The 288,358-nt window shown below is 37.6% G+C and overlaps 11 protein-coding genes, 3 long non-coding RNA genes, 2 other non-coding genes and 4 pseudogenes across 18 annotated transcripts; 12 read left to right on the top strand and 8 right to left on the bottom strand.

Annotated features, from left to right (window-relative positions):
* The first annotated feature begins 3,226 nt into the window (after window positions 1-3,226).
* LOC143629027 (serine/threonine-protein kinase VIK-like) lies at window positions 3,227-4,505 on the top strand. The gene is made up of 7 exons (XM_077098418.1): window positions 3,227-3,239; window positions 3,284-3,288; window positions 3,349-3,423; window positions 3,778-3,858; window positions 3,936-4,030; window positions 4,146-4,266; window positions 4,332-4,505. Exons 1-7 carry the CDS (start codon window positions 3,227-3,229, stop codon window positions 4,503-4,505), a joined length of 564 nt encoding a protein of 187 aa, XP_076954533.1.
* A 406-nt stretch (window positions 4,506-4,911) lies between these two features.
* LOC143629062 (uncharacterized) lies at window positions 4,912-5,480 on the top strand. Its single transcript, XR_013152870.1, has 3 exons — window positions 4,912-5,015; window positions 5,125-5,210; window positions 5,369-5,480. It is a non-coding gene; the product is annotated as an uncharacterized LOC143629062 (long non-coding RNA).
* A 37,755-nt stretch (window positions 5,481-43,235) lies between these two features.
* On the top strand, window positions 43,236-46,651 carry LOC143629053 (riboflavin biosynthesis protein PYRD, chloroplastic-like; annotated as a pseudogene). The gene is made up of 3 exons (XR_013152866.1): window positions 43,236-43,642; window positions 44,782-45,080; window positions 45,994-46,651. The product of XR_013152866.1 is annotated as a riboflavin biosynthesis protein PYRD, chloroplastic-like (transcript).
* A 7,620-nt stretch (window positions 46,652-54,271) lies between these two features.
* TRNAC-GCA (transfer RNA cysteine (anticodon GCA)) lies at window positions 54,272-54,343 on the top strand. Its single transcript has one exon. It is a non-coding gene; the product is annotated as a tRNA-Cys (tRNA).
* Window positions 54,344-55,140: 797 nt separating this feature from the next.
* LOC143629052 (serine/threonine-protein kinase BSK7-like) lies at window positions 55,141-59,315 on the bottom strand. The gene is made up of 11 exons (XM_077098433.1): window positions 59,150-59,315; window positions 58,604-58,682; window positions 58,323-58,525; window positions 57,355-57,490; window positions 57,124-57,257; window positions 56,941-57,046; window positions 56,532-56,617; window positions 56,273-56,461; window positions 56,036-56,188; window positions 55,624-55,737; window positions 55,141-55,531 (listed from the first exon to the last, which is right to left on the bottom strand). Exons 2-11 carry the CDS (start codon window positions 58,680-58,682, stop codon window positions 55,280-55,282), a joined length of 1,452 nt encoding a protein of 483 aa, XP_076954548.1. The 5' UTR covers window positions 59,150-59,315; the 3' UTR covers window positions 55,141-55,279.
* Window positions 59,316-71,770: 12,455 nt separating this feature from the next.
* LOC143629054 (voltage-dependent chloride channel 1, chloroplastic-like) lies at window positions 71,771-74,290 on the bottom strand (annotated as a pseudogene). The gene is made up of 4 exons (XR_013152867.1): window positions 73,486-74,290; window positions 72,549-72,716; window positions 72,252-72,458; window positions 71,771-72,066 (listed from the first exon to the last, which is right to left on the bottom strand). The product of XR_013152867.1 is annotated as a voltage-dependent chloride channel 1, chloroplastic-like (transcript).
* A 3,788-nt stretch (window positions 74,291-78,078) lies between these two features.
* LOC143629058 (uncharacterized) lies at window positions 78,079-212,210 on the top strand. The gene is made up of 3 exons (XM_077098436.1): window positions 78,079-78,139; window positions 79,673-79,727; window positions 211,743-212,210. Exon 3 carries the CDS (start codon window positions 211,745-211,747, stop codon window positions 212,093-212,095), a length of 351 nt encoding a protein of 116 aa, XP_076954551.1. The 5' UTR covers window positions 78,079-78,139; window positions 79,673-79,727; window positions 211,743-211,744; the 3' UTR covers window positions 212,096-212,210.
* Window positions 92,875-95,445, top strand: LOC143629056 (cell division control protein 2 homolog A-like). Its single transcript, XM_077098435.1, has 8 exons — window positions 92,875-92,903; window positions 93,424-93,608; window positions 93,688-93,808; window positions 94,222-94,395; window positions 94,535-94,698; window positions 94,803-94,890; window positions 95,015-95,068; window positions 95,180-95,445. The coding sequence occupies exons 1-8, from the start codon at window positions 92,895-92,897 to the stop codon at window positions 95,267-95,269; spliced, it is 885 nt and encodes a 294-aa protein (XP_076954550.1). The 5' UTR covers window positions 92,875-92,894; the 3' UTR covers window positions 95,270-95,445.
* On the bottom strand, window positions 98,584-101,792 carry LOC143629048 (FT-interacting protein 3-like; annotated as a pseudogene).
* Window positions 110,742-113,049, bottom strand: LOC143629025 (TMV resistance protein N-like). Its single transcript, XM_077098417.1, has 3 exons — window positions 112,042-113,049; window positions 111,654-111,947; window positions 110,742-111,479 (listed from the first exon to the last, which is right to left on the bottom strand). Exons 1-3 carry the CDS (start codon window positions 113,047-113,049, stop codon window positions 110,742-110,744), a joined length of 2,040 nt encoding a protein of 679 aa, XP_076954532.1.
* On the top strand, window positions 126,375-129,505 carry LOC143628988 (serine/threonine-protein kinase 12-like). Its single transcript, XM_077098402.1, has 8 exons — window positions 126,375-126,624; window positions 127,697-127,933; window positions 128,043-128,117; window positions 128,472-128,552; window positions 128,630-128,724; window positions 128,840-128,960; window positions 129,026-129,105; window positions 129,451-129,505. Exons 1-8 carry the CDS (start codon window positions 126,598-126,600, stop codon window positions 129,503-129,505), a joined length of 771 nt encoding a protein of 256 aa, XP_076954517.1. The 5' UTR covers window positions 126,375-126,597.
* On the top strand, window positions 129,594-130,173 carry LOC143629061 (uncharacterized). The gene is made up of 3 exons (XR_013152869.1): window positions 129,594-129,708; window positions 129,818-129,903; window positions 130,062-130,173. It is a non-coding gene; the product is annotated as an uncharacterized LOC143629061 (long non-coding RNA).
* On the bottom strand, window positions 159,240-163,287 carry LOC143628987 (disease resistance protein Roq1-like). The gene is made up of 5 exons (XM_077098401.1): window positions 163,268-163,287; window positions 162,436-162,924; window positions 160,540-161,638; window positions 160,152-160,445; window positions 159,240-159,977 (listed from the first exon to the last, which is right to left on the bottom strand). The coding sequence occupies exons 1-5, from the start codon at window positions 163,285-163,287 to the stop codon at window positions 159,240-159,242; spliced, it is 2,640 nt and encodes an 879-aa protein (XP_076954516.1).
* LOC143628986 (serine/threonine-protein kinase 12-like) lies at window positions 174,878-177,931 on the top strand. The gene is made up of 9 exons (XM_077098400.1): window positions 174,878-175,127; window positions 176,200-176,436; window positions 176,546-176,620; window positions 176,975-177,055; window positions 177,133-177,227; window positions 177,343-177,463; window positions 177,529-177,608; window positions 177,652-177,766; window positions 177,872-177,931. The coding sequence occupies exons 1-9, from the start codon at window positions 175,101-175,103 to the stop codon at window positions 177,929-177,931; spliced, it is 891 nt and encodes a 296-aa protein (XP_076954515.1). The 5' UTR covers window positions 174,878-175,100.
* Window positions 178,097-178,676, top strand: LOC143629060 (uncharacterized). The gene is made up of 3 exons (XR_013152868.1): window positions 178,097-178,211; window positions 178,321-178,406; window positions 178,565-178,676. It is a non-coding gene; the product is annotated as an uncharacterized LOC143629060 (long non-coding RNA).
* An 8,906-nt stretch (window positions 212,211-221,116) lies between the features above and the next one.
* Window positions 221,117-221,188, top strand: TRNAC-GCA (transfer RNA cysteine (anticodon GCA)). The gene has a single exon. It is a non-coding gene; the product is annotated as a tRNA-Cys (tRNA).
* Window positions 221,189-223,806: 2,618 nt separating this feature from the next.
* LOC143629055 (cell division control protein 2 homolog A-like) lies at window positions 223,807-226,375 on the top strand. The gene is made up of 8 exons (XM_077098434.1): window positions 223,807-223,831; window positions 224,352-224,536; window positions 224,616-224,736; window positions 225,150-225,323; window positions 225,463-225,626; window positions 225,731-225,818; window positions 225,943-225,996; window positions 226,108-226,375. The coding sequence occupies exons 1-8, from the start codon at window positions 223,823-223,825 to the stop codon at window positions 226,195-226,197; spliced, it is 885 nt and encodes a 294-aa protein (XP_076954549.1). The 5' UTR covers window positions 223,807-223,822; the 3' UTR covers window positions 226,198-226,375.
* A 3,167-nt stretch (window positions 226,376-229,542) lies between these two features.
* Window positions 229,543-232,763, bottom strand: LOC143629047 (FT-interacting protein 3-like; annotated as a pseudogene).
* Window positions 232,764-241,453: 8,690 nt separating this feature from the next.
* Window positions 241,454-244,492, bottom strand: LOC143629050 (TMV resistance protein N-like). The gene is made up of 4 exons (XM_077098431.1): window positions 243,976-244,492; window positions 242,681-243,791; window positions 242,293-242,586; window positions 241,454-242,131 (listed from the first exon to the last, which is right to left on the bottom strand). Exons 1-4 carry the CDS (start codon window positions 244,449-244,451, stop codon window positions 241,454-241,456), a joined length of 2,559 nt encoding a protein of 852 aa, XP_076954546.1. The 5' UTR covers window positions 244,452-244,492.
* Window positions 244,493-260,981: 16,489 nt separating this feature from the next.
* On the bottom strand, window positions 260,982-266,539 carry LOC143628975 (LIM domain-containing protein PLIM2b-like). The gene is made up of 5 exons (XM_077098396.1): window positions 266,405-266,539; window positions 266,038-266,137; window positions 265,876-265,898; window positions 265,674-265,766; window positions 260,982-261,320 (listed from the first exon to the last, which is right to left on the bottom strand). Exons 1-5 carry the CDS (start codon window positions 266,537-266,539, stop codon window positions 260,982-260,984), a joined length of 690 nt encoding a protein of 229 aa, XP_076954511.1.
* Window positions 266,540-288,358: the final 21,819 nt, after the last annotated feature.

Here is a 288,358-nt window from a genome sequence, read left to right as displayed (position 1 = left end):
AAGTGGTGAGCTAGGGTTGTTCTCCAATGGTTACATGATCCTTTCTTTTTTTAAAAAAAATATTTGTTTATATATAAAACAAACACTCTTTTTTCCAACAAACAGATCAAATCCCCAAAATTCTATATACACTTCTCCAACAAAAAAATCAAATCCCAAAATTTCAAGCATGAACCCAAACTCAAACCTGAATACGAATACGACACGGACCCGAACCCATGGTATCCGATGCACGCGTATTGACGATTCAAGTAACCCCTTCTTTCCCTAACTAACAAGGGGTTATCGATCAGCAATGCCACCCCCTCAAAGCCTGCAACCATTCTCTTATATGCATGGATTGACTTGTCTGAAGACTTTGTTCAAGGTATATTTTTTTGTATTTATATACACTATATGGGTGCCCGCGCGATGCTGTAGGGTATGAGCTCAAACACGACATTTGACGCACAACTATTTTAGAATTGAGAGAGATATCGAGAGAGAGCCAGTACGCGCCTAACCTAACAACAAGACGTGCGTAACCTAACAATAATATGTGTGTAACGCGATATCGAACGCGTAACCGGTGTCGATAAACGCGTGACACAAGGATTGCATTCAATGCATAACTGGTCCCAACCCAGCCCGAACCAAATTAACTCTTTTTGTATCACTTGTTTTGACCTTAACCACTACAAAACAACTTAAGTGAGCTCCTTCTAAGCTACTGGTCCTTTCTGTAACATCTCAACCGAAACAGAAAATGTCACGCTGATACATTGATAGCTCATAAGGTCATGACACTAATTATTTATTAAGTTTATTATATATTCCAAGATACTACACAAAAACAAATTAATCAAAACAATTCAATACTCCATCCTTTTGAAATCCGAGGGTCTACTAGATGTCTTCATAACATGGCAAATCTTCACACAAAATAAATGTAGCATATATAAAAATAAAATAGTCAACTGAAAGTTGGTGAAAATTACACAAGTTTTATATATATTTTATAAGGCAAAAATCATACAACCCACGTGCATCGTAGATTAATCATAAGTATAAATAAATATGAAATAATGTAAATTAGGATCCGTTTTATTTGGATAAACCAAACTAATAGGATGATCATACTAAATGAAGCTAGTGAGGATAATAAGACCAATTAGCAATTAAACTCATAAAACATAATTATTTAAGGCATAAACAACCAACAAGTAATGAATCACAAGAGAACATGAGGGTGTGTATTTGAAATTTGAGATATGAATAAACATAGTTCGTTTGAATAGGTGTATACATGCTAACCCTAAAATATGTAAATACGGAAAAAGGGTTGTTTAAACTTAGCAATATGATAACATTTGCGTGATTCTGTTTATGATTTTGTTGAAGGGGTATTAATAAGAGAAATTGAATATGGATTTATTATATTTTATTTTTAATTTTTAACCGTTCAATGTTCATGAGACCGTTTGATCCATCTCTATGCACGATACCTCATTCACGTGCAATCTTTCAAATGATAATAGAAAACCAAGATCCCTTTATTATTATTATTTTTCTGAACAACGATTTACATGCTCGTTTACTTTCTACTTCTAAGCTACACAAACCCAAAAAGATAAAAAATAATAATAATAATAATAATAATAATAAATTAACTGTTCTTTCTCCACCAAATTTACCGCTACTCCTTTCATTTGCTAATTCCCACCAATCAAACATGGCGACTTACTCAATGTTTTTTCTTTTTCTCTTAAACAATCAAACCATTTTACATTTCTTGGTGACTCAGTTTTTCTGTCTTTTTATTTGCATCTTCCTTAAAACCATCGGCCCATATTATTATTTATAAATCTTCAATGCTCATCTTCAAGCTGTTTACTTTCATCTTCAACAAAAGAATCTTGGAATCATGGATTCCTCAACATCACCTTCCATGGTCAGTTTTAATCCTAAATTCAGATCATAACATTATTGTTTTCATGTTTATATATATTTTGTCTGAACTTATGTTTATTGGTATGCATGTAGCGTTTGAAGTTTTAAGAAGCATGCTTGTGAATATGGTATATATTATATATACGATCATGTTTTTGTAGTTGATTCATTTTACTTATTTGAATTAATAAGATAACGTTTGAATCTTGTGGTCAAACTAGGATTCTTGTTGTAGGAATTTTTATTTTTTTTTTGGCCCATGACTGTTAGGAACTTAGGATTAAACCACACGAACGCTATACAAAAGCAATAATACGACACAAATGTCGGGGATTTAACGTGGTTTGGTCTACAGGTGGTAACTTGGTATAATTTATTTAAGTGATAATCAATTACAACTACACGAGATTACAATGTTAATTAATAATATAAGCAGGATAACAAACGAGCTAGGGCTGGCTGCCCCAACCCGTCGTCGCCCCCTTTCACTTCTTGCAATCGTAGATGAACCCAACAATGAGTTCATTCTACATTTTTTAGTGATTCTAAATTCTAACCTGTCTTTCATTTGACCAAAAAGTCAACTTTTCAATCTTCCCTTAAGTTTAGAAGCTGTCTCTTTAAGTCAATATAAGATTGTGCAGGCTTACAATCCTTTATATGTTTGGTGCAGTTGGGGAAAATAATCAAAATATGACCCGAGTTCTTGTTGTTTATGCATTTTAATACATCCACTTCTTTTCTTTTGAAATAACATGTTCATAATTCAGACAAGCAAGTCTCCATATCCAAACCAGCATAGTACCAGTGTTAGTTTTTAAAGATTAAATCTTTTTTATAACATTTTATGCGCAATTCACACTAATAACCTTGTTTAAGCCTTTACTTATGAGTCCCAGTGGTAACTTGTTTGACAAAAAAAAGTCAAACCACATCTCTAGTTTCCAAGTCGTATCAAATTTAGTGCATTCAGTGATACTAATTTCTAGGTATAATATATAGCAATCTTTTTCAGTTTTTTACAACATTTGTCCTCTTTTTGCATGATTACTAATTCTATCTTATGTTTGCAGCAAAGTCAAGTGCAAAAAACCGACTCAGACGGGCCCTACCGTCTTCTTTACTGCTCGGGTAAGGGCAACAAATGGGGAGTTATGCAAGAGCTTGATAAGGGTGTGGAACCTAATGTAGGAGATTATGATAAAAGAACCGCACTTCATTTAGTTGCTTGTGAAGGTTGTACCGAAATTGTTCTTTTACTTCTTGAGAAAGGGGCGGATGTTAACTCTACTGACCGATGTGGTCGGACCGTAAGTGTTATTCTTTTAACAAGATCATGAAATTGTAAATTTAGGTGGTGTTTTGATGCGCATTATTATTATTGTTGTTGCTGAGGTTGGTTTTGATTAATATTTGCAGCCACTTTCGGATGCACTTGGCGCAGGCCATTTGGATATTTGCGAAATCCTTAAGGCGCATGGAGGAATTGATCCGGTACCTTATTTTCCCTTTATTGAAAACGAGTCAATGAAAATGTCTGCCTTGTAGTCAAACCTATTGTTTACCAGATGCAAAATGGACCATGACTTTTGTTTGATAAATGTTATGAATGGATAGTTTGAAACACTGTAAATTACCATTTTAGCCTTTTGAATGATTTGATTTTTATGAAATGTGACTAATGGATAAGTGTTTTAAGTATATGGAACTGATAATCTAAATAGTAAATGTTAATGAAACATAATGATATAAGTTTAATAATATTATCACAACATCAAAAGTAATCTTAATATTTGTAGTTCAAGAGTATCTGTTTGACCTCAAAAGTCAAACCATATCTTTCTACAGATTGTAGCTGATTCTCAGACTCCATGTTACTGGATTCATTACACTGAAGTTCAATTGAAAGAAGCAGTTCTTATTGGCGAAGTAAATACTTCATCTAAATCGTTAAAATATTATATTTTGAAATTAGTTTTATGTTAGAAACTTGCTAATGTCAGCAGGGTGCATATGGTGAAGTTTATAAAGTAAAGTGGCGCGGTACAGAAGTCGCTGCAAAGACAATCCGGTCTTCGATTGCATCAAATGAGAAAGTGAGGTTAGCTTTGACCAATTAAAGTCAAACCTAGTAGTCTGTTTGACTCTCATAAAGTCAATGAACTCATTGGTATTCATTTGTTCATCTCACTTTCTGTTTTATAATATGTTTACAGAAAAGCGTTTTTGAAGGAACTTGCGTTATGGCAAAAGTTGCGTCACCCGAACATAGTGCAATTTCTTGGTGTTTTGAAAGACTCGGACCGGCTTATTTTCTTAACGGAATATCTAAAAAATGTGGGTATTTTTTATTTTTGGGTTCATTGATTTAGCGTTTACTTAAAAATGTGGGATTCTTTTAGGGAAGTTTGTATGATATTCTAAAAAAGAAAGGAAGACTTGATCCATTGACTGCTGTTTCTTATGCTTTGGATATTGCAAGGTATGTCATTTCTCACTTCTATTATTTGTTAACCTCATTTAAGATTGTACACTATGAAAAAAATAGTTGTACCGAATGCAAAATCAAGATTTGAACATTCATTGGGGTTTTATATTCATCCAAAATCATCCGCAAGAGTAAAGTTTGACTTTTATGAGGTCAAACAGATTATTTTTTCTAATCCAAATTTGATGTGGAATTTCTTTTCAAACTTAACACCAAAAAGTTTTAAAATTTTTAGCTTTTATAAATTTCATTTTTAGCATCTACATTTTCTTGAAAAGTTGAAGAGTCGGCTTAAATTTTTGAATTTTCACACATGAAAATCGATTTTGTATGATACAGGGGTATGAATTCTCTTCATCACCATAAACCGCATGCCATAATTCACAGGGATTTGACACCGAGGTACACACCAGACAATCTTTGTTTTCGAGTATGAACTAAAATAACAATCGTTTAACTTCCACACAAAAATAAAAATCTTTCATAAATGTATTGCAAGATGAAGCCGGACGTTTAAAAGTTACAGACTTTGGTTTAAGCAAAATTGCACAGGAGAAAGATGTTTATGGCTACAAAATGACTGGAGGAACTGGATCATGTAATAAAATCTGATATTTTATCATAAAAATGAAGTCTTTTTATTTTTTTTTATCTTTTTTAACATTTTTTTGGATTATTTAATCCTTTTCCTTTTGTGCTTCTTTCAGATCGATACATGGCTCCTGAAGTATATCGTAGGGAATCATATGGCAAGAGTGTTGATGTTTTCTCGTTCGCTTTGATTGTTCACGAAGTAAATCACACTCACTTCTTATTGCATAGTTTGACTTTTACCTTTTGACTTTTATAGTCAAAAGTTTGCAAAGACTTGATCTTTGTGATTTCATTGAAACTGCTTATTATTTATTTATGGTTTGCATATTAAAATGCTGTGTCTATATGTGGCATTAGATGTTTCAAGGCGGGCCATCTAATAGAGAAGAACCACCCGAACATGTGGCTGACCAACGAGCATATGAGGACTCGAGGCCACCATTATCTTCATATCTATACCCTGAACCTGTGAGGATGTAAGCTACTTCAAATTTACTTCGTAAAATTTAAATCCATTTATATGAAAACGGGTCGATTAGGGATAGTTATAACAATTAGCTAAAAGTTTGTTAGCATCTTAATAATATCAATTTTACAGGCTCCTAAAAAGATGTTGGCACCGGAATCCTGATGTGAGGCCAAAGTTTGAAGACATAATAACCGAACTTGAAAACATTTTGGAGAATGAGCATACGAAGGCGGGCGTTGGATTGTGTCGAACCTGTGCAATCTTATGAGTTGTTATCATTTCAAGACATGTTTTTGGCACTGTGTGTATGATATATTCATACATACGTGTATACGTTTAGGTTCTCTTGCTCTTAATGATGGTGCATTATGTTGGTGTGTGTGTTTGTATACATGATAAGATATGAATTATGGAATGTGATGCTTCATCTTAAGATGCATTTATAAATAAAGAATTTTTTTTAAGCATTTAGCTATTTCTAAGTTTTCTTGATTTCATTATAAATTTATAACTACTGCTAAAAAGAATTAGTTTATATGGCAAAGAGTTCAGTTTGACTTTTATAAGGTCAAACGTTTTGCATTCGACCAAGCCGATGATATTACATTACATGCATTAATTGATCCACTTGAACCAAATTCAAAAACAAACAGATGCAAACTGCACAACTACATTATCTGATTACCACCAACCGCAGCTTCATCTTCTTCCTCCATCTCTACAGGCTTCAACGCTATTAACTCATCAAGCGTACAGTCTGCACATTGCGACAAGGCTACAACATAGGGGAAGCGCGTGTGTTCCAGCTCAACAACGGCCTTGAGAAACTCTTCATGCGTCTTAGACTTATACAGCAAGACATCCTCCAACGCCACACCAGCTTTGCAGCATTCGTAACCTTGTTCAACGCCATAGTGAGCCCCTGATTCCCATAATTTTTTTTGCACAGCCGCCAACAGTCGATTATATTCCCCACTTTTGTGCAATCTGTTTATCACATACTCGAAACCTTCCTGGATCAACCACCGTCGCTCAGACAAAACCCGCTGCAATAAATTCTCTAACGACACGCTCTTGCGTCCTGCCAGCTTTCTCAAGCTCAATCTTCGCGTTCAGCTTATCCACCGTTTCATTCTTTAGCTCAAGCTCCGCATTCAGCTTCTCAACCACCTCCCGTTGTAGCTCAAGCTCCTCATAAGCCTGCTTCAACTTCTCCTGCATTACAGTATATTTGTTAATTCAAAATTAATATTCATTAAAATCAAGGTTGCAAAAGTCGCTAGGCGGACCCTAGGCGGCCGACTGGGGAGTTGGGTGTACTCGGATTACTCGGAGAGTACTCTGAAATGGTAAATATAAAGCAAATTAATTTTTGGAAATTATATGTATGTCAAATATGATAAGTTTATTAATATTTATAAGAAACTAAGTGGATATCAATATAAATAAGAGAAATACATTTTTAAATACTAAATTATTCTAAAATTTGATAATCATTAATTAAAAAAAATGATATTTTTTCTTTAATATTACAGAAATGCGAATTATGTTTTATTATTTTAAGTCAAAATTGGCCAAAGTTAACCGACTATATGTGATTCTGGCTGAGGTTGACCAACTTTGAGCGATTCTTAGTAACTAGGCAAAGTTAATGAAACTTGCCTCGACGCCATGCCTTGTAGCGAGTACTCGGGGAGTACTCGGCCTTGTAAACCTATTTTTACAACATTGATTATAATAATTTATAACCAATAAAATTAATATTTGTTACCTCACCCTCAGCAACCTCTTTTCCTTTATCCAAAATCATCCTCCTCAGTTTCTTTAATTTCTTCACCTTCTTCGCCAACTTCACATTCTTCGCATGCTCAAGTTTCATTTGCAGGCGATACCGAGAAATCTGATTACGCAAACGGACTTCCTTCTTCGTTTCTTTCTCATGCCACTTGCGAAACTCCGGTACCGACCCTACAAGGTCTTTCACAAAACCTGCCTGGTTTAAGCAATAGACATCAGGCTTCGGGTCATCCTCTTCCTTCTCGTCACCCGGTTTTGATATAACAACCTTTTTTCCTTGCTTGTCATGACTAGATACACATACACCCACGTCATCTTTATTTTCATGAGACCGGCTATCTTCACTAGAAGTCGAAACCAAAACTACAAACTTCCTTTTCTTTGAAGAAGAAGCCGATACCTCCGGCTGCTGTTTCTTTCCACCTTCACAAAGGGTCTGTTTCTCCGGAACATCTTTCGTGTTAGAAACCACCATTGGATCCAGCTCGGTTTCGTGACCCAAAACCGATTTTTCAATGTCGGGTTGAACACGACTTGAGCCACCTTCATAGCTAACACCGATTGTTCGGTCCAGAACATTGTCTTTGTTTTCAGCAAGAGAACGCGTAGCAAGATTAACATCCCCTAGACCCTTAATCTGGATATACTTGAGCAAACCCATTTCTGCAGTACGAATTTTAACGAATGTCACACAAACACAAACTATTAACAATTTACACAACCAAATTAACCATATCATACCCTCATCCCCAAGTTTCAAAATAGGTTCGGAATTCACATACGGCCAGTTTCGACTTAACCCGATCATGACCAAAACATGTTCAGGAAACGTTTGCAAGGAGTGTTGGCTCATACGGATCAAACAATCAGATCAAACAAATGAACATACGAAATATTGGGGTGACTGTTAAAATTAATCATTTCAATTTCATAATTCATAACATTACTCTAGTTGCCTTCATTTGAGCTATTGGCCTATTGTGTACTTGGGCTTGTTTGGATATGGATCTACATGCTTGTTCTTTGCTCACACATAATCTCTATTGATCGTATCTCACCGTCTACAAACGGTCGGTTGCTTCAAGCCCTAATCACATATGGAAAGGAGCCATTGATTGAAGGACGCTCCCTTGGTTAGAGTTCAAGTATAAATACAGGCTCTACGATATTTAAGATTAAATAAGCATTCGTCACAATAAATCTTATTCTTGGTATTCTTATTCATCGGTAATCAATCCGATGAGAGTCGTCTGAAGTTCCATGTAATTCTATTTCGATCAGTGTGTAATCATTTGTTCTTTTTTATCAATTTCAGTCGTTTGACTTTTCATACAATTAAATGTTCTCGGAGAATAAATAGAATATCACATTTTCTCAGACTCTTTTCATATAATCAAAGGAACTTAAGGAATATACGAAGAAAATAGACCACTTGACATACAAAACAATAGCCAGACCCCTATTTCTAGATCTACTAAACTCGCTCTCCAAGACTGATGCTAAACTTTCTCTCAAAAGACAACACATTTCCTAAACCTATTATAATTCTAGTAACTAAAATAAAAATATCAAAATAAATATTAACTTTATTAATAATTCAAGAGACCGGGTGCTTCAGTCTTCCCATTATTATAAAGATGAGAGAAGACGCACCTGGTAAGAAAGAGATTTGATATCCTTGGAAGCAGGTGGGTTTATGATTTGAAGTTTGAACCAATCAAGATGAAGAAGAAGAACAATTATGTGGTTTAACTTTACCAGCTGTATATGAGGAATCTAGTTCAATGTTTTGCCAAATATGGAAATAAGGTGACAAGCTGAGTTCTGACTTTCAAAATTGAACGTGTGTATAAATGTGAGAAAACAAACAAAATTTAATGTGGAATTTAATAGATCGGACCAATAGAAAGTTTGAAAGGAGCTGAGCATTATCGTCTTAAATAAAGCTTATTTAGTTATCGAGTCTGAGTGTGAGTCTTGTATGAAAAGATTATATAGGCTTGCAGTCACGAGCCTTAGCAAACCTAGTGTATGCTTAAGTTTAAAGTTTAAACTCCTTCATAACCTCGAGTCAAGTTTTTGTTTGTTTAGCTGAGGTTAGGCTTATTAAGGTCCCATGCTATTGTGATTTTAACTATTTAATTTGAGGTCATAGTGGCAAATGTGTATGAATTGCAACTAAGGTGTTGTTTGTTTTTTAGACAAAAAATTGTCAGCAATATGAGTTTATGTCTGCAACCGAAGATGTGGTCTGAAGGTCTGCAATCTGAAAATATAATTGTTTGTTTTATAAACTAGATATCGTCTGCATAAGCTGAAAATTAGTTACCTGTCATACATATCACAGTAGATAGAAGTCATTTAACATCTGCAGGCTGCTAAATAATTGGTGGTGGTGTACGAATTGTGGAAGTGGGTGGTGGTGGACGATTGGTGGCAGACGATTGTGGTAGGCGATGAACGGTGGTGGTGGACAGTGGGAGGTGGTGATGGACGGTGGTGGTGGGTGGACGGTGGTGGTGGTTGGACGGTGATGGTGGGGATGGACGGCGGTTGATTTTTTATTATTATTAAATTTAGCATCTTTGTTGCTCGCTAGCTTGTGTATAATTGTACGTATGTTAGATTTCTTTGGTTGCATAAGTTTTCAATGTTTGAATTTTTACCCATTTGATCAATTTTCACACACACACACATATATATATATATATATATATATATATATATATATATATATATATGCAACTAATAGATCTGTTTTAATTTTGCATTGTCGGTTGAGCTTTAACTGATTCTTACATACCACATTCAAATGAATATTTTGTTATATTATGTTAATCTTTAAAATATTACGGTAGACCCGTCTTAACCCATAATGATATAAACCAAAGACCATTTTTAGACGAACCGTAATAACTACAATTACACCCCACATAAAATCCTATTAGCTAATTTTGCGCGTGTTAGGTTAACATATATATATTATCAAATGCCTTGGGTTTTAGGTTGCTTTAGACTAGGGGTGTTCTTCGGGTTATTTATTCGGGTTTTGGGTTGTTTGGGTTCGGTTGTTCGGGTTTGAGCTCAAAATAAATTGACCCAAGAACCGACCCAAAAAAGTTTGGTTTGTTCGGGTTTCGAGTTATACAGGTCGGGTAAACTCGGGTTGGGTTTTGGGTTTAACAAATTTAAAAAAAAAATTCCACCTTTAATAATATCATAAATTAAAAAACCATATTCCAAGCCATTATAAAACCATAATATACAACCATATTCAACAATAGCATATATTATTTAGCAAAACATGGAATTTATCATACAAGAATGCATTAGACGGGATGAATGAGCGTTATAGCCTGTGGATTAATACTTGTGTAGATTGAAGAAACATGCTCAATAAATATTGGTTTAAATACATACTATTTAAGTTTTTGAATTGAAGATACATTCTCAGCATGCTTTATGGTCATTAATACATTGGGATGTGATAGATCCAATATTAATTGGAGTCTTGAGAACAACCGAACAATAATATGTAAGGTCACCGTGCTACTTCACCGCTAAACTACCCTATAAAATTAGGGATACATGCATTGATGTATTATACTTCGGGTTATTCGGGTCAACCCGAATCTGGGTATTTCAACCCAAATGCCGAACCGAATATTTTATCTCGGGTTCAGGTTGGGAGTTTAATCAGCCCGTGTGAATTCGGGTTGGGTTATTTGGGTCTCGGGTCACTTCGGTTCGGGTTTGTTATTCGGGAACGGTTAAAAAACACACCCCTACTTTACACTCCTAAAATGGTTGGATCACCCCTGCCTGACTTGAACCTATCTGAATATTTTTATAACTAATTTGAAATTGAAACATTGAAAAATAGTGAACCCTTTAAAAAAAATCTTGAATCTGTTACTAGATGATAAAATATCATATTGGTTTAGATCACTCTTATTAGACCTTGAAGAAACACTAAGTGACCCCGGAAGATTAAGGATAATCTTAGGGTTAAGTAGATGTTTCCCACGAGGGTTAGGTCCGGCAAAGATGGTTATTCTTCTTAACCTGCAAAACAGACACCGTGAGCTCGTCACTGAGAAGGGGGGGGGGGGGTTCCTCCTTGTGACCACCCTCCGGCGTGAGAATCAGACTAGATTGCTCTGAATATAAGTGTATATTAAGAGAAATAGCTAGAGACGATAAGATAATATCAGATGATCTATCCTTACCGTTCCAATGTGTTGGAGTATTTATAGCCGAAGGTAGGTTTCCAAGCAGGTACAGCAAGCTGTATAATATTCCTTTTCCACCAACTGTGGGCTACGTACGTGCCATGCTGGTGGTTGGTGGGTACGCAGCGGCTGATAGTGACATGGCCGGCTGTGTACTATTCCTTTTCCACCAACTACAGGCTATGTACGTGCCACGATGAGGGTTGTTGGGTAGGCAGCGGCTGATAGTGACATTTTGTACTGGAGCATGCTCCTCCTCGTACTATTGTCGGTGAGCTGTCACCCTGTGATTGGTTCATGGGCTGCTTTGGTCAGATCTTGTCTATTTTGTCCATACATTGGCAGGTATAGTACAAAAGATCTTCCAAAAGCATACGGACTGGCTCTTTTGGGCGGGAATATTCCCGCCTTGCTCATTCCTTCTTCAGGTGACATTGCTGAAGTATTAAGAGTTAGTGCCTTATGCGTGTAGCTTTACTGTTAGTGCGGGTAGCCTTCCTTCTCAGCTTGTACCCATAGCTGCGGGAACAGGCAGGGTACTGTACCAAGGGAGGCTTTTCTGCAGGAACAGCTGGCTTACTGCGTGTAAGGTCTTCATCTCTCTGAGCATGGTGGGTCTTGCGGAACCAGTTGGTCTTTGCGCAGACGTACCCCATCAAGGTGTGTCTTGCGGGTCCAACTGGGCTTTGCGGGGACCTACCTCTTCAAGTCCCCCCAGTCCATTGTTCTTCTCATGAATTAGTGAGGTGAACTTTTGGACTTTAAGCAAGGGGTTTTGAAAGAGGTTTTTGTTTTTTAAGGTTTTCCGTGGGGATTCTTCCCGCGGTTTTCCTAATGTCACTTGCAGAAATTCCCGACTTTTCTGCCTGATCTTTGGTTATGATGCGGGTAGGTGTTTAACCTCTCCACAAGTCGGGAACGTTAAGTTTCACTTGTATAGGCTCTCCACGAGGTTTTGGTAGTTTTGGACATAGTGATCAGTTATGTTAAACCACTAATTCCGCCTTGAAGTTTCAAACAAGCTAGTTCTCAACGTTCCCGCTATGCGGAGGTGTTAGTTCCATTTCCGCAAGCACGGCCCATAAGATCCTTCTTGGCTTCAATTCCCTGCAAGTGCTAAGTATGTGAAGGGTTTCGCCTTGACACTGTGCCCGCACTTGTCTTATGGTTTTTTACTTCCCAAGGTAAGGGGGTATATTCCCTCTTATTTTTGAGTCTTTTTAAATCTTTTTTGAAATTCGAAGAGTTGGTGAAAGGATAAGAACAGTCCAAACTGTTGAAGGGACGTTAGCGTCTTCCGACGGTTTCTTCTGACAGTTTCAGGACATGCAGGAAGTTATGGCGACGTGACATTATATGGTCATTCCAGACGCTTTTTCAGGCGCGTGGGCGCGAATTTTACGGCACGCGTCCTGTTGACAGCTGTTGCCAGCTTGCTTTCCACGTGTCATCTTCTCATTGCTCCTGCGCTTTCCTCTCTCCGCATTAAATTCATCGCATTCATTGCGATGAGTATATAAAGGGAGGAGGTGATGCATCTCAACTCACACTTTCACTTCCTTCTTCTTCTAAGCGATTTCCGGCGAATACTCTAACTTTTGTCGAGCATTCTCCTGAAATCGTTTCTTTCCATCCCCAACATGTCTTCCCTTCACGATCCAGAAGTCACCGCCGAAGAGTCCGACGTGTATATCGAGAACCCAACGTCCACTTCTGACAAGGACGATAAGAGTACTGCTGGCGAGTGCCAGTGTGCTCTTTCCGTCGACCTTTATCAGTACATCGTCAAAAAGTTCATGCTCGAGCCTTTCGAGCCTGAGTTTCCTGAGCCTCACCAGACGGTGTACGATGCCCCCAAGGGCAAGATAGGGGTGTATGCTGCATTCTTCATCTATGGGAATCTCAGGTTCACATTGACGAAGTTTGTGTACCGTGTTTTGGAGAAACACGGTGTACACTTGACGGAGGTACACCCAATGGCGATCGCCAAGATCCGCCATTTTGAATGGGTGTGCCTCATTCTGGGTGTGGAGCCCCGCGTCGACCGCCTGATGACCTTCTACTCTTGGAGGTGCATCCAAGGCTGGTACACCTTGGTCACTCGGATCAAGGGTTTGAAGATCTGTGCTACCGAGCGCAGTCTTCGGTCTTGGAAGCGGGAGTTCTTCTATATCTCTGCCCGTGTCGTCCCTATTGCGATGACATTCAAGAACGGGAGAGCACTCCCCAACCTTCACGCCTCCAACTACCAGGAGTCGGAATGGTTTACCAAGATCTCCCGGATCCAGACTCCGGTTTACCGATTTGCGGAGTCTGGGATGGTGATGCTCAGTATGAGCCGGGTGTGGAAAGGTGCTGGGGCAAAGGCGCCACAGATTCCCATCGTCCTCGAATACGGTTTGAACTCTATCCCTTACGGTATGCTTCATATTATTTGCTAATTTAGGGTTTTTGCTCTAACCATTTCTTTCTTTTTATTTTCAGAGGGAAACAACTTGCAGTCGCTTCTGCAACCGCGTGAGAGCGGTGGTCCCGCTCGGCTAGGTACTCGTGCTCTTGATGAGAACGAGTTGCCCATCCTGGAGCAAACGGCGGATCGGTTTGTGGAGGTCTACCCGCCAGGCCACGAGATTCTGAGCGCCACGCGGCCAGGTAAGGGTTTCTTTAACCCCCGCCCTCTCCATGCTCAAACCTCTGCTGGAATTCCTCTAATTTTGTCATCTTCTGATGAGGAATCCGCAGATGGTCCTTTCTTCGTAAGGAAGAAGGCTGCTGGCGCGAAGGGCAAGTCGAAGGTTTCCTCCACTGCCGATCAGGGGAACCGGTCTGACTCGGAGACCGAGAGCGAGGAGGCAGTGGGGAACCCTGGTGATGGTGAGACCACTGTTCCGGAGGTTGAGACAGCTGTCACCTCCGGGCAGCCCAGTACGACGACGGTGACCGGCATGAAGAAGCCGGCTCCATCGGGTTCGTCCCCGCATTCCAGAGTGGAGCGGGAAGGAGCATCTCTGGACCCATGACGGTAGGTTTGGTCAACCTACCCGAGGCGATGACCCAGGCGGCTGCGCCTGTTTGCAGCATTGGTTCGGTTACTCATCCCGTTGAGGCAACTGTTCCAGCTGTAACATCATCTCCGCCGGCTGTCAGTGCCATCTTCACGGAATCCTTCACTGAGCCGGCGGTGGTTTTTCCTGCGGGTTCTTCCGCAGCGACGGCCACGGTTGTGAGTTCACCTCCAGTGAGTTCACCTCCGTTGGTTTCTACCGCAGGGGCCTCTACAATGCCTCCTCCGACGCCGGCGACTACGGCCGGTCCCTCAGGTACGTTCAGGGTTGGGGCTTCTAGCCCATCTTTGACTCCTTCCCATCTCCTTGACCTTTTGGATGGATATCCTTTGGGTTCTGGTGATGGGTTTGGTGCCTATCAACCTGTTGTCGACCCTACAGGTGCGTGGGGATATTTTGGCCTTATCCCTTTTATCATCTTTTTTTTTTAACTGTTTTTTTATTGCAGTTTGTGATTCCAACGAGGTGTACGCTCCTCGGTGGAGTATCCGCCGGGGAACGACCCTCCGGACTGCTGAGGATTGTGTCGAATGGGCACGCCACGCCGCCCCAAGTGGTGCGTTGGGGGAAGCCATGTCTAGCTACCAGGAGGGTAGGCTGATGAATGAGCTTCGGATTCTCCTTGCCCGGATGCAGCCGCGCGTCGAGTTGCTTTGTCGTGAAAACGACAAGTTAAAGAAGGCGCGTAGCCAGGAAGTGGCTCAGGCGCGGGCTATCCGGGAGGAGAACAGGAGACTTGCCGCCATTGCTGCGGAGAAGGAAAAGGCCTTCAAGGCCCTCGAGGTTGAAGTTCAGGCCCGGCTCGAGGCCCGTTCCAAGGCTACCCAAGCTGTTATCGAACAGCTTAGGTTGGCAAAGGAGACTGCACGGAACGCAACCGAAAGGGCCACCAAGGCTGAAGCTGTTGGTGAGCCTCTACGCACTGAAGTTGAAGAACTTAAGGCCAGATTAGAGAAGCTCCAGCAGGCTCATGATGCCTTGGCCATGGAAGACGCCAAGAAGCTCCAAGAGATCTTGGACCAGAGGGGCATGCTTGACCACACTGAGCGTAAGCTGAAGGGCGTTGAAGAGGCTGCAGCTAAAGATGTGTTGCTTGCCAACCTTACTAAAAACGAAGCCGAACGCGCCCGTGATGAAGCTCAAGCTGCCCTCCAGGAGGCTCTGGTCACCAAGGAGTGGCTTCTACGAGAAGCGTTGTCGCAGGTATGCGTAGTTCCGTAGTTTCTTCACGCTTTTCTTTATACTTAGAAAAGTTTTTAATATATTTTTATTTTATAGGTTGTGCATCGGGTTCTCACGAACACATCCTATGACGATGCTATGAGCGCAGCCCTCAACGCTTCTCATGAGGATGGGGAAAAGGCTGGGTTCCTGCTTGGTCTAGGGTTTGTTGAACAAGGCATCCCGCCTTCCAACTTCCCTCTTTATGACGTGGATACTGAAGCTGCTTATGACCAGGCAGTGAATCAGTATGCTGCCTTCCCGCATCCGGTGGTGGGGAAGGTGAACGAGATTGCTGCTGCTGATGATGGGCTAGCTATTCTCAAGGCTTTCCTTGAACCGCCACACTCAACTGATGGTGCGGGTTCAAGCGGGAGTGGTCCTGAAGCTTGATCCTTTAGATCCCTTCCCACTGTTAGAATAGATTTATATTTTTGTATGCGGGTATATGCCCAGCAATTCTTGTAATATTTGAATTTTGATGGAATATAAATTATTTGTTAATGCCTTGCCTTGTAAACCTTATATGTTTTGTTTCACGCATATTTTAGTTTAACTTAGCAATTTCTTGAGTACTTTGGATAAGTTAACCTTTCAACGTGGCAGATAATAGGTTAAAGTTTTGCTTCCTCTTTCGTGATTGTGCGGGTAAGACCGTCACTTTCACTTTGTAGGATGGCTAAACTTTACCTATATCTGACCTGCGTGAAGGTTTTCCTCATCTTTTCCTTAGAAATTTTTACCGTTTTTATGCTTATGTGGGTTTTGCCGCCTTTCACACGCAACGACTTACTTATTTTCACACTTATTTATGCGGTGAATACCGGCATATCAGTGTGGAAAGTTCATAAGTATAAAGGTAAGGCTATCAACACAATGTGATAAAGGAGAATCATTTCCATTAGAAGTGGCTCTAGGCCTTTTCTTTACAAGTTTGGAATTGATCTACATGTAACATTTGCGTAATTGAGCTCCATTCCATGTTCTTGGGATGGGGGTGCCATCGAGCCTTTCGAGCCGGTATGCGCCCTTTCCCAAAACTTCTTTGATAATGTATGGTCCTTCCCAGACCGGGGCCAGCTTTCCTGGGCGCTCTTGGTTCGAAGCCTCGTTGTTACGCAATATGTAGTCTCCTACATTGAAGTTGCAGAGTTTTACCCGCGTGTTGTAGTATTTTTGCATTTGTCTCTTGTAATTCTCTTCACGCGCTGCGGCTAAGTCTCTGCGTTCTTCGGTTAGCATAAGGTCTAACCGTCTTTCTGCATCATTGTCTTCTGGCTGAGTCAAGACCCTTGGTGAGGGTAGATCAATTTCGACCGGGACCATGGCTTCAGTGCCATAAGTGAGGCTGAACGGGGTTTCTCCCGTACTTGCCTTTTTCAGCGTTCTGTTTGCCCAAAGGACCTGTGGAACTTCGTCCACCCAGCCGGATCTGTGTTCCAAGAGTCTTTTCTTTATGCCGTCGACGATGCTCTTATTTGCTCTTTCCACCTCATCATTACCCTGCGGGTGCGCCACTGAGGTAAAGGTGTGGGTGATTTGAAGTTCTTCCAGCCACTTTTGTAGCTTCTTGTCAGCAAAGTTGGTGCCGTTATCGCTCACCAAATTCTGTGGAAGTCCAAAACGACAAATAATAAATTCCCAAATAAATTTTTTGATATGTTTTGCGGTTGTTTGGGCTAAGGGTTTTGCTTCTATCCACTTGGTGAAGTAGTCGATGGCTACCACTAGAAACTGAACGTTCCCTGCTGCTGTGGGAAATGGGCCTGTCACATCGATGGCCCACTTCTGAAATGGCCATGAAGAGGTGACTGGAACAAGTTCATTCTTCGGGCGATGCGTGTTGGGTGCGTAGAGTTGGCAAGACCTACACTTTCTGATGTATGCCAGCGCATCCGTATGCATCCCCGGCCAAAAGTATCCCGCGTTGTTTAGCTTAGCTACAACAGCGCGTGGACCTACGTGTACTCCACAGATGCCCTCGTGCACTTCCCTTAGGAGGTAGCCAGCATCTTGGTTGTCCACGCATCTTAGGAGTGGGCCAAGAAAATTACGTCTGTAAAGGATGTCATCGATGAGTTGATAGTTCAGTGCTTTACAGCGTATTTTTCTTGCCTGTGTTTTTGACTCTGGTAGTATACCCGCCGCAAGGTAATTTATTATTGGTGTCATCCACGTTTCTGTGCCGGTTTGGATGACACAGATTTCCTTGTGCAGGACTGATGGTGCTCCAAGGAGTTCAATGCGGATGTCCTTTCCCAAGTGGGTGAAGGCTAATGATGCAAGCTTGCTTAACGCATCCGCAGATTTGTTTTCGCTACGCTTGACGTGTATGACTTTACAATCGTTAAAATCGCGCATAAGGGTTTTTGCTTGTGCGAGGTACAGGGCCATTGTGTCGTTCACGGCCGTGTACGTCCCGTTTATTTGGTTGGCTACTAACATGGAATCCACGTGGGCTTCCAAGTTTTTCACTCCCATCTTACGCGCAATTCTCAGCCCGGCCAAGAATGCTTCATACTCCGCTTCGTTATTCGTACTTGGAAAATCCAGTCGAATAGCGTAAGTGTATTCTTGGCCTGCTGGGTTAGTTAGTTTCAACCCTGCGCCTGAACCCTCGTTGTTGGCTGCTCCATCAGTGTAGAGTCGCCAGACATCATCGATGTCCTGTGCTGGAGAAGGTTGAGCCTCCTCCTGGCACTCTTTCTCCCGCGAAGCGGGGACTCCTGCAATAAAGTCGGCCAAGACCTGGCCTTTTATGGCTGGTCTTGGCTTGTACTTTATCGCGTATTCTCCCAATTCTATTGCCCATTTGGCTAGGCGTCCTGACAATTCGGGTTTGCCTAGAACGTTTGCAAGTTTGAAGTTGGTGAGAATGGTGATTGGGTGACCTTGGAAATATCGTCTTAGCCTGCGTGAAGCCTGTACAAGTGCTAAGACTAATTTTTCCAGGGTAGAGTACCGGGTTTCTACGTCTGTTAGGACACGGCTAACATAGTAGATTGGCATCTGGATGCCTTTTCGCTCTACTAGCAGGACTGCCCCGGTTGCTCTATCTGTGGCGGAAAGGTATAGGATTAATTCCTTCCCCGCTTCTGGTGCTGTGAGCGTTGGGAGTTCGATCAAGCGTGACCGAATTTCCTGAAAAGCTGTTTCCGCTTCTGGTGTCCAGCGGAAGTGCGTTTTCTTTAAACAGTTTCTCAATGTTGACACGAATGGGAACGACCTATCCGCATGGTTTGCCAAAAAGCGGTTAAGTGCGACTAGTCGTCCATTCAGTGTCTGAGCTTGCTTGATGGTAGTAGGTGAATCCATTTTGATAATGGCTTCGACCTTTTCAGGGTTCGCTCTGAAGCCATCTTTAGTAACAATGACTCCTAAGAACTTCCCTTATTCCATCTCAAAGGAACACTTGCTCGGATTGAGCTTCATGTTTATCTTTCTGAGCGTGTTGAAAGTTTCTTCGATGTCTTTCAACATCGCTTCTGGCTCAGGGCTTTTGATGACCAAGTCATCTATGTAGAGGGCGAGAGCTGGATGAGGTGTCAAAGTTTACCCTTGACTGCCAAATACCTAGCTTCCTCTTTTTGTTTTGCCGGGCGGTCCGGACGTTGTTTTCTCTAGTCCTCTGCGTGTAGAGGTTTGTACTCTGGGGAAGATTCCTACCCAGTTGCTTCTCCGTTTCGGCAAAGCGCTTGGCCGCCGTCATGATGGCATCCCATGTGGATGGCATGCCGTCTTTACCCGTCAACGTGCGGATAAGCTCTGGGTATTCGGCGCCCTGGATGAAAACGGCGCGAACAAAATCTTCGCTTATGGTGCCCAGACTCAGCTTCTTCGAGTTGAAGCGAGTGATGAAGTCTAGTAAAGATTCATCCTCCTCTCTAACGCAGTTGAGGATCGTCCACTGCTCTTCAGTATATTTCCTCTGTTGACTGAAGTGCTGGCTGAACTTGTGTTGGAAGTCCGCCCAATCATAGATGTGGTGGACCGGTAAACGATCAAACCACGCCCTGGCCGCTCCAACCAGCGTCATCTGGAACATATAACACCACGTGGGTTCCGTCCAGTTGCTGACGGTTGCCCCCGCTATGAATCTGTTCAAGTGATCGTCTGGGTCGGATATACCATCATAAATGCCGATGTTGGACATCTGTTTGGCACTCTTCGGGGCGATTGCTTCCGCAATGTCCCTTGCAAACTTGGACGTTCCAGCATTTGCATCAGTTGGTCTAAAGGTTTTGGAGAAGTCACGTTGGTTTCCCCCCGCGTTCCTTGGTTTGAAGGTTTCTCCAAAATTCCTTCTCGGTTGGAAGTCCGTTTCCTTGCGCTTCCCTTTCGCCCTATGACGAGGGTTTGCGTCACTGTCGGACTCCTCCCAATCATCGTCCAAGTACTCGCACTCATTGCTCATGTTGAGCTGTTGTCGAGTGCTTCCGAATTCGTCAGTCTGTTGGAGTGAACGTAAGCGTTCATCCAACTCAGCTTGGAATTCCTTCTGACGTGCTTCCGCCCACGCTTTAACTTGATCAAGTGTTTGGCGGGGTAGCCTCGTCTGTTGTCTCTCCAACTGGGTATCAGTGAATCCCAGTGAAGGATTGTTTACTGCACTTGCCCCGGCTTGGGTAACCGGGGTAGTGTTCGTAAAAATTGTGTACTCGCCGGTGTTCTCCCCAGTAGCTGGGGTTGTGGTTACCAGAATTTCTTGGTCACTCGTTAGCCTTGGCATCGGAGTAACCTTAACCATCTTTCCAGAGGTTTTGAAAAAACTGAAAAAGAATTAGTTCTAGCTTTTATGCACGGATGGCGCCAATGAAGAAACACTAAGTGACCCCGGCAGATTAAGGATAATCTTAGGGTTAAGTAGATGTTTCCCACGAGGGTTAGGTCCGGCAAAGATGGTTATTCTTCTTAACCTGCAAAACAGACACCGTGAGCTCGTCACTGAGAAGGGGGGGTTCCTCCTTCTGACCACCCTCCGGCGTGAGAATCAGACTAGATTGCTCTGAATATAAGTGTATATTAAGAGAAATAGCTAGAGACGATAAGATAATATCAGATGATCTGTCCTTACCGTTCCAAGGTGTTGGAGTATTTATAGCCGAAGGTAGGTTTCCAAGCAGGTACAGCCAGCTGTATAATATTCCTTTTCCACCAACCGTGGGCTACGTACGTGCCATGCTGGTGGTTGGTGGGTAGGCAGCGGCTGATAGTGACATGGCCGGCTGTGTACTATTCCTTTTCCACCAACTACAGGCTATGTACGTGCCACGATGAGGGTTGTTGGGTAGGCAGCGGCTGATAGTGACATTTTGTACTGGAGCATGCTCCTCCTCGTACTATTGTCGGTGAGCTGTCACCCTGTGATTGGTTCATGGGCTGCTTTGGTCAGATCTTGTCTATTTTGTCCATACCTTGGCAGGTATAGTACAAAAGATCTTCCAGAAGCATACGGACTGGCTCTTTTGGGCGGGAATATTCCCGCCTTGCTCATTTGCTTCTTCAGGTGACATTGCTGAAGTATTAAGAGTTAGTGCCTTATGCGTGTAGCTTTACTGTTAGTGCGGGTAGCCTTCCTTCTCAGCTTGTACCCATAGCTGCGGGAACAGGCAGGGTACTGTACCAAGGGAGGCTTTCCTGCGGGAACAGCTGGCTTACTGCGTGTAAGGTCTTCATCTTTCTGAGCATGGTGGGTCTTGCGGAACCAGTTGGTCTTTGCGCAGACGTACCCCATCAAGGTGTGTCTTGCGGGTCCAACTGGGCTTTGCGGGGACCTACCTCTTCAGGTTGGGTATTTCAACCCAAATGCCGAACCGAATACTTTTATCTCGGGTTCAGGTTGGGAGTTTAATCGGCCCGTGTGAATTCGGGTTGGGTTATTTGGGTCTCGGGTCACTTCGATTCGGGTTTGTTATTCGGGTACGGTTAAAAAACACACCCCTACTTTAGACTTCTAAAATGGTTGGATCACCCCTGCCTGACTTGAACCTATCTGAATATTTTTATAACTAATTTGAAATTGAAACATTAACCCTTTAAAAAAAAATCTTGAATCTGTTACTAGATGATAAAATATCATATTGGTTTAGATCACTCTTATTAGACCTCTTTTAAATTATTTGTAAACAGTGTTTTTCTTTTCTTTTCAAAGATGAATATTTCCATTTTTTAGGGAATTTTAGGGACACACACCTTTTTGCTAAAAAACCAATCAATACGTCTTGTATAGGCCTATACAGAGGGTCTCATATACCCCTCGTATAGTCCATATGAGACGTATAGAGTCCCGTATAGTCCTATACGTAACGTACAGTGTGTCCCTAGTTGGACCCTATTTTTTATACTTTGAAAGTTAAAGTTTGTATATTATAGGACAACTGTTATGCCCACTTGATTATATTTGCAAACGTCTTTTCCTATGTAATTTGTGGTTGTACCTTCTTATATATTATCTTAATCGGAAAAATCACCAAAATAGTATGACATTCGTACGCCATATCTTTTTAAAGATGTTTCTATTTTCTAGACTTCTATATAGAAATAATTTTTTAGATTATGCTAAGAATATTTTCTTTTTTCTAGAAAATAAAACAAAAACAAAATTTTAATATAAGAAAAAAAATGCCAAAATAATTATGTGGACCATAGAATTTTTATAAATAGTCATCTATAATCAACCTCATGCAGATGGCCTTCTAGTTTGGTAACATAAGTAACGGTTAATGTTTGAGATCTTATGGTCTCATTCAAAACTCGACTCAAGGAAGTTGTCTGATAGTGGGGGGTAGGTTTCCTTTTCATGATGTCATTGGGTGAATCAGACTTGGACCTGCAAAATCAGTATAGACGGTTGATATTTCGTCTAAAGAATACCCAATTGAGTATTGTGGATAGTTTAAAACACTGTCAAATATATATAATCAAACTCACATTTATAATCTACCCTACATTTAACCAATCATAGTGTGCCATGTCGGCTAAGTAGGCGAAGGCTTAGCCTCTGCTTGTTGGCACTAAAAACCATTATAAAAAACTATAGTAACTCTCATGTTTTGATCATTCATAGAGTACGTGTCGTGACAACCGGTAAGCTAATTTAGCTTATCAATCTACCTCAGCAGCAACACACACTATCACATGGATTAGTTCACATGGATTAGATTACCAAAATACAGACCAACTTAACCCACATCATATGGTTTCTTAGACTTCTTATGGAAAACTCTATCTTTTTCCTAATCTAAAACTCAAAGTCATGTTTTTCCTAATCTAAAACTCGGAGTCATGTGTATAAAGTATACACACTCTTACGCTTCACATGGATTCAAGTCATGCGTTATATATACCAAGCTAAATATTACAATCAAGTTTTTATTATACGGACTATAAAGTTTGATCTAATCAAATCCAAACTTATTAACTTTGTAAAGTATAGTTCACATTCTAGTCTAATGACATGAGGTCGATAATTAAAGCTTCGGGTCTTCAAGAGGGTTTTCTTCATAGCGATAGGTTTCCTTCATAATGGTGTTCTGCGGAGCCATGTCTGAAACATCAAAATCAATATGGACCCTTTACATATCATCTCAGAAAAATTCACTCGGGTATGAAGTACTTTCAAACGTTTTTCACAAACAAAACTTTGTAAAGTTTTATTACTTTTTCGTTATCCTGATTTTACAGTAGTGTAGAAAATCATAAATGCTAATATTTATACATTTATAAAGTAACTAATATAATTGTGTTTGTTAAGGAAAAAAATAGAGAAATTTCCTAAAATAAGCCAATTAAGGAGAGAGATTCTTAATTTAGGCTAAAAATTTCAAATATTCCCATAATAATCCATTAACCCTTGAGATTTCAAGTCAAATATGTATGATTCGTGACAGTTGGGTTTGTGCCAAATCCGTGAGATTTCAAGCAAAATTCGTCTGACCCATGAGATTTTCAAGCCAAATCTGTCTGACCCTAAGATTTCAAGCCAAATCCGTCTGGCCCGTGAGTTTTGATACCAAAATTGTTTCCTTGAAAACCACCTACTCCGTGAGATTTGAAAAAAGTTTGAATTCACCTCTATCCACCATTAATTCACCACCACCTCACTTCTTTGAAATAATTTCGATTAATTCATCACCATCTCCGTCCTTCAACATCCAACATCACCATATCCGGCCACTGTCGCCTTCACCATCCAACATCAACATATCCGGCCACCGTTGTCTTCGTGCTAGCCTCCATTTCATGGTGAATCAACTCCGTCGTCTTCCAACATTAACATATCTGCATCACGTCGTCTTCTTCGTCGTCTTCTCCCGTTTCCGGCAAGTTACGGTGGTGGTGGTGGTGAATCAATGGTTCCGTCATTTTCTCCGGTTCCGGCAAGTGGCGGCGGCGACGGTGGTGAATAAATGGTTCCCTCGTCTTCTCCATTTTCCGGCAAGTGGCGGTGGTGGTGGTGAATCAATGGTGGAATTAAAGAGGTGGATTTAATTTTTTCAAAAACTCATAGATGAGACTGCCTTGGCTTGAAATATCACGTGTCAGAAAGATTAATTTTCTTTGAAATTTCACGGGTCAGACAGATTTTTTTTTTAAATCTCATGGGTGGGTGTCAACATCTTTACACGTGTCACTATTTCACTGGGGGACGAAAATCATCGACAGGAAACCAAATGTCACAGAGAAGATGGATTTTAGTGGATTATTAATGAAAGTTTTGAAACTTGTAGTCTATTTTGAGACTCATTCTCCTTAAATGGCCTATTGTGAGAATTTTTCAAAAAAAATAATATATGTAATCGACTATGATGTGATATCTGATATCTTAATCACGCCTTAAGTGCCACTAGACTCTGCATATAGCAATCATGATAAGCATAGATAAGGATGTTGACAACTTCACATTAATTGCAAATATGTGGAATCATTTTACTGTTTTCCATATAAAAAAAGAAAGAAACACATTAACCGCTATTTAAAAGAATTACTATTTTTAACGGTAAAGAATACTATTGATCTAATAACAATTGGTCCAACAGATGTACTATGACTTCTTTTATGACAATTATTGATTCGTGTCTAGCTTTAGTATTTTGTTTCGTGTATTTTTAGTTGTGGGGTGGTAGATCAAGTCATTATGTTCTGTTTAGATCATTATTTGTAATGATGATTCCAGGTGTTTGGGCTTTTGCTGTTAAAAAAAAATTGACTATTGACTACAAGTTATATATAGTTCATTAATATATCGGGTAAGTGGAGAACCATATGGTCACAGGTTTGTGGTGGCGATGGGAGGGGAATATGGAAGAACCAGTCACGACTGATGGACGGCTACAATGGCGATGGCTTGTGTGAGTCTGTCAATGAGGTTCCATACCATTGCCATATGCTCGTATATGATTTGAAGATTATATTTGCTTTAAGCAAAGTTACCAATCTGCCCTCGCACGTGTTTGGCACATGGGGTACAAACTTAACCCAGACTAACGTTAGAGAAGCAGGTGAAGGACAACAAAGTTACACCGTAACCCCTTTTAAATGGCAAAAACCGATCATACTAAACAAAGCTATTGTTATGACGTGTATACATGTATTATGTACATGTGTATGTTATATTTGCTTGAAACTCAATTCAATTCTATAGAAACATAACCAATGGGATCACCAAAAAATATAATTAATTAAATAAATAAAATGAAATGAAATGAAAAGACACTTTGTCTTCTCCTTCTCCGCCACACTTTTAACTTTCAAAAGAGCCGCTGCATTTCTTGATCCAACGGTAATTCGCTACTTAGATTTTAAGGTATCTTTTGAGTTTAGAATAGAATAATAGAGTGTTCATGTTCCTTAAATCGAATGTTGTAAGTTTCGAGTTAGAATGAATGATTCTGTCATATAATACAAATAGCTATGTTATGTTTTTCTCTTTACCTTAGGGTTTGAATGACATATTTTCATTCGATTTATATATTTGCCTTTTTAATCATTTGTTAAAAATTATTCTTGAATCCGTCACTAGACGGTGGAATGTCGGATTGGTTTAGATCACATTTATTAGACCTCTTTTAAATTATTTGTAAACAATATGCTTTACTTTTCTTTTCAAATATGGATATTTTTTAAGTTTGAAAGTTGAAAGTTATTCGAGTACCGTATGGTTGTATAGGGTTATAGGCCAACTATTACTCCCACTTAATTATATTTGCAAGCATCTTTTCTTATGTGATCGGCGCACCCTTGGATATAAATAGTGGGTCATATGTTTTTCTCTCTCTCCCTCCCTCCCTCTCATACACACATACATACAGTGGCTTCGCCATGGCGGTGACCGAAGTCACGGATCAAAAAATTTTCGGGTTGGCGATTCAATTCGTGTCGGTGGTTCGGGTCGGATCAAACAATATGACATCCATATATATAATTTTTTTTTTTCATTCATTCAAAACGATTGTCCTTACAATTAAAAAAAACTAGACCTAAAATATTCATAATATGATAATAATACGAGAGCCGAGAGGAGGGTGAGTACCTTAGAAGAAGAATTACAAAGCAGCTCGACGTTACTCGTTTGTTTATCATCCTTTTTTTTGAAAAACGAAAAAATTGTATCTTGTTTCTTCATGATTTACCTAATTAAGAAGATTCAATAGGTTAAGTTAGAGTAAAATTTCATCATACAATACATATTACAAGCTTAATTGACTAATTTCCTTAAATCTCCAATTCACAATTACAAACCCTAATTTTATAATCATTGATTTGACAACACGATAACACAAAGGAAGAGCAGATAAAGTATTACCTTGCGGTGGTGGATGAGCGGGGATGATCGGCGGCAATGGATGAGCGCGGACGGCGGTGGGGCGGTGGGTCGGTGTCGGTGGCGATTGGCAAACATAAAGGCAGAAGGGAAAGGGAAGCAGGTGAGGGCGTGCGTGAGATTGAGGCCGATCCTTTTTTTTAATTCCCATTTATTTTTTGTTTTTTATTTAAAGTTATGTTATCCAACAATTTACAACAAGCCCCCTCCAAATTTGAGTGCTATTAAAAACTAAGTTTTTTTACAATTTTTATAACATTTGTTTACAAAAACCGTGATGTTTTATAAAAAAAAAGATAGGGTATTATATTTAAAAAAAAAATTGGTGGTGACCGGTAGCTATTTGAAAAAATAATTTGGCAGTGACCGCGCTTAATGCCTATAAAAATTTTCAGAAAAAATTACGAAATTTACCCTATTAACGTAGAAAATGGCAGTGACCGGGGTCACTCGAGTCCCTCTAAAGCTGCGCCCCTGCATACATATATATGTATATATATATTGCGACGCTCAAGGGCTTTAAACCACAGCGGGGCGTTATGGAGAAGGGATTCGAAGCCCCATTTATTACGTGGCGATGACATGGAGCGGCTTTAAAGCCCCTCCATAGTGAACAGCCTCAGGATCGAAATGATCTCAGTCTTCCTTACCCATGTCCCCTTAAAGCGTTGTAAGTGAGGCTTAAACTTGTATTTCCATTAAAAAAAACCCATAATTTCTACCACTACACAAAAAAAACCGACTCTTCAAATTTTTTTCTTAAAACTACAAAAAATATAAATAAATAAATGAAATGAAAAGACACTTTTATTAATTAATTGAAATAATGAAATTTATAAATAGAAATTGAATAAACCATCAGTCACATTTCTCTTCTCCTTCTCCATTACACTTGAACTTTCAAAAGAGCTTAATTTAACCGCCCATTTCTTGATCCAACGGTATGTATGCTCAATTCGTTACTTAGAAAGGTATCTTTTGAGTTAGAATAGAATAATAGAGTGTTCATGTTCCTTAAATCGAATTAATGTTGTAAGTTTCGAGTTAGAATGAATGATTCTGTCATATAATACAAATAGCTATGTTATGTTTTTCTCTTTACCTTGGGGTTTGAATGATATATTTTCATTCGATTTATACATCTGCCTTTTTAATCATTTATTTATGTTTTTATTAATGATGTTCTTGTTAAAAATGCAATTTATTATAGGTAGCAAAAGCAGAAGATATGGATGTTGGGTTTCGTAGGCCTTTTGTTGGCCCGATTTATTATTTGAAGTCCAAAGGACAGATGGGTGTAGGGTGGCCAGACCGAAGCCCGGCCCGGTTTAGATTTCTTGCATAATAATTTACTAACCCTAGTTCAGTCTCTATATAAACAACATTATGTACTTGTAATCTTTCGTCACTCAATAAAGAATATCTAGTTGCCACCCGTGGACGTAGGTTAGTTTAGACCGAACCACGTTAAATCCTCGTGTTCGTTTATTGCTTTCGTGTGTGTGTTCGGTTTCGTGTTTGAGTTTAATCCTACCAAGTGGTATCAGAGCTTAGGTTCAGATCACGCGAAGAACACGTTGAACCAGCCGAGTCGCCGCCAAACCATCCAGCCGCCGCCACCCTACTGCGCTAGGGTTCCGCCGCCTACGGTTTTCCGATCGCCGTTAGGGTTTACGCAGTTGTTACGCCGCTACTAAACCCAGCTCGTCGATCTACGTTTTTGTTGGTTGTTGGTTCCATTCGAAAGCTACAGCAGTCGGCAGTTTCCACCGCTGCCGTTTAGGGTTCCGCCGCGTCGGAGTTTTGCTTGCACCACCGTTCGCCACCACCGGTAATCGCCGTTTGCACCGTCGCTATCCCTTGTTGATTTGCCAATGATCAAAAGATCAAGGACAAAGAAGAAGTGTGTGAACAGGAAGGTTAGATCGAGCCTCATTTTTTTATTTGACCAGGTTGAATAGTGCCTATATTAGGCTTTGAAAAAAAAAAGAAAAAGGGAAAATCTGGGCTGTGAACACAAGGAGTAAGTGTGGACCAGAATTTATTACTTTCTTTTTGAGGTTTGGTACATGTTTCTTTTTTAATTTAATTTGGTATTGGCAACAATAATATATATTGGTATTATATATATATTGTTTTGGGTGGAGATCATATTTTGCAAAGTACGAGCCACGAACGTTTGAATCAAGATCCTATTATTTGAATAACCGTTGTCAGGTCAGAAGAAATTGTTTAAAGAAACAGATAATCAGTGTCAACCGCGTTTGTCAGGTTTTATTGTTTCAGTTTCTGATTTACAGTTCGTATTTCCGCTGCCGTTTAAATAGGTTGATTATTTAACAGAGTTCAGTAGAACAGCCGTTAAGTTCAGGCCCGTGCCATTGCTGTGTCTGTCTCTGTTTTTATCAAGTTTTTCGTTTAGTCATTGTCATGGCAGAAGACGGAAAGGTTTCTATACAGAAGTTTGATGGACAGAAATTTGGTTGGTGGAAGATGCAGATTGAGGCGCTACTTTGTCAGAAAGATTTAGATGTAGTGCTTGAGGATGTAAAACCAGAAAAGATGTCAGAAGCAGATTGGAAGAAGTTAGACAAGAAAGCCAGGGCTTGTATTACTTTGTCGTTGTCGGAAGATGTGGCGTTTAACATCATGAAAGAAACCACAGCACGTGGTATGATAGAAGCACTATCTAACATGTATGAGAAGCCTTTGGCAGCGAATAAAGTCTATCTTATCCGAGAGCTAGTGACAACAAGAATGAAAGAGGGTGGGTCAGTTACAACGCATATCAATAATCTTAATTCGATCTTGTCCCGCTTTAAGTTTGATGATGAAGTTCAAGGCCTCTTGTTATTATCCTCTTTGCCCGACAGTTGGTCGCAAACAGTGACTGCAGTTTGTAGTTCGTCTACAAATATTACTTTCGACGGGATTCGAGATCTGATTCTGGGAGAAGATTCAAGACGCAGAAGTTCAGGTGAATCATCAGGCAATATGCTAGTCACAGAAGGTAGAGATAGGGGAAAACAGTGAGGCAGTGGGAGCAGGAAGAGGAGTTAGTCTAAGACTCGTAAGGATATTGAATGTTTGGGTTGTAAAGAGAAAGGACACTTCAGGAATCAGTGTCCGAATGGTAAGAAAGAGGTGAACGTTACAGAAGACGACACAGATGACGGGGTCAGTAGTGATGAGGCTTTGGTTTGTGGTGTTGAGAGTAGCGTTGATGCTTGGGTGATGGATTCTGGTGCATCGTTTCATGCCACTCACTGTAGTGAAACGATGAAGAATCTTAAATTTGGGGATTTTGGAAAGGTTCGACTAGCGAATGATGATATTTTAGAGGTTACGGGTATGGGAGACGTTGATTTGATAACTTCAGCCGGTACTTCTTGGACTTTGAAAGACGTGAGGGTTATTCCAAGTTTGAAGAAACGTTTGATTTCAGTTGGGCAGTTGGATGACCAGGGGCACGATGTTAAGTTCGGGAATGAGCAGTGGAAAGTAGTCAAAGGGAATCTTGTGGTTGCTCGTGGCACGAAAATGGGTTCATTGTATATGGTCGGCGTGTCATCGAAAGGAGTGGATCCAGTTTTGGTGAAAGACAAAATCCGGTTCATAGAATCTCGTGGGCAGAAGAAGGTTCGTTTTGCAAGTAACAAACCCAGAGCCAAAGTGAAGATTCAGGATGGACGAGCTAGGAAGGTTAAATCAGTTGGGGGACATCGTGACAGTGGGAGCACAGGTCGTGTTTCAGTTGCAGTTCCAGGTCGACAGTGGATTAAGAAAACCAGTATTCCAGCTTTAAAAGTCTCTCCAATGAATTACTTGCTGAATATGGAGAGTGTTTGTTCTCAGGTTATCTCAGGATCCGGTAGTTTGTTACAGTGGGAGCCGGTAGGGACAGAGAACGGGTCAGGGGCAGTTTCAGCCGTGACTGACGTGTTGGAGCTCCGGGGAGCTTCAACGGGCCTTCAGGTTAATTGATGAGAAGGCGGTGGCAACTAGAAGAAGTTTAATGTTCAGATTACAGAAGTACAATCAGGAGTGCAGACGAGAGTATTCAAGGCCTCCGAGTGGGAGATTGTTGGGTTTCGTAGGCCTTTTGTTGGCCCGATTTATTATTTGAAGTCCAAAGGGCAGATGGGTGTAGGGTGGCCAGACCGAAGCCCGGCCCGGTTTAGATTTCTTGCATAATAATTTACTAACCCTAGTTCAGTCTCTATATAAACAACATTATGTACTTGTAATCTTTCGTCACTCAATAAAGAATATCTAGTTGCCACCCGTGGACGTAGGTCAGTTTAGACCGAACCACGTTAAATCCTCGTGTTCGTTTATTGCTTTCGTGTGTGTGTTCGGTTTCGTGTTTGAGTTTAATCCTAACAATGGAGACTAGTAAGCCAAAACAGAGTCAATCTATTAAACCAAGTTCCAACTTACAAAAAATAACCCAGTTAAATTTAGGGGACAAAGTTGATTTGATGAAGGATTCAGTTTTTGGTAGCCTTTCATCGGTAACCAACAAAAGGGAAAGTTCGGGAACGCTTGTTGAAGCATTATGCAACTACTACAATGCTTCAAGGAAGCTTTTGGTGTTGGACTACGGGGCGTGTTTTGGCTTTTGCTCCAAAGAGGTAGCCGACATCATTGGTATGGAAGATACCGGGATCGCCTATGAAGAATATTCGCAGCAATGCTCAAATCTCAACGAAGAATTTCCTTCGTTTATATGGGAACTAAGAGCGAAGTTTGTTATCGGTCCTAAAAAAGAAACTATAACGGTTTCGGATTTAAAGGACATTTTGAGCCGTATGCCTGTTGATGATGATGAGAGCAGACAACAATTTAGAAAGCTGATGTCATACTAGCTTATAGAGCAAGTGCTCTTGTGTGGCACAACCCCCCAGAAGCCGCGCAAGAAAATGTGGCGGTTGGTTGATGATCTTGATGCATGTGAAACGGTCAACTGTGCGAAAGCGACAACGGATCACCTGCATTCCTCTATGAGAAAGACGAAAGCGTGGATAGAGGGTGGCGCTATCGGTCAACATTGTTTCACCGGTGCTGCTCCTGTTTTGGAGGTATGGTTTATAAGTTAGATTAATAGCCAAGTCAAATGCTTTTGTTACCGTGATCGATCAGGTCGAAAAATAAAATTGTACAACCTTAATAGGGATGAACAACTGTCTCCGTCTTTTTCGTCTTTTTTTACAACTTATGGTTTATAAGTTAGATTAATAGCCAAGTGAACTGACTTCCAGTACTGGTGTAAGTAATACGTACACGCTTTTATTTATTTATTTAGAGTAAATCCATTTAATTATCATTTTTCTTTTCTTTTTTTTTCCCAGATTGAAGAGTGCTTACGTTGTACTGCCTCGAGTGGCAGCCCTTCAGCGGTGGAGAGAACTCCAGCTTGCTCTGTGGATACATTTGCGGAGGAACTTATAGATTTAAGTTTATCCTCCATTGGCGGTGAGTTCCTGTCTCAGTAACTTATGTTACATTTTTTTTTGGTCATTTTGTGAATGTCATGTTAATGCAGATGTTCTTAGAATATCATCGGATGCTGCCGATCCGAAGATACATGCCCAAAATGAAGGTAATGCAATATTAACTACATGACCTAGTTATTTTACTGCATTTTGTTCAATCTAAAATTCTAAACTTACATGATCTAATTTATGACAATTAATTTATTCAATGTGTGCAGATTCATTTAGTTTAAGCATTTCCCATTAACTAATATTTCACTTCTTAATAATTAGTAACCACCAAGCAATTTGAATAGACAAAATTAGATTGCATCTTTTATTTTGTTCAATATATACAAGGCCTCAAACCATGAAACCAAACACAAAAGGAGGCAATGTTCGTTCAATTTTTGTTCGATTTCATCCTTTTATGTTCGTTAATGGTTGCTTGCTTATGTTTGTTCATTAAAGATTTTTTTATGATTTTTCTATTCTTTCATGTAAATTTTATAGATTTAAGCAAAATTATTAACTATAGAACCAAAATATATATAAATGTTATAAAAAACAGCACCACAATTTGTCTTAATTTGTGTTTGTTCGGATCAAATGTTCGGACCGAACCATTGACACTGCACATTATCGGTTAGCCAAATCAAATACAACTTTTTTTGTCTTAATTTGTGTTTGTTCGTTTGTGTTAGTGAATCGTTCATGAATAAGTTCATTTCCTTAACAAACGAACACGAACAAGAAATTTCGTTCAGTTTGCTGTTCGTGAATCGTTCGCTTGTCCAATATAGAAAGCTTAATGGACGAACATGAACAATGCCTTGTTCAGTTCGATTGCAGCCTTAATTTTTATGTATGTGAGACACTTTGATTGGTGTTAATGTAGAAATGGGCTTGCTGACGTATATTGAGAAGAAGGTTGATACAGGCCCGGATGTTGTGGTGGTTTCTAGTGATGAGAGTCAGTTGTCTAGTGATGACACCACCACTCAAGGACGCGAAAAAATGATTGATATTACAGAATCAGGTGAGTCTTCGAGTGACCATTATGATGTAGGTCAGACAAGTGTGGATGTCCCGAAAGTGGTCACTAGCTGGTATGAAAAAAACGCAAAGAGAGAGTCCCGTTTGCTTGATAGGATAGAGAGGTATCGCAAATATGAAATTCAGCAAAAGTAGACGACTCATTCAGATAATATTTAATTATTTTATATTAATACATAAGCGAACATAAATAAACAGACATAAACGAATATTCATGTTCGTTCGTTTATTAAATAAACGAACCTAAACGAACTTCCCGCTGAACGGTTCATGAAGGGTTCACCAAACGTTCAGTTCGTTTATAGGTCTACATGCAAGAGAAGCTCAAGCAGGTTAATCGGGAGTGCCTTAACATGCAAGAGAAGCTCAAGCAGGTTAATTGGGAGCTTGAGGCAGAAAGAGAAAAATGCGCATTGTTAGATGAGTTTTCAGAGCGGATTTCGGGTCTTGTTGAAAGTTGGGTAAATTGCAAAGATGAAGTTGACGTGAAAGAAAGCTAATGCAGTTTAAATCTGTTTTAATATTATTTTTATTTTGTTGGTAGGCTTTGTGTATAATCATCAATGGCCTTGGTTTTGAGTCAAAGTGTAACTGGACTGTTTGATTGATGAAGATGAAAGTTTAAGTCAAAGTGTAAGGCCTTGGTTCAGTGGTTTAACTTGCATCTTGTGTTTTACCTTGTGTCTTATTTTTTAGCTGTTTTATTTTTTTGTCCCCAAGTTTCACGTAACCTTGTGACCGCCCTACTTGCGGGGCGCCGATATAATGTATATATGTGTGAACCATCGGGTGGGAAAAAGTTAAATTGCACTAATTTTGACGTTATTTTACTAATCTTGTGAAAATAACGTTAAAAGTAGTGGAAGGTTAATCAGGCATCATGTGGTGGCGTTGATAGCTGAAAGACAAGGGTACACGCACCAATCAGCCGGTGTCCCGGTGGTTGAGTGTTGTGTGCCTTATGTGCAAGGCTTGATGCAAAACTGCTGTCGAGCCGGGGGTCTCACCGGAAGCAGCCTTTCTATTTTTACGGGGTAGAGGTAAGGCTGTCTACGTTTTACCCTCCTCAGATCATACCATAGCTTTGCTATTGGTAGGATTTACTGAGTACGATGATGATGATTTCATGTAACCTTGTGTTTTCTTAATAAAAATTAATCCAAATACTCAAGTTTCACAAAACCTTTATTTCTAACTAAAAATTAATCCAAATAAATTAAATAAATCAAAGCTATAGTTACATCACATGTCACTTCATCAGAAATAAACGAAGTTAACAATATGTTAGATTAGGATTATTATTGGTATCATAATTAAAAGTTGAGGTTGTTAGAATATTAACTAATGGTTAATAATTTAGATTATTAAAATCTAATCTAATATAATCTATAATAAACAACAACAATCATACCCAGTAAAGAAAATAATACCGATAACAAAGTTATTAGTAGGGTCTGGGGAGGGTGGTATGTAAGAAAACCTTACCTTTATCCTGAAAAATAAAGAGACTGCTTCTAGAGAGATCTTGACTCAAAATCCTTACCTTTAAACTGAATGAAAGAAACGCAAAGTCCAACCACTATACCTCTATGTAGCAAAGAAAAAACAAAATAATACAATAAAAATGGGCAATAGTAATAATAATAATTATAGTCATAGTAATAACTAGATAAATAAGTATAGTGATAATAGTAATAACTAATGGGGAATAAAATAATAATTTAAAAAGTATTACAATAATATATCATTTAGCGCTAAAAAACATTCGAGCAAAGTCCCTAAGACTCAATTTTAACAAATTTTTAATCTTAATTCTATGTCTCCAAGAATTTCTATCTTCAACCATGTCCTCATAGAGGTGACAGTCTAGCAAATCATGCCTAATCCTTTCATCACAAGTCAATTTGGGTCGATCTCTACCCCTCCTTCTCTCTATAATAATCTAATCTAATTATACTAATAAGAGAAAATAATGAGAGTGATGTGACAGTATCACATTCATTCTTGGCAAATATTTCTCTCTCTATTCTTCTAATCTATTCTCATTCATCTTAGTTATCCATGGGTCATGGGTCAAAATCATATGGGTAAATGGGTTATAATTTCCTTTCTAACACTCTAATCTCTCATCTTATTCATAACCTTGTTCAACGCCATAGTGAGCCCTTGATTCCCATAACTTTTTTTGCACAGCCCCCCAAAGGCACGACATGTGGACATCCTTAACATGACACATGGGCGTAGAACGTATTGCTTTAATAAGGTCCGACTTGTGGACATAGAATGTATTGTTTTAATAGTATAGGTAGATAAACTACATAACACGTTGCTTTGATTACCACACGCTATTATATTTGTCAAATATAATGTTTTTCAAATTACAAATTTTATGATAGCTATAAGCTCTAAACTCGAATTCTACTCGTTTTATTTAAAGAATTTGTTCAATTCTTTTAATTTCATTTACCATACAAATATTTAATCATTGGAAAATTGGAAATAAATAATTTCACCTTTTGTGTATTGGCCAATAATAATCTCACCTTTAAAAATCACTAGTAACGGTCCCACCTTTTAACTATTTTTGTCTCACTGGTCCCCCGTTAAAAAATACTTAACGTCGTTATGTTTTTTCCCTGGTTTCAAACCGATGTTTTAGGGCTTTTGATAGGAAGAACGATACGAGTCGACCGATGTAAAACTTATATCGAAATGGTGATCCAAACGACGAAACAATGTTTCAATTCGGGTGCTTGAATTACCAATTAACAAAAATCAAGCCATTTTAATCACCGTTTCGAGATAAGTTTTACATTAGTCGACTCATATCGTTCTTCCGATCAAAAGCCCTAAAACATCGGTTTGAAACTAGGGAAAATAACATAACGACGCTAAGTATTTTTTAACAGAGGACCAGTGAGACAAAAATAGTTAAAAGGTGGGACCGTTGCTAGTGAATTTTAAAGGTGAAATTATTATCGGCCAATACACAAAAGGTGGGATTATTTATTTCCAATTTTCCTTAATCATTTATATATATATATTTGCAATATTAGTTATATACATATAATAAATATACATTACTTTATTTTATTATAACTTTTATATGTAATAAGACTATCCACAATGCAATGGGCGTCCTTAAGAGCCCTTAGGTGTCACATCACCTACAACGTCATGTCCTTACAAATCCTTAAAAACTCTCATTTCATCTTTAATCCTGCAAATATCTTTACCATTCTTCGTTTTCACCTCATCACATGCGCACTATACACAATATTTAAATAAAACATTTTTTTTAATTGGGCCCACTCATATACAAAAACAACAAAAACCAAAGCCCTTGTGGAAGGCTTGGTTACTTCAAACATATAAGGGCATAATTCTTCAATGTAGGGGCATGTAAAGGCTAATAAGGGCATGCAACTTAAGGGGTGCATTAGAGATAGTCTAATATTTACTATGTGTACACTTATTATAATATTTTTACTATGTACTTAACCAGTTGAAAATGAACATCTTTCCTGTCCTTCTTTTTATCCGTAACCTGAAATCCAACCCAAGAAATTGGTAATGATATTGATGTTTTTCTATTTATTTTCATTCTTGTTTGCATCCATGTCTATATATAATACAATGGCGGATTTTGAAATTTTTTTTTATGTGGGGGTGATAGGGGGCTTAACACCAATTTTAAAGGGGGAAATCGGAATTCTCACATACGAATAACATTAAAAAAAAATTTTAAGGGGGACAGTTGCTCCTCCTCTCTACAAACTAGGCCCGCCACCTTGCCTTCATTATAGTGTATATTATAGTTTAATATTAAAGATGCATTTTCGGAGTTTGTCTCAAAAAACCAAGTTTTATATAAATATCATTTGAGATGGGCAAAAAGAATAACTATTTTTGTGTTCTATGCTTTTGTGAAATTGGAGGTCACTGTTTAGAAACACTTTGCATGTGTTTATGTTACAATTTTTTTAAAGTACGACGTAACTTTTTTCGTGGTTACGTTTCCTTGGTGCAAAAGCATTTTTCAAACTCAGTCCCAAACATGCTCTAAGTAAATACAAGATTATGCAATCTTACATCTGTTATGTGCATTTGACCAATGAAAGTGAGGTCAAACCTGATGTTTTTCCAAAGTAGTCTGTTTGACCCTCAGAAAGTCAAGCACAAACATTCATTTGACCATATGAACTTCCAGTTAAAATATGGATAAAGTTTGCATAATAATTTAAGAAAAAAATAAAAGGAAACTTTGATCCATTTTGCATATTGCAAAGTATTTCACTTTGGCATTTTCTCTATGCAATAATAATAATAATAATAATAATAATAATAATAATAATAATTGTTTCTGCCTAATGCAGTTTGAACATTGTTTAGTCATCCACCAAAGAGTACAAAGTTAAAATATTTATTTTGCATTAGCTGATAATTATACACAAAGCCAACAACCAGAATCATAACAAAAGTAGGCTGCTGATGGCATTCAATTTAATGATATATTAGTTGTCACTTAGACCAAAAAGAAAACCGTCTGCGATCGGCATCACTACTGATCACCTTCTTCCATCCCTATGGGCTCCAGTGCTTTTAACTCATCGAGCGTACGATCTGCACATTGCGATAGAGCCACAACGTACAGGAACCGTGTGTGTTCCAGCTCATGCACGGCCTTGAGAAACTTCTGGTGCGCCTCCGACTGATATAGGGGGACATTCTCCAACTTCACACCAGCTTTGCAAGATTCGTAACCTTTCTCGATGCCATAGTGAACCCCCGAGTCCCATAAGTTTGTCTGCACAGCCCCCAACGGTCCAAGATATTCACCACTTCTGTGCAGTCGGTTTATCACATACTCAAAGCCTTCCTGGATCAACCATTGTCGTTCAGACGAAACCTGCTGCAGTGAGTTCTCTAACTGCATACGCTCTTGCCTCCTGCCATCTTTCTCCAGCTCAAGCTCCTCATTAGCGCGCTTCAACTTATCCTGCAAATTTCAAGACCACAACTCGCTCTTAGTTTAAAAAAGATAATTACATTTATTAATTTGAAATTAATATTTATCAAAATGAATAATGAATTACCTCACCCGCAGCTCGGGCATCCTCCATTTCCTTTTTTAAGGCCTCGACCACCTTCCCCTGCTCGACCATCCGTTTCTTTAACTTCCTCACCTTCTTTACCTGTAAAGTCATTTTGAGTTGATACCTAGAAATCCGATCACGCAAACGGGCCTCCCTCTTCGCTTTCTTCTCATACCTTGTAACGAGATCTGGAACGGACCCAACGAGTTGGGTGAGACACCCTACCCGATCTAAAACTTGCACATCATGCTTCTGATCCGTCTCATCGCTCGATTCTGAAAAAACAATCTTTTTTTCCTTGCTTGTCTGTAGTGTCATGACTAGATACATCTGCATCATCTGCATCATCCGACCGACTATTTTCACTAGAAGTAGAAACCACCACTGCATTCTCATCAACCTTCCTTCACTCTGAACACGAGGCCACATCGTCCATTCTGGGACCCACCAACGGTTCTAACTTGGTCCCTGAACCAAAAGCCAAATTTGGCACTATTTCGGGCTCCCTCATGTGTGCAGAAGGAATCTCTACATCTCCCCTGCCAATATTAATATTAACATCACCTTGGATGTCCGACTGCACACGATTTGGGCCCGCTTCATGACAAATGCCTTTAGTTCTTTCCAAAATGTTGTCCTCGTTTTCGGCAAGTAAGCGACAAGTCAGTCTGACACCACCAAGACCCTTCCGCTCTATGTACTTGAGCAAACCTATTTCTGTAACACAAATCAAAGGGTCAGTCTTGGGAAATCAAACCTAAACCTCTCTGAGGACATGGTTGAGGATATGAATTCTTGGAGACGTAGAACTAAGGCTATTGACTTTTAGGGAGAAAGTAATACCCTAGGGCCTTCTCTCTACCTTATTTTTGGTCACATGACATAATGTTATTTTCTTTTCATATATACTGGGTAGTCTTTTTTGTATTTTATTCTTGGTATTTCAATATATATATATATTTTATTATTATTATTATTGTTATTATTATTACTAAGTGCTATTATTAATTATATCACTGTTAAACGTTGATCGCTTTGTATATTTCCCTATACATGTGTTTTTTAGAGCTTAGGGTCTCTCTGGAAGCCACCTCACTATTCTATTGGATAGGGGTGCGGTGTGCCTACATCCCACCCTCCCCAGACCCTACTTATAGCTTTGCTATTGGTGGGAATGCCACTAGGTATGATTGATTGATTGATTGATAATCGGATGAATTGAAAATAGACACATTATACTGATATACAACACACAACAACATTTGATCTTGCTTACATATTTCAAATATACACATATACAAGTTAAGTGTGTTTATCCTTCCAGATTGCACGTGTTCTCATTATATAACTACTTTTTAACTAACTTTCAACTACCTAACAATGAAACTTAAGATACAATAATTAATAATTAATACTTAGGATATAATTATAAGGTGTATTGGTTTTTTATTAATTCCAACTATCATCTTTTGGTCGCTGCCGGTCCCAACTAAGGAATTGGCTGCTAGCGGTCCCAACTTTTAACGTATCTATTCCCAACGGTCCGCAACTAACGGAATCCTAACGCTGTTACTTGTAGGTTGCCGGAAAAACGATTTTGGCCGAGAAAGTCACATATTTCGCCAGTAAACTCAATTTGAACACCACGACCACCAACTGACTCATGACCAGCCGACCACCACCATTTGAGCACCACCAATCTATTCCCACAATGGTTTTAGAGTTCCGACGACCTTAATAATTGGGGTTTTTACTAGAAAAGGGTTCCTAAAGGTCCGATCTAAGGTTACAAAGATATTTGGGACGAAAATGTTGAGTTTTACCGAAAAAATGTGAGTTTTCCGGTGACTTACAAGTAACAGAGTTAGGATTCTGTTAGGTGTAGACCGTTGGGAACAAATAAGTTAAAAGTTGAGGCCATCAGCAGCCAATTCGTTAGTTGGGACTGGCAGCGACCAAAAGATGATAGTTAGGATTAATAAAAACCAACACACCTAATTATAATATAGGAACAATTGCATATTTCCCCAAAGTCTATATTATAACAATCAAACAATATATGATACATATGCAAACCAACATTAACTAATATCATACCCTGGTCCCCATCCTTGAGTATAGGCTCGGCCTTCGCATACGGCCAGTTCCGACTCAAGCCAGCCATGATCAAAACATGCTCAGGAAGCGGTCTCGGCCTGGTCAGATGCTCCATCAACATTTTATACATATGCCCATCAACATTTTCACTCAAAGGATCAACCACATTCAACGGATCACCGTGCTCCCTCCAACGCAAGTTATAAGGCACGGCATCCTTAGACACCCAAAAAAAGCTGTTTTTCCAGTCTTTCAAATACTTTGGCACCGAACACATGCACCTGGGACTCACCCGCTTCTCCACGGTGTACCAGTCACCGTAGCGGGCGAGTTTAAAAAACCGACGAAACAAAGGGAGCGAGGGGTTGGTTCCAAGAGCCCGACAAGCGAGTTCGAAATGAGTGACTTTGATCAGACCAAGAGGTGCCAGCTGAGCAATGTGAAGGTGGTAATGTTTAAGGAAGTCTAGGAAGAACATGGAGAATGGGATGCGAAGGTTGGAGAACTCGAATTGTTTCGTGTAGACCGCAATGTATCCGTTGGGACAATCGGTTACATGGTGATCAGGTGAAGGTGCTGTGGGTTTGTAGTGTGGGCTGATGGAGTATTTTGAGCAGAATTGGTTAAGGAAGTGGTCTGTCACCTTGGAGTGGTGAAGATGCATGTCATGGGCTGACATTTTGAGTTTTTTAGTGAATTTGGAGGTGTGAAATAAAGGGTTTTTGAAGGGTATTGGGGAAGAACAAGAACATGAACAAGAACAAGTTTGATCTAGATGTATGATGATTAAGTTTCCTGAAATAGAGGCTGCATTTACATGTGAAATTGTTCTTGTTTACTAGAAATGGGTGGTGTTTTTAGTGAAAGTAGTTTACTTTATACCGACTTGCATAATCTTTAAACTTCAATTATTGCAGGAATCATATTTTTCTGTGTTAAATATAGATGTATTTGTTGTGTTTAAGGGTATAGTTGTCTTTTTATCCATACGGATCATACATGTAGCGGAGCCAGAAATTTTTTTTTATGGGTTTGAATTTTTCAAAGTTTTTGGGCCCAAAGTCATAATTAATAAAAAAGAGATCACATATTATAATTGTTTCTACGCATTTTCATGTTTTCAAAACAATTTATAACAAGCAAGAGCTCATTTTCAATATAACAAATGTAAGCAATATGTAGTCGTCACCCATTTAATTACGCAAAATCAAAGAAAGAGTCGTCGTGAGGTCTGGATCGATTGAAGACTCATCAAAGGAAGAGTCAGTCGGCTGGCCGTTGTTGTCTGGTTCAAGTGCGGCAGGTAAGGCGTTGGTTGAAGCCTTGAGACGAACTGGCGAAGACGACGAGACGGATGGTCGTTTAGTCAATAGAAACATAATTTGTCGGTTGCTAAGGCGATGGATGTTGTTTTTGTTCTTTTATTTAATTTTCACTTAGGTATTATGTTTAAGAATGTTAATTGAGTTGGGTTTACTAAACAATTCTATGAATAATTTGGACTTTTTTTTGTAATCTATATATGGGTTGTTATTGGTCAATTTATAATTTTTTTAGCAAATTTTAAAACTTTTTATATTTTATAAAAAAATATTTATTACTAAAAAAATTTTAACTGAAATTTTTATAATTAATGGATTCAGATACTTTTTTTAGAATGGCATTGGGTTCGCTCGTCAAAAAAGAATGGGTTCGCTCGTTGGTTAAATACCATAGGTTGTATGTAAACCGAAAAAAGACGGCGTTCGGTCGAACCCGGTCACCACAATTTGGCTCCGCCACTGCATACGTGTGATCTACTTAACTCTAACGAATCATGTAAAACCTAGAGGTGTAAACGAGCCGAGCCGAGCCGAGCCGAGCCCGGCTCATTTCAAGTTGTTTTTCTAAAGCACGAGCTCTGCTTGTTAGTTGCTATTTTTTGGTTCGAGTTCGGCTTGTTTATCATTTATTAATTAATTTATATATTTTTTCTAATTTTGTTTATATTTGATAAAACCTTACACGAGCCAAAGCTCATTTGTGTAGTGTGAAACTAAAACATATAAGTCTAAAAAAGGTAAAACTGAAAAAATACATATGGCTCAACAAGCCAAAACGAGCTTCCCATACTAGGATCGAGTTGGGCTGGATAACTAAACGAGCTTACCACACAAGGCTCGAGCTGGAAAAAGCTCAGCTCGGCTCGTTTCTAGAGTTTTATTGATCCAAACTCAAGTAGCTCGTAAGAGGCCAGACTTGTTTTCACCCTAATAAATGAAACTATATTCCGGATGGTTGTAAGATCAAGACAAAAGCTAGTGGTTTGAATGGTGTACTGTTTAGGATTAAGTTTGAAAACAACTTATTAGCTTCTTGGTGTTTTCAAAAAGCAATTAGTTAAAAAACTTTTTACAATCACAATTCTTTTTTTATTTTAGTTTCTTAGAGGTTAAAAGCTGTTTTTTAAAAATCGTAAATCCTGACTTTTGAAAATAACTTTTTAAAAAAGCCAATAATGTTTTAAAACTCTCCAATCAACCAAATCAAGGTTGTAATAAAAAAATTTCTGATATAGCTAAGTAGGTCTAGCTTGTCTTGAGAGGATTGGTGTAGTTTCAAGGTATAGCTAGACATATTTTGTAAACGTTCCGTGGTGGTTTTGTTGGGTTATCTTGGTCGTCGGGCTAGTGTCTTGTTAGACCTGAATCGGCTATTTGGTGTGTGTTAATCAACCAAATAGACCTGAATTTTGCTTCTGTTGGCCGTTCAAAAAATAAAAATAAAAAAATTCTGATTCTAATTTTATTTAGAACCAAACACCCCTACTCTGTCTTCAACCTTATTCACTTCTGATGCATCATCAAGATTTAAACCCCCATTCACTAATTTCTAATTTCATTCATACTAAAAACAATGTATGCACACACACTTCCAATTTCAAAATACACCACCAATCTCACAATCACAAACCCCTCATCTTACTTTCACTATCCAAACCCTAACCCTAACCCACCATCAACCCATTTCACTAAATTTCACTCTGTTTTCAAATTCAAACATGGGTTTTGCAATTCAGCCAAAAGGGTGTCTGAATCACCAAACAATTTGAGGAAACATGTGTGTTTAGCTGGAATTGGAATTGATGGGTTGCAGGGGAAAGATGATAATGATGATGGGTTTTATATAGAAGGTGTGTGGAGCTTGCTAAAAAAGCTGTTGAGTGTACTAGCCCTAATCCTATGGTGGGTTGTGTTATTGTTAAAGATGGCGAAATTGTTGGTGAAGGGTTTCATCCCAAAGCTGGCCAGCCTCATGCTGAGGTACTTGAATAGTTGAATTCATATATTGCTGACAAGTTTAATAATAAAAAAAAGTTTTTTTTAAACATTAAGTAACAAGATTTTGTTAGCTTTTGGATAGCTGCACTGATTATAAAGGTTGGGCTTGTAAAATGTAAACGAACCGCGTGCGTTTTGTTAACTTTAAGAGGCTGTTTGGTAGTATCTTGACCATTCAGACTTAAGGCTACCTCTTAACCATTATAAGAGGTTATGAGCGAGGTAGCCTCTTAGTGACTGTTAAGAGGCTACCAAACAGCCCGAACATGAAGGATTAAACGGACGAGGTTTTCTTGTTCCTGTTCGTTCATTAAGAAAATGAACGTTAACAGTATAAACGAACGGTTCACAAGCGTACACAAACAAACATAGATGAAGGAGAATAACTGAGCTAATTAAAAGTAAATGTGAATGATGTGGTGGGCCTAAAAAGTTATTAAAACAAGTAAATTGCAACGGGCCTAAAATTTTTTAATGAATATATTAACAAATGCAAGACACCCTGCATGCGGTGCGCGCATATAATGTATATATGTGTGAACCCTCGGGTGGGCAAAAGTGAAATTGCACTAATTTTGACGTTATTTTACTAATCTCGTGAAAATAATGTTAAAAGTGGCGGAAGGTTAATCAGGCATCATGTGGTGGCGTTGATAGCCGAAAGACAAGGGTACGCACACCAATCGACCGGTGTGCCGATGGTTGAGTGTTATGCGCCTTATGTCCAAGGCTTGATGCAAAACTACTATCGAGCCGGGGGTCTCACCGGAAGCAGCCTCTCTATTCCTACAGAGTAGAGGTAAGGCTGTCTACATCTTAACCTCCTCAGACCCTACCATAGCTTTGCTATTGGTGGGATATACTGAGTACGATGATGATGATGATTAACAAATGCAAATGAACGAACTTAAACAAATTCCATGTAGTTGGTTTGGATTATTAGTATGTGTGAGTTCAAGACGATCATCTAAACAACGAATCTTGATTGGATTACCTACCTTGCAGGTTACTAGCTAAAAACACAACATATCAGAATCTTTAGTCAAAATATATATGCACAAGGCTTAAAGTGTATTTAAGAGTTTTAATTTTATGCTCGAATATTATCTTTATGTTTGCAGGTTTTTGCTTTGAGAGACGCGGGAGAATTAGCAGAGAATGCAACTGCATATGTAAGCTTAGAGCCGTGTAATCACTTTGGAAGAACACCTCCTTGTTCTGAAGCATTAATCAAAGCAAAAGTTAAAAAAGTGGTGGTTGGGATGGTTGATCCGAACCCGATTGTAGCATCACGGGGTGTTGCTAAATTAAGAGATGCAGGAATTGATGTTAATGTTGGTGTTGAAGAAGAAATGTGCAAGAAGCTTAATGAGGCGTGGATACATCAAATGCAAACCGGGAATCCTTTTGTTACGTTAAGGTAAGGTTTATTGTCTTTTAAGGTCATTGACTATTTTTCAGTTTAAAAAATGTGGCTATTTTGACCCATTTTTTTATTGGATCAGTTTTTATTGTACGGTGTGCATGGAACCCAAAAAACTGACCCCTAACCGATAAAACCGAAATGAAATAACTGAATTTAAACAAAACCAACGCTTTGGTTGTTTTTGTAAAAACTGAACCTTCGGTTTTGCATGTAATTGAAACTGAAAGACTGAATCGAACCGAAATAATGGATTTTCAAATTTTATCTTGAATTTAAACTTTAAAGTACTTTATAAGAATTTAATAAATAGTGCCCATCTATATTAGCCCAAATTATAATAATTAATTATTAACTTTTTTTTTTACCAACAAAACTAACAAAAAGATTTAGGCACAAATTTTTGGTCCCAAGTTCTTTTATTTGGGCCCAAAAGTTTCACGCTCAAATGGTAAAACTGAAAATGAACCGAACCCGAACCCAAAGAAACCAAACAGTTTTCAAAAACTTAAAAACCAAAAACTTCGGTTTTTGGTTTGGTTTGAGCCAAAACCGACCCATGCAGACTTCTACTAACAGGTCAAACGAGTAAAGTAAACTCAGAAGAAAATAATAGCTGAAAGGAAATGGGTTGTTTTGGTTCGAATGGGTTGAAAGGCACACATGGTGGAAGTCGTTTTATTCAGAAAGTTGGATTTTTTAAATAAGATCATATTTAATCATTTAACATCAATTATTTATAAAAATTTGAAAGTTGTTTCATGGCAATCCCAATCGACCCGCCCATTTAGAGTCATACAAACAATTCCTTGTTTAGCCCGTTACTTAGCCACCCGTTTTGCACACTAGTTAACACTATAATTATCATGTAAATTTATATTCTTGCGATAATGTATCCTGAAAACTACAGATATTCACTCGCTATCGATGGTCGCCTCTCGAACGATATTGGGGAAGGATCCATGGAAGCCAGCGGATACTACTCAAAATTATTACAAGAGCACGATGCAGTTATAATTTCTTCAAAGTCATTAGAAAAACATCCACTTCCGGTATCCAAAGAACCAAAATCCAGCCAGCCGCTTTATATAATAATTGCAAAAAGTCCAAGTCCTGAGATCCAAATCCCCAAACATGAAGAATCAGCTTCAAAAGTCATTATATTTACAGACCAAAAGACGGTTGTGGGATCCGAACATGGGATCGAAACAGTTGTTTTAGATCAAATGAAGTTAACGACAATTTTGGAGAGTTTGAAAGGTCGAGGACTGTGCAGTGTGTTGTTGGATTTAAGAGGGGGGTTTGGTGACTTTGATGAGATCTTGAAGGGGGTTGACGGAAACTTGTTGCAGAAGGTGGTGGTTGAAGTGTTGCCAGTTTGGACTTTGGAGTGAAAGTATAGAAGATAATAAAGCACTTGAGGCAATAAAGATTTGTCGAAGAGCGGGTTTGAAGAATTTTGAACCTAAAAAAGATGGTAAAAGTGTATTACTCGAGGGTTACTTCTAATCGAGGATGATTAGTTCAAACTGGTGTCGCAAAGAAGCAGTTTTTGATCAAATATAAGTGGCGGGTGTGTTAATTATAAACCAAGAATTTGCCTACTTGAAAATTTTTTGAGGTCAAAATAAGGACTTTAAAATGGAACTTACGAGTGTGATTCGCTTTGATGGCGCCATATTTAACAATCGAAGACTCTAATGATGCAGCGTGGACGTTGTAAAAACACGCCTAAACACATGATCCTAAAAATGTCTAATCCAGTGAATGCTTGACTCATTGATTTAGATGCAATTATAATAGTCAATTTATGATCTAAAATAGTTTCTGGCCTTCTGCATTCTACCCTTTTTAAGATACATTTATTACAGATTTACAACATATATACGAATGCATTGCCTCGTTAGTTGCATGTATGATTGCATTTACAATGGCGTTCTACACGTCTACAATGGTCCTCTCACCGGGACCACATGATATCGCTATCCCGAAGATTTCTATGAGCTTCTGGTCTTACTAATGATAACAATTTATAACCTCTCTTTAGTACCACAAGTTGTCACTGTCTTTGTTAATGATTTTTACCTTTTGGATTGTTTTGTGTGTTGAATAATATTTTAGAATCAAATTAGCTGAAATAAACTTTTTTATATTATATTTTGTGCTACTCATTCTTGTACTTAATATTTATATGCTCAATAGATGTTAAACAAAAGAATATACATGAAACCTTTTTTTTCTTTCAAAATTTAGAAATAAATAATCATTTCATGTGTAGAGCAAAAGGTATTAAAGTAATTTTAGATTATAAACATATTTTCAAAATTGATTTTTCTACATATATACTCCAATAATTCTTAAACTAAAATGAAAAAATCACCTATTTTTATTTATTTAACTTTTCCTATTTGTCAATTTTTTTTCTTGTTCTTTACTAAAAGCATAAGTTTAATCAATTCATTCAAATATTATACTTATATTATATTAGTAGTTTACGGTTACGATAATAAAATATTAAACAAAATTAATTTTTCAAATGTCTGTTAATTTATGAAAACTTACCTTTGAGTACTACTTATAGAAAACTAAATTTCATTTTCATTTGTTGGTATAGACTTATATAATTTATTTTGCATTATTTTTTAATGCTATAAACTTATACTTTTTTTTTTTCATTTTAGTGATTTAAATAACAATCTAGAGTTGTTGTTCCAAAAATGTTATATTTTGTGTTTTGTTGTTGCAAATTTGCATCTTTGTATAGGATTATTTTCTAGGTCACCAATCTTTTTATTTTTATACACCGCATGGTAGTACTTTGAACCCAACTATTCTAATATTTACGTGGAGTTGTCATTTACTTCGGTAATGCTTTTGTTTGTAATGTGATGCAATATCGCATACTTTGTTAGGTGAAGTATCATACTATCCTTAAGTACTGTCTCATGATTCACCTATTCTTCGTTAATGAGATATGCCCTGTTTTTTGTAAGGCATGCTTAGACTATGAGGAGCACACGGTATATTGTAAAGAGCTCCCAGGGTCTAAGTACCAACATAATAGGGATGCGCTCTTTGACATATTTAGGAGAGCCGTAATTTCTGTTAAGAAAGAAGCACCTGTGAATTTTGACCCGTTCGAGGGAAGATCATCTCTTGACTGGCTGACATTTTGATGTTTGAATGGATAGGAGGAAAACATACATGTGTGGATTTAAAAAGGGCTTCCCCTTTTATGGGCTTAGGGAGTAGTGGTTTCACAGTATGTCAAGCTATTTAAAAAATAGGCATGGTTATTTTAGCCTATATCTCCTCAATCATTGATTTTTGTTTAATAAACAAGCACCATGTCAGGGAAGCCGGCTAAGAAGGCAAAGCCCTAGCTGACACTTTTTTGGGTATGAAAACTGACAAAAGTAAATGGGACTCATTTCAACCAATACAAATACAGCACGGGTAAACATGACTAAACTTAGCCTACAGCTCTAGTTCTTTTAGCCGGCATTCCTGACTCTTAGCCGGCTTCGAAATCCGTGTTTATTTACTTAGCCGGCTCATTATATTACCTCTTAACCGACTCCAACTTGGCTCGCAAGCTAAAACTTCATTTAGCCATCTTCCTTTCTTTCTCTTAGCCACCTAAATTAAATATTTTTACATATCAATTAAATATTTAGCCGACTTTAATGTTTTTCTCTTTTAGGTTGTTTTAGTCGTCCTCTTTTCTTCCTTTTAGCCGTATAAGTTTGGTCGTCATACTAAAAGCATTTTACCAAGTTAAATACTTAAACGACTAACAATTTTTTTCTTTACCAAGTTAAGTACTTAAACGACTAACAATTTTTTTCTCTATGGTCGTCTTCTTTTTTAGTGCATAAGTTTAGCCCCCAAAATTAAATAATTTTACCTACCTATTTAAATACCTAGTCGGCTTCCAACTTTCTCTTTCACTGAGCAGGCATGTGTTAGTCGCCAAAATTAAATGTGTAACCTAAATTAAATACTTAATCTACTTCCATTTTTTTTCTTTCTTAGTCGTCTTCTTTTTTTTTCCCCTCTTAGCCGACTTGTTTTAGCCACGATATTAAATGTGTTACTTACCAAGTTTAATTTTTTACCTAGCATTCTTATAAAACCATCTTTCCCCTATCAAAGTTTTTTAAATTTCTGCATGCTGTTGATTTGCTGGCTGTTGAATGCATTCCGTTTAATTGTATGAAACGTGCTTTACAAATATGGACAAATGTCTATACTATATATAAAGAGAATCCCAAAGACCTCTTAATTTTTAAGAGGTCCAACAAAAATTGCACAAACTTTATAAGTCTTAATGCGAGTCTTAACTTTTTTTGGGGTAAAGATGTCTTTCTAACAATACTTATATCTTTGGCTACTTAATTTTATTCAACTTTAACTATATAAACAATATTTACATTTTTGGCCCCTTAAGTTAAACCAACTACTCCTCACGATTTTTAAACGATCATAACTAATGCATACGCTAATATTTAAAAAAATAAACTACACCATAAAAACGAGAATTTTATTCTCTTTAATTTGAGTATAGTATTGCTATACTTTGAAAATTTTAAAAAATTCACATGTTACGCGAATACGAGTTAGGACCGACAATCGGGTTCTGGCCGCGTTTAATATCGTCGGATTACACCAACACTGGTTAAGCGTTCGATGTCGGGTTACATGCGTACCGACATATGTTACGAGTCGGTTGCCGCGTTACACACGTACCAACGCTAGATTTCGTGCGGTCAAGCACGGGTTACCCATGTACCGAATCCGGTTACGTATCCGATGATGCGTTATGCGTTTATCGTCATCAAGTTACGCTCATACGGTACCGGCTATGTGGCCGACGTTGAGTTACATGTGTATCAACATCGGTTACAAGTTTGATATCGCTTTATGCGACCGGTGTGGGTTTTTGTGCGTTCCAGTGTTGGCTTACGCGCATAGCGACCATGCTACGCGTTCCAATGTTGTGTTTTGTTCATAGCGGGTCGATGAAGTGTTTCATGTCGCATTACGTGCATGCTAATGTCGGGTTGTGCGTGCCATATCAACCTATTCTGATCATTTGGAAAAAAACACCACCTAATTCTAACCTGTTTGAAAAATAGCACCAACCCATTTTGACACGTACATAATAACGCAATATATGTTTGTAATATTGCACGTACATAATTATGCATAAACAAAATAATTACACACCTTATACAATAATTATGCAATATATTTTCATAATTAAGCATGGCTATAATCACACATATTACACGCACAACACACCTAGGTTTAAAGAAAATCATTTTTATATCTTTGAAAAAAAGTAGTATAGCAAAAAAGCGTAGTTTGTTTTTTTAGAAAAAAAAATACTTATATAGTTTTTTTTAAAAAATGCTTGATTTTATGGTCTTGTTTTTTTATATGATAATTCCGTTTAGAAAAGTTATCAATGCTTTAAAAGTGGAAGAATTGTGCTTAATTTTGGTTCTTGTATAAGGAGGAGAAATGCAAATAAAATTCAATGGTTTAAGTAATTACAAGTGTTAAAACACATTAGAAATCTTACAAATAATTACAAGTTATGTCTTTATAACAAGCAACTGACTTAGGGGCTGTTTGACAAATACTGAACCATTAAGTGCTGAATGATTAAGAGGTCTGAATGATTAAGAGGCTCTGAGTCAGTAAGTGCTGAACCAGTAAGTGTTGTTTGGCTGGACATCCGAATGACTTTGCAGAATGACTATTTTACCCCTGTAAACTATTTTGTGTTGAATGAAATGTATTTGTTTAATTAGAGCTGTTAATAACTATACTAAGTGACCAAACTTTAATTATAAACCAACCAAAATACATCTTAAAACAAACTTTCATTATAACAACCAAATCCAAATTACACCAAAACCAAGCATATAACAAACTTATAACCAACCAAACCATAACTTTTAGCAACAAGCTCAAACCACACAAGTACAACCGAGACTGAACATCCAATCGTAACAAAATCTAAAACATATCCAAATATCAAACCAAAAACTAAAGGACCAACAAACAAATAGTGATCTTTAAGGTCTTCAAAATTTCACCGTACCTAGGCTACATATTTGAAAACCGTCTTTTTGCATCCATTTGAGCTTGTCCGTTGCCGTGTAAGCTTCAACGCATCTAGCTTATTTACAAGCCAACATAGCACAATTAGGATACATATTGTATAATAAGTTTATTTCAATATTTGTATCCCTTTATGATAGTAAACACCCTCTTTTGTTCATTAACTAAAATCAAAACAATGTATTGTCTACTAATCTTCCCGTTTGGTTTGTTATTTCAATTGCAAGTGTTACAAACACTTTGAAAAGTACCCTAACTAACGAATATAACATTTTAAAACCAAAGTATCATGTTTTGTTTAAAAATATTAGTTTTGGCAGCACTTATCTGCGCAGCTGTTGTAATGGCTGATTTTACCTGCTTAACGATCATGTTTTCCTTTGTTCTAAAATTGTGATAAAACTAGACTCAATAAAGTTTTCGACCCAAAAAGAATCACCTTAATCGGGTCAATGGTTTATTTTATATGATTTTTCAAAAAACAGGACAGATTCGTATATTAACCGAAAATTCAGCTTTAACCATTCTGCTATGCTGTTTTGCATTGCAGTTTTCACGTATTTATTGTCCATGTTATCTCTTATTACAAATATCTGTAGAAACTAGACTCAATGAGCTTTCCAACAATATAAAACACACCCCAAACAGACGTTTGGTTGATTTAATATGAATTTTCAAAGTTTGATAAAAATTAGTGTAAAAGCTGCGAAAATCATATAATTATTCTTCCCAAGTCGACCCAGCCTTTCATTGCAGCCCCAAATCATGTTTCAATAAAACATAATCAAGAACAAAACTTGTTAGGGTTTCATGATGAACCAAATTGTCAAATATTAAATCAAGATTCAACCAAATTGAACATCAACTAGCCATTCGAACTCGAACACTAAACCCTAGCTTCTAGTCCTAGCCGTTTGTACCCTATAGCAGAAATCGATTACAGGAACAAAAAATCATACCTGTTTGTGCTTGGAATCGGGCTGAAATCGAGCAGGGATGGTGGTCTTTTTCATTCAGCGACATTCCAAATCTGAATCGCTAAGAGGCTTACCGAACCATTCAGATGTGTTCTTTTCATGAAACAAACAATCTGAAGTCTGACCGAATCAGACTTCAGCCCATTCAGACCCGTTCAGACCCCAAACAAACACACACTTACTTAACTCTTTGGTTGAATAAAGTTTTAGAATTAATCCATCGGCACGATTAAGTTATATGTTTGATATTTATGATAATAAATTGTAAAGTTGAGCCAAATTGTGCAAGCAAACAATCTCAAGTTTAATTTAGCGCCTACCCAAGCCAGCTTTGAATGAAGTTCGAGTCCAATTCGAGCTAGCCTTGGTTTGGATCATATTAGTTCATTAACAACCTTTAAATATTATTACCCGCCGCATCGCGCGGGCACACTACTAGTTACTTATGGTTGTTTAATATCTTTAATTTCAAAAAAGTGTGATCATCAAAATATTATACGATTATCCTATAAGGCGTCTATATTTACTGATCCAATCTGAATGATTTGGATATAAAGTTTTTTTTTGGAACTACTTCAAAAAATATATTTGAAACTTAGTTGGTTGCTTTTAAGAAATCGGTGTTGGTTCATTGGTCCAGAAACCGAAATGTGTTTATGTTTCTTAATTCTCAATATTAATGAACATTTTCGGTTTTTTAGTATCTACATATATATAATATTTTTAAGAACGATGTTTAACATATAAAATTTTTAAACGAAGAAAAATGGATACGATGTAGTAAAAAGTATAAGACCCTGGTAGTATGAAGAAAGTTTTATAACTTTTATAAGAATATTAGATAAAAAAGTAAAAAAATTGGTAAGCAAACACATCTAATATGGCGATTAAATTTATGCGGCTACAAGGGAGAAAAAAAGACGGCTAAGAGAGTAAAACATGAAAGTCAGCTAAATATTTAATTTAGGTAAAAGTATTTAATCTAGGCAGCTAAAAGAACACAAGAAGACGGCTAGGTGAATTTTTAGCCCGCGAGTCGAGTTGGAGCTGGCTAAGAGGTAAAATAATGCCGACTAAGTGAATAAACCGAATCTCAAAGCCAGCCAAGATTCAGGGATGCCAACTAAAAAACTAAAGTTGCAGGCTTAATTTAACTATGTTGACATGTGTTGTATTCGTATTGGTTAAAAATGGGTCTCATTTACTTTTTACAAGTTTATGTGCCCAAAAAATTCCGTCTTAGCCGGCTTCCCTTCCCTAACATGGTGTTTGTTTATTGGATTAAAAATCAATGATTGAGGATATATAGGCTAAAATAGCCATGCCTAATTTTGAAAAAATTTTATCAACTTTATATATCCTGGTTTCCCTCTTTGGGACCACAAGTTGTCCCTATCTAGGCAATTTATGCGGGGCCTTCTAGGCCCTAATAATGATAGCGACCTATAACCTCTTTTTAGGATCACAAGTTGTCATTGTCTCTGTCAATGATATTTGTCTTTTGAATTGTTTTGTTGTTTCCGAAACGTTACCCATACAAGTTTGTATCATTTTCTTCTTTTTTTTAGCTTTGTGAATATATGATTTGGCCACATTAAGCTCCCTTTTTCTACATGAATATTGATTTTAAGTGCTTTTAGTCTTTTATAGATGGCTGTATTTTCTTAAAAATTTTCAATGATTTTCAATTATATGTGTTATGAAATATGCTTATAAAATTTAGATACACAATATATATCTTACAACCAATTATTAGTACATTATTAGTTTGATGATTGTTAGGTACTTTTAGTATATGTATAAAATAAGTAAAATAATACTGGTTTGTTTATTCTTTTTCTATTTTTTTTAAAGAAAATTTGTTCTTGGAATCAAATCCGGCTTGGTGTTTAGGAGACTTCATTTCTGCACTCAATTTTTTAACATGAACACTTTTGATGCTTGAGAAAATGAATCTTTTAAGGACATTGAAATTGACAAAAATAATACTTAGTATTAACGTATTGATTTTTTCTTGCAACTATTTCAAGGTTGAGCAACACTCAATAAGGAAATAAATTCAGTTATAAAATATAAGATGGGTCCATAGCTCAGTGGTAGAGCAATTGACTGCAGATCAATAGGTCACCGGTTCGAACCAGGTTTGGCCCTTACTTTTCAGCCCTTTTTATTAAAGTTATTTTTTTAGGAGACTTTTAAATACTTTACTACTAAGAATTGAAGTATAAATTTCCATTTTTACAAGAAAGAAAGCTGTAGGTCACAAACAATACTTATTATATACTTGTAAATCATGCAATATAATTTTTTTACTTAAACACCTTAAATTAATATAATAAAAGGAAGAGGTATAGTTTAATAATTTAAAATATAAAAAAATCAGAAATTATAATAAGACGTGAATAGTATATCTTTATATCAAATTGATTTATTCCATCTGTAACCCTCTAAGCACGCCAACTATCCAAACAATTCCGTTCAAGGTTCACTTCTTTCATTCCCGAAAATACCTGACGAGTTGGGTCGGGTAAACGGCCTTTAATAACTGGGTATGTGGTTGGGAATACCTAAATCCGTCTGATTGTCATCCCTACTTTGACACAAGTGCTGACGATTAAAGTGGTTTTAAACTCTTTCAATTTTATGCTTCTTTCAAATTCATCCTATATTTCAATGCAAATATACTGATTCAACTTAAGATGTCATGCAAGAAATAGTGGATAAGTTCATATGGTGTTAGTGGTGTTTTGTGGCTGAAATGTAATGATTGTAGATGAAAATCATGTAATTAGCATAATAATGTGAATATCTATTTACAAACAGACCATTTTTTAGTCGGGTTCGATTCAGTTAAAAAAAACTATGAATCAAAACAAACCAAACCAAGAAAAATAAACGATAAACTTTGCTTTACATTCAACTCATCAACAAAAGAATGCATTTCTTCTATTTCAATCTCGAGTACCATAAGTTACATATGTAAAAGTATAGCTTAAAACCGGAAACAAACATCCAAAAAAGAAAAAAAAATCTTTACTCTCTTGAAACATCACATCACTCTGTCAAAGTTAAAAGCATTTCAGGTGATCACTGGCCATTTGCAGCAGCTCTTTTGGCTTCAAGGGCTGCACCCTCTTTGAGTGCCACATGGGCTTCGATTTCCATTTTAAGTGCAAAAAGTGCAGCCGCTTGTAGATATGAAGCAATGTGCCACACGGGTGAGAACACTTGAGCCTGCATTGCATCACTCAGTGCTTCTTGAGCCATGTCATTCATCAGGTGAGACAGACTACGTCGCGCATAAACAGTTGGCGACACCATCGGTCCATGCTGAATGAACTGCGCATAAAAAGAAAATATGACTTGTACGGTACATATGTTTACCATGCTTTGGTTATTTTGAAATTTGAAGGGTATTTTTGACTTTTTACCTGAGTATAGCACTCTATTGCATCTTTGAAGTCCTTGTGCCGAAATGCCACATCGCCTTTTTTCTTTGAATCCAAAGATTCTTGCATTTGATCGGTCCACATTTGAAACGAGAGCTGTTATACAAAGATAACAATCAAGATCCAAACTTTAAACCAATATACAAAAATTCACACTTTATTCATCTTGCCACACTTCATGGAAACGGGAGTACGGGACTCACATATTAAAAACAAGAACCAAACTCTTGACTTTTCATGTTTGACTTTTTTATTACAGCACAGTGTATACTTATGCCCTGAGGCCTGAACTCCAAAAGGTTGTGGGTCCCAATTTTTCTTCTGTGAAACCAGAATAAAAAGTGAGACCCTCAACCTTTCGTGTTGGGAATTTTCTTAATAGCAATAGACTAACCTCATTTGTTTGCCCTTCATCATCTTTATATGAAAGTGTTTCCAAAATTTCATGTATTGCAGTCAAATCCATTCTCAAGCAAGCTTCACCGAGAGGTGATCTAGGTGAAAATGAAGTCGTGGCCGGGATGCCCGTCAAAACATGTGACGGAACCTGTAACTCAAAGAAATTATTAAAGGGTATTTTAGTCATTTGTGATTGACTAAAGTCAAACACTTTTATGCTAAGTCAACAAACCTCGGTTTCCTTTTGAAGAGCAGTCAATGCAGCCACTAGTGACTTTGGATTTGGGCGTTCTCGGGGCTCGTATTGCAAACAACGAGAAGCCAAACGCACCAACTCGGTTCCATCATCATTAGAAAATTGTCCTTCCAAGCATGAATCTGTAAGCATTTGAAGGTTTCGGTCCCGTATTAAGTCAAGAGCCTGAAATAATAAACCAAACATCACATGTCTGAAACATATAAATACGTACATGAAATTCGTATATTCTTACATGGCTTGGAGGAATGTGCTTCCCGCTAAGAAGGTCAAGTAAAAGAGTCCCAAAGCTATATATCACACTTTCGGGTGTCACTCTTCCTATCGATGAGAACATAATAAAATTATTACATAATTCATGTCAAAAGTAAAGTTAAAAATCAGTGCTTTTAACATGAAAAGTCAAAATACATCTTTTTAATAAGAGAAATACAAGAGTGCATTGGTTCTCAAAAGGGCGGGGAAAAGTCGGAATAAAAGCTGAAAATAACTTCCTTTGCCCATAAAGGTCAAAGTGTATCTCCTTCTCAGGACTTAACTAAAATATGTATACTCGATGACTAAACTGGAAGTTGAAAAAATTAATCTTTTTGACCTCAAAGTCAAAATACATCTTTATATACAAATTTGAAACAAGAATGTACCTGTTCTTAAATACTCGGGAGGAGTAAATGCAAGATTCGTGCTATAACTTTTTCCATCCCGACTATTTTTCATCAACCCAAAACACGAGAGTCTAGGATTACCTTCCTGCAAGAATCTAATGCATGAATAAAAGATAGGAAAAAAATAAGAAAATAATTCAAAACTAAGAGTACGATATTCACCTCATCGAATAAAATTCTATAAGCATTGAGATCATGATAAAGAGCACGGCCTTTACTCGTACAATATTCGAGAGCTTCGGCTAGATGTAAAACCACACGTAACCTCATTGCCCATTTCATTGGCTGTGATTCCCCTGAGGCAACAAATTTTTTTTTTTTTTTGACTTTTTATAACTAACTAAATTTGAAAAGTCAACCACTTGGTGAAAATAATAAAGAACAAGGACTTACAATGAAAAAGATGTTTTGCAAGGGTGTTATTGGGCAAATACTCAGCCACGAGTAACCGCTCATCATTTTCGCAACAGCAACCAAGAAGATTTGCCAGCCTGGCGTTACGAAGTTGACCAACCGCTTTTGCTTCTTCCTGAGGTTTCACAAAGAGAAGCTTACATTTTAGGAACAGTACAAGAAATATTGATAAAAAAATGGATACAAGACAAATAAATCCGCATTCTAGAAGATACAATGACATGAACGATAAGTTTGTGAACGTCCGCTTATATAATAAATGAACGAACGTTAACAAAAATAAATTGTTCATAAAGTTCAAACGAACGAACATGAACGCATGTCCTGCTCATTCATTTATTTTTGTTAGTTTACGTTTGCTTAAGTTCGTCGGTTTACGTTGGTTATATTCATTTAATTTTTTTTGGCTCGTTACAATCTAGGCTAGTTTGATAACTTTTTAGCAACACATTGTTTTTCACATTAATTTTAACTAGTTTTAGTTCAGTTTGTATTCATTCATCTATGTTCATTCGTTTACACTCGTTTATACTGTTAACGAACGAACACCAGCATATTCTTTTCTTAAACGAACATGAACAAGAAAATCATGTTCGCTTAACTGTCCTTGTTTGATCGTATGTTCAGTTAAAGTTAAACGAATGACCACAGGCATGCTCCATTCGTGTTCATCCGATTTGCTTGCAAGCCTAAAGATAATCAAATGTTGCAGTGTTTGGAAATCGGATTATTTTAGAGATTAAATCGATAAAACAACCTGAAAGATGGAGAGAGGTGTTACAAAATTCGAGTAACGGTTCTCAAATTATGCTAAAAGTTGTGTAATGGTAATTCTATTATACCTTCAGTTAATATATAAAATTGATTATCTAAATAGGGGGCAGTCTTCCATCTATAAATGCATTACAGAATTTACAAAAGATAACAAAAGTAATGAGATTTCGTACCAAAAATTGTCGAGAATCAGGCCAAGCTGAACGATTGAAGCGTTTAACGGCTATCCTTACTTGATTCTCAAGTTTTCCTTTATAAACTACATTTGGAGCCTTTTCGCCATGCTCAGATACAATGTTTTCAACCGCAAAACCAGAAGTTGCATTTTTAAGCTGCTCAAAAGTAAATTCTTTAAAAACAGCTCCCTCTTCATTCCCTATAACAAAAAACAGAGGAACGGAAATTAATATAACAATAATAAAGACAAGGATTTAATCGTATACGTTATGCATACCGTTGTTTGGATCTTCAAGAATCGATGCCTTGCTTGGCGAAACTAGACACGGAATGAACTTGGTGCAAATTGAACCCATCTTGCCTAAATTTCATGATTAAAAACATAAAGTAAATACCAAATCAGATCAATTAAACACCACAATTTCAAGTATCAATAGAGCTTTATGATCCAGATTTAGAAAAAAAAAAAAAAGCCCAAATCATACAAAGTAACAATTTTCAATAATCTTTTAGTCCTTTTGCCAGAAAACCACTTTGTATTCACATTAAAGTTTCCATTTTTATTTCATAAAGTGAATAAAACAGTAAATACATTCACTCAAGCTTGATCAACACACACATACACATATATAATATAAAAATTTTTATATCAGATAAAAGGATCTTGAATTTGTACCAGAACAATCAAGAAACTTTAGGTTTTTAGCAAATTGCAGTATATAAATAAACACCAAAATAGAAAATTAACATACCAAGAATCAATCTTTGAAACAAATAAAGAAAACCCAAAAAGGAAACACTAAAATTAGCATAAAAATCCAACCTTTATTTAATTTTCTTGTTTCTTGATCAAATAGACAAAGAAAGCAAAATCCTAAATGGTGGCTTCAAATTCTCTCAAAAAGTCAAAATTGGAACCCATTTTACTAAATCAACCACAGTTTTAGGTTCCCACAAGATCCACATTTTTGCACCAAGTACCAAGATTCCACACACCCACTTAGAATTTTGATAAATAAATATAAAAGATTCAAAATTTTGTGGTTTTGAAAAAATAAATAAAAAACCCAATTACAAGATCCTAGATTGATATGCAAAGAGCACACATTCACCCACAGTCAGATCTTTATAATCTTCTTGGAGGTGTGGAGTAGTGCCGTTAGCCATTTTATACATATTTTAATTTGGTGAAAATCACATTTTTTTGAATATTTAATTGGATAAATTTATTCTGTAGAATAATGTAAAACTTTACACCCTTTTTTACTTATAGTTTAATAAACTATATATTTTAATTTTTTTTATATTAAATTATCATTTGCTTATGTGTACAATTCAAAATATTGTTTTCTTTATAATTAAAGTAGCAATCATCCCCCACTTGTGGCCTAGTAGTAGCAGGCTTGGGTTCTTCAGTGTCGAATCAAGTTCGAAACTCACTTGTGTCACATTTGGGTAGATATTGGCGATTAATGATTTGAGTTAGGCCTTATAGAAAGGTTGTCAGTTTGAACCCTGAACCCACCCAGTTTTCGTCCCACTGTGTGTTAAGCCATAGAGTTCTGCTCTTGTGGCGGCATAACGACTGTCAAGTGGCAACCGGCGGTATGGTTTCCCGGGGGAACGCCCAAGCCAAACTCTGAAGCCAGCGTAGGTCCAGTTAAGACAAAATAGTCTGGAATAGTGGGGCATTGGGGCTCTCCAATTTTGGAGAGTGCGGTAGCGTATTTTATCCCCGCAGGGCAGGAACCCTGTCTCGGTTGTGCTACCGGTAATAAAATAAAGTTGTTTAGTATTTAAAATTAATTGATTTTAACTTTTACAAACTCCTAAGGGGCTGTTTGGCAATTGCTGTATCATTAAGTGCTGAATTATAAAGAGGTCTGAATGGTTAAGAGAGTTTGAGCCAGTAAGATCTGAACAAGATAAAGTCTGTTTGGTTGGACATCTGAATAACTGTACAAAATGACTATCTTACCCTTTGAACTATTTTATGCTGAGTAAAATGTATCTGTTTGTTTGAAACTCCGAATAATAAATAAGTATAAACATAAAATACAAAACATCATAGAAAATCCAAATTACACATTATTACTTCAAAATCCATGGAAACATATTAAAATCCAAATGATGTTGTGTTCTATTTTCAGTTTCTCCGCAACATTCTTCCATGATATTGGTTTAAGGCTGCTTCCTTTGAAGTCCATGGAGTGTTATTTCATGAAGACACGCTTCAAGAAATGCTTTGTCAATAGCCTAGTGACTCCAACGGATCCTACTCTTTATCTGTGCCATTTCTTTACAGGCCATTTCTTTTTGGGCCACTTATAAAAAAACAAATTACCACAACGAAGGCAAAGGCGTTATAGATACTTGAAACGTGTTCGTCTGCACATACACGAACCGGACAGCAAAAAGAACTTAATGAATCAGACCCGATTTCGGATCTTAACATGCCCCATTCCTTGTCGGCACTTAATCTTCCTGGTAAGGATAAAGAATCGTTTTCTTGAGAATGTTACTTTTTTCAAGCTCGCTGACTTCGTTACGGTCACGCTCCTCAAGTGAAGATATCATAGTTGATGTGAAGTTCCTTCTTAGTTCTCTTGTTATATTTGCAAGAATATTCGATGCACTAGAGTCTGAAGTTAGGGTTCGACGTGATGGAACCTTCAAAATGACATTTTTTTCCCTTGTTGGTCAAAACAGCAATATGAAGAAGAGAATAAAGTTAATGTGGACATACCTCATGTCACTTCCTGGTGTAACGTTTAGTGGCATCAAGGACTCCGTCTTTTGCATAAGCAATAGCATAGTTCAGTTTCTTGTTCCACCTGTTGTTTTTTTTGGGGGGGGGGGGGGGGGGGGGGTGCTCAAGTACTTATTAACCTTTTGCATAAATAGATATAGATTTGTAGAGGTTTCAACCGACAAGATTTTGGTTACGCATTTGTTTCATATGGGCCAATCAAGAAAATTGTGTATATGGGAAACGGGCCAAACAGGTTAAAAGTTGACCAAATCTACTTAATGATACATATAACCTCCTAAACCGTTTTATTCAGGTTACTTTTGTGATTATATTGTGCTTTAATTACTATTAACACATCCATTTTGACAAGTTACCCAACCAGACTATCTTGCCACCTCTACTGATTCGTGTGATATCATGGTGAAATGATGAAAGTACCATTTTCATATAGTAATGGAGTATCATATATTCCTTCACAGGGATCAAGATGCATCCATCTGCAACATGAACAGATAGCAACTTAGAATTGAGCCATAATCTCAAACAATTATCAATAGTTTATTTCACCATTGAAGCCCTAATCTCTAGAATTGAGCCATAATCTCAAACAATTATGACTAATACCATCAATCTAATTAGTCAATGCCTCTGAATGGCTGCATTAAGTTGTAAACAAACAACCCCTAAGTATCCTATAACGATTATACTTAAAACTTTATTATAAGAGCTAGGCCATGTTCATATTTAGCTCTCTACAAGCAGTACCTTGCTTCTTCTTGTTAGGCTGTCTTCAACGGCTCCGCTCATATTTAATCAAGAGCACCACTCTTGTCCCCCCCAGCATCTCTCTTCACTTCATATTAGGTAAACGCCTCACCGATTCTTTTTATGTCGGAGCATTGAAGAGCTAAAGTTAGTCTCATGCTTATTATTGAGTTACCAACTCATTTATATGCTTTAACTATTTTAACCCCGTTTATCTGTCAACTTATAGAAAAATCTTTATATTTAGCATTTTAATAAACTATTATATTAAAATATTTACCATAGTTATAATATAAGATTAAGAATAAACATTAAATAATGGAGGGTCAAAGTGCATCGATGATGAGAATAATTTTTTTATCGATTCCGTCCTCAACCCACAATTGCCACACCCAATATCGATTAAGTTCACCCCTCGGCACACTAGTGCTTCCTTAGTCGGGATTCTATCAAATTCCACTCTTCATTAGTCGGGATTCTATCCAACTCCACTCTTCCTTAATCGGGTACACTAGTGCTTTAAATGTGTCATATACAATGACTTTTAACCACATCTCACATTCACGTATTTAATTCATAATGCTTTAAATTAAATAGTATCTTGAACACCACCAACAATAAATACAACAGAACTTGTCTAATACTTTTCAATATTGTAGGGTTGTAATGTTGTATGACTGTTATATGTGTGTATATATATTCAAAGTAGGTGTAGTTTTATGATGGTTGTAGTTAATACTTTCATACGAAAAAAGTCAATACAAAAATTGGTTAAAACATTATCAATAAATGATTTTCTGTATTAAATTTCATTATTTTGACAAGACATACGGGAGTGAAAATAGTCTTTGTGTATTTCTACTAAATGTGTCTGTCTACTACTTTTACTATAAATTTAAAAGATTCATAATCCGTCGTTGAATAGGGAGTTTTGTTGAATGTTGATGGTGTTGATTTAAAAGAAATGAATGATTTTATATTAATTTTTTTAATTGGTTACTACAAAAGGAAAAAAAGAAAATACAGAAAACATAAAAAGAATCTAAAAAATAATAAACCATCAATCATCATATATATGTTTAAACACTAATCAATTGAAAACTTCCAAACTTATAGGTTTATTTATAAAAAACCATATCACCTCCTCAACTCCTTCATTACTTACAAGATAAAAAATTGGTCAACAAGACATGTAGCATGATAAATTACAAATATGATAACAATACAATCAATCAACACCACCACAACACGGAAGGGGACGTTGCATTTAATTTTAACCCGACCAGGGAACAAGGACCACCTCATAGATTAGGGTTTCTAAAGTCCCTTCATCGTCAAGGAGATATAGCTTGTTTTTGTATAAATTTGTAACAAAAACAAGCAAAGAGGCACTTTACCAAAAAAGAAGATAAAAAATGGAAGATGAAGATAAACCTAGGACAAAAGCAACAAAAATGGTTGCATTATGATCATGAACATCTAAAGTTGTATTAATCCAATATTAATTTTATCTTGACAATTTAAGTTGGCCCATATAAACTTCAAAGTGAACATTTGGTCCTTAAAAAGTAGTGTTTGACCAAGTCAAACATGCTTTGCAACAACCCCATACCATGAGTAAAATATATTGGCATGAGGAAGCATACTTTCATGAGTAATCTGCAGATACCCTTCTTTCTTGGACATGCTAAACAAACACTGGTCCCATTTGTGTCACCATATCTTTACTATTTTGTAAATTATAAAACTTAAACCAACACTTTTTTTATGATGATTAATTAAATTAAAATCACAAAAATGATTGTTAAGGATTGCTGGAAACTGTGACCGGTTTTCCAGTCCCAGAAAACTCACAGCATGTTTTTAATAATTATGACTTGAGAAAAACGAATACAAGGTGGAGATGTTGAGAGAAACCAAATATCAGGTTAACCATTCGGGTACTAGATTAGTTTTAAAAACATGTGTGGGTACCGTGCAAAACAGCTATTGGATTAAATGATATCCAGCGAGGCAGCGAACGATATACTTGAAATTTTTTGACATTAATTTCAAAAATATTTTCAATGACTTTTGTCTATTAATGCTTTACTAGAAGGGTGCCCGCGCGATGCAGCGGGAAACACAAACTTTGGTAATCATGTAACAAATTTATGAGTATTCATTATTCCGTTTGAAACTGTGAGACCATTCTTTAGTTTGGTTTCACGGTTGAAACCGGAGCTAACCGTACATATAGAAATGTTAATTATTTACTTATTTAGTATTAGATATGTTTTATAATATATATTAGATATAGTTAAAATATAGTTAAACAAAGTTTTATTTAATACGAGTAAAGTCGTCTATTACAACTTAATTTTGTCCAATTTTCAGTATGATTTTTTTTTGTAATATTTGTTTTTGTTATGATTCCGCCTTCTATTTATTCTAATAAGGTTTATCATTTATGTGACCAAAGCTATATTTGTTCACATTATGATTCTCTTAAGTAACTTATTAGTTGGTGCTTAGTTTGAAATGAAGGTATAGACAGATTAATAATTCTTATTTTAAACTCAATATATTGAAGCCTAATCAATTTATTATCGAATTACAAACTATATCGAATTACAAACTATATTCAACTTAGTTGGGTTTTAATTTTAAATAGTTCAGTTTCGATTTCCGGAGACATAAAAAAATGCGTAAAGTTGGCACATGGTTTAATTTAAAACCATCAAAATCGAACCAAAAGCAGTTCTGCATAATTTTTTTACTTCGTAAACTATACCAATATCATACTCAAATTAAAGATAATAAAATGCTCGTTTTTATGATGCCATTTATTTTAAAAAATATTAACGTATGAAAAAGTTATGAGCATTTAAAAACCGTAGGGGTAGTTGGGTTAAAAGTGAAAATTAAAGAATATATAATTAAAAGATCAAAGACCAATTTTGAAACTTTAAGGGATGAAAATTGTAATTATTTTAAAGAAATTTAAAATGCACGTGAGTTTTGATGTTATAATTACATTGTTGCCCTTATTGAATGTTGTACCTATGCATTGAAGAGTTGTAAATTACTTAAAAAATCGTCTTAATTTGCCCATTAGTGTTATATTATATATAGTATAGATATTAGTAGGTTAATTATATAAAAAATTAAATTTTCTATTGGATATATATTTGATATATTATTTATATTTGAAAAATTAGAAATAAATAATCCCACCTTTTGTGTATTGGCCGATAATAATCCCACCTTTAAAAATCACTAACAATGGTCCCACCTTTCAACTATTTTTGTCACAATGGTCCTTCGTTAAAAAATACTTAACGTCGTTAAGTTTTTTCATAGTTTCAAATCGATGTTTTAGGGCTTTTGATCGGAAGAATGATATGAGTCGACCGATGTAAAACTTATCTCGAAATGGTGATCAAAACAACGAAACAATGTTTCAATTCGGGTGCTTGAATTTCCAATTAACAAAAATCAAGACATTTGAATCACCGTTTCGAGATAAGTTTTATATCTGTCGACTCATATCGTTCTTCCGATCAAAAGTTCTAAAACATCGGTTTGAAACTAGGGAAAAAACATAACGACGTTAAGCATTTTTTAACGGATGACCAGTGAGACAAAAATAGTTAAAAGGTGGGACCGTTGCTAGTGATTTTTAAAGGTGGGATTATTATCGGCCACTACATAAAAGGTTGGATTATTGTATGCTATTAAGCATAAACTTATTTTTGGGACTTGCATTATCAATAAGTTTATGCAGATATTTCAAGCATATTTATCATGATGTGAATATGGTGTTGACCAGGTACGAGACACAATTTTATAACCACATATAAGATTAAGATTACTACTATTCATATCAAAATCATCTCATTGTCATCCCTACTAATTGTCAGTTTGAACAAATCATTAGAATTATCATGCATATAAGCTAGATACAACTATATCTTACTAATAGGATATATTAACATTGTAATCAGCACTCCTTAAGTTGTTGTGTTCAACTGGTTACATTATTTAAGGGGGTGTTTGGGGATTCCTTATTTTTACCTTCTCATGACTTATAATCTTTGAAAAGTTAAAAAAATGTGTTAGGAATTACTTATTATGTGAGAGGATAAATTAATAAGTTACAAACTTGTAACTTATAACTTATTGTGTCTGGTGATTCTATTTACACTCTACACCCAACTTTTTACTATTTGCATAAGTGATGTGAAATTAATTAATTTAGATTTTTGTTTTTCTTTTATAAATTCGTATATATCTATCTATTATAATAAAGTAAAATAATTGTGGACACATGTCACTTGGAGATTAATTTCTAGCTAAAATTTCCAGCTCAAACTTTTTTTCTATTTTTAATGAAAACACATATATGACGGTGGAATCAAGACATATCAATCAATTTCTTAATCAAGTAACTAATTATCTAAATTATATGGATTAAAAATATGCAAATATTTATGTCAATATAGTCAAAATATTTATATCTTTAATGAAATAATATCTATATTTTTTTTATTAAATCAATTTAAGTACAATCTTTCTTCAGTGCAAGAGATGAATGTTGTAAAAATTCAATAAATGATATTTATAAGTCTAAGATAATTAAGACAAGAATAAATCATGAATGAATACAAAATTTATTCTCACGTATTCTTTCAACCTCCATGGATCCATGGAGTTGTCATCAATCTCTTTTGAAACTGTAATACAAAAAATGTTTTATTAATGCTAATTTTCTTAATAGGGGTGTTCTTCGGGTTTTTGGTTCTTCGGGTTTTAAAGTTTTAAATCTTGGCCCGAAACTCAACCTAAATCTCTCACAGGTAATTTGAGTTCGGGTTTTTTGAGTTGGGTTAATCGGATTTCGAGTTTCCTAGAAAACAAAAATTATTTTAAAAACTACGATGTTAAAATTGAAAACACATATTATTCTTTGCTCGTAACGTAAATGACCAAATAATAAAGCAATATAACTTGATAAAAAGAATACAAAATAAGAGTAAAACAAACTCCGACCATAATTGTCAAGTCAATTGTGTTTTGGTTGCTCAATTACGGTTACCATTAGTAATAAACGTTATAAATTAATAATAAGCATTCGATCTATAATAGGTGGAATGACAATAGCCGATCAGAGCCAAATTTTGATAACTTTAGTGGCTAAGGCTTACCCTATTATACCTAAAAAATATATTTGGCTTAAAACTTAAAGTTTATTCGGGTTGACCGAAACCCATAAATCAGACCCAAGAACCAACCTGAATTACTTAGGTTTGGTTAGTCTTTTCTCGGGTTCGGGTTTTTCGGGTCGGGTTAGTTTGGGTTCGGTTACGGGTTTTCTCGGGTAGGGTTTCGAGTAAAACTGAGAACCCTAATTTTATATATAATGCTATTTTTATGTCATTTATAATGAAACATTTATCATATTTTGTTAGAATTCACTGTTTCATTAAAAAATATTACAACTTATAAAATCATCAGATACATCTTTTTCGTTTCGTGATTAATTATGAAGAAATTGTGTAAAAATACACCACGTATTCGTGTGAATTGACCATTAGAATATATAATTTCAACTTATAAAACCATTTGATTTGATAAATATAGGTTAAAAACAATTAGTCATTTAATGTGTATATTTTAATTGTATTTCTTTTAAACATCCCGTGCATTACACGGGTTCTAAAGCTAGTCATGTTATATAAAAAGAAAAAAACAAACGTTTGTTAACCTGTTACAACGAATTAATAGATTGACCCTTCAAACCATTAGCTAACAGTTTAATCTAGGGATGAGAAAATTCGGTACCGGTACCGAAATCGCTGCAGATTTGGTACCGTCGGTATCGAATCGATACCAAAGTTTTAAGTATCGGGATCGGTATGGTACAGGTATTTTTCGAATTTTTACCTTCAATACCGGTGCCGTACCGGTACCAAATTGAATATTTCGATAACGGTACCAAGAATTTGTGATTTTCGAAATCGGCATTTTCGGTATCGGTACCGAGCTCATCTAACCCACATACTTATTTAAGTGAATTACACGCAAGATCCAAAAGGTCCTTGTGGCATGCCATTTATTTCATATTGGGTCATCAAGTTTGAAAAAACTACATGTTTGGTCCAACAAGAATGTCAACGGGTAACATAAAAGGTCTTCGAAGTTAACATTTTCAGTTAATTATTGCTTGTGACATGATCCAAAAAAAAAATTAAAAACAAAAAAAAAAGTTTGCTTCTCGACTTTGCTAGTGGTGGGTTATGAGTTAACCATAAAAACAACCTGTATTTGACCATAAATCAACGTGATTAACCAAGCTACATTGATTATGCATTACTATGTTGGACCATGAGTCAATATGAGTTCTATTTAAATCCATGGTTTCTATTCAATAGCGTTGTGACCTTGGTAAGTTTTGAATTCTTTCATTTCTGATATTTTAGTCAAATCCAACCTCTTTCAACGTTAATCAGGTATGATCCTATAGATTTGGCTCGTACCCATCTTTTTAATTTGTGCATGTTTTGTGTTTACGTGTCATTGTGTTCATGTGTTGTTGCAAGCATGTTTTTATTCATAAATGTTTTTATAACGTGATACAAAATTTTATATGAACTTTTAAAAAGAATTTGCTGCTATGATATATATGTGAATGGAGGATCATAGTCAACACACCCAGGTCATATTCACCCCATCGACCGTTTTTGTTACATATGCGTTGACTATGTTTGACCATATATGTGAGTGACCAATCTACACTTGATACATTGATTCAATCCCAGCCTCATTCACCATTGATAACTATAGTCGGCTCGTATTCATTTATTTGATTTGTGCATGTTTGCGTGTTTAGGTGATATATTGTCGTGTGTTGTTGCAAGTACGTTTTTATTCACATTTGTTTTTATTTCAAACAAGATTTTAAATGTATTTTTCTTTTAAAGAGTTTGTTCGCTATATATGATGTCAATGAAAGATTTTAATAAACACACAAAAATGCATATAGTGTGAACCTGCATTGTTTTTTAAGTATAAAATCATAATGATCTACTCATTTTGTATTTCTTTTTCTTAAAAATGTTTTTAAAAAAGACAGCATGTTTTAAGTCATTAAATATGTTTTGCCTCTTTCACAACATTTTTAAGAAAGAAAAGCAATGAAAACTGCAAAGAGTATATCATTTTGATTTATACTAAAAAACAATGTAAGTTCACACTGTATGAATTTTGTGTGTTTATTAAAAAAAACCCTCCATTCAAATCACACTAAACAAATTCTTTTTTTAAAAAATAATTATTACAATGCTGTTAAGTTCACACTATATGAATTTTGTGTGTTTATTAAAAAATACTGTTCAAATTTCACCACAAGGTAAAGAAAACAAACACAACCAATCAACCATAAACTTAGCTCTCATCATTTGAGGGAGCCAAGCCAATCTCTTGTTTCAACTCAACAAGGGTAGCGGTGACTGCTTGAAGCCGAGAAACAATCTCATCAAGTACAACAGAGTTATCTGCATCATCACTGTTAGTAGGTAGTGGTTGTTCAGCCGGAGAACCACTTAACGTGGAACGAAAACTCCCATGTGGAAAGAGCAGATCATATGCTCGAGACCCTCTCACATTATCTTGCATCAGCTGAAGGTTTGCAGATAGTGAGCGATTACTATAGTTGCAAACCTTTCCGGCTACAAGCTTGTAAATTAAACTTCATCAATGGTCCATTTTTTTTTCCATTGCATTCAAATAAAAATTATTTTTGTGGGTCTTGGTTTGCTTAATTTATATATTACAAGCAGTTTGTAACAGTTTTATATAATTTTTTCTAATTGCAATAAATTAAGAGCCATATGTGTTTCCTTACAAATTACAATTAATCAACAATCGTATATTTTGTATACGAGATTGTTATATTAACCGTAAGGAAACGTCTATGGTTCTTAATTAATTACAATTAAGAAAACTTATATAAAAAGCCTTACAACATATACATATTAGCTGAAGTGGTCACGAACTCAGTTTTATTAGCATAACCAATTTGTCTTGATCCCACAAAAAAAATCTGATCGAAGTGCAAAGATGGAAAATGAATAATGATAGACGTTGTGCAAGCTTGTCACAGAAACGCACACAACTCTATAATCGCTCACTATCTGCAAATCTACAAGAAAACGTGAGAGTGTCTCTTGCATATGATTTACTCCTTCCACGCGGGAGTCTTTGTTCCACGTCAGACGTATCTCTGGCTGAACAACAACTACCTAAAGATGAAGTTGATGCAGATAACTCTATCGTTCTTGATGAAATTATTTTTGGGCCTTGTTAAGCTAAAACATGAGATTGACAAAAGTTTTATATAGTTTCAGGATGATTTACTTTGCTTGTCTTCATTATCTTGTCGTGAAATAAGAATAATAACAACATACAATTGTCAATAATGCAATTTGTTAGCTTTGACAAGTTTATTTTTGTTTTACATTTTCTTAAATGAGGGTTTCAAAATTCTTACAATGTGAGCCTACATTGTTATCAAAGCTCACATTCATGTTAGGCTGTCATGTAGCGGAAGGGATGGCAGATGGCGGATCCAGTCATCTCAAATTAACCCATCACTGTTGATTTGGCACGCCACTAGGAATGAGAAGATCATTTTCGCTATCTCGGATGAAGAGACACTTAAAAGTTAAAACCCATTGCTATCTTTGTCAGACACTTACAAACCAATTTTATTTTTGACAAAGCTTAGTACTTTGAAAAAAAAATTCTTGGAGAGAATAGTGATAGCGGGACTCATGTAAATAAATTTTTAGTTTATTTTTTGAGTAAATAAAAAGTTGGGTCTCACATATTTTTTAGTTTGTTTAATTGTTTGTTTTTTCTTTAAATAATAAGGGCATTTTATTTATTTCATATGCACTTAACTGGAAAATTTAGCAGTTATCTATGCTAGGGAACACAAGTGTTACCCTCAACAAACTATTTGGATCATTCTTGTCATTTTCAAAAAGTGAAGAACAAACATGCAATATGGTATATCTCATGGAGCTTTCTTGTAATTAACTCTATGTAATTTCTAAATACATTTACTCCGTAGGCTGTTTGGCACTTGCCGAGTCATTTCCCATGATATGATGAGTTGTTTAAATGCGTCGAACAATTTTTATTTCATGATATTAATTACTGACTGTTAATAAAGAGATCTAAATAGGATGCAACACGTTTATTGTTGTTATTCCAAAACCAGATTAAGGAAACTTGCGAAGAGAGAAGATTAATATAAATGTGTGGATTACAAGCAAAAAAAAAAAGCTTGATAACTCATTGATTATAGATCGACGCTGATCAAGGCCGTCTCAAGCTTTTCAGGGACTCACCCGGATATCATAACGGGCTCTTTTTGTCAGTTTGTTTTTGCTTTCGATCATGTGACCCTACATTATTTATGCGTATGCATAATTATAGACCAAAAATCCACCGCCTACAGTATATGTGAAACAGTATAAAAGAATCACAAAGTTCATATTAATCATAGTGCAAAGATGGAAAATGATCGCAAGCATGTCCCCAAAAAAAACACACAACTTTGTTAATCGCCCACCGTCTGCAAATCTCCAGCTGATACGAGAAAATGTGAGAGGGCCTCGTGCATATGATCCGCTTCTTTAATGTGGAACGTCAGGCAGATCTCTGGTTAAGCAACCACCATCTACTGACCATAATGGTGCAACGTGAGATGGCTCCCTCAAGACTCTGAGGTGAGCGAGTTGAAAGTGTTCATTTTCGTTACGATGTCGTGGAATAACATCAGCCCAATAATAAAATATTCTCTTTTTTGTTACCTAGAGTATATTACAAACTTCTGCATGAAAGTGTAAAGAATAGAAAATCAAAGAGTATATGTATTTATTTGCCAACTTGTTGAAACATTTCTTCTATAAACAGATATATACAGGTTACTACAGAAGTCATTTCTTGAATATAATCATCAGAAGTTTATGTTAGGCCAAGTAGTTTGGCCACCTCCTGAAGTCGGGTGCCCGTTTGATGGCCCGTTTTCTTGAAGCATGATCCTCCACTTTTGCATCAAGTAATTCCTTAATCCTTTTCTCACTTGTCAATACTTCTTGCACATTGTCATAAACCAATTTGCATAACTCGTCTAACGCAAGCATGGGAAACGGCTCTTCAATTAAAACACCCACCTACAATCAACGAATATGAGGTCAAACTCTGATTTTTGAAAGCCTGATAGATATTAGGATGTTAAAAAGATTAATCCTTTTATCAAAATTACTAGAAAAAATTCATATTTATAGCAAAAATTATGTTTAAAAACTGGTGGGTTTGACCTTAAAAGTCAAACTGCACTCGGGTTGTTTTAAGATACCTCTTCGATGCAGAATAGAGATGCAGCGCTGATGAAAGTAGCGGGGACCACGATCCAGTGGCACTCGTCCCAGAGAATTACCGGGAGCGTAAGGTGCCATAAAACAAGAAATCTTGAAGTCAAACGAGTGTAAGAAACCGGGATGGGTATACTTGTAATTTGTTCACAGACACCAATACCTTCATGGAAGCAAGTAACTTTTGATTCCTGAATGTAATCAACACAATATCACATCCCATATATTCACTACTTATAAAAAGGCTTGACTTTTGAGGTCAAAGTAAATGGGAAACTTACGAGTGTTGTTCGCTTTGATGGCTCCAAATTTAACAACTGAAGACTTTGAGAGATGAACTGAATAATGCAGCGTGGACGGTGGTTTGAACTGAGAACTACTGCCAGGTCATCATCTTCAAGCAGATTCTTAAGGTCTTTCCTGGTATCGGATCCATGAACCAAATGGCACTGCAGTTGACTCAAAATGTCAACAACTTTCTCTAAACCAAAAGTTGTTAAAACCATAAAGTTAAGTCTTCAAATTTTCATTCAGAAACATCAGTAACTATACAGTAACTGTTATTTCATATCATTAAGACATCAAGCAAAACCAAAGTTTGGCTTTTCAGGTCTAACATAACGCTCTGCTGGTTCATACATGAATTCTTTTGGTCAACTTACCCCCCCCCCCCCCCAACCCAAAAGAAAAAAAAAGTGAAAAAAGAACTGAGCGAACACCCTAATTTCAAAAAAAAAATTGCTCATTTTCGTACGTTTATTAAACAAATGACTATAAACGAACGATTGCCAATTTCTAATTATCGCTTTGGAGTGCACGGCACAAGCTAAAAGAGGATAGGAATTTAATACTTCCTAACGCGTGTCGATTTAGGATGTTAGGTTTATTTAATTATAAATTTACCTATTGTTTAGGAACCCTAGTTAAATACGAACATAGTCTGTCCAGAGTGGGGCAACGGGACTTTCCAATTTGGGGAGTACGGTGACCTAAAAAACACAAGAAAGCCACCGTTCTAAAACAGATACAAACATGTTTGGGTTTGGTCTATATAAACCATGTAGGGTTTAATTATTGTAATTAAGTTCTGAGATAGTTTCTTAATACAATAAACGCTGACTATTTGTCAGCAAGTCGTGTATACCAATTTAGTTATTGACGAACTTCCCACCGAACGTTTCAACCAACATTCAGTTCATTAATTTAGAAATTACAAACCTTAAGAGCAACCGGGAAAGCCAATATATACCGCAAAAGCGCCATTTTCAGCACCGAATCCGTCTCCACACTAACAATCACCTGCCTAGCAAAATCATTCGTCCCCGAAATAACCTTAGTCCACGCTTTCCTCCCCTCCTCAAACCTCGAGTACGAAGCTTCCGTTCTAAAAACCAACAACAACGCCAACGCAGGAGCGGTCAGCTGGTACGGCAACGACGAAGCCCTCAAAGTCGGGAAAAACTCCGGTAACAATTCCCAAAACACGGCAGTATTATAACTCGCCACCACCACCGCCACAGTCGTAAAAGCAATAACCGGAGGCACCAACGACAGAATCACCCTCGAGCTCAAACTCGTTAGCAGATGTCTAATATGCCTCAACGAGCTTCGGTGTTCGACCCAGTCTTGGTGTTTGTAAAGTGACTTGGTTTGTTTCATGCTGCTTTCTTTGATTGCATCGGCCCAGTCGGGTATTATTCGGAGGATTGAGATTAAGTTAAGGGTTGGTTGTGGAGATGGTGGATTGGTGTTTTGAGAACAGTGGATTTTGGAGGGTTTTGATGGGAATTTGAAGGGTGTGACAGAGGGAAGCTGTGAATGAGAAGATGGTTTGATGTGAAGTGAAGATTTGAGGATAGCCATGGAAGGATGTTAAGGAAACAGGACATTGTGAGAGGAGGTTCATAGAAGTGAAGACTGCAAAGGTTTTGAGTGATGGATGGATGGATGTTGGTTAAAAACAGTTATGTGAAGGAGGTTTTTCTGAATATTTTATTATTTATTTATTTTTTGGGAATATTTTGTGGATAAAGACAATACAATATTTTTTTATAATTCCTTTTGCTTTTAAAATAATATATATCAAGGTTATTACTTTCAAGTTGAAACCATGAAGTTTTTTGGTAATTTATTTTTTTATTAAAACACTTTTTAGAACAAAAAGAGGAATTTCTTGACCGATTCTTCCCCAGATTGTATGGCACTCTTGATCTATTATAACACGTCAAATTGTTGTATAAGAAACTACCAAAACATAACAAGTGTATTGTATGCAAATGTTCAATTTGTAGTCTAAACTCTACACTCAGGCTCATGACCAAATGCGATAACACAGTTTCACAAAAGCATTTAAATCACAATTTGATCAACTATTTACTATGATTCTTGGATTCAATTCAAGAAGTGGAAACTATGATGCACACCACTTTAAGTAACGGAAACAAACTCTTAATCACCGTCTTGTTTCTCATTAATAAACAACAGTCCAGCCAACCAAATTTCTAAACTACCAGGCAACATAACAAAGAAAATCTATGCAGTCGATATGCCGATATATCATCGGTTATCGGTCCCTTGGCGAAATATCAGCCAAAATATCGGTCGGAATATCGGTGCCGATAATATCAGCGATATTGACCGATATTGGACTGACTTTTGACCGATATTCCCGATATCAGTGTTTTAAGTCTTAATTATCAACTTTTAGTGTCCAATGTTACTGTTAGTGTTTAGACGTCTTAATCAATTCTTACTTGCCACGATTGTTAGTGTTTTGTAATTTGCAAAAGGTTAATTTGTTAATGGTAGGAGACTATATTGAATTATAAGTGTTAAAATATTATATATATATGAATTTTACATGATATTAAAATTATCAATGCCCTACCGATATCTCACTGCCATAACCGATATCTCAGATATCGGTCCTTGACCGATATCCGACATTTTTCCTCATTAACTGCTTAGATGAAAATAGCTAACAAAATTGGTAAACTTGAGAGATGAATCATGTTAGTCTGAATTAGCCAAACAGTATCCATAGGGCTGTAAATGAACCAAAGCGAATTGTTCGTTTATGTTCATTCGTTTAATAAATGAACGAACATGAACAAGGAATTTTGCTCGATAAACTAAATGAACAAACACGAACAGAAGCCATGTTCATGAACGTTCAGTAATGTGTTCGTTTACGTCCATTTATGTTTGTTCATTAAAAACTTACAATTTTTAATGACTTTTGTAATCTTATCATAAAGGTTTAACTAAAAATTATTAACTGAAAAAACACCAACACGAACTTGGTAGCCAGATCAAACCGTTGACACCGACCATTGCCGGCTTGCTAAATCAAACAAAGCATTGTTTGTTGTTCGTTCACGAACAAGTTCATTTCCTTAATGAACAGACACGGGCAAGAAAATTCATTCAGTTAATTGTTCGTAAACCGCTCGCGTGCCCGATAAAAGCTTAACGAACAGTCTCAAAATCCAAGTAAAAGTAAATCAGCATATCATCACAACAACAACAATATATCACTAATTAGACTAAAGTAATCGAGAACTAGAATCAGCGACAATATAAACCCTAAATTAACGGAATAGAAATGTTACTGGATCAAGAACATTAGGTTGAGGGCCGTAATCAGCGGTTAGAAGGAAGTAACCGGCAACAGCTGTGGCCACCACACCATTGTTGTTCTTCGAACCAACTTATCCGTGTTCGGATTCATACTTATACTTCTGTCAAATTATTATTATTCTCAAAACTGAAAGAAAGAAAGAAAGAAAGAAAGAAAGATATGAGACGGAGATATCGATTGCTGATGAAGTTTCCGGAATGAATATTATATTATGTGTGTAGAGTTTGAAAAGGATGTACAAGGTTAGATGCACACACTACACTTAGGACTTTATTTCCATTGTTATTTTTGAACGGTCATTTGGATCACTTACGGACATTGATTGTAAAAATCTTACATAGGTTTCGATTAATCGCTATTCTTTGTCAAAGTTGAAAATTTTAAATCTTTGTATATTTCAAAAACTATATATTCATTTCAATCTGATCCCTAATTCCCAACTCTGATGTTCGATTAGCGCCCAACGAGTTCTACAACACTGTAGTTACGGGTCACTGGCCCACAGCCGCACACGATCACCTCCTTTCGCCGATTATGGAATTATGGAGGGCTAGGCTAGCACATCTCTACATCGATATGCCACACAAGTTTCAATTGGAATACCATTCTTAGGAGAAAACCCACAATATATGAAAAACCCCTATTGCCCGACCTAAAACTTTTATTTCTTGGGAGGTGAGGCTTGCCCCTTGTTTGATATTCACCTTTTTAGAATGTAATATAGTACAAATTTGATGCTCGATTAAAAACTTGAATTAAAAATAAGTATTCGTAAGGTTATTAGATAAAATAAAGTATCATGGTTGCGGTGTTGGTAGTATTGATGGAGATGGGAGATTTAAGGAGATTTAAGGCAAAAACCTTTAAATGCATGGAGATGGGAGAGCTTAGAAGGTTTTGGGTTTAAGTTTTACAAAATGAAATTCGTTATTCAAGAAAAATGAAAGGAGTTTTAGATGTAAAATACTATTGAGTGTAGGGGTGTTCATCGGATCAGAACGGTTTATTCGGTTCGAATTGTTCGGATTTGAAATTTTTAGGATCCTATTCGAAATCCAATCAAATCCGAATTAGGGATGTTCCTATCCGATCCGAATTGATTTCGGATGGATTCGGATAATCTGAAATAATGCGAATAACCCGAAATAAACCATATAACAAACATTCAAACAAACGTCTACTTAAATAAAAAGTACAAAATTGGAAAATTAAAAATAAAGCGTACACAAACAAAAGTCAAACTTCAAACAAAAGTCTAATTAAATCAGTGATCCATCATAACTCAAAAAATTCAAAGAGTACACGAATAAAGCAAACTTCAAATAATTAAAACACATGTTATTTATTCGGATATCTGAATAATCTGAACTATCCAAAAATTTTAAAATCCCTATTTGAATCCAATTCAAATATTCGAATAAGAATAGGATCGGATTTTTCGGGTTTTAGTTTCAGTTCGTGTTATGTTTTTTTTTCGGATTTTTTAACACCCTACCCTATTTTTAGAAAGACGACTTTCTTGCATTTAGGCTACCACACTCTTCAAATATGGAGAGCCCAAATGACCCACTCTGGCCGGACTATATTGTCTTAACCGGGCTCACGCTGACTTCAGAGTTTGGCTTGGGCGTTCCCCGGGAAACCATACCATCAACTGCCACTTGACAATCGTTGTGCCACTACAAGAGCAGAACTCTCTGACGTGATACACGGTAGGACGAAACACCTGGTGGACTCTGAGTTCGAACTGACAACCTTTACACAAGCCCTAACTTAAATCCTCTATTAACAATATCCAATAAAAAATAACACAACTGAATTCAATCTTGAGTCAAACCTTAACCTCCTACCACTATTGGTCACATGCGAGTGAAAAATAAAAAGAAATATATATTAATTTTTTAATAAGAGTGATTTTAAGAGAAAAATAAAAATAAAAATAAAAATCTAGATTGAAGATTTAATAGTTTTGTTTTCTAGGAGAGAGGCTTGCTTCTTCGTCATCGTTCCAAGGACAAGCAACGATCTATAATCTTAATCTTAATATTAATATTAATTACCCAGCTTCACTAACGCTAACACTAAAACCAGTCAGATCAAACGATGGAAACCGCCGCAAATGCTGCTGCTCAAAATCAAAGCCAAAAACGATCTGGTGATTCCAACATCCAAGACTCAAATTACTACAAGATTCGACTCCTTCTTAAGGATCTTCGTCCTCACTTCCTTGAGGTAATTAATTCTCTTCTAATTATTATTATTATATGAACCCTAATTTCATATCTGTTTTCGATCTGTTCTGCTAATTTAATTAGGGTTTATAAAAGTAGTTAGAAACTTCGTAAAATAATAATGCCTAAAAATAGACCAGAACCGTATTAGACCCGGTTATTTTACAATAAGCTCGGTTCCCGGGTCCTGAGAATACCACTAAACGGGTCCTGTTTGCTTACAGTTCAGTCACTGCTTGATTCATTGAATTAGGAATCTAGTTATTAGTAAGGGTGCAAACGAGTCGAGCCACTTGTGAACTACAGATCGATAAAAAGCTCAAAACGAGCCGAGCGTTATCAAGTCCGAGCCTTAAACCTTAAATTAAGCTCATTTAGTTGTATGGACCGACTCCATCCTTGAATGGGAAGCTCGTTTAGGCCCGTCAAGCCTTAACGAGCCTGGTGCATTTTTAACTTTTAAGCTATACTGTTATAGTGACTCTTTTGGAATTCTGTGTTCATTTCACGTTGCACAACCGAGCTTTGGCTCATTTAAGTTACTGCACACGAGCTCAAGCCAAACTCAGGCTCGTTTATGGCTTTTCTTAGGGGTGGCAAATGTGACCCATTGGGTTGAATGGGTTGTATTAAAATGTATATAATGGGTTAGAATGGGTCACACTATAAAAAGAAAAGGATTGAAACAGGTCAAAACGGGTTGACATTTCTTGAGTTTTTTATTATTTTTTATTTTTTAATGGTACGAGAAAAATGGAGGAAACTTTTTTAGTTTTTTAGTTTTAAATTCATATTTCGAGTTATGATTTAATTATTTATTTTTTTTGAATTTTTTTAATGAGGGGTTTCTGAAATCTCAACCCATTTTGACCCATTTCAAAAACCCCTCATTAAAAAAAATAATAATTAATAAATCATAACTCGAAATATAAATCAAAAACTAAAAAAGTAAAAAAACTAAAAAGTTTCGTTTTTCTCGTTCCATAAAAAAAACACTCATGAAATGTTAACTCGTTTCAATCCTTTTCTTTTTTTAGTTTGACTCATTCTGACCCATTATATACATTTTAATACAACCCATTCAACCCATGGGTCACATTTGCCACCCCTAGTTTTTCTCGAGAATCGAGATATAAAAAAATCACTTAAAATGGGTATAAATTTAATAAATAATAAACGATCTGGGATCGACCTTGAAAAATGGCTCACGAGTCGAGCTGAGCTTGAGCTTTAAAAAAAGAATTCGAAACGAACCAAGCTCGATCTCAGTCGTACTCGGGCTTTGCTCGTTTACACCACTACTTATTAGTGCATGTCTGTACAATATTCAATTATATGTTTTGTGAAATATGTTTACGGTAATTAAACAAATGTTAGATACATGGCTCATTACACAACATATTTCTTATAACCGGTTGTTAATACATTATTGGTCTGATTGTTATGAAGCATTTGTCAACATGTCAATATACAAAACATTTATACAAATTTTTATTTTCGTTTAATTGCCCTGTTAATTTCTCTTCTTTTGAAGGTTCTACGGACTCCGGATTTTAAGACTTCCAAAGCTGCGAGTGAAATTAATCAACGTAAGTTTTTACTCTTTACAACAATCAGAATGTTCTAAAAGATACATTAAATTCTTTCAATAAGACGGTTTAGAACGCATCATATATTGTATTATGTTTCACCAAAATCTCATTGAAGTACATACATATTTCAGAGATGAAGGTTTTAATGAAACTATATGAAGAGACGACATCAGAAACAAACACTATGGAGAAATGTAAGAACACCGTTGCTGACCACAGTGTCGATGACCAGAAAAAGTCAACAGATGTCAAACCCGAGCCTCCATTAGAGAAGGAGAAAACGGTGACCAGAAAGCCTTCAGAAGAAAGGCCCGCTACAGTTGAAGAAGTGGTAGCACATGGTAGCTACATTGTTGGTGGGTCCGCTTTCGGTTGGAATTTCATCACTTATCCCAGCACTAAATTGACTGCTTATTATGGTAGAAGTAAAGAGGATTACCGTGCAGCGAATCCCATTCCAACTTACTCAGAAATGGTCGAGTAACATACAGTTGTTGATTTAGACAAAGATTACATGTTAACTGCGCAGCGCATCATTAGATGTTTTATTTGTTGCTACTTTTGAATGTACTTTTGATGAAATAGTGTTATCGTATGTAGTTTGCGCCTTTGTTTCCTATATCTCGTGTTAGTTTCTTCTTTTACTGATTTTACACTTGATACCACTAGGCTAACAACCCTTTGATGGTTTAATCACGGTGATAGGTAGCACGTTGTTTGGTCACAACGAGAATTTATTAAAATACTTTCGAAAATTAACACAGGAAACATTAGTTTTAGGACTTATCAAATGTTTCTTAAAGGTTTTGATAGTGCACGTAGTGGAATTTAACAAATTTTCCACAAAGCATACTAACTATATCATTATTTCTAGACATAAAACAACAAAGTTTTATATCCGAATGAAAGGACATCACACAACGTACAATAGACGGAAAGTATCCATCCAACGAAAGAACATCACACAACGTACGATAGATGGAAAGTATCCATCCAACGAGGGACATAGCCGTCTTATTTAAAACTATAAACTTTAAAGCAAAGACTGGAATCAAGAGCCGAGCCGAGGCTAGCCTTTCATTTTAGAACTAAACCAGTGGCACCCTGTTTCTCATCATGTCATCCGTGAAGTAGTTCTGCCAATCTCCGTCCTTAGCCTTCCTGAAGTAGTGTTTGTTTTCAAATGAAAAATGTTGTTTTACTCCATCAACACCACTTTTGTTTACTTCAAGGTTGCTCAAATGCTCAAAACTACATATCTTCACAATGCTTTCTATCGCACCTTCTTTCTCTTCTGGGGCCGTAAAGGGATATCCAATGAACTCCGCAAGTCTCTTGGCGTTGTTCGTAGGATCCTTTTTCAGATCTTCATATTTCAAGAGAAGAATGGTCTCGGGCCTCTCCAAGCTTGCTTGGGAGTATCCCGAGATATGATCCCAATATGGCCCAAGCGCTGAAATACCCTGACAAATGTTGTTAAATGCCTCCTCAAACGGGGCATCTTCCACTGGTGTTTTCGTTATTAGTTTGACGAAATGGTAATAAGTGTCACACCCCGACCAAGACGGAAACGTCGAGGCGCAACCGATTGTTCATCGCACACGACACTATTAAGTGACAATATTTAATCAACTCATTTAAATTCATAAAAAACACAAAGAGTCACATAACTTGTTCATACAATAACCGAATTCAAATCATAGTAAATAACATATTGTTCGTTTTGCTAATATCCTAATAGTCTTGATAACGTTTTTTTTTCTTCAAGTCCTCGAGTCAACCTAAAGTCAAACCTGTAACATTGCATAAATAGAATTTGTCAACACAAAGGTTGGTGAGCAATTTCATAGTTTTTGAACAATAGATATGTAATATGAAATTCCACAACTTGTATACAAAATGATAAATAATAGCAACAATTTAGATAAATGAAATCGTTAATAAGAATACATTAAGACACCTTTCTATAAGGGGATGCCAGATATACTCGGATTTTGTGAATCAACCATCCAAAAGCGGTAAACACATTAGCACTTAAGCATATAAGCATATAACACCAAATCGACCATTTATTTAAGTAAAGTATACAATAAAGTTTGTGGTTTAAGACTCAAGTATAAATCATTTGGATTTGAATAAGTTTGCGATGTCACCCCCAAAATATAAAAGAGTGAAAACGGGGGATGAAAGTACTCACGTTCAAGTAATAAACTTGAAAGATTTGATGATTTGGAGATTAACCGGAACGATGAGTTTAACGAACGAAGCCTAAAGGAGAAGAAGTCTTGTATTAGAAAAGTTGTCTTGGAAGTCTTTAAATGAAAATAAATGATAAGAAATGTAAACAATTTAAAGTTTAAGGTTTAAAATGTAAATATTTAAGAAATTATAATAATAGTCCTTTAAAAATGTAAGTTTGCTCGAAACCGGGTTAAAGTATCTAGCCCTTAATTTTACTCAACCTATGTTAAGTAATAAGGTGGGTAAAAATGCAAGAAAGCAAGTCCCTTTATAATATAGATACTAAAATGGGTTTTAACGAGTGTTCGGGTGGTCGGTTCGGGTCTTGGTGACTTGACCAAACCCAAAGTCAACTTTCCCAAAATAATAAATGTATGAGATAACTCAATAAATCTTAAAGAGACTTAACCAAGTATGTAGTTCTATTGTTTTAAAACTAACAACGTCCGTTAAGCGAGTGTTCGGTTTTGTCGGTCCAAACTTTGTTATAGGATCAAGTTGAATTCAACATTCCGAGTACTTTGTGAAAATAATTAAAATCAGTTTATAAAGTATTTTTAAAGAAATATATAAGCTTTAATGGTTAAAAACACACTTGTGTGTCTTAAGCGAGTAGACTTGGTTTGGTTTTTATCTTGGAATAAGGCCAAGAACGGTTACCGCATGTCCAAACATCATAGAACTTGTAAAATAATTTATAAATAATAATACCAAAGTCTTACATACAAAAAGTCAACAACAAAGTCTTTAAACAAAAGTTCGGTTTCCGGTTCGGATCTTATTTCGGGATAAGACCGAGGTTAGATTCTACAAACCCATAACCATGGAACTAATTAAAATGGTTTTCAGAAACTCAAATCTTACATAAAACATGTTTATACAACTATTTAAACAAACTAGTAAACAAGAGTTCGGCTTCCGGTTTGGAGCTATTTAGGGAATAACCGAGGCTAGTCTCTACAAACCCATAACCATGGAACTCAAAATGTAAAATAGAACTAAGATGCGCAGAAGTTAAACAAGTGTAACAAGTTTGATGGTTAGATGCGGAAAATATATATAATCAAGGACTACTACGAGTCCTCCATGTAGCTTTGTCTTATGGCCCGGACACTTAACCGACCAAGACCGGAGAAATACCCACCGAAGGTACAAAGGGTGCTATTATATATATGTTGTATAACAATCTTCAAGTATAAATAAGTGTTAACAAGTTGATTATAATGTAAGACTATGGTCAGTTTGACTTTGGAAAGTCAAACTGCCAAAAAAATATGAAGAACACCTTTGAATGCTTGAGAATTGGAAGAGAAAGAGATGAATGAGCAGGGATTAATGAAGGAGATAGGGGTGTATATATAGGATGGGTTGAAAGGGTCAAGCACGGGGTTAAATATCAAGGTTTGCATGCAAAAGGGGGGTCAAGACAAGTCACAAAACAACAAAAAAAAGGATGGGGCTGCTAGTCTGCTGCTGGTCTGCACGTCGGTTCGCGTCCGGAAGTTCGTTTTTGATGTATCTTGAGCGTTTTAAGTCCGTTTTCGAATCCGTAAAAGGGTTTTTTCAATTTAGACAAGCGGGAATGTTTTAGTAACATAAAATCCAATATTTTATATATTTGAAATGTTCGGGATATAAATCGGGTCGGTTTACAACATAAAAACAAATACAAAATAAATACAATTTGACCCGAAATCGAGGGATGTCACAATAAGAAACCATGAAATCTTTTGCATGTGACATGTGTGCACATCACACACACACACATATATATTTATATTATTTACATGGGACAAATATATTTATATTACTAAGATAGAGCCCGTACGGTACACTGGTTGTTAAAAAGTAAAATTAAAAAGTTAAATTTAATAATATACATATTAACATATCTTATGAATTCATAAGATATAAATAATATACTAAAATATATAGATTAACAAAAATAAATTGTATTTGCATTTAAAAGTAATAAAATAGAAGGTTGTGAATTTATACCAATTAAGAAAAAGAGAAAACTAACATCAATTAATCCTAGTTGAGTTGGTAAACCATCAACATTTTAAAAGTAAGGCATTAAGGTCAATTCCCACCAACAACATATTTTTCATTTTATCATTCATGAAGGAAAATAAATGGAAACTTGTACACTTGGAGCCTATGTGGAGGGTCTAATTGAATGACAAGTGGAAAATTGTGTTGTTTTAATAGATAGGTAGATTTTCTAATTAATATAAACACTATTTGAGGTTTTGTGATCTATGATGTAAGGTCTTTACAACGAACCAAACCATGGCCAAATCAGAGCTAAGATTGACAAATCGAGGCTCAAAGATGGGACTTGAACTTGTGCAAACTAAATGTGGGAACTTGTCCCATATCAGAAAAAGAGATGAAAATTTGAGTGGCTTATATGTATGGGAGGGCTTCTCTAGTGTAAAGATAAAGCTGCACTCAAGTGGGTTCGCAAAGGTACGCACCCTTACTCGTGCTCGAGCCGCATCTTTGTTTTTAAAGGCTGGTTCAGGTGTGGTTTTGAAGTTTGTGTGGTTTTGAAGTTTGAACAGTTCTGAAACCGTAAAGTTTCTTGTCAAAATTATTAACACAATAGGACTGGTTGCTATGGGGCGCTAAAGGGGGAGGAAGGGGGCGCGGTGGGCGCCGTACACCGTCGCGGGGCGCGGAGGGGAGAGGCGCGATTGGGGTGGCCATCACGGAAGAGGTGAGGGTGGGCCCTCCTGGTATTAAATCGTGGAATTAACATAAAAATTGATTGAAATTGGAAGTGGGTTTGGCTTTAAGTTTGTTGTAACCTGCAAGAAGCTCTTTGAATATGTGGGATTTCTTCAAATCTCTTGAAGATGAACTGGTGTGGATCATGCACATGAAGAAGGAAGAAGAAGTTGGGAGTTTTTGTTTACCGAATATGGAGACAAATGGTAGGGATGGGTGGATTTAAGTTGAGTCGGGTCAGGTCGGGTTGAACGGGTGTTAGAGTTAGGAATTATTTTATGGAAAAAAAAGAAAAAAGGTTGGGCTTCGAAGCCCCCTCACCATAGAGGGGCATTATCCCTTGAGGCTTCGATGCCCCCAGTGCTCATGTGCAGCTGACGTGGCACTGTGGAGGGGCTTCGAAGCCCCAGTCTAGGGATGGCAATGGGTCGGGTTTGGGTCGGGTTTAGGTATTCCCAAACCCATACGCGGTTATAAAAGTCCATCCCAAACCCGTCGGGTTTTAATCGGGTAATTACCCGTCGGGTTTCGGGTTTTTCCATCGGGTTTCGGGTTTCCTATCGGGTTTTGACAAAATACTCGTCGGGTATGTCGAGCTAAAAACACGTCGGGTTTCTACCAGGGTTTTGACAAAATATAACTAATCGATTACAAAGAAGGTTACCACAAAGGTAAAATATCTCAAATAATTCACATAAACAAGTTTTGACAAATAATATATTTGGAATATAGTATATATATAATATAATAAGCTATTGTAACATCTAGGAAAAACCCATATTTATTTTGGACTAAATATGTCAACTTTGAAAGTTGAAGGATTTAAAAATAATTACAAAGACAAGTAATGGGAAAAATAAGATAAGAAAAATAAAGCATCTTATCATAAGGAAATAAAAAAAATCCATCCCACATGGAAAGATGGAAGAAAATGGAAGCATTCCATATGGGTATAAATAAGGAAGAAAAGTTTCATCCCACATGGAAACAAGAAAAGAAATGGAAGCTCTTTATAAGGAAGCAAATTTTCATATAAATGTTTTAATGTGGCTAACCACTCTCCATAGTCCTAGCGGAGGGTGCGAAGCACCCGACGCGCACAGACTCGGACTCGGGCGATGGGTGTAATGTGGCGTTTTGATGGCGCACTTTGCAATTCGCACGCTCGCATCGCCGCGAGTCGCATAAGGGCCGCTTAAGTATTTTTGGACAAGGACTGGAAATGAAAATATGAAAATTTCGTTCTTCGCTATACGCGAAGGATCAAGCCTCAACATCTTCGCGATACGCGAAAGACAAAAGACTTGGACCAACTTTGGAGCATCTTCGCGATACGCGAAGTTGCGGATCAAGGCATCTTCGCGATACGCGAAGTGGCATTTCTGCATGCGTGACACGTGGAGACACGTGGCAGCACCTGGTGACACTTGGCGACACGTGGCAACCCTACTGATGACTCAGCAAAGCTAGCGCACATTCGCGTTACGCGAAGCAGCTTCGCGATACGTGAAGATGCACGATTTCAGGTATAAATATAAGGATGTTCGGCAAATTCCAACTCACACCAACCACTTCACTTTTTGCATCGTTTTGCGTGCCGACCTCGAAAAGCGTGCTAACCTTGAAAGGCGTGCCGACCTCCAAAAGCGTGCCAAGCTCCGAAGCTCTGACAGTGTAAGCTCTGTTACGTAATATAGAGTAGAAGTGCCGCTCGATCAGTCATAGGCATATAACTCCAAATAACCGTGTGAGGTAGGGGTTCTGTTTAATATTATTATATTATTATAATAGCTTAGACTATAGTTGGGGGTATAGCCCGAACCTTGATTACTGATAAGCATAATATAACTTTTCATAAGCAAGGGTTATAGATAAATTATTGTTTCTTCACGATTAAGAAACGTAATCATTTTCATGCAAAGGTTATAGTTAAATAGTATTTCATAATGATTAAGAAAGATACTACTTATTCACACAGGTTATAGTTAAAGTAATGTTTCTTCTTGAAGAAGAAACCTGGTATAAATGTTTCTTCCTGAAGAAACCTGATAAACAAACAAAAGGACTAAAGGTCCACATGTTTTATACAAACAAATAAATTATCAAGGTTACAGCTATACAAAATAGACTACGGGGTCTGAAGCTAGATCGTAGATCTAGATATTTATACAAATGTTATACTCGTACTATAGGTCTGAGATAACATCCAATCAATCAATCTGAAAGCTGAAAACAGAAACAGGAATCAGTAACAGAGACTGGTTTACAGACAGGGGTCAGTAACCGAAACAGATCAATAGACAAAAATCAGTGTCAGAAACTGATTTACAATCATATAAGGTGAATACGCCCTAAACTTTTACAACTCTTTTAGAGTCTGAACTGTTTACATAGGATTTACGAATCCTTAAAACTTTGTGTTGCAATAATAAGAAACGGGCATACTCAAATTAAGAGTATACATGTGTCTGGATCCATACATACATGGTGACTCGGAGTGCCCCGAGGCCATGCATATCATCAAACATGCCTCTGGTAGTCTACAAGACTGATCAGAGAAATGATATTATGTATATGATTAATTGTACATGTACTTAGGGTAATTGTAACCCAATTGAGTTGGGTGCCTAATGAGTATTGTCACAAAGGTATTGTGATTGTTTACACACTGGTATTATTGAGTCAGCGTCATTCACCGGCTGTGTGCTGACGTATTTTTTCCCACATTTCAGGGAAACTGTAAAAGAATAGAACTGACAGGCATGACTGATAGAAGATCGGAGATATAGTCATTAGAGGTGATCTGATGGCTCAGATATCTTTTCAGAATGTTATTAAAAAGGCAGATATTTGGAATATTAAAACGGGTGTTCAATTCCCGATATTTCAATATAATAATATTTTATCTTAAAAGACTTTCGCTGATATTTTACAATATTCAAACGGGTATTCTAACCCGACATTTTATAAATGAATAATATATTTTAAAGACTTCCGCTAATAACCCGCAACTCTGATATATTTTCAAAACAGATACCAACTAACGGGCGGCGCACCCAGGCCCTAAGTCGGGGTGTGACAGCTATATCGGGTACATCGGGTATATAATCGGGTAATGGGTCTATGTTATCGGGTAATCGGGTGGGTCGGGTAATCGGGTATATTAGAAATCCCAAACCCGTCCCAAACTCGCGAAAAATTTCAAAACCAATCCCAAACCCGTCCCAAACCCTAACGGGTAGGGTATTACCCTTCCCATTTATGTCGGGTTTCAGGTTTTCCCATCGGGTTCGGGTTTCATTGCCATCCCTAACCCCCACCGTAGCATACAGCCTAAAAACATTAAAGAATTTAGTTGCTAGTTTGAAACTAAAACTATAACATCAATAAACACAATAATAAGCATTGAAGATGATTGAAGATTTTTGTTAACTTGCAAGTTTGAAACCGTTTCTAGTCAAGATATTACACACAATAAAAGGCATTGAAGACGTATAATGCCATTTAATTTTCATTTGATGGATGAGTCGTGAATGCTCTAAAATCGCACCTAAGGTTTTCAAATCAAAATCAATAAGCATTGTATTACAAGTCTAACCTAAACGTGGCTCAACTTGTGTTGTATGTGTTTATTGTTATTAAAGTTCGGTTTTGCAATTTCGACTTTAAAATTCCGGGTAAAAAATATGGTTGGCTAAAAATAATGAATTCATGCCTATATTTATTTGTTCAATTCCTAATTTATTTGTGTATTATACATTCAAGCTAATATATCAGGTTCTTAAATTACTATAATCCAAAATAAAAATAGAAATTTTATAAGTTTAGTTTTGTCAGTTTGAATTACTTAAATTACATTTTCTTTCAAAAGCAACCCAAATGTCCCAATAAAGACTTAACAGGTTAGCGATTATTGCTATTGAGAATGATGTTTTATAGACCATGGATTACAAAGAGTTAATCGAGAGCTTTGCTTCTAACAATGCTAGAAGTCACGATTCGTTTAAGTAATGTAGTTAGATTATTTTGCTAAAAAAACTTTTGTTTTGTTTTATTATTATTATTATTATCACATTTGTCAAAATTATATAAGAGTTTTAAAGTTTGTATTTTAGACCTTTTTTTTTCATGTCACATGCTTATTTATTTTTTTTTCTCAAAGACGGCCCTAAAAGGTAACCAATGAAACCGACACTCCACGGAGGAGACGTCCCGAGGCGAGCACCCTTACATGTTTAACAAATTTAAACGAAGTATGTGACTTACTAGTTAACTTATATATATGTAAAACAAGGCAATACGTATTGTTTACATGTGTAATTCAAATGAGCAATACAAAGCGAGAAATATTCACGTCTCCAAAAAACATCAAAATATTAGTGATTAGTTTTGTACCTTACGCATGGACAGTTGTACGTTTCATAGAGTGTGAGATTTATTCACGCGTTGATAGTTTGTACGCGAAATGAATTACATTTGTTATGCGTGGGTGTTCCACCGAAATAGATATATAATATGCAAATGAAATTTATAAGGTTGGGTCCATAGCTCAGTGGTAGAGCTATTGACTGCAGATCAATAGGTCACCGGTTCGGCCCTTACCTTAGTTATTATTTTTTCAACTACTACAATATAGTCCAAGGACGTGGCTGACTCTTCCGGATAACATAAGAAAAAGGCTAAAAAGGCACCTGGGATAAGATTGCGAAGATGGATAATTCTCTTGCTATGTCGTAAGTCTCGATGGCTAAACTAACTAAAGGGGAGGTGGGAAGCCGGTTAAAAATTCGGTTTTGGTTGGATGCTTGGTTAGATGAAAATCCCTTAAAAAACCTGTTTCCCAACTTGTTTTCTTCGGAAGACGAAAGTTTTTAAATCTTGTGTAGTGGCTGATCGTTGTGTTGAAAGGGATGGGGGAGTATATGCTAAATTGGAACCCAAAAAAGCAGTCTGCTTATAGTTATAAGTTGTTAATGAACTCATGGAGCTGTTAGAGAAATTTTTTTATTTCACTTTCAAAGGAGGTCAAGTGGATTTGGGGAGGAGATGGGTTAGCGTCGTTTTTTGTTGTTTCAGTGATAAACTTTTATATCCCCCCCCCCCTAAAAATAGCAATTTTGAATCGAATAGTTAGGTCCCTTTGAAAGCGAATGTCTGTCGCGGATCGAACACGAACGATTTATATCTTGAATTGACCAAGTAATCCCGCATGCCAACCAAAAAATGTTCAATATCCATCCGGGTAAGAGCGCCTCTGGTCCTACCAAGTGAAATATCTAAACCAACAGTACCAATACTGATTCTGCCATGTGCATACCGGATGACACCCAACACATAGAGTACCAAGTCAACTACTTCACGAACCAGCATGGACACCATGTCGAAAGGTAAACACGTGATCCGCGATGCCAACTCATTAGTGGTTAACCGCATCTGATCTGGTATTCCATAAATAATGCTTAGATTACGCATTAGCGGACCATTCAAATCATTATAGGCGGCTATTTCGTCACTTTGAATTCAAGTGTTCATGGCAGCTCAAATATTCAAAACAGCTGGTGTGATTATTCAGCAACTGGTTTCTGTCACCTCCTGTTCTTTGGCGTCCACGATTTATTCTGGCGGTTTTCTGACTTTTCTCAATTTCACGATAAAAAACGAGCCGCTCTTCGTTCTTTGCATAATGAGTATGCATGCACCCTTTAAAGTTGACCTGCACACACGAACAATAATAAATACCACATGTAAAACCGAACAACAAAAGTAAAAACAAAAAGTAAAATTAAACTACAAGAACAAAACCACTATAAAAAGCACTTTGTGTGTTGCCTCTTTGGTAATTGCATCATTTTAATGGATGTCAAAAGGTCAATAAAAAGCATTTATAAATCCTAGGTTCTTAGCTACCTTTACTAGTAACTAGTAAGGTCGTAACACATGGAATAAACGGAAAATTCTAATGTATGAATTATACTTTTATTAAACTAAAATGGAGAGTTAATGCCAAGCAAACGTTGAAAGTGGTATGATTATGGAACAATTGCAAAAATGAGTAACTTTGATTTGTAAAACAATGATGAAAAGAATGACCAAAGGTTTCAAGATGTGAAGCGATTGGATAAATTAACTAAACCATCTCAAAATCACATAGACATGATTTGTTCTAACATTCCCAAAACTTCCGTGTCATTTTGCCAACTTTCAAAGTTGAGGGGACATTTGGTCATTCTGCTAAACTCAAAGTCTAGGATCTAATCTGTATTTTTTTAAATTTCAGATGAGACGAGCTGTCTCATTTTGTGATGGCCCGCTCAAACATAACATGGGTATTAAGTTTTCATTTGTGATGAGGTGTCATAAACGCCTACTATTTTGAGATGGGGTGTCTCATCCGCCTACAATGGATAAGACGACGGTCTCATTTTGAGAGGGTCCGTCTCACCACCCAGTTCAGTAAGAATTGTCAAAACACGACCCTAACGTGTCACAACTCGATTGTTGACTCGTTTAAGTGAGCTGGCCAATAAAGACCAATGCTTGAACGACCATTTCATGCACAACACTTTCCTAAATCATTCTCACTCTCAAAGCAAGTTAAACTAGTTTCACGTATGTTTAAACAAGAACAAGCCAAGGGAGTAGGTTCTAATAAAGTGGGAGCCATGATCAAAATATTTCAGAAGTGTTAGAAGCCATTCCCCTACCTTCGTAGGAAGTAAGGTAGGTACATTTTATCACTCATTTAAGTTTGTTTATTATGTTTAAGCGAGTATACAAGCTATTATCGATCGTGAAATTTTATACATGCATAAGGTCGTAGAACACTTAAACAATCGTCGAAAAGATGTCAAATTCATTCTTAGCCTTAACGGGCCAAACAGTGAGATTAGACAGACCGTCTAATCATTATTAGTCCGTCTCATCCCAACTCTTGATATGGGTCAAAATTCAATTTGTGACGGTCTGTCACATGTATACGGACCATCTACATATATATATCTTCTCCCACAAAGTGTTCTTCCCCAAACCAAAACCTAGTGTGTGTGTGGTTTTCTTTCAATTCTTCATCGCAGGTATTATTATGCTTTCAACTCTCCTCTGATTCTTCTCTGTAAATCATCATCTTCATTTTCAGCACCAATCGAACCTTATTTTGACTAATTTACTTTGATTTTGACTTTTGTTGACCGAGTCACGTTTTATTTTGAAATGACGTCACTCGATACTGATTTAGAACAGTTACGAGTACATGTTATGGTTGACTTGCTTTGTATTGACTCAGTGACGTAGATTGTTAACGATTTAGGTTTGTGCATCTTACGATCTTTTGATTTTACTGGTTTTGACTGTAGATTTGGTTTGAATTGAGTTAATATTGAGTAATTTGGTGGAATGTAGGAGATATGAGACGTCTGATGTGTTTTTAGGGCTCAAATTGTTGAAGGCATAATGATATTATAGTTCCTAGGGTTTTTGATGCTTTATTTGTTTGATTAATGCTTTTGTATAATGTTATTTTGGTACTAGTGAAGTAAGTGAAACTGTTCCGGAAGATCAGTGATATATCGGATTATTTGTCAATATTGCCGATGTTATCATCATCATCATCATCATCATCGTACTCAGTATATCCCACCAATAGCAATGCTATGGTAGGGTCTGAGGAGGGTAAGATGTAGACAACCTTACCTCTACCCCATAGGGATAGAGAGGCTGCTTCCGATGAGACCCCCGGCTCGATAGTAGTTTTGCATCAAGCCTTGGACCGATATTTTGACTGATATTCTGTTTGAGAGGACGATAACCGCTATAGCACCGATATCGGCTGCATAGGGCTTGCATGATGTAGGTAGATTGTAAACGGTTTAGGTTTGTGTGTATTGCGAGTTTCTCATTTTACTGATTTCGGTTGAGATTTATTATGAATTGATCTAATTTTGTATAATTTGGGGGAATGTAGGAGATATTAGATGTCTGGTTAATTGTTTTCTGTTTTTAGGGCTCAAGTTGTTTTAATGTATAGTAAGTATTGAATTCCTAGGGTTTTTGAAACACTATTTGTTTGATTGGTGCTCTTGTATTATTAATTGGTACTGGTGATTAGTGAAGTTACTGAAATTGTTTTATTAATTGGTGCTGCATGGATGTAGGTGGATACAGTTGAGTTGAGTTCTTTTCACTGGACTTGTGATGGAGCAGGTATAATACATTTCAAGCTTTTCTAGAATATCAATGATATATGCTTTTTTGCAATGGTTTCAAAATGTGCATGCAATGATTTTAAAAGGTGAGATGTGGTCCAATGCGTTTTGATTCAATAAGTCAACGCGTGATGCGCACAGCCGCACACATCACATATGCAAGGCGATTTTTGTTTAAAAATACTAAAAAGTTATTTATTGGTAATTTTTTAGTTTGTTGACTTTTAAACACTGGAAAATAAGAGATTAAATAAATAAGTTCAAAAATAAAGAAGCTATAGTATCACCAAAGAAGTTTTATGTGTAACCAAAATAAGTCGTTAACTATGTATGTACAAGTAGATGCATAAGGTACAAGTAATCCATTTGAAAATGTGTGCATCGGACCGCATTGTGCGCATTATGCGATTCAGACCGCATCAGGGAGTCGTGCGCATCACGCATTATGCGCTTCTGATGTGCGCATTTTAAAATCACGTTTTATGCTATTTGATTATTAATATTGTTTCAAACTGTAGTATGAGAAGGTTGAGAAGATTGGTGAGGGAACATATGGTGTGGTCTACAAGGCTCGTGACAAAGTTACCAATGAAACGATTGCTTTGAAGAAGATTCGTTTGGAGCAAGAAGATGAGGGTGTCCCGAGCACTGCTATCAGAGAGATTTCATTGTTGAAGGAGATGCAACATGGAAACATTGTCAGGTAGTTTCAGTTGTAGAGTCATGTTAGTTGGGTTAATGATTTTGTATGTGTGTGATTTAGTTTATGTTGTTGGTGACAGGTTGCAGGATGTTGTGCACAGTGACAAACGGTTGTATCTGGTTTTTGAGTATCTGGATTTGGATTTGAAGAAGCATATGGACTCGTCCCCCGAGTTTTCAAAGGATCCACGCCTTGTAAAAGTGAGTGTACCTTTATATTGTTAGGACATATAATTGAAACATACTTATAACACACTTGAAATATAATTAAACATAAAAAGACGATCATTAGTTATTAAGTTATTGTTTATAAAATCAATAAACAGGCGATTCAAAAACAGAAAACGGGTTATTCAAACACAATGGCAACATATTAAGTATATATAATCAGTATATATGTTTATACGTTTACTTGTTAGTCATTATGATTTATGTAATCAGGCATAAAGTCACCAACAGAAAATAGGTATAGAAACAGTAAACAGGTGATTTAAACATAAAACAGTATACAAGATCATAATCCTAAAAATCATTATATCAAAACAATATAATTCTAATTTGGAGACTAAGAAATTGATTCAATCTCACATTTTGTTACTTCCATTAATTTGCAGACGTTTCTTTACCAAATCCTACGTGGCATTGCTTATTGCCATTCCCATAGAGTTCTGCACAGAGATCTAAAACCTCAAAACTTGTTGATTGATCCTCGTACCAATGCACTCAAACTTGCAGATTTTGGATTGGCCCGTGCCTTTGGCATCCCTGTCAGGACATTCACACATGAGGTAGTTTTTTGTCATTAACAATAATCATAATGTATGGACTTGTTATCTTGTTATCTATATTCATAACTTTAATAAAACCAATCACAAGGAATAGTAACAATGCACACATATTACATATTTGTTGGCGTGCTTCTTTTAGGTGGTGACACTGTGGTATAGGGCCCCAGAAATTCTTCTCGGGTCCCGTCACTACTCGACTCCTGTTGATGTGTGGTCAGTTGGTTGTATATTTGCTGAAATGGTGAACCAGCGACCACTTTTTCCCGGAGATTCCGAGATAGATGAACTGTTCAAGATTTTCAGGTTTATTTTATGAAATTGTGATTTTATAAGCAAGTGCATAGTTGTAACTATGAACTTATGTACATGTTCACTTCTCATTTATATCATCATTTAATTAATTATAGAATTATGGGAACTCCAACTGAGGAAACATGGCCTGGTGTCACTGCTCTGCCTGACTTTAAGTCTGCCTTTCCAAAGTGGTCATCAAAGGTGATCACTTCTTTACTTTTATACCATCGGTTACGTTAATCTTCGATATTATTATTATAATTTTAAATGTTTTGGGACTTTGTAATGTTTAAAGAATTAATTAGTGCATTCTTTACTTTTTCAGGATCTGGCAACTGTGGTCCCGAATCTTGAAAGAACCGGTCTTGATCTCCTACGTGTAAGTTTAAACTACTTGTCACCTAGTAGTTCTTATTTGTTGACTTGTCATTGCGCTCAGTAATCAGATAATCAGTACTCACTTTGATTTGTAATGATTAAATAATTTCAGAAAATGCTATGCTTGGATCCCAGTAGAAGAATTACAGCCCGGACTGCACTGGAGCATGAATACTTCAAAGATATCGGATTTGTGCCATGATTCGTGAGTGTTATCTTGATGTGCAAAAGTCGGGCCCTTTCTCTAAGGTTTTATTACGTGATATATGTGTGGGGTGTTTAGGAACCTTAAAAATTAAGGTGTGCTGTTGCTAAGCCATTGTCGAATTGGCTTGTGCCTGTGAGTGTTGGTGTTCTTTTTTTCATCTGTATTCCTAAAAGTTTTAAACTCTTTGTAACAGTTTTCTTGATGGACATATCATCATGTTTTTTGTTTTATTTCAATGGATTTGTTTGGTGTGCATTTTGCATGTGTTATGGAATACAGATATGCAAATCAGTCTATAAATCTTGCTAAATGGTAACCAGCCTAGGTTGCGAGGGTGATGCTTCAATTCGTGATCATTATCTATTCCTAGGTTGCATACTTTGATTGAAGTATTTAGAACTTGTTTTGGCTCATGTATTAATAATAAGTCATGTCAAAAGTGTTTTTTAAGTTTGAAGGTAGGTTGATACATCATTGGTAAAAGATATGGCCATTAAACAAGAGGGATACAATTAGAAAACACAATAAGTGTATTTTAAGTTTAAAAGTGTGCAATTAATACACTTCTATGCAACAAGAGGAAAACGTGAAGACAAAACGACAGGGATACAATCGTCAGATGGATGCAATATACATTCGTCTTCTTAGTACATAAAAGATAATGTACTCAACAAAGTCTCACTCATATAATAGGGTGTAGGAAGGCTGGGATAGTGAAGCCTTTCATCTATCCAAAGAGATAGATATGCCTCTCCCACTGAAACCCCCGCCTTCATTAAAGTTTTTATCTGCCATTGCTTTATAGGCTGGGGCACTATGTATGTCCAATTCTTAAGTTAAGCGATTTCTACTCCATGCTTTATGGGCAGGCGCACACTCAGCCGTTCCATCAATTTTACACGTTAGCAGTCGTTAAATTTAAGGGTATTTTCATCTTTCCGTACTGTCCCGATTCTTAGTGAGTAATTTCTACCCACTTTGCTTCACAATGTCTTGTCTTCTTCCTCACACGTTCTTCTCCATCTCCATTCATCTTCCTAATCATTTCCCTTTCTTCCTCACATCAACTTCCATTTCCTTAAATACCCGAGCACCATCTAGTCATCTCAAACTCCACCCGAGCACCCCATCACCCGAGCACCCCACCCGTCGTACCACCACGTCAACACCCGTCACCCGTAACAATAAGATAATTGATAGCATCAAATACTATAACAAAAGTGCTACTGATGTAGTCTCAATTATACATATTATTGTATAAATATTTCCTATTTTTTTAAGTGCTTTTGAGCCAAGTTTTTATTGAATATTATTAATATTTGGTTCATATTTAAGTTTTCAGGTTTCATGAGACAACGAACTAATATGAAGTGCATTCCCTGAACTTGAGATTGAGAGCAATAATAATAATAATAATAAGCTTGCTCCATAAATTGTTAATTCTCATATATTAATTAAATGAGATTGAGAAATTATATAAACAAATAGTAAAAGAAATCAATTTATTGTATATGGCTAAATCAATTACTATTGTAATTTATTTGTTGTTGTGGAATTTTTGGCAGCTCGTTGACAGTGGAACGAAGAAAAGGAAGTAAAAGAAATCCTAAATTTTTACATGCACCCGGGCCACAAAAGAAGTTAACTCCTGTTGATATATAAGAAACAAAAAAGTAAGAACGATGGGAGGGTCGCTGTGGATATTCAGCACAGCAGCCGCAAGAGAGGGAAAAAAGGCAGATTGGCTGGAGACACAATAAGGAGAAAGCGCGTATTAGTTTAACCAGAAGCGTTGGGGTTCAACACCTACTCGTTCATAACACTATTTTTTCGGTTTGAATTTATTATTTTCGTTATGAATTCAGTGTTTGAACCTAATTGTTATGTTTTACTCTTGAGTATGGTTGTTGGCTAAAACCCTAGCTACGTAGGGTTTTGATGAATCCTTTATGATTTGAGGATTTTTATTGGTTTATGGTTTCTAGTGTTGGATAATACTAAAGTAAAGAATTTTTTTATAATTGATTTGATGTGTTTACATATATAATTTTGACTTATTATTGATCTTTGTTTCGTATGTGTCTTGTTGTAGACGCATATTTGGGTCGCTTACTGTGTGTTTGTGATTATTTTATGGTTTTACTAGACTTAGTAATCCATAGGAACATTGGTTGGTGATTTATTAAATTTTATATTCTACCTATCTAGAGACTGAGAGGTAATAGATAGTCGGGTTGTCTTTGGGATTAAGTGTTTAGGCTAGAACGCTCTGACAGGAGGTTTCCTAGATTTTCCTAGTTTCATTGTAATTCCGTATCTTATTGATTGTTCTTAGGTTACCCCTTGCACTTTAGGGTGTGTTGAGACAGTGAGACTGAGAGGTAATCTGTCTTTTAGGGTACTTTAGTATTGTTGGAGAGACTGAGAGGTAATCCAACCAACCGGTAAGTTTACACGCCCCTTAAGGTTTCCTTTTATTTTAGGTCACACCCGAAGAATGATCAGGGATCCATAGGTTGCCTAAGGGTGTCGTATTTTAAGATTCCGGTACCATCAGAGTTTCCATAGCCGAGAGAGATTCAAGATTCACAAGTAGGATTCTAAACCTAGGTAGTGCTTCTCCTATATTTGAGTTCGTCTAGGTAATCGAGTTAAAGTCAGTTAGTGTCAGTTTTGGTTTAAGTATTCTTTAGTTTATAGTTAATAAATAAAAAACACAAAAATCATTTAAATCTATTTAATTAAGTTAATTAATCAGGGTCTAGTTTAGGTGTCGCTAGTGTCCTTTGGGTTTGATATTCTGGACTTCATTAGGCTTTACTACAGTCAATAGGTACACTTGCATGTCTAGTGGTCTAGTGTTAGGAGAGTCTAGGTTTATAAATTTAAAACTAGAATGTCTAGATTAGGTAAATTTTTATAAAACGCTTTCAGCACATCAGCTACCATATCTTCAACAGTCGTCTTCATTAGTCAAACGGTTGTTTTAAAAAAAATCAAATTGGTTTCACAATTGACATGAGTAATGACGTTTATGTTTTTGCAGCGTTGTCGACAATGGCAATGGTGGTGAGTTGTAACAGTGGCGGTCGGTGTTGTCGCCTTATATAGACATGCTTCAAGTTAACAAGTTTGAGTCATTTATTTTAACTCCATGCATACTTTGATTAAATTCAAATACAAGTACTAATTTAACCATAGACCACAGTAAACATACTCCAGGGCGTAGTGACCAAAGCAGCATTTCATGCCATCACTGAAACTAATATCTGCAGAACCATTCTCTATTTACAAACAAGACCAACATACACATTTCAAATCATATAAACATTAAAACTCACAAACTTAACCCGATTGCTGTTCAACACTTTCAGTGCCACGGAAGTCGAAAAAAACAATAGACGCAGAAATTAAACCACAAACATAATACCAATCTTGTGCTCCAAAAGCCTAGAAAACCATCCTCACAACATGCTGTCAGTACGGGCCGGAAGCCGCCTGAAGAAATTCAACGGTGCAGACGGCAACCTATGTCGAAACCTCGGATGTCTCATCATATAAAAACCGCTCAGCACCACAAGCACCTGAAATGGCGTCGCGTATAACACAAACGCTGCCACAAGACAGAACACCATGAACAAAAGAGTCGCCCGTGGGTCCCGCCAGCTCAGAAGCCCTTGCAGCCGTTCACCTTGGCTCGCTATGTCGCCGACAACAGATTGGATTCTCCCCGCCACGCTTCGTAACCGATCGTACCGGTGCCTGACCATGTCCGGGTGCCGAGACGTTGGAAACGTGTCGAATTCCTCGTCTAATTCATCGGGGGTAACCCCGTCCGCATATGATAACCGGGTGTTCATATGCGGAGGGTATTGGGCCCGGAACCAGTAGTTCCAGAGCCCGATGAGGAACATGTAGAGGAAAACAGTTGGCATAATAAGCTCCGGGAACAACACGAGCATCACGAACAGGACGTGAACGAGCACCGTCGTGATCGGATTTTTCCACAAACAAACTTCCCCAAACCATTTACTTACTGCAAAAACGCCGTTAAAAACCGACGTCAGCCTGAAGAAATTAGCCTTACTTTTCCTCATACTCCATAGATGCGAATTAGCATCAGTCATGAACTCAACTATTTCCTTCCTCAGTGGCGGTTCGGCCCGGCTGAGCCGAGCCGCCACTATCTGGACAGCTTGATGGCGCAGCATCTCAAGCTAAACCACCGTCAACGGCCTCACATAATGCATCTTCGGCAACAGTGGTTTCGAGTACATATACATCATATTAACCATCGAAGTACTCGAAAACCGAATCGCTAAATGCAACTCCCGCATTTTCTTCACACCCGATGGGTGCAAAACCAGCAGTGGGTACGAATGGGTATAAACCCGACCCGTTTCGAGAGTCGAGATTCTGATACGAATCTTACCGATCCTTATATCTTTGGAGTTGGAATCGTTCTCAAGCTGAGTGTTATCGAAAACACCTACGGTTATGACAGTTGACGGGTCGTATACTTCCCAAGTATACTGCTCGTTGAACTTTGGAGTCAAACTGTCGATAACTGTCCTCGTTATGACCGTATTTAGCAACACAGTACGCGTCAACCGTCCCTCTATCATCTCGGGTTTTCATCGGGTGAAGTGCACTAGCATTCAAGATACCGAGTTCCAGTATCCCGATTGACGGCTTCCACAGCTGTTTAGCAGTCGGTCTGAGATCACTACTATACTGAGTCGACTCGTCCAGCACATGATACCCACCATCAAGACAAACCCGAACATGGAGCCGAGTTGCAAACTTATCTTTCTTCTTTATCTTCTCGTCAACATCACGATCACTCGGGTCTTGAACATGAAACCACCGGGAATGAATCATCCGATCATCTGCACGTCTTTCAACACTGTTTAACGGTATAAACACCTTCCCTAACGTCTCTTCCTTATTACCCCCCACTCGATCTTCAATACTAAGAATCAAATGGTCTTCTAATGGCTCAGCAGCCACCAACATCATATCCTCATTCCATAATGCATTTGCATTTCTTGCTTGAACATGTCTTGTTTTCAAAACCTGGTTGTGAATCTGGGCTTTAACATATACATCTGGGAACCGAGATTTTTCATCCCAAACAAGATCTTGTACCTCGATTATATTAACCCGAACGTACCAAAGTCTAGGAGAATGGTAAACTTTTGACCGAGTGTACATTGTAGAAGCCGCACTATCGACACTGCTCGTTGCTTGATCAACAAGAAATGCATCGGGAAATGCTTCATCGGCTTGTGTCCCGATCCAGACCGCAAGCATTAACTCACCTTTCTTTTTCTCACCCTTCTTGTTCTCCAACAGGTACCATTCGGGAGCTAACGGGCTATCCGGTGGGACCCGTGTTGGAACATCGTGAAGGTTAATGCGAACAAGCCCGACAAAGTCGTCTTTAATCGTGTCTTTGTCTTTAAGCACCACATCTAACACGGTTGCTTGCATTCTTTCTCGAGAGAACGCAAACACCGTGTTCCATTCCGGGCTCGATGCTTTTGAAAAGTGTTGTGTGATGCCTTTATAGTTCCCAACCCGGACCTCGACAAACGGGTCGAGGCTTCCGGTCACGTCCTTGCTTGGGAGGTCTTGTGCTTTCATTACCCGAACGAAAAGAAACTGCATCGGTTCCACAAGGTCATAAGTGCTGGCCCGTCGGTTATCACGGGTCACGACCCGACCCCGATCACTTGACCACCTCCAAGAAACGGGCTTGTTTCTTTGAGAGCGTATTCCATTGGTTGTGATGAAGATCCAGAGTACATCCTCACCAACTTCGGTTGACTTTGAAGCTGACCAATTTGACTTTGATTTCTCATTTCCTCAACTCCGTATGCATACGCTTGCTGCGGCTGGTTCATAGCTGCCATGTACGATTGCTGCGACGGAACCTGAGCTGGCGGGACTGAGTTGGAATTTGGCAAATGGAAAAATGTTTTCCTTGAATCTTTTGGCCCGTTTCGGTTATGTGAAGAATTATCCATCTGAGGAGGTGGATTCGAGACCATAATCGACGGGTTATCAGTAACAAACACTTTCAACCCTAGCTCGCCTTTCACACGTGAAAGAATAGTCTTCTTTTCCAACGGGTAATGGAAAACAACAGCGTCCGAGTAAGGAACAAATGCTGTCCCATTAATATGAACTTTACCCATGAAATTCTTCGAGGTAATTCCTTTCGATCGGTTATACACATAAGCATCAAGCGTAAGGTTCGGCAAATTATTCGGGTCAGATATACCGAAATAAAACGTCTCGTTCCAATACGGATCAAGATCCTTTTCTTTCACAGTGGTAGTAAACTTTTGATGGTCAAAGTGAAGCTCAACGTACGGGCTAGCCGAGCCCTGCCCGTCTTTCGCCATAAGCCCGTGCGCACTTTTGACCTCGACTCCTAGCTTTAGATTGCTCATTTTTTATAAATTTTTCTCAGGGGACTTTTCACAAACAGTTGGTGGGTGTCTTTAACAGTCTTAATACACACCTGTAATAAACAAATTCCATATTTTTAAACACAGAATCACAGTCTGAAGAAACACTAAGTGACCCCGGCAGATTACGGATAATCTTAGGGTTAAGTAGATGTTTCCCACGAGGGTTAGGTCCGGCGAAGATGGTTATTCTTCTGATGACCTGCAAAACAGACACCGTGAGCTCGTCACTGAGAAGGGGGGGGGGACCTCCTTGTGACCACCCTCCGGGGTGAGAATCAGACTAGATTGCTCTGAATATAAGTGTATATTAAGAGAAATAGCTAGAGAAGATAAGATAATATCAGATGATATGTGATCCTATAAGATGATGATACCGTTCCATGGTGTTGGAGTATTTATAGCCGAAGGCAGGTTTCCAAGCAGGTACAGCCAGCTGTATAATATTCCTTTTCCACCAACTGTGGGCTACGTACGTGCCATGCTGGTGGTTGGTGGGTAGGCAGCGGCTGATAGTGACATTTTGTACTAGAGCGTGCTCCTCCTCGTACTGTTGTCGGTGAGCTGTCACCCTGTGATTGGTTCATGGGCTGCTTTGGTCAGATCTTGTCTATTTTGTCCATACATTGGCAGGTATAGTACAAAAGATCTTCCAGAAGCGTACGGACTGGCTCATTTGGGCGGGAGTATTCCCGCCTTGCTCATTCCTTCTTCAGGTGACATTACTGAATTATTAAGAGTTAGTGCCTTGTGCGTGTAGCCTTACTATTAGTGCGGGTAGCCTTCCCTCATGGCTTGTATCCGCAGCTGCGGGAACAGGCGGGGTACTTTACCACTGGGAGGCTTTTCCTGCGGGAACAGCTGGCGTACTACGCGTAAGGTCTTCATCTCTCTGAGCATGGTAGGTCCTGCGGAACCAGTTGGTCTTTGCCCAGACGTACCTTTTCAAGGTGTGTCTTGCGGGTTCAACTGGACTTTGCTGGGACCTACCTCTTCAAGTCCCCCCAGTCCATTGTTCTTCTCATGAATTGTTAATAAGTGAGGTGAACTTTTGGACTTAAGCAAGGGGTTTTGAAAAGGGTTTTTAGTTTTAAGGTTTTCCGTGGGGATTCTTCCCGCGGTTTTCCTAATGTCACTCGCAGAAATTCCCGACTTTTCTGCTTGATCTTTGGTTATGATGCGGGTAGGTGTTTAACCCCTTCGCACGTCGGGAGCGTTGAGTTTCACTTGCATAGATTCTTCACGAGGTTTTGGTAGTTTTGGACATAGTGATCAGTTATGTTAAACCACCAATTCCGCCTTGAAGTTTCAAACAAGCTAGTTCTCAACGTTCCCGCTATGCGGAGGTGTTATTTCCCTTTCCGCAAGCACGGCCCATAAGATCCTTCTTGGCTTCAATTCCCTGCAAGTGCTAAGTATGTGAAGGGTTTCGCCTTGACACTGTACCCGCACTTGTCTTACGGTTTCTTGTTTCCCAAGGTATCTTGTTAGCTTCGATTCCCTGCAAGTGCTAAGTATGTGAAGGGTTTCGCCTTGACACTGTACCCGCACTCGTCTTATGGTTTCTCGCTTTCCAAGGTAAGGGGGTATATTCCCTCTTATTTTTGAATCTTTTAATCTTTTTGAATCTTTTTGAAATTTGAAGAGTTGGTGAAAGGATAAGAACAGTCCAAACTGTTGAAGGGACGTTAGCGTCTTCCGACGGTTTCTTCTGACAGTTTCAGGACATGCAGGAAGTTATGGCGACGTGACAGTATATGGTCATTCCAGACTATTTTCCAGGCGCGTGGGCGCGAGTTTTCGGGTGCGTGGGCGCGAATTTTACGGCACGCGTCCTTTCAACAGCTGTTGCCAACTTGCTCTTTCCACGTGTCATAGTTTCATTGCACTTGCGCTCTCTCTCCTCCGCATTAAATTCATCGCATATTTTAGTTTAACTTAGCAATTTCTTGAGTACTTTGGGTAAGTTAACCTTTCAACGTGGCAGATAATAGGTTAAAGTTTTGCTTCCTCTTTCGTGATTGTGCGGGTAAGACCGTCACTTTCACTTAGTAGGATGGCTAAACTTTACCTATATCTGACCTGCGTGAAGGTTTTCCTCATCTTTTTAGAAATTTTCTAAGTGTTTTGAATAAGTTAACCTTTCGACGCGTGGTTGTCAATAGGTTAATGTTCAGTTTCCTTTATCATGATTGTGCGGGTAGGACCGTCACTTTCATTTAGTGGGATGACCAAACTTCACCTATAACTGACCTGCGTGAAGGTTTTCCTCATCTTTTTAGAAATTTTCTAAGTGTTTTGAATAAGTTAACCTTTCGACGCGTGGTTGTCAATAGGTTAATGTTCAGTTTCCTCTATCATGATTGTGCGGGTAGGACCGTCACTTTCATTTAGTGGGATGACCAAACTTCACCTATAACTGACCTGCGTGAAGGTTTTCCTCATCTTTTTAGAAATTTTCTAAGTGTTTTGAATAAGTTAACCTTTCGACGCGTGGTTGTCAATAGGTTAATGTTCAGTTTCCTCTATCATGATTGTGCGGGTAGAACCGTCACTTTCATTTAGTGGGATGACCAAACTTCACCTATAACTGACCTGCGTGAAGGTTTTCCTCATCTTTTCCTTAGAAATTTTTACCGTTTTTTGTGTTTATGCGGGTTTTGCCGCCTTCCACACGCAACGACTTACTTTCCCACATATTTATGCGGTGAATACCGGCATATCAGTGTGGTCAGATCATAAGTAGATGTAAGACTATCAGCGTCAATGTGATAAGGAGAATCATTTCCATTAGAAGTGGCTCTAGGCCTTTTCTTTACAAGTTTGGAATTGATCTACATGTAACATTTGCGTAATTGAGCTCCATTCCATGTTCTTGGGATGGGGGTGCCATCGAGCCTTTCGAGCCGGTATGCGCCCTTTCCCAAAACTTCTTTGATAATGTATGGTCCTTCCCAGACCGGGACCAACTTTCCTGGGCGCTCTTGGTTCGAAGCCTCGTTGTTACGCAATATGTAGTCTCCTACATTGAAGTTGCAGAGTTTTACCCGCGTGTTGTAGTATTTTTGCATTTGTCGCTTGTAATTCTCTTCACGCGCTGCGGCTAAGTCTCTGCGTTCTTCGGTTAGCATAAGGTCTAACCGTCTTTCTGCATCATTGTCTTCTGGCTGAGTCAAGACCCTTGGTGAGGGTAGACCAATTTCGACCGGGACCATGGCTTCAGTGCCATAAGTGAGGCTGAACGGGGTTTCTCCCGTACTTGCCTTTTTCAGCGTTCTGTTTGCCCAAAGAACGTGTGGAACTTCGTCCACCCAGCCGGATCTGTGTTCCAAGAGTCTTTTCTTTATGCCGTCGACGATGCTCTTATTTGCTCTTTCCACCTCACCATTACCCTGCGGGTGCGCCACTGAGGTAAAGGTGTGGGTGATTTGAAGTTCTTCCAGCCACTTTTGTAGCTTCTTGTCAGCAAAGTTGGTGCCGTTATCGCTCACCAAATTCTGTGGAAGTCCAAAACGACAAATAATAAATTCCCAAATAAATTTTTTGATATGTTTTGCGGTTGTTTGGGCTAAGGGTTTTGCTTCTATCCACTTGGTGAAGTAGTCGATGGCTACCACTAGAAACTGAACGTTCCCTGCTGCTGTGGGAAATGGGCATGTCACATCGATGGCCCACTTCTGAAATGGCCATGAAGAGGTGACTGGAACAAGTTCATTCTTCGGGCGATGTGTGTTGGGTGCGTAGAGTTGGCAAGACCTACACTTTATAATGTATGCCAGCGCATCCGTATGCATCCCCGGCCAAAAGTATCCCGCGTTGTTTAGCTTAGCTACAACAGCGCGTGGACCTGCTTGTACTCCACAGATGCCCTCGTGTGTCTTGCGGGTCCAACTGGGCTTTGCGGGGACCTACCTCTTCAAGTCCCCCCAGTCCATTGTTCTTCTCATGAATTAGTGAGGTGAACTTTTGGACTTTAAGCAAGGGGTTTTGAAAGAGGTTTTTGTTTTTTAAGGTTTTCCGTGGGAATTCTTCCCGCTGTTTTCCTAATGTCACTTGCAGAAATTCCCGACTTTTCTGCCTGATCTTTGGTTATGATGCGGGTAGGTGTTTAACCTCTCCACAAGTCGGGAGCGTTAAGTTTCACTTGTATAGGCTCTCCACGAGGTTTTGGTAGTTTTGGACATAGTGATCAGTTATGTTAAACCACCAATTCCGCCTTGAAGTTTCAAACAAGCTAGTTCTCAACGTTCCCGCTATGCGGAGGTGTTATTTCCCTTTCCGCAAGCACGGCCCATAAGATCCTTCTTGGCTTCAATTCCCTGCAAGTGCTAAGTATGTGAAGGGTTTCGCCTTGACACTGTACCCGCACTTGTCTTATGGTTTTTTACTTCCCAAGGTAAGGGGGTATATTCCATCTTATTTTTGAGTCTTTTTGAATCTTTTTGAAATTCGAAGAGTTGGTGAAAGGATAACAACAGTCCAAACTGTTGAAGGGACGTTAGCGTCTTCCGACGGTTTCTTCTGACAGTTTCAGGACATGCAGGAAGTTATGGCGACGTGACATTATATGGTCATTCCAGACGCTTTTTCAGGCGTGTGGGCGCGAGTTTTCGGGCGCGTGGGCGCGAATTTTACGGCACGCGTCCTTACGGCACGCTTCCTGTCGACAGCTGTTGCCAGCTTGCTTTTCACGTGTCATCTTCTCATTGCTCCTGCGCTTTCCTCTCTCCTCCGCATTAAATTCATCGCATTCATTGCGATGAGTATATAAAGGGAGGAGAGGATGCATCTCAACTCACACTTTCACTTCCTTCTTCTTCTAAGCGATTTCCGGCGAATACTCTAACTTTTGTCGAGCATTCTCCTGAAATCGTTCTTCTTTCCATCCCCAACATGTCTTCCCTTCACGATCCAGAAGTCACCGCCGAAGAGTCCGACGTGTATATCGAGAACCCAACGTCCACTTCTGACAAGGACGATAAGAGTACTGCTGGCGAGTGCCAGTGTGCTCTTTCCGTCGACCTTTATCAGTACATCGTCAAGAAGTTCATTCTCGAGCCTGAGTTTCCTGAGCCTCACCAGACGGTGTACGATGCCCCTAAGGGCAAGATAGGGGTGTATGCTGCATTCTTCATCTATGGGAATCTCAGGTTCCCATTGACGAAGTTTGTGTACCGTGTTTTGGAGAAACACGGTGTACACTTGACGGAGGTACACCCAATGGCGATCGCCAAGATCCGCCATTTTGAATGGGTGTGCCTCATTCTGGGTGTGGAGCCCCGCGTCGACCGCCTGATGACCTTCTACTCTTGGAGGTGCATCCAAGGCTGGTACACCTTGGTCACTCGGATCAAGGGTTTGAAGATCTGTGCTACCGAGCGCAGTCTTCGGTCTTGGAAGCGGGAGTTCTTCTATATCTCTGCCCGTGTCGTCCCTATTGCGATGACATTCAAGAACGGGAGAGCACTCCCCAACCTTCACGCCTCCAACTACCAGGAGGCGGAATGGTTTACCAAGATCTCCCGGATCCAGACTCCGGTTTACCGATTTGCTGAGTCTGGGATGGTGATGCTCGGTATGAGCCGGGTGTGGAAAGGTGCTGGGGCAGAGGCGCCACAGATTCCCATCGTCCTCGAATACGGTTTGAACTCTATCCCTTACGGTATGCTTCATATTATTTGCTAATTTAGGGTTTTTGCTCTAACCATTTCTTTCTTTTTATTTTCAGAGGGAAACAACTTGCAGTCGCTTCTGCAACCGCGTGAGAGCGGTGGTCCCGCTCGGCTAGGTACTCGTGCTCTTGATGAGAACGAGTTGCCCATCCTGGAGTAAACGGCGGATCGGTTTGTGGAGGTCTACCCGCCAGGCCACGAGATTCTGAGCGCCACGCGGCCAGGTAAGGGTTTCTTTAACCCCCGCCCTCTCCATGCTCAAACCTCTGCTGGAATTCCTCTAATTTTGTCATCTTCTGATGAGGAATCCGCAGATGGTCCTTTCTTCGTGAGGAAGAAGAAGGCTGCTGGCGCGAAGGGCAAGTCGAAGGTTGCCTCCACTGCCGATCAGGGGAACCGGTCTGACTCGGAGACCGAGAGCGAGGAGGCAGTGGGGAACCCTGGTGATGGTGAGACCACTGTTCCGGAGGTTGAGACAGCTGTCACCTCCGGGCAGCCCAGTACGACGACGGTGACCGGCATGAAGACCCCGGCTCCATCGGGTTCGTCCCCGCCTGTCAGAACCTTCAAGCTCAAGAAAACTCGTAAGTATAAATTATATTCAGCTTAACTGCATATCTTTCCGCCATCATACTTATATATCTTGTCTTCGTGCAGGCGTGGATACAACCGCATTCCAGAGTGGAGCGGGAAGGAGCATCTCTGGACCCATGACGGTAGGTTTGGTCAACCTACCCGAGGCGATGACCCAGGCGGCTGCGCCTGTTTGCAGCATTGGTTCGGTTGCTCATCCCGTTGAGGCAACTGTTCCAACTGTAACATCATCTCCGCCGGCTGTCAGTGCCATCTTCACGGAATCCTTCACTGAGCCGGCGGTGGTATTCATTTGGTCATCTGACCTTCTGTTTTATAATATGTTTACAGAAAGGCGTTTTTGAAGGAACTTGCGTTATGGCAAAAGTTGCGTCACCCGAACATAGTGCAATTTCTTGGTGTTTTGAAAGACTCGGACCGGCTTATTTTCTTAACGGAATATCTAAAAAATGTGGGTATTTTTACTTTTGGGTTCATTGATTTAGCGTTTTACTTAAAAAAATGTGGGATTTTTTTAGGGAAGTTTGTATGATATTCTAAAAGAGAAAGGAAGACTTGATCCATTGACTGCTGTTTCTTATGCTTTGGATATTGCAAGGTATGTCATTTCTCACTTCTATTTGTTGTTAACCTCATTTAAGATTGTACACTATGAAAAAATAATTGTACCAAATGCAATATTAAGATTTGAACATTCATTGTGGTTTTATCTTCATCCAAATTCATCCCAAAGAGTACAGTTTGACTTTTATGAGGTCAAACATATTGTTTTTTCTAACCCAAATTTGATGTGGAATTTCTTTTCAAACTTAACACCAAAAAGTTTTGAAATTTTTAGCTTTTATCAATTTCATTTTTAGCATCTACATTTTCTTGAAAAGTTGAAGAATCCGCTTAAATTTTTGAATTTTCACACATGAAAATCGATTTTGTATGATACAGGGGTATATGAATTATCTTCATCAGTTGCAGAAACTGAGGTCGAACTCTTTTACTATTATTAAGTACTTTATAATATTATAAAAACAGGAATTAAGGCGGTTTCCGACCCTGCAATCGGCTCTCGCTGATGCTGCAGGTAAAGCATTGGAAAAGTTTTGTGACGAGAGTAAAAGGAGTCTTCATATCTGACTGTCGATTTCTTCCAAAAGATTCCATATGAAGTCGACAAAACGGGGACTACTCCACCCGGTGACCGCATAAACCCACATGGTCCAGACCCGTTAGTTGAACGATATGCAGAAGCACATTTAAGGACCGGGTCAAACATGTCATCTTATATTGGTATGGTATCGATACGCTCATGTGCACGATTCCCAAAGTGGTTGTTTATTGTCAAGTTAAAGAGGCTAAGCAAAATCTATTAAGTTACTTCTACACGCAAATAGGAAAGAGGGAGGTAATTATAGTCAAAGTCAATCAAACTTGTAATGTTTGACTAATGAAAGTCAAACTTATTCTTATGTGTAAAACTTTATAAGAAAACATTATTAAGTTCAAACGAAAAAGAAAACATAGTGTTCCGTGCATTTATCCAAAACATATATCAACTTACAAGAAGATTCATTAATACTAATGTTCAACAGAAAAGTGTTAAAAGTCGTGGACCTGTTGTCTCTTGGCATACGAGCAAGTACTTTCATTTCTGAGGACCGTCCGGCGTCCACTGTTTCTTTGCATTGGCCTACCTAATAGATCCTAGAACAGAAAAGAAAATATAGACTGACAAAATCAGTGATTATAGCAAAGAATTTTGCAGGTTAAGATTATCTTAAAATCAATAATCTCAAGATCATTTAAGTTATTCATCCAGTTATTTTTTTTGTTTAGTTAGGATAAGAGAAACAAATATCTTGCAAGAAATGTTTAAACATGCGCTAGCCAGAAATAAGTATAATATAATGTTTGAAATTAGATTAAATTCAAAGAAAATCACATTAGTTTGACTTTCCATGATGGTCAAACTGTGTTCGTAAGTTTAAATAGAACAGAAATTTTATGTATAAAAGAAGCTTTGAGCATAGAAGCAAGCGATCTGTGATTAGTTTAGCAAAATTAGATCATCTGAGCTAATTAAAAAATTATGAGATCAGCGACATTAGAAGCACAGGTAGCATGTTACACATTCAGATCGATTGCATAATATTTACAAACCTGCACCTTGCACCAGTTAAAAAATCGATCCAAAACTGAAAAACTGAAAATACCAAAACTGAAATAACCGAACCGAGGCAAAATCCATCGCCCGATTTGGTTTTGGTTTTGGTTTTGCGTGAAAGTAAAAGCGAAAAAACAGAACCGAACCGATTCACCGAACCAAACTAATAGATTTTTTATTTTTCTTTTAAAAGTTAAGTTTTTTTATAATAGTTTAATATATAGTTAACCCAAATATATAATAATTATAATTATTTTTAACTAACAAAAGAACTTAAGGCCCAAATTCATTATTTTTGGCTAAGCCGAGAAAACTAAATCAATAACCGAAACCAGTTTGGTTTGCTTTTAGTCCAAAACTGAACCAACCCATGCACACGCTTCTACTACCCAATTTGCTAATTTCAGTACAAAATGACTGTCAAAAAAGTTTTGTTAAATGATGTTCACACTTCACACTAGCTGGCTTTATTTGTATTTTATCCATTTACATTAAATTAAGGCAACTAAAATAAGGCAAGTGAAAGTTAGCTGAGAGAGAGAGAGAGATGACCTTCGTCAGATTTATCATCTTTCAATTTTCAGACCTTTAATCAAAGAAATGCTTTGTGGAAGATGAGTTATGCCGGTACCACTAATATCTAACCGCTGTAAACATCCTAAATTACCCAGTTCGTCAGCCAATTTCTCAACCATATAACAGCCTTGAAGATTCAACACCCTGAGACGTTTCAACTTACAGATGCTGCTTGGAATTTCTCTTAAATTAGAGCAATTATCTAGTTTCAGTTCCTCCAACGACTCTAATTCACCAACATCCTCAGGCAATTCCTCTATTCCACTGGCGTCAAGGTTAAGAGCTGTCAAATGTTGTAGACTACAAATACTTCCTGGAAGACTCTTAAGACTATAGCAATCAGAGAGATTCAAAGAGACAAGGTTATGAAGATTTCCAATTGATGAGGGTATTTCTGATATATTGCGGTTAAATGAAAGATCCAGCACTTGCAAACTATTGCTGGAGTGCCCTGTGACTATACAACCCGGGAATTCCCTCAGATTTAAATTACCTATATTTAGAACCTCAAGTGATTCCAACTCCTCGATAAAAGATACAGACTTCAAACCCCTGCAGTAATCTAAGTTTAAGTAGACAAGGCTTTTTAGGCATCCCCCGTCCACGTCAACTTTTACCAAATCCCGACAACCTAAAAGATTTAACCTCTCGAGTTTGGGAGTCAGCCCAAGGTCAAGGCTCCTCAACTTTGAACCACCCAAATCAAGGAATCTGAGCTTCTCCATAACCTATTACAAGATGAAAAACAAACAAAAGGCGTTAATATGTTGTTGAGATAACCAAGTCAAGGAATTTGAGCTTCTTCATAGCCTATCACAAGATGAAAAGAGAACAAGAAAAGGTAAATGTAAGTTGTTAGCTAATAGATATACCATTAAATAACAACCAATCAACCATATTACCTTTCCTCCTTCCCAAAGATGTTCGATTTTGCTGTTAAACATAGCAAGTGCAACAAGATTATTTGCTTCAACCGTTTTGGGTAAACACCAGTGGGGGTAGTTGTACCAAAACAAACATCGTAACGAATTTGGAAAGTGTAGGCGAGCTTCGTCAATCTTCACACAGCCATTAAAACCATTTGTGAACACTCCCCTGTCCACAATTAGGCATCTAAGTTTCTTCATGTTTCCAAGACCTTCCAAATAAATACTAGGAGTGTTTTCAAGATCTATACATCTTACTGCTTCGTTACCCTATAATTCAAGAATGACCGTAAAAGCTATGTTATAACTAATGAAAAAATTGTGAGTATTTCATCTCCATCTTACAAATAGATTTGACTCTTACCGTGTTATCAGACAAGACATGTTCGATTTCTTTCTGAACCCATAATCGATTATGTTTGTTGGGCTCTTCTGGATGCTCACGACGTACAATATTCATGCCCATTTCTACTAAGTGGTCATGCATGGTTATAATAGTTGAACCATCAAAAGTGTCGTCTGAAATTGTTATTAGAGATTTTTTCTCAAGAACTCTTAAACCGCTTCTAGCATAAAATCCGGAGCTTTCAAGCATTCTTATTGCATCGTCTTTCTTCCAACCTTGAAGGAAGCACGCCACATCCAGGAATATTTCCTTGTAACCTTCCTCAAGTTTTTGATAACTTAGCTCCAATATTTTAAGAGTTTCCTTCAACGGAATTGTTTTGAGTCTCTCTAGTGCATCTGCCCATTCACTAGCATCTTTACCACACAAATATGAACCCAGAACTTTGATTGTTAAAGGAAGACCAGAAGCGTAACTTAAGACTTTTTGTGAAAGCTTTTCGAACTCTTTAGTTGGTTTATCTTTCCCGAATGCATGCCTATTGAAGAGGCAAATTGCTTCCTCGTTCGTTAAAAGATTGACATCAAGTATCCATTCCACTTTGTGTGCTTCAAGCACCTGCCCATCTCTAGTTGTGATTATAATTCTGCTTCTTGGCCCGAACCAAGAAGTATCACCAACTAACATCTCAAGCTGGTCTTTATGATTCACATCATCGAGAACAACAAGAACTTTTTTTCCACGCAACATCTTTTTCATCAACCTTTTTCCTTCATGAACACCGCTTACAGTAATGTCTTTATTCTTTAATACATCTCTAAGCACTTGTTCTTGCAACTTCTCCAAACCTGACCGTGAGGCATTTTCCCTCACATCCTCAACAAAGCTTTGGCCTTCAAAGTTAAATGCTATTTTATCAAAAATAGCTCGAGCCAAAGTGGTCTTCCCGGCACCTCCCATGCCCTTGATCCCTATCATGCGTACATCATTTAAACCAATTTCTAAACACGAATCAAGATCTTGCATCCTTTGTTCAATGCCTACTAAGCTTGCATCAATGGGACGTAACTCGAGTGAAACCTTCTCAATAATTAATTTTATGACTTTAGCTTCGTGCCTGCAGATAATTTTTTTTTTAATTATTAGATTGGTTAATAATCCACACAATCAATCATTTTTCAGGTCGGTGTAATTCAGAATGTATAAGTGTAACGTATTTCATGTTTCAGCTACGGGTGTATAGTATTTGAATTGGACTCGAGGAACTCAAAATTCGATTCCAGTAACATTCGAATTTGAAGGTTCGAATTTGGTTCCCAGTCATTCGAATTCGATTCGGTTCAAATTTGATTTGGTTCCCAGTCATTCGATTCGAAACAAAAACCAATTTATGATTTTAAATTCGAATCAAATTTCGAATTTAAACTATACATTTTTTTATTATAAATATTCATATTAATAAAGAGATAAATTACAAAAGTTTTTATACTTCTAAATATTAAAAATTAGAAGTTCCTCATTCTGGCTATTAAGTCATATGTTACTGAATGCTACCACTTTAAATAAATCATTTAAAGTTTTTATAACTTTAAATGATTTATTTGTTTTATAAACTTGTACTTTTTGTTGTTTAAAACACAAGTTTATAGTCGTTTTGAAATTGGAATTAAAAGAAACGATTTTGTGACTTAATTCGAATCGAATCTATTCGAATTCGATTGGGATTCAAACTAAATCGAACTTCGAACTAGCCATTTTGAATTAGAAACGAACTGACTTTGTTGAAGCTATTTCGAATTTGAATACAACTTTAAAATTCAAAATTCGACGAAATTCGAATAATTTGAACACCCCTAGTTTTAGTTAGACTCAAGTGTACTTTATTATTTTCCTATAAAACAATAAAGGAATTACCCATCAGCAATGTTCTTCAAATCCCATTCAGACAAATTTGCTGCTGCTTCAAGAGCCTCTCTCCATTTTCTAACCTCTGATTTATTATTATTATCTTTATGTTTGGCAAAGGCCTCACCGACTGATCCGGTTTGTTTACGGACATCAGAGGGATCCACATCGTAGAACACTGGGAAAGCAATACGCCCATTCGTCTTATGACACTCCATGATCTTCAGTAGCACGTTTAAGCACCATGATGAAGATGCGTAGCTTTTGGAAAATACAATAATGTAGACTCTCGAGTCCTCAATGGCTTGTAAGAGCTCATCGTTGATCCTTTCTCCTTTATCGAGTCTCTCGTCATCTTTGAACGTGAAAATACCCCATTGATCAAGGGCAGCATAAAGATGATCAACAAAGGTCCTGCGGGTGTCTTCGCCACGAAAACTCAGAAACACATCGTACTTGTTGTTAGCAGATGAACTTGAAGAAGCCATTAAAGGTGTGCTTGGGATGAGATACTGAATTATCAAGTCTCTTTGATTTTTGAGAAAGAAATGATCACCAGCTGATTGCAAAGAAAGGAGGATATATTGAATTATTGATTGCAAGATGTGAACCACAGACAAGAGCTGTTAAAGTCAATAAAATTATGTATTATTACAATATTTAATTATCATAAATAAGATTGTTTTAGGAAGTGTTGAAACTTTCAAATCTGAGTAAAACGACTCAAATAAAAAAAAAATCAATATTGCTACGTTGTGGGGCCAAATTTCATTTTTAAATGTTAATAATAATAATAATAACAAAAGCAACAAAGAAATTTCTACAACGCCACATGCACAACTTGAATCCTAAATTGGCCATTTCTCTCTTTAATTTGGATTTACTTTACAAAGGTTATGATTCACGAAAGGCAACAACTTGGATAGTAAATGGGTCACCTCTCTTTTTTATTTTGAGTTTACTTTTCAAAGTCTCCTTTAATCATATTAAACAGAAATATTGAATGAAGATTTGGAATGATTGGATCCGTTGTATCTCATACACCACTTTAAAATACCCTAGGCCGGATAAAAATCAGAGTCAAATTATTCTATAAATAGGGATATAAATGAAAAAAATAAAAAGGATTTGTAGCATAAAAAATTCCCTTAAAAATTAATAAAAATAATAATAACTCAAAATAAAAAAAGAAAGCAACAACAAAAAAAAGACTGAAATGTTTCACCAGTCTTAGAGCATTCTCATCCAACCACTCATTTTATGTGAGGTGTGTTTTTATAATTTAGAGAGTGATTCAGGGTGTTGTGAGTGAAGAGTTTTTATATTTTAGAAAAAGTAGTGATTTTTCTGTATATTTGAAAAGTTACCGTTCATTTGCTATAATTTTTTAATATATTTTAAAAGTGGTTGTGAGTGAAGGAAAAAAGAAAAGGTAATGATAAAAGGTATAAAAAGTATTATTTAATTGAAATAGAGAGAGAAAATATAGTGAGTTTTAGTGTAATTTTTGGTTTAGGGATAAGGGGTGGGATGAGAATGCTCTTAGAGCATTCTCGACCCATCCCTCATCCCTATTTCTATAATTAAAATAAATACCATTACATTTCTCTCATTTTCAATTAAATAATATTTTTTTATGCCTATCATTACAGTTTTCTTTCTTCTCTATTCACAACCAATTCAACAAATATTAAAAAATAAATAAGGGCAAACAAAGTTTCCCCAAATTTACAAAAAAAATCACTACCTTTATCCAAACAGTTTTCAAATGACTTGATTTTTGTTAATTGGAAATTCAAACACCCGAATTGAAACATTGTTTCGTCGTTTGAATAACCGTTTCGAGATAAGTTTTACATCAGTCGAATCATATCGTTCTTCCGATCAAAAGCCCTAAAACATCATTTGAAATTCAGGAAAAAAACATAACGGCGTTAAGTGTTTTTTAACGGAGGTCCATTGAGACAAAAATAGTTGAAAGTTGAGACCAATTGTAGTGATTTTTAAAGTTGAGATTATTATCAACCAATACACAAAAGTTAGGATTATTTATTTCCAATTTACCTTGTTAAAATTGTTTACAATACCTAGGGACCCAAGTCACTCACTCTATTATTGAAGCATACCATATAGACCTTTCGTGTAATTAACTTTTTTCAGTAATAAATTTAAATTCCTGTCTTTTTTAAGTAATAAATTTAAATTCCTCAAAACTAATCAAGTTCAAACAATCCAGGTGACAAAATTAAATAGCAATATTATTTCCATGAAAGCCCCATGGAGCAACTTGGATTTAGATAGGCCCTATCTATTTATTTTTGTTTTACTTTTAAAAGTCATGATGTCAAGAAAACCGCATGCAACAACTTGGATTATAAATAAGCCCTCTCTCTCTTTGATTTTGGGTTTACTATTCAAAATATTTTAGAGTTTCCTTATATTACACACGATGGAATAGAATAAATGATGTAATGAGTTTTGGAATGTGTTAAGTTATATATTCTTTCGTTTCTACTTTCTAAAATTATATACATTGAGAAAGCATGGTTTAAATAAAAATACATAGTTTTCTAAAAATAATAACAAGAGTATAAAATTTGAAGTTAAGAAATTATGTGAGACTATGGGGTGTTTGGGATTTATTATTTTGACCTCCTTGTGACTTTTAACTCTTTGAAATGTTAAATGATGTTTGGGAATCCTTATGGTAGTTTTTTTCTCAAAATGGGTGATGGGAAAAAAATATTTATCAAACTAGGTTTTTATATTTTTTACTTATCAAAAAGGAAAATTGGTTTTAAATAATCCCAACTATCACATGTTGGTAAGTAACAGGCCCAACTTTGCACTTGGCTGGTGGCGGTCCCAACTAAAGGGGTATTTGTTTTTAACGGGCCGCGACTAACGGATGTTAACCCTGTTAGTGATTTGCTGACGTGGACCTTCTTCTCCGGTCGGAAACCTGCTGGAAACCTGCAACTCGCCTCCATTCTCCCTAATATCGTCACACCGTCTCCCTTCCTCTTCAAAACTCATCGGAATTTGAAAATGAAGTACATTACATCTTCTTCCATGGACAATCCCTAGATACCAAACCCGATCTTATTTTCAAAAATTCGAAGTCAATGTCTCACGATTTACAAAATAAGCATAGGGCTTTTGTTAAAGGGGTCAAAACGAGTCGAATGAAGTGTCAATTACCTCAAATGACGAACGATTGACGAGGGTGGACTTCGCCGGAGACAACAACGGCAACACGTCGGTTAGGTTTTGTATGAGGGGAAAGATAGAGAAAGAGAGACGGTGTGACGATATTAGGGAGAATGGAGGCGAGTTGCAGGTTTCCGGCTGGAGAAGAAGGTCCACGTCAGCAAATCACTAACGGGGTTAACATCCGTTAGTCGCGGCCCGTTAAAAACAAATACCCCTTTAGTTGGGCCCGCCACCAGCCAAGTGCAAAGTAGGGCCTGTTATTTACCAATAGATGATAGTTGGGATTATTTAAAACCAATTTTCCTATCAAAAATGAATTGAACAATACTTTTTATGATTAACAGTATTTTTTATATCTCATGAAACTAAGATATAATAACTGAACAAAAGGATCCAATTACGATAGATAGGTGGGTAAATGTGCAACACGTTGCGCCGCCACCCTCTTTTAAATGGCAAAACCGAAACCTACTGAAAACAAAGTTATAGCTCTTTTCTGAAACATAATAGCTTTGGAGGCAAGAGACCCAAATGTATCAAAAAACTTATTACAAAGCTACCATATCTCTGGCCGGCCTACATTTCACCATTGTGCTTTCGGCCAGCCATCATCAACGTGCATCACCACCATCTCCATCTTCATCGTTTTCCGGTTCAAAAGACCGTCTGACAATAGGCAGAAAGTTGAAAACAGAGAGGGAGAGATGGTGATTGTGTAATTCAGATCGCTAGTAGGTTGATTTTCTTGTTTTATGCCTCGTTTTTTACGGGCGGTTTAGGTGGTTTTTCGGCAATGGGTTTCTGATCTCGGTTCATGTGGTTTAGATATCTGTTTTGATATGTTTTTCCCCTGCTATGCGATGGGTTTTAGATCTTGGTTTGTTGTGAAAATCAATCATATATGTTACAAAGGATTTTTATCATCTATGTTTGTCTAAATTGTCTTGAAACTACCCACAATACTCGAGTAAGAATACTCATGAGTTTGATTATTTTTTTTAACAGTGTTTGATAAGTATATAATACTTGACTCAAATTCATATGAAGCGTAAGACGTTAAGAGTTTAAACGTGTGTATACTTTATACACATGACTCTGACGTGTCGCACTCTGACTGCTTAAATGTAGGGTAGACTATAAAATGTGAGTTTGACTTTTTTTTAATAGTGTTTAAAATTATTCATAATACTCGAGTAAGTATTCTTTTGACACGAGATGCAAGTATATTTTTTTCATCTATTTTCCCTAAATTACATAGAAAATAGAAAAAGACGTTCCAAGTGTAATCAAGTGGGCATAATAGATTGGCCTATAACCCTATACAGTACTCGAATAACATTTTGTTTGTTTCTTCTACATTCAAACTAAAAAATATATCCATATTTGAAAAGAAACTAAAAATATATTGTTTAAAAATAATTTAAAAGATGTCTGATAAAGGTGCATAGCTCACGAGTCGTATAATCTGATACTGGTTGTATGATCTAAACCAATCCGACATTCCATAGTGACATATTCAGGAATTTTTTTTAAAGAGTTTATTATTTTTAGATGCTTCAATTTTAAATTGGTCAAAAAAAATTATTCAGGTAGATTCAAGTCGGGTAAGGGTGGCCCAACCATTTTAGGCAGTGTTTTAAAAACTGGTTCAAACCGGCCGGTTGAACCGGTTAAACCGGATTTCGTATAGAAGGTAGGTATTTTGAGCCCGGTATTTTTGGCCGGTTTGCTAGAACATCGTACCGGCGGTTTTTTCTAAAATACCGGTTTTTACCGGCAAACCGGTTTTATGTCCAAAAAATTTTTGATAGTTGCGTCTCGTATTTTATCAAAATTACTTTTAACTCAACAATTTATATTCAAACATGTAAATTTTAGGACTGTTTTTTTAAGATTGAGTGCTTTTATATTGTTTTTTCAATATAGATTAACTTTTTGATTATTTTTTGTTATGAAACATTTACTTTTGGGTTATTTTCGGAGTTAAAGTTGTATTTATAGAAAATTATAAGGTAAACTATTCAACCGGTTGAACTTCCCGGTATAACCCGGTTCAACCGGTTGTACCATTTTTTAGCCCAATCCGGTACGACTAGAAAACCGGTTTTTAAAACATTGATTTTAGGGGCCTAAAGCAACCTAAACTCTAAGGCATTTGACAAAATACATATTTTATCCTAACACATGCAGAATTAGCTAATAGGATTTTATGTGGAATGTAATTTTAGTTATTACAGGTCCGTCTAAAAATAGTCTTTGATTTAGATCATGATGGGTTAAGACAGGTCTACCACGAAATTTTAAAGATTAACATAATAGTTACAAAATATTCATTTGAATGTGGTATGCAACAATCAGTTAAAGCTCAAAACCAACAATGCAAGAAAGTTCAAAACAAGTCAAAATTAAAAAAAGATCTATTAGTTGCATATATATGTGAACATTGATCAAATTAATGGGTCAAAATTCAAACATTGAAAACTAATTAATAACTTATGCAACCAAAGAAATCTAACATATATACAATCATACACTAGCAAGTGAGCACTAAAGATGCTAAATTGTATGCGGAATCAAACTTGTATGCGGCGGGGGCCCATAAGGGTCTTTAACAAGGTTATGCAAATTGCAAAGTCAAGGTGACTTTGGAGGCTAATGAGCTATATAGCCCGAAGGCTAAGGAGGAGCTCAAAAAGGCCGTGCGTGAGTGGGAAAACGTGCAATACCCGTATGTGGTAGCTTTGTCGCAATGCACGAAGTGTACCCTGGATGAGTTGAAAGTATTGGAGCTGGTGGGAATGAGAAATGAACTCGACGAGAAAGGAAATTAACGCAGTGTGAATCCGTTTTATATGTACTTTTGCATTTGGTACTTTCACAGATTAATTTGTGTGTAATCAATGGGCTTGGTAACTTTCGAGTCAAAATGTCCAACTGGAGTATGTGATTGACGAAGATGGAGGTTAAAAGTCTTCTTTCGGCTATTGATACTTTAATAGGATACAATCCCAATCTTTAAACATATATATAGTATCTTTTTCATGGAAAAGTACTTGCTAGGATAGTAGAAAACCCGAATAAAGTGTGTGGCATAGTCCCATAATATACACCATGAAGATACTTACCGGTTATAACAAAGCAAATAATATTGGTTTGGATAAAATAAGCTCAAGATGTTTTAAAAAATAATTTGGTTTGGGTTAAAACATATATCGGTAAAAATGGAGTCGGGTTGAAGTGTGCTGGATTAGTAAAAAAGCACCAAAAATAACAGTGGTCCAAATGACTAAAGGATGCTTTAATACCGGTGTTTACACTTTTAATTAACAAAAATCAAGCTACTTGAAGCACCGTTTTGAGGTAACTTTTACATCAATCGACTCGTATCTTTATTCCAATCAAAAGCCCTAAAATATCAGTTTGAATATTAGAAAAAACTTAACGTCGTTATATTTTTTTAACGGAGGTCCAATGAAAACAAATGGTGTGCAAGTTGGGATCGGTGACAACTACTTTCTAAGTTGGGATTATTATCAGCCAACTGCATTAAGTTGGGATTATTAAATAACTTAATGTAATTTTAGATTTAGAGATAGTGAAAGGGATGCTGCTCTTATTCTCACAACCCACCCCATAACTTACAAATTTCCCCTCATATAATTTAGATGATGAGTTGAAAATGTTCTTAATGTAAATAATGACTTATGGCAAATTAAAGGCAAATTGGAAATAAAATAATCTCACCTTTTGTGTATTGACCGATAATAATCACACCTTTAAAAATCACTACCAACGGTCCAACCTTTCAATTATTTTTGTCTCAATGGTCCTCCGTTAAAAAACATTTAACGTCGTTACATTTTTTTCCGAGTTTCAAACCGATGTTTTAGGGCTTTTGATCAGAAGAATGATTCGGGTCAACGAATGTAAAACTTATCTCGAAACGATGCATTAAATGGATTGATTTTTGTTAATTGGAAATTCAAACACTCAAATTGAAACAACGTTTCATCGTTTGGATCACCATTCCGATAAGTTTTACATCAGTTAACTCGTATCCTTCTTCCGATCAAAAGCCCTAAAATATCAGTTTGAAACTCGGAAAAAAATGTAACGGCGTTAAGTGTTTTTTTAAATAAGGACCGTTGAGACAAAGTAGTTAAAAGGTTGGACCGTTGGTAGTGATTTTAAAGGTGAGATTATTATCGGCCAATACATAAAAGATGGGATTATTTATCTCTAATTAAATAACTTTGTAAAGTTTTACTAAATTTTCCTTTCATATATTTCATGTAACTAAGATTTATATTCATATACTATTAATTTGTATAATGATGAAAAGTGATATCTTTGGGCATTCTCATTCCATCCATCATCTCCATCTCTATAATTTAACAAAAAAACACACTTTTCTCTAATATTTGATTATCTTCTAAAAACCTCCCACATCCTATACTCTATATTTATCTCTATATAATTTTTTTATTAATTCTTTTTCTTTCTTTCACATACAATCACAACTACTAACTATTTTGTCTTATTATATTAACAATAAACAACCCATATTGAAATATCCATTTGCATAACACAAGATAACATAATTATAAATGTGCACCTATAAGGACTCAAATTAGCCATAAACAAGGTTCTATACCCGCACGTTGCAGCGCACGTGCATGCTTGGCTCTCTAACATCGATTAGAATGGATAACAATATTACATACAACAAAGCAAGTCAATCATTTTCCGACACTGCTTTAATTTTATCGACTCCTTTACCTTATTCATGTACCCGTTTTCTACATGCTCCTTTTTCAACCAATGCAGCCTCGAACACTTGCTTCACTCTGTGCAATTTGCTTCTTAAATCTAGCTTCTAAGTCAAAGTCAAACTCTGCTTATGTAACCTGCAAAACAAACAACAAATCAAAAAATGTTAAAATGCAACAAACAGATTAGGGCTACTTATAATAAATACATTTAAAGGTGGCATATTTGGTTAGAATGTCACATGTTCATGAGTAATGACCTGCAATCTCTTTTGTGTTCTTGCCAAATAACACAGGTCATAGTCATTAAACATGTTATGTGTTCGTGATCCCATCCAAAGTAATTTAAAAACTGGTGCAGGAGAGGGCAATCAACAACCAAAAAAACCACATGAACAACTTTAACTACATCATTAAAAAAACCAGCAACTACATAATTTATACATCTGATCTCAATTTTAAAGAAACTAACATATTAAAATAACAATGTAAACACAATAACAAAGCATAATCATTTCAGCTTCTAAGCAAGTACGCAACACGAACTCGCATACAATATCATACCTTTCCATCCTTGTAATATCCATTTCGCGTCTTCATCAAACACGAAATCTTTATGTTGCCCGGCCCGCTTAGAAAGCGGAGAACAAAAGGTAAGAATGTTTACTCATTAGATGCAACTGAACGGATTCGTTTTTGGTTTAAGATTGAACCAAAAAGTGGCACTGTATTAAAACTGTTATTGGATATTAGTAAAGAAGAAACTAGAAAAATCACATTTGTTATTAGCTTTCAACCAGATTCACATATTATGAACCGCAACCAAACTATAAATCACATAATGAATTCAGATTTCGGTTCAGTCTTAGAACGAGCTTGGTTCGATCTTTAACAAAATTCAGTTTCGGTTAAAGACTGAACCGAAACCCAGTTTATAATTACGTCTATAATAGTATTATCCACAACATACACAAACATGAGCAAAACAAAGTCGGATTATGACCAAGCATAAACCAAATCAGGCAAAACAGAGTCGAATTATGAAGCCTTGCAGGTCTAAGCAGATTACATAATTTAAAGCAACACACATACATTGCAGAAACATATAAGGCTAGAGACGGCTTCGACTAAAGCAGCATTTTAACAACACTTAATTAAAACCAAAATAATACCATCAACATATATGATACCAACATGACTCAAATTAACAATAAATTACAATACCCTATCAAAGAATTTTAAAACCCAGCATCAAAGCCTTTCAAATAAACATGCCATGTAAAGTGTTGAACAAGACGCAACTACAACACAAAAGTTAAGTTAAAATGTGTTAATTTTTCATGTTTAGTTAGCCAATATTATTTATGTGTTTTAACCCTCTGAGTTAAAGGCTTTGCATCTCCCTTTTATCTTAATTCTGCAATATAATTTATAAAACTACTAAACCCTAAGCCCTAAATTAGGTTCCAGAAACATGGCAATAGAACATCTACAAACCCTAATTAACTTCTATTTATCCTGCCAACATATTTGTAAGAACACCTCCAAATCATACAATAAACATACTGAAACTGAGAGATATATACGAGAAGTACCTGTTGCAACTTTTGTCTTTGATTTTGATTTTGATTTTGCCTTTGATTTGCTTTAGAGGTAATGGAGAAGGCCGATAAACCCTACTTGAGAGTTTTATAAAAGAGGCAGGAAGATGAGCGGGAGAAGAGATGAGGTGAGATGAGATGGGCGGGAGATGGTGAATTGGGCGGGTGAATGGCGATGTTGTTAAGATAGGGGCGCTACAGTGGCTTTTCAAATATAAAAAGTTACTGTACCAGGTCTTTAATATATAGAGTTAGGGTATAGAAATAGGGGATTGGATGGAGTCTATTTTTACAATATTTTTTTAAATTTTAAAGTTAAGGAGTGTTTTGATGAAAGGAATGAGAATGCTCTTAGAGCATTCCCAGCCCATCCCTACCATATATCCTTATATAACATATAATTACACTAAAAATTATTGCATTTTTTCTTTTATGTTCAATTTAATAATACTTTTTATACCTTTATCATTATATTTCTCTCTTCTCCACTCACAACCACTTTCATAAAATATTAAAAATTTATATGATATCTATAATGAAACCCTAAATATAACTTTCTCATATAACATTTTCTCTCTCATCTACTCACAATCACTCATAACCAAATAATTTGCAAATCGCCTCACATGTTTATAAGGAACGGATTAAGAATGCTCTTAGGCCCTATCATGACATGATGAACATTATACTCTACATGCATATAGCAATCATGATGATACATAAAAAAAGGATTTGTTTGCAATTTCCACATAATCTGTACGAGCATTCTCATCCCATCTTCTATATTCGAATCCAAAATTACACTAAAACAAACTATATTTTTTATTTTCTTTTCAATTAAATAATATTTTTCATACTTTTATTATTACATTTTCTCTGTCATTTACTCACAACCACTTTTCAATAATATTAAAAAATTATATGGGTGAACAGTAATTTTTCAAATTTATAGAAAAATCACTACATGTCTTTTTTCTCCACTCACAACACTCTAAACTATTCTTTATATTATAAAAACATCACTCTGAATATGGTAAGGATGTGAATGCTCTAAATTAATATGTTGATAATTAGCCTATTCGTTACATGGCCGAGCTGGCGGGTTTTACCATCAAATATCGTGTCGCAATTATGGAGGGGCGACAAGAGGGCATCCGATAAATATTTAATGGTGCGGCAAGGTGAAAAGTGGTGAGCTAGGGTTGTTCTCCAATGGTTACATGATCCTTTCTTTTTTTAAAAAAAAATTATTTGTTTATATATAAAACAAACACTCTTTTTTCCAACAAACAGATCAAATCCCCAAAATTCTATATACACTTCTCCAACAAAAAAATCAAATCCCAAAATTTCAAGCATGAACCCAAACTCAAACCTGAATACGAATACGACACGGACCCGAACCCATGGTATCCGATGCACGCGTATTGACGATTCAAGTAACCCCTTCTTTCCCTAACTAACAAGGGGTTATCGATCAGCAATGCCACCCCCTCAAAGCCTGCAACCATTCTCTTATATGCATGGATTGACTTGTCTGAAGACTTTGTTCAAGGTATATTTTTTTTGTATTTATATACACTATATGGGTGCCCGCGCGATGCTGTAGGGTATGAGCTCAAACACGACATTTGACGCACAACCATTTTAGAATTGAGAGAGATATCGAGAGAGAGCCAGTACACGCCTAACCTAACAACAAGACGTGCGTAACCTAACAATAATATGTGTGTAACGCGATATCGAACGCGTAACCGGTGTCGATAAACGCGTGACACAAGGATTGCATTCAATGCATAACTGGTCCCAACCCAGCCCGAACCAAATTAACTCTTTTTGTATCACTTGTTTTGACCTTAACCACTACAAAACAACTTAAGTGAGCTCCTTCTAAGCTACTGGTCCTTTCTGTAACATCTCAACCGAAACGGAAAATGTCACGCTGATACATTGATAGCTCATAAGGTCATGACACTAATTATTTATTAAGTTTATTATATATTCCAAGATACTACACAATAACAAATTAATCAAAACAATTCAATATTCCATCCTTTTGAAATCCGAGGGTCTACTAGATGTCTTCATAACATGGCAAATCTTCACACAAAATAAATGTAGCATATATAAAAATAAAATAGTCCACTGAAAGTTGGTGAAAATTACACAAGTTTTATATATATTTTATAAGGCAAAAATCATACAACCCACGTGCATCGTAGATTAATCATAAGTATAAATAAATATGAAATAATGTAAATTAGGATCCGTTTTATTTGGATAAACCAAACTAATAGGATGATCATACTAAATGAAGCTAGTGAGGATAATAAGACCAATTAGCAATTAAACTCATAAAACATAATTATTTAAGGCATAAGCAACCAACAAGTAATGAATCACAATAGAACATGAGGGTGTGTATTTGAAATTTGAGATATGAATAAACATAGTTCGTTTGAATAGGTGTATACATGCTAACCCTAAAATATGTAAATACGGAAAAAGGGTTGTTTAAACTTAGCAATATGATAACATTTGCGTGATTCTGTTTATGATTTTGTTGAAGGGGTATTAATAAGAGAAATTGAATATGGATTTATTATATTTTATTTTTAATTTATAACCGTTCAATGTTCATGAGACCGTTTGATCCATCTCTATGCACGATACCTCATTCACGTGCAATCTTTCAAATGATAATAGAAAACCAAGATCCCTTTATTATTATTTTTTTTCTGAACAACGATTTACATGCTCGTTTACTTTCTACTTCTAAGCTACACAAACCCAAAAAGATAAAAAATAATAATAATAATAATAATAAATTAACTGTTCTTTCTCCACCAAATTTACCACTACTCCTTTCATTTGCTAATTCCCACCAATCAAACATGGCGACTTACTCAATGTTTTTTCTTTTTCTCTTAAACAATCAAACCATTTTACATTTCTTGGTGACTCAGTTTTTCTGTCTTTTTATTTGCATCTTCCTTAAAACCATCGGCCCATATTATTATTTATAAATCTTCAATGCTCATCTTCAAGCTGTTTACTTTCATCTTCAACAAAAGAATCTTGGAATCATGGATTCCTCAACATCACCTTCCATGGTCAGTTTTAATCCTAAATTCAGATCATAACATTATTGTTTTCATGTTTATATATATTTTGTCTGAACTTATGTTTATTGGTATGCATGTAGCGTTTGAAGTTTTAAGAAGCATGCTTGTGAATATGGTATATATTATATATACGATCATGTTTTTGTAGTTGATTCATTTTACTTATTTGAATTAATAAGATAACGTTTGAATCTTGTGGTCAAACTAGGATTCTTGTTGTAGGAATTTTTATTTTTTTTTTGGCCCATGACTGTTAGGAACTTAGGATTAAACCACACGAACGCTATACAAAAGCAATAATACGACACAAATGTCGGGGATTTAACGTGGTTTGGTCTAAAGGTGGTAACTTGGTATAATTTATTTAAGTGATAATCAATTACAACTACACGAGATTACAATGTTAATTAATAATATAAGCAGGATAACAAACGAGCTAGGGCTGGCTGCCCCAACCCGTCGTCGCCCCCTTTCACTTCTTGCAATCGTAGATGAACCCAACAATGAGTTCATTCTACATTTTTTAGTGATTCTAAATTCTAACCTGTCTTTCATTTGACCAAAAAGTCAACTTTTCAATCTTCCCTTAAGTTTAGAAGCTGTCTCTTTAAGTAAATATAAGATTTTGCAGGCTTACAATCCTTTATATGTTTGGTGCAGTTGGGGAAAATAATCAAAATATGACCCGAGTTCTTGTTGTTTATGCATTTTAATACATCCACTTCTTTTCTTTTGAAATAACATGTTCATAATTCAGACAAGCAAGTCTCCATATCCAAACCAGCATAGTACCAGTGTTAGTTTTTAAAGATTAAATCTTTTTTATAACATTTTATGCGCAATTCACACTAATAACCTTGTTTAAGCCTTTACTTATGAGTCCCAGTGGTAACTTGTTTGACAAAAAAAAGTCAAACCACATCTCTAGTTTCCAAGTCTTATCAAATTTAGTGCATTCAGTGATACTAATTTCTAGGTATAATATATAGCAATCTTTTTCAGTTTTTTACAACATTTGTCCTCTTTTTGCATGATTACTAATTCTATCTTATGTTTGCAGCAAAGTCAAGTGCAAAAAACCGACTCAGACGGGCCCTACCGTCTTCTTTACTGCTCGGGTAAGGGCAACAAATGGGGAGTTATGCAAGAGCTTGATAAGGGTGTGGAACCTAATGTAGGAGATTATGATAAAAGAACCGCACTTCATTTAGCTGCTTGTGAAGGTTGTACCGAAATTGTTCTTTTACTTCTTGAGAAAGGGGCGGATGTTAACTCTACTGACCGATGGGGTCGGACCGTAAGTGTTATTCTTTTAACAAGATCATGAAATTGTAAATTTAGGTGGTGTTTTGATGCGCATTATTATTATTGTTGTTGCTGAGGTTGGTTTTGATTAATATTTGCAGCCACTTTCGGATGCACTTGGCGCAGGCCATTTGGATATTTGCGAAATCCTTAAGGCGCATGGAGGAATTGATCCGGTACCTTATTTTCCCTTTATTGAAAACGAGTCAATGAAAATGTCTGCCTTGTAGTCAAACCTATTGTTTACCAGATGCAAAATGGACCATGACTTTTGTTTGATAAATGTTATGAATGGATAGTTTGAAACACTGTAAATTACCATTTTAGCCTTTTGAATGATTTGATTTTTATGAAATGTGACTAATGGATAAGTGTTTTAAGTATATGGAACTGATAATCTAAATAGTAAATGTTAATGAAACATAATGATATAAGTTTAATAATATTATCACAACATCAAAAGTAATCTTAATATTTGTAGTTCAAGAGTATCTGTTTGACCTCAAAAGTCAAACCATATCTTTCTACAGATTGTAGCTGATTCTCAGACTCCATGTTACTGGATTCATTACACTGAAGTTCAATTGAAAGAAGCAGTTCTTATTGGCGAAGTAAATACTTCATCTAAATCGTTAAAATATTATATTTTGAAATTAGTTTTATGTTAGAAACTTGCTAATGTCAGCAGGGTGCATATGGTGAAGTTTATAAAGTAAAGTGGCGCGGTACAGAAGTCGCTGCAAAGACAATCCGGTCTTCGATTGCATCAAATGAGAAAGTGAGGTTAGCTTTGACCAATTAAAGTCAAACCTAGTAGTCTGTTTGACTCTCATAAAGTCAATGAACTCATTGGTATTCATTTGGTCATCTGACTTTCTGTTTTATAATATGTTTACAGAAAAGCGTTTTTGAAGGAACTTGCGTTATGGCAAAAGTTGCGTCACCCGAACATAGTGCAATTTCTTGGTGTTTTGAAAGACTCGGACCGGCTTATTTTCTTAACGGAATATCTAAAAAATGTGGGTATTTTTTATTTTTGGGTTCATTGATTTAGCGTTTACTTAAAAATGTGGGATTCTTTTAGGGAAGTTTGTATGATATTCTAAAAAAGAAAGGAAGACTTGATCCATTGACTGTTGTTTCTTATGCTTTGGATATTGCAAGGTATGTCATTTCTCACTTCTATTATTTGTTAACCTCATTTAAGATTGTACACTATGAAAAAAATAGTTGTACCGAATGCAAAATCAAGATTTGAACATTCATTGGGGTCTTATATTCATCCAAAATCATCCGCAAGAGTAAAGTTTGACTTTTATGAGGTCAAACAGATTATTTTTTCTAATCCAAATTTGATGTGGAATTTCTTTTCAAACTTAACACCAAAAAGTTTTAAAATTTTTAGCTTTTATCAATTTCATTTTTAGCATCTACATTTTCTTGAAAAGTTGAAGAGTCGGCTTAAATTTTTGAATTTTCACACATGAAAATCGATTTTGTATGATACAGGGGTATGAATTATCTTCATCACCATAAACCGCATGCCATAATTCACAGGATTTGACACCGAGGTACACACCAGACAATCTTTGTTTTCGAGTATGAACTAAAATAACAATCGTTTAACTTCCACACAAAAATAAAAATCCTTCAGAAATGTATTGCAAGATGAAGCCGGACGTTTAAAAGTTACAGACTTTGGTTTAAGCAAAATTGCACAGGAGAAAGATGTTTATGGCTACAAAATGACTGGAGGAACTGGATCATGTAATAAAATCTGATATTTTATCATAAAAATGAAGTCTTTTTATTTTTTTTTATCTTTTTTAACATTTTTTTGGATTATTTAATCCTTTTCCTTTTGTGCTTCTTTCAGATCGATACATGGCTCCTGAAGTATATCGTAGGGAATCATATGGCAAGAGTGTTGATGTTTTCTCGTTCGCTTTGATTGTTCACGAAGTAAATCACACTCACTTCTTATTGCATAGTTTGACTTTTACCTTTTGACTTTTATAGTCAAAAGTTTGCAAAGACTTGATCTTTGTGATTTCATTGAAACTGCTTATTATTTATTTATGGTTTGCATATTAAAATGCTGTGTCTATATGTGGCATTAGATGTTTCAAGGCGGGCCATCTAATAGAGAAGAACCACCCGAACATGTGGCTGACCAACGAGCATATGAGGACTCGAGGCCACCATTATCTTCGTATCTATACCCTGAATCTGTGAGGATGTAAGCTACTTCAAATTTACTTCATAAAATTTAAATCCATTTATATGAAAACGGGTCGATTAGGGATAGTTATAACAATTAGCTAAAAGTTTGTTAGCATCTTAATAATATCAATTTTACAGGCTCCTAAAAAGATGTTGGCACCGGAATCCTGATGTGAGGCCAAAGTTTGAAGACATAATAACCGAACTTGAAAACATTTTGGAGAATGAGCATACGAAGGCGGGCGTTGGATTGTGTCGAACCTGTGCAATCTTATGAGTTGTTATCATTTCAAGACATGTTTTTGGCACTGTGTGTATGATATATTCATACATACGTGTATACGTTTAGGTTCTCTTGCTCTTAATGATGGTGCATTATGTTGGTGTGTGTGTTTGTATACATGATAAGATATGAATTATGGAATGTGATGCTTCATCTTAAGATGCATTTATAAATAAAGAATTTTTTTTAAGCATTTAGCTATTTCTAAGTTTTCTTGATTTCATTATAAATTTATAACTACTGCTAAAAAGAATTAGTTTATATGGCAAAGAGTTCAGTTTGACTTTTATAAGGTCAAACGTTTCGCATTCGACCAAGCCGATGATATTCCATTACATGCATTAATTGATCCACTTGAACCAAATTCAAAAACAAACAGATGCAAACTGCACAACTACATTATCTGATTACCACCAACCGCAGCTTCATCTTCTTCCTCCATCTCTACAGGCTTCAACGCTATTAACTCATCAAGCGTACAGTCTGCACATTGCGACAAGGCTACAACATAGGGGAAGCGCGTGTGTTCCAGCTCAACAACGGCCTTGAGAAACTCTTCATGCGTCTTAGACTTATACAGCAAGACATCCTCCAACGCCACACCAGCTTTGCAGCATTCGTAACCTTGTTCAACGCCATAGTGAGCCCCTGATTCCCATAATTTTTTTTGCACAGCCGCCAACAGTCGATTATATTCCCCACTTTTGTGCAATCTGTTTATCACATACTCGAAACCTTCCTGGATCAACCACCGTCGCTCAGACAAAACCCGCTGCAATAAATTCTCTAACGACACGCTCTTGCGTCCTGCCAGCTTTCTCAAGCTCAATCTTCGCGTTCAGCTTATCCACCGTTTCATTCTTTAGCTCAAGCTCCGCATTCAGCTTCTCAACCACCTCCCGTTGTAGCTCAAGCTCCTCATAAGCCTGCTTCAACTTCTCCTGCATTACAGTATATTTGTTAATTCAAAATTAATATTCATTAAAATCAAGGTTGCAAAAGTCGCTAGGCGGACCCTAGGCGGCCGACTGGGGAGTTGGGTGTACTCGGATTACTCGGAGAGTACTCGGAAATGGTAAATATAAAGCAAATTAATTTTTGGAAATTATATGTATGTCAAATATGATAAGTTTATTAATATTTATAAGAAACTAAGTGGATATCAATATAAATAAGAGAAATACATTTTTAAATACTAAATTATTCTAAAATTTGATAATCATTAATTAAAAAAAATGATATTTTTTCTTTAATATTACAGAAATGCGAATGATGTTTTATTATTTTAAGTCAAAATTGGCCAAAGTTAACCGACTATATGTGATTCTGGCTGAGGTTGACCAACTTTGAGCGATTCTTAGTAACTAGGCAAAGTTAATGAAACTTGCCTCGATGCCATGCCTTGTAGCGAGTACTCGGCCTTGTAAACCTATTTTTACAACATTGATTATAATAATTTATAACCAATAAAATTAATATTTGTTACCTCACCCTCAGCAACCTCTTTTCCTTTATCCAAAATCATCCTCCTCAGTTTCTTTAATTTCTTCACCTTCTTCGCCAACTTCACATTCTTCGCATGCTCAAGTTTCATTTGCAGGCGATACCGAGAAATCTGATTACGCAAACGGACTTCCTTCTTCGTTTCTTTCTCATGCCACTTGCGAAACTCCGGTACCGACCCTACAAGGTGTTTCACAAAACCTGCCTGGTTTAAGCAATAGACATCAGGCTTCGGGTCATCCTCTTCCTTCTCGTCACCCGGTTTTGATATAACAACCTTTTTTCCTTGCTTGTCATGACTAGATACACATACACCCACGTCATCTTTATTTTCATGAGACCGGCTATCTTCACTAGAAGTCGAAACCAAAACTACAAACTTCCTTTTCTTTGAAGAAGAAGCCGATACCTCCGGCTGCTGTTTCTTTCCACCTTCACAAAGGGTCTGTTTCTCCGGAACATCTTTCGTGTTAGAAACCACCATTGGATCCAGCTCGGTTTCGTGACCCAAAACCGATTTTTCAATGTCGGGTTGAACACGACTTGAGCCACCTTCATAGCTAACACCGATTGTTCGGTCCAGAACATTGTCTTCGTTTTCAGCAAGAGAACGCGTAGCAAGATTAACATCCCCTAGACCCTTAATCTGGATATACTTGAGCAAACCCATTTCTGCAGTACGAATTTTAACGAATGTCACACAAACACAAACTATTAACAATTTACACAACCAAATTAACCATATCATACCCTCATCCCCAAGTTTCAAAATAGGCTCGGAATTCACATACGGCCAGTTTCGACTTAACCCGATCATGACCAAAACATGTTCAGGAAACGTTTGCAAGGAGTGTTGGCTCATACGGATCAAACAATCAGATCAAACAAATGAACATACGCAATATTGGGGTGACTGTTAAAATTAATCATTTCAATTTCATAATTCATAACATTACTCTAGTTGCCTTCATTTGAGCTATTGGCCTATTGTGTACTTGGGCTTGTTTGGATATGGATCTACATGCTTGTTCTTTGCTCACACATAATCTCTATTGATCGTATCTCACCGTCTACAAACGGTCGGTTGCTTCAAGCCCTAATCACATATGGAAAGGAGCCATTGATTGAAGGACGCTCCCTTGGTTAGAGTTCAAGTATAAATACAGGCTCTACGATATTTAAGATTAAATAAGCATTCGTCATAATAAATCTTATTCTTGGTATTCAATCCGATGAGAGTCGTCTGAAGTTCCATGTAATTCTATTTCGATCAGTGTGTAATCATTTGTTCTTTTTTATCAATTTCAGTCATTTGACTTTTCATACAATTAAATGTTCTTAGAGAATAAATAGAATATCACATTTTCTGACACAACGCTCAGACTCTTTTCATATAATCAAAGGAGCTTAACGAATATACGAAGAAAAGAGACCTCTTGACATACAAAACAATAGCCAGACCCCTATTTCTAGATCTACTAAACTCGCTCTCCAAGACTGATGCTAAACTTTCTCTCAAAAGACAACACATTTCCTAAACCTATTATAATTCTAGTAACTAAAATAAAAATATCAAAATAAATATTAACTTTATTAATAATTCAAGAGACCGGGTGCTTCAGTCTTCCCATTATTATAGAGATGAGAGAAGACGCACCTGGTAAGAAAGAGATTTGATATCCTTGGAAGCAGGTGGGTTTATGATTTGAAGTTTGAACCAATCAAGATGAAGAAGAAGAAGAACAATTAAGTGGTTTAACTTTACCAGCTGTATATGAGGAATCTAGTTCAATGTTTTGCCAAATATGGAAATAAGGTGACAAGCTGAGTTCTGACTTTCAAAATTGAACGTGTGTATAAATGTGAGAAAACAAACAAAATTTAATGTGGAATTTAATAAATCGGACCAATAGAAAGTTTGAAAGGAGCTGAGCATTATCGTCTTAAATAAAGCTTATTTAGTTATCGAGTCTGAGTGTGAGTCTTGTATGAAAAGATTATATAGGCTTGCAGTCACGAGCCTTAGCAAACCTAGTGTATGCTTAAGTTTAAAGTTTAAACTCCTTAATAACCTCGAGTCAAGTTTTTGTTTGTTTAGCTGAGGTTAGGCTTATTAAGGTCCCATGCTATTGTGATTTTAACTATTTAATTTGAGGTCATAGTGGCAAATGTGTATGAATTGCAACTAAGGTGGTGTTTGTTTTTTAGACAAAAAATTGTCTGCAATCTGAGTTTATGTATGCAACCGAAGATGTGGTCTGAAGGTCTGCAATCTGAAAATATAATTGTTTGTTTTATAAACTAGATATCGTCTGCATAAGCTGAAAATTAGTTACCTGTCATACATATCACAGTAGATAGAAGTCATTTAACATCTGCAGGCTGCTAAATAATTGGTGGTGGTGTACGAATTGTGGAAGTGGGTGGTGGTGGACGATTGGTGGCAGACGATTGTGGTAGGCGATGAACGGTGGTGGTGGACAGTGGGAGGTGGTGATGGACGGTTGCAGTGGTGGTGATGGACGGTGGTGGTGGGTGGACGGTGATGGTGGTGATGGACGGCGGTTGATTTTTTATTATTATTAAATTTAGCATCTTTGTTGCTCGCTAGCTTGTGTATAATTGTATGTATGTTAGATTTCTTTGGTTGCATAAGTTTTCTATGTTTGAATTTTTACCCATTTGATCAATTTTCACACATATATATATATATATATGTATGAATATGCAACTAATAGATCTGTTTTAATTTTGCATTGTCGGTTGAGCTTTAACTGATTCTTACATACCACATTCAAATGAATATTTTGTTATATTATGTTAATCTTTAAAATATTACGGTAGACCCGTCTTAACCCATAATGATATAAACCAAAGACCATTTTTAGACGAACCGTAATAACTACAATTACACCCCACATAAAATCCTATTAGCTAATTTTGCGCGTGTTAGGTTAACATATATATATTATCAAATGCCTTGGGTTTTAGGTTGCTTTAGACTAGGGGTGTTCTTCGGGTTTTGGGTTGTTTGGGTTCGGTTGTTCGGGTTTGAGCTCAAAATAAATTGACCCAAGAACCGACCCAAAAAAGTTTGGTTTGTTCGGGTTTCGAGTTATACAGGTCAGGTAAACTCGGGTTGGGTTTTGGGTTTAACAAATTTTAAAAAAAAAATTCCACCTTTAATAATATCATAAATTAAAAAACCATATTCCAAGCCATTATAAAACCATAATATACAGCCATATTCAACAATAGCATATATTATTTAGCAAAACATGGAATTTATCATACAAGAATGCATTAGACGGGATTAAGGAGCGTTATAGCCTGTGGATTAATACTTGTGTAGATTGAAGAAACATGCTCAATAAATATTGGTTTAAATACATACTATTTAAGTTTTTGAATTGAAGATACATTCTCAGCATGCTTTATGGTCATTAATACATTGGGATGTGATAGATCCAATATTAATTGGAGTCTTGAGAACAACCGAACAATAATATGTAAGGTCACCGTGCTACTTCACCGCTAAACTACCCTATAAAATTAGGGATACATGCATTGATGTATTATACTTCGGGTTATTCGGGTCAACCCGAATCTGGGTATTTCAACCCAAATGCCGAATCGAATATTTTATCTCGGGTTCAGGTTGGGAGTTTAATCGGCCCGTGTGAATTCGGGTTGGGTTATTTGGGTCTCGGGTCACTTCGGTTCGGGTTTGTTATTCGGGTACGGTTAAAAAACACACCCCTACTTTAGACTCCTAAAATGGTTGGATCACCCCTGCCTGACTTGAACCTATCTGAATATTTTTATAACTAATTTGAAATTGAAACATTGAAAAATAGTGAACCCTTTAAAAAAAAATCTTGAATCTGTTACTAGATGATAAAATATCATATTGGTTTAGATCACTCTTATTTACTAATTTTGACGTTATTTTACTAATCTCGTGAAAATAACGTTAAAAGTGGCGGAAGGTTAATCAGGCATCATGTGGTGGCGTTGATAGCCGAAAGACAAGGGCACATGCACCAATCAGCCGGTGTCCCGATGATTGAGTGCTATGTGCCTTATGTCCAAGGCTTGATGCAAAACTACTATCGAGCCGGGGGTCTCACCGGAAGCAGCCTCTCTATCCCTATGGGATAGAGGTAAGGCTGTCTACATCTTACCCTCCTCAGACCCTACCATAGCATTGCTATTGGTGGGATATACCGAGTACGATGATGATGATGATGATGATGATCACTCTTATTAGACCTCTTTTAAATTATTTGTAAACAATGTTTTTCTTTTCTTTTCAAAGATGAATATTTCCATTTTTTAGGGAATTTTAGGGACACACACCTTTTTGCTAAAAAACCAATCAATACGTCTTGTATAGGCCTATACGGAGGGTCTCATATACCCCTCGTATAGTCCATATGAGACGTATAGAGTCCCGTATAGTCCTATACGTAACGTACAGTGTGTCCCTAGTTGGACCCTATTTTTTATACTTTGAAAGTTAAAAGTTTGTATATTATAGGACAACTGTTATGCCCACTTGATTATATTTGCAAACGTCTTTTCCTATGTAATTTGTGGTTGTACCTTCTTATATATTATCTTAATCGGAAAAATCACCAAAATAGTATGACATTCGTACGCCATATCTTTTTAAAGATGTTTCTATTTTCTAGACTTCTATATAGAAATAATTTTTTAGATTATGCTAAGAACATTTTCTTTTTTCTATAAAATAAAACAAAAACAAAATTTTAATATAAGAAAAAAAATGCCAAAATAATTATGTGGACCATAGAATTTTTATAAATAGTCATCTATAATCAACCTCATGCAGATGGCCTTCTAGTTTGGTAACATAAGTAACGGTTAATGTTTGAGATCTTATGGTCTCATTCAAAACTCGACTCAAGGAAGTTGTCTGATAGTGGGGGTAGGTTTCCTTTTCATGATGTCATTGGGTGAATCAGACTTGGACCTGCAAAATCAGTATAGACGGTTGATATTTCGTCTAAAGAATACCCAATTGAGTATTGTGGATAGTTTAAAACACTGTCAAATATATATAATCAAACTCACATTTATAGTCTACCCTACATTTAACCAATCATAGTGTGCCATGTCGGCTAAGTAGGCGAAGGCTTAGCCTCTGCTTGTTGGCACTAAAAACCATTATAAAAAACTATAGTAACTCTCATGTTTTGATCATTCAGAGAGTACGTGTCGTGACAACCGGTAAGCTAATTTAGCTTATCAATCTACCTCAGCAGCAACACACACTATCACATGGATTAGTTCACATGGATTAGATTACCAAAATACAGACCAACTTAACCCACATCATATGGTTTCTTAGACTTCTTATGGAAAACTCTATCTTTTTCCTAATCTAAAACTCAAAGTCATGTTTTTCCTAATCTAAAACTCGGAGTCATGTGTATAAAGTATACACACTCTTACGCTTCACACGGATTCAAGTCATGCGTTATATATACCAAGCTAAATATTACAATCAAGTTTTTATTATACGGACTATAAAGTTTGATCTAATCAAATCCAAACTTATTAACTTTGTAAAGTATAGTTCACATTCTAGTCTAATGACATGAGGTCGATAATTAAAGCTTCGGGTCTTTAAGAGGGTTTTCTTCATAGCGATAGGTTTCCTTCATAATGGTGTTCTGCGGAGCCATGTCTGAAACATCAAAATCAATATGGACCCTTTACATATCATCTCAGAAAAATTCACTCGGGTATGAAGTACTTTCAAACGTATTTCACAAACAAAACTTTGTAAAGTTTTATTACTTTTTCGTTATCCTGATTTTACAGTAGTGTAGAAAATCATAAATGCTATTATTTATACATTTATAAAGTAACTAATATAATTGTGTTTGTTAAGGAAAAAAATAGAGAAATTTCCTAAAATAAGCCAATTAAGGAGAGAGATTCTTAATTTAGGCCAAAATTTTCAAATATTCACATAATAATCCATTAACCCTTGAGATTTCAAGTCAAATATGTATGATTCGTGACAGTTGGGTTTGTGTCAAATCCGTGAGATTTCAAGCCAAATTCGTCTGACCCATGAGATTTTCAAGCCAAATCTGTCTGACCCTAAGATTTCAAGCCAAATCCGTCTGGCCCGTGAGTTTTGATATCAAAACTGTTTCCTTGAAAACCACCTACTCCGTGAGATTTGAAAAAAGTTTGAATTCACCTCTATCCACCATTAATTCACCACCACCTCACTTCTTTGAAATAATTTCGATTAATTAATCACCATCTCCGTCCTTCAACATCCAACATCACCATATCCGGACACCGTCGCCTTCACCATCCAACATCAACATATCCGGCCACCGTTGTCTTCGTGCTAGCCTCCATTTCATGGTGAATCAACTCCGTCGTCTTCCAACATTAACATATATGCATCACGTCGTCTTCTTCGTCGTCTTCTCCCGTTTCCGGCAAGTTACGGTGGTGGTGGTGGTGGTGGTGGTGGTGAATCAATGGTTCCGTCATTTTCTCCGGTTCCGGCAAGTGGCGGCGGCGATGGTGGTGAATAAATGGTTCCCTCGTCTTCTCCATTTTCCGGCAAGTGGCGGTGGTGGTGGTGGTGAATCAATGGTGGAATTAAAGAGGTGGATTTAATTTTTTCAAAAACTCATAGATGAGACTGCCTTGGCTTGAAATATCACGTGTCAGAAAGATTAATTTTCTTTGAAATTTCACGGGTCAGACAGATTTTTTTTGAAATCTCATGGGTGGGTGTCAACATCTTTACACGTGTCACTATTTCACTGGGGGACGAAAATCATCGACAGGAAACCAAATGTCACAGAGAAGATGGATTTTAGTGGATTATTAATGAAAGTTTTGAAACTTGTAGTCTATTTTGAGACTCATTCTCCTTAAATGGCCTATTGTGAGAATTTTTCAAAAAAAATAATATATGTAATCGACTATGATGTGATATCTGATATCTTAATCACGCCTTAAGTGCCACTAGACTCTGCATATAGCAATCATGATAAGCATAGATAAGGATGTTGACAACTTCACATTAATTGCAAATATGTGGAATCATTTTACTGTTTTCCATATAAAAAAAGAAAGAAACACATTAACCGCTATTTAAAAGAATTACTATTTTTAACGGTAAAGAATACTATTGATCTAATAACAATTGGTCCAACAGATGTACTATGACTTCTTTTATGACAATTATTGATTCGTGTCTAGCTTTAGTATTTTGTTTCGTGTATTTTTAGTTGTGGGGTGGTAGATCAAGTCATTATGTTCTGTTTAGATCATTATTTGTAATGATGATTCCAGGTGTTTGGGCTTTTGCTGTTAAAAAAAAATTGACTATTGACTACAAGTTATATATAGTTCATTAATATATCGGGTAAGTGGAGAACCATATGGTCACAGGTTTGTGGTGGCGATGGGAGGGGAATATGGAAGAATCAGCCACGACTGATGGACGGCTACAATGGCGATGGCTTGTGTGAGTCTATCAATGAGGTTCCATACCATTGCCATATGCTCGTATATGATTTGAAGATTATATTTGCTTTAAGCAAAGTTACCAATCTGCCCTCGCACGTGTTTGGCACATGGGGTACAAACTTAACCCAGACTAACGTTAGAGAAGCAGGTGAAGGACAACAAAGTTACACCGTAACCCCTTTTAAATGGCAAAAACCGATCATACTAAACAAAGCTATTGTTATGACGTGTATACATGTATTATGTACATGTGTATGTTATATTTGCTTGAAACTCAATTCAATTCTATAGAAACATAACCAATGGGATCACCAAAAAATATAATTAATTAAATAAATAAAATGAAATGAAATGAAAAGACACTTTGTCTTCTCCTTCTCCGCCACACTTTTAACTTTCAAAAGAGCCGCTGCATTTCTTGATCCAACGGTAATTCGCTACTTAGATTTTAAGGTATCTTTTGAGTTTAGAATAGAATAATAGAGTGTTCATGTTCCTTAAATCGAATGTTGTAAGTTTCGAGTTAGAATGAATGATTCTGTCATATAATACAAATAGCTATGTTATGTTTTTCTCTTTACCTTAGGGTTTGAATGACATATTTTCATTCGATTTATATATTTGCCTTTTTAATCATTTGTTAAAAATTATTCTTGAATCCGTCACTAGACGGTGGAATGTCGGATTGGTTTAGATCACATTTATTAGACCTCTTTTAAATTATTTGTAAACAATATGCTTTACTTTTCTTTTCAAATATGGATATTTTTTAAGTTTGAAAGTTGAAAGTTATTCGAGTACCGTATGGTTGTATAGGGTTATAGGCCAACTATTACGCCCACTTAATTATATTTGCAAGCATCTTTTCTTATGTGATCGGCGCACCCTTGGATATAAATAGTGGGTCATATGTTTTTCTCTCTCTCCCTCCCTCCCTCTCATACACACATACATACAGTGGCTTCGCCATGGCGGTGACCGAAGTCACGGATCAAAAAATTTTCGGGTTGGCGATTCAATTCGTGTCGGTGGTTCGGGTCGGATCAAACAATATGACATCCATATATATAATTTTTTTTTCATTCATTCAAAACGATTGTCCTTACAATTAAAAAAAAACTAGACCTAAAATATCCATAATATGATAATAATACGAGAGCCGAGAGGAGGGTGAGTACCTTAGAAGAAGAATTACAAAGCAGCTCGACGTTTACTCGTTTGTTTATCATCCTTTTTTTTGAAAAACGAAAAAATTGTATCTTGTTTCTTCATGATTTACCTAATTAAGAAGATTCAATAGGTTAAGTTAGAGTAAAATTTCATCATACAATACCTATTACAAGCTTAATTAACTAATTTCCTTAAATCTCCAATTCACAATTACAAACCCTAATTTTATAATCATTGATTTGACAACACGATAACACAAAGGAAGAGCAGATAAAGTATTACCTTGCGGTGGTGGATGAGCGGGGATGATCGGCGGCAATGGATGAGCGCGGACGGCGGTGGGGCGGTGGGTCGGTGTCGGTGGCGATTGGCAAACATAAAGGCAGAAGGGAAAAGGAAGCAGGTGAGGGCGTGCGTGAGATTGAGGCCGATCCTTTTTTTTAATTCCCATTTGTCTTTTGTTTTTTATTTAAAGTTATGCTATCCAACAATTTACAACAAGCCCCCTCCAAATTTGAGTGTTATTAAAAACTAAGTTTTTTTTACAATTTTTATAACATTTGTTTACAAAAACCGTGATGTTTTATAAAAAAAAAGATAGGTATTATATTTAAAAAAAAAATTGGTGGTGACCGGTAGCTATTTGAAAAAATAATTTGGCAGTGACCGCGCTTAATGCCTATAAAAATTTTCAGAAAAAATTACGAAATTTACCCTATTAACGTAGAAAATGGCAGTGACCGGGGTCACTCGGGTCCCTCTAAAGCTGCGCCCCTGCATACATATATATGTATATATATATTGCGACGCTCAAGGGCTTTAAACCACAGCGGGGAGTTATGGAGAAGGGCTTCGAAGCCCCATTTCTTACGTGGCGATGACATGGAGCGGCATTAAAGCCCATCCATAGTGAACAGCCTCAGGATCGAAATGATCTCAGTCTTCCTTACCCATGTCCCCTCAAAGCGTTGTAAGTGAGGCTTAAACTTGTATTTCCATTAAAAAAAACCCATAATTTCTACCACTACACAAAAAAAACCGACTCTTCAAATTTTTTTCTTAAAACTACAAAAAATATAAATAAATAAATGAAATGAAAAGACACTTTTATTAATTAATTGAAATAATGAAATTTATAAATAGAAATTGAATAAACCATCAGTCACATTTCTCTTCTCCTTCTCCATTACACTTGAACTTTCAAAAGAGCTTAATTTAACCGCCCATTTCTTGATCCAACGGTATGTATGCTCAATTCGTTACTTAGAAAGGTATCTTTTGAGTTAGAATAGAATAATAGAGTGTTCATGTTCCTTAAATCGAATTAATGTTGTAAGTTTCGAGTTAGAATGAATGATTCTGTCATATAATACAAATAGCTATGTTATGTTTTTCTCTTTACCTTGGGGTTTGAATGATATATTTTCATTCGATTTATACATCTGCCTTTTTAATCATTTATTTATGTTTTTATTAATGATGTTCTTGTTAAAAATGCAATTTATTATAGGTAGCAAAAGCAGAAGATATGGATGTTGGGTTTCGTAGGCCTTTTGTTGGCCCGATTTATTATTTGAAGTCCAAAGGGCAGATGGGTGTAGGGTGGCCAGACCGAAGCCCGGCCCGGTTTAGATTTCTTGCATAATAATTTACTAACCCTAGTTCAGTCTCTATATAAACAACATTATGTACTTGTAATCTTTCGTCACTCAATAAAGAATATCTAGTTGCCACCCGTGGACGTAGGTAAGTTTAGACCGAACCACGTTAAATCCTCGTGTTCGTTTATTGCTTTCGTGTGTGTGTTCGGTTTCGTGTTTGAGTTTAATCCTACCAAGTGGTATCAGAGCTTAGGTTCAGATCACGCGAAGAACACGTTGAACCAGCCGAGTCGCCGCCAAACCATCCAGCCGCCGCCACCCTACTGCGCTAGGGTTCCGCCGCCGCCTACGGTTTTCCGATCGCCGTTAGGGTTTACGCAGTTGTTACGCCGCTACTAAACCCAGCTCGTCGATCTACGTTTTTGTTGGTTGTTGGTTCCATTCGAAAGCTACAGCAGTCGGCAGTTTCCACCGCTGCCGTTTAGGGTTCCGCCGCGTCGGAGTTTTGCTTGCACCACCGTTCGCCACCACCGGTAATCGCCGTTTGCACCGTCGCTATCCCTTGTTGATTTGCCAATGATCAAAAGATCAAGGACAAAGAAGAAGTGTGTGAACAGGAAGGTTAGATCGAGCCTCATTTTTTTATTTGACCAGGTTGAATAGTGCCTATATTAGGCTTTGAAAAAAAAAAGAAAAAGGGAAAATCTGGGCTGTGAACACAAGGAGTAAGTGTGGACCAGAATTTATTACTTTCTTTTTGAGGTTTGGTACATGTTTCTTTTTTAATTTAATTTGGTATTGGCAACAATAATATATATTGGTATTATATATATATTGTTTTGGGTGGAGATCATATTTTGCAAAGTACGAGCCACGAACGTTTGAATCAAGATCCTATTATTTGAATAACCGTTGTCAGGTCAGAAGAAATTGTTTAAAGAAACAGATAATCAGTGTCAACCGCGTTTGTCAGGTTTTATCGTTTCAGTTTAAAGTTTCAGTTTCTGATTTACAGTTCGTATTTCCGCTGCCGTTTAAATAGGTTGATTATTTAACAGAGTTCAGTAGAACAGCCGTTAAGTTCAGGCCCGTGCCATTGCTGTGTCTGTCTCTGTTTTTATCCAGTTTTTCGTTTAGTCATTGTCATGGCAGAAGACGGAAATGTTTCTATACAGAAGTTTGATGGACAGAAATTTGGTTGGTGGAAGATGCAGATTGAGGCGCTACTTTGTCAGAAAGATTTAGATGTAGTGCTTGAGGATGTAAATCCAGAAAAGATGTCAGAAGCAGATTGGAAGAAGTTAGACAAGAAAGCCAGGGCTTGTATTACTTTGTCGTTGTCGGAAGATGTGGCGTTTAACATCATGAAAGAAACCACAGCACATGGTAGGATAGAAGCACTATCTAACATGTATGAGAAGCCTTTGGCAGCGAATAAAGTCTATCTTATCCGAGAGCTAGTGACAACAAGAATGAAAGAGGGTGGGTCAGTTACAACGCATATCAATAATCTTAATTCGATCTTGTCCCGCTTTAAGTTTGATGATGAAGTTCAAGGCCTCTTGTTATTATCCTCTTTGCCCGACAGTTGGTCGCAAACAGTGACTGCAGTTTGTAGTTCGTCTACAAATATTACTTTCGACGGGATTCGAGATCTGATTCTGGGAGAAGATTCAAGACGCAGAAGTTCAGGTGAATCATCAGGCAATATGCTAGTCACAGAAGGTAGAGATAGGGGAAAACAGTGAGGCAGTGGGAGCAGGAAGAGGAGTTAGTCTAAGACTCGTAAGGATATTGAATGTTTGGGTTGTAAAGAGAAAGGACACTTCAGGAATCAGTGTCCGAATGGTAAGAAAGAGGTGAACGTTACATAAGACGACACAGATGACGGGGTCAGTAGTGATGAGGTTTTGGTTTGTAGTGTTGAGAGTAGCGTTGATGCTTGGGTGATGGATTCTGATGCATCGTTTCATGCCACTCACTGTAGTGAAACGATGAAGAATCTTAAATTTGGGGATTTTGGAAAGGTTCGACTAGCGAATGATGATATTTTAGAGGTTACGGGTATGGGAGACGTTGATTTGATAACTTCAGCCGGTACTTCTTGGACTTTGAAAGACGTGAGGGTTATTCCAAGTTTGAAGAAACGTTTGATTTCAGTTGGGCAGTTGGATGACCAGGGGCACGATGTTAAGTTCGGGAATGAGCAGTGGAAAGTAGTCAAAGGGAATCTTGTGGTTGCTCGTGGCACGAAAATGGGTTCATTGTATATGGTCGGCGTGTCATCGAAAGGAGTGGATCCAGTTTTGGTGAAAGACAAAATCCGGTTCATAGAATCTCGTGGGCAGAAGAAGGTTTGTTTTGCAAGTAACAAACCCATAGCCAAAGTGAAGATTCAGGATGAACGAGCTAGGAAGGTTAAATCAGTTGGGGGACATCGTGACAGTGGGAGCACAGGTTGTGTTTCAGTTACAGTTCCAGGTCGACAGTGGATTAAGAAAACCAGTATTCCAGCTTTAAAAGTCTCTCCAATGAATTACTTGCTGAATATGGAGAGTGTTTGTTCTCAGGTTATCTCAGGATCCGGTAGTTTGTTACAGTGGGAGCCGGTAGGGACAGAGAACGAGTCAGGGGCAGTTTCAGCCGTGACTGACGTGTTGGAGCTCCGGGGAGCTTCAACGGGCCTTCAGGTTAATTGATGAGAAGGCGGTGGCAACTAGAAGAAGTTTAATGTTCAGATTACAGAAGTACAATCAGGAGTGCAGACGAGAGTATTCAAGGCCTCCGAGTGGGAGATTGTTGGGTTTCGTAGGCCTTTTGTTGGCCCGATTTATTATTTGAAGTCCAAAGGGCAGATGGGTGTAGGGTGGCCAGACCGAAGCCCGGCCCGGTTTAGATTTCTTGCATAATAACTTACTAACCCTAGTTCAGTCTCTATATAAACAACATTATGTACTTGTAATCTTTCGTCACTCAATAAAGAATATCTAGTTGCCACCCGTGGACGTAGGTCAGTTTAGACCGAACCACGTTAAATCCTCGTGTTCGTTTATTGCTTTCGTGTGTGTGTTCGGTTTCGTGTTTGAGTTTAATCCTAACAATGGAGACTAGTAAGCCAAAACAGAGTCAATCTATTAAACCAAGTTCCAACTTACAAAAAATAACCCAGTTAAATTTAGGGAACAAAGTTGATTTGATGAAGGATTCAGTTTTTGGTAGCCTTTCATCGGTAACCAACAAAAGGGAAAGTTTGGGAACGCTTGTTGAAGCATTATGCAACTACTACAATGCTTCAAGGAAGCTTTTGGTGTTGGACTACGGGGCGTGTTTTGGCTTTTGCTCCAAAGAGGTAGCCGACATCATTGGTATGGAAGATACAGGGATCGCCTATGAAGAATATTCGCAGCAATGCTCAAATCTCAACGAAGAATTTCCTTCGTTTATATGGGAACTAAGAGCGAAGTTTGTTATCGGTCCTAAAAAAGAAACTATAACGGTTTCGGATTTAAAGGACATTTTGAGCCGTATGCCTGTTGATGATGATGAGAGCAGACAACAATTTAGAAAGCTGATGTCATACTAGCTTATAGAGCAAGTGCTCTTGTGTGGCACAACCCCCCAGAAGCCGCGCAAGAAAATGTGGCGGTTGGTTGATGATCTTGATGCATGTGAAACGGTCAACTGGGCGAAAGCGACAACGGATCACCTGCATTCCTCTATGAGAAAGACGAAAGCGTGGATAGAGGGTGGCGCTATCGGTCAACATTGTTTCACCGGTGCTGCTCCTGTTTTGGAGGTATGGTTTATAAGTTAGATTAATAGCCAAGTCAAATGCTTTTGTTACCGTGATCGATCAGGTCGAAAAATAAAATTGTACAACCTTAATAGGGATGAACAACTGTCTCCGTCTTTTTCGTCTTTTTTTACAACTTATGGTTTATAAGTTAGATTAATAGCCAAGTGAACTGACTTCCAGTACTGGTGTAAGTAATACGTACACGCTTTTATTTATTTAGAGTAAATCCATTTAATTATCATTTTTCTTTTCTTTTTTTTTCCCAGATTGAAGAGTGCTTACGTTGTACTGCCTCGAGTGGCAGCCCTTCAGCGGTGGAGAGAACTCCAGCTTGCTCTGTGGATACATTTGCGGAGGAACTTATAGATTTAAGTTTATCCTCCATTGGCGGTGAGTTCCTGTCTCAGTAACTTATGTTACATTTTTTTTTGGTCATTTTGTGAATGTCATGTTAATGCAGATGTTCTTAGAATATCATCGGATGCTGCCGATCCGAAGATACATGCCCAAAATGAAGGTAATGCAATATTAACTACATGACCTAGTTATTTTACTGCATTTTGTTCAATCTAAAATTCTAAACTTACATGATCTAATTTATGACAATTAATTTATTCAATGTGTGCAGATTCATTTAGTTTAAGCATTTCCCATTAACTAATATTTCACTTCTTAATAATTAGTAACCACCAAGCAATTTGAATAGACAAAATTAGATTGCATCTTTTATTTTGTTCAATATATACAAGGCCTCAAACCATGAAACCAAACACAAAAGGAGGCAATGTTCGTTCAATTTTTGTTCGATTTCATCCTTTTATGTTCGTTAATGGTTGCTTGCTTATGTTTGTTCATTAAAGATTTTTTTATGATTTTTCTATTCTTTCATGTAAATTTTATAGATTTAAGCAAAATTATTAACTATAGAACCAAAATATATATAAATGTTATAAAAAACAGCACCACAATTTGTCTTAATTTGTGTTTGTTCGGATCAAATGTTCGGACCGAACCATTGACACTGCACATTATCGGTTAGCCAAATCAAATACAACTTTTTTTGTCTTAATTTGTGTTTGTTCGTTTGTGTTAGTGAATCGTTCATGAATAAGTTCATTTCCTTAACAAACGAACAAGAAATTTCGTTCAGTTTGCTGTTCGTGAATCGTTCGCTTGTCCAATATAGAAAGCTTAATGGACGAACATGAACAATGCCTTGTTCAGTTCGATTGCAGCCTTAATTTTTATGTATGTGAGACACTTTGATTGGTGTTAATGTAGAAATGGGCTTGCTGACGTATATTGAGAAGAAGGTTGATACAGGCCCGGATGTTGTGGTGGTTTCTAGTGATGAGAGTCAGTTGTCTAGTGATGACACCACCACTCAAGGACGCGAAAAAACGATTGATATTACAGAATCAGGTGAGTCTTTGAGTGACCATTATGATGTAGGTCAGACAAGTGTGGATGTCCCGAAAGTGGTCACTAGCTGGTATGAAAAAAACGCAAAGAGAGAGTCCCGTTTGCTTGATAGGATAGAGAGGTATCGCAAATATGAAATTCAGCAAAAGTAGACGACTCATTCAGATAATATTTAATTATTTTATATTAATACATAAGCGAACATAAATAAACAGACATAAACGAATATTCATCAGCATTAATGAACGAACGGAACATGTTTTCATATTCGTTCGTTTATTAAATAAACGAACCTAAACGAACTTCCCGCTGAACGGTTCATGAAGGGTTCACCAAACGTTCAGTTCGTTTACAGGTCTACATGCAAGAGAAGCTCAAGCAGGTTAATCGGGAGTGCCTTAACATGCAAGAGAAGCTCAAGCAGGTTAATTGGGAGCTTGAGGCAGAAAGAGAAAAATGCGCATTGTTAGATGAGTTTTCAGAGCGGATTTCAGGTCTTGTTGAAGGTTGGGTAAATTGCAAAGATGAAGTTGACGTGAAAGAAAGCTAATGCAGTTTAAATCTGTTTTAATATTATTTTTATTTTGTTGGTAGGCTTTGTGTATAATCATCAATGGCCTTGGTTTTGAGTCAAAGTGTAAGGCCTTGGTTCAGTGGTTTAACTTGCATCTTGTGTTTTACCTTGTGTCTTATTTTTTAGCTGTTTTATTTTTTTGTCCCCAAGTTTCACGTAACCTTGTGACCGCCCTACTTGCGGGGCGCCGATATAATGTATATACGTGTGAACCATCGGGTGGGAAAAAGTTAAATTGCACTAATTTTGACGTTATTTTACTAATATTGTGAAAATAACGTTAAAAGTAGTGGAAGGTTAATCAGGCATCATGTGGTGGCGTTGATAGCTGAAAGACAAGGGTACACGCACCAATCAGCCGGTGTCCCGGTGGTTGAGTGTTGTGTGCCTTATGCGCAAGGCTTGATGCAAAACTGCTGTCGAGCCGGGGGTCTCACCGGAAGCAGCCTCTCTATTTTTACGGGGTAGAGGTAAGGCTGTCTACGTTTTACCCTCCTCAGATCATACCATAGCTTTGCTATTGGTGGGATTTACTGAGTACGATGATGATGATTTCATGTAACCTTGTGTTTTCTTAATAAAAATTAATCCAAATACTAAAGTTTCACAAAACCTTTATTTCTAACTAAAAATTAATCCAAATAAATTAAATAAATCAAAGCTATAGTTACATCACATGTCACTTCATCAGAAATAAACGAAGTTAACAATATGTTAGATTAGGATTATTATTGGTATCATAATTAAAAGTTGAGGTTGTTAGAATATTAACTAATGGTTAATAATTTAGATTATTAAAATCTAATCTAATATAATCTATAACAAACAACAACAATCATACCCAGTAAAGAAAATAATACCGATAACAAAGTTATTAGTAGGGTCTGGGGAGGGTGGTATGTAAGAAAACCTTACCTTTATCCTGAAAAATAAAGAGGCTGCTTCTAGAGAGATCCTGACTCAAAATCCTTACCTTTAAACTGAATGAAAGAAACGCAAAGTCCAACCACTATACCTCTATGTAGCAAAGAAAAAACAAAATAATACAATAAAAATGGGCAATAGTAATAATAATAATTATAGTCATAGTAATAACTAGATAAATAAGTATAGTGATAATAGTAATAACTAATGGGGAATAAAATAATAATTTAAAAAGTATTACAATAATATATCATTTAGCGCTAAAAAACATTCGAGCAAAGTCCCTAAGACTCAATTTTAACAAATTTTTAATCTTAATTTTATGTCTTCAAGAATTTCTATCTTCAATCATGTCCTCATAGAGGTGACAGTCTAGCAAATCATGTCTAATCCTTTCATCCCAAGTCAATTTGGGTCGATCTCTACCCCTCCTCCTCTCTATAATAATCTAATCTAATTATACTAATAAGAGAAAATAATGAGAGTGATGTGACAGTATCACATTCATTCTTGGCAAATATTTCTCTCTCTATTCTTCTAATCTATTCTCATTCATCTTAGTTATCCATGGGTCATGGGTCAAAATCATATGGGTAAATGGGTTATAATTTCCTTTCTAACACTCTAATCTCTCATCTTATTCATAACCTTGTTCAACGCCATAGTGAGCCCTTGATTCCCATAACTTTTTTTGCACAGCCCCCCAAAGGCACGACATGTGGACATCCTTAACATGACACATGGGCGTAGAACGTATTGCTTTAATAAGGTCCGACTTGTGGACATAGAATGTATTGTTTTAATAGTATAGGTAGATAAACTACATAACACGTTGCTTTGATTACCACACGCTATTATATTTGTCAAATATAATGTTTTTCAAATTACAAATTTTATGATAGCTATAAGCTCTAAACTCGAATTCTACTCGTTTTATTTAAAGAATTTGTTCAATTCTTTTAATTTCATTTACCATACAAATATTTAATCATTGGAAAATTGGAAATTAAAAAATTTCACCTTTTGTGTATTGGCCAATAATAATCCCACCTTTAAAAATCACTAGTAACGGTCCCACCTTTTAACTATTTTTGTCTCACTGGTCCCCCGTTAAAAAATACTTAACGTCGTTATGTTTTTTCCCTAGTTTCAAACCGATGTTTTAGGGCTTTTGATAGGAAGAACGATACGAGTCGACCGATGTAAAACTTATATCGAAATGGTGATCCAAACGACGAAACAATGTTTCAATTCGGGTGCTTGAATTACTAATTAACAAAAATCAAGCCATTTTAATCACCGTTTCGAGATAACAAAAATCAAAAGCCCTAAAACATCGGTTTGAAACTAGGGAAAATAACATAACGACGCTAAGTATTTTTTAACAGAGGACCAGTGAGACAAAAATAGTTAAAAGGTGGGACCGTTGCTAGTGAATTTTAAAGGTGAGATTATTATCGGCCAATACACAAAAGGTGGGATTATTTATTTCCAATTTTCCTTAATCATTTATATATATATATTTGCAATATTAGTTATATACATATAATAAATATACATTACTTTATTTTATTATAACTTTTATATGTAATAAGACTATCCACAATGCAATGGGCGTCCTTAAGAGCCCTTAGGTGTCACATCACCTACAACGTCATGTCCTTACAAATCCTTAAAAACTCTCATTTCATCTTTAATTCTGCAAATATCTTTACCATTCTTCGTTTTCACCTCATCACATGCGCACTATACACAATATTTAAATAAAACTTTTTTTTCAATTGGGCCCACTCATATACAAAAACAACAAAAACCAAAGCCCTTGTGGAAGGCTTGGTTACTTCAAACATATAAGGGCATAATTCTTCAATGTAGGGGCATGTAAAGGCTAATAAGGGCATGCAACTTAAGGGGTGCATTGGAGATAGTCTAATATTTACTATGTGTACACTTATTATAATATTTTTACTATGTACTTAACCAGTTGAAAATGAACGTCTTTCCTGTCCTCCTTTTTATCCGTAACCTGAAATCCAACCCAAGAAATTGGTAATGATATTGATGTTTTTCTATTTATTTTCATTCTTGTTTGCATCCACGTCTATATATAATACAATGGCGGATCTTGAAATTTTTTTTCATGTGGGGGTGATAGGGGGCTTAACACCAATTTTAAAGGGGGAAATCGGAATTCTCACATACGAATAACATTAAAAAAAAATTTTAAGGTGTGTCTTGCGGGTTCAACTGGACTTTGCTGGGACCTACCTCTTCAAGTCCCCCCCAGTCCATTGTTCTTCTCATGAATTGTTAATAAGTGAGGTGAACTTTTGGACTTAAGCAAGGGGTTTTGAAAAGGGTTTTTAGTTTTAAGGTTTTCCGTGGGGATTCTTCCCGCGGTTTTCCTAATGTCACTCGCAGAAATTCCTGACTTTTCTGCTTGATCTTTGGTTATGATGCGGGTAGGTGTTTAACCCCTTCGCACGTCGGGAGCGTTGAGTTTCACTTGCATAGATTCTTCACGAGGTTTTGGTAGTTTTGGACATAGTGATCAGTTATGTTAAACCACCAATTCCGCCTTGAAGTTTCAAACAAGCTAGTTCTCAACGTTCCCGCTATGCGGAGGTGTTATTTCCCTTTCCGCAAGCACGGCCCATAAGATCCTTCTTGGCTTCAATTCCCTGCAAGTGCTAAGTATGTGAAGGGTTTCGCCTTGACACTGTACCCGCACTTGTCTTACGGTTTCTTGTTTCCCAAGGTATCTTGTTAGCTTCGATTCCCTGCAAGTGCTAAGTATGTGAAGGGTTTCGCCTTGACACTGTACCCGCACTCGTCTTATGGTTTCTCGCTTTCCAAGGTAAGGGGGTATATTCCCTCTTATTTTTGAATCTTTTAATCTTTTTGAATCTTTTTGAAATTTGAAGAGTTGGTGAAAGGATAAGAACAGTCCAAACTGTTGAAGGGACGTTAGCGTCTTCCGACGGTTTCTTCTGACAGTTTCAGGACATGCAGGAAGTTATGGCGACGTGACAGTATATGGTCATTCCAGACTATTTTCCAGGCGCGTGGGCGCGAGTTTTCGGGTGCGTGGGCGCGAATTTTACGGCACGCGTCCTTTCAACAGCTGTTGCCAACTTGCTCTTTCCACGTGTCATAGTTTCATTGCACTTGCGCTCTCTCTCCTCCGCATTAAATTCATCGCATATTTTAGTTTAACTTAGCAATTTCTTGAGTACTTTGGGTAAGTTAACCTTTCAACGTGGCAGATAATAGGTTAAAGTTTTGCTTCCTCTTTCGTGATTGTGCGGGTAAGACCGTCACTTTCACTTAGTAGGATGGCTAAACTTTACCTATATCTGACCTGCGTGAAGGTTTTCCTCATCTTTTTAGAAATTTTCTAAGTGTTTTGAATAAGTTAACCTTTCGACGCGTGGTTGTCAATAGGTTAATGTTCAGTTTCCTTTATCATGATTGTGCGGGTAGGACCGTCACTTTCATTTAGTGGGATGACCAAACTTCACCTATAACTGACCTGCGTGAAGGTTTTCCTCATCTTTTTAGAAATTTTCTAAGTGTTTTGAATAAGTTAACCTTTCGACGCGTGGTTGTCAATAGGTTAATGTTCAGTTTCCTCTATCATGATTGTGCGGGTAGGACCGTCACTTTCATTTAGTGGGATGACCAAACTTCACCTATAACTGACCTGCGTGAAGGTTTTCCTCATCTTTTTAGAAATTTTCTAAGTGTTTTGAATAAGTTAACCTTTCGACGCGTGGTTGTCAATAGGTTAATGTTCAGTTTCCTCTATCATGATTGTGCGGGTAGAACCGTCACTTTCATTTAGTGGGATGACCAAACTTCACCTATAACTGACCTGCGTGAAGGTTTTCCTCATCTTTTCCTTAGAAATTTTTACCGTTTTTTGTGTTTATGCGGGTTTTGCCGCCTTCCACACGCAACGACTTACTTTCCCACATATTTATGCGGTGAATACCGGCATATCAGTGTGGTCAGATCATAAGTAGATGTAAGACTATCAGCGTCAATGTGATAAGGAGAATCATTTCCATTAGAAGTGGCTCTAGGCCTTTTCTTTACAAGTTTGGAATTGATCTACATGTAACATTTGCGTAATTGAGCTCCATTCCATGTTCTTGGGATGGGGGTGCCATCGAGCCTTTCGAGCCGGTATGCGCCCTTTCCCAAAACTTCTTTGATAATGTATGGTCCTTCCCAGACCGGGACCAACTTTCCTGGGCGCTCTTGGTTCGAAGCCTCGTTGTTACGCAATATGTAGTCTCCTACATTGAAGTTGCAGAGTTTTACCCGCGTGTTGTAGTATTTTTGCATTTGTCGCTTGTAATTCTCTTCACGCGCTGCGGCTAAGTCTCTGCGTTCTTCGGTTAGCATAAGGTCTAACCGTCTTTCTGCATCATTGTCTTCTGGCTGAGTCAAGACCCTTGGTGAGGGTAGACCAATTTCGACCGGGACCATGGCTTCAGTGCCATAAGTGAGGCTGAACGGGGTTTCTCCCGTACTTGCCTTTTTCAGCGTTCTGTTTGCCCAAAGAACGTGTGGAACTTCGTCCACCCAGCCGGATCTGTGTTCCAAGAGTCTTTTCTTTATGCCGTCGACGATGCTCTTATTTGCTCTTTCCACCTCACCATTACCCTGCGGGTGCGCCACTGAGGTAAAGGTGTGGGTGATTTGAAGTTCTTCCAGCCACTTTTGTAGCTTCTTGTCAGCAAAGTTGGTGCCGTTATCGCTCACCAAATTCTGTGGAAGTCCAAAACGACAAATAATAAATTCCCAAATAAATTTTTTGATATGTTTTGCGGTTGTTTGGGCTAAGGGTTTTGCTTCTATCCACTTGGTGAAGTAGTCGATGGCTACCACTAGAAACTGAACGTTCCCTGCTGCTGTGGGAAATGGGCATGTCACATCGATGGCCCACTTCTGAAATGGCCATGAAGAGGTGACTGGAACAAGTTCATTCTTCGGGCGATGTGTGTTGGGTGCGTAGAGTTGGCAAGACCTACACTTTATAATGTATGCCAGCGCATCCGTATGCATCCCCGGCCAAAAGTATCCCGCGTTGTTTAGCTTAGCTACAACAGCGCGTGGACCTGCTTGTACTCCACAGATGCCCTCGTGTGTCTTGCGGGTCCAACTGGGCTTTGCGGGGACCTACCTCTTCAAGTCCCCCCAGTCCATTGTTCTTCTCATGAATTAGTGAGGTGAACTTTTGGACTTTAAGCAAGGGGTTTTGAAAGAGGTTTTTGTTTTTTAAGGTTTTCCGTGGGAATTCTTCCCGCTGTTTTCCTAATGTCACTTGCAGAAATTCCCGACTTTTCTGCCTGATCTTTGGTTATGATGCGGGTAGGTGTTTAACCTCTCCACAAGTCGGGAGCGTTAAGTTTCACTTGTATAGGCTCTCCACGAGGTTTTGGTAGTTTTGGACATAGTGATCAGTTATGTTAAACCACCAATTCCGCCTTGAAGTTTCAAACAAGCTAGTTCTCAACGTTCCCGCTATGCGGAGGTGTTATTTCCCTTTCCGCAAGCACGGCCCATAAGATCCTTCTTGGCTTCAATTCCCTGCAAGTGCTAAGTATGTGAAGGGTTTCGCCTTGACACTGTACCCGCACTTGTCTTATGGTTTTTTACTTCCCAAGGTAAGGGGGTATATTCCATCTTATTTTTGAGTCTTTTTGAATCTTTTTGAAATTCGAAGAGTTGGTGAAAGGATAACAACAGTCCAAACTGTTGAAGGGACGTTAGCGTCTTCCGACGGTTTCTTCTGACAGTTTCAGGACATGCAGGAAGTTATGGCGACGTGACATTATATGGTCATTCCAGACGCTTTTTCAGGCGTGTGGGCGCGAGTTTTCGGGCGCGTGGGCGCGAATTTTACGGCACGCGTCCTTACGGCACGCTTCCTGTCGACAGCTGTTGCCAGCTTGCTTTTCACGTGTCATCTTCTCATTGCTCCTGCGCTTTCCTCTCTCCTCCGCATTAAATTCATCGCATTCATTGCGATGAGTATATAAAGGGAGGAGAGGATGCATCTCAACTCACACTTTCACTTCCTTCTTCTTCTAAGCGATTTCCGGCGAATACTCTAACTTTTGTCGAGCATTCTCCTGAAATCGTTCTTCTTTCCATCCCCAACATGTCTTCCCTTCACGATCCAGAAGTCACCGCCGAAGAGTCCGACGTGTATATCGAGAACCCAACGTCCACTTCTGACAAGGACGATAAGAGTACTGCTGGCGAGTGCCAGTGTGCTCTTTCCGTCGACCTTTATCAGTACATCGTCAAGAAGTTCATTCTCGAGCCTGAGTTTCCTGAGCCTCACCAGACGGTGTACGATGCCCCTAAGGGCAAGATAGGGGTGTATGCTGCATTCTTCATCTATGGGAATCTCAGGTTCCCATTGACGAAGTTTGTGTACCGTGTTTTGGAGAAACACGGTGTACACTTGACGGAGGTACACCCAATGGCGATCGCCAAGATCCGCCATTTTGAATGGGTGTGCCTCATTCTGGGTGTGGAGCCCCGCGTCGACCGCCTGATGACCTTCTACTCTTGGAGGTGCATCCAAGGCTGGTACACCTTGGTCACTCGGATCAAGGGTTTGAAGATCTGTGCTACCGAGCGCAGTCTTCGGTCTTGGAAGCGGGAGTTCTTCTATATCTCTGCCCGTGTCGTCCCTATTGCGATGACATTCAAGAACGGGAGAGCACTCCCCAACCTTCACGCCTCCAACTACCAGGAGGCGGAATGGTTTACCAAGATCTCCCGGATCCAGACTCCGGTTTACCGATTTGCTGAGTCTGGGATGGTGATGCTCGGTATGAGCCGGGTGTGGAAAGGTGCTGGGGCAGAGGCGCCACAGATTCCCATCGTCCTCGAATACGGTTTGAACTCTATCCCTTACGGTATGCTTCATATTATTTGCTAATTTAGGGTTTTTGCTCTAACCATTTCTTTCTTTTTATTTTCAGAGGGAAACAACTTGCAGTCGCTTCTGCAACCGCGTGAGAGCGGTGGTCCCGCTCGGCTAGGTACTCGTGCTCTTGATGAGAACGAGTTGCCCATCCTGGAGTAAACGGCGGATCGGTTTGTGGAGGTCTACCCGCCAGGCCACGAGATTCTGAGCGCCACGCGGCCAGGTAAGGGTTTCTTTAACCCCCGCCCTCTCCATGCTCAAACCTCTGCTGGAATTCCTCTAATTTTGTCATCTTCTGATGAGGAATCCGCAGATGGTCCTTTCTTCGTGAGGAAGAAGAAGGCTGCTGGCGCGAAGGGCAAGTCGAAGGTTGCCTCCACTGCCGATCAGGGGAACCGGTCTGACTCGGAGACCGAGAGCGAGGAGGCAGTGGGGAACCCTGGTGATGGTGAGACCACTGTTCCGGAGGTTGAGACAGCTGTCACCTCCGGGCAGCCCAGTACGACGACGGTGACCGGCATGAAGACCCCGGCTCCATCGGGTTCGTCCCCGCCTGTCAGAACCTTCAAGCTCAAGAAAACTCGTAAGTATAAATTATATTCAGCTTAACTGCATATCTTTCCGCCATCATACTTATATATCTTGTCTTCGTGCAGGCGTGGATACAACCGCATTCCAGAGTGGAGCGGGAAGGAGCATCTCTGGACCCATGACGGTAGGTTTGGTCAACCTACCCGAGGCGATGACCCAGGCGGCTGCGCCTGTTTGCAGCATTGGTTCGGTTGCTCATCCCGTTGAGGCAACTGTTCCAACTGTAACATCATCTCCGCCGGCTGTCAGTGCCATCTTCACGGAATCCTTCACTGAGCCGGCGGTGGTATTCATTTGGTCATCTGACCTTCTGTTTTATAATATGTTTACAGAAAGGCGTTTTTGAAGGAACTTGCGTTATGGCAAAAGTTGCGTCACCCGAACATAGTGCAATTTCTTGGTGTTTTGAAAGACTCGGACCGGCTTATTTTCTTAACGGAATATCTAAAAAATGTGGGTATTTTTACTTTTGGGTTCATTGATTTAGCGTTTTACTTAAAAAAATGTGGGATTTTTTTAGGGAAGTTTGTATGATATTCTAAAAGAGAAAGGAAGACTTGATCCATTGACTGCTGTTTCTTATGCTTTGGATATTGCAAGGTATGTCATTTCTCACTTCTATTTGTTGTTAACCTCATTTAAGATTGTACACTATGAAAAAATAATTGTACCAAATGCAATATTAAGATTTGAACATTCATTGTGGTTTTATCTTCATCCAAATTCATCCCAAAGAGTACAGTTTGACTTTTATGAGGTCAAACATATTGTTTTTTCTAACCCAAATTTGATGTGGAATTTCTTTTCAAACTTAACACCAAAAAGTTTTGAAATTTTTAGCTTTTATCAATTTCATTTTTAGCATCTACATTTTCTTGAAAAGTTGAAGAATCCGCTTAAATTTTTGAATTTTCACACATGAAAATCGATTTTGTATGATACAGGGGTATATGAATTATCTTCATCAGTTGCAGAAACTGAGGTCGAACTCTTTTACTATTATTAAGTACTTTATAATATTATAAAAACAGGAATTAAGGCGGTTTCCGACCCTGCAATCGGCTCTCGCTGATGCTGCAGGTAAAGCATTGGAAAAGTTTTGTGACGAGAGTAAAAGGAGTCTTCATATCTGACTGTCGATTTCTTCCAAAAGATTCCATATGAAGTCGACAAAACGGGGACTACTCCACCCGGTGACCGCATAAACCCACCTGGTCCAGACCCGTTAGTTGAACGATATGCAGAAGCACATTTAAGGACCGGGTCAAACATGTCATCTTATATTGGTATGGTATCGATACGCTCATGTGCACGATTCCCAAAGTGGTTGTTTATTGTCAAGTTAAAGAGGCTAAGCAAAATCTATTAAGTTACTTCTACACGCAAATAGGAAAGAGGGAGGTAATTATAGTCAAAGTCAATCAAACTTGTAATGTTTGACTAATGAAAGTCAAACTTATTCTTATGTGTAAAACTTTATAAGAAAACATTATTAAGTTCAAACGAAAAAGAAAACATAGTGTTCCGTGCATTTATCCAAAACATATATCAACTTACAAGAAGATTCATTAATACTAATGTTCAACAGAAAAGTGTTAAAAGTCGTGGACCTGTTGTCTCTTGGCATACGAGCAAGTACTTTCATTTCTGAGGACCGTCCGGCGTCCACTGTTTCTTTGCATTGGCCTACCTAATAGATCCTAGAACAGAAAAGAAAATATAGACTGACAAAATCAGTGATTATAGCAAAGAATTTTGCAGGTTAAGATTATCTTAAAATCAATAATCTCAAGATCATTTAAGTTATTCATCCAGTTATTTTTTTTGTTTAGTTAGGATAAGAGAAACAAATATCTTGCAAGAAATGTTTAAACATGCGCTAGCCAGAAATAAGTATAATATAATGTTTGAAATTAGATTAAATTCAAAGAAAATCACATTAGTTTGACTTTCCATGATGGTCAAACTGTGTTCGTAAGTTTAAATAGAACAGAAATTTTATGTATAAAAGAAGCTTTGAGCATAGAAGCAAGCGATCTGTGATTAGTTTAGCAAAATTAGATCATCTGAGCTAATTAAAAAATTATGAGATCAGCGACATTAGAAGCACAGGTAGCATGTTACACATTCAGATCGATTGCATAATATTTACAAACCTGCACCTTGCACCAGTTAAAAAATCGATCCAAAACTGAAAAACTGAAAATACCAAAACTGAAATAACCGAACCGAGGCAAAATCCATCGCCCGATTTGGTTTTGGTTTTGGTTTTGCGTGAAAGTAAAAGCGAAAAAACAGAACCGAACCGATTCACCGAACCAAACTAATAGATTTTTTATTTTTCTTTTAAAAGTTAAGTTTTTTTATAATAGTTTAATATATAGTTAACCCAAATATATAATAATTATAATTATTTTTAACTAACAAAAGAACTTAAGGCCCAAATTCATTATTTTTGGCTAAGCCGAGAAAACTAAATCAATAACCGAAACCAGTTTGGTTTGCTTTTAGTCCAAAACTGAACCAACCCATGCACACGCTTCTACTACCCAATTTGCTAATTTCAGTACAAAATGACTGTCAAAAAAGTTTTGTTAAATAATGTTCACACTTCACACAAGCTGGCTTTATTTGTATTTTATCCATTTACATTAAATTAAGGCAACTAAAATAAGGCAAGTGAAAGTTAGCTGAGAGAGAGAGAGAGATGACCTTCGTCAGATTTATCATCTTTCAATTTTCAGACCTTTAATCAAAGAAATGCTTTGTGGAAGATGAGTTATGCCGGTACCACTAATATCTAACCGCTGTAAACATCCTAAATTACCCAGTTCGTCAGCCAATTTCTCAACCATATAACAGCCTTGAAGATTCAACACCCTGAGACGTTTCAACTTACAGATGCTGCTTGGAATTTCTCTTAAATTAGAGCAATTATCTAGTTTCAGTTCCTCCAACGACTCTAATTCACCAACATCCTCAGGCAATTCCTCTATTCCACTGGCGTCAAGGTTAAGAGCTGTCAAATGTTGTAGACTACAAATACTTCCTGGAAGACTCTTAAGACTATAGCAATCAGAGAGATTCAAAGAGACAAGGTTATGAAGATTTCCAATTGATGAGGGTATTTCTGATATATTGCGGTTAAATGAAAGATCCAGCACTTGCAAACTATTGCTGGAGTGCCCTGTGACTATACAACCCGGGAATTCCCTCAGATTTAAATTACCTATATTTAGAACCTCAAGTGATTCCAACTCCTCGATAAAAGATACAGACTTCAAACCCCTGCAGTAATCTAAGTTTAAGTAGACAAGGCTTTTTAGGCATCCCCCGTCCACGTCAACTTTTACCAAATCCCGACAACCTAAAAGATTTAACCTCTCGAGTTTGGGAGTCAGCCCAAGGTCAAGGCTCCTCAACTTTGAACCACCCAAATCAAGGAATCTGAGCTTCTCCATAACCTATTACAAGATGAAAAACAAACAAAAGGCGTTAATATGTTGTTGAGATAACCAAGTCAAGGAATTTGAGCTTCTTCATAGCCTATCACAAGATGAAAAGAGAACAAGAAAAGGTAAATGTAAGTTGTTAGCTAATAGATATACCATTAAATAACAACCAATCAACCATATTACCTTTCCTCCTTCCCAAAGATGTTCGATTTTGCTGTTAAACATAGCAAGTGCAACAAGATTATTTGCTTCAACCGTTTTGGGTAAACACCAGTGGGGGTAGTTGTACCAAAACAAACATCGTAACGAATTTGGAAAGTGTAGGCGAGCTTCGTCAATCTTCACACAGCCATTAAAACCATTTGTGAACACTCCCCTGTCCACAATTAGGCATCTAAGTTTCTTCATGTTTCCAAGACCTTCCAAATAAATACTAGGAGTGTTTTCAAGATCTATACATCTTACTGCTTCGTTACCCTATAATTCAAGAATGACCGTAAAAGCTATGTTATAACTAATGAAAAAATTGTGAGTATTTCATCTCCATCTTACAAATAGATTTGACTCTTACCGTGTTATCAGACAAGACATGTTCGATTTCTTTCTGAACCCATAATCGATTATGTTTGTTGGGCTCTTCTGGATGCTCACGACGTACAATATTCATGCCCATTTCTACTAAGTGGTCATGCATGGTTATAATAGTTGAACCATCAAAAGTGTCTTCTGAAATTGTTATTAGAGATTTTTTCTCAAGAACTCTTAAACCGCTTCTAGCATAAAATCCGGAGCTTTCAAGCATTCTTATTGCATCGTCTTTCTTCCAACCTTGAAGGAAGCACGCCACATCCAGGAATATTTCCTTGTAACCTTCCTCAAGTTTTTGATAACTTAGCTCCAATATTTTAAGAGTTTCCTTCAACGGAATTGTTTTGAGTCTCTCTAGTGCATCTGCCCATTCACTAGCATCTTTACCACACAAATATGAACCCAGAACTTTGATTGTTAAAGGAAGACCAGAAGCGTAACTTAAGACTTTTTGTGAAAGCTTTTCGAACTCTTTAGTTGGTTTATCTTTCCCGAATGCATGCCTATTGAAGAGGCAAATTGCTTCCTCGTTCGTTAAAAGATTGACATCACGTATCCATTCCACTTTGTGTGCTTCAAGCACCTGCCCATCTCTAGTTGTGATTATAATTCTGCTTCTTGGCCCGAACCAAGAAGTATCACCAACTAACATCTCAAGCTGGTCTTTATGATTCACATCATCGAGAACAACAAGAACTTTTTTTCCACGCAACATCTTTTTCATCAACCTTTTTCCTTCATGAACACCGCTTACAGTAATGTCTTTATTCTTTAATACATCTCTAAGCACTTGTTCTTGCAACTTCTCCAAACCTGACCGTGAGGCATTTTCCCTCACATCCTCAACAAAGCTTTGGCCTTCAAAGTTAAATGCTATTTTATCAAAAATAGCTCGAGCCAAAGTGGTCTTCCCGGCACCTCCCATGCCCTTGATCCCTATCATGCGTACATCATTTAAACCAATTTCTAAACACGAATCAAGATCTTGCATCCTTTGTTCAATGCCTACTAAGCTTGCATCAATGGGACGTAACTCGAGTGAAACCTTCTCAATAATTAATTTTATGACTTTAGCTTCGTGCCTGCAGATAATTTTTTTTTTAATTATTAGATTGGTTAATAATCCACACAATCAATCATTTTTCAGGTCGGTGTAATTCAGAATGTATAAGTGTAACGTATTTCATGTTTCAGCTACGGGTGTATAGTATTTGAATTGGACTCGAGGAACTCAAAATTCGATTCCAGTAACATTCGAATTTGAAGGTTCGAATTTGGTTCCCAGTCATTCGAATTCGATTCGGTTCAAATTTGATTTGGTTCCCAGTCATTCGATTCGAAACAAAAACCAATTTATGATTTTAAATTCGAATCAAATTTCGAATTTAAACTATACATTTTTTTATTATAAATATTCATATTAATAAAGAGATAAATTACAAAAGTTTTTATACTTCTAAATATTAAAAATTAGAAGTTCCTCATTCTGGCTATTAAGTCATATGTTACTGAATGCTACCACTTTAAATAAATCATTTAAAGTTTTTATAACTTTAAATGATTTATTTGTTTTATAAACTTGTACTTTTTGTTGTTTAAAACACAAGTTTATAGTCGTTTTGAAATTGGAATTAAAAGAAACGATTTTGTGACTTAATTCGAATCGAATCTATTCGAATTCGATTGGGATTCAAACTAAATCGAACTTCGAACTAGCCATTTTGAATTAGAAACGAACTGACTTTGTTGAAGCTATTTCGAATTTGAATACAACTTTAAAATTCAAAATTCGACGAAATTCGAATAATTTGAACACCCCTAGTTTTAGTTAGACTCAAGTGTACTTTATTATTTTCCTATAAAACAATAAAGGAATTACCCATCAGCAATGTTCTTCAAATCCCATTCAGACAAATTTGCTGCTGCTTCAAGAGCCTCTCTCCATTTTCTAACCTCTGATTTATTATTATTATCTTTATGTTTGGCAAAGGCCTCACCGACTGATCCGGTTTGTTTACGGACATCAGAGGGATCCACATCGTAGAACACTGGGAAAGCAATACGCCCATTCGTCTTATGACACTCCATGATCTTCAGTAGCACGTTTAAGCACCATGATGAAGATGCGTAGCTTTTGGAAAATACAATAATGTAGACTCTCGAGTCCTCAATGGCTTGTAAGAGCTCATCGTTGATCCTTTTTCCTTTCTCGAGTCTCTCGTCATCTTTGAACGTGAAAATACCCCATTGATCAAGGGCAGCATAAAGATGATCAACAAAGGTCCTGCGGGTGTCTTCGCCACGAAAACTCAGAAACACATCGTACTTGTTGTTAGCAGATGAACTTGAAGAAGCCATTAAAGGTGTGCTTGGGATGAGATACTGAATTATCAAGTCTCTTTGATTTTTGAGAAAGAAATGATCACCAGCTGATTGCAAAGAAAGGAGGATATATTGAATTATTGATTGCAAGATGTGAACCACAGACAAGAGCTGTTAAAGTCAATAAAATTATGTATTATTACAATATTTAATTATCATAAATAAGATTGTTTTAGGAAGTGTTGAAACTTTCAAATCTGAGTAAAACGACTCAAATAAAAAAAAAATCAATATTGCTACGTTGTGGGGCCAAATTTCATTTTTAAATGTTAATAATAATAATAATAACAAAAGCAACAAAGAAATTTCTACAACGCCACATGCACAACTTGAATCCTAAATTGGCCATTTCTCTCTTTAATTTGGATTTACTTTACAAAGGTTATGATTCACGAAAGGCAACAACTTGGATAGTAAATGGGTCACCTCTCTTTTTTATTTTGAGTTTACTTTTCAAAGTCTCCTTTAATCATATTAAACAGAAATATTGAATGAAGATTTGGAATGATTGGATCCGTTGTATCTCATACACCACTTTAAAATACCCTAGGCCGGATAAAAATCAGAGTCAAATTATTCTATAAATAGGGATATAAATGAAAAAAATAAAAAGGATTTGTAGCATAAAAAATTCCCTTAAAAATTAATAAAAATAATAATAACTCAAAATAAAAAAAGAAAGCAACAACAAAAAAAAGACTGAAATGTTTCACCAGTCTTAGAGCATTCTCATCCAACCACTCATTTTATGTGAGGTGTGTTTTTATAATTTAGAGAGTGATTCAGGGTGTTGTGAGTGAAGAGTTTTTATATTTTAGAAAAAGTAGTGATTTTTCTGTATATTTGAAAAGTTACCGTTCATTTGCTATAATTTTTTAATATATTTTAAAAGTGGTTGTGAGTGAAGGAAAAAAGAAAAGGTAATGATAAAAGGTATAAAAAGTATTATTTAATTGAAATAGAGAGAGAAAATATAGTGAGTTTTAGTGTAATTTTTGGTTTAGGGATAAGGGGTGGGATGAGAATGCTCTTAGAGCATTCTCGACCCATCCCTCATCCCTATTTCTATAATTAAAATAAATACCATTACATTTCTCTCATTTTCAATTAAATAATATTTTTTTATGCCTATCATTACAGTTTTCTTTCTTCTCTATTCACAACCAATTCAACAAATATTAAAAAATAAATAAGGGCAAACAAAGTTTCCCCAAATTTACAAAAAAAATCACTACCTTTATCCAAACAGTTTTCAAATGACTTGATTTTTGTTAATTGGAAATTCAAACACCCGAATTGAAACATTGTTTCGTCGTTTGAATAACCGTTTCGAGATAAGTTTTACATCAGTCGAATCATATCGTTCTTCCGATCAAAAGCCCTAAAACATCATTTGAAATTCAGGAAAAAAACATAACGGCGTTAAGTGTTTTTTAACGGAGGTCCATTGAGACAAAAATAGTTGAAAGTTGAGACCAATTGTAGTGATTTTTAAAGTTGAGATTATTATCAACCAATACACAAAAGTTAGGATTATTTATTTCCAATTTACCTTGTTAAAATTGTTTACAATACCTAGGGACCCAAGTCACTCACTCTATTATTGAAGCATACCATATAGACCTTTCGTGTAATTAACTTTTTTCAGTAATAAATTTAAATTCCTGTCTTTTTTAAGTAATAAATTTAAATTCCTCAAAACTAATCAAGTTCAAACAATCCAGGTGACAAAATTAAATAGCAATATTATTTCCATGAAAGCCCCATGGAGCAACTTGGATTTAGATAGGCCCTATCTATTTATTTTTGTTTTACTTTTAAAAGTCATGATGTCAAGAAAACCGCATGCAACAACTTGGATTATAAATAAGCCCTCTCTCTCTTTGATTTTGGGTTTACTATTCAAAATATTTTAGAGTTTCCTTATATTACACACGATGGAACAGAATAAATGATGTAATGAGTTTTGGAATGTGTTAAGTTATATATTCTTTCGTTTCTACTTTCTAAAATTATATACATTGAGAAAGCATGGTTTAAATAAAAATACATAGTTTTCTAAGAATAATAACAAGAGTATAAAATTTGAAGTTAAGAAATTATGTGAGACTATGGGGTGTTTGGGATTTATTATTTTGACCTCCTTGTGACTTTTAACTCTTTGAAATGTTAAATGATGTTTGGGAATCCTTATGGTAGTTTTTTTCTCAAAATGGGTGATGGGAAAAAAATATTTATCAAACTAGGTTTTTATATTTTTTACTTATCAAAAAGGAAAATTGGTTTTAAATAATCCCAACTATCACATGTTGGTAAGTAACAGGCCCAACTTTGCACTTGGCTGGTGGCGGTCCCAACTAAAGGGGTATTTGTTTTTAACGGGCCGCGACTAACGGATGTTAACCCTGTTAGTGATTTGCTGACGTGGACCTTCTTCTCCGGTCGGAAACCTGCTGGAAACCTGCAACTCGCCTCCATTCTCCCTAATATCGTCACACCGTCTCCCTTCCTCTTCAAAACTCATCGGAATTTGAAAATGAAGTACATTACATCTTCTTCCATGGACAATCCCTAGATACCAAACCCGATCTTATTTTCAAAAATTCGAAGTCAATGTCTCACGATTTACAAAATAAGCATAGGGCTTTTGTTAAAGGGGTCAAAACGAGTCGAATGAAGTGTCAATTACCTCAAATGACGAACGATTGACGAGGGTGGACTTCGCCGGAGACAACAACGGCAACACGTCGGTTAGGTTTCGTATGAGGGGAAAGATAGAGAGAGAGAGACGGTGTGACGATATTAGGGAGAATGGAGGCGAGTTGCAGGTTTCCGGCTGGAGAAGAAGGTCCACGTCAGCAAATCACTAACGGGGTTAACATCCGTTAGTCGCGGCCCGTTAAAAACAAATACCCCTTTAGTTGGGCCCGCCACCAGCCAAGTGCAAAGTAGGGCCTGTTATTTACCAATAGATGATAGTTGGGATTATTTAAAACCAATTTTCCTATCAAAAATGAATTGAACAATACTTTTTATGATTAACAGTATTTTTTATATCTCATGAAACTAAGATATAATAACTGAACAAAAGGATCCAATTACGATAGATAGGTGGGTAAATGTGCAACACGTTGCGCCGCCACCCTCTTTTAAATGGCAAAACCGAAACCTACTGAAAACAAAGTTATAGCTCTTTTCTGAAACATAATAGCTTTGGAGGCAAGAGACCCAAATGTATCAAAAAACTTATTACAAAGCTACCATATCTCTGGCCGGCCTACATTTCACCATTGTGCTTTCGGCCAGCCATCATCAACGTGCATCACCACCATCTCCATCTTCATCGTTTTCCGGTTCAAAAGACCGTCTGACAATAGGCAGAAAGTTGAAAACAGAGAGGGAGAGATGGTGATTGTGTAATTCAGATCGCTAGTAGGTTGATTTTCTTGTTTTATGCCTCGTTTTTTACGGGCGGTTTAGGTGGTTTTTCGGCAATGGGTTTCTGATCTCGATTCATGTGGTTTAGATATCTGTTTTGATATGTTTTTCCCCTGCCATGCGATGGGTTTTAGATCTTGGTTTGTTGTGAAAATCAATCATATATGTTACAAAGGATTTTTATCATCTATGTTTGTCTAAATTGTCTTGAAACTACCCACAATACTCGAGTAAGAATACTCATGAGTTTGATTATTTTTTTTAACAGTGTTTGATAAGTATATAATACTTGACTCAAATTCATATGAAGCGTAAGACGTTAAGAGTTTAAACGTGTGTATACTTTATACACATGACTCTGACGTGTCGCACTCTGACTGCTTAAATGTAGGGTAGACTATAAAATGTGAGTTTGACTTTTTTTTAATAGTGTTTAAAATTATTCATAATACTCGAGTAAGTATTCTTTTGACACGAGATGCAAGTATATTTTTTTCATCTATTTTCCCTAAATTACATAGAAAATAGAAAAAGACGTTCCAAGTGTAATCAAGTGGGCATAATAGATTGGCCTATAACCCTTTACAGTACTCGAATAACATTTTGTTTGTTTCTTCTACATTCAAACTAAAAAATATATCCATATTTGAAAAGAAACTAAAAATATATTGTTTAAAAACAATTTAAAAGATGTCTGATAAAGGTGCATAGCTCACGAGTCGTATAATCTGATACTGGTTGTATGATCTAAACCAATCCGACATTCCATAGTGACATATTCAGGAATTTTTTTTAAAGAGTTTATTATTTTTAGATGCTTCAATTTTAAATTGGTCAAAAAAAATTATTCAGGTAGATTCAAGTCGGGTAAGGGTGGCCCAACCATTTTAGGCAGTGTTTTAAAAACTGGTTCAAACCGGCCGGTTGAACCGGTTAAACCGGATTTCGTATAGAAGGTAGGTATTTTGAGCCCGGTATTTTTGGCCGGTTTGCTAGAACATCGTACCGGCGGTTTTTTCTAAAATACCGGTTTTTACCGGCAAACCGGTTTTATATCCAAAAAATTTTTGATAGTTGCGTCTCGTATTTTATCAAAATTACTTTTAACTCAACAATTTATATTCAAACGTGTAAATTTTAGGACTGTTTTTTTAAGATTGAGTGCTTTTATATTGTTTTTTCAATATAGATTAACTTTTTGATTATTTTTTGTTATGAAACATTTACTTTTGGGTTATTTTCGGAGTTAAAGTTGTATTTATAGAAAATTATAAGGTAAACTATTTAACCGGTTGAACTTCCCGGTATAACCCGGTTCAACCGGTTGTACCATTTTTTAGCCCAATCCGGTACGACTAGAAAACCGGTTTTTAAAACATTGATTTTAGGGGCCTAAAGCAACCTAAACTCTAAGGCATTTGACAAAATACATATTTTATCCTAACACATGCAGAATTAGCTAATAGGATTTTATGTGGAATGTAATTTTAGTTATTACAGGTCCGTCTAAAAATAGTCTTTGATTTAGATCATGATGGGTTAAGACAGGTCTACCACAAAATTTTAAAGATTAACATAATAGTTACAAAATATTCATTTGAATGTGGTATGCAACAATCAGTTAAAGCTCAAAACCAACAATGCAAGAAAGTTCAAAACAAGTCAAAATTAAAAAAAGATCTATTAGTTGCATATATATGTGAACATTGATCAAATTAATGGGTCAAAATTCAAACATTGAAAACTAATTAATAACTTACGCAACCAAAGAAATCTAACATATATACAATCATACACTAGCAAGTGAGCACTAAAGATGCTAAATTGTATGCGGAATCAAACTTGTATGCGGCGGGGGCCCATAAGGGTCTTTAACAAGGTTATGCAAATTGCAAAGTCAAGGTGACTTTGGAGGCTAATGAGCTATATAGCCCGAAGGCTAAGGAGGAGCTCAAAAAGGCCGTGCGTGAGTGGGAAAACGTGCAATACCCGTATGTGGTAGCTTTGTCGCAATGCACGAAGTGTACCCTGGATGAGTTGAAAGTATTGGAGCTGGTGGGAATGAGAAATGAACTCGACGAGAAAGGAAATTAACGCAGTGTGAATCCGTTTTATATGTACTTTTGCATTTGGTACTTTCACAGATTAATTTGTGTGTAATCAATGGGCTTGGTAACTTTCGAGTCAAAATGTCCAACTGGAGTATGTGATTGACGAAGATGGAGGTTAAAAGTCTTCTTTCGGCTATTGATACTTTAATAGGATACAATCCCAATCTTTAAACATATATATAGTATCTTTTTCATGGAAAAGTACTTGCTAGGATAGTAGAAAACCCGAATAAAGTGTGTGGCATAGTCCCATAATATACACCATGAAGATACTTACCGGTTATAACAAAGCAAATAATATTGGTTTGGATAAAATAAGCTCAAGATGTTTTAAAAAATAATTTGGTTTGGGTTAAAACATATATCGGTAAAAATGGAGTCGGGTTGAAGTGTGCTGGATTAGTAAAAAAGCACCAAAAATAACAGTGGTCCAAATGACTAAAGGATGCTTTAATACCGGTGTTTACACTTTTAATTAACAAAAATCAAGCTACTTGAAGCACCGTTTTGAGGTAACTTTTACATCAATCGACTCGTATATTTATTCCAATCAAAAGCCCTAAAATATCAGTTTGAATATTAGAAAAAACTTAACGTCGTTATATTTTTTTAACGGAGGTCCAATGAAAACAAATGGTGTGCAAGTTGGGATCGGTGACAACTACTTTCTAAGTTGGGATTATTATCAGCCAACTGCATTAAGTTGGGATTATTAAATAACCTAATGTAATTTTAGATTTAGAGATAGTGAAAGGGATGCTGCTCTTATTCTCACAGCCCACCCCATAACTTACAAATTTCCCCTCATATAATTTAGATGATGAGTTGAAAATGTTCTTAATGTAAATAATGACTTATGGCAAATTAAAGGCAAATTGGAAATAAAATAATCTCACCTTTTGTGTATTGACCGATAATAATCCCACCTTTAAAAATCACTACCAACGGTCCAACCTTTCAATTATTTTTGTCTCAATGGTCCTCCGTTAAAAAACATTTAACGTCGTTACATTTTTTTCCGAGTTTCAAACCGATGTTTTAGGGCTTTTGATCAGAAGAATGATTCGGGTCAACGAATGTAAAACTTATCTCGAAACGATGCATTAAATGGATTGATTTTTGTTAATTGGAAATTCAAACACTCAAATTGAAACAACGTTTCATCGTTTGGATCACCATTCCGATAAGTTTTACATCAGTTAACTCGTATCCTTCTTCCGATCAAAAGCCCTAAAATATCAGTTTGAAACTCGGAAAAAAATGTAACGGCGTTAAGTGTTTTTTTAAATAAGGACCGTTGAGACAAAGTAGTTAAAAGGTTGGACCGTTGGTAGTGATTTTAAAGGTGAGATTATTATCGGCCAATACATAAAAGATGGGATTATTTATCTCTAATTAAATAACTTTGTAAAGTTTTACTAAATTTTCCTTTCATATATTTCATGTAACTAAGATTTATATTCATATACTATTAATTTGTATAATGATGAAAAGTGATATCTTTGAGCATTCTCATTCCATCCATCATCTCCATCTCTATAATTTAACAAAAAAACACACTTTTCTCTAATATTTGATTATCTTCTAAAAACCTCCCACATCCTATACTCTATATTTATCTCTATATAATTTTTTTATTAATTCTTTTTCTTTCTTTCACATACAATCACAACTACTAACTATTTTGTCTTATTATATTAACAATAAACAACCCATATTGAAATATCCATTTGCATAACACAAGATAACATAATTATAAATGTGCACCTATAAGGACTCAAATTAGCCATAAACAAGGTTCTATACCCGCACGTTGCAGCGCACGTGCATGCTTGGCTCTCTAACATCGATTAGAATGGATAACAATATTACATACAACAAAGCAAGTCAATCATTTTCCGACACTGCTTTAATTTTATCGACTCCTTTACCTTATTCATGTACCTGTTTTCTACATGCTCCTTTTTCAACCAATGCAGCCTCGAACACTTGCTTCACTCTGTGCAATTTGCTTCTTAAATCTAGCTTCTAAGTCAAAGTCAAACTCTGCTTATGTAACCTGCAAAACAAACAACAAATCAAAAAATGTTAAAATGCAACAAACAGATTAGGGCTACTTATAATAAATACATTTAAAGGTGGCATATTTGGTTAGAATGTCACATGTTCATGAGTAATGACCTGCAATCTCTTTTGTGTTCTTGCCAAATAACACAGGTCATAGTCATTAAACATGTTATGTGTTCGTCTGATCCCATCCAAAGTAATTTAAAAACTGGTGCAGGAGAGGGCAATCAACAACCAAAAAAACCACATGAACAACTTTAACTACATCATTAAAAAAACCAGCAACTACATAATTTATACATCTGATCTCAATTTTAAAGAAACTAACATATTAAAATAACAATGTAAACACAATAACAAAGCATAATCATTTCAGCTTCTAAGCAAGTACGCAACACGAGCTCGCATACAATATCATACCTTTCCATCCTTGTAATATCCATTTCGCGTCTTCATCAAACACGAAATCTTTATGTTGCCCGGCCCGCTTAGAAAGCGGAGAACAAAAGGTAAGAATGTTTACTCATTAGATGCAACTGAACGGATTCGTTTTTGGTTTAAGATTGAACCAAAAAGTGGCACTGTATTAAAACTGTTATTGGATATTAGTAAAGAAGAAACTAGAAAAATCACATTTGTTATTAGCTTTCAACCAGATTCACATATTATGAACCGCAACCAAACTATAAATCACATAATGAATTCAGATTTCGGTTCAGTCTTAGAACGAGCTTGGTTCGATCTTTAACAAAATTCAGTTTCGGTTAAAGACTGAACCGAAACCCAGTTTATAATTACGTCTATAATAGTATTATCCACAACATACACAAACATGAGCAAAAAAAAGTCGGATTATGACCAAGCATAAACCAAATCAGGCAAAACAGAGTCGAATTATGAAGCCTTGCAGGTCTAAGCAGATTACATAATTTAAAGCAACACACATACATTGCAGAAACATATAAGGCTAGAGACGGCTTCGACTAAAGCAGCATTTTAACAACACTTAATTAAAACCAAAACAATACCATCAACATATATGATACCAACATGACTCAAATTAACAATAAATTACAATACCCTATCAAAGAATTTTAAAACCCAGCATCAAAGCCTTTCAAATAAACATGCCATGTAAAGTGTTGAACAAGACGCAACTACAACACAAAAGTTAAGTTAAAATGTGTTAATTTTTCATGTTTAGTTAGCCAATATTATTTATGTGTTTTAACCCTCTGAGTTAAAGGCTTTGCATCTCCCTTTTATCTTAATTCTGCAATATAATTTATAAAACTACTAAACCCTAAGCCCTAAATTAGGTTCCAGAAACATGGCAATAGAACATCTACAAACCCTAATTAACTTCTATTTATCCTGCCAACATATTTGTAAGAACACCTCCAAATCATACAATAAACATACTGAAACTGAGAGATATATACGAGAAGTACCTGTTGCAACTTTTGTCTTTGATTTTGATTTTGATTTTGCCTTTGATTTGCTTTAGAGGTAATGGAGAAGGCCGATAAACCCTACTTGAGAGTTTTATAAAAGAGGCAGGAAGATGAGCGGGAGAAGAGATGAGGTGAGATGAGATGGGCGGGAGATGGTGAATTGGGCGGGTGAATGGCGATGTTGTTAAGATAGGGGCGCTACAGTGGCTTTTCAAATATAAAAAGTTACTGTACCAGGTCTTTAATATATAGAGTTAGGGTATAGAAATAGGGGATTGGATGGAGTCTATTTTTACAATATTTTTTTAAATTTTAAAGTTAAGGAGTGTTTTGATGAAAGGAATGAGAATGCTCTTAGAGCATTCCCAGCCCATCCCTACCATATATCCTTATATAACATATAATTACACTAAAAATTATTGCATTTTTTCTTTTATGTTCAATTTAATAATACTTTTTATACCTTTATCATTATATTTCTCTCTTCTCCACTCACAACCACTTTCATAAAATATTAAAAATTTATATGATATCTATAATGAAACCCTAAATATAACTTTCTCATATAACATTTTCTCTCTCATCTACTCACAATCACTCATAACCAAATAATTTGCAAATCGCCTCACATGTTTATAAGGAACGGATTAAGAATGCTCTTAGGCCCTATCATGACATGATGAACATTATACTCTACATGCATATAGCAATCATGATGATACATAAAAAAAGGATTTGTTTGCAATTTCCACATAATCTGTACGAGCATTCTCATCCCATCTTCTATATTCGAATCCAAAATTACACTAAAACAAACTATATTTTTTATTTTCTTTTCAATTAAATAATATTTTTCATACTTTTATTATTACATTTTCTCTGTCATTTACTCACAACCACTTTTCAATAATATTAAAAAATTATATGGGTGAACAGTAATTTTTCAAATTTATAGAAAAATCACTACATGTCTTTTTTCTCCACTCACAACACTCTAAACTATTCTTTATATTATAAAAACATCACTCTGAATATGGTAAGGATGTGAATGCTCTAAATTAATATGTTGATAATTAGCCTATTCGTTACATGGCCGAGCTGGCGGGTTTTACCATCAAATATCGTGTCGCAATTATGGAGGGGCGACAAGAGGGCATCCGATAAATATTTAATGGTGCGGCAAGGTGAAAAGTGGTGAGCTAGGGTTGTTCTCCAATGGTTACATGATCCTTTCTTTTTTTAAAAAAAAATTATTTGTTTATATATAAAACAAACACTCTTTTTTCCAACAAACAGATCAAATCCCCAAAATTCTATATACACTTCTCCAACAAAAAAATCAAATCCCAAAATTTCAAGCATGAACCCAAACTCAAACCTGAATACGAATACGACACGGACCCGAACCCATGGTATCCGATGCACGCGTATTGACGATTCAAGTAACCCCTTCTTTCCCTAACTAACAAGGGGTTATCGATCAGCAATGCCACCCCCTCAAAGCCTGCAACCATTCTCTTATATGCATGGATTGACTTGTCTGAAGACTTTGTTCAAGGTATATTTTTTTTGTATTTATATACACTATATGGGTGCCCGCGCGATGCTGTAGGGTATGAGCTCAAACACGACATTTGACGCACAACCATTTTAGAATTGAGAGAGATATCGAGAGAGAGCCAGTACACGCCTAACCTAACAACAAGACGTGCGTAACCTAACAATAATATGTGTGTAACGCGATATCGAACGCGTAACCGGTGTCGATAAACGCGTGACACAAGGATTGCATTCAATGCATAACTGGTCCCAACCCAGCCCGAACCAAATTAACTCTTTTTGTATCACTTGTTTTGACCTTAACCACTACAAAACAACTTAAGTGAGCTCCTTCTAAGCTACTGGTCCTTTCTGTAACATCTCAACCGAAACGGAAAATGTCACGCTGATACATTGATAGCTCATAAGGTCATGACACTAATTATTTATTAAGTTTATTATATATTCCAAGATACTACACAATAACAAATTAATCAAAACAATTCAATATTCCATCCTTTTGAAATCCGAGGGTCTACTAGATGTCTTCATAACATGGCAAATCTTCACACAAAATAAATGTAGCATATATAAAAATAAAATAGTCCACTGAAAGTTGGTGAAAATTACACAAGTTTTATATATATTTTATAAGGCAAAAATCATACAACCCACGTGCATCGTAGATTAATCATAAGTATAAATAAATATGAAATAATGTAAATTAGGATCCGTTTTATTTGGATAAACCAAACTAATAGGATGATCATACTAAATGAAGCTAGTGAGGATAATAAGACCAATTAGCAATTAAACTCATAAAACATAATTATTTAAGGCATAAGCAACCAACAAGTAATGAATCACAATAGAACATGAGGGTGTGTATTTGAAATTTGAGATATGAATAAACATAGTTCGTTTGAATAGGTGTATACATGCTAACCCTAAAATATGTAAATACGGAAAAAGGGTTGTTTAAATTTAGCAATATGATAACATTTGCGTGATTCTGTTTATGATTTTGTTGAAGGGGTATTAATAAGAGAAATTGAATATGGATTTATTATATTTTATTTTTAATTTATAACCGTTCAATGTTCATGAGACCGTTTGATCCATCTCTATGCACGATACCTCATTCACGTGCAATCTTTAAAATGATAATAGAAAACCAAGATCCCTTTATTATTATTTTTTTTCTGAACAACGATTTACATGCTCGTTTACTTTCTACTTCTAAGCTACACAAACCCAAAAAGATAAAAAATAATAATAATAATAATAATAATAAATTAACTGTTCTTTCTCCACCAAATTTACCACTACTCCTTTCATTTGCTAATTCCCACCAATCAAACATGGCGACTTACTCAATGTTTTTTCTTTTTCTCTTAAACAATCAAACCATTTTACATTTCTTGGTGACTCAGTTTTTCTGTCTTTTTATTTGCATCTTCCTTAAAACCATCGGCCCATATTATTATTTATAAATCTTCAATGCTCATCTTCAAGCTGTTTACTTTCATCTTCAACAAAAGAATCTTGGAATCATGGATTCCTCAACATCACCTTCCATGGTCAGTTTTAATCCTAAATTCAGATCATAACATTATTGTTTTCATGTTTATATATATTTTGTCTGAACTTATGTTTATTGGTATGCATGTAGCGTTTGAAGTTTTAAGAAGCATGCTTGTGAATATGGTATATATTATATATACGATCATGTTTTTGTAGTTGATTCATTTTACTTATTTGAATTAATAAGATAACGTTTGAATCTTGTGGTCAAACTAGGATTCTTGTTGTAGGAATTTTTATTTTTTTTTTGGCCCATGACTGTTAGGAACTTAGGATTAAACCACACGAACGCTATACAAAAGCAATAATACGACACAAATGTCGGGGATTTAACGTGGTTTGGTCTAAAGGTGGTAACTTGGTATAATTTATTTAAGTGATAATCAATTACAACTACACGAGATTACAATGTTAATTAATAATATAAGCAGGATAACAAACGAGCTAGGGCTGGCTGCCCCAACCCGTCGTCGCCCCCTTTCACTTCTTGCAATCGTAGATGAACCCAACAATGAGTTCATTCTACATTTTTTAGTGATTCTAAATTCTAACCTGTCTTTCATTTGACCAAAAAGTCAACTTTTCAATCTTCCCTTAAGTTTAGAAGCTGTCTCTTTAAGTAAATATAAGATTTTGCAGGCTTACAATCCTTTATATGTTTGGTGCAGTTGGGGAAAATAATCAAAATATGACCCGAGTTCTTGTTGTTTATGCATTTTAATACATCCACTTCTTTTCTTTTGAAATAACATGTTCATAATTCAGACAAGCAAGTCTCCATATCCAAACCAGCATAGTACCAGTGTTAGTTTTTAAAGATTAAATCTTTTTTATAACATTTTATGCGCAATTCACACTAATAACCTTGTTTAAGCCTTTACTTATGAGTCCCAGTGGTAACTTGTTTGACAAAAAAAAGTCAAACCACATCTCTAGTTTCCAAGTCTTATCAAATTTAGTGCATTCAGTGATACTAATTTCTAGGTATAATATATAGCAATCTTTTTCAGTTTTTTACAACATTTGTCCTCTTTTTGCATGATTACTAATTCTATCTTATGTTTGCAGCAAAGTCAAGTGCAAAAAACCGACTCAGACGGGCCCTACCGTCTTCTTTACTGCTCGGGTAAGGGCAACAAATGGGGAGTTATGCAAGAGCTTGATAAGGGTGTGGAACCTAATGTAGGAGATTATGATAAAAGAACCGCACTTCATTTAGCTGCTTGTGAAGGTTGTACCGAAATTGTTCTTTTACTTCTTGAGAAAGGGGCGGATGTTAACTCTACTGACCGATGGGGTCGGACCGTAAGTGTTATTCTTTTAACAAGATCATGAAATTGTAAATTTAGGTGGTGTTTTGATGCGCATTATTATTATTGTTGTTGCTGAGGTTGGTTTTGATTAATATTTGCAGCCACTTTCGGATGCACTTGGCGCAGGCCATTTGGATATTTGCGAAATCCTTAAGGCGCATGGAGGAATTGATCCGGTACCTTATTTTCCCTTTATTGAAAACGAGTCAATGAAAATGTCTGCCTTGTAGTCAAACCTATTGTTTACCAGATGCAAAATGGACCATGACTTTTGTTTGATAAATGTTATGAATGGATAGTTTGAAACACTGTAAATTACCATTTTAGCCTTTTGAATGATTTGATTTTTATGAAATGTGACTAATGGATAAGTGTTTTAAGTATATGGAACTGATAATCTAAATAGTAAATGTTAATGAAACATAATGATATAAGTTTAATAATATTATCACAACATCAAAAGTAATCTTAATATTTGTAGTTCAAGAGTATCTGTTTGACCTCAAAAGTCAAACCATATCTTTCTACAGATTGTAGCTGATTCTCAGACTCCATGTTACTGGATTCATTACACTGAAGTTCAATTGAAAGAAGCAGTTCTTATTGGCGAAGTAAATACTTCATCTAAATCGTTAAAATATTATATTTTGAAATTAGTTTTATGTTAGAAACTTGCTAATGTCAGCAGGGTGCATATGGTGAAGTTTATAAAGTAAAGTGGCGCGGTACAGAAGTCGCTGCAAAGACAATCCGGTCTTCGATTGCATCAAATGAGAAAGTGAGGTTAGCTTTGACCAATTAAAGTCAAACCTAGTAGTCTGTTTGACTCTCATAAAGTCAATGAACTCATTGGTATTCATTTGGTCATCTGACTTTCTGTTTTATAATATGTTTACAGAAAAGCGTTTTTGAAGGAACTTGCGTTATGGCAAAAGTTGCGTCACCCGAACATAGTGCAATTTCTTGGTGTTTTGAAAGACTCGGACCGGCTTATTTTCTTAACGGAATATCTAAAAAATGTGGGTATTTTTTATTTTTGGGTTCATTGATTTAGCGTTTACTTAAAAATGTGGGATTCTTTTAGGGAAGTTTGTATGATATTCTAAAAAAGAAAGGAAGACTTGATCCATTGACTGTTGTTTCTTATGCTTTGGATATTGCAAGGTATGTCATTTCTCACTTCTATTATTTGTTAACCTCATTTAAGATTGTACACTATGAAAAAAATAGTTGTACCGAATGCAAAATCAAGATTTGAACATTCATTGGGGTCTTATATTCATCCAAAATCATCCGCAAGAGTAAAGTTTGACTTTTATGAGGTCAAACAGATTATTTTTTCTAATCCAAATTTGATGTGGAATTTCTTTTCAAACTTAACACCAAAAAGTTTTAAAATTTTTAGCTTTTATCAATTTCATTTTTAGCATCCACATTTTCTTGAAAAGTTGAAGAGTCGGCTTAAATTTTTGAATTTTCACACATGAAAATCGATTTTGTATGATACAGGGGTATGAATTATCTTCATCACCATAAACCGCATGCCATAATTCACAGGATTTGACACCGAGGTACACACCAGACAATCTTTGTTTTCGAGTATGAACTAAAATAACAATCGTTTAACTTCCACACAAAAATAAAAATCCTTCAGAAATGTATTGCAAGATGAAGCCGGACGTTTAAAAGTTACAGACTTTGGTTTAAGCAAAATTGCACAGGAGAAAGATGTTTATGGCTACAAAATGACTGGAGGAACTGGATCATGTAATAAAATCTGATATTTTATCATAAAAATGAAGTCTTTTTATTTTTTTTTATCTTTTTTAACATTTTTTTGGATTATTTAATCCTTTTCCTTTTGTGCTTCTTTCAGATCGATACATGGCTCCTGAAGTATATCGTAGGGAATCATATGGCAAGAGTGTTGATGTTTTCTCGTTCGCTTTGATTGTTCACGAAGTAAATCACACTCACTTCTTATTGCATAGTTTGACTTTTACCTTTTGACTTTTATAGTCAAAAGTTTGCAAAGACTTGATCTTTGTGATTTCATTGAAACTGCTTATTATTTATTTATGGTTTGCATATTAAAATGCTGTGTCTATATGTGGCATTAGATGTTTCAAGGCGGGCCATCTAATAGAGAAGAACCACCCGAACATGTGGCTGACCAACGAGCATATGAGGACTCGAGGCCACCATTATCTTCGTATCTATACCCTGAATCTGTGAGGATGTAAGCTACTTCAAATTTACTTCATAAAATTTAAATCCATTTATATGAAAACGGGTCGATTAGGGATAGTTATAACAATTAGCTAAAAGTTTGTTAGCATCTTAATAATATCAATTTTACAGGCTCCTAAAAAGATGTTGGCACCGGAATCCTGATGTGAGGCCAAAGTTTGAAGACATAATAACCGAACTTGAAAACATTTTGGAGAATGAGCATACGAAGGCGGGCGTTGGATTGTGTCGAACCTGTGCAATCTTATGAGTTGTTATCATTTCAAGACATGTTTTTGGCACTGTGTGTATGATATATTCATACATACGTGTATACGTTTAGGTTCTCTTGCTCTTAATGATGGTGCATTATGTTGGTGTGTGTGTTTGTATACATGATAAGATATGAATTATGGAATGTGATGCTTCATTTTAAGATGCATTTATAAATAAAGAATTTTTTTTAAGCATTTAGCTATTTCTAAGTTTTCTTGATTTCATTATAAATTTATAACTACTGCTAAAAAGAATTAGTTTATATGGCAAAGAGTTCAGTTTGACTTTTATAAGGTCAAACGTTTCGCATTCGACCAAGCCGATGATATTCCATTACATGCATTAATTGATCCACTTGAACCAAATTCAAAAACAAACAGATGCAAACTGCACAACTACATTATCTGATTACCACCAACCGCAGCTTCATCTTCTTCCTCCATCTCTACAGGCTTCAACGCTATTAACTCATCAAGCGTACAGTCTGCACATTGCGACAAGGCTACAACATAGGGGAAGCGCGTGTGTTCCAGCTCAACAACGGCCTTGAGAAACTCTTCATGCGTCTTAGACTTATACAGCAAGACATCCTCCAACGCCACACCAGCTTTGCAGCATTCGTAACCTTGTTCAACGCCATAGTGAGCCCCTGATTCCCATAATTTTTTTTGCACAGCCGCCAACAGTCGATTATATTCCCCACTTTTGTGCAATCTGTTTATCACATACTCGAAACCTTCCTGGATCAACCACCGTCGCTCAGACAAAACCCGCTGCAATAAATTCTCTAACGACACGCTCTTGCGTCCTGCCAGCTTTCTCAAGCTCAATCTTCGCGTTCAGCTTATCCACCGTTTCATTCTTTAGCTCAAGCTCCGCATTCAGCTTCTCAACCACCTCCCGTTGTAGCTCAAGCTCCTCATAAGCCTGCTTCAACTTCTCCTGCATTACAGTATATTTGTTAATTCAAAATTAATATTCATTAAAATCAAGGTTGCAAAAGTCGCTAGGCGGACCCTAGGCGGCCGACTGGGGAGTTGGGTGTACTCGGATTACTCGGAGAGTACTCGGAAATGGTAAATATAAAGCAAATTAATTTTTGGAAATTATATGTATGTCAAATATGATAAGTTTATTAATATTTATAAGAAACTAAGTGGATATCAATATAAATAAGAGAAATACATTTTTAAATACTAAATTATTCTAAAATTTGATAATCATTAATTAAAAAAAATGATATTTTTTCTTTAATATTACAGAAATGCGAATGATGTTTTATTATTTTAAGTCAAAATTGGCCAAAGTTAACCGACTATATGTGATTCTGGCTGAGGTTGACCAACTTTGAGCGATTCTTAGTAACTAGGCAAAGTTAATGAAACTTGCCTCGATGCCATGCCTTGTAGAGAGTACTCGGCCTTGTAAACCTATTTTTACAACATTGATTATAATAATTTATAACCAATAAAATTAATATTTGTTACCTCACCCTCAGCAACCTCTTTTCCTTTATCCAAAATCATCCTCCTCAGTTTCTTTAATTTCTTCACCTTCTTCGCCAACTTCACATTCTTCGCATGCTCAAGTTTCATTTGCAGGCGATACCGAGAAATCTGATTACGCAAACGGACTTCCTTCTTCGTTTCTTTCTCATGCCACTTGCGAAACTCCGGTACCGACCCTACAAGGTGTTTCACAAAACCTGCCTGGTTTAAGCATGCCTAGCACCCGCAGGGAATTGAAGCCAAAAAATAACTTGGCACACAAGTAACCATAAGCCAGGTGCGGGTACAGTGTTAAGGTGAAACCCTTCACATACCTAGCACCCGCAGGGAATTGGATCCAAGAATACCTTGGAAGTAAAGAAACCATAAGACGAGCGCGGGTAAGTGTAAAGGCAAAACCCTTCACATACCTAGCGCCTCGCAGAGAATTGAAACCAAGAAGGATCTTCTGAGCAATGCTTGCGGTTAGAAGGGTAACATCCCCGCGTAACGGGAACGTCGAGAATTATATTGTTTGAAACTCCGTGATGGAATTGGTGGTCTTAGCATAATTGATCACTATGTTTAGAATCACCAAAACCCCATGGAGAATATATACAAGTGAGACTCAACGCTCCTGGCTGGCGAGAAGGCTACATACCTACCCGCATCATACCCAAAGATCAAGCAAAAAAATCGGGAATTTTTGCAAGTGACATTAAGAAACCCGCGGGAAGAATCCCCACGGCGAACCTTAAAACTAAAAATCCCTTTTCAAAAACCCTTGCTTAAAGTCCAAAAGTTCACCTCACTTTATTAAACATTCATGAGAAGAACATTGGACTGGGGGGACTTGAAGAGGTAGGTCCCAGCAGAGCCTAGTTGGTCCCGCAAGACTCACCTTGAACAGGGACGTCTGCGCAAAGGCCATCTGCTCTCGCAGGACCCACCATACTCAAAAAGAACCTTACGCGCAGTATGCAAGCCGAACACGCAGGGAAAGCCTCCCAATGGTGAAGTACCCCGCCTGTTCCCGCAGTTGCGGATACAAGCCATCAGGGAAGGCTACCCGCAGAGAGCAAGGCTACACGCACAAAGGCACTAGCCAATTCAGTTGTCACCTGAAGGAATGAGTAAAGCCGGGATTAATCCCGCACAGAGGCGGGAGGGGAAATACTCCCGCCCAAATAAGCTAGCCTGTATACTGAAGGATCTTTTACTGTACCTGACGGGGTATGGGCGAAAGATCTGATCAGAAATACGGCGGCTCATTGACAGTATGGCGAGCAGCATGCTCCTGTACTATTACTATTAGCCGCTGCCTACTCACCAACCATTACTGTGGGACGTGCACAGCTTACAGTTGGTGGAATAGTGTTACTGTTGGCCGTAACCTATCCACCAACCAGCATGGCCTGCGTATAGTCCACAGTTGAGGGGACGTGCATAACCTACAGTTGGTGGAATAGTGCAGCCGACTTTGTTACTGTTGGCCGTAACCTATCCACCAACCAGTATGGCCTGTGCATAGTCCACTGTTGGTTGAACAGGAATACTATTCAGCCGGCCATACCTTCTAGAAAACCTACCTTCGGCTATAAATACTCCAACCTCTTGGAATGGTAAGATCCATCTGATCTCTGCTATCTAATTATCTAGCAATCTCTTAATATACACTTATATTCAGAGCAATCTAGTCTGATTCTCACGCCGGAGGGTGGTCACAAGGAGGAACCCCCCCCTTCTCAGTGACGAGCTTACGGTGTCTGTTTTGCAGGTTCCCTGAAGAACATCCTTCTTTGCTGGACCTCATCTTCGTGGGAAACATTACTTAACCCTAAGATTATCTATAATCTGGGTCGGGTCACTTAGTGTTTCTTCATTATGAAGAGGTAGGTCCCAGCAGAGCCTAGTTGGTCCCGCAAGACTCACCTTGAACAGGGACGTCTGCGCAAAGGCCATCTGCTCTCGCAGGACCCACCATACTCAAAAAGAACCTTACGCGCAGTATGCAAGCCGAACACGCAGGGAAAGCCTCCCAATGGTGAAGTACCCCGCCTGTTCCCGCAGTTGCGGATACAAGCCATCAGGGAAGGCTACCCGCAGAGAGCAAGGCTACACGCACAAAGGCACTAGCCAATTCAGTTGTCACCTGAAGGAATGAGTAAAGCCGGGATTAATCCCGCACAGAGGCGGGAGGGGAAATACTCCCGCCCAAATAAGCTAGCCTGTATACTGAAGGATCTTTTACTGTACCTGACGGGGTATGGGCGAAAGATCTGATCAGAAATACGGCGGCTCATTGACAGTATGGCGAGCAGCATGCTCCTGTACTATTACTATTAGCCGCTGCCTACTCACCAACCATTACTGTGGGACGTGCACAGCTTACAGTTGGTGGAATAGTGTTACTGTTGGCCGTAACCTATCCACCAACCAGCATGGCCTGCGTATAGTCCACAGTTGAGGGGACGTGCATAACCTACAGTTGGTGGAATAGTGCAGCCGACTTTGTTACTGTTGGCCGTAACCTATCCACCAACCAGTATGGCCTGTGCATAGTCCACTGTTGGTTGAACAGGAATACTATTCAGCCGGCCATACCTTCTAGAAAACCTACCTTCGGCTATAAATACTCCAACATCTTGGAATGGTAAGATCCATCTGATCTCTGCTATCTAATTATCTAGCAATCTCTTAATATACACTTATATTCAGAGCAATCTAGTCTGATTCTCACGCCGGAGGGTGGTCACAAGGAGGAACCCCCCCCTTCTCAGTGACGAGCTTACGGTGTCTGTTTTGCAGGTTCCCTGAAGAACATCCTTCTTTGCTGGACCTCATCTTCGTGGGAAACATTACTTAACCCTAAGATTATCTATAATCTGGGTCGGGTCACTTAGTGTTTCTTCATTGGCGCCATCCGTGCATAAAAAAGCTAGAACTAATTCTTTTTTCTGAAATGGTTAACGTTACTCCGGTCCCGAAACCAGTAAGTAACCAAGAAACCCCGGTGACCACTACCCCAGTAACTAGGGTCACCGGCGGTTACACAAATCTTACGAACACTACCCCGGCTACCCAAGCCGGGGCAAGTGGAGTAAATATTCCACTAGGGTTCATGGATACCCAGTTGGAAAAACGAACTCGAGCCCCTCGCCAAACACTAGATCAAGTAAAGGCGTGGGCCGAGGCACGTTAGAGAGAGTTCCAGGCTGAGTTGGACGAACGCTTGCGTTCAGCCCAACAAGCTGAAGAATTCGGCAGCACTCGCCAACATCTCAATATGAGTAGTGAGTGCGAGTACTCAGATGATGAGAGGGAAGAATCTGATACCGACGCGAACCCTCGCCATAGGGCGAAAGGGAAGCGTAAGGAAACAGACTTCCAACCAAAAAGGAATTTTGGTGAAGCCTTTCAACCAAAGAGTGCGGAGAAAAACCCGCGTGACTTCTCCAAGACCTTTAGGCCAACTGCTACAAACGCAGGGAAGTCAAAGTTTGCAAGGGACATTGCGGAAGCAATCGCCCCAAGGAGTGCCAAACAAATGTCTAACATTGGCACGTACGATGGTCTATCTGACCCAGATGACCATTTGAACAGGTTCATTGCGGGGGCGACCGTCAGTAATTGGACGGAGCCCACGTGATGTCAGAGGAAGAAAAAGGCGAATGACGGAACCATGCGCATGGAAGGAAGCTGAGGTGCGCTTCCCGCGAGTGCCAGGAGGCCCCAGCAAAGAAGGCCCCATCGTTATTAAGAGCCAGCTGGGGCACTACATCACCTCCCGCACTCTTGCTGACAACGGCGCTTCGTCGACAGTGATGTACAGGCAGTTCTTTGATAAGCTGGATGATGAAGACAAAGAACGCTTTGAAACGGTTTACGCTTCAATGGAAGGGTTTGACGGCAGCACAAACACCCCCCTGGGTATCCTGTCTTTCCCCGTTACTCTTACCGATGGGAATCATTCACGCACGGAAGACGTGGATTTTGTCGTGATGAAAAAGCCACACCACACGTACGACATCCTATTCGGAAGAGACGGGATGGCAAGATTCAACGCCGTGGTATCCTCAGTCCACGGCATGATGGGATGGCCAACAGCTGAGGGTGTAGCGATGATCACGGGCATTCCCCAGGTATGCATCGCATCTGTCTCATCTAAACCCAAACCGAAAATGGCTAAACCAACCATCACTGAACCTGAAAAATGGGCCTTCAATGGCAAATATCCAGACCAGGCCGTTACCATTGGACCAACAATCGTTGATCCCACCCGCACCCTACTCAAACGCTTACTGCAGAAAAACGCTGACATCTTTGCGTGGGCACCAGCTGACATGACTGGTGTACCCCGAAGTAAGGCGGAGCATAAGCTCAAGTGCGATCCGGCTGTTACGCCAGTCGTACAAAAGCGCAGAGTAATGGGGCCAGAACAAACTAACGCGTGTAGAACCCAAGTCAAGGAGCTCCTTGACGCAGGCATCGTACGCGTTAGTAGATATCAAACATGGGTTGCAAATCCCGTAATGGTACCGAAGAATGACAAACAATGGCGCATGTGCATAGATTTCAAAGATTTGAACAAAGCATGCCCCAAAGATTGTTATCCGTTACCAGAAATTGATCTTAAGGTGGATTCGTTGGCACCATTCCGCCTTAAATGCTTCTTGGATGCGTATAAGGGGTACCATCAAATCCACATGGCTGTAGATGACCAGGACAAAACCGCTTTTCGGACGCCCGATGGTACATTTTGTTATAAAATGATGCCATTCGGACTTAAGAACGCGGGGTCCACGTACCAACGACTGATGGACAAAGAGTTTCATGCCCAAATTGGGAGAAACTTGGAAGTCTATATGGATGATTTGGTCATCAAAAGCCCCGAGCCAGGAGCGATGTTGAAAGACATTGAAGAAACCTTCAACACGCTCAGAAAAATAAACATGAAGCTCAACCCGAGCAAGTGTTCATTTGGGGTGGAAGAAGGGAAGTTCTTGGGAGTCATTGTTACTAAAGAGGGCTTCAGAGCGAACCCTGAGAAGGTCGACGCCATTGTTAAAATGGAGTCACCTACCACCATAAAACAGGCTCAGACACTGAATGGACGACTAGTCGCGCTTAATCGCTTTTTGGCAAACCATGCGGATAAGTCGTTCCCTTTCGTGTCGACATTAAGAAACTGTTTAAAGAAAACGCACTTCCGCTGGACACCAGAAGCGGAAGCAGCTTTTCAGGAGATTCGGTCACGCCTGATCGAACTCCCAACACTTACAGCACCACAAGCGGGAGAGGAGTTAATCCTATACCTTTCCGCAACAGATAGAGCAACCGGGGCAGTCCTGCTAGTAGAACGAAAAGGCATCCAGATGCCAATCTATTATGTTAGCCGCGTACTCACAGACGTAGAAACCCGGTACTCTACCCTAGAAAAATTAGTCTTAGCACTTATACACGCTTCACGCAGGTTAAGACGATATTTCCAGGGCCACCCAATCACCATTCTCACCAACTTCAAACTCTCAAACGTTCTAGGCAAACCCGAATTATCGGGACGTCTAGCCAAATGGGCAATTGAATTGGGAGAATATGCAATTAAGTACAGGCCAAGACCAGCCATAAAAGGTCAGGTCCTGGCCGACTTTATTGCAGAAGTCCCCGCTACGCGGGAGAAAGAGTGCCAGGAGGAGGCTCAACCCTCCCCAGCACAGGACATCAATGATGTCTGGCGACTCTACACTGATGGAGCAGCCAACAACGAGGGTTCAGGCGCAGGGTTAAAATTAACTAACCCAGCAGGCCAAGAATACACTTACGCTATTCGGCTGGACTTTCCAAGTACGAATAACGAAGCCGAATACGAAGCATTCTTGGCCGGATTGAGAATTGCGCGTAAGATGGGGGTGAAAAACTTGGAAGCCCACGTGGATTCCATGTTAGTGGCCAACCAAATAAATGGGACGTACACGGCTGTGAACGACACAATGACCCTGTACCTCGCTCAGGCAAAAACCCTTATGCGTGATTTCAATGATTGCAAAGTCATACACGTCAAGCGCAGCGAAAACAAATCTGCGGATGCGTTAAGCAAGCTTGCATCACTAGCCTTTACCCACTTGGGAAAGGACATCCGCATTGAACTCCTCAAGACACCATCAGTCCCGCACAAGGAAATTTGTGCCATCCAAACCGGTATAGAAACATGGATGACACCAATAATAAATTACCTTGCAGCAGGAACATTACCAGAGTCAAAAACACAGGCAAGAAAACTACGCTGTAAAGCACTGAATTATCAGCTCATCGATGACATCCTTTACAGACGTAACTTTCTTGGCCCACTTTTAAGATGCGTGGACAACCAAGATGCTGACTACCTCCTAAGGGAAGTACACGAAGGCATCTGTGGAGTACACGCAGGTCCCCGCGCTGTTGTAGCCAAGCTAAACAACGCGGGATACTTTTGGCCGGGGATGCATATGGATGCACTGGCATACATCAGAAAATGTAGGTCTTGCCAGCTTTACGCACCCAACACGCACCGCCCGAAGAATGAACTTGTTCCTGTCACTTCTTCGTGGCCATTTCAGAAGTGGGCCATCGATGTAACAGGCCCATTTCCTACAGCAGCAGGAAACGTTCAGTTCCTAGTGGTAGCCATCGACTACTTCACCAAGTGGATAGAAGCGAAACCTTTAGCCCAAACAACAGCGAAACATATCAAAAAGTTTATTTGGGAATTTATTATTTGTCGTTTTGGACTTCCACAGAATTTGGTGAGCGATAACGGCACCAACTTTGCTGACAAGAAGCTACAGCAGTGGCTGAAAGAACTTCAAATCACCCACACCTTTACCTCAGTGGCACACCCGCAAGGTAACGGTGAGGTGGAAAGAGCAAACAAGAGCATCGTTGAAGGCATAAAGAAAAGACTCTTGGAACAAAGATCCGGTTGGGTGGACGAGCTTCCGCACGTCCTTTGGGCAAACAGAACGCTGAAGAAGACCAGTACGGGGGAAACCCCGTTCAGTCTCACTTATGGCACTGAAGCCATGATCCCTGCCGAAATCGGGTTACCCTCACCAAGGGTCTTGATCCAGCCAGAAGACAATGATGCAGAAAGACGGTTAGACCTTATGCTAACCGAAGAACGCAGAGACTTAGCCGCCGTGCGTGAAGAGAACTACAAGCGACAAATGCAAAAGTACTATAACACGCGGGTAAAACTCTGCAACTTCAGTGAAGGAGACTATATACTGCGTAACAACGAGGCTTCGAACCAACAACGCCCAGGAAAGCTGGCCCCGGTCTGGGAAGGGCCATACGTGATCAAAGAAGTTCTGGGAAAAGGCGCATACCGGCTCGAAAGGCTCGATGGCACTCCCATCCCAAGAACATGGAATGGAGCTCAATTACGCAAATGTTATATGTAGATCAATTCCAAACTTGTAAAGAAAAGGCCTAAGAGCCACTTCTAATGGAAATGATTCTCCTTTCAAAAAGTGTTGATAACCTTACCTTTAACTTATGAACTTCCCGCATCAATGAGGGAAGAAGTAAGTTGTTGCGTGTGGAAGGCGGCAAAACCCGCATAAACACACGCTAAAAATGTTAAAAAAGTTCTAAAAACCTACACGCAGGTCAGATGTAAGTAGAGGTAGCCATCTTTGTAAGTGCAAGTGACGGTCTTAACCGCACAATCACGAACAAAGAGGCAAAACTCCAACCTACCATCTACCACGCTCAAAGGTTAACTTATGCTGAACACTTAGAAAATTTCAAAGGAAAAGATGAGGTCAACTTTCGCGCAGGATAAATGTAAGTTTAGCCATCCTACTAAGTGCAAGTGACGGTTCTATCCGCACAATCATGAAAGAGGAAGCGAAATAAACTTATAATTTACCACGTCAAAAAGTTAAACTTATCTAAGTACTAATGAAATTGCTAAGTATGAACATGCGTAAAGAAAACAAGGAAAAGGACAAACACATTCTTCATTTCACTAAAATTCAAATATTACAACAATGGCCGGGTGTAACTACCCGCCTAAAAGAATGAATTTATACAAGTCTTGAGCAGTGGGAAGGGATCTTCAGGATCAAGCTTCAGGGCCGCCTCCACTTGGCCCCGCTCCGTCAGAAGAGCGGGGTGGTGCGAGAAAAGCTTTGAGGACAGCTAACCCATCATCAGCAGCAGCTACTTCGTCCACCTTCTCCACCACTGGATGCGGGAAGGCGGCATATTGGTTCACTGCCTGGTCATAAATGGCTTCGGTATTTACACTGAACAAAGGGAAGTTGGAAGGCGGGACGCCTTTCTCAGCAAACCCTAGACCAAGCAGGAAGCCGACCCTTTCCCCATCCTCATGAGAAGCGTTGAGGGCTGCGCTCATGGCATCATCGTATGAGGTCTCTGAAAAGACCCGACGCACAGCCTACAAAAAAAAAAAAAAAAAAAAAAAAAACACAAGTATAACCTTTTCTCTTCAAAGAAAAGCGTGAAGACAGAGTTAAGCATACCTGAGGCAACGCTTCTCGAAGAAGCCATTGGAGGGTAGCTTGACTTTCTTTGCAGGCGCGTTCGGCTTCGCTTTTATCAAGATGGGCAAGTTGAACTTCCTTTGCGGCAGCCTCTTCGACGCCCTTAAGTTTCCTTTCGGTCCGGTCAAGCACCCCCCTCTGGTCCAGGATTTCCTGGAGCTTCTTCGCATCCTCCATTGCCAAGGCATCATGAGCACGTTGGAGAGCCTCTAATTTGCCTTTCAGCTCCTCATTCTCCATACGCAAAGGCTCGGCAACGGCTTCAGCCTTGGCAGCCCTCTCGGTTGAGTTTCGCGCAGTCTCCTTGGCCAGCCGAAGCTGTTCATTCACAGCTTGGGCAGCCTTGGAGCGGGCCTCGAGTCGCGCCTGGACTTCAACCTCGAGGGCTTTAAAGGCCTTCTCCTTGTCATCGACAGCCGTGGCCAGCTGTCGGTTCTCCTCCCGGAGAGCCCGCGTTTCAGATGCTTCCTTGGCGCGAGCTGCTCTCAACTTGTCGTTTTCACGACAAAGCAGCTCGACGCGGGGCTGCGTCCGGGCCTGGAGAACCCGAAGCTCATTGGTTAGCCTACCCTCCTGGTAGCTAGCCATGGCTTCCCCCAACGCACCATGAGGAGCAGCGTGGCGAGCCCAGTCCACGCACTCCACAGGGGTGCGAAGGGTTGTTCCTCGGCGTATGTTCCATCTTGGAACATACACTTCATTGGAATCCGACACTGCAAAGGAAACAAAGCAGTTAGGAAAAGATGAAATAATATGTACAATTAACAAAAGAACCCTACGTACCTGTAGGGTCAATGACAGGCCGATAGCCGCCAAACCCATCACCTGAACCTAAAGGAAATCCATCCAACAGGTCAGGCAGATGGGAAGGCGGCAAAGATCGGCGGGAAGCCCTGCGCGTACCTGATGGTCCGGCTGTCGGTGCCGGTGGCGCAGGCATGGTGGCGGCCGCCGTTGGAGGCGCCGCCTCATAATCAGCAGCAACCGCCGGCTCCGTGAAGGATGCTGTAAAAATCGCACTCACGGCCGGCGGCGACGTCATCTCAGCTGGAACAGTCTGCTCAGGGGGAGCAACTGAACCAGCGGAAGCAGGCGCAGAGGCCTGGGTCGACGCCTCAGGTAGGCTGACCGGGCCTACCGTCATTGGCGGAGAAATACTTGCTCCAGCTCCACCCTGGAATGCGTCAACATCCACGCCTGCGTAAAGGAAAAAGTGTTAGATAAATTTTCGAAATGATAAATCTACGAAGATAGAAATGAAGTTTGTACTTACGGGTTTTCTTGAGCTTGAACGTACGGACGGGCGGGGACGAACCCGATGGAGCCGGCCTCTTGACGCCAGTCACTGTCGTTGGTTCTCCGGAGGTAACAGTTGTTGCCTCCGGAACAGCGGTCTCCTCAACGACGGGGTTCCCCGCCACCTCTCCACTATCTGACTCGGAGTCAGATAGGACAACCGGATCGGCTGTGGAGGCCACCTTTTCTTTGCCCTTCCCGACGGCAGCCTTTTTCTTCCGCACCAACGGAGGACCTTCTGCGGATTCCTCAGAAGAAGAAATGTCAAGAATTCCAGCAGCAGGCACAGCATTGAGGGGTTGAGGGTAGAAGATAGGCTTACCTGGCCGTCGGTGGCTCAGGATCTCTTGGCCCGGCGGATAGACCTCCACAAACCGACCCGCAGTTTGTTCTAGGATGGGCAACTCGTTCTCGTCCAGAGCACGAGTACCCATCCGTGCGGGACCATCTTCCTCCCGCCGGTTCAGGAGTGACTGTAGGTCGTTCCCCTCTGAAATAAACAGGAAAGTTAGAAAAAGTCAAAATCAACAAAAAGAAACAAGACATACCATAAGGAACAGAGTTCGAACCATATTCGAGGACGATCGGAACCTTCTGCGCATTCGCCGCCTTCCACACCCGGCTCATCCCCAACATCACCATCCTGGATTCCGGAAATCGGAAAACCGGGGATTGGACCCGGGATATCTTCGAGAACCATTCCGCCTCCTCGTAGTTGGAGGCGTGAAGGCTCGGAAGTGCCTGGCCATTCTTGAACTTCATGGCAATGGGGATGGCGCGGGCGGATATGAAGAAGAACTCTCTTCTCCACGAGCGAAGACTCCGCTCGGTGGTACAAATCTTTAAACCCTTAATCCGGGTTGTAAGAGTGTACCACCCCTGGATGCACCTCCAAGTGTAGAAGGTCATCAGGCGGTCGACGTAGGGCTCAATGCCCAGTATCCGGCACACCCATTCAAAGTGCCGGACCTTGGCAATGGCCATGGGGTGCACCTCTGTCAGGTGCACACCGTGCCTCTCCAGGACACGATACACAAACTTTGTCAACGGGAACCTAAGGTTCCCGTAGACAAAGAATGCAGCATAAACCCCGATCTTGCCACTAGGGGCATCGTACACAGTATGGTGGGGTTCAGGGAACTCAGGCTCGAGGGACTCGAGCATGAACTTCCTGACGATATACTGGTACAGATCGACAGGAAGAGAACACTGGCACTCACCAGCAGTCCTCTGATCGTCGGCATCATGAGAAGACATTGCAGAAGGAAGAAAGTGATTTCAAGAGAATGCTTGACTGAATAGAGAAGTATTCGCCGGAAATCACTAAAGATGAAGAGAAATTGTGAAAGTGTGAATTGAAAAGGAACCTCCACCCCCTTTATATAGTAATCGCAATTAATGCGGTGAAATTAATGCGGAAGAGAGAGAAATCAAAGGTGCAATGAAACTATGACACGTGGCAAAGAACAGGCTGGCAACAGCTGTTGAAAGGACGTGCCAGTAATTTCGCGGCCACGCGCCAGAAAAAACGTGCCTACGCGCCTAAAAAAGTGACTGGAATGACCATGTGCTATCACGTCACCATAACTTCCTGCACGACCTGACACAGTCAGAAGAAACCGTCGCACGACGTTTCAGAGGTTTGGACTATTCTTATCTTTCCACCAACCTTTCGAATTTCAAAAAATTCAAAAAGATTCAAAAAAGTAAGCGGGAAAATACCCCTTACCTTGGCAAACAAGTAACCGTTAGACGGGTGCGGGTACAGTGTAAAGGCAAAACCCTTCACATGCCTAGCACCCGCAGGGAATTGAAGCCAAAAAATAACTTGGCACACAAGTAACCATAAGCCAGGTGCGGGTACAGTGTTAAGGTGAAACCCTTCACATACCTAGCACCCGCAGGGAATTGGATCCAAGAATACCTTGGGACGTGCACAGCTTACAGTTGGTGGAATAGTGTTACTGTTGGCCGTAACCTATCCACCAACCAGCATGGCCTGCGTATAGTCCACAGTTGAGGGGACGTGCATAACCTACAGTTGGTGGAATAGTGCAGCCGACTTTGTTACTGTTGGCCGTAACCTATCCACCAACCAGTATGGCCTGTGCATAGTCCACTGTTGGTTGAACAGGAATACTATTCAGCCGGCCATACCTTCTAGAAAACCTACCTTCGGCTATAAATACTCCAACATCTTGGAATGGTAAGATCCATCTAATCTCTGCTATCTAATTATCTAGCAATCTCTTAATATACACTTATATTCAGAGCAATCTAGTCTGATTCTCACGCCGGAGGGTGGTCACAAGGAGGAACCCCCCCCTTCTCAGTGACGAGCTTACGGTGTCTGTTTTGCAGGTTCCCTGAAGAACATCCTTCTTTGCTGGACCTCATCTTCGTGGGAAACATTACTTAACCCTAAGATTATCTATAATCTGGGTCGGGTCACTTAGTGTTTCTTCAGCAGGCGATACCGAGAAATCTGATTACGCAAACGGACTTCCTTCTTCGTTTCTTTCTCATGCCACTTGCGAAACTCCGGTACCGACCCTACAAGGTGTTTCACAAAACCTGCCTGGTTTAAGCAATAGACATCAGGCTTCGGGTCATCCTCTTCCTTCTCGTCACCCGGTTTTGATATAACAACCTTTTTTCCTTGCTTGTCATGACTAGATACACATACACCCACGTCATCTTTATTTTCATGAGACCGGCTATCTTCACTAGAAGTCGAAACCAAAACTACAAACTTCCTTTTCTTTGAAGAAGAAGCCGATACCTCCGGCTGCTGTTTCTTTCCACCTTCACAAAGGGTCTGTTTCTCCGGAACATCTTTCGTGTTAGAAACCACCATTGGATCCAGCTCGGTTTCGTGACCCAAAACCGATTTTTCAATGTCGGGTTGAACACGACTTGAGCCACCTTCATAGCTAACACCGATTGTTCGGTCCAGAACATTGTCTTCGTTTTCAGCAAGAGAACGCGTAGCAAGATTAACATCCCCTAGACCCTTAATCTGGATATACTTGAGCAAACCCATTTCTGCAGTACGAATTTTAACGAATGTCACACAAACACAAACTATTAACAATTTACACAACCAAATTAACCATATCATACCCTCATCCCCAAGTTTCAAAATAGGCTCGGAATTCACATACGGCCAGTTTCGACTTAACCCGATCATGACCAAAACATGTTCAGGAAACGTTTGCAAGGAGTGTTGGCTCATACGGATCAAACAATCAGATCAAACAAATGAACATACGCAATATTGGGGTGACTGTTAAAATTAATCATTTCAATTTCATAATTCATAACATTACTCTAGTTGCCTTCATTTGAGCTATTGGCCTATTGTGTACTTGGGCTTGTTTGGATATGGATCTACATGCTTGTTCTTTGCTCACACATAATCTCTATTGATCGTATCTCACCGTCTACAAACGGTCGGTTGCTTCAAGCCCTAATCACATATGGAAAGGAGCCATTGATTGAAGGACGCTCCCTTGGTTAGAGTTCAAGTATAAATACAGGCTCTACGATATTTAAGATTAAATAAGCATTCGTCATAATAAATCTTATTCTTGGTATTCAATCCGATGAGAGTCGTCTGAAGTTCCATGTAATTCTATTTCGATCAGTGTGTAATCATTTGTTCTTTTTTATCAATTTCAGTCATTTGACTTTTCATACAATTAAATGTTCTTAGAGAATAAATAGAATATCACATTTTCTGACACAACGCTCAGACTCTTTTCATATAATCAAAGGAGCTTAACGAATATACGAAGAAAAGAGACCTCTTGACATACAAAACAATAGCCAGACCCCTATTTCTAGATCTACTAAACTCGCTCTCCAAGACTGATGCTAAACTTTCTCTCAAAAGACAACACATTTCCTAAACCTATTATAATTCTAGTAACTAAAATAAAAATATCAAAATAAATATTAACTTTATTAATAATTCAAGAGACCGGGTGCTTCAGTCTTCCCATTATTATAGAGATGAGAGAAGACGCACCTGGTAAGAAAGAGATTTGATATCCTTGGAAGCAGGTGGGTTTATGATTTGAAGTTTGAACCAATCAACTTTACCAGCTGTATATGAGGAATCTAGTTCAATGTTTTGCCAAATATGGAAATAAGGTGACAAGCTGAGTTCTGACTTTCAAAATTGAACGTGTGTATAAATGTGAGAAAACAAACAAAATTTAATGTGGAATTTAATAAATCGGACCAATAGAAAGTTTGAAAGAAGCTGAGCATTATCGTCTTAAATAAAGCTTATTTAGTTATCGAGTCTGAGTGTGAGTCTTGTATGAAAAGATTATATAGGCTTGCAGTCACGAGCCTTAGCAAACCTAGTGTATGCTTAAGTTTAAAGTTTAAACTCCTTAATAACCTCGAGTCAAGTTTTTGTTTGTTTAGCTGAGGTTAGGCTTATTAAGGTCCCATGCTATTGTGATTTTAACTATTTAATTTGAGGTCATAGTGGCAAATGTGTATGAATTGCAACTAAGGTGGTGTTTGTTTTTTAGACAAAAAATTGTCTGCAATCTGAGTTTATGTATGCAACCGAAGATGTGGTCTGAATGTCTGCAATCTGAAAATATAATTGTTTGTTTTATAAACTAGATATCGTCTGCATAAGCTGAAAATTAGTTACCTGTCATACATATCACAGTAGATAGAAGTCATTTAACATCTGCAGGCTGCTAAATAATTGGTGGTGGTGTACGAATTGTGGAAGTGGGTGGTGGTGGACGATTGGTGGCAGACGATTGTGGTAGGCGATGAACGGTGGTGGTGGACAGTGGGAGGTGGTGATGGACGGTTGCAGTGGTGGTGATGGACGGTGGTGGTGGGTGGACGGTGATGGTGGTGATGGACGGCGGTTGATTTTTTATTATTATTAAATTTAGCATCTTTGTTGCTCGCTAGCTTGTGTATAATTGTATGTATGTTAGATTTCTTTGGTTGCATAAGTTTTCTATGTTTGAATTTTTACCCATTTGATCAATTTTCACACACACATATATATATATATATGTATGAATATGCAACTAATAGATCTGTTTTTAATTTTGCATTGTCGGTTGAGCTTTAACTGATTCTTACATACCACATTCAAATGAATATTTTGTTATATTATGTTAATCTTTAAAATATTACGGTAGACCCGTCTTAACCCATAATGATATAAACCAAAGACCATTTTTAGACGAACCGTAATAACTACAATTACACCCCACATAAAATCCTATTAGCTAATTTTGCGCGTGTTAGGTTAACATATATATATTATCAAATGCCTTGGGTTTTAGGTTGCTTTAGACTAGGGGTGTTCTTCGGGTTTTGGGTTGTTTGGGTTCGGTTGTTCGGGTTTGAGCTCAAAATAAATTGACCCAAGAACCGACCCAAAAAAGTTTGGTTTGTTCGGGTTTCGAGTTATACAGGTCAGGTAAACTCGGGTTGGGTTTTGGGTTTAACAAATTTTAAAAAAAAAATTCCACCTTTAATAATATCATAAATTAAAAAACCATATTCCAAGCCATTATAAAACCATAATATACAGCCATATTCAACAATAGCATATATTATTTAGCAAAACATGGAATTTATCATACAAGAATGCATTAGACGGGATGAAGGAGCGTTATAGCCTGTGGATTAATACTTGTGTAGATTGAAGAAACATGCTCAATAAATATTGGTTTAAATACATACTATTTAAGTTTTTGAATTGAAGATACATTCTCAGCATGCTTTATGGTCATTAATACATTGGGATGTGATAGATCCAATATTAATTGGAGTCTTGAGAACAACCGAACAATAATATGTAAGGTCACCGTGCTACTTCACCGCTAAACTACCCTATAAAATTAGGGATACATGCATTGATGTATTATACTTCGGGTTATTCGGGTCAACCCGAATCTGGGTATTTCAACCCAAATGCCGAATCGAATATTTTATCTCGGGTTCAGGTTGGGAGTTTAATCGGCCCGTGTGAATTCGGGTTGGGTTATTTGGGTCTCGGGTCACTTCGGTTCGGGTTTGTTATTCGGGTACGGTTAAAAAACACACCCCTACTTTAGACTCCTAAAATGGTTGGATCACCCCTGCCTGACTTGAACCTATCTGAATATTTTTATAACTAATTTGAAATTGAAACATTGAAAAATAGTGAACCCTTTAAAAAAAAATCTTGAATCTGTTACTAGATGATAAAATATCATATTGGTTTAGATCACTCTTATTTACTAATTTTGACGTTATTTTACTAATCTCGTGAAAATAACGTTAAAAGTGGCGGAAGGTTAATCAGGCATCATGTGGTGGCGTTAATAGCCGAAAGACAAGGGCACATGCACCAATCAGCCGGTGTCCCGATGATTGAGTGCTATGTGCCTTATGTCCAAGGCTTGATGCAAAACTACTATCGAGCCGGGGGTCTCACCGGAAGCAGCCTCTCTATCCCTATGGGATAGAGGTAAGGCTGTCTACATCTTACCCTCCTCAGACCCTACCATAGCATTGCTATTGGTGGGATATACCGAGTACGATGATGATGATGATGATGATGATCACTCTTATTAGACCTCTTTTAAATTATTTGTAAACAATGTTTTTCTTTTCTTTTCAAAGATGAATATTTCCATTTTTTAGGGAATTTTAGGGACACACACCTTTTTGCTAAAAAACCAATCAATACGTCTTGTATAGGCCTATACGGAGGGTCTCATATACCCCTCGTATAGTCCATATGAGACGTATAGAGTCCCGTATAGTCCTATACGTAACGTACAGTGTGTCCCTAGTTGGACCCTATTTTTTATACTTTGAAAGTTAAAAGTTTGTATATTATAGGACAACTGTTATGCCCACTTGATTATATTTGCAAACGTCTTTTCCTATGTAATTTGTGGTTGTACCTTCTTATATATTATCTTAATCGGAAAAATCACCAAAATAGTATGACATTCGTACGCCATATCTTTTTAAAGATGTTTCTATTTTCTAGACTTCTATATAGAAATAATTTTTTAGATTATGCTAAGAACATTTTCTTTTTTCTATAAAATAAAACAAAAACAAAATTTTAATATAAGAAAAAAAATGCCAAAATAATTATGTGGACCATAGAATTTTTATAAATAGTCATCTATAATCAACCTCATGCAGATGGCCTTCTAGTTTGGTAACATAAGTAACGGTTAATGTTTGAGATCTTATGGTCTCATTCAAAACTCGACTCAAGGAAGTTGTCTGATAGTGGGGGTAGGTTTCCTTTTCATGATGTCATTGGGTGAATCAGACTTGGACCTGCAAAATCAGTATAGACGGTTGATATTTCGTCTAAAGAATACCCAATTGAGTATTGTGGATAGTTTAAAACACTGTCAAATATATATAATCAAACTCACATTTATAGTCTACCCTACATTTAACCAATCATAGTGTGCCATGTCGGCTAAGTAGGCGAAGGCTTAGCCTCTGCTTGTTGGCACTAAAAACCATTATAAAAAACTATAGTAACTCTCATGTTTTGATCATTCTGAGAGTACGTGTCGTGACAACCGGTAAGCTAATTTAGCTTATCAATCTACCTCAGCAGCAACACACACTATCACATGGATTAGTTCACATGGATTAGTTCACATGGATTAGATTACCAAAATACAGACCAACTTAACCCACATCATATGGTTTCTTAGACTTCTTATGGAAAACTCTATCTTTTTCCTAATCTAAAACTCAAAGTCATGTTTTTCCTAATCTAAAACTCGGAGTCATGTGTATAAAGTATACACACTCTTACGCTTCACACGGATTCAAGTCATGCGTTATATATACCAAGCTAAATATTACAATCAAGTTTTTATTATACGGACTATAAAGTTTGATCTAATCAAATCCAAACTTATTAACTTTGTAAAGTATAGTTCACATTCTAGTCTAATGACATGAGGTCGATAATTAAAGCTTCGGGTCTTTAAGAGGGTTTTCTTCATAGCGATAGGTTTCCTTCATAATGGTGTTCTGCGGAGCCATGTCTGAAACATCAAAATCAATATGGACCCTTTACATATCATCTCAGAAAAATTCACTCGGGTATGAAGTACTTTCAAACGTATTTCACAAACAAAACTTTGTAAAGTTTTATTACTTTTTCGTTATCCTGATTTTACAGTAGTGTAGAAAATCATAAATGCTATTATTTATACATTTATAAAGTAACTAATATAATTGTGTTTGTTAAGGAAAAAAATAGAGAAATTTCCTAAAATAAGCCAATTAAGGAGAGAGATTCTTAATTTAGGCCAAAATTTTCAAATATTCCCATAATAATCCATTAACCCTTGAGATTTCAAGTCAAATATGTATGATTCGTGACAGTTGGGTTTGTGTCAAATCCGTGAGATTTCAAGCCAAATTCGTCTGACCCATGAGATTTTCAAGCCAAATCTGTCTGACCCTAAGATTTCAAGCCAAATCCGTCTGGCCCGTGAGTTTTGATATCAAAACTGTTTCCTTGAAAACCACCTACTCCGTGAGATTTGAAAAAAATTTGAATTCACCTCTATCCACCATTAATTCACCACCACCTCACTTCTTTGAAATAATTTCGATTAATTCATCACCATCTCCGTCCTTCAACATCCAACATCACCATATCCGGACACCGTCGCCTTCACCATCCAACATCAACATATCCGGCCACCGTTGTCTTCGTGCTAGCCTCCATTTCATGGTGAATCAACTCCGTCGTCTTCCAACATTAACATATATGCATCACGTCGTCTTCTTCGTCGTCTTCTCCCGTTTCCGGCAAGTTACGGTGGTGGTGGTGGTGGTGAATCAATGGTTCCGTCATTTTCTCCGGTTCCGGCAAGTGGCGGCGGCGATGGTGGTGAATAAATGGTTCCCTCGTCTTCTCCATTTTCCGGCAAGTGGCGGTGGTGGTGGTGGTGAATCAATGGTGGAATTAAAGAGGTGGATTTAATTTTTTCAAAAACTCATAGATGAGACTGCCTTGGCTTGAAATATCACGTGTCAGAAAGATTAATTTTCTTTGAAATTTCACGGGTCAGACAGATTTTTTTTGAAATCTCATGGGTGGGTGTCAACATCTTTACACGTGTCACTATTTCACTGGGGGACGAAAATCATCGACAGGAAACCAAATGTCACAGAGAAGATGGATTTTAGTGGATTATTAATGAAAGTTTTGAAACTTGTAGTCTATTTTGAGACTCATTCTCCTTAAATGGCCTATTGTGAGAATTTTTCAAAAAAAATAATATATGTAATCGACTATGATGTGATATCTGATATCTTAATCACGCCTTAAGTGCCACTAGACTCTGCATATAGCAATCATGATAAGCATAGATAAGGATGTTGACAACTTCACATTAATTGCAAATATGTGGAATCATTTTACTGTTTTCCATATAAAAAAAGAAAGAAACACATTAACCGCTATTTAAAAGAATTACTATTTTTAACGGTAAAGAATACTATTGATCTAATAACAATTGGTCCAACAGATGTACTATGACTTCTTTTATGACAATTATTGATTCGTGTCTAGCTTTAGTATTTTGTTTCGTGTATTTTTAGTTGTGGGGTGGTAGATCAAGTCATTATGTTCTGTTTAGATCATTATTTGTAATGATGATTCCAGGTGTTTGGGCTTTTGCTGTTAAAAAAAAATTGACTATTGACTACAAGTTATATATAGTTCATTAATATATCGGGTAAGTGGAGAACCATATGGTCACAGGTTTGTGGTGGCGATGGGAGGGGAATATGGAAGAATCAGCCACGACTGATGGACGGCTACAATGGCGATGGCTTGTGTGAGTCTATCAATGAGGTTCCATACCATTGCCATATGCTCGTATATGATTTGAAGATTATATTTGCTTTAAGCAAAGTTACCAATCTGCCCTCGCACGTGTTTGGCACATGGGGTACAAACTTAACCCAGACTAACGTTAGAGAAGCAGGTGAAGGACAACAAAGTTACACCGTAACCCCTTTTAAATGGCAAAAACCGATCATACTAAACAAAGCTACTGTTATGACGTGTATACATGTATTATGTACATGTGTATGTTATATTTGCTTGAAACTCAATTCAATTCTATAGAAACATAACCAATGGGATCACCAAAAAATATAATTAATTAAATAAATAAAATGAAATGAAATGAAAAGACACTTTGTCTTCTCCTTCTCCGCCACACTTTTAACTTTCAAAAGAGCCGCTGCATTTCTTGATCCAACGGTAATTCGCTACTTAGATTTTAAGGTATCTTTTGAGTTTAGAATAGAATAATAGAGTGTTCATGTTCCTTAAATCGAATGTTGTAAGTTTCGAGTTAGAATGAATGATTCTGTCATATAATACAAATAGCTATGTTATGTTTTTCTCTTTACCTTAGGGTTTGAATGACATATTTTCATTCGATTTATATATTTGCCTTTTTAATCATTTGTTAAAAATTATTCTTGAATCCGTCACTAGACGGTGGAATGTCGGATTGGTTTAGATCACATTTATTAGACCTCTTTTAAATTATTTGTAAACAATATGCTTTACTTTTCTTTTCAAATATGGATATTTTTTAAGTTTGAAAGTTGAAAGTTATTCGAGTACCGTATGGTTGTATAGGGTTATAGGCCAACTATTACGCCCACTTAATTATATTTGCAAGCATCTTTTCTTATGTGATCGGCGCACCCTTGGATATAAATAGTGGGTCATATGTTTTTCTCTCTCTCCCTCCCTCCCTCTCATACACACATACATACAGTGGCTTCGCCATGGCGGTGACCGAAGTCACGGATCAAAAAATTTTCGGGTTGGCGATTCAATTCGTGTCGGTGGTTCGGGTCGGATCAAACAATATGACATCCATATATATAATTTTTTTTTTCATTCATTCAAAACGATTGTCCTTACAATTAAAAAAAAACTAGACCTAAAATATCCATAATATGATAATAATACGAGAGCCGAGAGGAGGGTGAGTACCTTAGAAGAAGAATTACAAAGCAGCTCGACGTTTACTCGTTTGTTTATCATCCTTTTTTTTGAAAAACGAAAAAATTGTATCTTGTTTCTTCATGATTTACCTAATTAAGAAGATTCAATAGGTTAAGTTAGAGTAAAATTTCATCATACAATACCTATTACAAGCTTAATTAACTAATTTCCTTAAATCTCCAATTCACAATTACAAACCCTAATTTTATAATCGTTGATTTGACAACACGATAACACAAAGGAAGAGCAGATAAAGTATTACCTTGCGGTGGTGGATGAGCGGGGATGATCGGCGGCAATGGATGAGCGCGGACGGCGGTGGGGCGGTGGGTCGGTGTCGGTGGCGATTGGCAAACATAAAGGCAGAAGGGAAAAGGAAGCAGGTGAGGGCGTGCGTGAGATTGAGGCCGATCCTTTTTTTTAATTCCCATTTGTTTTTTGTTTTTTATTTAAAGTTATGCTATCCAACAATTTACAACAAGCCCCCTCCAAATTTGAGTGTTATTAAAAACTAAGTTTTTTTTACAATTTTTATAACATTTGTTTACAAAAACCGTGATGTTTTATAAAAAAAAAGATAGGGTATTATATTTAAAAAAAAAATTGGTGGTGACCGGTAGCTATTTGAAAAAATAATTTGGCAGTGACCGCGCTTAATGCCTATAAAAATTTTCAGAAAAAATTACGAAATTTACCCTATTAACGTAGAAAATGGCAGTGACCGGGGTCACTCGGGTCCCTCTAAAGCTGCGCCCCTGCATACATATATATGTATATATATATTGCGACGCTCAAGGGCTTTAAACCACAGCGGGGAGTTATGGAGAAGGGCTTCGAAGCCCCATTTCTTACGTGGCGATGACATGGAGCGGCATTAAAGCCCATCCATAGTGAACAGCCTCAGGATCGAAATGATCTCAGTCTTCCTTACCCATGTCCCCTCAAAGCGTTGTAAGTGAGGCTTAAACTTGTATTTCCATTAAAAAAAACCCATAATTTCTACCACTACACAAAAAAAACCGACTCTTCAAATTTTTTTCTTAAAACTACAAAAAATATAAATAAATAAATGAAATGAAAAGACACTTTTATTAATTAATTGAAATAATGAAATTTATAAATAGAAATTGAATAAACCATCAGTCACATTTCTCTTCTCCTTCTCCATTACACTTGAACTTTCAAAAGAGCTTAATTTAACCGCCCATTTCTTGATCCAACGGTATGTATGCTCAATTCGTTACTTAGAAAGGTATCTTTTGAGTTAGAATAGAATAATAGAGTGTTCATGTTCCTTAAATCGAATTAATGTTGTAAGTTTCGAGTTAGAATGAATGATTCTGTCATATAATACAAATAGCTATGTTATGTTTTTCTCTTTACCTTGGGGTTTGAATGATATATTTTCATTCGATTTATACATCTGCCTTTTTAATCATTTATTTATGTTTTTATTAATGATGTTCTTGTTAAAAATGCAATTTATTATAGGTAGCAAAAGCAGAAGATATGGATGTTGGGTTTCGTAGGCCTTTTGTTGGCCCGATTTATTATTTGAAGTCCAAAGGGCAGATGGGTGTAGGGTGGCCAGACCGAAGCCCGGCCCGGTTTAGATTTCTTGCATAATAATTTACTAACCCTAGTTCAGTCTCTATATAAACAGCATTATGTACTTGTAATCTTTCGTCACTCAATAAAGAATATCTAGTTGCCACCAGTGGACGTAGGTAAGTTTAGACCGAACCACGTTAAATCCTCGTGTTCGTTTATTGCTTTCGTGTGTGTGTTCGGTTTCGTGTTTGAGTTTAATCCTACCAAGTGGTATCAGAGCTTAGGTTCAGATCACGCGAAGAACACGTTGAACCAGCCGAGTCGCCGCCAAACCATCCAGCCGCCGCCACCCTACTGCGCTAGGGTTCCGCCGCCGCCTACGGTTTTCCGATCGCCGTTAGGGTTTACGCAGTTGTTACGCCGCTACTAAACCCAGCTCGTCGATCTACGTTTTTGTTGGTTGTTGGTTCCATTCGAAAGCTACAGCAGTCGGCAGTTTCAACCGCTGCCGTCTAGGGTTCCGCCGCGTCGGAGTTTTGCTTGCACCACCGTTCGCCACCACCGGTAATCGCCGTTTGCACCGTCGCTATCCCTTGTTGATTTGCCAATGATCAAAAGATCAAGGACAAAGAAGAAGTGTGTGAACAGGAAGGTTAGATCGAGCCTCATTTTTTTATTTGACCAGGTTGAATAGTGCCTATATTAGGCTTTGAAAAAAAAAGAAAAAGGGAAAATCTGGGCTGTGAACACAAGGAGTAAGTGTGGACCAGAATTTATTACTTTCTTTTTGAGGTTTGGTACATGTTTCTTTTTTAATTTAATTTGGTATTGGCAACAATAATATATATTGGTATTATATATATATTGTTTTGGGTGGAGATCATATTTTGCAAAGTACGAGCCACGAACGTTTGAATCAAGATCCTATTATTTGAATAACCGTTGTCAGGTCAGAAGAAATTGTTTAAAGAAACAGATAATCAGTGTCAACCGCGTTTGTCAGGTTTTATCGTTTCAGTTTAAAGTTTCAGTTTCTGATTTACAGTTCGTATTTCCGCTGCCGTTTAAATAGGTTGATTATTTAACAGAGTTCAGTAGAACAGCCGTTAAGTTCAGGCCCGTGCCATTGCTGTGTCTGTCTCTGTTTTTATCCAGTTTTTCGTTTAGTCATTGTCATGGCAGAAGACGGAAATGTTTCTATACAGAAGTTTGATGGACAGAAATTTGGTTGGTGGAAGATGCAGATTGAGGCGCTACTTTGTCAGAAAGATTTAGATGTAGTGCTTGAGGATGTAAATCCAGAAAAGATGTCAGAAGCAGATTGGAAGAAGTTAGACAAGAAAGCCAGGGCTTGTATTACTTTGTCGTTGTCGGAAGATGTGGCGTTTAACATCATGAAAGAAACCACAGCACGTGGTAGGATAGAAGCACTATCTAACATGTATGAGAAGCCTTTGGCAGCGAATAAAGTCTATCTTATCCGAGAGCTAGTGACAACAAGAATGAAAGAGGGTGGGTCAGTTACAACGCATATCAATAATCTTAATTCGATCTTGTCCCGCTTTAAGTTTGATGATGAAGTTCAAGGCCTCTTGTTATTATCCTCTTTGCCCGACAGTTGGTCGCAAACAGTGACTGCAGTTTGTAGTTCGTCTACAAATATTACTTTCGACGGGATTCGAGATCTGATTCTGGGAGAAGATTCAAGACGCAGAAGTTCAGGTGAATCATCAGGCAATATGCTAGTCACAGAAGGTAGAGATAGGGGAAAACAGTGAGGCAGTGGGAGCAGGAAGAGGAGTTAGTCTAAGACTCGTAAGGATATTGAATGTTTGGGTTGTAAAGAGAAAGGACACTTCAGGAATCAGTGTCCGAATGGTAAGAAAGAGGTGAACGTTACATAAGACGACACAGATGACGGGGTCAGTAGTGATGAGGTTTTGGTTTGTAGTGTTGAGAGTAGCGTTGATGCTTGGGTGATGGATTCTGATGCATCGTTTCATGCCACTCACTGTAGTGAAACGATGAAGAATCTTAAATTTGGGGATTTTGGAAAGGTTCGACTAGCGAATGATGATATTTTAGAGGTTACGGGTATGGGAGACGTTGATTTGATAACTTCAGCCGGTACTTCTTGGACTTTGAAAGACGTGAGGGTTATTCCAAGTTTGAAGAAACGTTTGATTTCAGTTGGGCAGTTGGATGACCAGGGGCACGATGTTAAGTTCGGGAATGAGCAGTGGAAAGTAGTCAAAGGGAATCTTGTGGTTGCTCGTGGCACGAAAATGGGTTCATTGTATATGGTCGGCGTGTCATCGAAAGGAGTGGATCCAGTTTTGGTGAAAGACAAAATCCGGTTCATAGAATCTCGTGGGCAGAAGAAGGTTTGTTTTGCAAGTAACAAACCCATAGCCAAAGTGAAGATTCAGGATGAACGAGCTAGGAAGGTTAAATCAGTTGGGGGACATCGTGACAGTGGGAGCACAGGTTGTGTTTCAGTTACAGTTCCAGGTCGACAGTGGATTAAGAAAACCAGTATTCCAGCTTTAAAAGTCTCTCCAATGAATTACTTGCTGAATATGGAGAGTGTTTGTTCTCAGGTTATCTCAGGATCCGGTAGTTTGTTACAGTGGGAGCCGGTAGGGACAGAGAACGGGTCAGGGGCAGTTTCAGCCGTGACTGACGTGTTGGAGCTCCGGGGAGCTTCAACGGGCCTTCAGGTTAATTGATGAGAAGGCGGTGGCAACTAGAAGAAGTTTAATGTTCAGATTACAGAAGTACAATCAGGAGTGCAGACGAGAGTATTCAAGGCCTCCGAGTGGGAGATTGTTGGGTTTCGTAGGCCTTTTGTTGGCCCGATTTATTATTTGAAGTCCAAAGGGCAGATGGGTGTAGGGTGGCCAGACCGAAGCCCGGCCCGGTTTAGATTTCTTGCATAATAACTTACTAACCCTAGTTCAGTCTCTATATAAACAACATTATGTACTTGTAATCTTTCGTCACTCAATAAAGAATATCTAGTTGCCACCCGTGGACGTAGGTCAGTTTAGACCGAACCACGTTAAATCCTCGTGTTCGTTTATTGCTTTCGTGTGTGTGTTCGGTTTCGTGTTTGAGTTTAATCCTAACAATGGAGACTAGTAAGCCAAAACAGAGTCAATCTATTAAACCAAGTTCCAACTTACAAAAAATAACCCAGTTAAATTTAGGGAACAAAGTTGATTTGATGAAGGATTCAGTTTTTGGTAGCCTTTCATCGGTAACCAACAAAAGGGAAAGTTCGGGAACGCTTGTTGAAGCATTATGCAACTACTACAATGCTTCAAGGAAGCTTTTGGTGTTGGACTACGGGGCGTGTTTTGGCTTTTGCTCCAAAGAGGTAGCCGACATCATTGGTATGGAAGATACCGGGATCGCCTATGAAGAATATTCGCAGCAATGCTCAAATCTCAACGAAGAATTTCCTTCGTTTATATGGGAACTAAGAGCGAAGTTTGTTATCGGTCCTAAAAAAGAAACTATAACGGTTTCGGATTTAAAGGACATTTTGAGCCGTATGCCTGTTGATGATGATGAGAGCAGACAACAATTTAGAAAGCTGATGTCATACTAGCTTATAGAGCAAGTGCTCTTGTGTGGCACAACCCCCCAGAAGCCGCGCAAGAAAATGTGGCGGTTGGTTGATGATCTTGATGCATGTGAAACGGTCAACTGGGCGAAAGCGACAACGGATCACCTGCATTCCTCTATGAGAAAGACGAAAGCGTGGATAGAGGGTGGCGCTATCGGTCAACATTGTTTCACCGGTGCTGCTCCTGTTTTGGAGGTATGGTTTATAAGTTAGATTAATAGCCAAGTCAAATGCTTTTGTTACCGTGATCGATCAGGTCGAAAAATAAAATTGTACAACCTTAATAGGGATGAACAACTGTCTCCGTCTTTTTCGTCTTTTTTTACAACTTATGGTTTATAAGTTAGATTAATAGCCAAGTGAACTGACTTCCAGTACTGGTGTAAGTAATACGTACACGCTTTTATTTATTTATTTAGAGTAAATCCATTTAATTATCATTTTTCTTTTCTTTTTTTTTCCCAGATTGAAGAGTGCTTACGTTGTACTGCCTCGAGTGGCAGCCCTTCAGCGGTGGAGAGAACTCCAGCTTGCTCTGTGGATACATTTGCGGAGGAACTTATAGATTTAAGTTTATCCTCCATTGGCGGTGAGTTCCTGTCTCAGTAACTTATGTTACATTTTTTTTTGGTCATTTTGTGAATGTCATGTTAATGCAGATGTTCTTAGAATATCATCGGATGCTGCCGATCCGAAGATACATGCCCAAAATGAAGGTAATGCAATATTAACTACATGACCTAGTTATTTTACTGCATTTTGTTCAATCTAAAATTCTAAACTTACATGATCTAATTTATGACAATTAATTTATTCAATGTGTGCAGATTCATTTAGTTTAAGCATTTCCCATTAACTAATATTTCACTTCTTAATAATTAGTAACCACCAAGCAATTTGAATAGACAAAATTAGATTGCATCTTTTATTTTGTTCAATATATACAAGGCCTCAAACCATGAAACCAAACACAAAAGGAGGCAATGTTCGTTCAATTTTTGTTCGATTTCATCCTTTTATGTTCGTTAATGGTTGCTTGCTTATGTTTGTTCATTAAAGATTTTTTTATGATTTTTCTATTCTTTCATGTAAATTTTATAGATTTAAGCAAAATTATTAACTATAGAACCAAAATATATATAAATGTTATAAAAAACAGCACCACAATTTGTCTTAATTTGTGTTTGTTCGGATCAAATGTTCGGACCGAACCATTGACACTGCACATTATCGGTTAGCCAAATCAAATACAACTTTTTTTGTCTTAATTTGTGTTTGTTCGTTTGTGTTAGTGAATCGTTCATGAATAAGTTCATTTCCTTAACAAACGAACAAGAAATTTCGTTCAGTTTGCTGTTCGTGAATCGTTCGCTTGTCCAATATAGAAAGCTTAATGGACGAACATGAACAATGCCTTGTTCAGTTCGATTGCAGCCTTAATTTTTATGTATGTGAGACACTTTGATTGGTGTTAATGTAGAAATGGGCTTGCTGACGTATATTGAGAAGAAGGTTGATACAGGCCCGGATGTTGTGGTGGTTTCTAGTGATGAGAGTCAGTTGTCTAGTGATGACACCACCACTCAAGGACGCGAAAAAACGATTGATATTACAGAATCAGGTGAGTCTTTGAGTGACCATTATGATGTAGGTCAGACAAGTGTGGATGTCCCGAAAGTGGTCACTAGCTGGTATGAAAAAAACGCAAAGAGAGAGTCCCGTTTGCTTGATAGGATAGAGAGGTATCGCAAATATGAAATTCAGCAAAAGTAGACGACTCATTCAGATAATATTTAATTATTTTATATTAATACATAAGCGAACATAAATAAACAGACATAAACGAATATTCATCAGCATTAATGAACGAACGGAACATGTTTTCATATTCGTTCGTTTATTAAATAAACGAACCTAAACGAACTTCCCGCTGAACGGTTCATGAAGGGTTCACCAAACGTTCAGTTCGTTTACAGGTCTACATGCAAGAGAAGCTCAAGCAGGTTAATCGGGAGTGCCTTAACATGCAAGAGAAGCTCAAGCAGGTTAATTGGGAGCTTGAGGCAGAAAGAGAAAAATGCGCATTGTTAGATGAGTTTTCAGAGCGGATTTCAGGTCTTGTTGAAGGTTGGGTAAATTGCAAAGATGAAGTTGACGTGAAAGAAAGCTAATGCAGTTTAAATCTGTTTTAATATTATTTTTATTTTGTTGGTAGGCTTTGTGTATAATCATCAATGGCCTTGGTTTTGAGTCAAAGTGTAAGGCCTTGGTTCAGTGGTTTAACTTGCATCTTGTGTTTTACCTTGTGTCTTATTTTTTAGCTGTTTTATTTTTTTGTCCCCAAGTTTCACGTAACCTTGTGACCGCCCTATTTGCGGGGCGCCGATATAATGTATATACGTGTGAACCATCGGGTGGGAAAAAGTTAAATTGCACTAATTTTGACGTTATTTTACTAATCTTGTGAAAATAACGTTAAAAGTAGTGGAAGGTTAATCAGGCATCATGTGGTGGCGTTGATAGCTGAAAGACAAGGGTACACGCACCAATCAGCCGGTGTCCCGGTGGTTGAGTGTTGTGTGCCTTATGCGCAAGGCTTGATGCAAAACTGCTGTCGAGCCGGGGGTCTCACCGGAAGCAGCCTCTCTATTTTTACGGGGTAGAGGTAAGGCTGTCTACGTTTTACCCTCCTCAGATCATACCATAGCTTTGCTATTGGTGGGATTTACTGAGTAAGATGATGATGATTTCATGTAACCTTGTGTTTTCTTAATAAAAATTAATCCAAATACTAAAGTTTCACAAAACCTTTATTTCTAACTAAAAATTAATCCAAATAAATTAAATAAATCAAAGCTATAGTTACATCACATGTCACTTCATCAGAAATAAACGAAGTTAACAATATGTTAGATTAGGATTATTATTGGTATCATAATTAAAAGTTGAGGTTGTTAGAATATTAACTAATGGTTAATAATTTAGATTATTAAAATCTAATCTAATATAATCTATAACAAACAACAACAATCATACCCAGTAAAGAAAATAATACCGATAACAAAGTTATTAGTAGGGTCTGGGGAGGGTGGTATGTAAGAAAACCTTACCTTTATCCTGAAAAATAAAGAGGCTGCTTCTAGAGAGATCCTGACTCAAAATCCTTACCTTTAAACTGAATGAAAGAAACGCAAAGTCCAACCACTATACCTCTATGTAGCAAAGAAAAAACAAAATAATACAATAAAAATGGGCAATAGTAATAATAATAATTATAGTCATAGTAATAACTAGATAAATAAGTATAGTGATAATAGTAATAACTAATGGGGAATAAAATAATAATTTAAAAAGTATTACAATAATATATCATTTAGCGCTAAAAAACATTCGAGCAAAGTCCCTAAGACTCAATTTTAACAAATTTTTAATCTTAATTTTATGTCTTCAAGAATTTCTATCTTCAATCATGTCCTCATAGAGGTGACAGTCTAGCAAATCATGTCTAATCCTTTCATCCCAAGTCAATTTGGGTCGATCTCTACCCCTCCTCCTCTCTATAATAATCTAATCTAATTATACTAATAAGAGAAAATAATGAGAGTGATGTGACAGTATCACATTCATTCTTGGCAAATATTTCTCTCTCTATTCTTCTAATCTATTCTCATTCATCTTAGTTATCCATGGGTCATGGGTCAAAATCATATGGGTAAATGGGTTATAATTTCCTTTCTAACACTCTAATCTCTCATCTTATTCATAACCTTGTTCAACGCCATAGTGAGCCCTTGATTCCCATAACTTTTTTTGCACAGCCCCCCAAAGGCACGACATGTGGACATCCTTAACATGACACATGGGCGTAGAACGTATTGCTTTAATAAGGTCCGACTTGTGGACATAGAATGTATTGTTTTAATAGTATAGGTAGATAAACTACATAACACGTTGCTTTGATTACCACACGCTATTATATTTGTCAAATATAATGTTTTTCAAATTACAAATTTTATGATAGCTATAAGCTCTAAACTCGAATTCTACTCGTTTTATTTAAAGAATTTGTTCAATTCTTTTAATTTCATTTACCATACAAATATTTAATCATTGGAAAATTGGAAATTAAAAAATTTCACCTTTTGTGTATTGGCCAATAATAATCCCACCTTTAAAAATCACTAGTAACGGTCCCACCTTTTAACTATTTTTGTCTCACTGGTCCCCCGTTAAAAAATACTTAACGTCGTTATGTTTTTTCCCTGGTTTCAAACCGATGTTTTAGGGCTTTTGATAGGAAGAACGATACGAGTCGACCGATGTAAAACTTATATCGAAATGGTGATCCAAACGACGAAACAATGTTTCAATTCGGGTGCTTGAATTACCAATTAACAAAAATCATAACTCGAAATATAAATCAAAAACTAAAAAAGTAAAAAAACTAAAAAGTTTCGTTTTTCTCGTTCCATAAAAAAAACACTCATGAAATGTTAACTCGTTTCAATCCTTTTCTTTTTTTTAGTTTGACTCATTCTGACCCATTATATACATTTTAATACAACCCATTCAACCCATGGGTCACATTTGCCACCCCTAGTTTTTCTCGAGAATCGAGATATAAAAAAATCACTTAAAATGGGTATAAATTTAATAAATAATAAACGATCTGGGATCGACCTTGAAAAATGGCTCACGAGTCGAGCTGAGCTTGAGCTTTAAAAAAAGAATTCGAAACGAACCAAGCTCGATCTCAGTCGTACTCGGGCTTGGCTCGTTTACACCACTACTTATTAGTGCATGTCTGTACAATATTCAATTATATGTTTTGTGAAATATGTTTACGGTAATTAAACAAATGTTAGATACATGGCTCATTACACAACATATTTCTTATAACCGGTTGTTAATACATTATTGGTCTGATTGTTATGAAGCATTTGTCAACATGTCAATATACAAAACATTTATACAAATTTTTATTTTCGTTTAATTGCCCTGTTAATTTCTCTTCTTTTGAAGGTTCTACGGACTCCGGATTTCAAGACTTCCAAAGCTGCGAGTGAAATTAATCAACGTAAGTCTTTACTCTTTACAACAATCAGAATGTTCTAAAAGATACATTAACTTCTTTCAATAAGACGGTTTAGAACGCATCATATATTGTATTATGTTTCACCAAAATCTCATTGAAGTACATACATATTTCAGAGATGAAGGTTTTAATGAAACTATATGAAGAGATGACATCAGAAACAAACACTATGGAGAAATGTAAGAACACCGTTGCTGACCACAGTGTCGATGACCAGAAAAAGTCAACAGATGTCAAACCCGAGCCTCCATTAGAGAAGGAGAAAACGGTGACCAGAAAGCCTTCAGAAGAAAGGCCCGCTACAGTTGAAGAAGTGGTAGCACATGGTAGCTACATTGTTGGTGGGTCCGCTTTCGGTTGGAATTTCATCACTTATCCCAGCACTAAATTGACTGCTTATTATGGTAGAAGTAAAGAGGATTACCGTGCAGCGAATCCCATTCCAACTTACTCAGAAATGGTCGAGTAACATACAGTTGTTGATTTAGACAAAGATTACATGTTAACTGCGCAGCGCATCATTAGATGTTTTATTTGTTGCTACTTTTGAATGTACTTTTGATGAAATAGTGTTATCGTTTGTAGTTTGCGCCTTTGTTTCCTATATCTCGTGTTAGTTTCTTCTTTTACTGATTTTACACTTGATACCACTAGGCTAACAACCCTTTGATGGTTTAATCACGGTGATAGGTAGCACGTTGTTTGGTCACGAGAATTTATTAAAATACTTTCGAAAATTCACACAGGAAACATTAGTTTTAGGACTTATCAAATGTTTCTTAAAGGTTTTGATAGTGCACGTAGTGGAATTTAACAAATTTTCCACAAAGCATACTAACTATATCATTATTTCTAGACATAAAACAACAAAGTTTTATATCCGAATGAAAGGACATCACACAACGTACAATAGACGGAAAGTATCCATCCAACGAAAGAACATCACACAACGTACGATAGATGGAAAGTATCCATCCAACGAGGGACATAGCCGTCTTATTTAAAACTATAAACTTTAAAGCAAAGACTGGAATCAAGAGCCGAGCCGAGGCTAGCCTTTCATTTTAGAACTAAACCAGTGTCACCCAGTTTCTCATCATGTCATCCGTGAAGTAGTTCTGCCAATCTCCGTCCTTAGCCTTCCTGAAGTAGTGTTTGTTTTCAAATGAAAAATGTTGTTCTACTCCATCAACACCACTTTTGTTTACTTCAAGGTTGCTCAAATGCTCAAAACTACATATCTTCACAATGCTTTCTATCGCACCTTCTTTCTCTTCTGGGGCCGTAAAGGGATATCCAATGAACTCCGCAAGTCTCTTGGCGTTGCTCGTATGATCCTTTTTCAGATCTTCATATTTCAAGAGAAGAATGGTCTCGGGCCTCTCCAAGCTTGCTTGGGAGTATCCCGAGATATGATCCCAATATGGCCCAAGCGCTGAAATACCCTGACAAATGTTGTTAAATGCCTCCTCAAACGGGGCATCTTCCACTTGTGTTTTCGTTATTAGTTTGACGAAATGGTAATAAGTGTCACACCCCGACCAAGACGGAAACGTCGAGGCGCAACCGATTGTTCATCGCACACGACACTATTAAGTGACAATATTTAATCAACTCATTTAAATTCATAAAAAACACAAAGAGTCACATAACTTGTTCATACAATAACCAAATTCAAATCATAGTAAATAACATATTGTTCGTTTTGCTAATATCCTAATAGTCTTGATAACGTTTTTTTTTCTTCAAGTCCTCGAGTCAACATAAAGTCAAACCTGTAACATTGCATAAATAGAATTTGTCAACACAAAGGTTGGTGAGCAATTTCATAGTTTTTGAACAATAGATATGTAATATGAAATTCCACAACTTGTATACAAAATGATAAATAATAGCAACAATTTAGATAAATGAAATCGTTAATAAGAATACATTAAGACACCTTTCTATAAGGGGATGCCAGATATACTCGGATTTTGTGAATCAACCATCCAAAAGCGGTAAACACATTAGCACTTAAGCATATAAGCATATAACACCAAATCGACCATTTATTTAAGTAAAGTATACAATAAAGTTTGTGGTTTAAGACTCAAGTATAAATCATTTGGATTTGAATAAGTTTGCGATGTCACCCCCAAAATATAAAAGAGTGAAAACGGGGGATGAAAGTACTCACGTTCAAGTAATAAACTTGAAAGATTTGATGATTTGGAGATTAACCTGAACGATGAGTTTAACGAACGAAGCCTAAAGGAGAAGAAGTCATGTATTAGAAAAGTTGTCTTGGAAGTCTTTAAATGAAAATAAATGATAAGAAATGTAAACAATTTAAAGTTTAAGGTTTAAAATGTAAATATTTAAGAAATTATAATAATAGTCCTTTAAAAATGTAAGTTTGCTCGAAACCGGGTTAAAGTATCTAGCCCTTAATTTTACTCAACCTATGTTAAGTAATAAGGTGGGTAAAAATGCAAGAAAGCAGGTCCCTTTATAATATAGATACTAAAATGGGTTTTAACGAGTGTTCGGGTGGTCGGTTCGGGTTTTGGTGACTTGACCAAACCCAAAGTCAACTTTCCCAAAATAATAAATGTATGAGATAACTCAATAAATCTTAAAGAGACTTAACCAAGTATGTAGTTCTATTGTTTTAAAACTAACAACGTCCGTTAAGCGAGTGTTCGGTTTTGTCGGTCCAAACTTTGTTATAGGATCAAGTTGAATTCAACATTCTGAGTACTTTGTGAAAATAATTAAAATCAGTTTATAAAGTATTTTTAAAGAAATATATAAGCTTTAATGGTTAAAAACACACTTGTGTGTCTTAAGCGAGTAGACTTGGTTTGGTTCGGTTTGGTTCGGTTTTTATCTTGGAATAAGGCCAAGAATGGTTACCGCATGTCCAAACATCATAGAACTTGTAAAATAATTTATAAATAATAATACCAAAGTCTTACATACAAAAAGTCAACAACAAAGTCTTTAAACAAAAGTTCGGTTTCCGGTTCGGATCTTGTTTCGGGATAAGACCGAGGTTAGATTCTACAAACCCATAACCATGGAACTAATTAAAATGGTTTTTAGAAACTCAAATCTTACATAAAACATGTTTATACAACTATTTAAACAAACTAGTAAACAAGAGTTCGGCTTCCGGTTTGGAGCTATTTAGGGAATAACCGAGGCTAGTCTCTACAAACCCATAACCATGGAACTCAAAATGTAAAATAGAACTAAGATGCGCAGAAGTTAAACAAGTGTAACAAGTTTGATGGTTAGATGCGGAAAATATATATAATCAAGGACTACTACGAGTCCTTCATGTAGCTTTGTCTTATGGCCCGGACACTTAACCGACCAAGACCGGAGAAATGCCCACCGAAGATACAAAGGGTGCTATTATATATATGTTGTATAACAATCTTCAAGTATAAATAAGTGTTAACAAGCTGATTATAATGTAAGACTATGGTCAGTTTGACTTTGGAAAGTCAAACTGCCAAAAAAATATGAAGAACACCTTTGAATGCTTGAGAATTGGAAGAGAAAGAGATGAATGAGCAGGGATTAATAAAGGGGATAGGGGTGTATATATAGGGTGGGTTGAAATGGTCAAGCACGGGGTTAAATATCAAGGTTTGCATGCAAAAGGGGGGTCAAGACAAGTCACAAAACAACAAAAAAAAAGGATGGGGCTGCTAGTCTGCTGCTGGTCTGCACGTCGGTTCGCGTCCGGAAGTTCGTTTTTGATGTATCTTGAGCGTTTTAAGTCCGTTTTCGAATCCGTAAAAGGGTTTTTTCAATTTAGACAAGCGGGAATGTTTTAGTAACATAAAATCCAATATTTTATATATTTGAAATGTTCGGGATATAAATCGGGTCGGTTTACAACATAAAAACAAATACAAAATAAATACAATTTGACCCGAAATCGAGGGATGTCACAATAAGAAACCATGAAATCTTTTGCATGGGACATGTGTGCACATCACACACACACACATATATATTTATATTATTTACATGGGACAAATATATTTATATTACTAAGATAGAGCCCGTACGGTACACTGGTTGTTAAAAAGTAAAATTAAAAAGTTAAATTTAATAATATACATATTAACATATCTTATGAATTCATAAGATATAAATAATATACTAAAATATATATATTAACAAAAATAAATTGTATTTGCATTTAAAAGTAATAAAATGGAAGGTTGTGAATTTATACCAATTAAGAAAAAGAGAAAACTAACATCAATTAATCCTAGTTGAGTTGGTAAACCATAAAAATTTTAAAAGTAAGGCATTGAGGTCAATTCCCACCAACAACATATTTTTCATTTTATCATTCATGAAGGAAAATTGTAAAAATGGAAACTTGTACACTTGGAGCCTATGTGGAGGGTCTAATTGAATGACAAGTGGAAAATTGTGTTGTTTTAATAGATAGGTAGATTTTCTAATTAATATAAACACTATTTGAGGTTTTGTGATCTATGATGTAAGGTCTTTACAACGAACCAAACCATGGCCAAATCAGAGCTAAGATTGACAAATCGAGGCTCAAAGATGGGACTTGAACTTGTGCAAACTAAATGTGGGAACTTGTCCCATATCAGAAAAAGAGATGAAAATTTGAGTGGTTTATATGTATGGGAGGGCTCCTCTAGTGTAAAGATAAAGCTGCACTCAAGTGGGTTCGCAAAGGTACGCACCCTTACTCGTGCTCGAGCCGCATCTTTGTTTTTAAAGGCTGGTTCAGGTGTGGTTTTGAAGTTTGTGTGGTTTTGAAGTTTGAACAGTTCTGAAACCGTAAAGTTTCTTGTCAAAATTATTAACACAATAGGACTGGTTGCTATGGGGCGCTGAAGGGGGAGGAAGGGGGCGCGGTGGGCGCCGTACACCGTCGCGGGGCGCGGAGGGGAGAGGCGCGATTGGGACGGCCATCACGGAAGAGGTGAGGGTGGGCCCTCCTGGTATTAAATCGTGGAATTAACATAAAAATTGATTGAAATTGGAAGTGGGTTTGGCTTTAAGTTTGTTGTAACCTGTAAGAAGCTCTTTGAATATGTGGGATTTCTTCAAATCTCTTGAAGACGAACTGGTGTGGATCATGCACATGAAGAAGAAGTTGGGAGTTTTTGTTTACTGAATATGGAGACAAATGGTAGGGATGGGTGGATTTAAGTTGAGTTGGGTCAGGTCGGGTTGAACGGGTGTTAGAGTTAGGAATTATTTTATGAAAAAAAAAGAAAGAAAAAAGGTTGGGCTTCGAAGCCCCCTCACCATAGAGGGGCATTATCCCTTGAGGCTTCGATGCCCCCAGTGCTCATGTGCAGCTGACGTGGCACTGTGGAGGGGCTTCGAAGCCCCAGTCTAGGGATGGCAATGGGTCGGGTTTGGGTCGGGTTTAGGTATTCCCAAACCCATACGCGGTTATAAAAGTCCATCCCAAACCCGTCGGGTTTTAATCGGGTAATTACCCGTCGGGTTTCGGGTTTTTCCATCGGGTTTCGGGTTTCCTATCGGGTTTTGACAAAATACTCGTCGGGTATATCGAGCTAAAAACACGTCGGGTTTCTACCAGGGTTTTGACAAAATATAACTAATCGATTACAAAGAAGGTTACCACAAAGGTAAAATATCTCAAGGAATATAGTATATATATAATATAATAAGCTATTGTAACATCTAGGAAAAACCCATATTTATTTTGGACTAAATATGTCAACTTTGAAAGTTGAAGGATTTAAAAATAATTACAAAGACAAGTAATGGGAAAAATAAGATAAGAAAAATAAAGCATCTTATCTTAAGGAAATAAAAAAAAATTCATCCCACATGGAAAGATGGAAGAAAATGGAAGCATTCCATATGGGTATAAATAAGGAAGAAAAGTTTCATCCCACATGGAAACAAGAAAAGAAATGGAAGCTCTTTATAAGGAAGCAAGTTTCCATATAAATGTTTTAATGTGGCTAACCACTCTCCATAGTCCTAGCGGATGGTGCGAAGCGCCCGACGCGCACAGACTCAGACTCAGACTCAGACTCGGGCGATGGGTGTAATGTGGCGTTTTGATGGCGCACTTTGCAATTCGCACGCTCGCATCGCCGCGAGTCGCATAAGGGCCTCATATGTATTTTTGGACAAGGACTGGAAATGAAAATATGAAAATTTCGTTCTTCGCGATACGCGAAGGATCAAGCCTCAACATCTTCGCGATACGCGAAAGACAAAAGACTTGGACCGACTTTGGAGCATCTTCGCGATACGCGAAGTTGCGGATCAAGGCATATTCGCGATACGCGAAGTGGCATTTCTGCATGCGTGACACGTGGAGACACGTGGCAACACCTGGTGACACGTGGCGACACGTGGCAACCCTACTGATGACTCAGCAAAGCTAGCGCACCTTCGCGTTACACGAAGCAGCTTCGCGATACGCGAAGATGCACGATTTCAGCTATAAATAGAAGGATGTTCGGCAAATTCCAACTCACACCAACCACTTCACTTTTTGCATCGTTTTGCGTGCCGACCTCGAAAAGCGTGCCAACCTTGAAAGGCGTGCCGACCTCCAATAGAGTGCCAAGCTCCGAAGCTCTGATAGTGTAAGCTCTGTTACGTAATACAGAGTAGAAGTGCCGCTCGATCAGTCATAGGCATATAACTCCAAATAACCGTGTGAGGTAGGGGTTCTGTTTAATATTATTATATTATTATAATAGCTTAGACTATAGTTGGGGGTATAGCCCGAACCTTGATTACTGATAAGTATAATATAACTTTTCATAAGCAAGGGTTATAGATAAATTATTGTTTCTTCACGATTAAGAAACGTAATCATTTTCATGCAAAGGTTATAGTTAAATAGTATTTCATAATGATTAAGAAAGATACTACTTATTCACACAGGTTATAGTTAAAGTAATGTTTCTTCTTGAAGAAGAAACCTGGTATAAATGCTTCTTCCTGAAGAAACCTGATAAACAAACAAAAGGACTAAAGGTCCACATGTTTTATACAAACAAATAAATTATCAAGGTTACAGCTATACAAAATAGACTACGGGGTCTGAAGCTAGATCGTAGATCTAGATATTTATACAAATGTTATACTCGTACTATAGGTCTGAGATAACATCCAATCAATCAATCTGAAAGCTGAAAACAGAAACAGGAATCAGTAACAGAGACTGATTTACAGACATGGGTCAGTAACCGAAACAGATCAATAGACAAAAATCAGTGTCAGAAACTGATTTACAATCATATAAGGTGAATACGCCCTAAACTTTTACAACTCTTTTAGAGTCTGAACTGTTTACATAGGATTTACGAATCCTTAAAACTTTGTGTTGCAATAATAAGAAACGGGCATACTCAAATTAAGAGTATACATGTGTCTGGATCCATATATACATGGTGACTCGGAGTTCCCCGAGGCCATGCATATCATCAAACATGCCTCTGGTAGTCTACAGGACTGATCAGAGAAATGATATTATGTATATGATTAATTGTACATGTACTTAGGGTAATTGTAACCCAATTGAGTTGGGTGCCTAATGAGTATTGTCACAAAGGTATTGTGATTGTTTACACACTGGTATTATTGAGTCAGCGTCATTCACCGGCTGTGTGCTGACGTATTTTTCCCCACATTTCAGGGAAACTGTAAAAGAATAGAACTGACAGGCAGGACTGATAGAAGATTGGAGATATAGTCATTAGAGGTGATCTGATGGCTCAGATATTTATTCAGAATGTTATTAAAAAGGCAGATATTTGGAATATTAAAACGGGTGTTCAATTCCCGATATTTCAATATAATAATATTTTATCTGAAAAGACTTTCACTGATATTTTACAATATCCAAACGGGTATTCTAACCCGATATTTTATAAATGTATAATATATTTTAAAGACTTCCGCTAATAACCCGCAACTCTGATATATTTTTAAAACAGATACCAACTAACGGGCGTCGCACCCAGGCTCTAAGTCGGGGTGTGACAGCTATATCGGGTACATCGGGTATATAATCGGGTAATGGGTCTATGTTATCGGGTAATCGGGTGGGTCGGGTAATCGGGTTTATTAGAAATCCCAAACCGGTCCCAAACTCGCGAAAAATTTCAAAATCAATCCCAAACCCGTCCCAAACCCTAACGGGTTGGGTATTACCCGTCCCATTTATGTCGGGTTTCAGGTTTTCCCATCGGGTTCGGGTTTCATTGCCATCCCTAACCCCCACCGTAGCATACAGCCTAAAAACATTAAAGAATTTAGTTGCTAGTTTGAAACTAAAACTATAACATCAATAAACACAATAATAAGCATTGAAGATGATTGAAGATTTTTGTTAACTTAGCAAGTTTGAAACCGTTTCTAGTCAAGATATTACACACAATAAAAGGCATTGAAGACGTATAATGCCATTTAATTTTCATTTGATGGATGAGTCGTGAATGCTCTAAAATCGCACCTAAGGTTTTCAAATCAAAATCAATAAGCATTGTATTACAAGTCTAACCTAAACGTGGCTCAACCTGTGTTGTATGTGTTTATTGTTTTTAAAGTTCGGTTTTGCAATTTCGACTTTAAAATTCCGGGTAAAAAATATGGTTGGCTAAAAATAATGAATTCATGCCTATATTTATTTGTTCAATTCCTAATTTATTTGTGTATTATACATTCAAGCTAATATATCAGGTTCTTAAATTACTATAATCCAAAATAAAAATAGAAATTTTATAAGTTTAGTTTTGTCAGTTTGAATTACTTAAATTACATTTTCTTTCAAAAGCAACCCAAATGTCCCAATAAAGACTTAACAGGTTAGCGATTATTGCTATTGAGAATGATGTTTTATAGACCATGGATTACAAAGAGTTAATCGAGAGCTTTGCTTCTAACAATGCTAGAAGTCACGATTCGTTTAAGTAATGTAGTTAGATTATTTTGCTAAAAAAACTTTTGTTTTGTTTTATTATTATTATTATTTTCACATTTGTCAAAATTATATAAGAGTTTTAAAGTTTGTATTTTAGACCTTTTTTTTTCATGTCACATGCTTATTTATTTTTTTTTCTCAAAGACGGCCCTAAAAGGTAACCAATGAAACCGACACTCCACGGAGGAGACGTCCCGAGGCGAGCACCCTTACATGTTTAACAAATTTAAACGAAGTATGTGACTTACTAGTTAACTTATATATATGTAAAACAAGGCAATACGTATTGTTTACATGTGTAATTCAAATGAGCAATACAAAGCGAGAAATATTCACGTCTCCAAAAAACATCAAAATATTAGCGATTAGTTTTGTACCTTACGCATGGACAGTTGTACGTTTCATAGAGTGTGAGATTTATTCACGCGTTGATAGTTTGTACGCGAAATGAATGTTACATTTGTTATGCGTGGGTGTTCCACCGAAATAGATATATAATATGTAAATGAAATTTATAAGGTTGGGTCCATAGCTCAGTGGTAGAGCTATTGACTGCAGATCAATAGGTCACCGGTTCGAACCCGGTTCGGCCCTTACCTTAGTTATTATTTTTTCAACTACTAGAGCTATTGACTGCAGATCAATAGGTCACCGGTTCGAACCCGGTTCGGCCCTTACCTTAGTTATTATTTTTTCAACTACTACAATATAGTCCAAGGACGTGGCTGACTCTTCCGGATAACATAACAAAAGGCTAAAAAGGCACCTGGGATAAGATTGCGAAGATGGATAATTCTCTTGCTATGTCGTAAGTCTCGATGGCTAAACTAACTAAAGGGGAGGTGGGAAGCCGGTTTAAAATTCGGTTTTGGTTGGATGCTTGGTTAGATGAAAATCCCTTAAAAAACCTGTTTCCCAACTTGTTTTCTTCGGAAGACGAAAGTTTTTAAATCTTGTGTAGTGGCTGATCGTTGTGTTGAAAGGGATGGGGGAGTATATGCTAAATTGGAACCCAAAAAAGCAGTCTGCTTATAGTTATAAGTTGTTAATGAACTCATGGAGCTGTTAGAGAAATTTTTTTATTTCACTTTCAAAGGAGGTCAAGTGGATTTGGGGAGGAGATGGGTTAGCGTCGTTTTTTGTTGTTTCAGTGATAAACTTTTATATCCCCCCCCCCCCCTAAAAATAGCAATTTTGAATCGAATAGTTAGGTCCCTTTGAAAGCGAATGTCTGTCGCGGATCGAACACGAACGATTTATATCTTGAATTGACCAAGTAAATCCCGCATGCCAACCAAAAAATGTTCAATATCCATCCGGGTAAGAGCGCCTCTGGTCCTACCAAGTGAAATATCTAAACCAACAGTACCAATACTGATTCTGCCATGTGCATACCGGATGACACCCAACACATAGAGTACCAAGTCAACTACTTCACGAACCAGCATGGACACCATGTCGAAAGGTAAACACGTGATCCGCGATGCCAACTCATTAGTGGTTAACCGCATCTGATCTGGTATTCCATAAATAATGCTTAGATTACGCATTAGCGGACCATTCAAATCATTATAGGCGGCTATTTCGTCACTTTGAATTCAAGTGTTCATGGCAGCTCAAATATTCAAAACAGCTGGTGTGATTATTCAGCAACTGGTTTCTGTCACCTCCTGTTCTTTGGCGTCCACGATTTATTCTGGCGGTTTTCTGACTTTTCTCAATTTCACGATAAAAAACGAGCCGCTCATCGTTCTTTGCATAATGAGTATGCATGCACCCTTTAAAGGAAACTAAATTTTGAACCCATACCGCCGGACCGGCTTGGTCGTTCCCCCGAAAAACCATACCGCCGGCCGCCACTTGACAGTCGTTGTGCTGCTATAGGAGCATAACTCTTTGGTGCAACACACGATGGGACGAAAACCCGGACGGTCTTGGAATCTGAACTGACAACCTTATACAAGGCTTACCTTAAATCCTTTATTGTCATTATCCACTCAAATAACACAAATAAGGATTAAACTTACGTCTCCACCGAAGAACAAAAACCTTCCTACCACTAAGTCACCACCACAACCAGGGATACCACTTCACGACAATTACTTGTAAGTTTATAAAAAATACTTGCAAAATAAATAAAAATACATTGTGTATTTAGTGATAAAATAATATTATTATACACACCATCTACATATATATATCTTCTCCCACAAAGTGTTCTTCCCCAAACCAAAACCTAGTGTGTGTGTGGTTTTCTTTCAATTCTTCATCGCAGGTATTATTATGCTTTCAACTCTCCTCTGATTCTTCTCTGTAAATCATCATCTTCATTTTCAGCACCAATCGAACCTTATTTTGACTAATTTACTTTGATTTTGACTTTTGTTGACCGAGTCACGTTTTATTTTGAAATGACGTCACTCGATACTGATTTAGAACAGTTACGAGTACATGTTATGGTTGACTTGCTTTGTATTGACTCAGTGACGTAGATTGTTAACGATTTAGGTTTGTGCATCTTACGATCTTTTGATTTTACTGGTTTTGACTGTAGATTTGGTTTGAATTGAGTTAAAATTGAGTAATTTGGTGGAATGTAGGAGATATGAGACGTCTGATGTGTTTTTAGGGCTCAAATTGTTGAAGGCATAATGATATTATAGTTCCTAGGGTTTTTGATGCTTTATTTGTTTGATTAATGCTTTTGTATAATGTTATTTTGGTACTAGTGAAGTCAGTGAAACTGTTCCGGAAGATCAGTGATATATCGGATTATTTGTCAATATTGCCGATGTTAGTGGTACCGATATTTTGACTGATATTCTGTTTGAGAGGACGATAACCGCTATAGCACCGATATCGGCTGCATAGGGCTTGCATGATGTAGGTAGATTGTAAACGGTTTAGGTTTGTGTGTATTGCGAGTTTCTCATTTTACTGATTTCGGTTGAGATTTATTATGAATTGATCTAATTTTGTATAATTTGGGGGAATGTAGGAGATATTAGATGTCTGGTTAATTGTTTTCTGTTTTTAGGGCTCAAGTTGTTTTAATGTATAGTAAGTATTGAATTCCTAGGGTTTTTGAAACACTATTTGTTTGATTGGTGCTCTTGTATTATTAATTGGTACTGGTGATTAGTGAAGTTACTGAAATTGTTTTATTAATTGGTGCTGCATGGATGTAGGTGGATACAGTTGAGTTGAGTTCTTTTCACTGGACTTGTGATGGAGCAGGTATAATACATTTCAAGCTTTTCTAGAATATCAATGATATATGCTTTTTTGCAATGGTTTCAAAATGTGCATGCAATGATTTTAAAAGGTGAGATGTGGTCCAATGCGTTTTGATTCAATAAGTCAACGCGTGATGCGCACAGCCGCACACATCACATATGCAAGGCGATTTTTGTTTAAAAATACTAAAAAGTTATTTATTGGTAATTTTTTAGTTTGTTGACTTTTAAACACTGGAAAATAAGAGATTAAATAAATAAGTTCAAAAATAAAGAAGCTATAGTATCACCAAAGAAGTTTTATGTGTAACCAAAATAAGTCGTTAACTATGTATGTACAAGTAGATGCATAAGGTACAAGTAATCCATTTGAAAATGTGTGCATCGGACCGCATTGTGCGCATTATGCGATTCAGACCGCATCAGGGAGTCGTGCGCATCACGCATTATGCGCTTCTGATGTGCGCATTTTAAAATCACGTTTTATGCTATTTGATTATTAATATTGTTTCAAACTGTAGTATGAGAAGGTTGAGAAGATTGGTGAGGGAACATATGGTGTGGTCTACAAGGCTCGTGACAAAGTTACCAATGAAACGATTGCTTTGAAGAAGATTCGTTTGGAGCAAGAAGATGAGGGTGTCCCGAGCACTGCTATCAGAGAGATTTCATTGTTGAAGGAGATGCAACATGGAAACATTGTCAGGTAGTTTCAGTTGTAGAGTCATGTTAGTTGGGTTAATGATTTTGTATGTGTGTGATTTAGTTTATGTTGTTGGTGACAGGTTGCAGGATGTTGTGCACAGTGACAAACGGTTGTATCTGGTTTTTGAGTATCTGGATTTGGATTTGAAGAAGCATATGGACTCGTCCCCCGAGTTTTCAAAGGATCCACGCCTTGTAAAAGTGAGTGTACCTTTATATTGTTAGGACATATAATTGAAACATACTTATAACACACTTGAAATATAATTAAACATAAAAAGACGATCATTAGTTATTAAGTTATTGTTTATAAAATCAATAAACAGGCGATTCAAAAACAGAAAACGGGTTATTCAAACACAATGGCAACATATTGAGTATATATAATCAGTATATATGTTTATACGTTTACTTGTTAGTCATTATGATTTATGTAATCAGGCATAAAGTCACCAACAGAAAATAGGTATAGAAACAGTAAACAGGTGATTTAAACATAAAACAGTATACAAGATCATAATCCTAAAAATCATTATATCAAAACAATATAATTCTAATTTGGAGACTAAGAAATTGATTCAATCTCACATTTTGTTACTTCCATTAATTTGCAGACGTTTCTTTACCAAATCCTACGTGGCATTGCTTATTGCCATTCCCATAGAGTTCTGCACAGAGATCTAAAACCTCAAAACTTGTTGATTGATCCTCGTACCAATGCACTCAAACTTGCAGATTTTGGATTGGCCCGTGCCTTTGGCATCCCTGTCAGGACATTCACACATGAGGTAGTTTTTTGTCATTAACAATAATCATAATGTATGGACTTGTTATCTTGTTATCTATATTCATAACTTTAATAAAACCAATCACAAGGAATAGTAACAATGCACACATATTACATATTTGTTGGCGTGCTTCTTTTAGGTGGTGACACTGTGGTATAGGGCCCCAGAAATTCTTCTCGGGTCCCGTCACTACTCGACTCCTGTTGATGTGTGGTCAGTTGGTTGTATATTTGCTGAAATGGTGAACCAGCGACCACTTTTTCCCGGAGATTCCGAGATAGATGAACTGTTCAAGATTTTCAGGTTTATTTTATGAAATTGTGATTTTATAAGCAAGTGCATAGTTGTAACTATGAACTTATGTACATGTTCACTTCTCATTTATATCATCATTTAATTAATTATAGAATTATGGGAACTCCAACTGAGGAAACATGGCCTGGTGTCACTGCTCTGCCTGACTTTAAGTCTGCCTTTCCAAAGTGGTCATCAAAGGTGATCACTTCTTTACTTTTATACCATCGGTTACGTTAATCTTCGATATTATTGTTATAATTTTAAATGTTTTGGGACTTTGTAATGTTTAAAGAATTAATTAGTGCATTCTTTACTTTTTCAGGATCTGGCAACTGTGGTCCCGAATCTTGAAAGAACCGGTCTTGATCTCCTACGTGTAAGTTTAAACTACTTGTCACCTAGTAGTTCTTATTTGTTGACTTGTCATTGCGCTCAGTAATCAGATAACCAGTACTCACTTTGATTTGTAATGATTAAATAATTTCAGAAAATGCTATGCTTGGATCCCAGTAGAAGAATTACAGCCCGGACTGCACTGGAGCATGAATACTTCAAAGATATCGGATTTGTGCCATGATTCGTGAGTGTTATCTTGATGTGCAAAAGTCGGGCCCTTTTTCTCTAAGGTTTTATTATGTGATATATGTGTGGGGTGTTTAGGAACCTTAAAAATTAAGGTGTGCTGTTGCTAAGCCATTGTTGAATTGGCTTGTGCCTGTGAGTGTTCGTGTTCTTTTTTTCATCTGTATTCCTAAAAGTTTTAAACTCTTTGTAACAGTTTTCTTGATGGACATATCATCATGTTTTTTGTTTTATTTCAATGGATTTGTTTGGTGTGCATTTTGCATGTGTTATGGAATACAGATATGCAAATCAGTCTATAAATCTTGCTAAATGGTAACCAGCCTAGGTTGCGAGGGTGATGCTTCAATTCGTGTATCATTATCTATTCCTAGGTTGCATACTTTGATTGAAGTATTTAGAACTTGTTTTGGCTCATGTATTAATAATAAGTCATGTCAAAAGTGTTTTTTAAGTTTGAAGGTAGGTTGATACATCATTGGTAAAAGATATGGCCATTAAACAAGAGGGATACAATTAGAAAACACAATTAAGTGTATTTTAAGTTTAAAAGTGTGCAATTAATACACTTCTATGCAACAAGAGGAAAACGTGAAGACAAAACGACAGGGATACAATCGTCAGATGGATGCAATATACATTCGTCTTCTTAGTACATAAAAGATAATGTACTCAACAAAGTCTCACTCATATAATAGGGTGTAGGAAGGCTGGGATAGTGACAAGCCTTTCATCTATCCAAAGAGATAGATATGCCTCTCCCACTGAAACCCCCGCCTTCATTAAAGTTTTTATCTGCCATTGCTTTATAGGCTGGGGCACTATGTATGTCCAATTCTTAAGTTAAGCGATTTCTACTCCATGCTTTATGGGCAGGCGCACACTCAGCCGTTCCATCAATTTTACACGTTAGCAGTCGTTAAATTTAAGGGTATTTTCATCTTTCCGTACTGTCCCGATTCTTAGTGAGTAATTTCTACCCACTTTGCTTCACAATGTCTTATCTTCTTCCTCACACGTTCTTCTCCATCTCCATTCATCTTCCTAATCATTTCCCTTTCTTCCTCACATCAACTTCCATTTCCTTAAATACCCGAGCACCATCTAGTCATCTCAAAACTCCACCCGAGCACCCCATCACCCGAGCACCCCACCCGTCGTACCACCACGTCAACACCCGTCACCCGTAACAATAAGATAATTGATAGCATCAAATACTATAACAAAAGTGCTACTGATGTAGTCTCAATTATACATATTATTGTATAAATATTTCCTATTTTTTTAAGTGCTTTTGAGCCAAGTTTTTATTGAATATTATTAATATTTGGTTCATATTTAAGTTTTCAGGTTTCATGAGACAACGAACTAATATGAAGTGCATTCCCTGAACTTGAGATTGAGAGCAATGAAGTGAATAATAATAATAATAATAAGCTTGCTCCATAAATTGTTAATTCTCATATATTAATTAAATGAGATTGAGAAATTATATAAACAAATAGTAAAAGAAATCAATTTATTGTATATGGCTAAATTAATTACTATTGTAATTTATTTGTTGTTGTGGAATTTTTGGCAGCTCGTTGACAGTGGAACGAAGAAAAGGAAGTAAAAGAAATCCTAAATTTCTTTTTAGTTGGGCTTTACATGCACCCGGGCCACAAAAGAAGTTAACTCCTGTTGATATATAAGAAACAAAAAAGTAAGAACGATGGGAGGGTCGCTGTGGATATTCAGCACAGCAGCCGCAAGAGAGGGAAAAAAGGCAGATTGGCTGGAGACACAAGAAGGAGAAAGCGCGTATTAGTTTAACCAGAAGCGTTGGGGTTCAACACCTACTCGTTCATAACACTATTTTTTCGGTTTAAATTTATTATTTTCGTTATGAATTCAGTGTTTGAACCTAATTGTTATGTTTTACTCTTGAGTATGGTTGTTGGCTAAAACCCTAGCTACGTAGGGTTTTGATGAATCCTTTATTATTTGAGGATTTTTATTGGTTTATGGTTTCTAGTGTTGGATAATACTAAAGTAAAGAATTTTTTTATAATTGACTTGATGTGTTTACATATATAATTTTGACTTATTATTGATCTTTGTTTTGTATGTGTCTTGTTGTAGACGCATATTTGGGTCGCTTACTGTGTGTTTGTGATTATTTTATGGTTTTACTAGACTTAGTAATCCATAGGAACATTGGTTGGTGATTTATTAAATTTTATATTCTACCTATCTAGAGACTGAGAGGTAATAGATAGTCGGGTTGTCTTTGGGATTAAGTGTTTAGGCTAGAACGCTCTGACAGGAGGTTTCCTAGATTTTCCTAGTTTCATTGTAATTCCGTATCTTATTGATTGTTCTTAGGTTACCCCTTGCACTTTAGGGTGTGTTGAGACAGTTAGACTGAGAGGTAATCTGTCTTTTAGGGTACTTTAGTATTGTTGGAGAGACTGAGAGGTAATCCAACCAACCGGTAAGTTTACACGCCCCTTACGGTTTCCTTTTATTTTAGGTCACACCCGAAGAATGATCAGGGATCCATAGGTTGCCTAAGGGTGTCGTATTTTAAGATTCCGGTACCATCAGAGTTTCCATAGCCGAGAGAGATTCAAGATTCACAAGTAGGATTCTAAACCTAGGTAGTGCTTCTCCTATATTTGAGTTCGTCTAGGTAATCGAGTTAAAGTCAGTTAGTGTCAGTTTTGGTTTAAGTATTCTTTAGTTTATAGTTAATAAATAAAAAACACAAAAATCATTTAAATCTATTTAATTAAGTTAATTAATCAGGGTCTAGTTTAGGTGTCGCTAGTGTCCTTTGGGTTTGATATTCTGGACTTCATTAGGCTTTACTACAGTCAATAGGTACACTTGCATGTCTAGTGGTCTAGTGTTAGGAGAGTCTAGGTTTATAAATTTAAAACTAGAATGTCTAGATTAGGTAAATTTTTATAAAACGCTTTCAGCACATCAGCTACCATATCTTCAACAGTCGTCTTCATTAGTCAAACGGTTGTTTTAAAAAAAATCAAATTGGTTTCACAATTGACATGAGTAATGACGTTTATGTTTTTGCAGCGTTGTCGACAATGGCAATGGTGGTGAGTTGTAACAGTGGCGGTCGGTGTTGTCGCCTTATATAGACATGCTTCAAGTTAACAAGTTTGAGTCATTTATTTTAACTCCATGCATACTTTGATTAAATTCAAATACAAGTACTAATTTAACCATAGACCACAGTAAACATACTTCAGGGCGTAGTGACCAAAGCAGCATTTCATGCCATCACTGAAACTAATATCTGCAGAACCATTCTCTATTTACAAACAAGACCAACATACACATTTCAAATCATATAAACATTAAAACTCACAAACTTAACCCGATTGCTGTTCAACACTTTCAGTGCCACGGAAGTCGAAAAAAACAATAGACGCAGAAATTAAACCACAAACATAATACCAATCTTGTGCTCCAAAAGCCTAGAAAACCATCCTCACAACATGCTGTCAGTACGGGCCGGAAGCCGCCTGAAGAAATTCAACGGTGCAGACGGCAACCTATGTCGAAACCTCGGATGTCTCATCATATAAAAACCGCTCAGCACCACAAGCACCTGAAATGGCGTCGCGTATAACACAAACGCTGCCACAAGACAGAACACCATGAACAAAAGAGTCGCCCGTGGGTCCCGCCAGCTCAGAAGCCCTTGCAGCCGTTCACCTTGGCTCGCTATGTCGCCGACAACAGATTGGATTCTCCCCGCCACGCTTCGTAACCGATCGTACCGGTGCCTGACCATGTCCGGGTGCCGAGACGTTGGAAACGTGTCGAATTCCTCGTCTAATTCATCGGGGGTAACCCCGTCCGCATATGATAACCGGGTGTTCATATGCGGAGGGTATTGGGCCCGGAACCAGTAGTTCCAGAGCCCGATGAGGAACATGTAGAGGAAAACAGTTGGCATAATAAGCTCCGGGAACAACACGAGCATCACGAACAGGACGTGAACGAGCACCGTCGTGATCGGATTTTTCCACAAACAAACTTCCCCAAACCATTTACTTACTGCAAAAACGCCGTTAAAAACCGACGTCAGCCTGAAGAAATTAGCCTTACTTTTCCTCATACTCCATAGATGCGAATTAGCATCAGTCATGAACTCAACTATTTCCTTCCTCAGTGGCGGTTCGGCCCGGCTGAGCCGAGCCGCCACTATCTGGACAGCTTGATGGCGCAGCATCTCAAGCTAAACCACCGTCAACGGCCTCACATAATGCATCTTCGGCAACAGTGGTTTCGAGTACATATACATCATATTAACCATCGAAGTACTCGAAAACCGAATCGCTAAATGCAACTCCCGCATTTTCTTCACACCCGATGGGTGCAAAACCAGCAGTGGGTACGAATGGGTATAAACCCGACCCGTTTCGAGAGTCGAGATTCTGATACGAATCTTACCGATCCTTATATTTTTGGAGTTGGAATCGTTCTCAAGCTGAGTGTTATCGAAAACACCTACGGTTATGACAGTTGACGGGTCGTATACTTCCCAAGTATACTGCTCGTTGAACTTTGGAGTCAAACTGTCGATAACTGTCCTCGTTCGAACCCATTTATGACCGTATTTAGCAACACAGTACGCGTCAACAGTCCCTCTATCATCTCGGGTTTTCATCGGGTGAAGTGCACTAGCATTCAAGATACCGAGTTCCAGTATCCCGATTGACGGCTTCCACAGCTGTTTAGCAGTCGGTCTGAGATCACTACTATACTGAGTCGACTCGTCCAGCACATGATACCCACCATCAAGACAAACCCGAACATGGAGCCGAGTTGCAAACTTATCTTTCTTCTTTATCTTCTCGTCAACATCACGATCACTCGGGTCTTGAACATGAAACCACCGGGAATGAATCATCCGATCATCTGCACGTCTTTCAACACTGTTTAACGGTATAAACACCTTCCCTAACGTCTCTTCCTTATTACCCCCCACTCGATCTTCAATACTAAGAATCAAATGGTCTTCTAATGGCTCAGCAGCCACCAACATCATATCCTCATTCCATAATGCATTTGCATTTCTTGCTTGAACATGTCTTGTTTTCAAAACCTGGTTGTGAATCTGGGCTTTAACATATACATCTGGGAACCGAGATTTTTCATCCCAAACAAGATCTTGTACCTCGATTATATTAACCCGAACGTACCAAAGTCTAGGAGAATGGTAAACTTTTGACCGAGTGTACATTGTAGAAGCCGCACTATCGACACTGCTCGTTGCTTGATCAACAAAAAATGCATCGGGAAATGCTTCATCGGCTTGTGTCCCGATCCAGACCGCAAGCATTAACTCACCTTTCTTTTTCTCACCCTTCTTGTTCTCCAACCGGTACCATTCGGGAGCTAACGGGCTATCCGGCGGGACCCGTGTTGGAACATCGTGAAGGTTAATGCGAACAAGCCCGACAAAGTCGTCTTTAATCGTGTCTTTGTCTTTAAGCACCACATCTAACACGGTTGCTTGCATTCTTTCTCGAGAGAACGCAAACACCGTGTTCCATTCCGGGCTCGATGCTTTTGAAAAGTGTTGTGTGATGCCTTTATAGTTCCCAACCCGGACCTCGACAAACGGGTCGAGGCTTCCGGTCACGTCCTTGCTTGGGAGGTCTTGTGCTTTCACGACCCGAACGAAAAGAAACTGCATCGGTTCCACAAGGTCATAAGTGCTGGCCCGTCGGTTATCACGGGTCACGACCCGACCCCCGATCACTTGACCACCTCCAAGAAATGGGCTTGTTTCTTTGAGAGCGTATTCCATTGGTTGTGATGAAGATCCAGAGTACATCCTCACCAACTTCGGTTGACTTTGAAGCTGACCAATTTGACTTTGATTTCTCATTTCCTCAACTCCGTATGCATACGCTTGCTGCGGCTGGTTCATAGCTGCCATGTACGATTGCTGCGACGGAACCTGCGCTGGCGGGACCGAGTTGGAATTTGGCAAATGGAAAAATGTTTTCCTTGAATCTTTTGGCCCGTTTCGGTTATGTGAAGAATTATCCATCTGAGGAGGTGGATTCGAGACCATAATCGACGGGTTATCAGTAACAAACACTTTCAACCCTAGCTCGCCTTTCACACGTGAAAGAATAGTCTTCTTTTCCAACGGGTAATGGAAAACAACAGCGTCCGAGTAAGGAACAAATGCTGTCCCATTAATATGAACTTTACCCATGAAATTCTTCGAGGTAATTCCTTTCGATCGGTTATACACATAAGCATCAAGCGTAAGGTTCGGCAAATTATTCGGGTCAGATATACCGAAATAAAACGTCTCGTTCCAATACGGATCAAGATCCTTTTCTTTCACAGTGGTAGTAAACTTTTGATGGTCAAAGTGAAGCTCAACGTACGGGCTAGCCGAGCCCTGCCCGTCTTTCGCCATGAGCCCGTGCGCACTTTTGACCTCGACTCCTAGCTTTAGATTGCTCATTTTTTATAAATTTTTCTCAGGGGACTTTTCACAAACAGTTGGTGGGTGTCTTTAACAGTCTTAATACACACCTGTAATAAACACATTCCATCTTTTTAAACACAGAATCACAGTCTGAAGAAACACTAAGTGACCCCGGCAGATTACGAATAATCTTAGGGTTAAGTAGATGTTTCCCACGAGGGTTAGGTCCGGCGAAGATGGTTATTCTTCTGATGACCTGCAAAACAGACACCGTGAGCTCGTCACTGAGAAGGGGGGGGGGACATCCTTGTGACCACCCTCCGGCGTGAGAATTAGACTAGATTGCTCTGAATATATAAGTGTATATTAAGAGAAATAGCTAGAGAAGATAAGATAATATCAGATGATATGTGATCCTATAAGATGATGATACCGTTCCAAGGTGTTGGAGTATTTATAGCCGAAGGCAGGTTTCAAGCAGGTACAGCCAGCTGTATAATATTCCTTTTCCACCAACTGTGGGCTACGTACGTGCCATGCTGGTGGTTGGTGGGTAGGCAGCGGCTGATAGTGACATGGCCGGCTGTGTACTATTCCTTTTCCACCAACTACAGGCTATGTACGTGCCACGATGAGGGTTGGTGGGTAGGCAGCGGCTGATAGTGACATTTTGTACTAGAGCGTGCTCCTGCTCGTGCTGTTGTCGGTGAGCTGTCACCCTGTGATTGGTTCATGGGCTGCTTTGGTCAGATCTTGTCTATTTTGTCCATACCTTGGCAGGTATAGTACAAAAGATCTTCCAGAAGCGTACGGACTGGCTCATTTGGGTGGGAGTATTCCCGCCTTGCTCATTCCTTCTTCAGGTGACATTACTGAATTATTAAGAGTTAGTGCCTTGTGCGTGTAGCCTTACTATTAGTGCGGGTAGCATTCCCTCATGGCTTGTATCCGCAGCTGCGGGAACAGGCGGGGTACTTTACCACTGGGAGGCTTTTCCTGCGGGAACAGCTGGCGTACTACGCGTAAGGTCTTCATCTCTCTGAGCATGGTAGGTCCTGCGGAACCAGTTGGTCTTTGCCCAGACGTACCTTTTCAAGGTGTGTCTTGCGGGTCCAACTGGACTTTGCTGGGACCTACCTCTTCAAGTCCCCCCAGTCCATTGTTCTTCTCATGAATTGTTAATAAGTGAGGTGAACTTTTGGACTTAAGCAAGGGGTTTTGAAAAGGGTTTTTAGTTTTAAGGTTTTCCGTGGGGATTCTTCCCGCGGTTTTCCTAATGTCACTCGCAGAAATTCCCGACTTTTCTGCTTGATCTTTGGTTATGATGCGGGTAGGTGTTTAACCCCTTCGCACGTCGGGAGCGTTGAGTTTCACTTGCATAGATTCTTCACGAGGTTTTGGTAGTTTTGGACATAGTGATCAGTTATGTTAAACCACCAATTCCGCCTTGAAGTTTCAAACAAGCTAGTTCTCAACGTTCCCGCTATGCGGAGGTGTTATTTCCCTTTCCGCAAGCACGGCCCATAAGATCCTTCTTGGCTTCAATTCCCTGCAAGTGCTAAGTATGTGAAGGGTTTCGCCTTGACACTGTACCCGCACTTGTCTTACGGTTTCTTGTTTCCCAAGGTATCTTGTTAGCTTCGATTCCCTGCAAGTGCTAAGTATGTGAAGGGTTTCGCCTTGACACTGTACCCGCACTCGTCTTATGGTTTCTCGCTTTCCAATGTAAGGGGGTATATTCCCTCTTATTTTTGAATCTTTTAATCTTTTTGAATCTTTTTGAAATTTGAAGAGTTGGTGAAAGGATAAGAACAGTCCAAACTGTTGAAGGGACGTTAGCGTCTTCCGACGGTTTCTTCTGACAGTTTCAGGACATGCAGGAAGTTATGGCGACGTGACAGTATATGGTCATTCCAGACTATTTTCCAGGCGCGTGGGCGCGAGTTTTCGGGCGCGTGGGCGCGAATTTTACGGCACGCGTCCTTTCAACAGCTGTTGCCAGCTTGCTCTTTCCACGTGTCATAGTTTCATTGCACTTGCGCTCTCTCTCCTCCGCATTAAATTCATCGCATATTTTAGTTTAACTTAGCAATTTCTTGAGTACTTTGGGTAAGTTAACCTTTCAACATGGCAGATAATAGGTTAAAGTTTTGCTTCCTCTTTCGTGATTGTGCGGGTAAGACCGTCACTTTCACTTAGTAGGATGGCTAAACTTTACCTATATCTGACCTGCGTGAAGGTTTTCCTCATCTTTTTAGAAATTTTCTAAGTGTTTTGAATAAGTTAACCTTTCGACGCGTGGTTGTCAATAGGTTAATGTTCAGTTTCCTTTATCATGATTGTGCGGGTAGGACCGTCACTTTCATTTAGTGGGATGACCAAACTTCACCTATAACTGACCTGCGTGAAGGTTTTCCTCATCTTTTTAGAAATTTTCTAAGTGTTTTGAATAAGTTAACCTTTCGACGCGTGGTTGTCAATAGGTTAATGTTCAGTTTCCTCTATCATGATTGTGCGGGTAGGACCGTCACTTTCATTTAGTGGGATGACCAAACTTCACCTATAACTGACCTGCGTGAAGGTTTTCCTCATCTTTTTAGAAATTTTCTAAGTGTTTTGAATAAGTTAACCTTTCGACGCGTGGTTGTCAATAGGTTAATGTTCAGTTTCCTCTATCATGATTGTGCGGGTAGGACCGTTACTTTCATTTAGTGGGATGACCAAACTTCACCTATAACTGACCTGCGTGAAGGTTTTCCTCATCTTTTCCTTAGAAATTTTTACCGTTTTTTGTGTTTATGCGGGTTTTGCCGCCTTCCACACGCAACGACTTACTTTCCCACATATTTATGCGGTGAATACCGGCATATCAGTGTGGTCAGATCATAAGTAGATGTAAGACTATCAGCGTCAATGTGATAAGGAGAATCATTTCCATTAGAAGTGGCTCTAGGCCTTTTCTTTACAAGTTTGGAATTGATCTACATGTAACATTTGCGTAATTGAGCTCCATTCCATGTTCTTGGGATGGGGTGCCATCGAGCCTTTCGAGCCGGTATGCGCCCTTTCCCAAAACTTCTTTGATAATGTATGGTCCTTCCCAGACCGGGACCAGCTTTCCTGGGCGCTCTTGGTTCGAAGCCTCGTTGTTACGCAATATGTAGTCTCCTACATTGAAGTTGCAGAGTTTTACCCGCGTGTTGTAGTATTTTGCATTTGTCGCTTGTAATTCTCTTCACGCGCTGCGGCTAAGTCTCTGCGTTCTTCGGTTAGCATAAGGTCTAACCGTCTTTCTGCATCATTGTCTTCTGGCTGAGTCAAGACCCTTGGTGAGGGTAGACCAATTTCGACCGGGACCATGGCTTCAGTGCCATAAGTGAGGCTGAACGGGGTTTCTCCCGTACTTGCCTTTTTCAGCGTTCTGTTTGCCCAAAGGACGTGTGGAACTTCGTCCACCCAGCCGGATCTGTGTTCCAAGAGTCTTTTCTTTATGCCGTCGACGATGCTCTTATTTGCTCTTTCCACCTCACCATTACCCTGCGGGTGCGCCACTGAGGTAAAGGTGTGGGTGATTTGAAGTTCTTCCAGCTACTTTTATAGCTTCTTGTCAGCAAAGTTGGTGCCGTTATCGCTCACCAAATTCTGTGGAAGTCCAAAACGACAAATAATAAATTCCCAAATAAATTTTTTGATATGTTTTGCGGTTGTTTGGGCTAAGGGTTTTGCTTCTATCCACTTGGTGAAGTAGTCGATGGCTACCACTAGAAACTGAACGTTCCCTGCTGCTGTGGGAAATGGGCCTGTCACATCGATGGCCCACTTCTGAAATGGCCATGAAGAGGTGACTGGAACAAGTTCATTCTTCGGGCGATGCGTGTTGGGTGCGTAGAGTTGGCAAGACCTACACTTTCTGATGTATGCCAGCGCATCCGTATGCATCCCCGGCCAAAAGTATCCCGCGTTGTTTAGCTTAGCTACAACAGCGCGTGGACCTGCGAGTACTCCACAGATGCCCTCGTGCACTTCCCTCGTGCACTTCCCTATGCGGAGGTGTTATTTCCCTTTCCGCAAGCACGACCCATAAGATCCTTCTTGGCTTCAATTCCCTGCAAGTGCTAAGTATGTGAAGGGTTTCGCCTTGACTCTGTACCCGCACTTGTCTTATGGTTTTTTACTTCCCAAGGTAAGGGGGTATATTCCCTCTTATTTTTGAGTCTTTTTGAATCTTTTTGAAATTCGAAGAGTTGGTGAAAGGATAAGAACAGTCCAAACTGTTGAAGGGACGTTAGCGTCTTCCGACGGTTTCTTCTGACAGTTTCAGGACATGCAGGAAGTTATGGCGACGTGACATTATATGGTCATTCCAGACGCTTTTTCAAGCGTGTGGGTGCGAGATTTCGGGCGCGTGGGCGCGAATTTTACGGCACGCGTCCTTACGGCACGCGTCCTGTCGACAGCTGTTGCCAGCTTGCTTTTCACGTGTCATCTTCTCATTGCTCCTGCGCTTTCCTCTCTCCTCCGCATTAAATTCATCGCATTCATTGCGATGAGTATATAAAGGGAGGAGAGGATGCATCTCAACTCACATTTTCACTTCCTTCTTCTTCTAAGCGATTTCCGGCGAATACTCTAACTTTTGTCGAGCATTCTCCTGAAATCGTTCTTCTTTCCATCCCCAACATGTCTTCCCTTCATGATCCAGAAGTCACCGCCGAAGAGTCCGACGTGTATATCGAGAACCCAACGTCCACTTCTGACAAGGACGATAAGAGTACTGCTGGCGAGTGCCAGTGTGCTCTTTCCGTCGACCTTTATCAGTACATCGTTAAGAAGTTCATGCTCGAGCCTGAGTTTCCTGAGCCTCACCAGACGGTGTACGATGCCCCCAAGGGCAAGATAGGGGTGTATGCTGCATTCTTCATCTATGGGAATCTCAGGTTCCCATTGACGAAGTTTGTGTACCGTGTTTTGGAGAAACACGGTGTACACTTGACGGAGGTACACCCAATGGCGATCGCCAAGATCCGCCATTTTGAATGGGTGTGCCTCATTCTGGGTGTGGAGCTCCGCGTCGACCGCCTGATGACCTTCTACTCTTGGAGGTGCATCCAAGGCTGGTACACCTTGGTCACTCGGATCAAGGGTTTGAAGATCTGTGCTACCGAGCGCAGTCTTCGGTCTTGGAAGCGGGAGTTCTTCTATATCTCTGCCCGTGTCGTCCCTATTGCGATGACATTCAAGAACGGGAGAGCACTCCCCAACCTTCACGCCTCCAACTACCAGGAGGCGGAATGGTTTACCAAGATCTCCCGGATCCAGACTCCGGTTTACCGATTTGCGGAGTCTGGGATGGTGATGCTCGGTATGAGCCGGGTGTGGAAAGGTGCTGGGGCAGAGGCGCCACAGATTCCCATCGTCCTCGAATACGGTTTGAACTCTATCCCTTACGGTATGCTTCATATTATTTGCTAATTTAGGGTTTTTGCTCTAACAATTTCTTTCTTTTTATTTTCAGAGGGAAACAACTTGCAGTCGCTTCTGCAACCGCGTGAGAGCGGTGGTCCCGCTCGGCTAGGTACTCGTGCTCTTGATGAGAACGAGTTGCCCATCCTGGAGCAAACGGCGGATCGGTTTGTGGAGGTCTACCCGCCAGGCCACGAGATTCTGAGCGCCACGCGGCCAGGTAAGGGTTTCTTTAACCCCCGCCCTCTCCATGCTCAAACCTCTGCTGGAATTCCTCTAATTTTGTCATCTTCTGATGAGGAATCCGCAGATGGTCCTTTCTTCGTGAGGAAGAAGAAGGCTGCTGGCGCGAAGGGCAAGTCGAAGGTTGCCTCCACTGCCGATCAGGGGAACCGGTCTGACTCGGAGACCGGGAGCGAGGAGGCAGTGGGGAACCCTGGTGATGGTGAGACCACTGTTCCGGAGGTTGAGACAGCTGTCACCTCCGGGCAGCCCAGTACGACGACGGTGACCGGCATGAAGACCCCGGCTCCATCGGGTTCGTCCCCGCCTGTCAGAACCTTCAAGCTCAAGAAAACTCGTAAGTATAAATTATATTAAGCTTAACTGCATATCTTTCCGCCATCATACTTATATATCTTGTCTTCGTGCAGGCGTGGATGCAACCGCATTCCAGAGTGGAGCGGGAAGGAGCATCTCTGGACCCATGACGGTAGGTTTGGTCAACCTACTCGAGGCGATGACCCAGGCGGCTGCGCCTGTTTGCAGCATTGGTTCAGTTGCTCATCCTGTTGAGGCAACTGTTCCAACTGTAACATCATCTCCGCCGGCTGTCAGTGCCATCTTCACGGAATCCTTCACTGAGCCGGCGGTGGTATTCATTTGGTCATCTGACCTTCTGTTTTATAATATGTTTACAGAAAGGCGTTTTTGAAGGAACTTGCGTTATGGCAAAAGTTGCGTCACCCGAACATAGTGCAATTTCTTGGTGTTTTGAAAGACTCGGACCGGCTTATTTTCTTAACGGAATATCTAAAAAATGTGGGTATTTTTACTTTTGGGTTCATTGATTTAGCGTTTTACTTAAAAAAATGTGGGATTTTTTTAGGGAAGTTTGTATGATATTCTAAAAGAGAAAGGAAGACTTGATCCATTGACTGCTGTTTCTTATGCTTTGGATATTGCAAGGTATGTCATTTCTCACTTCTATTTGTTGTTAACCTCATTTAAGATTGTACACTATGACAAAATAATTGTACCAAATGCAATATTAAGATTTGAACATTCATTGTGGTTTTATCTTCATCCAAATTCATCCCAAAGAGTACAGTTTGACTTTTATGAGGTCAAACATATTGTTTTTTCTAACCCAAATTTGATGTGGAATTTCTTTTCAAACTTAACACCAAAAAGTTTTGAAATTTTTAGCTTTTATCAATTTCATTTTTAGCATCTACATTTTCTTGAAAAGTTGAAGAATCCGCTTAAATTTTTGAATTTTCACACATGAAAATCGATTTTGTATGATACAGGGGTATATGAATTATCTTCATCAGTTGCAGAAACTGAGGTCGAACTCTTTTACTATTATTAAGTACTTTATAATATTATAAAAACAGGAATTAAGGCGGTTTCCGACCCTGCAATCGGCTCTCGCTGATGCTGCAGGTAAAGCATTGGAAAAGTTTTGTGACGAGAGTAAAAGGAGTCTTCATATCTGACTGTCGATTTCTTCCAAAAGATTCCATATGAAGTCGACAAAACGGGGACTACTCCACCTGGTGACCGCATAAACCCACCTAGTCCAGACCCGTTAGTTGAACGATATGCAGAAGCACATTTAAGGACCGGGTCAAACATGTCATCTTATATTGGTATGGTATCGATACGCTCATGTGCACGATTCCCAAAGTGGTTGTTTATTGTCAAGTTAAAGAGGCTAAGCAAAATCTATTAAGTTACTTCTACACGCAAATAGGAAAGAGGGAGGTAATTATAGTCAAAGTCAATCAAACTTGTAATGTTTGACTAATGAAAGTCAAACTTATTCTTATGTGTAAAACTTTATAAGAAAACATTATTAAGTTCAAACGAAAAAGAAAACATAGTGTTCCGTGCATTTATCCAAAACATATATCAACTTACAAGAAGATTCATTAATACTAATGTTCAACAGAAAAGTGTTAAAAGTCGTGGACCTGTTGTCTCTTGGCATACGAGCAAGTACTTTCATTTCTGAGGACCGTCCGGCGTCCACTGTTTCTTTGCATTGGCCTACCTAATAGATCCTAGAACAGAAAAGAAAAAATAGACTGACAAAATCAGTGATTATAGCAAAGAATTTTGCAGGTTAAGATTATCTTAAAATCAATAATCTCAAGATCATTTAAGTTATTCATCCAGTTATTTTTTTAGTTTAGTTAGGATAAGAGAAACAAATATCTTGCAAGAAATGTTTAAACATGCGCTAGCCAGAAATAAGTATAATATAATGTTTGAAATTAGATTAAATTCAAAGAAAATCACATTAGTTTGACTTTCCATGATGGTCAAACTGTGTTCGTAAGTTTAAATAGAACAGAAATTTTATGTATAAAAGAAGCTTTGAGCATAGAAGCAAGCGATCTGTGATTAGTTTAGCAAAATTAGATCATCTGAGCTAATTAAAAAATTATGAGATCAGCGACATTAGAAGCACAGGTAGCATGTTACACATTCAGATCGATTGCATAATATTTACAAACCTGCACCTTGCACCAGTTAAAAAATCGATCCAAAACTGAAAAACTGAAAATACCAAAACTGAAATAACCGAACCGAGGCAAAATCCATCGCCCGATTTGGTTTTGGTTTTGGTTTTGCGTGAGAGTAAAAGCGAAAAAACAGAACCGAACCGATTCACCGAACCAAACTAATAGATTTTTTATTTTTCTTTTAAAAGTTAAGTTTTTTTTATAATAGTTTAATATATAGTTAACCCAAATATATAATAATCATAATTATTTTTAACTAACAAAAGAACTTAAGGCCCAAATTCATTATTTTTGGCTAAGTCGAGAAAACTAAATCAATAACCGAAACCAGTTTGGTTTGCTTTTAGTCCAAAACTGAACCAACCCATGCACACGCTTCTACTACCCAATTTGCTAATTTCAGTACAAAATGACTGTCAAAAAAGTTTTGTTAAATAATGTTCACACTTCACACTAGCTGGCTTTATTTGTATTTTATCCATTTACATTAAATTAAGGCAACTAAAATAAGGCAAGTGAAAGTTAGCTGAGAGAGAGAGAGAGATGACCTTCGTCAGATTTATCATCTTTCAATTTGGAGATTTGGGGATTTTCAGACCTTTAATCAAAGAAATGCTTTGTGGAAGATGAGTTATGCCGGTACCACTAATATCTAACCACTGTAAACATCCTAAATTACCCAATTCCTCAGGTAATTTCTCAAGACTACGACAATCCCTAAGAAGTAGGATTTTCAGACGTTTCAACATACAAATGCTATTAGGGAGATGTTTAACATTTGTAGAAGTTAAATTTAGGTATTCTAAACATTCCAATTGGCCAAGTTCCTCTGGCAATTCCTCTATTCCACTGGAGTCAAGGTTAAGATATAGAGAGACAAGTTTATGAAGATTTCCAATTGATGAGGGTATTTTTGATATATTGGGGTTATTTGAAAGATCCAGCACTTGCAAACTATTGCTGGAGTGCCCTGTGACTATACAACCCGGGAATTCCATCAGACCTAATACACATATATTTAGAACCACAAGTGATTCCAACTGCTCGATAAAAGATACAGACTTCAAACTGCTGCAGTAATCTAAGTTTAAGTAGACAAGGCTTTTTAGGCATCCCCCGTCCACGTCAACTTTTACCAAATCATAACAACCAAAAAGATTTAACCTCTCGAGTTTGGGAGTCAGCCCAAGGTCAAGGCTCCTCAACTTTGAACGACCCAAATCAAGGAATCTGAGCTTCTCCATAACCTATTACAAGATGAAAAACAAACAAAAGGCGTTAATATGTTGTTGAGATAACCAAGTCAAGGAATTTGAGCTTCTTCATAGCCTATCACAAGATGAAAAGAGAACAAGAAAAGGTAAATGTAAGCTGTTACCATTAAATAACAACCAATCAACCATATTACCTTTCCTCCTTCCCAAAGCTGTACGATATTGCTTCTACGCATTTCAAGTGCAACAAGATTATTTGCTTCAAACGTTTTGGGTAAACACCAGTGGGGGTAGTTGTACCAAAACAAATATCGTAACGAATTTGGAAAGTGTAGGCGAGCTTCGTCAATCTTCACATAGCCATTAAAACCATTTGTGAACGCTCCCCTGTCCACAATTAGGCATCTAAGTTTCTTCATGTTTCCAAGACCTTCCAAATAAATACTAGGAGTGTTTTCAAGATCTATACATCTTACTGCTTCGTTACCCTATAATTCAAGAATGACCGTAAAAGCTATGTTATAACTAATGAAAAAATTGTGAGTATTTCATCTCCATCTTACAAATAGATTTGACTCTTACCGTGTTATCAGACAAGACATGTTCGATTTCTTTCTGAACCCATAATAGATTATGTTTTTTGGGCTCTTCTGGATGCTCACGACGTACAATATTCATGCCCATTTCTACTAAGTGGTCATGCATGGTTATAGTAGTTGAACCACTAAAAGTGTTTTTTGAAATTGTTATTAGAGATTTTTGCTCAAGAACTCTTAAACCGCTTCTAGCATAAAATCCGGAGCTTTCAAGCATTCTTATTGCATCGTCTTTCTCCCAACCTCGAAGGAAGCACGCCACATCCAGGAATATTTCCTTGTAATCTTCCTCAAGATTTTCATAACTTAGCTCCAATATTTTAAGAGTTTCCTTCAACGGAATTGTTTTGAGTCTCTCTAGTGCATCTGCCCATTCACTAGCATCTTTACCACACAAATCTGAACCCAGAACTTTGATTGTTAAAGGAAGACCAGAAGCGTAACTTAAGACTTTTTGTGAATGCTTTTCGAACTCTTTAGGTGGTTTATCTTTCCTGAATGCATGCCTATTGAAGAGGCAAATTGCTTCCTCGTTCGTTAAAAGATTGACATCACGTTTCCATTCCACTTTGTGTGCTTCAAGCACCTGCCCATCTCTAGTTGTGATTATAATTCTGCTTCTTGGCCCGAACCAAGAAGTATCACCAACTAACATCTCAAGCTGGTCTTTATGATTCACATCATCAAGAACAACAAGAACTTTTTTTCCACGCAACATCTTTTTCATCAACCTTTTTCCTTCATGAACACCGCTTACAGTAATGTCTTTATTATTTAATACATCTCTAAGCACTTGTTCTTGCAACTTCTCCAAACCTGACCGTGAGGCTTTTTCCCTCACATTCTCAACAAAGCTTCGGCCTTCAAAGTCAAATGCTATTTTATCAAAAATAGCTCGAGCCAAAGTGGTCTTCCCGGCACCTCCCATGCCCTTGATCCCTATCATGCGTACATCCTTTAAACCAATTTTTAAACACGAATCAAGATCTTGCATCCTTTGTTTAATGCCTACTAAGCTTGCATCAATGTTTATATCAATGGGACGTAGCTTGAGTGAAACCTCCTCAGTAATTAATTTTATGACTTTAGCTTCATGCCTGTAAATCATAGAAGGGATTCAATTAACTTGCACAAGAAGCCACATGAATGATATTTTTTAGGTCTATAATGCACTAATTGTAATGCAAGTGTCATATCTCATGTTTTACTGTTCTTATTTCAACATGACTAACTTTTACTTTTATAATTTGACAGTAGGTACGTCAGATATTGAAGGATTACCCATCAGCGGTCTTTCTCAAATCCCAACCAGACAAATTGGCTGCATCTTTAAGAGCCTCTCTCCACTCTCCAACTTCTGACTCATTCTTGTTCGTATGTATGGCAAAGGCTTCTCCGACCGATCCGGTTTGTTTTCGGACTTCAGAGGGATCCACATCGTAGAAAACGGGGAAAGCAATACGCCCATTCGTCTTATGACACTCCATGATCTTCAGTAGCTCGTTTAAGCACCATGATGAAGATGCGTAGCGTTTGGAAAATACAATAATGTAGACTCTCGAGTCCTCAATGGCTTGTAAGAGCTCATCGTTGATCCTTTTTCCTTTCTCGAGTCTCTCGTCATCCTTGAAGGTGCATATGCCCCATTGATCAAGAGCTGTGTAAAGATGATCAACAAAGGTCTTGCGGGTGTCTTCGCCACAAAAACTCAGAAACACATCGTACTTGTTGTTAGCAGATGAACTTGAAGAAGCCATTAAAGGTGTGCTTGGGATGAGATACTGAATTATCAAGTCTCTTTGATTTTTGAGAAAGAAATGATCACCAGCTGATTGCAAAGAAAGTAGGATATATTGAATTATTGATCGCAAGATGTGAACCACAAGAGCTGTAAAGTAAAACGACTCAAATAAAAAAAAATCAATATTGCTACGTTGTGGGGCCAAATTTCATTTTCAAATGTTAATAATAATAACAAAAGCAACAAAGAAATTTCTACAACGCCACATGCACAACTTGAATCCTAAATTGGCCATCTCTCTCTTTAATTTGGATTTACTTTACAAAGGTTATGATTCACGAAAGGCAACAACTTGGATAGTAAATGGGTCACCTCTCTTTTTTATTTTGAGTTTACTTTTCAAAGTCTCCTTTAATCATATTAAACAGAAATACTGAATGAAGATTTGGAATGATTGGATCCGTTGTATCTCATACACCACTTTAAAATACCCTAGGCCGGATAAAAATCAGAGTCAAATTATTCTATAAATAGGGATATAAATGAAAAAAATAAAAAGGATTTGTAGCATAAAAAATTCCCTTAAAAATTAATAAAAATAATAATAACTCAAAATAAAAAAAGAAAGCAACAAAAAAAAAAGACTGAAATGTTTCACCAGTCTTAGAGCATTCTCATCCAACCACTCATTTTATGTGAGGTGTGTTTTTATAATTTAGAGAGTGATTTAGGGTGTTGTGAGTGAAGAGTTTTTATATTTTAGAAAAAGTAGTGATTTTTCTGTATATTTGAAAAGTTACGGTTCATCTGCTATAATTTTTTAATATATTTTAAAAGTGGTTGTGAGTGAAGGAAAAAGAAAAGGTAATGATAAAAAGTATAAAAAGTATTATTTAATTGAAATAGAGAGAGAAAATATAGTGAGTTTTAGTGTAATTTTTGGTTTAGGGATAAGGGGTGGGATGAGAATGCTTTTAGAGCATTCTCGACCCATCCCTCATCCCTATTTCTATAATTAAAATAAATACCATTACATTTCTCTCATTTTCAATTAAATAATATTTTTTATGCCTTTCATTACAGTTTTCTTTCTTCTCTATTCACAACCAATTCAACAAATATTAAAAAATAAATTAGGGCAAACAAAGTTTCCCCAAATTTACAAAAAAAATCACTACCTTTATCCAAACAGTTTTCAAATGACTTGATTTTTGTTAATTGGAAATTCAAACACCCGAATTGAAACATTGTTTCGTCGTTTGAATAACCGTTTCGAGATAAGTTTTACATCAGTCGAATCATATCGTTCTTTCGATCAAAAGCCCTAAAACATCATTTGAAATTCAGGAAAAAAACATAACGGCGTTAAGTGTTTTTTAACGGAGGTCCATTGAGACAAAAATAGTTGAAAGTTGAGACCAATTGTAGTGATTTTTAAAGTTGGGATTATTATCAACCAATACACAAAAGTTAGGATTATTTATTTCCAATTTACCTTGTTAAAATTGTTTACAATACCTAGGGACCCAAGTCACTCACTCTATTATTGAAGCATACCATATAAACCTTTCGTGTAATTAACTTTTTTCAGTAATAAATTTAAATTCCTGTCTTTTTTAAGTAATAAATTTAAATTCCTCAAAACTAATCAAGTTCAAACAATCCAGGTGACAAAATTAAATAGCAATATTATTTCCATGAAGGCCCCATGGAGCAACTTGGATTTAGATAGGCCCTATCTATTTATTTTTGTTTTACTTTTAAAAGTCATGATGTCAAGAAAACCGCATGCAACAACTTGGATTATAAATAAGCCCTCTCTCTCTTCTAGTCCATCTTTGCCTCATTCCCATCTCCTTGACCTTTTGGATGGATATCCTTTGGGTTCAGGTGATGGGTTTGGTGCCTATCGACCTGTTGTCGACCCTACATGTGCGTGGGGATATTTTGGCCTTATCCCTTTTATCATCTTTTTTTTTAACTGTTTTTTTTATTGCAGTTCGTGATTCCAACGAGGTGTACGCTCCTCGGTGGAGTATCCGCCGGGGAACGACCCTCCGGACTGCTGCGGATTGTGTCGAATGGGCACGCCACGCCGCCCCAAGTGGTGCGTTGGGGGAAGCCATGTCTAGCTACCAGGAGGGTAGGCTGACGAATGAGCTTCGGATTCTCCTTGCCCGGATGCAGCCGCGCGTCGAGTTGCTTTGTCGTGAAAACGACAAGTTAAAGACGGCGCGTAGCCAGGAAGTGGCTCAGGCGCGGGCTATCCGGGAGGAGAACAGGAGACTTGCCGCCATTGCTGCGGAGTTGGAAAAGGCCTTCAAGGCCCTCGAGGTTGAAGTTCAGGCCCGGCTCGAGACCCGTTCCAAGGCTACCCAAGCTGTTAACGAACAGCTTAGGTTGGCTAAGGAGACTGCACGGAACGCAACCGAAAGGGCCACCAAGGCTGAAGCTGTTGCTGAGCCTCTACACACTGAAGTTGAAGAACTTAAGGCCAGATTAGAGAAGCTCCAACAGGCTCATGATGCCTTGGCCATGGAAGACGCCAAGAAGCTCCAAGAGATCTTGGACCAGAGGGGCATGCTTGACCACACTGAGCGTAAGCTGAAGGGCGTTGAAGAGGATGCAGCTAAAGATGTGTTGCTTGCCAACCTTACTAAAAACGAAGCCGAACGCGCCCGTGATGAAGCTCAAGCTGCCCTCCAGGAGGCTCTGGTCACCAAGGAGTGGCTTCTACAAGAAGCGTTGTCGCAGGTATGCGTAGTTCCGTAGTTTCTTCACGCTTTTCTTTATACTTAGAAAAGTTTTTAATATATTTTTATTTTGTAGGTTGTGCATCGGGTTCTCACGAACACATCCTATGACGATGCCATGAGCGCAGCCCTCAACGCTTCTCATGAGGATGGGGAAAAGGCTGGGTTCCTGCTTGGTCTAGGGTTTGTTGAACAAGGCATCCCGCCTTCCAACTTCCCTCTTTATGACGTGGATACTGAAGCTGCTTATGACCAGGCAGTGAATCAGTATGCTGCCTTCCCGCATCCGGTGGTAGGGAAGGTGAACGAGATTGCTGCTGCTGATGATGGGCTAGCTATTCTCAAGGCTTTCCTTGAACCGCCACACTCAACTGATGGTGCGGGTTCAAGCGGGAGTGGTCCTGAAGCTTGATCCTTTAGATCCCTTCCCACTGTTAGAATAGATTTATATTTTTGTATGCGGGTATATGCCCAGCAATTCTTGTAATATTTGAATTTTGATGGAATATAAATTATTTGTTAATGCATTGCCTTGTAAACCTTATATGTTTTGTTTAACGCATATTTTAGTTTAACTTAGCAATTTCTTGAGTACTTTGGATAAGTTAACCTTTCAACGTGGCAGATAATAGGTTAAAGTTTTGCTTCCACTTTCGTGATTGTGCGGGTAAGACCGTCACTTTCACTTAGTAGGATGGCTAAACTTTACCTATATCTGACCTGCGTGAAGGTTTTCCTCATCTTTTCCTTAGAAATTTTTACCGTTTTTATGCTTATGTGGGTTTTGCCGCCTTTCACACGCAACGACTTACTTCTTTTCACACTTATTTATGCGGTGAATACCGGCATATCAGTGTGGAAAGTTCATAAGTATAAAGGTAAGGCTATCAACACAATGTGATAAAGGAGAATCATTTCCATTAGAAGTGGCTCTAGGCCTTTTCTTTACAAGTTTGGAATTGATCTACATGTAACATTTGCGTAATTGAGCTCCATTCCATGTTCTTGGGATGGGGGTGCCATCGAGCCTTTCGAGCCGGTATGCGCCCTTTCCCAAAACTTCTTTGATAATGTATGGTCCTTCCCAGACCGGGGCCAGCTTTCCTGGGCGCTCTTGGTTCGAAGCCTCGTTGTTACGCAATATGTAGTCTCCTAGATTGAAGTTGCAGAGTTTTACCCGCGTGTTGTAGTATTTTTGCATTTGTCGCTTGTAATTCTCTTCACGCGCTGCGGCTAAGTCTCTGCGTTCTTCGGTTAGCATAAGGTCTAACCGTCTTTCTGCATCATTGTCTTCTGGCTGAGTCAAGACCCTTGGTGAGGGTAGACCAATTTCGACCGGGACCATGGCTTCAGTGCCATAAGTGAGGCTGAACGGGGTTTCTCCCGTACTTGCCTTTTTCAGCGTTCTGTTTGCCCAAAGGACGTGTGGAACTTCGTCCACCCAGCCGGATCTGTGTTCCAAGAGTCTTTTCTTTATGCCGTCGACGATGCTCTTATTTGCTTTTTCCACCTCACCATTACCCTGCGGGTGCGCCACTGAGGTAAAGGTGTGGGTGATTTGAAGTTCTTCCAGCCACTTTTGTAGCTTCTTGTCAGCAAAGTTGGTGCCGTTATCGCTCACCAAATTCTGTGGAAGTCCAAAACGACAAATAATAAATTCCCAAATAAATTTTTTGATATGTTTTGCGGTTGTTTGGGCTAAGGGTTTTGCTTCTATCCACTTGGTGAAGTAGTCGATGGCTACCACTAGAAACTGAACGTTCCCTGCTGCTGTGGGAAATGGGCCTGTCACATCGATGGCCCACTTCTGAAATGGCCATGAAGAGGTGACTGGAACAAGTTCATTCTTCGGGCAATGCGTGTTGGGTGCGTAGAGTTGGCAAGACCTACACTTTCTGATGTATGCCAGCGCATCCGTATGCTTCCCCGGCCAAAAGTATCCCGCGTTGTTTAGCTTAGCTACAACAGCGCGTGGACCTGCGTGTACTCCACAGATGCCCTCGTGCACTTCCCTTAGGAGGTAGCCAGCATCTTGGTTGTCCACGCATCTTAGGAGTGGGCCAAGAAAATTACGTCTGTAAAGGATGTCATCGATGAGTTGATAGTTCAGTGCTTTACAGCGTATTTTTCTTGCCTGTGTTTTTGACTCTGGTAGTATACCCGCCGCAAGGTAATTTATTATTGGTGTCATCCACGTTTCTGTGCCGGTTTGGATGACACGGATTTCCTTGTGCGGGACTGATGGTGCTCCAAGGAGTTCAATGCGGATGTCCTTTCCCAAGTGGGTGAAGGCTAATGATGCAAGCTTGCTTAACGCATCCGCAGATTTGTTTTCGCTACGCTTGACGTGTATGACCTTACAATCGTTAAAATCGCGCATAAGGGTTTTTGCTTGTGCGAGGTACAGGGCCATTGTGTCGTTCACGGCCGTGTACGTCCCGTTTATTTGGTTGGCTACTAACATGGAATCCACGTGGGCTTCCAAGTTTTTCACTCCCATCTTACGCGCAATTCTCAGCCCGGCCAAGAATGCTTCATACTCCGCTTCGTTGTTCGTACTTGGAAAATCCAGTCGAATAGCGTAAGTGTATTCTTGGCCTGCTGGGTTGGTTAGTTTCAACCCTGCGCCTGAACCCTCGTTGTTGGTTGCTCCATCAGTGTAGAGTCGCCAGACATCATCGATGTCCTGTGCTGGAGAGGGTTGAGCCTCCTCCTGGCACTCTTTCTCCCGCGAAGCGGGGACTTCTGCAATAAAGTCGGCAAAGACCTGGCCTTTTATGGCTGGTCTCGGCTTGTACTTTATCGCGTATTCTCCCAATTCTATTGCCCATTTGGCTAGGCTTCCTGACAATTCGGGTTTGCCTAGAACGTTTGCAAGTTTGAAGTTGGTGAGAATGGTGATTGGGTGACCTTGGAAATATCTTCTTAGCCTGCGTGAAGCCTGTACAAGTGCTAAGACTAATTTTTTCAGGGTAGAGTACCGGGTTTCTACGTCTGTTAGGACACGGCTAACATAGTAGATTGGCATCTGGATGCCTTTTCGCTCTACTAGCAGGACTGCCCCGGTTGCTCTATCTGTGGCGGAAAGGTATAGGATTAATTCCTCCCCCGCTTCTGGTGCTGTGAGAGTTGGGAGTTCGATCAAGCGTGACCGAATTTCCTGAAAAGCTGTTTCCGCTTCTGGTGTCCAGCGGAAGTGCGTTTTCTTTAAACAGTTTCTCAATGTTGACACGAATGGGAACGACCTATCCGCATGGTTTGCCAAAAAGCGGTTAAGTGCGACTAGTCGTCCATTCAGTGTCTGAGCTTGCTTGATGGTAGTAGGTGATTCCATTTTGATAATGGCTTCGACCTTTTCAGGGTTCGCTCTGAAGCCATCTTTAGTAACAATGACTCCTAAGAACTTCCCTTCTTCCATCCCAAAGGAACACTTGCTCGGATTGAGCTTCATGTTTATCTTTCTGAGCGTGTTGAAAGTTTCTTCGATGTCTTTCAACATCGCTTCTGGCTCATGGCTTTTGATGACCAAGTCATCCATGTAGACTTCCAAGTTCCTCCCAATTTGGGCATGAAACTCTTTGTCCATCAGGCGTTGGTATGTGGACCCGGCATTCTTAAGTCCGAATGGCATCATTTGATAACAAAATGTGCCATCGGGCGTCCGAAATGCGGTTTTGTCCTGATCGTCAACGGCCATGTGGATTTGATGGTACCCCTTATACGCATCAATGAAGCATTTATGGCGAAATGGTGCTAACGAATCTACCTTAAGGTCAATTTCGGGTAACGGGAAATAATCTTTGGGGCATGCTTTGTTTAAGTCTTTGAAATCTATGCACATGCGCCATTGTTTGTTAGATTTCGGTACCATGACGGGATTTGCAACCCATGTTTGATACCTGCTAACGCGTACGATGCCCGCGTCAAGGAGTTCCTTGAATTGGGTTCTACACGCGTTAGCTTGTTCCGCCCCCATTACTCTGCGCTTTTGTATGACTGGCGTAAAAGCCGGGTCACACTTGAGCCTATGCTCTGCCTTACTTCGAGGTACACCAGTCATGTCAGCTGGTGTCCACGCGAAGATGTCAGCGTTTTTGTGTAGTAAGCGTTTGAGTAAGGTGCGCGTAGGATCAGTGACTGTTGGGCCAATGGTAACAGCCTGGTCAGGGTATTTGCCATTGAAGGCCCATTCTTCTGGTTCGGTGATGGTTGGTTTAGCCATCTTTGGTTTGGGTTTAGATGAGACGGATGCGATGCATACCTGGGGAATACCGGTGATCATCGCTACACCCTCAGCTGTTGGCCATCCCATCATGCCGTGGACTGAAGATACCACGGCATTGAATCTTGCCATCCCGTCTCTCCCGAAGAGAATGTCGTATGTGTGGTGTGGCTTCCTCATTACGACAAAGTCCACGTCTTCTGTGCGGGAGTGTTTCCCGTCCGTGAGAGTGACGGGGAAAGATAGGATACCCAGGAGGTGTTTGTGCTGCCGTCGAACCCTTCCATCGAGGCGTAGACCGTTTCCAGGCGTTCCTTGTCTTCGTCGTCTAGCTTGTCGAAGAACTGCCTGTACATAACCGTTAACGAGGCGCCGTTGTCAGCAAGAGTGCGGGAAGTGATGTAGTGCCCCAGCTGGCTTTTGATGACGATAGGGCCTTCTTTGCTGGGTCCTCCTGGCACTCGCGGGAAGCGCACCTCAGCTTCCTTCCACGCGCATGGTTCTGTCATTCGTCTTTTTCTTCCTCTGACGTTACTATGAACCATGTGGATGCTGATGTCAACGGGCTTTCGTCCGTTGCCTTTGTATCGGTTATCAATCCTCCCTCCATTCTTGATTGATGCCACAAGGTGTGTAAGTTTTCCATCCTTGACGAATGTTTCAACAATATTCTTCAAGGATGTACACTCCTCAGTGGTGTGACCCTTTGTCCCGTGGAAGTCACAGGATTTGCTCTAATCCGCGTTATGTCGCTGCCGGATCATTGGAGCTTTTGGCCATGGGAGTTTTTCGGTGGCAAATATCTCCGTGACGCTTTTGGTGAGTGGCGTCCACCGGGGGTTTCGGCTTGATGGGTGCGTGTTATCCCTTCCGCCTACTAGAGGGCGAGAGCTGGATGAGGTGTCAAAGTTTACCCTTGACTGCCAAATACCTAGCTTCCTCTTTTTGTTTTGCCGGGCGGTCCGGACGTTGTTTTCTCTAGTCCTCTGCGTGTAGAGGTTTGTACTCTAGGGAAGATCCCTACCCAGTTGCTTCTCCGTTTCGGCAACGCGCTTGGCCGCCGTCATGATGGCATCCCATGTGGATGGCATGCCGTCTTTACCCGTCAACGTGCGGATAAGCTCTGGGTATTCGGCGCCCTGGATGAAAGCGGCGCGAACAAGATCTTCGCTTATGGTGCCCAGACTCAGCTTTTTCGAGTTGAAGCGAGTGATGAAGTCTAGTAAAGATTCATCCTCCTCTCTAACGCAGTTGAGGATCGTCCACTGCTCTTCAGTATATTTCCTCTGTTGACTGAAGTGCTGGCTGAACTTGTGTTGGAAGTCCGCCCAATCATAGATGTGGTGGACCGGTAAACGATCAAACCACGCCCTGGCCGCTCCAACCAGCGTCATCTGGAACATATAACACCACGTGGGTTCCGTCCAGTTGCTGACGGTTGCTCCCGCTATGAATCTGTTCAAGTGATCGTCTGGGTCGGATATACCATCATAAGTGCCGATGTTGGACATCTGTTTGGCACTCTTCGGGGCGATTGCTTCCGCAATGTCCCTTGCAAACTTGGACGTTCCCGCATTTGCAACAGTTGGTCTAAAGGTTTTGGAGAAGTCACGTGGGTTTCCCCCCGCGTTCCTTGGTTTGAAGGTTTCTCCAAAATTCTTTCTCGGTTGGAAGTCCGTTTCCTTGCGCTTCCCTTTCGCCCTATGACGAGGGTTTGCGTCACTGTCGGACTCCTCCCAATCATCGTCCAAGTACTCGCACTCATTGCTCATGTTGAGATGTTGAGTGCTTCCGAATTCGTCAGCCTGTTGGAGTGAACGTAAGCGTTCATCCAACTCAGCTTGGAATTCCTTCTGACGTGCTTCCGCCCACGCTTTAACTTGATCAAGTGTTTGGCGGGGGAGCCTCGTCTGTTGTCTCTCCAACTGGGTATCGGTGAATCCCAGTGAAGGATTGTTTACTGCACTTGCCCCGGCTTGGGTAACCGGGGTAGTGTTTGTAAAAATTGTGTACTCGCCGGTGTTCCCCCCAGTAGCTGGGGTTGTGGTTACCGGAGTTTCTTGGTCACTCGTTGGCCTTGGCATCGGAGTAACCTTAACCATCTTTCCAGAGGTTTTGAAAAAACTGAGAAAATTAGTTCTAGCTTTTATGCACGGATGGCGCCAATGAAGAAACACTAAGTGACCCCGGCAGATTACGGATAATCTTAGGGTTAAGTAGATGTTTCCCACGAGGGTTAGGTCCGGCGAAGATGGTTATTCTTCTGATGACATGCAAAACAGACACCGTGAGCTCGTCACTGAGAAGGGGGGGGGACCTCCTTGTGACCACCCTCCGGCGTGAGAATCAGACTAGATTGCTTTGAATATAAGTGTATATTAAAAGAAATAGCTAGAGAAGATAAGATAATATCAGATGATATGTGATCCTATAAGATGATGATACCGTTCCAAGGTGTTGTAGTATTTATAGCCGAAGGTAGGTTTCCAAGCAGGTACAGCCAGCTGTATAATATTCCTTTTCCACCAACTGTGGGCTACGTACGTGCTATGCTGGTGGTTGGTGGGTAGGCAGCGGCTGATAGTGACATGGCCGGCTGTGTACTATTCCTTTTCCACCAACTACAGGCTATATACGTGCCACGATGAGGGTTGGTGGGTAGGCAGCGGCTGATAGTGACATTTTGTACTAGAACGTGCTCCTCCTCGTACTGTTGTCGGTGAGCTGTCACCCTGTGATTGGTTCATGGGCTGCTTTGGTCAGATCTTGTCTATTTTGTCCATACCTTGGCAGGTATAGTACAAAAGATCTTCCAGAAGCGTACGGACTGGCTCATTTGGGCGGGAGTATTCCCGCCTTGCTCATTCCTTCTTCAGGTGACATTACTGAATTATTAAGAGTTAGTGCCTTGTGCGTGTAGCCTTACTATTAGTGCGGGTAGCCTTCCCTCATGGCTTGTATCCGCAGCTGCGGGAACAGGCGGGGTACTTTACCACTGGGAGGCTTTTCCTGCGGAAACAGCTGGCGTACTACGCGTAAGGTCTTCATCTCTCTGAGCATGGTGGGTCATGCGGAACCAGTTGGTCTTTGCGCAGACGTACCTTTTCAAGGTGTGTCTTGCGGGTCCAACTGGACTTTGCTGGTACCTACCTCTTCACAGTCGAATCTTGATGGATAATACTTTTACTTTATAGTTGATAGTATATACTATATACTCCATCTACAGACATCAATTTTGACTTTTGGGTCAAACAGAACAAATTCCAAATTCAAGCAAAATAATCACAAATCAGAGAGCAGAAAGCCCTAATCTTTGAAACCCACATCTGAATTATCAAAACAAGCTCAATTAACACAAAAAAGAGTGAAGTGAAACAATTACCAGATAATCTCTTATTACCCAGCTAACGATCTGAAGAACAAGAACCCTTGTGTCTGATTCAAGTTTAAATAATAATAATAATAAGAATAATATGGAGAAGATGATGCGAAGATTCAAAGATGGTTCATGGGAGAAGACTGAAGACCAATGCGTTTTTGTTTGGATTTTATTGCGTCAGAGTATAATATAACACGCTTATTTACTCTTACATTGAATACCAACTACTTATTTAATGAAATATTAATTTAACGAAGTTTGGTACACTTGTACATGAAATCCATTGTTTTTATTGTTTTATAAATTGTTTTTTTATGTTATATAATGGGACACCTTAACAGTAGTATCTTAAAAAAAATTAAAAAAAATCTAATTTATACAACTTCATTGGAATGTTCAGGAAGGTTATACTCGGTTACAAGTATGAAACGATTTATTTTTAATAAATTTGTACATGGTAACATGGGTGACATGTGATAAGCACCGTTAACTCGATCGACTGAGGAGTTATAAGTGCTTAGTTTAGACGGGGTATTTGGAGATTATTTGTTGAGTAATCGGTATCTAAACACGATTTTTACAATCATGTATGGTTTGGTTAGGTTGGATCACATATAAATTCGGAATTTTTTTCATATGTTTAAATATGTAGATAAATAGTAAGGTTCGGTATTAGTTTAGTATAAAGTAAGGGCTGATAAAATTTTGATAATTGTTATAAGTTTAAAAAAACTGGAGAAGATGAATGGAAAAACAACTTAGTATGTGAATGACTCTAGGTAGATCGAACCTATTAAGAAATGGATTGAAGTGATAGGGGACTGCTTTGTAGAAGCTACAACGCAATTTGCATATAATGTTTTATCTTAGCCGGATGTGTTGCAGATAAGCTCAAAAGCTGTTTCCCTCCCTGTCAGGTCGGGATGACCTCGGGATGAAATCGATACCAATCCCAAAAAATTGAAATATTTACTAAAAAGTTTGGTTCGATATCGGTATTTCATGCAAATTTTGGTACTGCTTTCAATCCTACGGGAGACGCCAACCATCTCTCCTAATGTCGTTAAAAAGTAAACTAAATTAGTAAGTTGTGCGTGTATCAAAATGAGAGATGACTTGCTTGGGGTGGGGGTGGGGGTGTTTCTCCAACACCTTTTCGACAACTCATCGCAAATTGAAGGTGCCTATTGAGCATTCATCACCAGCGGTGGTGTTACGGTTTACCAGCCATCTGTCTCTCTATCCTCTCCACCCACAAACACATTCGTCTCTCTCTCTCCTCATCTTTCCTCTCGGCTACTATAACCAACTTAACATGGTTTCAGCGCTACCTGCTTGGCTGGTGGCGGTGTACTCGCTTACCAAAGGCTACCCGCCAAGGGGTACCCGAGAATGCCTCTTCCATCCTTATTATCAAAATTATTTACAAACCTCACCTTGTCGCCCTACGTACACAATATTAACTTTGAATTGAATTTTAATTTTGCCTGAGAAAATATAAACTATGTTACTTTATTTGAATTGAATTTATTATGTCTGAAATTAGTTAATAATGGGATGTATAAATAATTAATTAAGTTAATAAGAATACATAATTACAATTCTCATTTATGGATCAAAACATATTGAAATAAGAATATGATCACACGGCTAAATTAGAAAAAAAGTTAGTTTGGTAACAACGTACAAAAATACAAGAAGTTTAGTTCTTTTATTTTTCTAATCCTAGTTGGCTTCGATAATATAACTAATAAGAAACATTTCCAAATTAAGTTGTATCCCATGATAACTTATTTTATTTTGCATGCTGCTGCTGCTGCTATTATTATTATTATTATTATTATTATTATTATTATTATTATTATTATTATGTATGTGGCCAACTAATATTCGTATAAATGACAGTTCATTTTATCATCTAACAGTTTAAGATATATAAAATTAGAATACACCTCTTTTTAACAATTTAGAAAAATTAAAACGTCTTTTAATGTTGCAATAAAGATTTCATAACTAAACTTAGGGGGTCTGTATGTATAACAGTGCAAAGAAAAATGACTATTGTGATTTTAAGTCGTCTTGGCGGTGGTGATGTGTCATTTTTCATTCCTAACAGCACATTAGAAGATCCACAATATGAAGCCCCAAACACACTTAGACGGGGAAGTTAGTTTACGCGTTTTGTGTTATACAATGACAATATATACACAAACATGATATTTACATGTTTGTTTGTAGATTGGAAGAGACAAAGAAAGTCGGTAGAGAGAGAGGTATCATCGTGGGCCAACATGTTGGGTCTAAACCCATTGGTCCGGACCCAAATGAGAGCATCATCCACATTAAACAAATACCGAAAGTGAAACATTGATCTCATCAATAAGCATCAAGTCATAAACATATACAAACCCACAACTACGTTCATGATTTTACTCTTACCCTCTTTTCTTCTTTTCTTTTTTTTCCTTTCATAATATCAAATATGATTGTAGATAGCATGGTCAACCACCATAACCAATAAGGGTGGTGGTCTATTAATAAATATAAAACCTTTAAACGTCTTATGTTAAAAAGAGTTTGGAAGACTTAACAAAACTTAAAAAGAAATTAGTCATTAAAAAAACCACCATGGATAACTTGCACACTGAAATTTCCTTTATTATTTATCCGAGTTCTATTTAATAATATTAAAAACACGTTGTTATGTATATAGCACAAATAAAAGTCATGTGACATGTGGAAGGTGAGTGGAGTGGAAATATTAGGTAACAATGATGTTTTTCTTGGGCAACACGCATTCCTTTACTTCCTTTTCGACATCATTCTCCTCTTGTTATTTTCAACTTAAATCTATGGCTATGGTACCAACACAACACCAAATGGATTTTAACATATATTTATATAGCCTCATGATTATTTATGGGTCATACTAGGGATACCAAACACACAAACACCCCCCCCCCTACCCCTATGGAGAGTATAGGACCTCACTCGTATAGCCGGGGTGTGCAACGGGTACGACCCGGACCAGAACCGGTTCAAACCCGGAACCATTTAAAAGGGATTTTCAAACCCGGAATCGGACCATTACCATATAGGTCGGCTAGGTTTTAAACGGTTTCTGGAACAGGTTTTAAGCGGGTTACCCACGAACCATGTTTACATACCTTTATGCCCATTCTTAACTTCCAGCACAACTAAAAAAACGTGATTTCCTACACAAATATGCGATGTTATGCTTTAGTAAACAAGTGTTTTAATATCACGCTGAATATAAGAACCTACAACATTTGCATATAGAAAATATTAAAAACCTCAAGCATGTGATGTCATATGAAACGTTAGATATTGAACCTGAATATATAATATTATGCCACATAACACAATGTTAGTCAACATAAACTTTAGGCAGAAAAGTAAGGCGAGAAGAACTAATGTATTGCTTCTATCTATTAGGATATAACCGGAGAAGGATTGCTTCGCGGGTTCCATCATTGTTCTGCCGAGGATGACCCGGACCGAACCGTTTCCCGTTTAGATGGAATTTTCAAACCTGGATCCCGGACCGTATATGGAATACGGGACGCGTTCACGGGTGTGACCAGTGAAATGCTCACCCCTACGTATAGCCCTACGCTGGGCGTATACGGTTTTTTTAGCAACCCCCCCTCGGTGTCTCTAGAAAATCCGTTATTTATCCTTTTAAAGGTTGTGTGTGGAAAAACTAGGTTGTCACACCACATCACTATCACAAGATAACTAGTCATCTCGATTATGAGTCAACTAGTTACAACCCGATTAAAACAATTATTAAATTATTTAAAAGAGAAGAAAAAACAAAACAAACAAAAAAATAATCTGTGATTGGTTGTTCGTGGGGTGGACACCCACCAACAATTTGGATGGTGCCGTCATGTAGATGGCGCTAGACCTCCATAGCACCAACTTTGTTTAAGGGAGTGTCTTCACAATGTCATTTTATCATACAACATGGATGACGCCTCCATAACATACAGGTTAAAAGATCAGTGACTTAAATAAATATCATATGATTGGTAATTAATTTCCCATTTAGAGTGAATGAGTGATAAAACTATCAAAATTAACATGAATGACAAAAGTAATTTTTAAGAAAATATTAAAATATGAGGGTCTAATTGTATTGAGTCGCAAGAAGTATATTTAAAATTGTTCTCAAGAATGTTCCCATCGAGGCTCTCAAGTTTGACAAGACGGGGACTGAATGATGTATTAGATACAAAAACTAAAATATGTCACATTAAATATAAAATATTCTCTATTCAGTAATTTAACTGTTATATAGTAAATAAACTGTTACATAGTAAATAACAAATATGAGTATAAACAATCGTACCTTTGTTTTGTTTTATTTGTGATTTATAGATTAATTAACCCACTCAACTTGGATAACTCTCTTTCTAACTATCATATCTTCATACACAATGTATTAAATTCTTATGCGGTTCTCATAATTATATACTTTAAGTTAGTTTCGTATTAGATACATCCGTATATACTTGTATAGCCAAACTTTATAAAAATCTTAAGAGTTACATAAGTATCTAATGTTACAATTATATTTAAATATGACGCATTACTACTCTTATCTATTTAAACAATTATATTAATCTTTAAAAATTGTGAAATTTATAGTCTCACAAATGTCAAATATTATATTTATTTATTTTACATTTTGATTGTGGGTGTACCCGAATAGTTGGCGTAGAAGACAATTTGCCAGTTGGTGTACTAAGGTGGCTGGACTTTGTTGATCATTTGGAAAAAAAAAAATTAAGACATAGTTTTGATAGAAGAAATCGTTGGGTTGTTATTTTAAGGTTTGTTCATTCCTGTACTATTTTTCTCGATATTGTTTGTGTATATTAAAATCATTCGTCACTTCTAAAAAAAATTATTAATGAGGCCTCACTTTTTCTACACCATGGGGCTACCATATAATGAATATTTTAGCATCACTCTATGTATATAGGAGTATAGCGGGACCATAATCAATGAATTAGTCGTTTACTGGTTCATTTTTCAAACAAGACAATCGTAGTGACCGCATCAAGAGGCATTTATTGAAACTTCATTTTCAAACAAGACCAACTCCTAGTGATCATCAAAAGTCATTTTACACCGTTCATCCGATGCCAAGTTATCGTCCCTATTTTGTGATATCAAATTTATGGCTTAATTAGCAAGAAAATTTGTATTTATACAAGCCTCATTGTCCGATAAGGAGAATCACACTTGTATACTAATAAAAATTTACATTTGATTTCACTCCTTGACACGGATGAGATCATGAGCGAAATGAGAAAACATGCATTATCGATTTGTGAGCAGAATCGGATGGAAGTCAAGTGTAAATCTATGACAATTACGCGAGTAAGTTTGTTTTTAGCAACAAAGCAAAAGTTAAGAACATTATAGTTAAATTGTCGGTACGAATTATTATCACCCAACAAGTCATACTCTAGATTATCAAAAATTCAATGACTAATTAATATTTTAATGCCGACTAACTATTCTCATTTTCATTGCTGAAATTAAATTATTAATGAAGCTTATAAATTGGATGTGGCTCAATGGTAGAGCACTCACTTTACTAGTGAGAGGTATGAGGTTCAAACTTCACTATCACCAATTTATATGGGAGATGTGAGGGATGACCCTGGCTTCCCAAGGTTCGAGTCCTGATCTCACCCGGTTTTACCAGCTCCTTGCTGTCATGCCGTTTGGCGGGCGTGAGGGTCGGGTTTTATCCAGGGAATCCCTCAATAGGTGGACCGCTAGGGGCTCCGTCCGTCCGGACTCGTGGCCGGCTCGGGCTACCTTTAGCCATTGGGGGCCACGTACGAAGTACCCAGCATTACTTAGTTGGTCGTTCCAAAAAAAAAAATATTAGTGAAGCAATAAGTACTTTTGTTATTTCACACGTATACACATTTCCTCAAGACAGTTCCTTGGTATATATTTGAATTTTAAAAGTTTACACATTATAAGTCATCAACTTTCAAAACAAAATAAAAAATTGAAAGTAAAACCACTGAAAACTCGCAATTTCAATGGTCAACAAAATTAAAAAAACAGTCTTGACAAAGTTACATTAACAAAGAAACCAAGATTTGTGTGTATATATTAAGTATATGAATATATTTTGGATCACTAGTCATCTTCCAGTGGTTTCTCCTCTTCCGGTGGTGGTTCGGGTTGGCTATCATCCTCGGGTTCACCTCCACCTCCACCACCACCTCCATCGCCGTCATGACCATCCTCTTGTGGTGGTGGCAGCTCAAGCGCAACGTCTTCCGGCTTGGCATTGCTCTTTCGGTTGGCGGCCTCAAGGACATGCGAGTAGTTTCCTTTCTCCATGAAGAGTTGAGCAAAATGGTGTTTGCAGTAAAGAATACCATTAAGGGCAGCATATGATGAGTGTGTAAGAGGGCAGCCTCCATGAGCACATTTGAAGCATTGTTTGTGGTATGGTTCTCCTTCCATAGTCACCTACAAATGTTCATTAACAATGCGCGTTTTAACATGTGTAGTTCATATTATAAATGTTACTCTGTTAGTCTGTTTGATAGCCTCTTAATTTAGTTCACCAATTCGAAATCAGTCAGATTTACAAACATATTGAATGATGCCTTTGAATCGGTCAACTCTGTTAATGACCTAGGTGATTGGTTCAAATAGCCCCTTACTCCCTTAGCCTAATAAGTTATTGAGCTCTGTAGGGGTATGGTACTAAACCCGGTTTTACGACCCTAAATTTATTATGTTTGGCTTATTTTATTATGTGGACTAATACAATGTTATTGGGCTGAGGGGGTTTTGTGGAGGTAACCCTAACTGGGCTAGGCCCATTAGGGTACCATGATGGTGGCCATGAGGCTCTCTATATAAGGAGGTCTCCACCTCCTTATTAGGGGGTCATGCTCAATAAGAGCCACCACAATATTTTTGTGTCTGTAAACAAGAGATCCTTGAGATTTCTTAGCAGTCACCTCCACACCCTCAAAAGTCATTGCAGATATCGAGCAGAACCGGAGAAGAAGATCAAGGCGCAGCTCGTTCATCTCGACATCCGTGGAAACATCGTCTTGGATCAGGTCAGATTTCATCTCATGTTTCGACATTGGCGCCATCCGTGGGACGGCAACGAACTACCCTTCGATCTTCATCTCGGTTCTCAGATCTCTCCCAAGAAAAACCCAGATCTGAAAGTTTACAGAAAGAGGCTCCAAGACTTGTTCTATTAAAGCTCAAAAAGATCCATAGATCAAAAAGAGGTTTTCAGATCTGTGCAAAAATGAAGCTGAAAAGGATTTGTAGATCCAGAAAAGAAAACTACCTGATTCGGATTATCAAGCCTCCGGATCTGTGATGGTTTTAAATTCTCTTCGCTCCCAGCTTCAGATCTATCTAGATCTGATTTACAGATCTAGATCTGGGTTACAGACCTGGATTTTAGGTTTAAAATTAGAGTCTAGATTACGGAGACTCTGGCCGCCATGCACGCGCGCCCGTGAATTTTCACTCCGCGGAAACCACCATGTGGGTTTTGCGCAAAAGACTCGCCGCCATGCATGCCCACGCAACTCTCCGCCATGCATGCGCGCCCGCGAGTCACCTCTCCGCCGCCGCGCATGAGCACTGCCAAGGATCAAGCTTCGCCACCATGCATGCACGCCCGCGAGTCACGACTCCGCCGCAATGCGTGTGCAAAGCCTGATTTTGATTTTTTGCATACATGTTTCACACTTCCTTTTATTAATTTGAGCAATATGACAACATTATATTGACATCAAACTAAAAATAAAACGAAGTAAAACATACATGCGTGAGCTTCAAGCTTAGACGCGTTGACGAGTTTTAACTCTAAAACGGCAGGGCCTTAGCCCAATAATATGAGCCTTAGCTCAAATTACTCACAGCATCCATCCCACATATTGCGCAGTTGGACCATAACATACCTAAGCACAACTAAGGCAAAGCACATGCCAAAACATAGTAGAGGTTTCAGGTCAGGGCCGCGCATGGGATTATTGAAGGGGGTATGCACCCGCCTTAACATCGAGCGGGGCGGGTCAACCCACAAAATATAGTCGAGGCTTTAAGCCAAGACCTATGCGCGTGGCGCATATCGCATATGCCCACGCATCACGTATGCTCACGCATATGCTCACATGTATGCTCACGCATCACGCATGCTCACGCGTATCGCATATGCCCACGCATCACGTATGCTCACGCATCACGCATGCTCACGCATATCGAATATGCCCACGCATCACGTATGCTCGCGCATATGCTCACACATATGCTCACGCATCACGTGTGCTCACGCATATGCTCACGCATCGCATGTGCTCACGCATATCACATCTGCGCAGGAAACATCTGCGCGTGGCGCATATCACACGCCAAACTAAAAGGTTGGGAATCCCCAAACCCATAGGCCACGCGCCAAACTTAAAGGTTGGGAATCCCAAAACCATAGGCCACGCGCCAAACTTAAAGGTTGGGAATCCCCAAACACATAGGCCACGCGCCAAACTTAAAGGTTGGGAATCCCCAAACCCATAGGCCACGCGCCAAACTTAAAGGTTGGGAATCCTCATAAACCCATAGGCCACGCGCCAAACTTAAAGGTTGGGAATCCTCATAAACCCATAGGCCACGCGCCAAACTAAAAGGTTGGGAATCCTCATAAACCCATAGGCCACGCGCCAAATTTAAAGGTCGGGAGCCTAATAATATCCCAAACGGCCACGCGCCAACATAGGTTGGGCACGCCTCATAATTTGCCCGAGGATGGGAACCTTGTCATACATCCACTTCAGGTTGATGTGTTTTCGCAGGTTCAGCTACGAGCCGCACAAACGCCTATGACATTATTATTATTATCCGGCCGTTTGTGCCTCCATTATTATTTTGAAGACAAGCCGGGATAGTCATCCTGGGCAGAAGAGGCCCTTGTGGGCCAGTCATTATCATCATATCATAGCTCGTAAGTCGCCTCGCGCGCAAGCTTTATTATTCTTACAGCTCGTAAGTCGCCTCGCGCGCAAGCTTTATTATTCTTATAGCTCGTAAGTCGCCTCGCGCGCCAGCTTTATTATTTCTACAGCTCGTAAGTCGCCTCGCGCGCCAGCTTTATTATTCTTACAGCTCGTAAGTCGCCTCGCGCGCCAGCTTTATTATTTCTACAGCTCGTAAGTCGCCTCGCGCGCCAGCTTTATTATTCTTATAGCTCGTAAGTCGCCTCGCGCGCCAGCTTTATTATTTCTACAGCTCGTAAGTCGCCTCGCGCGCCAGCTTTATTATTCTTACAGCTCGTAAGTCGCCTCGCGCGCCAGCTTTATTATTCTTACAGCTCGTAAGTCGCCTCGCGCGCCAGCTTTATTATTTCTACAGCTCGTAAGTCGCCTCGCGCGCCAGCTTTATTATTTCTACAGCTCGTAAGTCGCCTCGCGCGCCAGCTTTATTATTCTTATAGCTCGTAAGTCGCCTCGCGCGCAAGCTTTATTATTCTTATAGCTCGTAAGTTGCCTCGCGCGCCAGCTTTATTATTTTTACAGCTTGTAAGCCGCAACTCGCGCATGCTTCATTATTTTTATAGCTCGTAAGTCGCCTCGCGCGCAAGCTTTATTATTTTTACAGCTTGTAAGCCGCAACTCGCGCATGCTTCATTATTTTATAGCTCGTAAGTCGCCTCGCGCGCAAGCTTCATTATTCTTATAGCTTGTAAACTACCTCGAGCGCAAACTATTAAGCATCATTATCGAGATGCGCGCTCTACCTTTTATCAGGCCTTGCGCCACTATTGTTATGATGCGTGCTATATCTTATTCATGCCAGTGCACCGTCATTATCACAAAGATCACAACATGTCACCATCATGGAGAAAACCTCCCAAAACTCAAATACAATAAAGACAAGGCCGAAGAAAAGGGAAAAAACCGCTTCATGTCCTAACACACCTCATAAAGTCCAGCGCTCCACCTAAACGCTTGCACGCCTAGGAGCAACACTGGACTTGGGGGGCTTGTAGGGGTATGGTACTAAACCCGGTTTTACGACCCTAAATTTATTATGTTTGGCTTATTTTATTATATGGACTAATACAATGTTATTGGGCTGAGGGGGTTTTGTGGAGGTAACCCTAACTGGGCTAGGCCCATTAGGGTACCATGATGATGGCCATGAGGCTCTCTATATAAGGAGGTCTCCACCTCCTTATTAGGGGGTCATGCTCAATAAGAGCCACCACAATATTTTTGTGTCTGTAAACAATAGATCCTTGAGATTTCTTAGCAGTCACCTCCACACCCCCAAAAGTCATTGCAGATATCGAGCAGAACCGGAGAAGAAGATCAAGGCACAGCTCGTTCATCTCGACATCCGTGGAAACATCGTCTTGGATCAGGTCAGATTTCATCTCATGTTTCGACAAGCTCCTTATTGGGCTTTCACTTAGCCAATTTAACTTCATTAGTCTAGATGTCTTTTTTCCTTTATTTACATTATTTCTTATTTATTCCTTCTCTAATAATAAACCCTATTAATATACATGGTATTAGAGGTTTATTCAATCCATGCTTCTTAATCTGACTATGAAAGAGTTTGTAGTAAGCACCAGTTTCGCGGATTAAACTCCGCAGCATGCTCATATCACAAATGTTAACTTGTAGGTATGCCTTTAGTCACACGAGGTCAGGGGTCTCTTGACCCCCTCAACCGACAAATTTTTTTCATCAACAGATATATTAAACATATCGCTTTCTTATCATATGATGTCTAAATTGTTGCTTGTACCGATGCGTAGAAGTGTAATAGTAATCATACGGTACTAACCTTTTCCAGGGGGTAGACAGTTTTGTTACACTGTCTACATTTGTCTTGGGTACCCGAGAACATAGAAGAAAGTTTGTTTGGAGCTGATCTCGACTGCTGCGTAAATTTAACGTCTAAATATTCACTTTAAACATAATCATATATAGAACTTAATGGATATAACTTCTCATCAAAATATAACAGAATTGTGTGATTAACATACCCCGCTTTCTCGTTCTGGTTTCCCTGCAAAAATTGCATACAAAAGGGAAAATCAAACATACTAATTATACGAGTAAACCTAAAGCGAATAACAAAGTTTTCAAACATGCATATATACGTTACGCATGCATGCATTGTGTATAATATTAGTTATAGATGTTACCTGTTTGGAAATTCTTGCTGAAATTCCCGGATTCTTTAAAGAGTTGTTCAAAGTGAGGCTTGCAATAAAGAACACCATCCATGGATGAGTAGCTGCTCATCTGCAATAGATTCTTATACATCAAAAACTTGACTTTTTATGGTCAAAGGAGCTGTTTTTATAACATAAAATTTCCATGTAAAATTTTGTTTAACCTCCATAATTTCGATAAGGCGCATAATATATATGAAAATACAAAATCTAGAAATTTTTTGACACCATAATCCAATATCAACCCATGTAATATATGGACCTAAAAACAGTAACTTTGAATTTTGATGATAAACATTAATAAACAAGGAAATGAGGCGATGGGAAATTAACAAACCGCGAGAGTGCCTTTGCAATGGGTGCATCTAAAGCAGGCTTTATGATAAGTAATCCCATCAACAGACAATAAATCAACAAAATAAACCGTCTTATCGCAAGCTTTGCATTTATCCAAAGTTCCTGTGAAAGACATTGTTTTTATTTTTATGCAAACATATGAATCTTAACTAAAGGAAAAGAACCCAACAAAACTGGGTTGGGAAATAATAAATTAAATGAGGATCAAAGGGAAAAGAATGTGTTGAAAATTGATTCCGTTCTAAATTTTTTAATTTTGTTGGCAATGGTTTGTTGACCAGATTTAGAATGAATTAATGAAATGCTAACACATGACTGGTGATCCTAATATGATGGAAAACAAAGGTTGCTTTTTTTTTTGACTTGTTCCCAAATAAAACAAGAATCACATACATCACAATACACACAACGACCAAGAGTCAACTGATACATTTGTTTCAAAATTATTCTTTAGAAATTAGAAAAAATAGAATCATAAACTAGATTGGATAACCCTAAGAGGTTTTTTTTATTTTTATTTTTTTATAGATATATACAAATAGATGCATGTTCGTATTCGTTCATTTAACTTTAATTGAATAAACGAATGAATATGAACACTTAAATGAACACATTTTCTTATTTATGTCGGTTAGTAAATGAAATTGTTTGGTTTTGTGTTAATGAGTGTAAATAAAGGATTATAAACGCACTAAAAATGAACGGACATTCATTCATTTATCAAATAAATAAGCTAAACCTTTTGTTCATGTATATTTGTTTGTTTGTTAAATAACTAGTTTAGATCCCGTGTTACACACGAACGAAAAATATATAAAACTTCATATATATATATATATATATAGGGGAGGGATTTTTTTGAGAACCATGTTGAGTTTTAAGAACTTAAGAACTCAATTCTAGGCCACATATTTAATTAAATGGAATGAAATATGTGGTTGAGATTAAATCTGGCAAAAAAAATGAAAGTATGAGAGAGAATAAAGATGTAAGTATTTACACATTTTCTTGTATCAAAAGTCGTAATATTAAATTCCCTAACTTCGGCTTCAAACTCAGACACCACCATCACAGCCGGCCACTTCAATACAACCATAGACTTCAATTCTTTCTTTTAATTCCTCTCTCTCTCTCTCTCTCTCTCTCTCTCCAAACGTTACGTTACAGGGCTTCATCCTCAATCAATTCTGTGTAATATGTAATATAAATTTCTTTTAATTGTGTCCCCGCCACTATAAAAGTAGCAACAAGAAATTCTTCATCGTCAGGCTCTGAAGGTCCTGGTGTTGGCGGCAGAATCCCTTCAACGCTTCTCCAGCAAGCCTGCAATCTCCGGAGTATTAACATCATCGGCCGATACAGCATTGTCCGTTATTAAACTTGTTGTATCGTCCGGCGAATTAACTTGTTGTAGCGTCCTTTAAACCCATCCTCATCGTCTCTTTCTCAAAACCACCACAAATCCTCCAAATTGTTAGGTTTTCGATTCCAAGATTAATCTAGGGTTCATCGTTAGCAAATTCAGGTATTCAATTCCTAGATTCAATTTTGTTTGATTATAATTGTAAATATAGGTTAATGGAAAATTTTTACCGGTTCATCATTTTTTTTTTCAAATAATAGTAATCTGGATATTGTTGATATTCAATTGAGTTTGCCTTGTTAGTGTTGCTATTGTTGAAATTATTACCAGTTCATAAAAATTCCTTCCCAATTCCTTAAATTATAATCTGTCTATCCAACAATACATGCTATGATGCTTCTTTTTCTTCCTTTCTTTACATTAAACTTGTATTTGTTTCATTATTGATTAGGTTAATTGAATAACCCTGTCACTTACCTTCATAGTCAAAGGTGTAATGTGGTACGTAACAGCAATAACCTTTCTGGTTATTGTTAACAGAAAGGTGTAATCAGTATTTAGCATATGAAGTCAAAAGGGGTGTAGATTCATTTTGTTGTACGGGGTAATATTGGAACCACTTAGCCACAATGCAGATCAATTAAATGATTAATTCAGCTTCGAGTCAAAGGTATGTATTTGTTGTAGTTTAAGGAGGTGTGGCCAATTTCATGAATGCTTGTTACAATTTCTTTGTCCTTTTTTTTCCCTGCAACCCTTCATTGGATCACATATTTCTATTGTTGCTGAGATAACTAAACTTTAGTATTTATATAATGAAGAGTGCATCGAATATGTGATGCGCTCGCACCGTGCATCGGATTTTTCGACAAAACGCATCGGATTTTTTTAATTCATCATATTGAAAATCGGGCCATCTCAAAGTGGCCTGGTTGGCTTCATAAATTTGCCCATTTTTTATGAATAACTAACGTGTTGGTGGTCACAATCTTGTACCTGTTTGCTGCTGATTTGTAACAATCAAGAATATTTAAGGTTTAGCAGTTCTAATTGTTTTCTTGAATCTATGACTTCATGATTGCAGAATTTCAAGAATACGGGTGTCATAGAGTTATAGCAAGATTGTTAGTTTCGTTGGTTGCGTTTTTTTAACTACTTAGCAATGCTAACTTTGAGCATGTTATGAATAGAGGGTCTAAAAAGCGACTTCAAGTTGTAGAAGGGCATGCTGAGGCTGGAAGATTTTTGACTTTGTACCAGGTATGCATTTTTCCTCTCTGGTGACTGATGGTTTTTATCTATATTATCTATATCTATATTACATTCGACTCTATAATATGAAAACACGACTTATTTAAAGGTCTATATGCGGTATGTATCCAACAACATTTATGTTTATGTAGATGACTTTAACTGAATATATTTCTGAACAGTGTTGTATAAGAACATTTATGTAATCAATTATGTATAGGTCTAATAATCGATTTTGTATCAAGCTCGGTACACGTTTCAATTTTGATTACAAAAGTTTCGGGTTGGTACTAATCAATTATGTACATAATCACAAAAGTTTGATATTTTTTTTCTTTCAGTTTTTGATGCAAGTTTGACTGCTTTGTTGACTTTTAAACACATTGTTTCACTTTTGAAGGAATATTGTACAAGACATATCGATGGTTTCCTTGTGCATTCAGAAGCGAAAAGACAAGGGGTGATCCAATGCCTGTAAGCCGCCATAAAGAGTAGAGTGCCTGAGGTAATAATAATACTAATGAGCATAAATATGGCAGTTTCACTCAAGTCTATATAAGTCAAACGTCATTTTCGATTTTATCTTTATGATCCCGAAAACGAACCTTTATTAATACGTTTTTGTGTAGTTGCGTCGTGTTGCCATTTGTTAACAAAAAAGAAGTATTTCTTGTCTAATTTGTAATTAAAACCGAAATCGTTTGACTATCATGAGTAAACTACGTACTCTTTTATGCTCATATTTGTCATATTAAAACCGTACACATTAAATAATTATGAATTTGATGATATTGAGAATTTATATAGAAGCTCATAAGTAAAAAAGAAATTGATGTTCTTGTCTGCATGTAATTTGTTTCACTCAGTTATGTCCATTTATGTATGTTCATCTATATTCAGTTATGTTAGTTCGTCTGCATTTGCGGACCGTTCGTTTATACTGTTAATCGAACTACGTAAGTGAACACATATGCAGGGTTAAAACTGACTTTTTAAATACAAAATATTATTGGGTCAGGTGGTAACTAAACTGTTGAGTCGAATTTGAACAAATAAATATCACTAACATTAATCTGTAATAATGACCAGATGCTGCAATTACAGATAAGAAAAACAGATTATTAGAAAAATAAAAACCAAAATCAAAGCTTTCATTTGGTCATTCAAGTCAACATTCATTAAATCAATAAGAGCACGACCTTCAAGTATCAAAATGAACGGACATTCATTCATTTATCAAATAAATAAGCTAAACCTTTTGTTCATGTATATTTGTTTGTTTGTTAAATAACTAGTTTAGATCCCGTGTTACACACGAACGGAATATATATAAAACTTCATATATATATGTGTGTGTGTGCGTGTGCGTGTGCGTGCGCGCGCGGGCCGATCGGGTGTCTTCATTCAAGTGACGGTACAGAAGAAGAACGAAACGAAGTGAGAGACCGGGGGCAGGGACAAGTCGGCATGGCCTCACTGATTTCTTTTCGATCGGAGCATCTGGTAGCACAACCCGGTTCCACTTGACTAAGCCCGTGCTCGTCCAAGGAGGGAGTTTGCTTTACCCAACCCCCTTTTTGATAACAAGGCAGAAAGCCCCGACCTGACATTCATTAGTTTCGAATGAAGAATGCCCTGCCGCGCTTACTCCTATCAAAAAGCGGCGCGCGCGTATGTGTTATATACATTTTAACGAATTGTAAACGTCAGATAATTTAGCATTATTATTATTATTATTATTATTGTTATTTTTGTTAAAAGAACCCAGCATAGACAAATAGAGAAAAATAACAATTTAAAACATAATTTTAAGTTATGCCACATATTTCTAACTTATACAATGAAACGAAAAAGACATATTAGTTAAAACTTCATCATCTGCTAAAGTCATATGTTGTAAACTATGAAACGTAAACATTTAGATGTAACATAAGTTGTGTGTTATAAATACCATTATTATTGAAATTATAAGACATTTAAGTACATAATATAAAAGATGCTAAAAATATGAATATAACAATGAGATATAATTGTAATGTTTATTAAACCGTGCGTTTAATAAATTAACAATATAATCCAAACATCGTGACTTAGACCACCATTTCAATCCAAACATCCAGTTCAAACGTTTATAAATTCCCCAAAATCCAAAAAAAAAAAATAACAAAGTCTCAAAATTAAAAAAATAACAATGAAGACAATTAATTGTCTTTATTCCTCAATAAATGATGATTATAACAATTTATTTTGAAACTTTCTTCAACTTAGGAGTTAATGTTTAAAATTAATGTTCAAATTAAAATATAAAAATTATATGAATGAAAAATTGATGAGTTGGAAGCTTATTTGGACATAAAATGTCATGTGGAAACGTTGTATTGCTTTAATAGTTTAGTAAGATAATATAAAATTTAATTTCATTAATAAATTAAAACATGACACAGTATATAATTCATTAATTCCTAGTTAAGAATTTACAATAGCAAATAACTAAATATAGCAAGTATAAAACTAACGGTAAATAATTAAATTTGAATAAAAGTATAATGAATATTAAGGTAACTATGATTAAAATGTATGATAATATAATAATAATAATAAACAATAAACAGAAAGTATTGCTAGTTAACTAATACTTATGACAAGATATGAATAATTATGGGCTCCCTTGCAGCCTGTATGTCTGCCCACTTTATCCAGCCCACTTTATTTAAGTATCAAAATTCAGTGGTTAACATTTAGTTTCATTTGATAAGTAGGTTTAAGACCTTAGTATTTATACGGGTTGAGTCAATATTCGAAATTAAAATTTATAGTACAATGGAAATAAGAAAAAAAACACAATTAAAGTTAACTAATAAGTACATTAAAAAGTTTTAAATTTACAATTTACAAAGTTAAAAAAATCTCTTTATAAACAACATTTGAATTTTATCGAAGGCTTTTTGTTAGTAACCCTTTACCCTTGAACTATGTGTTGGAATGTACGGTTATTTTCATAATAAATCATATACCAAATAATAATTTAGTGAAGAAAGTTTGTACCTTGGAATACCTTTTAGGAGTAAATGCTACAGTAGCAACTTATTTTAAACTAACTACATATTATTGATTTATTTATTAAAATTCACTTGTTAAAACTAAGCGATGCATGTTATGCTAAAATTACAATATAATACAAAAAATACGTCTGCTTTTTATTTTATATTAAATGATATAAACGGATTTGCTTAAAATTAACAAAAAAGATAAAATACTAGTCAAACAAAAATTTAGACTAATTCCAGTTGAAAAATAGTCATAACTCATAGCTACATAATTATTCATATATCACGTATTTTAAATCAAAAGTCAGAACTAGATCTCTCTCGCTTTCATAGTTATCTAAGCTCTAAAGAATTTCAATTCTTAGAAGAAATTTAAAGCCCATAAATTACTATTAATCTCTTACACTCAAAAGTAACTAAATTATTGAGCTTAAAACCTTCAAATTTCCGTTATGAAAATACAATGCATCTTTTAACATTTGATTCATCTTGTATATTGAAAAATACACTTTCTATAATTCGAATTCATATAATCTTGTAAGTTGTAACATGGGATGATAGGCACTTGGCAAGTTTCTGTCACCATCTAATATTCCGAGTTGTTTGACTTTGAAAAAGTCTCCGTCAACTATTCACGAGAAACATCAAGGAATCCAAGTTTTCTCATATTAGTCGGTTTCCTCCTTACTAGCGTGTTGAAGAAATTACTGAAAAACGGGTTATTTATGGATATCTAAGAATCGTATAGCTCGTTCAGATCAAAACTACTTATGGTTCCCAAATATTTTGATCAGGCAAAACTTGTATTTGAGAGCAAGAAACGAATATGGATTTTGTGAGTGTTTTGATGAACCTGAATAAGAGATCGTATGATCAAAACAATTGTTATTACGGTTAGGGTCAGTGATAACTGCTTTGATCGTAATTATCATGTTTTGAAATTCAAATCTTTTAAACTCGCTCCTAATTTTGATAACTGCTAGGGGTTGCCATCCAACCCTTCTACCAGGGGTGCTCTTGGCTACGCCCCCTTGGTACCAATAGGATTATAAATTTTAACAAGATCAAATAAGTGTGCACGCTACACCCGACTTAAATGGAATTTTTATATATTTCCCCTTCATAACCTTTGAAATTACATATTTCCTCAAAATATAAGTTTTTAATGCAAATGTACAATGCTCTTTAAGCATGGTTTGGGGAAATATGTAATTTCAAAGTTTAGGAAGAGGAAATATATAAATGCCCCATTTTTCTATTATATATACTCGCAAAACTTCTATTTAAACTAAACACAATCCTAAACCTACTATAAATCAACCTTATTTTTTTGCCAACTTATAACTCAGCTATTATTAAACAAACTAATTTAATCTAACCTAAAGTCCTAATTATAACTAATTAATTCATATCTTTTCTCTGCCATTCACAACCTGATCCATGTGTTTCACATGTGAAACGGAATCACTTCTTCATCCTTATGATAATTTTACACTATGATAAGTTCATTGGCCATAGTCCTTGTGTTGATTAGTGGATTTCCATTAAGGAACAAGTTTTGGACGTGGGTGCTTACTCTTGGAGCTATGTTCACTTTGGGGTGCATGGTGACTGCTTATTTGATATCATTGAGTATGATGACACGGGACGGGTATTTTGGTGAGGCGAGTGTTTTGATGTGTTTCATTTGGATGATGGGTTGTGGCGTGGTTGCGTTGATTCATACCATCTTTTTCGTAGTTTGAGTGGTGATGAAGTTGTCAAAGTGCAATAAAGGGAACCAGGATGTAGTTGAAGTTTAAACATATTGTATAGTTTGCCATTGTTCTTTTTAACATGGCCTTTGCATGAATTTGATGTTGTTTTATACTTGCATAGTTTTATGTGTTTGATGTATGTATATATAATTATGTGTTTAGTATATTTTAATCAATTTGTTGGATATAATTCGTTCACTATGGTAAGTTCATTGGCTATAGTTCTTGTGTTGATAAGTGGATTGCCATTGAGCAACAAGTTTGCCATATGGACGTAGCTAACGCTTGGAACCATGCTCACTGTGGTGACCAGCATGTTTATAAATTATCGGGTATAGTTGGGTAATTAGGGACCGTATGGGTATGTGAACACGACGAGTGTTTGGGCTTAATTTTCGTAGTTTTGGTGATGAAGTTGTTAAGGTGCAAGATGCCTGATGCAGACCGAAAATGAAACCAGAATGATGCGGATGAAGGTTAATCTTTGTTGTATAGTTTGTCATTTGTCATGAATTGATCATCGGATAATGTATTTTGCATCTTTAGTAATTTTGTATGTATTATAGGTGTTGTTTGTTTTTGCTTAAAATGTCTGCAACGGGCTTACTTCTGCGGGCGCGTAGACATAAGCTTCTGAAGATTGTGTGTTTTTTTTAAAAGATCTGAAAAATGCTTTTATAGTCTTAAAAAATAAGCTATTGTTCAACTTCTTCACACTTCTTAGTATCCTACCAACACCCAACGTCCAACACCACCACCACCCACCGTGCGCCACCACCACCACCGTCCACCATCACCACCCACCATCCGCCACCATCACCACAACCCAACGTCGGCCATAATCACCGTCCACCACCACCGTCCATCACCCACCACCACCACCACCGTCCATCACCACCACCACCCACCTTCCACTACCACCACCCACCGTCCGCCACCAACACCGTCCACCACCCACCAGCACCACCATCCATCACCACCACCATCCACCGTCGGCCACAACCATCGTCCACTACCACCACCCACCGTCCACAACCCACCACCCACCGTCCACTACCACCACACCACCGTCCACCACCCACCATAACCGTCCATCACCACCACCTACCGTCCACCACCACCGTTCACTGCCTACGACAATCGTCTGCCACCAATCATCCACCACCACCCACTTCCACAGTTCGTACACCACCACCAATTATTTTAGCAGTCTATAGACGTTAAATGACTTCTATACAGTATGTTGTGATATGTATGATTTGTAACTAATTTTCAGCTTATGCAGACGATATTCAATTTATAAAATAAACAGTATTGTATTTTCAGATTGCAAACCTTCAGACCACATCTTCAGTTGCAGACATGAAATTAGATGAAATCAAATTGCAGACAGTTTTTGTCTTAAAAAACAAACAGCACCTTAATGTAATTTGTGTGTTTAATATTTATGTAATTAACGTATTTTGTTCTTTTAACATGTCTTTCGTTTCTTTCTCTCTTGCTTGAATCGTCAGCACACTATTCTTAAGTAGCGTATAAAAACGAGACAACGTTAAAAAGTATAATATGAAGGGGCATTTACATATTTCCTCTTCCTAAACTTTGAAATTACATATTTTCTCAAACCATGCTTAAAGAGCATTGTACATTTTGCATTAAAACCTTGTATTTTGAGGAAATATGTAATTTCAAAGGTTTAGGAAGGAGAAATATGTAAAAATTCATAATATGAAACATACCAACGGTAAATGTAATAAAGCGAAAATATAAAATGTGTAAGGGTCAAATGAGTTAAATGTTTATAAAGTGCACAAAATGGATCTATAGGCTAAATGAGTTAAATGTTTAGAAGGTACACAAATCGGATTTATAGGCCAAATGGGTTTAATATTTAAAAAAAAAACCCGTACAAAATGAAACATATCAACGAGTTTAATGTAAAAAAAAAGATAAAATAGAAAATTTAGAGGTTTAGACTTTAGAATGATGCCTGTGTTAAATTAGTAAGAAGTACAGGAAGTAAAAATCAGTGTCTCAAGTTAAATACATGTGAAAAGGTATAAAATGATGTGGTATGACAATTTTTTAACGGTCATTTGAATTATTGACAGATCACTGATTATGTTTAAGTGAATCTGATTAATAGATCATTCGGTTATGGTTACGGTCTTCGTTAACCGACTTTAATTGAACCAAGCCGAACCTTATATGTTTGTGTTTTTCCACATTTTATACCACTATTTTCATATTTTATACCTCCATTTCTTGCTTTGAACATTAAAATTTATGTTGCAATTGTTTATAACATAGTTTGAAACACCATAATTAAGCTTGAAATCAGTATGTTTTAACTCCGAAATTTCATAAGCCATTTTAAACTGGAACAAAGGAAAAAAGGTATATTGAAAAATTAACCGAATTTGACCGAAACCAATTCGGAACCAATGGTTAACTAACCTTTGATTAACCAACCATTCAATTATGGTTAATCAATCTTTCTTAACCAAAGCTTAGCTATGATTATGGTTAAACCCATATAACCGAACATAACGAACTTTACACGCCCCTACTTTCAAATTATTCCAACCATTAAAGTTCAAGCATTTATTTCTGAATTGTGTCCCAAACCTTAAATGTTTTTACATAGAAGAACACAAAATCATAAACAATAATAATATAAATAATATATAAATATTAATTATTTGTGGCCAAAGGAATACACATTTTCTCAATATCATGAAAATCATATTTTTACACATAAAAGAGAGATTATCCATTGCAAGACCACACAACACATGCAGGATTAGGTTAATTTCTATTTTTTTTTTCAATCTTGGCGGCTGCGAGTGATCCCATGTTTCAATAAAGTTTATCACGACACAACACGTATTTTTAAGTTATCTAAATTGAAAAACAAAACATTTTTTTTTTTATTATAGCGGCCAATTCGTTTACTAGGTCAGTTTCAAATTCCAAACGGACCAAACCTCAAACCGGACCATGTAATCCGGTATTTTCAAACCGTTTACCAAATTACATTTGTGACTGAATCAACTGATTTAGCTCGGTTAAACCATAATTTTGGTTTCAACAATTTTGAACATCCATAACTTTGGGTGACGAATTTGTGCAAGTTTTATGTATTGATTTTAGAAAATCAATGCCTTTGTTAGGGGAAACTAGCTCATTTATGTTTGTTTCTTTAATAAACAAACGAAAATGTGTTGATTAGTTCTTCACGTATTTAATAGAAAACATAAATATTATGATAAACCCATAAGTAAAACATACATGTTACAGTAGGAGAAGTAGTAACCGCCCGGAGAAAGATGTAGACGACATGATTTGTCAGCTTGGTCGAGTTCTCATTTAGGATGTATATTAGTGATGGGGATTAGGGTTCTTGAGAAACCGAATTATGGAGAGATAGGGGGTCACGAATTTCTTAATTGTGAGAGTTAGGTTTTTCTTATGATGTTAATTAATCTCTTTCATGTATTTATATACACCCAAGGGGAAACCCTTGATTGGCAAGTAATGATAATATGGTCCATCAACAATTACCTAGCTAATATAATAATAAGGTATAATTTAATTATTTTGATTTATTATTGTATAAATGATAATGATGGCCATACATAAATATATATATCCATATATTTATTCTTACAAAATGAACAAATGCTTTCTTCGTGTTTTATGTTTATGTCAGAAGCATCAACCCTAACCCGCACACCCTTAAAATTGTGTAACCTAAACTCTTTAGTCCATTTATCTAAGCTTATCAAACGTGTGACCGATGACAACCAAGTTGTAACGTGTTAATGAGTTAGTGAGTTGTAAGAAAAATAAGTTAAGCAGGTTAGTTGGTTCTCGTTTATAACTAAACGGGTCAAACACAATTAGGGGTGTTCAAGAAATCCGAAATAAGAAAAAAACCGATATCCGAACCGAAACCGAAACCCGAATAATCCGATCCGAATTCTTATTAGGATATTCGGATCGGATCGATCCGAATATCCGAATAACTAATTCGGATTCGGATATGGATTTCAAAAAATTCCGGATTGTTCGGATTATTCGGATATCCGAATAATCCGAATATATAACATGTTATTAGTGTATATAGCCAAGTCCATTAACATTTATAATAACTTTATAACTATAACTTTATTATTCGTTCAATCAACCTAACACACCATAGACAAAAATGTCGTCTTATACTCCCTAACATTACTTAACTTCCTTGTTCTTGTAGTGTTTTATTTTTATTTTCTAGTTTCTATGTTTATTTAATAAAACTTAAGTTTGTATATATGTTATACGGATTATTCGGATAATTTCGGATTATCCGAATCCGATCCGAATCTATCCGAATTCAATTCGGATCGGATTCGGATTGGATAGGAATGTCCCTAATTCGGATCGGATCGGATTTCGGATAGGGTTTCAAAATTTTCAAATCCGAACCGAATAAACCGAATAATCCGTTATCCGATCCGATGAACACCCCTAAACACAATGATATATTGGCCATTTAATCATTAACTTATATTTAACTAAATTTTTAATGTTTGTTACGTTTGTTAAGTCATAAGTGTTAAGGAACATACATTTTAGACTTATAAGATAATGGTTGTAATTAAAATTTAAAAGTGTGACTTTCAAAAACCTTGTGCCACAAAACCATCCATGCAACTGTATAGATAAATAAGGGGACCATGTAATTAGCATAGACGTGTTTTTGCCATTTTGGGACCAACTAACATTCTGGCAGTTTGGCAAATGAATGTTAGTTGTCTAGTTGGCAAGTTGTTTTATTTAAGAAACACAACAAATGTAGATATTTTGCCATGTCGACTCCATTTGCGCGTTGTTATATCTATAAAAATATATCGGTCAAATTTTTGACTTTTTATGAGAAGCATCAAGGAAATAGGAAACCACACAACATTATGCAACTTGCATTTGTATATATAAGGTACCAAGTAGAGATGGTATTTCATATCAACAAATTAAAATGGAAACAAAGCCTAATGAAGTACCGATAACACGCAACGATCAATTGGAAGCCGGTGTTCTCCCCCAACCATTAACGAGATCCTCACAAAATAAGCGAAAAGGGTTCGTGTCAAGAACATGGGCTCGGTATGTGAACAACGAATACCACTGGATAGAAAAGAACCGTGGGATTCTAATAGTTGCAGCTTTAATGATAGCGGGGATGTCATTCTACTCGGGGATCAACCCTCCAAGCAGTACTCTTTTAGGAGCCCGAAATGGACGGTTTATGTATCAATCAGAGATGGATGATTTTAATCAGTTTACTACATATACTTCTTTCACTATGGTAACTTCGTTCGTCATATTACTTGTGTTGATAAGTGGATTGCCATTGAACAACAAGTTCGTGATATGGGTGCTCACGCTTGGAACCATGTTTACTATCGTGACCATGGTTTTGAATTTTTGGGCATCATTGAGTATTGTTTCGCCAGATGGAAATGTGGACACGACGAGTATCTGGACTTGTTTGATTTTAATATTGGGTTGTGGGGTGTTTGCGTTGATACATACCATTTATTTCGTAGTTTGGGTGGTGATGAAGTTGTTCAAGTGCAAGATGCCCGAGACAAACTAGAAAATGAACCATGATGATGCGGGTGTCGTTTGATCTTTGTTGTATAGCTTGCCATGATTTTCATTATCAGTGTATTTTGTGATTGATATTTGTATAACTAATGTAATTTGTTTGTTCAATATTTGTATAATTTATGTATTTTTGTTTTTTTACTATATCCCTTTTTTCCTCCCAAAATTGCCCACACCATGTTGTAGGACCATGTATAAGAACGATATGAGTCAAATGTAAAAGAAAAACTAATAAATAAATAAAGATGCAAAAAATATGCGGGTCAACATATGAAATGAGTTAATGTAAAAGGTAAAAAGTATGAAAGAAACCAATAAGTAATACAAAAAGGTTTGAAGAACATGAAAATATAATTCGGGTCATGAGGCCAAATGAGTTAAACATTAAGACATATATAGCAGATAACGATCAGTTGATAGTAAAAAAGATCAGTTCATTGTAAAAAGTTATAACAAATACGTATGAACGGGTCAAATGGTAGAAAGTACCAAAGAAATAACGCTTCAATTTTTCAAATTATATAAATGTAGAAAGGCATAAAAACGATATGGACTGTAAATAGTGTAAAAACGACAATTGTTGTAAAAAAAAAGTATAAAAGTAGTGTAAATATGATATGGGTCAAATGTGAAATTTAAAACAATATGAATGGGTCATAACTTAAAAGTGAAGAAACGTTGATGTGTTAATTAAAAATGAACAAAGTCAAATTTTTAAAGAAGTATAGAATATGGTACGGGTGATGTAACATTATCTATCTATCAATCTATTATAATAAAATAAAATAAATATAAACACTTGTTATGTTTTAGTTAATTCTTATAATTTTTTTCTTTCAAAACTAATATACCATAATATATGTAATAAATCAATAATTATTCACTTTCCTTTTACACTATATTTATATAATATATATATATTTTTGTAAATATAAATATTAATATATTATTTTACTATATATTTCAAAGTACTTGGTGAATTCCAAAAATCAACAACAAATCATGTTTTTCAAATGAAAATTGTTTCGGGTTTTTTGTGGAACTTAAATTTGATTTTATGGGTCAAAAGTTGGTAAATAGATTGTTTGGTACAGGTTAACTACATTTAGGTCAAAATTTGTTACGGGTCAAAAATGAAATTTTTGAGTATTTTTATAAGTTTGAGAATGCAAAATAGATTTATCTTAAAATTTGTTATGGGTTCAAATTGTTGACTTTAAAATATCAAAAGCACGAAAGTTAGAATTTTAAACATGATTCAGGTTTCAAATTTATTTTTAAGGTTATTTTTTGAAATAATCAAAAGGTTCGAGATTTGACAAACTGACTATTCTTCCATCAACTATTAAAATTTAAGAAAAATTGCGAACACTTTCGTAATGCCACCCCCATGCCTATCAATACTTCTAACTTTTATCAAATATGAAATATTTATGTCAACATTAATTTTTCTTTCAATTGTGATTAGAACGTTGTATGGGAAGCATGTCATACAAAACTATGCTCAAATGAAATAAAATATTCACAAAATTGAATAGGTTAACATGTGATTTTTTATGTTGTCATTATGACAAAGTCAATAAGCCATCTGAAACTTATCAAAATCTTTTTTATGGTGTAGCTCAGAAAAACATAGTTCTTGAAGAACATTCATTGTTACAATTTAATGTTCTACTTTCCTTTAATGTGTGGTAAATTGATAAATATATCAATAAAGGTAATGCTCCTTTTGTATTTAGACCGAGTGGTTAGAACTACTATAGTATGAGAATTATTATTTCCGAAATTGGTTCATAACCAAAATTCTTTCAATTATACATATATGACACCGAGAATGAATTTTTCAATAGAAAGAAGCATTCTCGGGTACGTTTTTGCATGACATTTTTTTTATTAAGTTCATTTAAAAAAAACATTTTGTGATATAAATAAAATCAATTTATGTACATACTGTATAGATATAAGCATAGATGTCATACATTTTTTTTCATATATACTATGTAATTATTTGTTTTACTTATAATTTTATGATTTGAATTATCCCGTGTGTGACACGGGCTCTAAAACTAGTTATATATAAATGCAAGATAAAGAATCCGTTATAAGACCACACATTAGAGCCCGTGTTTCACACGGGTGAAAATATAATAAAAGTAAAAAAATTGTATATGTAATACATTAATTATAAGTGAATTAACAATATATAATTTAGAAGTCAATAACTACTTAAGTGGAGTTGGTAAACATCTTTTGTTTGAAACATGAGGTCTTGGGTTCGAGACTTATATCACACAATAATTTATTTTCAAAATTTACAAAATGTTATCTTCATATGAAGATGGTTGTATTTGAAGAAAAACCGGGTCATGAGTTATAACATAACTAAACAGGTTCATGCTCCATATTATGTTTGAAAGAAGAGATAATAAAATAGGAAACTGCTTACATGACATCTATGTGGCATCCTATATGAAAGCCGTAGAATAATATCATGTGAAAAAATCATGTTGCTTTAATATATAGTGAGATTCTACCACCATGGGAGGACCAACCTTAATTAAATTTGGATTTTCTAGTTGCCAAGTTATTAAATGCATCACTTAACAACACAAAGGTGAAAGAATAATTTGTTTTGTGCTCATTACGTGGCTGCGCAACATGTAGAGGTGAGTCAAGGTGTTTGTGAAGATGGAGTCCTTTTAAATGGTAAGAGTTCAAATCTACAGTGAAAAAAAAAATTTGTATTAATCTATCGTAAATAAAACTATAGAGGTGAGAAGTTTGAAACTCGTATGATAAAAAGTTTTTGATATTTTGGTAAATATTAATGAAAAGTTAATGACCAATGAAAAAGAAACCTTATTTAAATGTAAGCGATTTAGCAGTTAAGACATAAAAATATTTGAAAAGGTTGGTCGGTAGTTTCTTAATAACTTTATTAAAATATTATCTCTAAATCGGCCAACAAACATTTTATCTATTAAGCTTTAAAACGATGCTAATGAAATTTTACCCATTTGTCCATTTACATGTATTCATAATCCTTAGTTTGCCAGTCACATACCACTTCCTTCACCACCACATCTATGTACTCAACATTGACTTAACACTTACTAACCCAGAGCCTCTTAACCAATCAGATTTTTTATTAATTCAGCACTTACTGGTATGAAAATTGCCAAACATCCCTGAAAAGTAAACCAAATTCGAATATCCTGATCTTCACTATATATATATATATATATATATATATATATATATATATATAAGAAGGGTAATTTGAGAACTACTTTGAGTTATTAGAACTTTAAAAACCATTCTCCATCACTCATTTTTTAAACATTTGTGGTTTATATTAAATTAGAATAAAATAATAAATACAACTTATTTAAATAAATGAATATTAGTTAGAAAGTAATATAAAATACAGAAGGGCAGTTCAGTAATTTAACCATTCACCACCTTTCAAATTACTAGAAATGTCTGCATCACATCGTCTCTTTGTTTAACATCTTATTAAATGTGATGTGATTATTTATTTTTAACAAAAACCAAAAGGATATGAGTTTAAAAAAAAATGTTCTGAAACACGGCTTCTATCTTGATCAAAATTCAATGTAACTTTTTTAATATAAAAAGCAATACCAGCATTTTAAACCAAAATAAAATAACAAAATTAAAAATTGTAAATCTACTTATTCTTCGATTTATTACCCTTATCATCATCCAAATCAAAATGGGATCACTCGTTTTCCTTAAACACAAAATAAACTCAAATAAAAAAATGTAGTGGAACAAACATAGTTTTACTTTCATGTAATATATAAATTTATTGGCATTACATATCTGTATTTTTGTTTATTTTCTTAATTGATGTATGCAGTATTTATTCATAAATATAAACTTATTGGTATTACACATGTATTTTGTTATTAGATATATTTACAACACAAACATAAACTTATTCGTACGCATATTTATTTATGTTGTTTATTCATAAAATATATACTTATTCCTACCTCACAAATTACACAAAGTACCCAAATTACTATACAATATACAAATGACATAAATTACACAAACAAAATTTGCACCAATTACACAAATTATCCGAATTACATCTACACCAATTACATAAAAAACCCTTATTACATATAACTAAAGGTACATAAAATACACAAACTAAACATATTACATGAGATACATAAATTACTTAAATTAACCAAAATTACATAAATCGTACAAGACACATTACACAAATACAATAAATTACGTATATCAAATATAACAACACACAAACACATTGAAATTTCAACCGAATTGGCTAAATTTCAGTAAAGTCAAGAGGGTAATTTGGATTTTTTTTTTTAAGAAAGTTTTTTTTAATTAAATTGATTAAAAAAGTGATCAGACATTGAATAAACCGAGAATCTAAAATTGAAAATATGAAACTACACATATTTTAGGTCTTGAAGAACGAAAACAAATTTTGAGTGGAAAAAAACACAAAAAAAGGGTTTTGACAAATTCAAAACAAACTAAAAAAAATCTAAAAAACCAAACTGATTGATTTAGCTCTATAACAATGAAATCAAAGGAATAAAAAAAAGTCAAAAAAGATTTGATCAAGAAAATTGAGTCTGATTCAAAGAAACCTGAAGGTAAGTTGAAGAAAGAATTATTGAGAAAAATGAAGAAAGATACAGGTGAGAGAGAGTGTATTCGTTACATATATATAAGAGAGAGATGATATGATGGCGACATGTTAAAAGGTCAGTTTTACCCTTTAAGGTAAGTGACAAAATTGTATAGGTGTCAAAATTTTAGTGGTAGATATGATTCTTAAGTTCTTTAAATTCAATGGTGTTCTTAAAAGAAATCACCCCTTTATATATATAAGGTAAAGATTCTAAGAGAACCATTGACAAATTAAAAACTTTGAGAAAAATTTTGGATCACTAAAAAAAGCCTTTAAAAAATATTTAAAAAAATTATAAAACAAAAAAAAAGAAAATTTTAAAAAAGTAAAAAAACCAAAATTCTTATATTTTATTCCGGTTTCATTAAAAAAAACCGATTTTTTTTTCTTTTTAATTCGTATGATACCTATACACATATGTATACTTTCATTTAATCTCTAGTTACGTAATGTACACATATGTATATTATTATTTATCTTAAATTATACATATGCGTATAGGAAAAAACATATGTGTACATATTATACATATATGTATAATAAAGAAAACTGATTTTTTTTCTTTTTAATTCGTATTATACCTATACACATATGTATACTTTCATTTAATCTCTAGTTACGTAATGTACACATATGTACATTATCATTTACCTTAAAATATACATATGTGTATAGGAAAAAAATATGTGTGTACATATATGTACATATTACACATATATGTATAATTTAGCTAAACCGATAATTTTTTTACGTTTTTTTAGAAACCGGGATGATAAATAAGAACTTTGGTTGTTTTACTTTTTTTATTTTTGTGTTTTTTTTTGTTTTATGATTTTTTTTATTTTTGGGTTTTTTTGTGGTCCAAAATGGTTCTTATAGTTCTCAATTCTCAAAAAGTTCTCACATGATCCTGATCCTATATATATATATATATATATATATATATGACAGAATTACAGAAATTATCCTTTATCATTCACCCAAATTTCACTCGTTGTCCCTGATCTTCAAAATTGATCTTTTTCGTCATTTACGTTTCAAAATCCTACAGCCTTTGTCCTTTTCGCCTAACCCGGTTAGATTTTCTCGTTAAGTTAAGTCATATGTGACACAAGGTCGAAGACTCACGCAAAAATAAACCAATTACAACTAATTAGATAGTGGTATATGGGTGTCGAACACGAAGAGTTTGTGGAATATGTGTTAAGAAGTAGTTTTATAGATTAACTAAATTTAAACTAAATAAAGAAAATAAAATTTCAAAGTTTTGATTGTTTTTTTTTATTAACGAAAATTAACTAAAACACTTAACACGGTTTTTTAATAAAAAATGAGAGGATATGCTTTCCCTCGGTTTCAGGTTTCAATGAATGTTAATGTAAACGTTTAATCTGAGACGAACTATAAAACATAATTCATGAATATGCAAATGATTGTGATAATTGAGGACTAAGTACTTGGATTAACAATTGCAAGGTTGTCACTCAAAATCAATTAGATTATCCGACCCCGAATTCCACCCGATTAATCCCGATTGCCTATAGCACCAAGAACTGACGGTTTAGAACACGAATTAAACAAACTAACAACTTATCAATCAAATACATAGACATCATAATTATGAAATCAATAATACTAAATTACCATCTCAGCAATTGCATAAACATTCAATCAACAAACAATATGAAACCTTACAATCCGAGGGAAAACACAAAGGAAATTAGCCGAGCATGATTCGGGTCATCATCCATTCGATTACAATGTGCATATGAATAAAAAACAAGTCTCCAATGTTTAAACCACTCAAAATTGAGTTATAGCTCTTCCAAATCGCCTCCCCAAGTGTCTCTAATCAAAAACAATGAAAAAGACACCCAAAAGTCATCCCAAAACAGCCTTAAATGGCAGTTACAATTTTTGTGTCAGGGTCCACCGTAGCTTACGGTGGCTTTGAAAGCCACTACGCCAACCTCAATCTGTTTACGCTAAGCCACAACGCTGGAACCCTACCGTAAGCTACGGTAGCCTCAGCTCCAATTTCCTTGTTTCTTCTTTGACTTGTTGACTTCCATCACCAACTCTCGAGTTCTTTGCTCCTCTCCATCATAGCTCACTTGAATCGGCATTTTTAGCCCTTGTACCTACAAACACGCAACATATACGGTAGTAACCTAAATCCTTGAAATAACACGTAAACGCTCATGTTTTGTTTAGAGTTACTACAATTAAGGGTGGCTCTTCAATCCACCCGTCACATTCCCACACTTGCTCGTTGCTTGTCCTCAAGCAATTCGTCAAACCAATTGTTTTTAGAACACCACTACCACACAAACCACAAACCCGGCTCAGTTAAGGTCCCGCGTCATACCCTATTCCCACATAATCAGAAGTTTGCACTAGCTTACTTGATATTATATTTTAAAACATAGAATTCTAGTCAACCTTAACATGCTTCCGGTTTTTACTTGCATATAACACACCGTTACTCATTAACTCACTTATCGATGACCGTTGCAAATATCACAATCATACTCAATTCTCCTTGCATACGCTTGTACCACCATCAAATCTCCACCTAATCGTGCTTTAACATAAAAGCAAATCAAGAGGTCTTAAACGGGTTGTAATGAGGCTAGGGGTAAAGGTATGGAATGGGGATATTGAAAGTGGCTCAAATGATCCGATCCGGCTTGTTACATCAAAACTAAATTAAACAATAAAACATACCACTATCTACATAACAGCTTTCGTAACAAACTCGAACCACAAGGCTTTAAACATTGCCTCGACTTTTCCTCTATCTTTTTTTTCTCCATTTTTTTTTGACATAATAACTTGCATAAACAATTAACTACTACTCTTTATTTATTACTAACAAAACAACTACAATTACAAAGAACAACCTACTAAGCCGGATCGTCTCACAGTTACATCAGGGTTTGATCAAATAAAAAGAATAGGTCCAATAAAGTTTTCTAAAGGAACCAACCCCCCGCCTCTCTCATTATCCACGCTCATGTATGTAATTTATGAGGCCCAACCCCAAAACCCACACTCACACTCATCCGAGACAAGGTTTTAACCTAAGTGCCTCAAATCACTTTTGCATTTATGCCAAGCTAAGGTCTTGAAATGCATTGATGGCACGAGTTCTAACGGAGAATAGCCATTCCGTCACCGCACTTCATTTTCCCAATACCCAAGCGACTGTGGCATGTTATGTGATTGGATAAACTGAAAGCATACTAACCTTGCCTAGAATACTACTCGACCACACTTTTAATATAACTAAGCAAACTTGATTTTTGGGGAATTATCACCATGAAAGGGGACCAAAACTTTGCCCCGACAATCTTACAACTTTTCCGGTGTTTTTCTTTCAATTTTTTTTTAGTTTTTTAATTTTCATCCCTCCTTCCCACCTTGAGACACATTGTCCTCAATGTAGGGTATTTAGGATAACAAAAACACCACCACAAGCACGACCCTTAAATTCCAACTTGTCATTACTCCACCCAACCTCCCAAGACCCAAACATAAACAGAAAAATATAATACAAAAATGTACAAGAGGACACCTGATTTGCTGCTGACGCAGCTCAAAAGTAACGTGGTTGCGGTGGTCCAAAGATGGACGTCATCACGTCCGTGAATTCACTGAAACCAAACGCCCCCTGATTCTCTTCCCCAGCTTGACCTTCTCCTTGAGCTTGATGCGGGTTCACCCATTCGGAATGGTGCAATGGCGGCATGGGATAATTCACCGTACCGTCATATGGTGGCAATGTGGTGTAGTCGACGATCGGTGGGTCAGCCACCACAGGTTGACCAAAATGCCATGCTTCATGCATTCTCCTTTGACGGTCATCCTCATACCGATGATTAATTTCTCTATGCTCAGCATAAGCGTGGGTTCGGTTCCACACTTCTTGGCGATCATACATTTGCTTTTGGGCCCATTCCATGCTCGCGCCCATGAAAGTTTGGTGATCAAATAATGTCTGAGTAGTCTCGGCCCAATTATAGAAGTGTGCTGGCCTATTGTTGATTATCACATCCTGCATGCTGCCATGGTGTGCCCAATTTGGGTCAAATGTTTGCCTCGAATAATCAAATGGTAAGGCACTTCCCAGTCCTTGCGCACTTGAACTACCACCTACTTATTC

Source organism: Bidens hawaiensis, unplaced genomic scaffold (assembly GCF_021521415.1).
Source record: "Bidens hawaiensis isolate Kalapana, Puna unplaced genomic scaffold, B.hawaiensis_p1.1 tig00005142_1, whole genome shotgun sequence".
Taxonomy (NCBI): Eukaryota; Viridiplantae; Streptophyta; class Magnoliopsida; order Asterales; family Asteraceae; genus Bidens; species Bidens hawaiensis.
This window is presented reverse-complemented; position numbering and strand designations above follow the sequence as displayed.

What these genes read in the sequence shown, in the direction of transcription:
- LOC143629027 (XM_077098418.1), top strand. An exon ending in CGCATGGAGGAATTGATCCG is followed by an intron (nt 3,424 to 3,777) that starts GTACCTTATTTT and finishes ATCTTTCTACAG; the next exon opens with ATTGTAGCTGATTCTCAGAC. An exon ending in AAGCAGTTCTTATTGGCGAA is followed by an intron (nt 3,859 to 3,935) that starts GTAAATACTTCA and finishes TAATGTCAGCAG; the next exon opens with GGTGCATATGGTGAAGTTTA.
- LOC143629052 (XM_077098433.1), bottom strand. Translation starts at nt 58,682, where the DNA reads ATGGGTTCAATTTGCACCAAGTTCATTCCGTGTCTAGTTTCGCCAAGC. An exon ending in TGCAAAACATCTTTTTCATT is followed by an intron (nt 57,258 to 57,354) that starts GTAAGTCCTTGT and finishes TTGTTGCCTCAG; the next exon opens with GGGAATCACAGCCAATGAAA. An exon ending in CAATAGAGTGCTATACTCAG is followed by an intron (nt 55,532 to 55,623) that starts GTAAAAAGTCAA and finishes TTTTATGCGCAG; the next exon opens with TTCATTCAGCATGGACCGAT.
- LOC143629056 (XM_077098435.1), top strand. An exon ending in GAACTGTTCAAGATTTTCAG is followed by an intron (nt 94,699 to 94,802) that starts GTTTATTTTATG and finishes AATTAATTATAG; the next exon opens with AATTATGGGAACTCCAACTG. An exon ending in CCGGTCTTGATCTCCTACGT is followed by an intron (nt 95,069 to 95,179) that starts GTAAGTTTAAAC and finishes AAATAATTTCAG; the next exon opens with AAAATGCTATGCTTGGATCC.
- LOC143629025 (XM_077098417.1), bottom strand. Translation starts at nt 113,049, where the DNA reads ATGCAAGATCTTGATTCGTGTTTAGAAATTGGTTTAAATGATGTACGC. An exon ending in ATGTCTTGTCTGATAACACG is followed by an intron (nt 111,948 to 112,041) that starts GTAAGAGTCAAA and finishes CTTGAATTATAG; the next exon opens with GGTAACGAAGCAGTAAGATG. An exon ending in ATCTTTGGGAAGGAGGAAAG is followed by an intron (nt 111,480 to 111,653) that starts GTAATATGGTTG and finishes ATCTTGTAATAG; the next exon opens with GTTATGGAGAAGCTCAGATT.
- LOC143628988 (XM_077098402.1), top strand. Translation starts at nt 126,598, where the DNA reads ATGGATTCCTCAACATCACCTTCCATG. An exon ending in CTGACCGATGGGGTCGGACC is followed by an intron (nt 127,934 to 128,042) that starts GTAAGTGTTATT and finishes TAATATTTGCAG; the next exon opens with CCACTTTCGGATGCACTTGG. An exon ending in GCATCAAATGAGAAAGTGAG is followed by an intron (nt 128,725 to 128,839) that starts GTTAGCTTTGAC and finishes ATATGTTTACAG; the next exon opens with AAAAGCGTTTTTGAAGGAAC.
- LOC143628987 (XM_077098401.1), bottom strand. Translation starts at nt 163,287, where the DNA reads ATGGCCAATTTAGGATTCAA. An exon ending in TTGAAGAACATTGCTGATGG is followed by an intron (nt 161,639 to 162,435) that starts GTAATTCCTTTA and finishes AATTATCTGCAG; the next exon opens with GCACGAAGCTAAAGTCATAA. An exon ending in ATCTTTGGGAAGGAGGAAAG is followed by an intron (nt 159,978 to 160,151) that starts GTAATATGGTTG and finishes ATCTTGTAATAG; the next exon opens with GTTATGGAGAAGCTCAGATT.
- LOC143628986 (XM_077098400.1), top strand. Translation starts at nt 175,101, where the DNA reads ATGGATTCCTCAACATCACCTTCCATG. An exon ending in CTGACCGATGGGGTCGGACC is followed by an intron (nt 176,437 to 176,545) that starts GTAAGTGTTATT and finishes TAATATTTGCAG; the next exon opens with CCACTTTCGGATGCACTTGG. An exon ending in TAACGGAATATCTAAAAAAT is followed by an intron (nt 177,464 to 177,528) that starts GTGGGTATTTTT and finishes GGATTCTTTTAG; the next exon opens with GGAAGTTTGTATGATATTCT.
- LOC143629058 (XM_077098436.1), top strand. Translation starts at nt 211,745, where the DNA reads ATGAAGGTTTTAATGAAACTATATGAAGAGATGACATCAGAAACAAAC.
- LOC143629055 (XM_077098434.1), top strand. An exon ending in AGGATCCACGCCTTGTAAAA is followed by an intron (nt 224,737 to 225,149) that starts GTGAGTGTACCT and finishes ATTAATTTGCAG; the next exon opens with ACGTTTCTTTACCAAATCCT. An exon ending in TTCCAAAGTGGTCATCAAAG is followed by an intron (nt 225,819 to 225,942) that starts GTGATCACTTCT and finishes TTACTTTTTCAG; the next exon opens with GATCTGGCAACTGTGGTCCC.
- LOC143629050 (XM_077098431.1), bottom strand. Translation starts at nt 244,451, where the DNA reads ATGGCTTCTTCAAGTTCATCTGCTAACAACAAGTACGATGTGTTTCTG. An exon ending in TTGAGAAAGACCGCTGATGG is followed by an intron (nt 243,792 to 243,975) that starts GTAATCCTTCAA and finishes TATGATTTACAG; the next exon opens with GCATGAAGCTAAAGTCATAA. An exon ending in ATGTCTTGTCTGATAACACG is followed by an intron (nt 242,587 to 242,680) that starts GTAAGAGTCAAA and finishes CTTGAATTATAG; the next exon opens with GGTAACGAAGCAGTAAGATG.
- LOC143628975 (XM_077098396.1), bottom strand. Translation starts at nt 266,539, where the DNA reads ATGTCTTTCACAGGAACTTTGGATAAATGCAAAGCTTGCGATAAGACG. An exon ending in ATTGCAAAGGCACTCTCGCG is followed by an intron (nt 266,138 to 266,404) that starts GTTTGTTAATTT and finishes AATCTATTGCAG; the next exon opens with ATGAGCAGCTACTCATCCAT. An exon ending in CTGTCTACCCCCTGGAAAAG is followed by an intron (nt 261,321 to 265,673) that starts GTTAGTACCGTA and finishes GAACATTTGTAG; the next exon opens with GTGACTATGGAAGGAGAACC.